Raw genomic sequence first — 288,358 nt, forward strand, 5'->3', positions numbered from 1 at the left:
GAGAGAATAACCTTAATATTTGTGTCTTTTATTCGCAGAATTTATTGTAATTAAACTTTCTGTATATCAAGGTTGTTTTTGATAACTAACTAAATTAAAATATGTTTCAAGAGGAATTGTTTCAATTGTATTCTTTGTTAATATATTTCAATATGGCTTTTTAACCGACTTTCCAAATAAAAGGTATTATCTATTCCTAACGAGCATTCAGTCTATTTAAATAAGATGCTAAGGACTAAGATGAAACGCCTCGGCTAAGTGTGTCTCCCTTACCACACCTTTCAAAGCTGAACACAGCAACAATTCATAATGCTGTTATTAGGCAGAGTTTGTTGTAGAAATAGCCTACAATCTATTTAACCAATCATCTTATGGACTAGTTCCTTTAATAACACTGTACTTACAAATAAATAAATAAATTGTAATTCAAGGAGGTCATCAAAATTTCAATTCAATGAATTTGTGCAGCAAAATATCAGTTTAAAAATGTGCTCTAATTTTGAAGACTATATGGGGAATATATTTGTCAGTACTTGATGTTTTTGCAAGCTTTGATACTTGTCGGAAATGAGTGTCTTTACCCTACCCTATATACTGATCTACGCCGTAACCCACTGCAGGGGTCTTCAAAACTGCGCAATTGCAGGCGCCACGTGGATCAGCAGTTCATTCACCCCACCCTAAATTGAACCCATCGCTGAAAACTCAACTTTACTACGCCATAATAAGAATATAAACTACCGCATTCTTAAATATGTTACACGAACCTTTTGACACTGGGATAAGGGCTCGAAAAACTAACTTTAAGCCGTAGGACAAAGTAATAAGGTCGCGGGTTATCTAACTAGATAAACTCGGCCACGCTTGCTGTGGCTCAGTCGAGTATTAATTATTAGTGATGTAAATAGAAGTATTCTAGTTACCATAGATTCACAGAAAAACACATTTTATTTAATACCTATTAAACGTTGTTTTAGTAGGAATTTCTGTATAAAAAGTTTACCAAAACACTCTCACATAGGAATGCAACTTTACGTAAAAACTTCAAGTAAATCCACCGTCTACTTTTCAAGTTTTCCGGATACAAACATACGAAAGATTTTACATATAAAAATTTAAGTTTAAGGGTAGAACGTATATCAAAGCAAAATATGCCGTGTACCTTTAACATAATAGTGGCTAGCAAAGTTTATAGGCCATTACTATTTTACAATCTTTTCTGTCTGTGTAGCGCTTTTCAAAACAGTAATTTGTTGTCAGCTTCAAGAATGATTGTTTAATTTCCCCAGATAAAAAACTATATATTTTTTTATGTTGATTTGATAAAATTCCGATCTTAAAAACTAGAACTCATATCATTTATCAAAAAAATTAATAATTTATAACGTTATTATTAGAGTATTCTAGTAATATGTTAAATACTGTTAAAATAGTCTTTAAAGTTTTCCATTTTTTAGGTAATTTTGTCAACCTAGCAACATTATGATTGCCAGTAGCGACCTCTACCACACACAGATAAGTTTATCGTACTATAACCAAGACGCCATACATAATGACGTCATTTGGGGTGGATTACCTATATAAAAGAGTTGAGGGCTCGAGAAATTTTCTATTGACCTGACAAATTGTTACGATGTCAAAAATAATATTTTACTTAGTCAATTTGGCCTGTAATGTTATATAGTAAAATATTCAATGTTGTTAAAATTATCCGAATGACCCGTATTTAGATTACACATACTTATGTATTTAAAAGCAGCTGTATAACTTTTAAAAGGAAAAGAGAGAGTACCATATGTTATTTGTGAAAAAAGCTCTATTTACTTTTTCACATAAAGGGAAACCGAGATTTATCAAAATTTGCAGCAGGAATCGATCATAAAATAATAATCAGTCGTCATAGCGCACAGAATTCCAAATCAAAAATCGTTCGTACAACCACTCAGAACGCTATCAAAAGCCTACAGTGTTCTACCAATATCCGAATATCGTGCCACGAGCAGGCTCTCGGCACACAAATATTTGTAGAGACGGAACGAAATAAGAATCTGTCACACATACACAAACAAACAAACAAACATTTGCGCTCCGTATCACGCTCCGTTCAAACACTGTATGGATCCAAATGTTTCTTTAGGCTTTTGAGTGCAGAGATTGGTTTAGGCTTTGTTGGAGATAATGTAGGTTTTATTACAACAAATGTATTATATTTAAAATAATTTTGTTTAGAAGCTAGTAGAGTCCTTTCCAGTTTGACAGTGACGTCACCGTCGTAGCTAGTTCTGTTTTATAACAACATTGTTATGCACTGCTTGTTTCGCTGCAAGAGTATAAGTATCGAAACTTACATAAATGATAAATAAATTAAACAAACAAACATGAAGCGCTCCAACTGAGTCCTCAATAGTAGGAAAGCTTCTAGGCGACTTGAGGTTACTGGCACAATTATTGGTCACTTAAGATTACCCTGAACGACGTGCCCAAATTTAAGACCATTTAAAATATAAATATCCCTCACCTGGCATTAATAGTAAAAAGCAACAACAAAAAAATCATATACGAAATATATTTTAACATTTTGTTGACTACTAGTAACATTTCAGCAAACACAATAATTCCATCTAGGTAATTAAAGTCGTAGAACGAAATAGATGACACAATCATACATTTCCAGGTCACAGCGCTTCATAAATAACGTACTGCGGCTACCTAATGACGGGCGGGAACGCGAGCTTCAATTACGACAACTTTAGCGTAAATTACGACAAGCGGGGAGATTACGCTCGCTTGTATCGTGATTATATAGTTACCACACTTAGTGTAGAAGGGTGTTCTGGTTTAAAATGTTTAAGGCAGGAAAACTCTCGCCTCTGCGCCTGATTTCAGAACTCCAACCCTGTTTGGATTGATGATCATCTACATGTCAATGGATCGCTGAGACCGCTTCAACTTATTTGAGTTAGTTAAATAAATAAAAATCATGGATAAATTATGCTTAGGCAATTAATTTTAATATTATACTAGTAAGTACACAGTTGTAGAACGAAATAGATGACACAATCATACATTTTCAGGTCACAGCGGTTCATAAATAACGTCCTGCGGCTACCTAATGACGGGCGGGAACGCGAGCTTCAATTACGACAACTTTAGCATAAATTACGACAAGCGGGGAGATTGCGCTCGCTTGTTTCGTGATTCTATGGCTACCACACTGACGATGAGTAATAAAGGATTTTGCATACTGCTTTGAAAGATTTGAGGAGAGGACTACTTTTATAAAACATTTCAATTTAGTCCTCAGAGGTAGAATCGCGTCTTTGACTTCAATATTTTAGACAATTAGGTCCTTTTTCATCTGTAGATGTCCATGGGTGGCTGAGACCGTTTATCATTAGATGTGTTTATAAAATCAAAAGTAACTTAAATATACTCGCACAATAAATTTCAATATTTTACTAGTAAGTAGTAATCCAACACAATACATCATTAGAAGGGTTTATAAAGTTAAAAATTTCTAATTATAGTATATGTTACTTATAAGTTGTATTCCAACACAATATCATAATTACTTATATGGCTATATGAATATGAATATGGCAAGCATTTATAAGTCTGACACCTATGTATGTATGTTGTATCCTTAAGTTATGAAATATTTGTAATCAATACATTTAAATGCTTTTAAAACCAGTTTAAGATGATCTTTTACGAGCGAGTTATTCCAACTTCTTTATTTCCATTGGAACTACATTCATAGCATTCAAATCCTTTTCGCAGCAGAGGCCATTTACTATCAGTTTTACTGCATGCTCGTAAGCTACTTACTTACGTATTTAAAAACATTTGCTTAAAAATATATATTCGACAAATACTCTAACACTTAATTAAGATATCAGGCCATACAATAAAACAGGCAATTTCGTCATTCCACTGCACAGCGCTCATAATAAATAACGCATCAGAACAGAAGCTGCGATTACGATAACTTTACTATAAATTACAAGCGGAGCTATTCCGCTGCTTGTGTGAATTCATGATTATATGCCACTACGTCCACTGTATACGTTCTGTTTCACGTTAACACGCCTATAAATTTTTGTATTCATTGACAGTAAATCGGACATAAAATAGTGGCATATTTTATTCAATACCAGCCTTTACTCGCGGCTTTGCTCGCGGTCAGAGGTTTCAGATGTTTGGGAACGGCATTTTTTGGAATAAAAGGTATTCCTTTTCTGAACACCAGGTATAGTCCGTGCGAAACTGCTAGTCCGCTCTCATTATAGAAATGAGTTGCTTCGTCATAATAAATTGTACGACTACACCTACTCGCAGCAACTTCAGAACGGACTAGCAGTTTGGCGCGGACTATAACGTATGTACAAATTTCATGGCAATCGGTTATGTAGTTAAAGCGTAAAAGTGTAGCAAACTAACAAACAAACATACATGTATAATATAAGTTAGGATAGTAAACATATCACACACACATGTATTGAGGCATAAAACTGAAACTGCACCACCGCCACACCTATTTCTACCTAATAACAGCAGTGTTAGGCGCTGCTGTGTTCCGGTTTGAAGGGTGTGGTAAGGGAGACAGACTTTTCCGAGGCGTTCCAGCTTAGTCCTCAGGGGTAGCGGCGCATCTGTGGCCGACCTGAGGTAGGAATATCTAATCCTATCTGGGGTTGATTACAGATGTCCATGGGCGGCAGTAGCCACTTACCATCAGGTGGACTGCATGCTCGTCAGCTACTCTTATATTTTAAAATAAAAAAACAACAAAATATTAAACAGAAAGGTTAAAACGTTATAAACACGAGAAAGTATCGTTCAAATTTATTTCATCAAGTGAAAACGTACTAGACAATTCCTAACAATGTCCCCGGTACAGTCGTCTTGAAAAGTTGCGCCTAATTTTATTGTAACACCGAATAAAATTTATTGCGACATGTCACGGCATGTTGTGACAAACTTTATGTTGGGTTGGCATACCGCACGCTACTGCTTAAAAATTGGCCAAGTGCAAGTTAAAGCTGTACCTGGAGGGTTCCGTACAACCAATTCTTTTTTTTTAATTCTAATATTTCCACCTTCCGAAAGTTTGAACTGTCTACCTATAACGGTTCAAAAGTTACTTAGAAAAATATCAAATAGCAGTTTGTTGCACCCCTCTTTGTATACAACTTTCTTTTTTTTTTTAGTAGTTGGTGTTATACCGGCCATCGTTATGCATTCTCTGTAAAAATGTCAAGTGTATGTATTACGGTACTATGTATTACGGTTTCAGAGATATCGCCCTGTGACAGACGGACAGATGGACAGACAGCAAAGTCTTAGTGATAGGATTCCGTTTTTCCCTTTGGGTACGGAACCCTAAAAATCACCTTTCAACCGAACCAACACGACAGTTTTAAGTACCTGCTTGCAAATTTCCATGTATTTTTTTGCGCGAGTGTTGCAAGAGCATAGCTTTGGATTTATTGTTTTAAAGCATGGCGCGGTCGCAGGAGTTATCGCTTCTATTAAAACTAAGGAAGTTAGTACGAATGCATTTTATTCTTACGATTATTTTGCCCGGCTACAGTTCTATTATTGCTTAAGGTGTCCTGAAAAGGCTTTTGTATTTAATTTCTTGTCTTTTTTTTCTAAAACGTCTATATGATATAATAACTTGTATGGACAAACATATGTTACAAGCTTTTTTAAGTTATATGAAGACAACCGTGCACAACAGTGGGACACATTGTAGCCACAATAAAATAGTCTTTTAAACCTTTTTTTACCATTCCAGCGAACGAAATAATTTTTAAGCTCATGTTCACGGTATATAAATTGTTAAATATAAAAATATTTCAAGAGCTTCGTACCCCTTAACCGCGTCCAGTTTAATTATAAGCATGCATTACTTTGGAGTAAAAGCAGAATATTGCACTTTTGATGAGGTTATTTTGTGAAATTTTAAAACAATTTTTGTGTTGTTATAATAACAGATAGATTTGATAGCATCGTCCGTAGATCAAACATGGTTAAAGCGATGTATTGTAAACGTAGTGTAGGTATAATTACAAGGGTGTGGTAATTACTTAACGCAGGATAAATCGGAATTACATATACAAATCAGTCACGAACATAAAGTAATGCCGTATTACATAATCACTACACAATATCTTTTAATACTGTATGTTACATAACATATATTCATTGCGCTTCAACATTACTTTCACGAATGGAAAAATAAGTCAACACCAATCTACAATATATTTATATTTCCATAATCTTACAAAGACTTCTATCTCCGTCTGTACAGGAGCTCTATGTAGAGACACAAAACGGCTCTCCAAGTTGTCGCCTGACGGAGGCTTCCGACGCGTGGGTCCTTTCAAAACTACATTCAACGGTTGATAATGGCAATGGGAAGATTTTATCAATATTATCGTTTTCCGACAATATTGCTGTCGCTTCACTTCATAGCTTTGTACTTAAGCCCGTATGGAAAGAAATAAAAAGCAGTAGGTTGATATTAGTCTTGAGTTTCTATGTAAGGATCTAATTTTTAATATTACGTACGTCACGCAAAGTTTCAAATTCGAGTCTCGAACATACCGTTTGTATGTGTCCGTCCACGACTATGTGATTAAATTAGATTTTTTTTGTAAAACTGTTACTGTTGCCGACAGATATTTGTAATTAACTCAAAATAGACTGTATGCCCTATCTGATATTGTATGATTATTGTCTAGAAAAATATGTGAAATTCGAACTTTGGTAAACAAAAATGCGCTAAGATAGTTTGTTACTAATGCAAGTTACTATTTTCACCTTTCAAATTTCTACACACCTCAAACCATAACACAGTGGTGAATTGTTATTATAACACTGTTATTATAAGCAGACATAGATTTAGACATTATTATTATTAGATTGTTCTTCTTTATTTAAAATTTTAGATATCCTTTAAGATCGTGAATACATAAAGAGTTATTTATTTTGTTTATTTATCTATCAGACGCAAGCGCTTCTGCCCGCGACTGTACCGATGTGTGGCGGTACAAAAGGCCTCTCCAAGTTGTCGGCGCCTGACAGAGGCTTCCGACTCTTGAAGGATCTTTTATATAAGTTTCCACAACTATTACTCCGTAACGTCTCGTTTTAACGAAAATTCCCGACGTTCATATGGGAATTTGTGGGAATGTTTTTAGTGGCGCTGCGATTTCAGCTTTGAATAACGTTTAGGGTCGCGCGTTGGGGTCGTTATTTATGTTTGGAACTTGGAATTAATTGTTTTTTTATTGGAATACTTATTTATATTGAATTGCCTTCTTTAATTTATGCATTCTTCAATCTACTTTTAATTTGTTTTAAATTTGTCGTAAATGAATGAAACATGAATTGTTTCTTTCGACTGCAAGCCTTCTTAGTCCCATACTCAGTCACTTTTAAAATAATATGTAAGTGTAGTACCTTTTTTGGTTTCAAAGTTTAGGTTCGAAATATTCACGAAATGTAGAATACCACGGTGTGATAAGGGAGTTTACTTTTCCGAGGAATTCCAGCTTAGTTTTCAGGGGTACCGGCGCAACTGTGGCCGACCGAATCTAATGTTACTTGGGGTTGATTACAAATGTCCATGGGTAGTAGTAGCCACGTGAATTACATGATCGTCAGCTACACCTATATTATAAGAATCTACCTACGTGTGAGTAAACACATACATACGCGCGTTAATGCAATGCGCGTTGTCCTCTGTTATAATGAGACACACACAAATGCAATTACTTTAAAGTACTTCGTCACTATTTTTTGCTTACATATGTATATATACATACATATATACAAACGTCCGCAGTCCTACGGACATATATCCCCGCGTCCGAGTGGCGGCGATAAATCTGTCGCGACGCATCCCGCGTGTCGCCAAACATTCATTTACATGTTTATATCTTTGTCGTGGGCGTAAATCACGTCAATAGCAGCGATGGACCGCGTACACTTTCAAAATTGTCGATAATAATATGTTATACATATAAGCTGTTATTATTAGTATTGATCAATAAGTATCAATGATAGATAGAGATAGTTTTCCATTTTCATGTACGTAAATTAACCTGCACCTTTTTTTCTTAGCGAGGGGGAAACCTTCAAAAGGTACCCGACGCCGTGGGAGCGACGACGGGTTATGTGGGACTTTTACCGCACTAAAACCCCCCGGTGACCATCCTCAGCGACTCCGGGATCTCCAAAGGAACGCAACCGGAGTTCTCTTAGCGCGTTGCCCCGTCGGGCACCGCCCAGTAGATTATGAAGCTCGCCACTCCTTGTGTAGCGCACGACGGTATGAGGTCACACATACCATCGTTCTTCCCGGGGTCGCTGGCCGGGCGGTTAGAGCTCTCACTCATGCCGCACACAACCCCGAATGCCCCCTTTTAGTCGCCACTTACGACAGGCAGAGGATACCGTAGTTCTTCTGGTCCCGGAACTACAGGGACAAACTTAACCTGCACCTAGCCAACGTGTATCATCGTCTACCTTGTAATAGTGGAAAGACATCTACACGAGCACCCTTGTAATTCTGAAAATACTACTTAGTTGACTATACATTTCTATAAAACTTCCTCGTGAGTTACTTCCGGAGATGTCATGAGGCTCTTCATAAAGGTACAAAAACGACTATCTTCCAAAGGCAACTCTGGTGTTGCAAATAGACGTCGATGTCTAGTTTCCATCAGGTATCCTGTATACTTAAGAAAAAAACTATAGAAGACCTTAGGATTCCTCTGTACCCCTTTGCTTGCCCCCGTTGCCCTTTCAGTACCAGTAAATCGGTAAGTCACATTTTGTGATTCGTACCGATTTTTTCAATTATGAATTATCAATTTTGTGCTAACTCTGCAACCGTTCGACGATATGTCTATTTTCAACCTGCAGTTGCAATTAATATCGTTCAAAGGAAACAGTTATATCAAAAAGACTTGGATATCGTTATCCAGCGGAGCGATCCCAAAAATCCGGTACATTCCCGCTGTAAAGTAATTAACGTTTTACACTCCGAGAGATTCCCGGCGAGAGGTATGTGATAGGCACGCCTCCACTGAAAGCGATGCTAAACGGTTTATATCTCATCCACAATCATATCTCTAGAAATTCGTGTATAAATCAAGTTGAAGTTTGCGAAATTGAAGTACCAAAAAATAATTCAGTCCGACTGTAAATGGATACTGGTACTTAGATTATGTGTAGAGCCTAAATAACATTGGAGTCACGAGTCAAGAGACCAGTCGAAGATATATTGTTATCCCTTATAAAGAAATTAAAATGTTTTGTTAAATTTTCTCTTATTCCCTTTCAAAATAGAACACAGCGACGCTTAACACTACTGTGATTAGAAATAAATGTTGAAGTGGTCCTTCCATAATCTAATTACGGTGGTTTCTACCGTCGAGACGGTGAAGTGGCAGAGTAACACTTAAAGAACCAAAAGTCCACACTTCTGTGTAGCAGTAAAAGTATTATTACGGATTTAATCGCACTCCTCCTTACTCGTACACCACCTATCGTAAAGCGGTCGTGCTCTTCACATACTTTAACAAAGAAATCGCGGGACAAACTAAGAAAGAAACATGTTTAAGCAGAAGCAAACTAATAGCATCGCATTACCCAAGCCGTATGCACATACCTAACCTCAGTTCTGTTACAATAAAATTTGAACAATGTAAAAGGGATCACAGGAATTTTTCGTGTGGAAAATTATGTCAATTTCGTAAGGGGACGCTCTTTGAGCGCGACCTTTGTTCCGCTAGCATGTGTCATTGCGATTCTTTGCTATGCGATATGTCGTGACGTCATATCGGATTGGAATTGCTGGAATTAACTGGGTATTTCTAAATTCCTTCGTCTTTGGACCCGAGTTTAACATATTTACAAAGAGGCCTTACAATTAACATTACAGAAAACTATGAAGCATTTATTTCCTTTCAAGGGATTAATCTGCAGCGTTACATTTACACAGCGTACATTTATTTGTAAATTTTGTATTATATGCATGGGGGAAAGAATTTCTTATGAGGATTGAGGACTGTACAGCACTATCATCACTATTGAGTACATAAATACCAGATTGGGAATGGAATTCTTGAAATAAATATCTTAGTCAAATCTAATATTACCGATAATACTATGGCATACTTACCCGGGGTATTGCAACTTATATCCGTTATTACCTGTGAGTGCTCAGGGGCAGCAACACATTTGTGGCCAACACCAGATTCTAAACAATGTATTCTTATATGGGGTTCATTACAGATGTTCATGAACAGCAGCCACTTACCACCGAAAAACTGTATGCTCGTTTGCTACTTCAATATTAAGAAAAATAGTAAATTTTCTGAAGAAAATTACATATCAACTATAAAGGCGCGCATACATACATGTCATACATACATATTAATATTACGACATTAGTTATGTATGATAGGTATTTTTTTTATAATATAGGAGTAGCAGACGAGCATGTAGTCCACCTGATGGCAAGTGGCTACTGCCGCCCATGGACATCTGTAATCAACACCAGATAGGATTAGATATTCCTTCCTGAGGACGGCCACAGATGCGCGGCTACTCCTGAGGACTAAGCTGGAACGCCTCGGAAAAGTCTGTCTCCCTTACCACACCCTTCAAAACGAAACACAGCAGCGCCTAACACTGCTGTTATTACGCAGAAATAGGTGTGTGAAGCTTTTGACAAATTAAAGTTATTGTTATATTTATTTCAAAAATATTTTCTTTTATTTAATAGTAAAGTAGATTGATGTAATGTAAACCCTGTTTATTCTTATCAGTGGAATGTTAACGAAGAAAAATTACCCAATTTTAAACCAGACCTAATGACGTCAATTGAAAATTATTTTCATACCATAGCCCTAATCGTCATAATGCCCAATAGGTTTTAATAAGTAAGAAGTTTTTAAGCTTCGTTTAAATCAAAGAAAGTGATAATTACTTCAATATAATATAAAATGTTTTAAATTAATTTGTAACAAGCTTTCTCGGAAGCATGTTCACGGATGCTGTTGCTTTTTTATTTCTTCATGGGAACTGTCATTTTTTTACTTTTTTTATTTATGCGAACCAACTTATTGTTGAAAGAAAGAAAAGGTATTAATTACATTTGTTCATTCGACATATATTAAGAACGTTAAAAACGGAAAGACACCATAATTACTTATAACTAATTTAATATAACCAAGAAGTTAATTAATTAGTATAATATAACATTTTATAAACGAAAAAAATTCTTAAGCCATTCGAAACATATTTTTGAGACTTTGTTATGCGAAATTGAATATATTGTACCTACTATTTTATATTGAATTTATCCTTTATTTTTAGTTAATTTTGTTGTACTTATCCAATAAGCGATCTTTCCGCTACTTTTGCGTACCCGCGCTACCATAAACAAATCTTTAGTAAAAAGAAAAATATATTAGGCGAAGTACTTCACTAAAGTAAATAAACACGCCAAATTCACGCACAAAGAGCCTAAAGTAAACAATAAACCGGTATTTTCACGAGCGTACGTCACTATTAATAACAAAAATCATGTTCGTTTACATAGTAAAGCTTTGTTAGGGCGTTCCACGAAACTAGCGCGGAGGCGACCGCGGGCGCGGTATATTAAAAGTGTGAAAAAACCTTTAAGATCCGACTTTCTGAGGCACTATCGCCAGGTCTATTCCTATTTAATAACGGCAGCTTTAAATTTAACTGTGTGATTTTAAAAGTGTGGTAAAAAAGACACTGCGAAGTGGTAGAGTATAGCCGACTATTAGTAAACAGTCTTCTATAGTTTTAAGTGTTGTGATTCCTCAGGGCAACAACATAATATATCCATGGTCGACCTCAAAAAGTAATCAATCCGATCCTAAGCTATCTTGTAAGAAGTCGTATCTAGAGTTTTATAAGAAATTCCATGGGCGGCAGTGGTTTACTATCAAGTGAATTGTATGTAAGTTTGCTGCTTCTACATTATAGGAAATCCTGGCACCAACACTTACGGCTCGACCGCAGACTTGCCAAGACAAGCGACTGCTAAGAGCGGGGCGACAAACTTAAAATAAAAATGCATAAAAATGTAGGAAGCATGCTACGCAGACAAGTGACACGCGGCAGCGTTGCGCGCTCCGTAACAAATGAAGGGCAAAAATCGCGCCGCTTATCGCGTCGCTTGTCGCTAAGCTCGATTCCGTGGCCTAGCGGTTAGGCTTTCCACTATTTGTATGATTGGAGCGATAGTGACGCGCACTTGAGGCAATACTCACACTTCGCAGTAAAAATGTAATAAAACTACGATAATTTGGAGAAGTTAAGTAAAATAAGTTACAGTTATTTCTATTTATGGTTTTGTAGTGTTTCTTTTATGTTTTTTATTATTAACGAGCATGCAGTGCACCTGATGGTATCACTGGCCGGGGCCACCGATAATGAACTTTTAATAGGATCGATGGACATTGACACAGATTCGTTGCTACCAAAGATATCTAACTGTAGGTCTTGCCAAGATATGTAACTGTTGGTAACTCCACTTGTGCCATATCCTAACAGTAAGAGATGTAAATGTAAAAGTTGTAAAAAGGTTTGAGAGCTAAATAAAAGCATTTAGATTTGACGGCTCACACATCCCACAAGTTCCTATCCCACAGTAATACAGATTAAGTCCAACCCATAGTTATAATGTAGATAAGTATATAAAAGGATTTTAACCCCGAGATTCGATACTTCAAATGAATATTTATGAATGAAATAGTTTAGCTAGTGTTTCTAAATAAAGTAACAGCGACGAAATCTGTTACAAGCATCCATTCATAGTTCGCTCGAATGAAACTATCCATCATTACACCCAAAGACTAGATTCGGCCAGTTTTACAGTCCACAACACAGCTGCACTCGCCCATAAAACATTTCATAGCATTATTGGCCTTTTGTGGATGTAATAGAGGCGATAATCGCGTATGATTCTAAGGTCGCGATGTGAAAATCTTATTCGCAGTCTGTCCGCCCTAAGCCGTCTCCGGCGACTTCATAAAATATTTTACGGCGGCAATAAAACTAAATACTACCTCACAATGCCATAGCTATGCATGTCGCCTGGCTGTCTGTATGTGTCGGAAATTATAAACTAGGTAGGGGTCGTGTATAGCGCCCAAATGTGGTATGTGGCTTCGGATTTGTAGGGTTCAAAATTTACGAGCCGCTTACCATATTAATAAATGGAAGTAAAGGTTAAATCGTGGGCCAAAAAAAATTTAAAAGGTAGACTTAAAGTTAGAGACAGATGGACATAAACCGGTTTAGAACCATTTGACCAGTATTAGGTCCACAAGTGGCCACAGTATACAAATTCTTGGGTTATCTGCGGTCTTGCCATCTGTGGCATTTCCAGAATAAAATCCTAGAATGATAAATTGCCCGAAAAGTACAATAGTCTTAAACTATTACTACCCGTTTAATAAGTTTTATTCTACTCTAAGATTGATAACTTCATACACCTTTTGAAGACTACGTTTAACTCTAGATCCTAGAAAACATCGCGAGGATAGCTGCATGTAGCTTTCTTCGCGATTAAAGTTCATTACATTTAATGCTTAATATATTTATCCGTCCAATGCCAATATAATCAAATATTTTTGGAAATCTAACTAGACTTCAGCATGCATAACTCTTACATTACGTGTTTTATAATATAATACCTGTGTACCCGATATTTTAAATAAAACAATTTAAAACACTAAAAAGAATTGAAACGCTTTTATATTATTTTAGCGGTATGATGGTTAAATATTGCACCTCATATTTAGGAATTACGTCTGGGAATATATAAAATTCCGGGCACGTCCCGCCGCTATAACTCCGAGCAACGGTTGCAACCGTAACCGATTTATTGGGAAACACTTTTAAGGAATACCTGTATTTATTTGAGGGATTTTAAAAGCTTTCGCAAATACCTAGGTTTAGGTCATAAGTGTATTTCTTATATCTATGTTTTTTTTTATAATATGGAGTAGCAGACGAGCATGAACATCTGTAATCCACTCCAGATAGGATTAGATATTCGTACCGGAGGTCGGCCACGGACGCGCCGCTACCCCTGAGGACTAAGCTGGAACGCCTCGGAAAATGTCTCCCTTACCACATCCTTCAAACCAGAACACAGCAGCTCTTAACACTGCTGTTATAAGGAAGAAATGAGTGTGGCGGTGGTGCCGCCGGAGTCGAACCACAAAGGGTTCTATTTTTTTTTTTTTGTTACGGGGGGAAACCTTCAAAAGGTACCCTGTGCCGTGGGAGCGGCACGGGGTTATGTGGGATTCTTACCGCACTTAAACCCCCCCGGTGGCCGTCCTCTGCGCTGCGTAGAGGACTCCGGGATCTCCAGAGGAACGCAACCGGAGTCCTCTTAGCGCGTTGCCCCATCGGGCTCCTCCCAGGTGAGCGTGACGCTCGCCACACCGTCTGGTGTGCACAACGGTATGCGACCACACATACCGCCGTCCTTCCCGGGGTCGCTGTCCGGGCGGTTCGAGCTCCCACTCTTACGACCCGCAACCCCGGAAGCCCCTTTTAGTCGCCTCTTACGACGGTAAGAGTTCTACCACCTTCAAATATGTCATGTTGCAACCAAAAATGGTGGAATAATCACCCCGTTCTTTTTAAATAATACCTGGGGACTTTTTTGTAGATGTTGGCCTATTTTAAATTTGTATAGCCTTTAGAAGAAAAGATAAATGGACAACGTAAGTTTAGTGAGTTGAGTTCTTTCTTTTCCAGTTGGTATATTAAAACGGGTGATAAACATACGAGTATAAAGCCGTCCTAGGCCTCTAGAGCGGCAAGGCATTTCTGATCAACTTCAAATAAAAACCCTAATCTACATGAAGGCAGTTACAAGATATCTATGGGCAGCATGACTATCATGTAGCCCGTATGTTATCTATATATCTGTTCAATAGTAGAATATAAACAATTACTCGTATATAAGCATTTCTTATAGATAATATGTGTTATGAAGATTATTTCGCCCCTTCGTCTCCATAACGAAATAAGTTATGAAGTTACAATGTTCCTCTAGAAACTTATTAACTCCACTTAGTTACAAACCTTTAGGAAACATATTCCACTAATTCATGAAGGCGCATCCTGAAGCCGTCATTTCAACCGTCCGCAGCCGTCAAAGCAAACTGAGTGAAAATATTCACACAGCGCCGACCCGCTCGAGTTTTGACCAAGGAACCCTAATCAATGGAGATGGCGTACTTTTAACCGATTACTAGGATATTGCGGGGTATTTTCTTCAGAAAATACAAAGAAAGGTTTAGGCCACAGTCTATAATGGACTGGTAGACTTCAAACAGCTATTTGGACATAACGAAATCTCTAGGACACATGAGTTTCTCTCATAACGAAAGTACACACATCTGGTTTATAGCAGCAGAGTAACCACAGACCTGTATCTAAACAAACACGTGTCTGTGAAAGTAACACTGCTGTACACTAGTTTGAAGTATGTCGTAAGACAGATTCATTTATTCAAAGCATCCCGTCTGCAATATAACTATGACCAAATTCAAATAGAACTCTGACTAATCAATACCATATCCGTACACAAATTTGGAACTCCTTGTGCCCTGTCGAAGTTCGCTCGTCGTTCGGATAAGCGATGGCCGACGAATAGCTCGCTGAAGGCGGACGCATAACCGCGTCAAGAGGATTAAACTCAAACACGTTACGCTCGGCAGAATTTTAACAAGCTTATTGAATTTCTGAAAACAACACACGATTTCACCTTTGTAGTGCTTAAAGATGGGAAGATATAAAAGTTACTAAGATTCTCTGTGATATGATTGGGATATGACCCATGCTGTAGTCATTTCTTTACTGACTTCAAGGCATTCCGTCTCAGTTCTTAGGACTTGTAACGGATGTTGTCCAAATCAACTAGGGCTCAAGCCAATCAATGCCACATCCGTATAGGAGTTTGGAGCTCCTTGTGCCCTGTCGAAGTTCGCTCGTCGGTCGGATAAGCGATGGCCGACGAATAGCTCGCTGAAGGCGGACGCATAACCGCGTCAAGAGGATTAAACTCAAACACGTTACGCTCGGCGGAATTTTAACAAGCTTATTGACTTATTACACAGAGAATTTGTATGCTGATAAGTGTTTCGATGTAAAGTTTGTGTTCGTTTCAATGAGTACTGTTTCGAAATAAGTTGAATTGAAATTGGTAGAACTTTGTCTATGTTTGTCTTATCCTAGTATAGCATTGTAGCCACTGTATTCTGACCAGATAGTGATATAATGGATTGATGTGTAATGGGTAAAAACTGCAAGCGTAAAGATCACGTTTTTTAAAGTGGTGAAAACAATACGGTTCGACCTGGAGGGTACCATCTTCTTATTTGTTTATGGACGGCAGTGGACAAAGGCAGCGCTTCAAGAGACATGTGTAATGTGTATGTATTAAAATATTCTACTGCTTCTGTGTTTATTTTACATTTTTTCTTACATTTTTATTTTTTGTTCGCCACCTATACTTCGGTTTTGCAATCGCAGCTCGTCTGCATTAGGCAGCGTCCAGAATAATTGAAAGCTACCAAATAAAGCTGCAAATGGGTGTTGCTGTAATCGCTTAAGCTTTATGCACGTGCATTCGCATTCAGTACTGCTGCAAATAAACGGAAACAGTGAGTATTTTGAGCGAGTTATTTAACCCAAAAAACTTGGAATATAGTGAAATAACTTAGCCAAATTAATAGTACCTAATACTTACGTTACTACATTAAGTTTTTCTTATTGAGTAACACAAATATGAAAAGGCTTAAATCCAACTGTTAAAGTATCCAAAAATGCAGATTTATTCCATTTTTTTTAAATATAACATTTTTTAGTTAGTTTATATAACTTTATTTTTACATAAATTACAAAGATACTATGGAAAGATTATAATTGCAAGATAGTGCTCAAAAATACATTACAAACGATCGATACCAATCAAATTAAAATTAAAACATAGTACAGTATAGGCAAGACCTATAATCTAACCTTCAAACGAAAAGATATAAAAAACCGTGCACACGAGTAACATTACATTAGCGATGTAACTGCCTCAAAGATATGTAATATAGGCACTTACCTTGCCAAAATCGCCGTCCACGACGTCCTATACAGTCTAAACAGAGGCACAAGTCGTTACAGGCCCCATTCAGCGTGACAAACGACGGCCTCGCGGCCATAACGCCTCCAACAATGGCCGACGTCTGATTAGAGGACGAAAAATCGAATAATTTGACATAAACTTTCCATTCCTTATTGTTCGACCGTGTTCCCTAAAGGTTGGCGACCACTGACAGTTTATTAGCTCTTACTCATGTAAATTCAACTTGTCGGCACAGTTACTTCATAGTTTACAACACCGCTGATTCATGAAGACATGGGTTAGGTTTGGTTAGGTTAGCCAGTTCTGTGAGACGAACAATATTATTCCAAAGACAAAACTATAGGTATAGTTAAGAAAAAATATAACGCGTCTATTTGGTAACTTAGTTTATAACAGTCTATTAATAATTAATTCCAAATCAATCACTACTTTTCATAATTAAATGAAATCGATTGCATAATCTTTAGGAATATAAAAGTATAATGCTACCTAATATGCTATAAAGTATTATGGTAGCGACACCATAAAATCCTATCAAATACCTAAAACTTTTTATGAGATAGAGATAAGTGGCATAGCTATATCTCAGCTTGTTTTACATAACATACCTAATATTCGTAAGGAATCGAGCAATCAGCGCGACCGGCAGTAAATTTCACTGGAAGACGGCACCAAGAAAGATTCATTCCATTCCAACAAGTACGAGAAAATTCCCACCAACCACTGATTTTGTGCATTTATTTTTATGGAAATCAAGCGAACTGTTAGACCACCTGATGCCAAGTAGACGTTTATTTTCTTGTTCATAAGAATTAGTATTACGGCTATGCCACATGAGCGATAGTGACCACATATGAACAGGTGGACAGCACAATCAAAAGCAAAATATTGTTTTTATTTTATATGAAATCGGATAATATCGGACACCTCAAAAATAAGTGAATGTCTAAGTTTTTTTGAGTCAAAACCCTGGATTATATAACGCTTTGCAATTTGTATCCCTTTTTTTATAATATAGGAGTAGTACGAGCATGCAGTCCACCTGATGGTAAGTTGCTACTGCCGTCCATGGACATCTGTTATCAACCCCAGATAGAGATATTCCAACCTGAGGTCGGCCACAGATGCGCCGCTACCCCTGAAGACTAAGCTGAAACGCCTCGGAAAAGTATGTCTCCCTTACCACACCCTTCAAAACGGAACACAGCAGCGCCTAACACTGCTGTCATTAGGCAGAAATAGGTGTGGCGGTGGTGCCACCGGAGTCGAACCACCTTCAAACTTACTTGCAATTGCTGAGTTAGGCACAAAGGTACAATGATTAGATATTCTAATTAATATATACATTCAGTAGTAGAAAAACAGTAATGTCTTATTATTATTATCAAAAACCCCATTAAATATTGATTATTTGGGTAAACATTTTGGATCTAGATATCCGGTAATAAGTCGTGAATTGCATACCATCTTACAACCATTGACATTCGCTAAAATCATTCCTTGAAACCGTGCAACATACAAATACTTTTTTGTTTTCGTAGATACCCTGATTAGATACGAAGGCTCGTTAAAATGTATATAGCGACAAAAACAATCGGAGCTGTGTCTTTTGAATGTCTTAGCACGCCATCGGCATAAATATTTTCGTATAAGTGGATTGATTAAAAAACTTTTTTATCACCGATGACATAAAACCGATTTATTGTCCAACTTCACTTTTTACTTTCCTCGGTACTGAGTTGTATTTTGCAGGAAATTAGCCGTCAGTTCCTCGACTGATATTTATATAGACCGGAAAATCGCGGACAGTCGCAAACGAAAGTGATATTTATGTTATTTTCGTGTCATCGTACTTGAATTTGTGTAACTGGAAGAATTGTCGACATGTTTGTACTATTTATATGTATTATAGTTTGATTATAATGTATCACTATTTTCTAGTGAGGGAAGAAAGTGTTAGAATTAACATTGGTAGTAGATTTTTTTGTGGTAAGTTGAAAAAACACTGCAAATATTTAAAATATTTTTATCTTGTTCTTATGTTTTGCTTTGATCAGTGTTATAAAACATGTATATATAGACTACCTTTGCATATAAATATGTATAATTATTTGCACCTTTTATACATTTTATTATATCTGATGTCTGTTTCGTAGTGTACATTATGATAGTGTCCATTCTTCAAATCTCACACTTCTATCTACAGAAGTATTTATTTTGCAATTTCGACTCAGTCAATTAGAACAAGTTTTTTAAAAGTAAAATTTAGTTTTTAAAAGTAGATTTCGGTTAGGTTAGGCAAAAACCTTATGACCAGCATCTCAACTTTTGTTGCTGACCGTACAAGAGTTTTTCTACACGGTAAAGTCAGGATAATCAACGTAACCGCGACATGAATGGCACATTAGTTTTTATACCAGCTCCGGAGTTCATAATATTTTTTATATGTTTACTTTCCGCCATATCCTTCGGTTTACGATTGTCCCGCCATTGTGTCCAATGTACTGCGTAAATGATGGTTATAGTTAGCGACTTGTTTCTTTGTTAATAAAATAAATTGGCTAGAAAACCAGGAGTGTAGTTTGTTTGCTGTCCGTACCAAAACAACAATACATATTTTTTGTTTATTAACTTTGTAAATATGTTCTACGAAGTAAAGGCGTAGCTTCAATATAAGCGATTTTTTGTAATTTTTAGTTAAAGTGTAGAATTGTACATACACAATATGTAATATGTTTAGTTGCATACATATTAATGACATATTATGTAGTTTATGCGCATTTTAGCCTTCATAAACGACCTTCATAAACACTTTTAAAGTAGCGATAGCGCATAGACGTTCTATAAAGAATATTTGAAAAAAATATTTTCATAATTGACTTCAATTCTGAAATTTCTACGTAATGGTGCAGGTTACCCTTTTCAAAACAACTTCATGCCAATTTCTAATATATAATTAGAAATCTTGTCTTATATTAGTCTAAAGTAGTAGCTAGTATTTGAACTGCTACGAAAAGTCGTAGCACCTGCTACGATGAATCACAAAAAATATTTTAAATATTTTTCTTCAACTTGATACCTTTACGCCATCATGAAAAGATATTTATAGATCGACAGACGGTTAACAAAGTAACCCTACAAAGTTTCCTTTTTCCAATGTTACATGTATTGTCACCGCGTGGCGGGTGACGACGCGCAAAAGATTCTGGGTTCGATCTTCGGTCAGACATTCGGTTCGGTCTGAATGAAAAATTTGGATGTCCATTCTGGGACTTGATGTTTGTATATTCATCTTTGTGTCTATCCACAGCATCTACAACAGGGAATCCCAGTGTCGGACTGTAACCGTAGAAAGCGTCTATCAAATCTAGAACCTTCGATGCGTCATACTGGTATAGGAACCTACGGCCTACGAAAGTATAAGCACTCTAATATTTTCAAGCATTTAGAAACTATGTGGCGGCACGGGTCAGCGGTCACAGTATGCACACGTGTTTTTGGCTCAGTGGGTAGCGTGATTGTCTTCCGCTTCAACGGTTCAGGATTCGATTTCCGCTCCGCAAAAACGCTTTGCGCAGATGACAGGTAGGTATGTGCACTGTTTTGGATCGCTTTTGTGTGGTTCATTTGGACTGTGTTTAAAATTTTGATTTCCCTCCTTTTGGTTATTTTTAGTGTGAATGTGAAATAAATTGCTTTGATATTCGTGAATGTGTTAAATCTTTAATACGTCACGACTATCGATATTATACGGCACGACGACAAATAAAGATAGATTTTTATGTATCTTTCAGCAAGTAATAGACAGGATAGTCATGAAACCTTGCCGAAGGCCTTATGATGTAGGTGGCTTGAAATACTGAGCACCGATTGACCACTAAAAATCATTGGCGCATCGTTGTGGGGTTCCCTCTAGGCCTCCCCTAGTCGGGACTGAACCCGTGCCCTGTAGTGTGACTGTTTATCCCATCCCATCCATCCCATATTTATTAAAGATATAAAAACTCTTGTAAATCCCAATGCATTCTGATTCTAAAGTCTTCTCAATTTTCCTGGAATCTGTAGTTTCATACAAAGTTTCGAGACCTTCCTTTATATATATTATATCATATAACACACCAAAATTCACACAGGTACATAAATTAAAGTAAGTCCGGCCGAATTAATTTACATAATTCTCATTTTCATACCACGTGTATCACGGAAAATAATTATGTCCATAACTTACCAGTAACGTGACTTAAACAATAAGCATACCAATACATTGCCATCAAAGCAAAACTATTACAAATGGACTATTACACTCAGAACTCTATACAATTCCCAAAAGTTCCATGACATGTATTCAACTTGTAACTAAATAGCACTATGTAAATTAAATGTTTATAAGGTTTCATTCACACGTGAGTACCCTAAAACATTTATAAGGGTGCATATTCAATACACAATAATATCGTTCCACTAATTGGTCCACATATAAAATATGTACGCACAATACATAGTTAATTGAATAATAAATGAACTAACAAAACTTTACGTGTTCATACAACAATAGAATTGCTTAAATATTTCAAATTGATTCAATTCTATTGTATTTATTAATAAACAATTTTATGCGAAATAATTTGCTCAAATGTTTCAATGTTGAAATACATGTAACTTGATACTACATTTTAAAATAGGTCTTAAATAACTACTATTTAAATAATAAATTAAATTGCGAGACATAACTTAACAATTTATCAGACAATTTAGTTACACAATATTACACTTTTGTTATTATACAATTTAACATAATAACATGAAACGTCGGACACACATGACACATAATTAACTGTCATAACCGTAACAGACGCATGTGTAATTGCCTAAGGTCACGCACAACTATACCGCACACCCTTTGTATGTACCCACAGACCTGTACCCATAGTATGAGTATTTACGTTTTTTAAAAATTGCCTGTTTTGGTATTTGTTTACGTATTTGCCCATACATTTCCAATCAGCGCCCCTAGCGGATTGTATCAGAACTGATTGAAAATATATGGGAAATACGTACAAAAACAGTCATGTCAATACGTACTCATACTAAGGGTACTATACTTTGTTTTTTACTTCTGTGTATCTACCATTAAGACTTTTAGTGAAAACAACAGAACGAACAGTAGAAACTCGGTCTCTCAGTGGGGTTGGTACGAGGTACGAATACCAAGAACCCACCTCTGTGTGTTTTGAGTCGAACCTAGAATGGTCCTACCACCTCCGAGTTTACTTACGTAAGATGCATACACCCTACAAAAAATACGATCCTTATTTTCAATATATTGCTGATAAAATCCAATCTAGTCTAGCTGATATGGACGAAGTAATAAAAAAGTACCCGTCATCAACAATTACGTCACCATACATGAACAATACCAGAATAATCGCCAGCATCACCGTTTTCGAAGGACAGCATACTATAAAAACCTATGAGGAAGTTCCAATTATTTCTAATCTTTTATTTTAAACGAAACTAGTCTTACCACATTGACATTTCAGTTGATATACAAAAATATAAACCATATTCCAAAAGTAAAATGTTTGATAACACCCAAACCTAAATACATATAAATAGATTCCCAATTAATTATCGGCAAAGCTTTCCCGAACAGATGGTCGATAATTACGTGCAATTAAGATAGCTTTATACCCTTAATTGCCACTTAACCTCCCGATGATTGGAATAACATCGTTTCATACGTGTACATATTAACTGTACATGTAAAGTTTAAACTTGCTAGTCACGAGGGGTTTGACTATGCTACCCTCGCCATAATTCCTATTGATTGATTTTGCACTGGGATTTGATGGTGTGGTGAAACGATTTTTTAATACAGGAATAGCAGACGAGCATACAGTCCATTGGATGGCAAGTGGCTACTGCCGCCCATGTACTTCTAATCAACCCCAGATAGTATTAGATTCCTAACGTACTAACTTTTTTATAACATTGAAGGACGTATAATAGGAGGAGGAGGTATAATAGAAAAACAACCATAAGTTATTGTTGCCACCTGCAATGGTGACGTGAAGTAAATTTTATATTTCCACCTGTCGTAGTGACCATTTAATATCCGGGGAGGCCTAAAGCTGATGAATGGATTTAACATCAGAGTGACTGATCCTATATTGGCAAAAGGAGATTTCCCGCCAGGTTAAGTGATTATGCCTTAAAAAGGAATGACGGCTTATACTTAAATATAAAGTGGCAACGTATCCGAGTTCGGCTTTGGGTCGAACACTTCTTCCACATAAATACCATGAAGAAATGAGGAGTGTCCATGGGTGGCAGTAACCACTAACCGTCAAGTGGACAGCATTCACGTTTGCTTCTTCAATCTTAAAAAACTATCTAACGTTCTTTCTAACACGAAAATAAAAAGAAAATCTAGTTTAAAAAAATGCATCCGGGCAAAAGTTGGAGATTCTTCCCAGACCTCTTTACAAGTTGTAATCGAGCGTTAATTAGTTGGCGCCGGAAGTTCCCGCCGGACATGTAATCAATTACCATCTCGCCTCGGAGCTAAATGAAAAAAGGTTATATTAAAGTTCTTGTAAGCGTAGGTTTGGTGAGAAAAAATGTTCTGGCTTTATATTTTATGTTGCGGAGAATTGGATTGGTATAGTGATCACATTTTTTCTAATTCTGGATTGGGATCCACTGACTAAATTGGCATAATTTTGGACTAATATTGACCCAAACATTGGCTTAATTTTGACTTTAGATTCATGGAATAAATTAGCGTAATTCTGGTTTACTTACTTGGGTACTTAATGGTAGGTGTCCCTTGCGCCCATTGATATTTTTTCTACTGCTGCTCATGAATATGCATAATCAACACTAGATATGATGAGAGTTTTGAGGTTTCCACATTACTCTTGGGGATTAATAGTGAAACACTTAAATATCTTTCCCTTTAAGTTCCTTTCCCTTTAAATATCTGTCCCTTACCATACCCTGCAAACCGGAGTAGAATTAACGATGAATGCACTCATCACGACCAAATCATCAAGAATTCTTCTATGGTCTATGGTCATCAATTATCAGAAACCGTTCATCAGCAACCAAAAGGAAAAGGAAGCATCAAAACTTCTAAAAGACCAAGATTCTTTTAAGTTTCTTTGCAACAGGCGACTTCTTCACAACTTTCAATCGAGCGGTAATTAGTTGGTTCAGAAGTTTCCTCAGCGGAGCATCGGCCATGTAATCAATAGATCTAGATCGCCCTTTTATTGATAAAGTGTGTTGTTGCTGGTGGCCCTAGCAAAGCAACATTTTCAGCTTCACCGGATTTTGGTGGCGAGCCTAAAGCTTATTTATAAAAAAACTTAATTAATTGACTAGACTAATATTCGCATTCTGGTCCGTATGTTGTGAAGTCCATAGATCAGTCTTTAGAAGTGTCTTCTTTACATGGTTTTCCCCAAAAAATGGGGATAGTTATTATGTTGCTAGAATAAAGATTGATACTACGACTAACATTTGTCGTAGGTATATTTCTGCTGATAGTCTACCAATCAAATACGGTTGCAATATATTTACATTTCTAAGGCATGTGGATTTCCACTTCATTTTCTATCAGTACCAAAGCAAGTGGTACTTAATTTCTTATATCAATGAAATCAATGTAGAACATTAGGCAAACGTATAGTCGCTAGGCACTATAGTCGTGTTCATAAAATTTGATTATCCACAAATCAACCATGTCCAAAGTAGTTTGCAATTAGCAAATTAATAGATGGTAAAACCAGCCGTCTACGTTTACTTCTGCAGTATCTACCAGCTATAGGTACGGTATCCAACACGTGCTATACCACCCAACAAACACCCACACTCTTATTACGAAGCAGTTACTCCTATTTTTCGATAACACACGTTATATCGACCGTAAACACAAATTTGTAACGCTACACCAAGACTTTCATACGTTTACGTCCCAAAAAGTCCAAATTACTCCTTTTGTGGTTACAATAAAGCTTGGCAATCCAATGTGATGCCTGTACAAGCTTGTAAGAATAGTTTATAGGCTAGTTAGATGAGCACCGCGGCTCAATGTTAGGGGCAGTTTGAGTAGTTCTTACACGCATGTGTAGTTTTATTACGCAAAGTCAATTATTGTGTGTCCTCTAATTTTTAACATGACTCCCTCTAGTTTATGGTTCGTTACTCCTTTGTGGCCCTTGAGCTAAGGATGGCTGTAGCCGCGAATTACTTATTTTATTGTGTATCTATTTACTTAATGTACAATCTTATAAGTTCTGGACATATACCACTAGAAAAGTAAAGTTTTTGCTTTTGACTGTACGTAATGAAAAGTGATGTAAGATTAATAACTTCGCAGAAAGACCCTGCTGCACATATTCTAAAATTCAATCGTATTTTAATCCATCTGCTACATCTAGAGGAGGCGAGGAAATGATGTTATTCTAAGCCAATCACTTAAATTTTTATCTTCTTAATATATTGCTACATTAATTGTTATAACGCAGATAATAATGGTTACGTAATAAAAATCATTCCAACTAAGTCCGTACACTAATCTTTTAAAGTTAAAACATCCGAAAAAAATCGTGTATTCAACTTAAAAAAAAATTAAACAAATCTAAATATATATAACTCAAAGGTGACTGACTGACATTGATCAGTGATCTATCAACGCACAGCCCAAACCACTGGACGGATCGGGCTGAAATTTGGCATGCAGGTAGATGTTATTACGTAGGCATCCGCAAAGAAAAGATTTTCATCAATTCTACCCCCAAGGGGATAAAATAGAGGATGAAAGTTTGTATAAATCTTCTTAGTTAATAATATTACCTCGTAACGTGAGCGAAGCCGCGGGAAAAAGCTCGTTAAGATATAAGAATCAAATAAAATAGTCTTATTTTTCAAAAATCCTCTAAAATTATAGATTCCCACACAAGTACCGTTCTACCGCGTGGAGCATTTAACCGATCTCCGGGTTGAGTCCTTAGACAGACTTGTTGAGTCAACACGGCTTTTTGACGCTGAACCGGCTCAAATGAGTAGGGGCGGCACTGACTTACACGTACACATTCCTAGAAACTTAACATTGAGAAATGTTTTCCTTATTACAGAAATGTAAAACGTCTGCATTGTTACAGTGGTATTGCTGTCATACCAGCAGCTGTTGTGTTTTAGCTTGAAGAAGGAACACAGATTACAAGGCGTTACATCTTATTTCTTATAAATAATATCTCACATCAATCAACTCAAAATAAGATTGACCTCAGTCAATCTTATTTTGAGTTGATTTAAATGGCAAAGATTAGGTAAAAGAAAAATTACTTATTAGCAATGAGGCATGTTCTTACTACTTACTAAAATAAAAATGTGATTAATTATACACAATTTCGTCTGCATTTTGATCGTATCATATATTAACCATAATAATAACAGGTGGACTTTTCATGTAGATAAACTTTAGTCCTAAATACTAATATTATACATTCTATCAGAGTTATTAACCCAGAAACGGGTAATATCTAGATTTACTAAATATTTTATCATTAAAACATCAATAAAATACCTCTTGTAATGCTTCAAATCACACGTAAGTCTCCTTTATATCCTAAAAAAATTTAAACCAAGTCGAATATTCAAACACACTAGAACTTGGCCCGACATATCCCATTTATCCTTCAAACCGTCCCTGCTAAATATTCAAGTGGCAGCCCTGCAGGTAGCTTAGCTAACCCTACGTGCGGCTGCTTCCCAGAATTTGGGAAATGATCCCTAACATAGTCGGATTTTACGTACCCCTACAGCATGGTAACATAGATAAGTGCGTATTCAAAACTTAGGGAATAATATCATAAGTTCTTTAAAATATATTTTGATAATGACCGTCAATAACAAATTAAAAGAAATGACGGTTTTTAGTAAGTTTTGTTTTATACTAGAGTAGCAAATCAGCATAGAATCCTGATGATAAATAGTTTCTGCCATTACAGACATCTATAATCAGATTAGATTAGATACGATTAGATTCCTATCTAAAGTTGACTTGAGGTTATCTTGAAGTTTGGAGTACACTCTACCCTCTTAAGTGGCAAAGGAGCTTGCAGCTTGATGGTAAATGGTTACAACGGTCCATGGACCTTGGACATCCTTAACCACTTCCTTATAAAACCGGGGTTTTTCTTGAAATCATCGCCACTCCTGAGGACTAAGATCGTCACAAAAGTAAATCGGCTGGCATCCACACCCTTCCATCCAAAGAACTGCTTCGCTATAAGAATAGGTAATACCACCCTGGTTTAACCATACTCATTCTACCATCTTTTAAAAGTTTTCTTAAGTTCTTCTTCTTCTAAGCTATCGCACAATCTTGTCTTCATCGTTACATCTCGTAATTCATTTGCACGACCTAAGCAGCTTATTAATTGACTTGTACAATTCCACTGTAAAACAAACAGTTCAAGTAGCAGTTATTGTTCATAGAAGCTAACTACACGCCCTCTTTCGGAAACAATCGCCTACTTTAACTCCTCGAGAACTTCTTGAAAAGATTTCGTAACATGGCTAAGGCTCCGTTTGCATTAAATGGCCGATTTCAGTAAAGAAGCTCTTATTGCAAAATGTTATAAAATCACTCTCGCGCTTGTTTGTCTGTTGGTTTGTTAAAGATAATGGAAATGTTCTACATAAATTAAAATAGAATGTTATCGTGTACGGTACTTTCATTCTTTTTATATTTATAGTACTATTAATTTTATTATTGCAAATGGATGCATCCTCGTGGTTTCGACGCAAAGCTCTACAGTACATAAAACAAATATACTTTTCTTACCGAACCGGTTTGTTTAATCGTAAAAATATAGCAGTGTATTTGTTAAACTCTCTAAAATACTGAATAAAACATTTTATTTATATAGCCATTTGTTTACTTAGTAAATATGTCTAAAATAAGTGACGCTATTGTAAATCAAGTCTTTCACACTTCTTTCACTAGATATCAGTATTGATACTATTAAAGAACGTGCTTAATTCATTTCTTTGCCTAGTAGATATAGTAGAGTAGGTGTCACTAGTGTGAATAGAGCCTCGAGCTCGCATGACACTTACCCGGGCGATAGGAAATCAAATCTTTCAGCACTTCTCTCACTTGGTGTCACTACTGCTACTAATAAATAACGTAATTAATCAATTTGTTTGCTGGAATAGATGTCGCTAGTGTGAAAAGAGCCAAAAGCTCGCATGGCACTTGCCCGGGCGATCGGAAGCTCTTTGAGTCTAGCCTCTAGACCGGAGCGGGTCGTACCACTTTCAAGCTCGTTAGTGATACTTTTTATTTATTTTTCGACTCCTTTATTTCTGTAGGTCAAGCAAGTCGTAATCGAATTATAAACCGTACGGTTTTTTAGCTTACACGGTGTTTGGTTCTGAATTTCTGAATGACATTTTGAATATAAAATGTACGCTTTTATAATTCCAGCTTGGACACGGTGTACAGTTTGGAAAACAATCTATCTAATAAGATGAAAGCGAATAGATATATCCTTTGTCAGATCACAAATTAAATATAACGATTTTTTTTTTATTTATAATTAATTAAATAACAGTTTGTAGAGTGTAAAATAAGATTGTTTTCTGATTTCAATTTGCAATGTTAGACCAGTACTTTTTCAAATATTAAGTACCCGAAAATCATATGTTTATTGATTTTAAAAATTAATGAACACGTACATGCACATTTCGAAAATAAAATATTATGCACAATTTATATTAATTTGCTATTAACTTCTGCTAACAACGTACATTTCTGAGGCTTTCTTAACTTAGTTTGAGCTTAGTCCTCAGGGGCAGCGGCGCATCTATGACCGAGCTCAGGTAAGAATCTAATCTTATCTGGAGTTGCTTACAGCTATCCATGGGCGGCAGTAGCCACTGACCATCAGGTGCACTGAATGCTCTTCCACTACTCTTATATTATAAATCATGTAAATTTCATAAAACATAATAGTCATGATCGATAACCCAGTCGATATCGTTGCGAAAACGCTTTCAAATCTACACACGCTTGCCGCTTGCTTACCAACTCCGACCAGCGTTAGGCGTTAACCTGTTTATTTTTGGCGAAGGTTTTCAAAAAGGAAGCTGCTTTGAGACGTCTCGAGAGCTGGTTCCTGATATGCAAAGGCAAAACAAATGTGAAAACATTTTAATGGTCCATGCCAGCGTCGCGCCATATGTGTGGGAAACTAACGAGTTCAAAGATACCTGATATAAATGTGAGATTCTGTTTGTATAATGATCCCCTTTCAAGGTTTAACAAATCTCAATCTAGTGTCAGTAATCTTTGTCTATTTGTATACAGGGTGAAGTTTTCAAACAGGTCTTAAAGGCAAATCTGATCCTTATAAGCGACACTATCCGATGATGGTTGATACAGGGTGTTTTTTAACACGCTTTTATTAGCTTGGGTTGTATGTATGTATGTATGTATGTAACGAAATCTTTCAGCATACTTTTCACCAATTTCCACAACTCTGATTAATTTGAAACTTTGTACACGTATGAAGGACCGATGACAATGCAATAATTTGTTAACAATTTCCCATTATCCTTATTGTTATTTCCAATTGAACTGGTCTGATTCCCGGATGCGAAAAAGGTATTTAAAAAAAAAAGATGCAAATCTAATTAATCTTATCCTTATAGATATGGATTTAGCCGTTAAGATCTATTTAAGATAAGGATCTATTATCTAAGTGAAACAAGTTAAAGTTTATAAAAATCATTTATTGTTTTTGTCGCTGTCGTCCATGAATACATATAGAATATACATATTCAGTAGGTCTGAGAATCGGCTACTATCTATTTTTGATACCCCAAAGTGATAAGGGTTGTTCACCCTTAACTTTTTTTTTATTTATATGGCAACACAACGTTTGCTGGGTCTGCTAGTGTTATATGTTATTCGTTGTACATTGTAAGACAAAGTACCGAAATTTCGAAAAGCGGGGAGCAAACTACTTATTTAAGGAAATTATTAAATAACCGTCATTTACAACGACAAATATGCGTGTTTGTTATGTAATACACACAACCCGCTATTACAGTTATCAGTAGTAGGTACTTATATTTTTATTTTGGGATTATTTTAGTTTTATCCAAAAATACACATATTTTATCCAAAATCCTTCCCACTAAGGCAGATTCGATGCAATTCTCTTAAACCGCGCCCAAAAATCGGCTCTATCCATCGTTTATGAGGTGGGTTGAAACAGAAAGGGACCAAACTACTTAGACCTTTTAGCGTAAAGGGTTTTAGCTCATTATGGGCGAACGGAGCCCACTTTGGGCGTTTTTGTGGAAGTATCGCGATTTTTCATTCCATTCAGGTTCTAGTAAGTAGAGGGGTATGTGGAGAACTATCGTTATCGCTTCATAGGCCGCCGGCTTTTTGGTTTCACATATTTCAAGTTTGTATAAAATCATACTGGAAACTATATTTTGGAAATTTAAAAAACAATGCGAATATGATATTAATTTAATACAAAATGTATGTTTCATAGAGTATGGTATAATCAAACAACATAGGTATACTAAAATCTGATAGGCACTAAAAATTTGAACATGATTTTTATATTGATCATATGTTCATACAATTCTAATACATTCAGACAATACATAACATAATACATTCATACAATTCTTAAAATTCTATGTTGACGCTTTTATTTTATAACATAAAACTTAACATATTTTTTTATAAATTTAAAGTAGAAAATACAGCTCGGCTAGCAATGAAAGATGCCTAATCTTTCAGCCACTAATAGAATTTAAAGTCCTACCTTTGCTCAGTCACTGATAAGGACTCATTTAAAATGCCTTATTTAAGTTATTCTATTACAAAGCAGAAATCGGTGTGGCTACCTCCACAATCTTTAAAACTGTGAAATCTGTGCGTATTTTGTTGTATCCATCTTGAATTATAGTATTTAATTACTTATTTTAGTGGGTCTAACAAAAAAAATTAGTACATTTTAAACGTGCTTATTAATAAACGCCTTGAAAATACTACTGGGTATAAAATGCGAATTATTTCCACCCTATTTCATTTTAGAACGTGTTGAATGGGTAACTAACTTATTGTTAGCCCGGGGTTGCTTAGTAACCTGAAAGTTGAAAGGTTGACACTATCCGCCTAATTAGTGTTAACGCAAGTCCGTAGGGCGGACGGTCCATTACAAGCGATAAGCGAGTAGTGATTATCGTTTTTGTGTAAAATACATAATACTATAGTCAAATTATGAAACGTGCAATGTCCCAACTTATATAAGGATTAGGTTGAAATAGATCGAAAATAGCACAGACATATTGCGTACAAAACAAATACAGGTCTGTGGAAAATAGTACCCATGCAATTTTGGGCGCACATCCCGTACTACCACCGTCAAATGAGTTATCATTAGCCAATATAATAATATTAATAATTATCAGGCGAATAACTCAATGGAATATCGTTGTTGATCGATTTGTTAATATTTATTTACATAAAGTTTAATCCTCTAATCGTCGTAAATGATAGAGCGTCCTCCATGCAAACTAAACTAATTATTTAATTAGATTAAGATTAAATAATTTATGTATGCATTTTTACATAATTGCAATTAAAAATATCATTTTATTATTGACACTTCACTCCTTTCTTTAATAGCTGTTAATGAGACAAGTGTAGAGTTGTGGCGACGTTTTCTTTACAAGCGCTTGCCATTCAATTCGTTCGCAACCACGTTACTCGCTAATTAGGAGCTTTGTAAGCGAAAATTCGCGACCAAAGCGATACATTTCAAACGTTAGGTTCCAGGCTTTTGAAATTTCAACATAAGTCTCAACGTAACTAAGTCTTTAAGTAGGAACGTTGTATTTTACTTCGAAATGAAATTATATATAACGCAAATTATATAAACTACTTACACCATAATTGACGGTAGGTATTCCAATATTTATTAGTAGTTATATTAGTAACGAGCTTTTGCCCGCGGCTTCGCTCGCGTTACGAAGTAAAATTTTCATCCCCTATTTTATTCCCTTGGGGGTAGAATTGATCAAACTCCTTTCTTAGCGGATGCCTACGTCATAACATCTACCTGCATGCCAAATTTCAGCTCGATCCGTCCAGTGGTTCAGGCTGTGCGTTGATAGATCACTATGTCAGTCAGTCACCTTTGAGTCATATAATATATTTAGATATGGCTTTAGAATGCTTGATTGCAGCTAAAACAAATAATTTATGATCGAGCTATATATCCTCATCTCCATAACTCCTAAATTATGTGGAGTTGGTTACAATTCTTTAACGGTAGCAATGACCACTTAACCTAAAATGAAAACTTAGTAACTTTATGCACGCCTTAATCTAATATATAAAATTCTCGTGTCACAGTTTTCGTTGCCATACTCCTCCGAAACGGCTTGACCGATTTTGATGAAATTTTTTGTGCTTATCCGGTATCTATGAGAATCGGCCAACATCTATTTTTCATCCCCCTAAATGTTAGGGGTAGTACAACCCTAATTTTTTTTTTATTTATATGGCAACACAACGTTTGCCGGGTCAGCTAGTATTATATATAGATTGAACACACGGACAGAACTACGACTGGACTTAGTGAAACTTTGTCAGTCGTAAATATGTTTTCCTTGAAAAGCAAACGTCATTTGGAACTCAAAACAAGTTTCCCCAAAGCAACATTCATCTAATCTCGTCTAAACACGACCAATACCTTCAGTGTACGTAATTAACAACTTGTTTTCCACGTTACGTTTTATCGGGAACCGTGTTCAGGCAACGTGATCCGATTGCAAAGCGGGCAAACAATTTTACGACAGTATTTATGACATTTTATACGCTTCCATAACGAAACCAGCCCGAGCCTCATTCCTCGCTATAAATTATAATCGAAAAGGCAAGCTCTCGGATCGCCAAAAACGTGGAAATTATTGCCATACCCCGCCACCCTGTCAGTGTTGCCGCGCTATATTTTATTTATACCTTTTACGAGTGTTGCCAGCCATAAAAAAGTTTTAGTGAGTGCTGTAAAAGTGGGTCCCATTTTTTGTTAGAAACGCTGATAGGTTCCGGGATGAAGTGTTTTATTAAATAAGCGATTGGGCTTTGAAAACACAGTTTGCATTGACCTCGTTATGTTAGCCCAGTTCTAAACCTCGAACTAAGTTAAAGTGGGTAAATCTAACAGTAAGAGCTGTTTGAAAAGTATTTTTAATTGTTGTTTAGTAATTCTAATCATTAAATGTTAATTCTCAAATAACAGCCATATATTATTAATTTAAAATCTTTTTTTCTCGTCTCTATCAACACGCGAAATAAAAGTACCTATAGTTAATATAAATATATATTTTTATATTCTGTGATTGACAATAATATATAATTAAAATGAAATTACGTTAATTCCTAGATAAAAAGCGGCCAAAGCAACTCCATAGCGCACATTTTTCCCATAACATACAATGTACAATACAATACAAATTATTTATTAATATTGCATAATATAATCAACACAATAAACCCTGCATAAATCCGCAGAATTTATAAACAATTGGAATCGAAACCATCTTAATTTCCCGCCTAAAGCAGACCCGTGCAGCCAAATCATTAATTCCCTCGTAATTTAATTTTAAAATCCTCGCGCGGCCATGTTTTTCCCGATGGGTCCTTTTTAATTCAACATTCTCCGATTCGTCCCGACTAATGACCAACGCCAAGCGTTATATAGCTCGAGAGTATATAATGATACAGAGAAGCCAAGTGTTGAGGTTTTCTGCCTACGTCATAAGCGCTTACAAGAAAAAACAAAAGTGAATTATTCTGTAATTAACACCGTATACATGGACATGAAAGCGTGTTATTCAGACACTAACGCTGTCTACACACTTAGCTTAGAGTAGAATTGTACTTGATTTGTCTGTGGAAGCACGGTCACTACATCTACCTATATCTGCTCTATGTTAGTGGTGTTTAGCGCTACTATTTTACTTTGATCTCTTTACAGGAATAGGATGTTTTATGTTCTGAATTTTATTAATTAAACTACCATAATAATTATGGTAAAATTTATGGTAAATGATACTAGTCCCCCATTAATATTATGAGTAATTATAAATCCTAAATATTAGTATCCTACTTAAATGCCCACAAATGCATTCGGACAAGGGACAAGGGTTTATCAGACCTCGGGGGATATCCTCAAAATAAAGTTGAAACGCCTCGTGTAAGTAAGACTTACACTCTGACCACATATTTTAATACATCAGCGCTTACCACTACAATAATTATAAGTGTAAAATACAGTATGTGTTTACAATTAACATCGTGGAGGTATTGATAATTAGGGAGACATACTTCCGAGGTGTTCCAGCTTAGTCCTCAGGGGCAGCGGCGCATCTGTGGCCGACCTCAGGTAGGAATATGTAATCCTATCTGGGGTTAATTATAGATTTCCATGGTCGGCATTAGCCACTTACCATCAGGTGGACTGCATGCTCGTCTGCTACTCCTATATTATAAAGAAAAAAATACAAATAATGATATTGATTCGAACGTAACCTCTGCACACATGTCTACTCGTATGATACGGGATTCACATGTACAAAACACCTATGAATAAGCTTGATTTACGAGGTTATAAATTGCACAACGGAGTTTGAACCGAATGGTTCTCGGCCGTATTTCACGGTAATGTCCCCATGTTTAGGCTTTCAATGTTGACTTAGACCGGCAATGGTCTGCTATCGAAATTTTAGTTCTATTGTCACTAATAATAAATCAACGAGAAAATATTCATTCAAATTGATATCACGGTTTTGTATATAAAATATCTTTGTTGTATTATTTTTTTTAAAAATACACTGTAATTTCATAACATTTGCCAAAAAATATACAAAAAAGCGTGCGTATACGCTCGTCAAAATAATTTTATTAATGAAATCAAGAAAAAAATCAATATTATCAACATAAAAATAGACAAAAATCAGGCCAAAACGTAAGAATCCGTGCTGTAATTTAAAAAAGGCAGTCAATAACAAAATTCCACAAACACGAAGGTAGTCGATAAAATAAAATGTTTACAAGCCGCGTCTGAACAGCATTCATAACCAAACGGGTAGTTTACACTGAAACCGAATGTACCTGCGAGTGTTGCAATATCCGCCCCTAGCTCATATCCGCTGCTTGCTTCACGTCTTTAGCGTGTGCTCTAAGGCATAAGAGCTAGCGATTATGCAGTGACTCACAGGTTGGTTCATTTTTAATATTTATGTAGAAAATACGAGTTGTTTTACATAAAAAGGTCTCCAATATGTATCAATTGTGTTAACTAAGTACGTCTATACATTTCTGTACATTTATAAATCACTTTATTCTTTTATAGAATCTTCTACAGTTCTCAACCCAAAATTTCCCAAAAAATACCGCTAATTAGCACTGACCATCTATAGGTAGTATTAAAATTGAATTGATTGAAAATGTTTTTGTAATTTACTATGCCAAAGTTTTAAAGCATTTTTGGTTTGACCTAAATCTTCACACTGGAGAGTGAGTAAAAAAAATAAAATATCACACTTGCCTAAGATCGCGATTTCCCTATTAATACCTACATAAGATGGGATTAGTAAATAGATCATTCGTGCTTAGAAAAAGTTAGGTTTGCCACGTACACTTCTAATTAGGTTGAATTAGTCGTCGCCGCTTATCACTTGAGCGGCAGCTCCACAGTCGCAAAGGCAGATACCGTAGCTACCGATATTAAGCCAGGTAGGCACTCAATGTATTCCCCGACGCGGCCCGAGACGAAAGGATTTCAGATCTCGCGGATAATGCTAGTTTTTAGATACAGTTATCGAATGAGATTGTAGTGAGAATTCGTAGTGACACTGAAGTGGTACCATTTATACACATGTTTTATATTTATAAGTAGGTTTTAGTATTAAATGTGTATGAAGAAGACTAAATGTGTGCAACTTTATGTTTATTAACTAATGTGCGGTCCTCATTTAGAATCGTATTCTATTTGAAGTTTATGACGCATGCTAATAAGAGTCAAACTTAATATTAGATGTAGGACTTCTGTTTTATTTAAACTTTATTGTTAATCCTAATATTTTAACTAAGTTTTGACATGTGTAACACCTGTAAAGGTAGCATTTAATTGGACTTTATGTATCGTTATTGACCTATTGTACTAAATGATTAGCACAATAAAATAAATAAATTAATAACTGATATCTAAGGATCCGTAATGCGTAGGTATATGCCGCAATGACCGGTTAACATTACTAATGATACTAGTATCATTATATTAAGTTACTAATGATACTAGTATCATTATATTAAGTAACTTAAAACAATGACAAACAGAAGATAAAAGAAGTTTAATAAAGATTCTTGTAAGAGAAAATTATTTAAAAATTTACCTTTGGTACTCCCTTAATTTGTACGTATCTATCTAAACCTCTTATGTTAGAATCCGTCAAGCCTTTTCGTCAGAGAATGAGACATACATACATACATACGTACGTACGTACCTACATACATACATACATATTTGGCAAAGAGAGATCTCCCGCCGGGCTAGGTGATCATGCCCGGAGAGCGGCCGTGCTCCGACAGTCTCAGAGCTTGTATATATGCAAAATACTCAGAAAACTTCGATAGCGTGATTCAGAATACTCGTGGCGCCATCTTTTGACGAGTAGTGGGAGGTCGCCACACATACATACACCCATACGCGTGAAAAACATCTACCTCCGCAGTCCGATCGTGATTGAGAGCTCGCTTCCGAGCTTCATTACATCTACATAAAAACGCAGTTTTATTTGTAGTTAATTGTATCGCTGTAATTACGTCGTACGTGATAAGACTCCGTAATATTACGTGCACGGTTCATATTGCTTTATTATTCGAAACGGAGAATTCCGACAATAAATCGGACGTATCGGAAAATTTGGTTCTTTCGCTTCATTAACAAATATATCCAATGCCTCTAGGGTTTCCTGCCCAAATTATTTCTCAGCGTAAGGCACGTATGGTGTGTAGCGGTGGCGAACACGTAGCGATATGATAGCGTTGAGTAATATCGCGTTTATCGATAGATGTTTATAGGGTCCGAACTTGAAAGAGTTAATTTCACGTGCTGTTTGTCTTTTTCTACTTAACACAGTATGACAGTACAATAAAATTCCCAAAATTTCACGCATAAGTTCTCTTGTCTGCGTCAAAGTTCAAATAGGTCTCAAATTCTATAGAAGGTTCACTCTAGGTGTCTATGAGCGATAGCAGCCTATTGTCAAATCAAATCTAATCAAATCAATTTTTGTTATTCAAAATAAGTTCTTTACAGAGCTCTTTTAAAAATGTCAATACAACTCCCACCACTTCGCAAGGTGTTTCATTATGGAGAAAATGTAATCAGATGGACTTCACTTTATAAACAAAATCTTTTGGTTATTAAAGTGTCTGATGAGTTCTTAAACTAAACGAATGCATACGTCACGCAAGCGACAATCCCACGCTAGCCCCACTGATATGAACCGAGCATACCCCAATATTTTATTCGCCAAATATCCACGGCCATTACCCGCGGACATTTTAATTTCGCGAAAAAAAGAATCGGAGCGATTAATTACTGTTTTATTGCGAAGAGCACGATGACTGCGGCGAAATTAAATTCGGTTCAGTAGCAAATAATTATTGCTTTTTTCCCTCTTAATTTCGCTTTAAACGACCCTCATTTGCATTGGTAACGAGCTCTGCTTGTGACAATAATCATGCCCTCATATTTTTCTTGGGGGATAAACAAAAACTCGTCAATTTATCGATGCGTTGACTCGGTTGGTGGGGTATCAATGATGGGCTGTAGACTCGTGACCGGTATGTACGGTATACCTATATAATGCAGTTTTGAGAATTGAAATAGTTGCGTAAAAAAGTTTTCCACGTCTCCATAAAAATGCTAAAATGTCCCTAAAATATTTGAAATAATTATTTATTTATTATCTAAATTACGCAGTATTAGTTATTTATTCGTAAATTTTCTCTAATTTTTTTTTATTTATCAAGAATTAAAAAAAAGAACTTACTAATAAGCCGCCTTGAAATTGAACGAAACCACAAAGGTTTCGTTCAATTTCAAGGCGGCGAAGTATCTTTACTAATCTATGGGCGTCGACAACTAAATCGGGGCTTCCGTGGTTGTGTGTGGCAAGAGTGGAGGGTCGAACCAGCCAGCCAGCGGCAACCAGCCAGCGGCAACCAGCCAGCCAGCAGCAACTATCTACTTCTTATGAACTTGATAATGAGCTGTTTTAGAAGGCACTTGACCGACTCCCTGTAATAAAAAAAATAAATGAATACAGAGTTTAATTATTTCTATAAACGCTATATATATTTACTGTACCTAAATACAAGTTGAAATATCCATAACGATTTGAAATAAACAACACACATTATTAACCCTATCAAAAAGAGCTACGCATGAGAAAATTGGTTTCTTAACATTTTATCAAAGAGAATTTTCAGCTACCTTCAGATATTTACTAAGAAGCGTTTTTGCGGTCGCTCATAAATATATAACACTTTCACAGCCCGTTTTCTGTGTAATATAAGAAGAAAGTGTATAGATATGTTTAAATTTACGAATCCATGTTATAAAACGCAGACTTTATGATCTGTTTGAGTAACCTACCACTGCCACAGCTTCTATATTTAAATTTTATTTCAACTTCAACATTACTGATACTGCTTTAAGACATAATATTAAGGATATAGATAGAGTTGGATATGGATAGAGTTATCAGCTGAATTTCAAACAATACTTGTAGGAAACCTCAATACTTGAGCGAACCGTACTCCTTTACAGAATGTTTTACGCTTCAAAATGAAAATGTTTGCAGATACTTAAGAAGTAATTACAAGAACAGGTCACCAGTTAAATATAATGACCGGGCAAGTTAAAAATTCTACCACTCGGTCGCATTTAAAAGCGAAACATTTTAATACCTTTAATTCAGTTTCGGTTGAAAAAAACCGTCGCGCTATGGAGTTACAAAAAGATAATAAACAAGTCTTGGTCTTAATTAAAAGAGGGAGGGTGAGCAGAGTAATTATGGATACCGAAATGCAAGCTTACAAAAATGCCTGTACATTTGTGGGAAATGCCGACGTGTTCGCAGCTCTGCGGGCTAAACACGGCCTGAAAACAATGCTTTTATAGTAATTAACGAACTTCCCGCGGGTCGCCGTGCACCCCCGTGCACGGTTTTATAGTTGTTATGAAGAACCCTAAATTTTTCAGGCATATATTTTGAAATTTACTTATGAAAAATATGGACCCGTCGTGGCTCTATTGCGGAGGCACCTCTACCACTTTTTCTATGTAATACTATTTTTCAATGCTTCTGTGTTCTAGAAGCTGTAGTAAGGAAAAGACACCCAAAAGTAGTCATTATAATTTAGACCTCAAATTTAGCAACGCACCTGACTGGCTGGCTGACGTCAAGCATTTGTTTGCCCGTTAGCTACTCCTGTCATAAAAATAAAAAAATAGATATGCACCTAGCATTAGTCATAACGTAATTTTTAGAAACTAAAAGGTATATGCTACAATCATAAAGCATAAATATCTACGTATAAGTTACAATAGTAGCGAGTTCAAAGCAAATTCACGTTATATATTCCGCGTATCTAATATTCAATTCATTATAGCGGCAGTAAAGTAGAGTATTTACGTTAAAGCAACGTCGCTGCTTTACGATGCGTTCGACGTTAACGTAAACGGTGGGTACCGTAAGGAGTTGTGTACACGTGGGACTTACTCAAATACTCACTTGTAACTTTTCATAAGCTATTTTGGTGATTAGTGCAGAGCGGTCATCATATCGGTCTGACGCGCAGAGGGTCCCTGATTCGATCCCCGGCCAGACAGAAATCTATGAATGATGAATATAGGTTTCTGTTTCTGGGTCTGGGTGTTTGTGTATTTGTCTCTGTGTGTCCATAGCACCTACGATACAGGGAATCCTAGTGTGGGGCTGTGAGTGTAGAAAGCGTTGATATAGCAAGTTCTTGTTTTAAGTATGGTGCCAAAACTGCTACATTGACTATATTGTAGTGGTTCACTCCGGAGGCACCACTGCCACACCTTGCTGGTTAATAACGTGTTCTGGTTTGAAGTGTGGGGTAAGAAAACGATGCTTATCCGAAGTGTCCAACATAGACCTCAGGGATAGCTACGCCACGTAGCTCCTACTCGTAGCCCACGTATCTATAGCCGATCTTAGGTAGGAATCTAACTTAGAGTTTATTAAACATATCTGTGAGCGGCAGTAGCCACTTACTATCAACTGGACTGCACGCTCATTTTCTACTTCAAAAACATAATTCATAGACTCCATAATAGCCTCATCACTACTTCAGACTTTTAGATACTGTAATAAATAATACTTTAAGAAAATCTAAAAAAAACACGCTTTTATTGCTAATTGAACTAAAACTAGAAAATACATCAATAAATCGTAATGAATCGCCTCAAAATAAAATTATAATAAAATTTAAGTTATTAAAATAATAATTCAAATCAGGGTAAAAGCGTAAAAAAAACTATTATTTATTTTTCATTTTTTAGCCTGTGACAAACTCATAAATTGGGGAATTAATTAATCTTATAAAGATAATGGGAAACTGTTATCAAATTATTGCATTGTCATCGGTCCTTGATACGTGTGCAAAGTTTAAAATTTATCAAGCTTCTAGAAACTGGTGAAATATGGACTCAAAGATTCCGTTACATAAATACATACATAGATACGTAGATACAACCCAAGCTAATAAAAGCGTGTTAAAAATAGGCTTTCCAAAAGCTCACTAATTTCCAAAATATTGTTAGTCGAGGCCGTGTACACAGCCTTTAACGGCACAGCAGCCCCCAACGTAATAAGATGGGGTCGTAAAATGCCGGCTCACAGCCGAATAGTCGCACTAGTTCATTTTAACCGTTCATATAAAATGCTCGAGATGAACGGGATATGGGCGCTTGCGAAACTTCATTAAACCATATCGTCATTTGGGATCTTGACTTCTGATTACGCTTTAGGAGGCATTAAATTGTTCTGATCAGGAGGAACAGGAATCGGTCAGGAAGAAGAGAAAAACGCCTTATTATTTATAATTTAATGCCTCCTGTAATGACGCCACTTACAGCCATGACGCTGATCTGGCTGTAATTGGCGTCACTAAGCTGATCTGGTCACTCTAGTCCAGAGTTCGAATCCTAAATACGTAACTGTGATTTTTCGTAGATACCAATGTGCCTATTAAAATTATTTTTCACTCGCAATAATGGTAAAGAAGAATTGAGAAAACCTCATCACATCATGGTCTAAAGGCGTCTTATTCTGAGGTTTTCAACCTATTCAACCCTTTAAAAGTTAAAATTTAGATACTGTAATTAGAAATTCCATCTTCGTACACAATGTATACGAAAATAGAATTTCTTAATTTTTTGTACTACATAATAATTTGTATACTACACATCTACATACCTCTAAGGAACTGCTCTACATAATTTACTGGTAATAAACCGCCGATTTAAGTACTGCTTTATCAGTGCTAAAGTTTTATTAAGTACATATAAGAGAACTTCATACATAAAGATAATTACTCTATATTGTGATGTTTACCCGAAAGTACATAATTGTTGTGTTGTTGACTAGTTGACGCCAACCTTATTTGTTTGATGAGTATGTCTTTTACGACTAATAAAAGATCTGAAGTTATCTTGAAGCTGTTACACTGTTTACTCCGCAATATCTACAATAACAAGCTTTGTTCCGAGTACCAGAAAATACGAAATAGTTACTTTATTACGCGGCAAAGTGTTTTTTCCTCTTGTTCTAAGTGGTTTTATTTTGGGTGGAGTGACTGGAGTGGAATCTACAAAATTAATAATACGTAATGTACATACGAGTAATAGGTATGTTTTTTTCAAATGTTATGGTTTTTATTGTTATAACAAATTAAATAGATACTAGCTAATATCTTCTTATTGACTTTAAATATACTTAATTCATCTACCTATAGGTACCTTACAACGTATAATATTAAATTATCGCTTCCTCTGTGGTAGTAAAATGAACTAAAATTACACTACGCACAGAAATACCTAAAAATACTTTAAAAAGTTATTTTTAGTATTTGTAATCCATTATGTTATTAATCTATACTAATATTATAAAGAGGAAAACTTTGTTTGTTTGTTTGATTGTAATGAATAGGCTCAAAAACTACTGGACCGATTTTAAAAATGCTTTCACCATTCGAAAGCTACATTATCCACGAGTAACATAGGCTATATTTTATGTGAAATATATTTGATATATAGATATTGAGGCGGTACAAAGTTTGCCGGGTCAGCTAGTATTAAATATAATAACTGCTTACCGAAAATTATATAGCGCAGCATCTACACTACACTACAGAATAAGCCTTCAAAATATTCCAAACAAATTGACTGTTCTGATTCTGACCTTTTAGTTAATATTTTTGTACATAAAAATATTTTTGTTTTAGTTGAATTAGAATTGAAACGTTAGATTCTACGCACAGAACGTTCGTTACGACGATCAGTCGAAAGAAAAACCGAAGAGCCTAATTAATGACATTTTCCCAATGGTAGGGTAGCTATTAGAATGAACATGCTCCTACGGTCCCAGGGTCCAATAAATTATACTCTTACTCGGCCGAATCTCGAGCTCTTGTAGAGGATACACACCAACCGAAACAAAACCAATTTTGGTTTTATGGTCAGAAAAAGCTGCTAAAAATATGTTTATGTTAACTCGATCCCTGCTTTTGAGTATTTAAAGACAGGTATCTACCAAGAATATGCTACATATTATAGTTAGTATGTGTAGAGTATACTGACTTTAACTGTTGAGATATAATTAAATAACTATAGGTATCTAGTATATACATAAATTCACGCCTACTTATCTCTCCGATCGTTATTTGAGAGGCGTTCGTTAGTATTCGTTACTAACTAAAACTGTCTCTTTTTAAATAAAATGAATTCAAAGATTCGAACCGTATAATGAGTAGGATCCCTAAGCTCCGTGGCGGCGGCCGCAGCGTGTTTACACACGCAAGCCAAATTGCAGCTTCGATTCCCCATTGTGGGCTGTGTCGTGCGTAATTTATGGGCAAACTCGCGGAGCCAGACAAGGTGTGGTAATGAAGCGAAAAATTCCAGCGTAAGGCACTAGGGAGAAATTTGAGACTGATTTTTATAAATACCAGATGATTTGCCGATATTTATAAATTACACCTCTCATAATTTTCACAATTAATGTCCTATTCCGGTATTAGATAATATTGTACCTAACTATGGAAAAAGTATGAACTTACAATCCATTTATTTAATTTTAAAATTATTTACAGTATTATAAGAAACTGGCGTGAGCTCCTATTTATACTTACTCTCATTTATAAAAGCGATGTAGTATAAAATTATTTTCAACTGCTTATTGATAGTAAAAAACATTTAGGAAAATGATACACTAGCAATATAATATTATATTTACCATATAGTGTTGTGTACATATATTTATCTATGATGAATAAAAATAGACTTTCTTCTTCGTATAATAAAATAACTATGTATCAGCGCCCTCTCGGGCACTTTAAGCACATTAATACCTATGAAACCATGCTATGGAAGGTTCTTATTAGTGATCAAAGTATGGAAGCATAACTCGTATCCCACGGATCCCTCCGAGATGGCGCTATATGTACGCCGTCAGACATAGATGGCGATAAATACAGTGAAGAAAGAAATAATTGTAATTATTATTTAGCGTTTATTTTACTATTTTTACATGACCTTGGATGGGATATACTTTCAACCTACATTATTTGATTTTTAATTAATAATGGCACAAAGAGATCCATGTATTATTAATTGCTAATATGTCAATTCGAAATATATATCAACTGCCAATCATTCTGAGATGTTGTCTGTGTGAACAGAGCGATTTTTTTCATAATCTTGACAATATGTACTCGATAGTCCGAACTCCCAATATTTAATCTCATTCACAGATTAGTAGACTATGATATCAATGAATGGTATGGTAGTTTGAAAATAAAAGAATGTTTGAAGAAAAAACTTATATTTATACACTCCTTTGCAAAAAAAACGGGCGGGTTTGATTTTTTAACATTATTGGTAATAATTTAGTTCTTCAGAGGTTTTAATAGCCAAACTATGTTACTGGCACTTAATAAAGAGTCTGGGTATGAAAAAAAGTTCATTCCAAATTCAAAACTTTTGTTTTTTAAATTATTAATCCCTTTTTCATTTTGTGACACTTTTCGCGGGTTTGCGGTTAAAAGGTTATCAAGCAACTAAAAGTAACTTTTCGTTATTTTTAGTACAACAATTTATGTTTATCGCATAATTCTGCCTTATTGTGACTTAAAACAGATATCTTTGTGTCTATCGTAATGGCAGAAAAAGCAATGAGAGCTAGTAAAATTATAGCGCTGCTGGAAGAGGGGTGTAGCCAATGTTACGTCTCACAGCGGTTAAACGTGAGTCGTTCAACCGTACAAAGAACCTGGACTCGATACCAAGAGACAGGTTCCGTTCAGAGAAGGCAAGGTTCTGGGAGAAAACGTTGCACACAGCCGCGAGACGATCGCTTTTTAGTGACTCAGGCGCTGAGGAACCGCAAATGCAGTTACATAGACCTCAAAAGAAACCTTGAAGAGGTACGAGGAGCACAAGTTAGCCTATGGACTGTGAGGAGAAGACTTTTAGCTGCTGATATACGTAGTCGACGACCAGCGCGGGCCCCCAAGTTACTCCGTGAGCACCGGATTGCGCGGTTGAGGTTCGCTAGAAATTGCCTATCTTGGACACCAGGTAACTGGAGTAGCGTACTCTTCTCCGATGAGGCTCGAATTTGTCTGCATGGTGAGGACCGACGTCGGCGAGTGTTACGAAGACCAGGGGAACGCTATGCCGATGTGTGTTTTGAAGAAATCACCCCTTATGGTGGAGGGTCCGTTATGTTTTGGGCGGGCGTAACTTCCAACTATCGTACCGAGATAGTATTCATAGAAAATGGCTCACTAAATGCGCATAGGTACATAACAGAAATCCTTTCTCAAAATGCACAACCCGCACTGACTGTAATTGGTGAAGATGCCATTTACATGGACGATAATGCTCGGGCCCACCGTTCTGGCGACGTAGATGCTTATATGCAAGAGGTCGGTATTCGTCGTTTGGATTGGCCAGCGCGGAGCCCCGACCTTAACCCCATTGAGCATGTTTGGGACCTCCTAAAAAGGCGAGTACGATCTGTCCAACCACCTCCACAAAACATCAGAGAGCTTAAACGTGTAATCTCGACTGAGTGGGAACACATTCCACAGGACACCATCAAAAGCCTGGTGGGAAGCATGCCAAGACGATTACATGCCGTAATCGCTGCAAGAGGAGGTCATACTCGTTATTAATTTTTATTTTTTAATGTCTCTTTTATTAAAATACCATAAAAATACTCGTAGTCTTAATTTCATTATACCCATAAAAATGTCCATTTTAACACGGCTCTCTGTTTACATTGACTAAAACACCGATACCAGGATAAAAGTGTTAAAAAACTAGATTCTCATTGATAATAAGAAATTTCTAGTCATCCAAGCTAATGACATACTAAAAATATAATAATATTTACCCATAGAAAAGCTAAGGTAAAGTGTGTGTGTAAGGTGCCCGTTTTTTTTGCAAAGGAGTTTATCTTAAAAGTTACATTGTAGTAATATAAATTATACATAGATCTGAAACAAAGAAAATGTCACATTATTAAAAACATTTTTAAAAGACTATCATAATAATAATAATAATGTGGAATAAGGAAACATCATGTGAAAAATGGTGCAGTAAAGCAAAATTTTATTCTACAGATCAGGGGCAGTGCAGGCGGTCCAACTGCAACTACTTGTCTGCAACATACATATTCTGTGCCGTAACTACAGAGTGCAAGCTAAAAAACCTCGTCAAGATTTAAGGGGTACTACCATGAAATGTCACACCATCTAAAATTTTGCTAGGACCGCCACTGGATTTATTTATTTATTTACTAAATCCACAGCTTCTTTTATTTATAATATTTAGATCTGGGATGTAAGCAAGTCATTATTTCCCGACAGTTCTGTCATGAAAGTAATTATAAATCTGAAAAACTTTTATAAACTTTATTATTGCTACCTTTTTAACCTACTGTAGGACTACCACATGCCTTATAGATGATGTTTTCCAGTTTGATGTTTATCTAGAGATATTAACACTTTCTTAAGCTATTCCAACTCATTCATTAGGAGTTGAAATGCAACAATCATTGATTTCTGGTAATTTGTATATAACAGCAATTAGATTGGGTAGGTTTTGATCACCGGCATGAATGTTGTGAAGTCTTCCAACCATGTAGTCAGAATTACAAAGACTATAGAAATATTCTTATCTGAGTTCACATGTCTATGGACAGTTTGCATATTCTCCTCTTGTATATTACAAAAAAAAGTTAAGCTGAACGCAATGATCCAAGCTTTTGTCTCCGTTTTTCTAGCCTGAGAATATGTATAACCAATAAACATGTAATAAGATAGATACCTTCTTTATTTCGAGCTGTTGGCGCTGATATAATGATATAGAATCACCAGCAAAAATATTGAAACTCCTAGGATGTTGGAGAACACTGCCAGCTGAATGTCGGTGATCATTTTGGAATAATCTGCAAACGAAATGAACAATTAATGCTTAATACAAATTAAAAGTAACAAAAATCCGGTGAATTAACAACACAAACAAGGTTACTATTACCGCCGGCTTTAAAAATTAATGGACAATTGTGGTGGTAAGTACGCAATGTGTTATTGGAGTCTATTGTAAATAAAAGGTTAAACAAGACTTACTTATAGATTTGTTCACAAATCTCAAAACTTAACAAGATTTTAGTAAAACAGCGCAAAAATTCTAACAGTACACGTCAGAGGTAAGACATAGATAATAGAAGAACGTCAATATTATCAATGTCATTGTCAGTACATTATTTACTAACAACTAAAATGTTTGGGGTTCTCATTAAATTTAATTGTTATAAGACTAGAAGTCCAAGATATAGTTAATTATTATTATAATTTTAAGATATTATTTTTTATATTTTCTTTTTTTTATGCTTTCTTCCTACAATATAAATTGAAATGGCAACATAATTATGTGTTATTTTGTACGTCAACAAGTGGCAAGGTGCATTGTTTTGAAATGTCAAAATTTTATGTTTCCTGTGATCGTTTCGGCGACTTTTTTTCAAGTATAAATAACTAACGGAATAAAATTCAATTCATCTTGTTATTATTTTTCATGAGTCCATTTAAATAAACTGCTAATATGTATTTGTCTTCCGTTAGTTCGCGGTTGTTATTATATGATACCAACAGTTGGGAACTGAAAAAATCATATGGGTGCTATGATGGGATTATGAGAGATATTTCTTGGAGCGACGACAGCAAATACTTATTACAGGTAATTTGAGCGATTACCAATCGGATATACGAGATATATGTTAACTTTTCACAAAAAGACTATGACATAAATTGTATTCATATGCATATTATTCTTCTTGTATAGATAGGTCAATTACCTAATGGGTGTGACAGGAATCACGGTCTGGGAGTGCATTGTAATTCGTTTAAGGACTAAGTTAACAATAGTCAAGTACTTTAAATACAAATTAATTTATGTAGAAAATAATAAACACACATCATATTACAAAATCTTAGTAAATTGTATTAATCCTAATTTTCAGGTGAATGCAAAAGGCCTAATAGAGATATTGAGTCCAGCCGACCATGACATCCGGAGCTTGCAGCACATACCGCTTAAAGACACATGGTCTGCCAGCTTCCACCGCGAGGGTCACCGCAACATTGCCATCGGCACCAAAAGTGGCAATGTTATGATCTGGGACACTAAAAATAAAACTATTACTAAGACATTTCCAAGCCCATCACAACAGTCAAGTGTCAACTTTATCAGTTACAATGCCAAGAACACGAGCCTAGCAAGCACTCTACAGAATGGTGACACTGTAATTTATGGCCTCGTCTCAAATATTCCAGTGTTAACAATAAAACTGCCTTGTTCAAAGAGCATTTCCGCTATGAAATTCCACCATGAATCCAGATCTCTTATAGGCCTCGCAACAGATGAGGGGCATATCGTACTTAGAGATATCACAACCAACAAGGATAAAGTATTTTTTGAAAACATCCACGCATCACCAGTCAGCGATTTTGCATTCTCTCTCATCAACAAAGATGTCTTACTGTCAAGTGGCTATGACAGAATCATGCATGTTTACGACATAAGGTTACAAAATGTTGTATCTACAATCCGTACATCATATACGTTAACATCAATAGCAATGAACTCGGAGAACCAAGTTGCGCTGGGAGCAAAAACTGGACATATACTTATATATGACTTGAGGGACTTGACCAATCCCTACAAAGTTCTGAAAGGACATGAGGAAGAAGTGAAGAAAATAGCCTTTCAACCGATAAGAAAAAAAACATTATCAACTGAAGTGAGTCTCAGAGAAGATGTTGATATGAATTCACCATTAAAAGTTCAATCACCAGTTCGTACAAGAACATCAGATGTGTTCTTTATCAACGATACACCACCAAAACCTACCCTAGAGGTGTCTGGGGTCGGAGACAACAATTTAGCAGCAGATTCTTTTCTTGTTATGATGGGCCTTGATAAATCAAATGTTGATTTCGATGAAGATGCAAACAAATCTGCAGAATTTGAGAGGAAAAGTGACCGACATGAAATGAGGTATCGTCAATTGGATGTAGAGAAAAACATAAGCAAGATATCCACACCATTAAATAGTAGAACAGCTGAAAATTTTGCACTTCCATCACCAATATGTGTGTTAAACGGTGTCACGGATGATGCTAAGTGCTCGAATATAAATCTGTCGAATCTCAAACAGCTAAATAACAATCAAGTAGCCAGTATGGACCCGAAAGTTGTGGATGAACTCAAAGATTTCATAAAGCTCACATTATCGGATGTTGCAGACGATAATCGTAACTATTTTCTACACATCATGATGGCATTAACAAAACAGAAATTGTATTTAGAGAAGCAACTCACAAGTATGAATGAGCAAATGCAAAGTGTCATGCAAAATCAATCGGCGTTACTAGAAACAAATAGGAAACTAGCATTACAATTAGACCAATTGAAGGCTCAACAAAGTCTTTTGTAAATAGAAGTCTCAAGTCACAATAAATTAATATTCAACTGTAATGAATCTCACATCAAAATTGATTAATTTAAAAATCTGATGGATTGCCCCAATTAATATCTGATAGCTTTAATCATAATCAGACTACATAGCATATTGTTATAACTAATATTGATATTATTAGATTTGTTAGTAGTAATGAACAGAGACTAATATGTTCTAAAGCTTAAAAGGCAAACATACTCATTAAATATGATGTGTTCTAATACAATTTCTCGAGGGTTCCCTCTAAAGGCTTAACACCAAGCATTTCATGTCTATTTACTATTACTAAAAGGTTCAATTAATATTTATTAGTGCCAATTCATTGAAATGTTGCCCCAAAATATATTAATGAAATTGTTGATTGACATTTGTTATTATTATTGTGCTTTATATTGGTTGAAAAGAATGTGGGAGTGTACTAATGTTGTGAATGTTTGCATTTGTTACCTAATAATATAAGTGTATACATATTGCTTTATTTTTATTAAAGACGTTTAACATAGACTAGTAAACATGATTTTTTTTTTCTTAAGCAAGGGTAATATTAAAGCAGTGATAGCCTAGTGGTTAAGAAACTCGGCCTCTCGATCGAGGGATCCGAGGTTCAAATCCCAGGCACGCACCTCTGATTTTTCAAAATTATGTATTAGAAATTAATTATCACTTGCTAAACGGTGAAGGAAAATATCGTGAGGAAACCAGCAAACCCGAGAAATTAATAAAAAAAAAACTCAAAGGTATGTGAAGTCTACCAATACGCACTTGGCCAGCGCGGTGGACTATGGCTTAATCCTTCTCATTATGAGAGGAGACCCGTGCCCAGCAGTGGGACAGTAATGGGTTGATGATGAATATTAAATTATAGTATGTGTAACGATATACAGACTCATGCAAACTTAATGCTTGTACAATGAGAAAGGCCTAGATTCAAAGTGGTTTTGCTGACTAAAAATAGAAATTTGAGTTCGTGACGACTGCGCCAAAAATGAGTAAGGCACTGCGATTACTGCAGATCGCTTGTGATCGTAGATCCGGCAAATACTGATCGAGTCTACATTCTTAAATATGTATATAATATATCTTTATATCATTGACGAAATAAGGAATAATGATATTTGAGAAAAGGAAACTTTTTAAGTTTCATATTTTATGAAAAAAAGCAGTGATAGCCTAGTGGTTAAGAAACGCGTCCGGACAATAATGGGTTGATGATGATATTTTATGAAAGAGATAAAGTTATCTAATTATATATAAATCAAAGGTGACTGACTGACATAGTGATCTATCAACGCACAGCCCAAACCACTGGACGGATCGGGCTGAAATTTGGCATGCAGGTAGATGTTATGACGTATGCATCCGCTAAGAAAGGCTTTTGATCAATTCTACCCCCAAGGGGATAAAATAGGGGATGAAAATATTACTTCGTAACGCGAGCGAAGCCGCGGGCAAAAGCTCGTATCATATATGAAAAGTGAGATGAAAAAGAAAGAATCAAAGGCGGCAAAAGAAGTATTAAAAAAGTTCATTGACTTCACTAAATTGACATTTTACGGATTTGACAATGACAGTTAAAGTTCGTTATTTGTTCTCTTTTGTTGTTGAGATTCTCTTTAGATTTATAATTTAACAAAATGGGAGACTTGGCGGTAAATAATATGTTCGAGTCGCAAATCATAATCGCCGACCACAAAGACCTAATCCACGACGTGGCCTACGACTTCTACGGCGAAAGAATGGCTACTTGCTCCAGCGACCAGTATGTTAAGGTTAGGTTCTTGTTTTGTTTCCTAATTTAACGCTATTATCTCTAAGTAAATATTGATACAAGTAAAGTTTTAATGCTAATACGTGTAAGGGATAAGAGTTTCATTATGGCGTCGTAACGCATACAACACCAGACCTACAGCTAATCTTAGTTTTCTCGATATCTTCTTGACCGGAGATTGAACCCAAAGGTCTAGAATTGTACCATAAAGAATTACGTTAACCTTACTGTCTACCTTATATACTTCTACCCTATTTCAACCCCTTACTATAATACTCCTGGGTATGGGGTTCTGAGTGTGACAAGTGTATTTAGTGTTCGCCAAACTGCTAGTCCGCTCTGAAGTTATTGCGAGCAGGTGTATTCATACAATTTGCTATAGCGACCCGATTCATTTCTATATTCAGAGCTACCTAGCAGTTTTAAGCCGTCTGTACCTTAGTTCACTATGCTGGCCAAATTTGAATAGCATTGTATTATTACTACATATATAATGTATATAACAAAATATTAATTTTTCAAATGAATTAAAATACTATTTTGTATTAACTAATTCAGGTATGGGACACAGATGGGAAAGGAGGCTGGAGGCTCACAGGGAGCTGGAAGGCACATCATGGCTCCGTGTGGAAGGTCACATGGGCCCACCCAGAGTTTGGACAAGTGCTGGCCACCTGCTCGTTCGATCGTACTGCTGCTATATGGGAGGAAGTTGGTATGTTGACATTTTCTATACATGAACCAAGAAAACATAATTTGTCAACACTAACATAATTTGGAAAAGTAAAGCTTCTACAAATAATTTTTTTTAGCTTTTAGAATTATTCATAAGAGAATAATAAAGAAAACTATATCAAGATTTTAAAACAATATGCTTAAGATTAAGGCTGACTGCCCATTAACTACTATCACTTAAGCTACTAACTACTTAAATGTTACTAATTTACGAGTGCTTCAGATTGTCTAAAGACCCTTAGTGGTTATTTATTAGGTTTTAGTAAGCCTAATTTTACCAATAAATGGTGTGAAAATAAAAAGTTTTTTTTTATTTACAGGTGACACAACAGCATCAGGTTCAGAGAAGGGTCTTCGTACTTGGGTGAAGAGGTCAAACCTGGTTGATTCAAGGACCTCAGTGACTGATGTAAAATTTGGACCCAAACATCTGGGTCTTCTACTAGTCACATGTTCAGCTGATGGTATTATAAGGTATATCACACTTATCATAAGTGCTGCATAGGGTACCATAAGTTGTTAAGGGGAGAATGGGTCAAAGGCAGCTTTACCTTACCTTTAGGTTGCTTTACCTCCTATTTGAATATTTGGCTAAAAATACTGTCAACACACAAAATTAATAAAATCACGGCATTTGGTCTCTTTATACCACCCCCAACCCAAAGTTTCAGCTCCCATAAATTGATCAGCAATACTCAGTAGGAGATATGTAGATTGACTTGAAATTATATTTCCATGTACTAAATATATTTAATATTTCATATCATAATTCATATTATATTTCAGGATATATGAAGCACCAGATGTAATGAATTTAGCACAATGGACTTTACAGCATGAAATTCCAACAAAGGTTTCAATCAGCTGCTTATCCTGGAATCCATCATTATCCAGGTATCTTATAAGTTATATAAGTTTTACAGCTTTTTTAAAAAATTAACCTGATGATAAGGCAGGCGGGCTACCTGATGGAAAGCAGTCCCCGTCGCCTATGGACATTTGCAACACCCGAGGAGTCGCCAATGCATCGCCGGCTTTGAAGGAAAGCTCTTTTTACACCTCTCTTAAAGAGCTCCATGTCATAGTCCTGAGGGAACTCTACAGGGATTCTTTACAGGCTTAGTGTGCACATATTCAATTATATTATTGATAGACTTTACTTATTTTTCCATTCCAAGTACCGGTTGAATGTGTACCCTGGTTGAGAACAGTGAAAAAAATGTTCATAATATAGCCCTAGCTTAAATTATGATTTTCTTTTTTTTTTATTTTATAGGAGTAGCAGACGAGCATGCAGTCCACCTAATGGTAAGTGGCTACTGCCGCCCATGGACATCTGTAATCAAACCCAGATAGGATTAGATATTCCTACCTGAGGTCGGCCACAGATGCGCCGCTACCCCTGAGGACTAAGTTGGAACGCCTCGGTCTGTCTCCCTTGCCACACCCTTCAAACCGGAACACAGCAGCGCCTAGCACCGCTGTTATTAGGTAGAAATAGGTGTGGCGGTGGTGCCGCCGGAGTCGAACCACAAAGGGTTCTACCACCTTCAAAATTTTATTTGATTTAACACTAATATTGACTTGTGTTTTAATAATTTATTAGGAATGTGATTTTTTAAATTTAATTACAGGCAGTACAGTAAATGTTCATAAAATTTCGCAAAATTTTTGACAGGTAAATTCCATAAGTTATTCAAGTGTTACGATAATCTTGGATCATGTTTCAGAGTAAACACAAACCCGCCAATGCTGGCCGTTGGCAGCGACGAGCCTAATGTGGGCAACACCTCCAATGTACAGAATGATAAGGGAGGCGTGTGCAATGGCAAAGTCTTCATATATGAGTAAGTAATTGCAAACGATTTTTACATTCTACTTTTTATTCTGTCTAATAGCAGCAGTATTAAGCACTGCTGTTCTGGTTTGAAGGGTGTGGTAAGGGGACATACTTATACAGATAACATAAGGGGACATACCGAGGCTTAGTCGTCAGGGGTAGCAGTGCATCTGTGGCCAATCCCAGATAGGAAACTAATTTTATCTGGGGTTGATAGCAAGTGGCATTCATGAGTGGCAGAAGCCACACACAAACATTATTTTTAAATTTGTCCTTGTTTGTAAAAAAGAAAAATAGTAGCAAGTGGCTGTAGATTTCCTAATGTTTATATTGAGATGTCCTTCTCATTCTAAGAGGAGACCCATGCCCAGCAGTGGGACAGTAATGGGTTGATGATGATGAATGTTTATCCACAGGTATAGCGAAGCGTCTCGCCGCTGGACTCGAACGGACTGCCTGTCGTCAGTCCTGGAGCCCGTCAATGACTTGGCCTTCGCGCCTAACCTTGGCCGCTCGTTCCACTTGCTCGCTGTCGCTACTAAGGACGTTAGGATCATCAAGATTGAACCTTTGCCGTGAGTTGATTTACTCTTGATTTTGCACAAGTGTCGTTTCAGTGACCGTGCCGAAATATGGAAATAATTTTCTTTAAATTATGTTAATAATAATAAATTCCAAGTAACAGTAAAATAAGTAAAATAGTAATGATTCAATATAAGAATCTTAGCTATGCTTTTAGTGCTCTGCTAAACTGAAACTCCCAAGTAAAAAATAATTGGACCTCCGTTGTCTTCATATTTTCTTGCAGGATTTTTGAACCAGTTTCGTCTCTAGCGGATAAGGGCGGAGGTGTAAAGGGCGGCACTCGATCCTGGGTGACCCCACACAACAAACAGTTACTGAAAAAGTCGTCAGAACCAAACAATACCGGAAATCATACATATTTGTGGGCGAATAAGTCTATGACACATTTGTAATTTCGTAAAATCAAATAAACTTTTTACACTGCAAGCCTCCATTCAACTTTCCGCCCCGGGTCTCATACGACCTTAATCTGCCACCGCGCCTTGTCTGGGTTATGTCAAACTTTGTTTATTTATTTAAAAAAATCTCCTTCAATAAGTCGTAATATCTTCCAACAGCGAATCCTCAAGTGCCACAACAAACGGTTGCGGGGTACGTTTCAAGTGCGAGGTGATGGCGGCGTTCGAGGACCACTACTCGTGCGTGTGGCGCGTCAGCTGGAACGTCACCGGGACCATGCTGGCCTCCTCCGGGGACGACTGCTGTGTACGGCTGTGGAAGAGTGAGTGTTGGGCTTCTTATGTACGTGTGAACCGTCAGGCGCATGGATCTCTGATCTGACCCAAGTGTACAAGTGATATTTCAGTGTTTTATTATAATATCAAGTGCAAAGATCTTAAAATAACTAATATCCATATTATCCATGTGAGAATCTTATAATAGTATAAAGCACTTGCGCGGAGGCGCCCGGGAATGGGTGACTTCCGTTCCTGGGGGAGCTAAGTCCGCCATTGATTTAATGACTGTTTGGCAAAGGGAGATATCCCGCTGGCCTAGGTGATCATGCCCGGGGAACGGCCGTGCTCGTACAGTCTCATTTGGGAGCTTGTGGCTTGTATGTGTCTGGTCGGTTATTGTGTACAGTTTCGTCAATCAGTATTGTTCTGTCCCAGTAAAGTTTTATAGTCTGTCGTGTCAAGTACAGTCTGTGGAGTGTATTTGTAGAATGTTATTTTTTCGGGTATAAGTTTGTACTTGAAGGCAAGGCACTGATGTATGATAGCTGCTATCTGGTCGTGTCGGTGTTTGTAATCTGTTATTATTATTATGTAATTACACTAACGAATTAGGCTATAAACCTGTAATGTTAGATGTTAGAATTATAAAAATAAATAAATATATGCAAGATATAAAAATAAACTTCTATAGCGTGATTCAGAATATTCGTGGCGCCATCTCTTGACGAGTAGCGTGAAGTCGCTACATCACGCCCCGCTACAACTGTAATTGCCGAAATTAAAATTTTACAAAATGCTTAGTTTCAAAATGACTAAATCCTAAAATGTCACATGTTTTCAAATATTGACTTTTAAATATAGCATATCTTCGATACTTAGCACATTGTTGTAACTATTTGGGAAATTGTCATTTTGGGAGGAGAACTAAATATTTCAACGAAGCTGAAAATATTATCAGTCCTTCTATCAAACTTGACTCCTATTACGTGCTTTATATTCATTACTGGTTAATAAGGATTTGTGTTTGTTGGTGACACGTGACTTTGTGTTCTTCCAGTGCAATACATGAACCAGTGGCGTTGCGTGGCGGTGTTCAAGAACGAGCCGGCGGGTGGAGCGGCACCGCGCCCGCGAGCCGTCACCACCTACACGCGCCTCGCCGCCTCCGCCAACCCCGCGCACATGCCCAGCTACTGACCGCGCGCGGTGAGCACACGCCGCGCCATGTAACACACGCGCCGTCACCACCTACACGCGCCTCGCCGCCTCCGCCAACCCCGCGCACATGCCCAGCTACTGACCGCGCGGTGAGCACACGCCGCGCCATGTAACACACGCGCCGTCACCACCTACACGCGCCTCGCCGCCTCCGCCAACCCCGCGCACATGCCCAGCTACTGACCGCGCGCGGTGAGCACACGCCGCGCCATGTAACACACGCGCCGTCACCACCTACACGCGCCTCGCCGCCTCCGCCAACCCCGCGCACATGCCCAGCTACTGACCGCGCGGTGAGCACACGCCGCGCCATGTAACACACGCGCCGTCACCACCTACACGCGCCTCGCCGACCCCGCGCACATGCCCAGCTACTGACCGCGCGCGGTGAGCACACGCCGCGCCATGTAACACACGCGCCGTCACCACCTACACGCGCCTCGCCGCCTCCGCCAACCCCGCGCACATGCCCAGCTACTGACCGCGCGCGGTGAGCACACGCCGCGCCATGTAACACACGCGCCGTCACCACCTACACGCGCCTCGCCGCCTCCGCCAACCCCGCGCACATGCCCAGCTACTGACCGCGCGGTGAGCACACGCCGCGCCATGTAACACACGCGCCGTCACCACCTACACGCGCCTCGCCGACCCCGCGCACATGCCCAGCTACTGACCGCGCGCGGTGAGCACACGCCGCGCCATGTAACACACGCGCCGTCACCACCTACACGCGCCTCGCCGCCTCCGCCGACCCCGCGCACATGCCCAGCTACTGACCGCGCGCGGTGAGCACACGCCGCGCCATGTAACACACTCATGCAATACTGAACACAAACTTAAAACACTTGCAGATCCGCAACACGCAACGCACACACAAGTAACACTTGCGACAAGCAACACGCACGTAACGCGAGTGTTGTAAACACGCACACACTCAGGTACGCAATACGCACACACGTGTGCGACACACGCAGGCATGCGATGCATTTGCACAACGCACGTAGGACGTAATATTGGCGCGTCCTACCCGCACGCGCGGTACTTAGGAACTAGCGTTTCACACACACACCAATCGTGAAAAGGAGTTAATTCAGTTGTGTGTGGAATACGTGACTTTACACGCGCGACAAGAAATGTGTCCTATATCAGCGCACCACACGCATAGAACGAACGCCCGTACACGCATACACAATGTTCACATGCCGCATACACCATGAAAATATTTCTTGTATTATTTAAGCAAAGTGAATTTGAATAAAATACTTAAATATCTGTGTTTCACATCACTCTATTATTTAGTATCAGCCATAACAGTATAAAAATCATCCAAAAACTATACTATACGCCTCGTACAATGTGGCAAAACGTTTTTATTCGCTTAAAATTACATCGGAGTTTCGCACGTAAATAATTTAACAAAGAAAAGTCTTATAAACAAAATGTACAAGTCATCGAAAATACTATGTGATCCAGTTAGTCGGCGTTGATTAGAAATGAAGAAAATGCGTGTAGATAAAATTCAAGATGAATCAATAACTATGAATAAAATAGAGGAAAATGTTATAGATTTTTATATTCTCACGTAAAGAACGCTCAGGACAATTTTCGTCTGCAAGTAAACGATTGATAAGAGCCGACAAACTGGATCACGGCCGACAAGCGCGCGGTCACTTCATGGGCGCGGTGCGGCGCAGCCGGTGCAGGTGCGTCGCCTCGCTGCTGATGGCGTTCCTTGTGGAGTACCACCCGACCTAAAGTACCAAAAATTACTAAAGTAATTGGCCAAGTACGAGTTGAACTTTTACTGTACTGTTTTGAAGGTGGTAGAATCCTTTGTGGTTCGTCTCTGGCGGCACCACCGCCACACCTATTTCTGCCTCATAACAGCAGTGTTAAACGCTGCTGCTTCTGGTTTGAAGGGTGTGATAAGGAAGATATACCTTTCCGAGGCGTTCCAGCTTAGTCCTCAGGGGAAGCAGCGCATCTGTGGCCGACCTTAGATAGGAATGTCTAATATTATCTGAAATGGATTACAGACGTCTATGGGCGGCAGTAGCCATTTATCAGTTGGACTGCATGCTCGTTTGCCACTCTTATATTATAAAAAAATTACACCTGAACGCCATCATAACTTGTGGTCGTATTAACATTATTCACACATTATGTGTCATGTTTATACAGGTGAATTCTTCAAATGAGCCTTCAGGGTCAAATCCGAATCTATATTGATTAACGAAAAATGTTGAATAGAGCTACGAGGCCGATTTTGATAAAAACTGCATCACTAGTTTTTTAAAATATCTTTTTCCCTAGCTCGAATGCGTTCATTTAAAAAAAAATACACCCTATATTATTCCAGTATCGCATAGTGTCGCTTATAAGGATCAAATTCTAGGAAGTCATGATTAATGGCCAATTACATTGCCATTAACAATTCCAACGGTGTGATAACGCACATTTTATAAGTTATAAATTTGAGAGTTCGTGACTTTTCCATGAACCGCAAAGAAACAATAGGCTTAAAGTGATGAACCCTTCGTCATATGCTGTTTTGTTCTGGCAAAAATATGACGCAAGTTTGAATATTGTTTACTCCATCACAATAAAAAACAAAGCTTTACATACCGGCATCGCTCTCTCGCTTTTGCAGTGACTGTTCGAAGAGGAGTGAGGACTTACTATATTCCTGGAAAAAAAAGTTTATTGTTTATCAAGATAAAGTTGAAAGTAGTTGTTGTTACAGTGTTGTAGCAGATAGCCTAGTGGTAAAAAAACTCGGCCTCTCGATCGAGGGGTCCTAGGTTCAAACCCCAGGCTTCCGATTTTCCCTCCGATTTTTTAATTTTGTACGTATTATAAATTAATTATCGTATTATGCATACCTGAGAGATTTATACAAAAAATAACTCTAAATCAAATCTGAATCTCCACCAATACGCATTTGGCCAGCGCGGTGTACTATGACCTAATCCTTATGACTCTGAGAGGAGACCCGTGCCCAGCAGTGGGACAGTAATGGAATGATGATGATGATAAGTTGTTATATAGATAAGTTTAAAGATTTTTACCCTAAAGAAGCTCGTTTGATGGTGGTCGCGTTGCTTTGTAGCAAGATCCGAGTGGGCGCGGCCGCCGGCACGCCGCTAGCACGCCAACTATTCCAAAAGGAACAATATCCATATTAAATAAGATCCCATCTCTAGCCTAATAACAAACCACAAATATCTTAACGCGTAGGCTGTAAAATTAAAAAGCTTTTGTTTTTTTTAAACATCCATAGGATTAGAAAGCCTCATGTTAGGCTACCTTTTCACCAGAGATATAGCTAAGTAATGGATGTGTTTCAAATCTATCAATAGGATTTATTTTGTTTAAAAATCGAACAACAGTATTGTTGAATTTGACAAAAACCTCAGTTTAGCTATTTCGCACATCATTTGTGGGTAGGCACCCGTAATTTTTGCTTTACCAGAGACTTCAACATTTAAAACTACTAAAGTATAGTCCGCGCCAAACTGCTAGTCCGCTCAGAGTATAGAAATGAGTCGCGTCGCCATAGCAAATTTTAAGACGACACCTTGCCCGCAACTATTTCATAGCGGACTAGCAGTTTGGCGCGGATTATCTTATATATAAAATTCTCGTGTCACAATGTTAGTTACCGTAGTCGTCCGAAACGGTTTTACCAATTTTCATCAATTTTTTTATGCATATTCAGTAGGTCTGAGAATCGGCTACTATCTATTTTTCATACCCCTAAGTGATAAGGGTTGTTCACCTTAACATTTTTTTATTTATATGGCAACACAACGTTTGCCGGGTCAGCTAGTAACTATACAAAGTTTTTTAAATGATGAGACACCTCACCTCGGTAAACCGTCACCCGCGCGTCGGTAGAACTCTGATCGCTTGATGTCCGCCTTGCCGGGGCAGCTGGCCAGGCGCGGCTCGTCCAGGCTCACTCTCCGCACACAGGGTGGTCTTCCGGCACGCCGCAGGTTCCGCTTGGCCTCGCTCAGCTCCGTGTTGGAATGTTCGTGGATGCTCGGCAAGCGGTGCGCCGCCGCGTCCCCACTCTCGTGCCTGAACACCGGCTTTTGCGCCCCGGGCTTGGGCAGGCAGTTCTGAATGATCTTGCTCCTCGCTACCTGTTTTGGATCCGTTTGAGTGTTTTGACTGATCTGCGATCGGTCCACTGTGTTCACGGATGCGCTCCTCGTCAGCCCGTTGACCTTGGATCCGTTGACTTGAATCTCCGAAGGTTTAGGAATTCCATTTTGCTGACGTGTTTTTATCGAATTCGTGCTCTGTTTCTCCGGTGACGGCGTGGTCAGCGATCTCGTCCGATCGGTGTGCAGCATTTCCGGGTCGAACTCGTGTTTAGGGCGATATTCTGGCGGTGAAACGGATCTGGGCTCTTGGGCATTCGAGGACCAGAGCAGGTCGGTCCCGGGCGGGGCGTGCTGTTGGTGGAGGTGGGTCTTGATGTTGTAGATGCCGGCCATCGCTCCGAACGGATCGGCCTTGATTTGCGCGATCACATCCATCAACGTGTGACCACACAATTCGGATATTTGCTTGTAGATCTGTACAAAAGAGTAAAACGGTTTGTATAGTTTGCTGTACACTTCATCTACTTCATTAAAGAATCAGTAAAGTAGTACATAATTGGATAATTCATGACAGTAGTATAGTAGTACATGATTCTCTGTATGACTGTTCTGGGTTTCTGAGTTTGACCGGAAATATATGAGTACTGGTCACACAGGTAATTCTTATTTAAGACTGAACATTCATCCAGTCGCAAAAAATAAACCACTGGTACAACCAACCAAACGTGCACTTCACTAAGGGTCCGTTCACACAGACCGGCTCGGAGAGCATATGGCTCGCATTTTTCTTTTCACACAGACCGGATGGTATACGCTTGGAATTGACCGGAGCGGAGCCGCCAACTATTTCACATAGACCGGCTGGTAAAGATCTGAAAGCGGATACATTTGTAATCGGAGTCGATCGGCTGCGCGATGGAGAATGGGCACGCCAGTCAGAGTCGGTCGGCTCCTCTTATTATTTCACACGAAACGCGTTCAAGCATTCTAAGTGACAAAAAAGTGCACATGCAAAAATAAACCTTAATACAATTAAGTACTCAAAGCTCTGTTTTCAACGTGATAAAAATCTGCTCTCCTCTCCGAGCCGGTCTGTGTGAACGGACCCTAAACGTCTCTTTCTCATAATGTCTCTGTTAGATGTTCATGTGTGTGCACAATTCCCAAAACTGTCAATACCCTGGGCAATACCTCTTTATTGAGCTTAGGGTCGACGTTGCCAAAGGGGTGAGTCTTCATGCGCATGCCGGGCCGCTTCAGCCAGCGGTGGCGCGCCGCCTCCTCGATCTTCATGCGCAACTCCACGCGCGGCTCCAACAAGTGCTGGATGAACGCTTTGCATTCTGAAACGATTATGTTCTCAATGTTATTATTATAATATTAAAACAATATGTGAAGCGAAAACTTTGTATCCCTTTTACGAGTATTACGCGGACGGACGAGTATGAAATTTGCCACAGTTACAGTTTATATAGAGAAGAAGCGCAGAATGCAATTTTTTTTAATTACATAATGCATAAAACGTACATTAACATCAATAAAAAAAAACAATATACACACTACCATGCATTTGACACAAACACACATCCTATATTCTTTTGTTTATGGCGGTGCTTCCAGATGCACTGAGATAACAGTAGATCTATTAGCAATTAGTTATTATAATTATAGAGAACACCTTCATGGTACACGAACAGTAGACGAAGGATTGGCATTTGTATGGCATATATGCGGCGCATCTGTGGCCGACCTCAGATAGGAATCTATTCTGGGGTGGATTACAGATGTAAATGAGCGGCAATGAGTAGCCAAGTGGTGCTATTCCGTTTATATTATAAAAAAAACTGTTCTCTCGAGATTGCATTGATCTTTATTACATTGATTTTGACTTAATTTAAACCTTCACATGTATATCAATGCCCTTTTGAACACTTAATGAAATTCCCAAGAATCAAAGTTTAGATACGTTTTTCAGTAGATTATATATTTTAAAGAACAAGACACTTAAAAATATATGTTTTATTTCACTTATTCTCAACAAAAAAAAAACAAAGTGTGTAGAAAAGTTATACTTTATTAAAATATATTTTTTTTTGCAGGTTGCAGAGGAAACTTCGATGTGCACAAAGTGGTGAATACGTCAATGCATATGTTAATCAGTGCATAGGTATGATTGATAACGGATAAACATATTGAACATTTGTGTAAATTGAATTGGGTACTTTATTTTGGATAAGTGTGAGATTAATTTTGATAATGTTGAACATGCGTCTTATAATAAAAAAATAAATAAGTTATGGTGGAATCGTTCAAAGGCTTTAATATATTGAATCATAAAACAAAAATCCGTTTACCCGAATCGTAACATCTTTAGTCTCAAGTGACAAGTATCCAATAATAACGTGCTTAAGGCTTCCCTGCTGTGATAGCGAATTAAATGGTATTTCTCAATCATTTATTTCTGTCTCTGGATATCTTGAGTTGAACTGGGGCACAAGTTGAATTTCAAAACTCTTCCAATAGGAAATACGCGTAATAATACAAAAATCACAAAAGAGGCGATTTTGCCGCCCCCCCAAAACGTGTCAAAATATTGGAAATAACATACCTCTGGTTTCATTAGAACAAATCTAACGATGGTACATTGATGAAGGTATTTTTATCGGATCGGAAACTACATACATTAACTAAGTATAAAATAGGCCTCCAAAACAGAACAGTGCAAGCACTCCGTAAAATGGAAAGAATATGTGATGCCGCATTAAAATCAGGAAGGGAACCACTAAATAATAAATAATTCAGCGGGTTCACTAGTGGTCATAATTATTTAGCTATATATTCGAGGTCATTTGTTGACCATCCTATCAATTGTTAAACAACTTAACCTCGATGATCAATAAATATTTTTTTACGTTTATTTTTTGTATTAATAATTCCCAGTCTTATTTTCGCAGCGTTAACCTCCTCATTGTATAAGAGATACGTAAGCATAAATTTTGAATAAATTCGAAAGAAATAGATGACTTAGGGACCGCAAATTCAAATTTCCGTCTAAATACATTGAAATTTGAGAAATCTAGTGGGATCAGCTATGGCACAGTAGCGCTTAACACTGCTGTTATTAGACAAAAATAGGTGTAGCGGTGGTGACGCCGGAGTGGAACCGCAAAGGGTTCCCGCATTCACCGTTGGAGACGAAGGCGAGCGCTGCGCGGTTCTTGCGGTCGAAGCCGCCCGAGTACCCACTCTCCTGGATTGCGTTATTATTAGGCTGGACAAGGGATCTCTAGGGATTAAAAGTGGCGGCATAGTCGACGACAAAGGTCGGCTCCGGATCCCCTGACTATAAACACCCATTCGCAGTGCTAGTCAAACGGCAAACTATTTGCCGTTAACCCATATTGTCCTTTACTACCACATTTCATTCACGTTGAAATATGAGAAATCTAGCAGTGGGATCAACTATGGCCTCCGGTCCTGGGAGGGGGTTCTCCAAACACAGTTGCTAACCCTTCCGAACGAAACATTTGTAAAACCTTATAAAATTAAATCAACTTTTTATACTGGGTGCCTCCATCAAACTTTCCGCCTCAGGCCTCCATTCAATTTTCCGCGAGCTCCGCACTGCCAAGGCGCCAGGAGTTGTTTTTTTTTATAATATAGAGTAGCAGACGACCATCCAGTCCAGAGTTCGACTCTGGCGGCATCTAACAACATTAGTTAGTAGGTAGGTAGTAGTAGTACACCTGTTTCTGCCTGATAAGAGCAGTGTTAGGCGCTGCTGTGTTCCATTTTGAAAGGAGACATACTTTTCCGAGGCGTTCCAGCTTAGTCCTCAGGGGTAGCGGCGCATCTGTGGCCGACCTCAGGTAGGAATATCTAATTCTATCTGGGGTTGATTACAGATGTCCATGGGCGGCAGGAGCCACTTACCATCAGGTGGACTGCATGCTCGTCTGCTACTTCTATATTATAAAAAAAAAGTTTGTTCAGTAGGTAGTAGTAGCTTGTAGTTACAAAGGGTTCGGGCACTGACCGGCGGAGACGAAGGCGAGCGCGGCGTGGTGCTTGCGGGCGAAGCCGCGCGCGATGGCGGCGCGCAGCCGCGCCCGCGACGCGCCCTCCGCGCCCTCCGCGCCGAACGGCAGCCCGCCCGTCACCATGCCGTACACGATCACGCCGCTGCCGGACAGATGATGCTTTATTTATATTAAACTCGCCTTATAAAGGTCAATGATTGTCCACTCAAAAAAATCTGTATAATACAGGATATTTTTTTTGAGTTGATGAAGGCCCTTCATTGCGAAACGTCAAACTGTATTGACAGGCGCAGTCACAGGTCATGAACCCCCAAACTGTAGAGTCGAACTCGTACTTAATCAGGTTTTTTTCTCGTGGGGAAACCCTGCATGCATGCATCTCTGCCGCGGGGGTAAAGGTGAGGATATGCCGGACTTCACGATACGAACTAAATTGTAAATTTAAAACGCGTTGGATAAAAGTGCGCTAATTAAACCAAATTTCCTCAAGGACCAAAATTGTATACTGCGACCGCTCCTGTATATGGAATATATTGACTAGCGAAAAATGTAAAAAAGTGTTACATGACCCATTTTGTTTCAACGTTATGTCTGGAAGTACCAAACAGATAAAATATTTCCTAAAATTGATTAGAGATTTATACTTATATAGATACTTAGATTATACATAAAATACGTGCATCTGTAATCGAAGAAGTAGCGGGACCTTCTTGTAGTATAGACTGGAAAGCTTACCTTACCACTTGTCAGACAAGAACACAATTTAAACTTATAAGTAAGAAATATTATACGTCAGATGTTCCACCTCAGTTGAACGGTGAATCCAATATAGGTACATAATCAGCTACAAATAAAAATAAGTTAGTAAAAGCAGTAAACAATACACACATGCTCCACAAGTCGACCTCGGGCCCGTAGCGACGGCCGTCCACGAAGAGCTCGGGCGCCGCGTACTCGAGCGAGCCGCACTGCGTCCGGAGCGCCCCGCCCGCGCTCCACACGTTCGACAGCCCGAAATCTGCAACGGGCAGAAAGAAATCACCGCTTACCATAGATAAGTATAGATATCTCACCGCCTTGTAATTGAAGGAAGCTGTTAATGGCTTAAACGGCTGACATTTCCATCAGCCATTTAATGTCTGTCATGGTGTAATTTGCGCGAAACAATGCCGACATACGCAGTTGAGTGGTGCCAAAAAAACCAAGAAAATGTGTTAATTTGTTTTTTAATATTTATCAAACACGAACATAGATGACAGTGACAATTTCAATTGTCAAAACTGATTACATTTTCTTGTTAGGAGTGAGTACCTAATCTTTACTAATCTATGCCGCTTACACAACATTAACACATCGAGAATCACTGTAATGACCATCATTGTCAACCAAATTAAGGCCACTGCTGGTCCCGTTTCCCGTTCGATTTTATTGTTTTAAAACCGTATTCAATTCAATCTACCCGTTTGAAGCACAGATAGGAACTCACGTCAAACACTGTACACTCTTTTTATTGCGTCTCGGGTAAAAACCAAGTCATCATCATCAACAACCCACTTACCCTTGAGTTTTTTTTTTATAAATCTCTCAGGTATGCAGGTTTCCTCACGATGTTTTCCTTCACCGTTTAGCAAGTGATAATTAATTTCTAATACGCACATAACTTCATCAGAGGTGCGTGCCTGGGATTTGAACCTCGGACCTCTCGATCGAGAGGCCGAGTTTCTTAAGCACTAGGCTATCACTGCTTTTTAAAACCAAGTATTTATCTACAAAGCTTGCTTACCTATTGTGTCACAGTGTGGGGCGGAGCATCTAAAACACATCTCTTACAATTGGAGCGAGCACAAAGAGCAGTTTTAAAAGTCATGACCTTTAAACCGTTTAGGTACTCTACTATAGAACTATACCGGGACTGTCAGATCCTCTCAGTAAGAAAACTGTTTGTATTACAAACCATCCTTCGGAAACATGTCTCTCTACAGTATGATCCAAATGTTACAGGTAAACGACGAGCTTATTCTGTATGTACCACCCCTCAATTCAAAACAGCTCTAGCTAAACGACATTTTCATGTAATAGGAAGTTATCTCTACAATCATATTAATATGCACTGTAATATATTTCCTCTTAACACTAAACTATGCAAAGTTAAAGTCTATAATTGGTTATTAGCTAAAAGCTACGAGGACACGGAGAAATTAATTACTTTTCGATTTTAAACATAAAATAGAACACATATACTTCGTTTTCTTATATAGTAGCTATATTTAAGTTTACTTTTATATTAGTCTTTTTATATTTTGTTTTAGATAATATAGTCTGTTGGCTCAAGATTTTCTTTAGTCTCAGATACAGAGATCGACCTTATATACTGGTGTCATATTACTTTTGTAAAACTCCTGATACCCATAACACAAGTTAAATCTTACAATGGGTACCAGAGTTCACTATACTTATGTTATTTTAGTATTAATGTCATCATTATCTGTATACTGCACTATCTGCGTACTGTAATACATAAGTCTGTATGTACCTACGATTTTATTGGACAATAAACTATTATTAAACTATTATTATAAAGGATTGTCTGAATAAATAAGTAATAATAATAATTTACCAACGATTTTGATGAACTGCTTTGTTGTATCCAACATGATATTTTCCATTTTCAAATCTCTGAAATAAAATATTCACGTTAAAATAAATAAACCAAAAATCTGACCTTTGGTCAAAAGCGGTCACCGTACCGGTGTCACGCACAAAGAGTCCCGGGTTCGATCACCGGCCAGACAGAAATCTAAATGAAAATATACAGGGTAAATCGACCTATAGCTATATTTAAATAACACTTACCTACCCTCTACATATATAGGTATTTCTGGGTATATATTTATGTATGTGTGTGTCCACGCAAACTACACAGGGAATTCTAGTGTGAGGCTGTGAGTGTATAAGGGGTGTTTATAAGTATAGTCCGCGTAAATCTGCTAGTCCGCTCTGAATATAGAAATGAATCGTGTCGCCATAGTAAATTGTATGACTACACCTGCTCGCAACAACTTCAGGGGGGTTAGTACCATCTTTTAAGGCAATATTATTTTAATCATACATTGAAATTTCGTACCACGACCTCGTTAAAGTAAATTTGTTTTTATAACATTACAATAAGCAGTTTTGTATTATATCGGTCGAAATTATTCATTCTTTTTTTGCAGGAAATTTAACTTTTTAAGCAAAATATGATATTTTCAGTTGGGTTTATAAAATGGATACCTAAGCGAAAAATGACTATGGGATTAAGTTTCTTCATCTGCGTATGACGGAATATTTAACTTTAAGAAGGTTGAAACAAAATAATGTTGATGCAATATTGTAATAAAAGTTTTCTGAACTATGATGGTTTTTAATGGTGGTGGGCCTCCAGAGCGGACTAGCAGTTTAGCGCGGATACACCATAGAGTATTATTATATACACTATATTATGCAGTTATCATAGCGGAGTCTCCCTGAAGTGCAAAAACAAATTTTGAAATTGGAAACGATTAACGAAATTGCGGACGTCTGACAACAGACACATCATTTGGACAGTAACTGTCACTCCGTCGCCATTTTAATTTGAAGCTTCCGGGGCAACTCGTTACGTGGCGCTATTATTATATCTTTTTTTTATATAATATAAGAGTAGCAGACGAGCATGCAGTCCACCTGATGGTAAGTGGCTACTGCCGCCCATGGACATCTGTAATCAACCCCAGATAGGATAAGATATTCCTACCTGAGGTCGGCCACAGATGCGCCGCTACCATGAGGACTAAGCTGGAACGCCTCGGTCTGTCTTTCTTGCCACACCCTTCAAACCGGAACACAGCAGCGCCTAGCACCGCTGTTATAAGGTAGAAATAGGTGTGGCGGTGGTGCCTCCGGAGTCGAACCACAAAGGGTTCTACCTTCAGTAGTATCTGCACAAAAATTCATTGTGTATGGAAGTGTGCCCCCCCTGGGATACACTGACCGATGCACGACGCCCCTCGCGTGCATGTGCCGCACGGCGGACACGAGCTGCGCGGCGAGCGAGCGCGCGCGCGGCTCGGGCAGCCCGCGCGCGCCGCCCCGCGCCGCCACCACGTGCGCGCACAGGTCGCCGCCGCCCGCCGCCTCCATCACCACGTACAGCCGCGGCCCGTGCTGCAATCGAACCGACACACGCTGCCACACCTCGCACACTCCGCGCCGAACTTCAAGTCCGCTTTGACGTTAATGCGCGCAGGTGACCGTAACGTAAGGACACACTAAGGGTCCGTTCACACAGACCGGCTTGGAGATTATATGGCTCGCATTTTTCTTTTCACACAGACCGGATGGTATACGCTTGGAAATGGCCGGAGCGGAGCCGCCAACTATTTCACATAGACCGGCTGGTAAAGATCTCAAAGCGGATGCACTCGCAATAGGAGCCGATCGGCTGCGCGAGGAAGAATGAGCACGCAGTCAGAGCCGGTCGGCTCCTCTTATTATTTCACACGAAGCGCGTTCAAGCTTTCTTAATGACATAAGAAGTGCACATGCAAAAATAAATCCTAATACAATTACTCAAAAATCTGTTTCCAACGTGATAAAAATCTGCTCTCCTCTCCGAGCCGGTCAATGTAAGCGGACCCTAACGCTATGTACCCATGGACGAGAGCGGGCAGCAGGAGGGTGCCGGGGGGTCCCGCGCTGTCATCGTCCCGCTAATATCTACAATGTGCTATTGCGACGCGACTCGTTTTTATATTCGGAGCGGACTAGCAGTTTGACGCGAACTCTACTTCGACAAGCTTCATTTTTGTGCCTTTTTCTTTTCTTACAATATAGAAATAGTAAATGAGCATACAGTCCAGCCATGAAAAGTAGCTCCTGCTGCTCATGGACATCTGTTATCGACCCCAGATAAGACTAGATTCCTACAGAGGCCGGCTACATATGTGCTGCTATCCCTTGTTTTCTTGATTACGAGGGAGAAACCTTCATAAGGTACCAAGTACTGTGGGATCAGCGCAAGGTTATGTGGGATTCTTACCGCACTGTATGCTCGTCTGCAACACTTACAATGTCTAAAAACGTACCATCATGGTCTCGTAAAGTGCCGCGATGCAAGGGTGCCGCAGCCGCGCCATTACTCGTGGCTCGCGGTGTAAATTGCGTCGAGCATACTCCTCCTTGATGCAAGTCAAATCTATCACCTTAATCGCCACCTGGAAAGACACGCAGATGATATACCTATAATCTTCCGTGCGTCCAGTCCCAAGTCACCTTCGCCATGTCTGTCTACCTCAAAGAAGTGTAATACTACTTTATTCTCGTTTGAATTTTGACTTATGAAAATTGGTTTATTTATTTCTAAGATTGGCTCATACGCACTTAAACGAAATAATATTGGTTTTATTATGAATACAAAAACTGTTTTTCTACTAAGTTTAATAATAATATACCCACAATTAATAATAATATATGTATGTTAAGGCACAGTATAAGGATATATCCTTATACTGTGGTTAAGGGATTGTTTACAACAACGATATACCTACCTACCTACCTATGTGTTATTGTGTACATACATAGTACATTGCCTAGTTTTATTTTTATTTAAATGAGTTTATATTACTACGCCCTTTTAAATTAAACTCTACTCACTGTAGCAGTAAAAGCACGTATTTAAATTCATCATAGATGCGTCGGTACTTCGATAATTAAATTGAAAGGCAACTAACACTCAGCTACTATAAAGAACAACGTAAATACTACCCATAACGAATATCGGGCATGCAAATAGTTAAGTACCTTCTTCCCTATAATTCTATGCGTGGCTTCCTCAACTCTTGCAAAGTGTCCCTTGCCGAGCACATTACCAGTCATCAGGTAGTTGCCAACACTGTACACTTGGGCCTTACTTCTCGCCATGTTCGACATTTTCATTGGCGATTTTGCCACTAATTTCGAACCATCCCGGTTTCAGTCACGTGACCTCAATATAATAATACCCGAAGGAAGAATGTAAAACGGTTTGCACTATCAGTTTGATAAACGCGCTTTGTAAACGTCATATCGACGTAGGCCTCTCGTTTGTTTGATTTTCGAAATTGGAACGATTGACAGAGCTGACATTTGGCTCGACTATTTTTAACGGTCACCTAGGTTAGTGCCAGTGAACCGATCTTATTGATTGATTTCTATTGACAACATCGGATCTATTATAGCATGATCTAAAATATCGTAACTGTCAGCTTAACCATTTTATTTTCACGTCAGTCATGATTTGACCCAGTACGGCCCAGGCCTACTTTTTACAATGTATTTTTAAATTGTTAGACGTCGAACTTATCAATGTTTCACCACTACATATGATTCGCCATCAATTTGATGGTGAACCATGTTTAGGCATAGTAATTTATTTAGTCTTTAGGATAGGCAACTCATCCGTAATAGACTTTAAATAGAAATATTTTGTTTGAAATCGATTTCAAATTGTGTCTACAATGTCTGTAAAATACTGCCATTAATTTTCACGAAAACAATATTTTTTATATTTTCAGAGCATAATTCGTTTTTTTTTTCTTAATGTAGGCATGGCAGGCAGTGGTACTTTGTAATTGTCAACAGGTGCTTCTAACCAGGGTAAAACTCTTACCTCACTTACCTCTTAACTCAATTTAAATCTTATTATTTGTATACCTCGGATACAACACGCGTTACATGGGCGCCGGCATGGGGGTGCAAAGGGGTGCACTTGCAGTCTCTGGCCAGAAAAGTACATAGACGAAGAAATCGCTGAGATGTGTACTCATATTATATAGATATGATATACATATATCATATCTTTTTTTTTTTTTTTTTTTTTTTATCATATCTATACAATATATATACAGGGTGAATTTTTAAAACGGGCCTTCAGGGCCAAATCCGAAACTATAAGGATTAGCGAAAAATGCTGAAAGGAGTTACGAGGCCGATTTTGTAAAAAACTAAAACTGCATCATTAGTTTTTTAAAATATTTTTTTCTTTAGCCGGGAATCGAACGAGTTCATTTTGAAAAAAATGACACCTCTATATTATTCCACTATCTGATAGTGTCGCTTATAAGGATCAAATTCTGGGAAGTAATGTTATGTGACAAATTAAAGGAAAAGGAAAATTTTGAAGAAAATACGTATTTTTTCCATACATTGGCACACTAATCCTTAAGGATTATACATAACAAATGATTTATGTATAATTCTTTTGAAACATACATAAGTCATACCATTGAAGAATTTGTTGGTTAATCAACTAATTATTCGATGTTATGACTATGACATACGGCTTAGTATGAGAAAGTAATAGTTTGGCAAATAAGTTACCGCCGTTTTTTGAATTTATTTTTTAATGAAATAGATAACTGATTAAATAGTAAATTCTTATTGTTTGTTGTTTACAACTTCGTTTCAACGTTAAATATGATTTCCTATATCTCTTTTTTTTTGTAATCACTCGGATTTGACTCTAAAAAGTAATTCTCGCAAATTGTCAACTTTACATCTGTATTAAACGAAACTCCGCCCATAGCTAAGTCGGACATAAAAATATAAATTATTGGGAAACAAAACGTCCATTTCGAATGATAAGAAACATTGAGCCAAAAAAAATGTTAATACACGAAATATTTAAATTGATAAATGGCGGGAACTTAACTGCCAAAATAATATGAAAAAATATGTATTTTCTTAAAATTGAGGCTTTTTCTTTAGTTTTTCATTTATCATTACTTTCCAGATTTTGATCCTTATAAGCAACACTATCAGATAGTGGAATAATATAGAGGGTGCATTTTTTTCAAAATGAACTCGTTCGATTCCCGGCTAAGGAAAAAGATATTTAAAAAAACTAATAATGCAGTTTTAGTTTTTATCAAAATCGGCCTCGTAACTCCTTTCAGCATTTTTCGCTAATCCTTATAGTTTCGGATTTGGCCCTGAAGGCCCGTTTTAAAAATTCACCCTGTATATATCAGCGCAAAAATGTTTATAATATGTCAAAGAAAACCAAAGGCTATGTACCCCCCTGCAAGTAGTCCTGGCGGCACCCATGACGCAACAACAAATGTCCAACTAACACTACGATCATGGTGTGTCCTCCTTAGAAATTATAAAGAAACAGGATTGTGTTTGTCACTACTTTATTCATAAAATATATTAGTAAATAGTGTAAATACATGAATACACTGTGTGTACAATAATACACTGTGTACAATTATAGCAATGTTACATAAAATTAAGTAGTATTTTCTATTCGTGTCTTATAACATTTTATACTTAATTATTAACAAAATTATGCATTGCAAAAATATGTATTATAAAAGTACGAGTTAGAATTCCAAGCACGGCCTTATGTATCAGTAATTTTAAAAGTTAAACATTTGTAACGCTAAAAGATAATATTCTGAATTCATGAGTAAGCCTAATAGTGGTGGTATCAGTATAAATTGGTCTTGCTGTATATCCGCCAATACCCATCTTTGGTCATTGTGGTGGTACGAGTGCCCACGACAAAAATTTTGTCACATAGCAATACAGCCACAGCCGCATCAAATTGATAGATTTGATTATTTCGAACTCGAAAATACCAATTTCAGACTTATTTATATCGGATGCCATTTTAATAATAAATCGAACACAAATGCAAAATATTAAAAATTCAATAATTCTGCTACCACAAGTGTACAAGAAGTGAAGAAGGTGTACGATTGCCAAAAAGCAGTATAAATCGGTTTAAACTTTAATATGACTTCACATCTGCACTATCCATGTGCACTCACACAAATGCAAAGCTCAGCTTAGGCCTCGCGAACTATACCCTTTGAAGGTTTCCCCATTGTAAACAAAAAAAAAGGTATGTCACACGTTAAACGCATTCTCTGTGAAACGTTAATTAGCAAATACGGTGCCAAAAGTGGTATATACCAACTTTGTTTTTTGCGCTAAGGGATACGTATCCAATTCTCCTGTTGTTTCGAAATCTTTTACTCGAATCGGCAAATCTGAATTAGATAGAATTGTGATAATCGACATGAAATCTTTGTGTTCATCTGATGCTGGTGCGGACTGAGGGTTGGGTCTTATTAAAAATCCACTGCCAGCAATGAGCCGCTCTACTAAATCTGACACGATGTCAAGATTTAGGTGCCATCTCACCGTATAAACATTGTGTAGTTTATTGATTCCTATGACTAAGCCATTTTTGGCAACGTATGCGAAGTAGTTACTTTTAGGCCCGGCCTCGACACGTGAAATAAGTAATTTTTTTTGGTAATTTAAAGTAGACGTTTCTAATAGACGTAGTGTTTTATTCTTGCGCTCAAGTATCGTTAGCTTCTCCCAAGCCTTCTGTAATTCGCAAACCTCAAGATAAGCCAACTCTAGTTCTGCATTCTGAGCGGCGCTAGAGATAGAAATTTGCGAGTAGTAAACTTGATAAAATTCTGCTGGCCCGCCGAGAAGGCCGTAGTCGTTCACCCACACGAGAGGAGCGGAGACACCTAGAGCGATCTCGTTGCACTCCGCGACACCGCTAGACCAGAGGGACACGCAAAACGGCGAATAAAACTCTATGAAGGATATTAACTCCTTCACCGTTCTGAAAGCTTCAATGATGACAACATTTATATCACTTTGGGTACCGACATATTCGTACAAATATATTTTGCCGTCGTAGTGGTACAAATCTGAACATTGAGATTTTAGTTCTGTGTCGATATCTAAGCGACTTTTCGATTTCCATGCCATTGCTTTCTTGAATCGGTCGATCGCGCTCTCCTGCACCAAAATACGCCGAATTCCCCAAATATCCTGAAAACAAAATGAACACATTAATTAAGCAATACATTTCTAATTATTATAGAATTATTACATCGAAGTAGCCGGCTTCCCATTACCTTCCACCGAAACGCAGACTTACTTCATGCTATATTCTAGGGCTTAGGGAATAAAAACTTCCTTTAAATTATCTCCAAAATTAATTCCTGTTAATTACAATTGACAAGTTAGATATCGTTAGTAGTCTTGTAACTCACCCCTTGTGGTGCAGAGAGGAAATTGGCGACAGCAGAGTCTACATCCGACTGCGCGGTCACAACTCCTATGCAACCACCTGTTAACACTGAAAATACCAAGTGTTTTTCTTTATTGACTACTTATAATAAATTTCCAATGAGTCTTAACGTTACGTTTAAAAACTTTTTTGCATTACATATTAACATGGTAAACTTTAATTAATTTATTAATAATCTGGAGGCACGGCAGTGCCTCCGCCAAGTCGAGCCAAAAAAGCGGCACGTAAATAAATAACAATAAATTATTTCGGACGTAAATCCATATTTTGGTTAGTAACTATTGGAAATTATTTATTTTGTCTGTCTGTTTGTTGTGGATAATCTCTGAAATGGCTGGACCAATTTTGACGGGACTTTTATTGGCAGGTAGCTGATGTAATAAAGAGTAACTTAGGTTACTTATATTTTAGAACTAACTGTGCCCCACCATTACAGTTTGCATTAAAACGAAATCTAACAAGATAACTTAGATTTCTTTTTAACGAGGGTGAAACCGCGGGGCACAGCTAGTTTAAAATATATGTCGGCCAGGTCTAAATGTTGACAACTAAACAATCTAACTGAATGTAATATGTAGTACTTCTGAGATACATTGTGTTTTCTTCGCATCAGTAACATATTTACGATATAACATATTCACCTTTGCTTTTTATGAAGCTGCATGTTAGGCCGCTGTAGTCTTTCACAAAATATATTTTCGCCGAAAAAACGCTAAAAGAAAAGTTCACAATTATTCATTAAATTAATTTTACAACGCTGTAACCTAAAGACTTGAAACTTTAGGACCGTGCTGCTCAAACTGGAAATAACTCCCGTTTATGCTAGAAGCTTACAAAGCTATCGTTAGATTACATTACGTTATTAGACCTACCAACATTCGCGCAACAGCTTCTGAAGTAGGTGACAAAGTATAGCTGTCTTCCCGGTGGCCACTATGTGCAGTGATTGAGCCATAGCTATGCAACCGAGGTCAATCAGTGGACTGTCATCTTTCAACAAAAGTCTTTCTGAAAATAGCATTTCTTTTAAATTAGGTTAGAAAATGATTAAAGTATTTTGTAAAAGCTCTGTGGTGTATCCAAGATACAAGGTGTGTTGGGGATGTTTTATATAAAATAAAATTGTGCTCTAATTTTAACTTTCAGTACTTTAAGAGGCAGACATTTTTTACAGTAGCTTGGCTCACATTTTACGTGTAGGTGGTAGAACCCTCTGTGCTTTGACTCCGGTGGCACCACCACCACACCTATTTCTGCCTAACAACAGCAGAGTAAAGCGCTGCTGTATGGTAGCGTGTGGTAAGGAAGACATATGTTTCCGAGGCATTTCAGTTTAGTCCTCAGGAGTAGCGGCGCATCTGTGGACGACCTCAGGCAGAAAAATAATCTTATCTAGGGTTGATTACAGATGTCCATGGGCAGCAGTAGCCACCTACCATTAGGTGGACTGCTACTCCTATATTATAAAAAAAACGTGTTTTGATTGGATCTTACATGAGGAAAATTTTACTTACTAGTATAATATAAAGTACCCTCCTGTAACTTGTGATGGTTTAGTATCTTTATAACCATGGCCAATTCCATTTTTGTCGTCTGAATTGGTTTTTGTCTGATTAGAAATTCTAATTGACATATTAGATCTTTGTGTTCAGAAAGTTTTTGAGAGAGCTGACTAAAAGTATGTTTTCGTAAAGGGAAATTTGTTTCTTGACAATATCTTATTGGATTATATTCTAATCCAAATATTTCACAGTCTGCAACCTTAAAATTGATATTCCATATTTTGGATGGGTCATGACAATGGAATGTGTAATTATTGTTCTCCAGGTATTTCTGAAACAAATCAATTTTTACAGAGTTTATGAGTACACATTAGGTTCATTATAATACAAAAGCTTTGATATTACTCATCATTAACATCGCCTAGGATTCTAATGTATTTAATGATTTTAATATATTTAAAACCTGGTAGAAGTCTAATCTGATGATAGAGAGTTAATTATAGATATCCTTGAGCAACTATGGCCATTTAACATCTGGTGGACTGCACATTTATTTACCACATCATATGCTTGTCATATGCCATTACATTCTTGATGTTTTTACTTGCTTGTTTTTTGTTTTTTAAGTAAACTATTGATTTTTGTATAGTTGATAGCAAAACCTCAACTAAAATTAAAAATAAATTATTCAAAGTAGAATGTGTTGTGTTATGGACAAGAAGTAGCAAAAGAAACTCCATAAAACCAACAATTCTCTAACTAATAATAATTTAATAACTACTAATTTTCATAATGATAAATTAATTCCTATATCCTAATAGTGTTAAATGACTTCAACAAGATGTATCTTGTAGACTTGAGTAGCTCGCGAGTGAGTGATATAAAAGATATATATCTTCACCAAAGAGCTAATCACTCATCAACTCCGAAGAATTTGAATTATATCTTTATATCCGCGTCACATGGTTGAGTTCATAGGTCCATACGATTCCGGATATAAGATCTTCTTCAACTCAACAGTTTTATTACATTACATTACGTCTTAAACACTAATTAAAATCTTTTTTCTTTGCTAAGAATATGAAAATAGGGATATACAAATAGTGTTGGCTGTGAAATTTATATATAATTTCTTGCCATTTTTTTATTAATTATAGGAATCAAAACTGTTGTCAAAACATTTTGACCTGTTATTCTGATATACTGATATAAAATGTTGCTTATATCTTTACAGAGCTACTGAGCTAAAGTGAGTTACTGAGCTAAAAGAGTGATATATATCACTGAGTTGAAAAGATATATCTCTCTCTTTTCACTTCAGTGATATATAATGCGCACCTCTAGTATCTTGACAAGTACCAACTGATGTACCTATGCGATAAATGCTTATTCATAAAATTGTATTAATTGTACAAATCTTATTATATTATGGAAGGAAAGGAAGATGTACCTTTGCAAGTTCAGTATTTACATCCATTTTATCAAACTGCAAATCTATTGACGTCATAATTCTGGAAAAAGTAAAACATTACTTTATTATGATTTATAATAAATATCATATTTTTCTATAAGTAGTATTTCTTTGGTGTTATTGACTTCTGTGAAGAAGTTATAGAATTAATTGTGCAATAATTAGTAATGTGAGGCAACATCAGACCTGAGGTAAGGCTATATGATTGAAACAGTAGGCTAATTTCACTATATTCATAAAAAATGGCAACATGGTGTAGACTGTGTATAATGCCGACAATTATAACCACCATTGGTAAAACTGTACATTATGAGTTTATGACCCGTCAAGTATGATATTGCGGGGGTGAGGGGGAAAGAGGGGGTCATAGGAACATCCCCTGTGAAAGGGGGTGTTATTACAATTTTTATTAAATTGTGTGGTTACCTTATTTTCTGTAGGTACTACAAATTTATAGAAATCCACAAGATTTCAATGTTCAATGTTCATGTATGGACAGACTGTTCTGAGTAAGGTCTCAACCATACTTGTGATAATATTGGACATAAAATTATCTAAGTTCAACATACTGATAACCTGGGGAGATTATGGTTCTTACAACACTAGGATTTGAATTATAAATATGTGTGCGTCGGCACTTATTCGGGGTCAAACGTCAAATTTTTTTCGAAAACCGTAAGTTTTATCAAAAAGTAATTAAGACCAAAGTTATAGCTCAAAGTCGTGCCGAGGCACACATCGGATCGATGGGGACTTTTGTCACTTTACTTGTAATGGTAAACCAAAGAGTAAAATAATATATGGGAATTTTACTATACGGAAATTTAGCTTTCCCGGAATTTTTGCTACTTCAATTGTCTAAATTGACCGGACTTTAATCTATGTTTCAGACTAGCTGTTTTTCTAAGTTTTGTGGAAATAAACATACGTAGCCATTTTATAAATAAAGATAAAATAATAGTAATATTTACTTGTTACAATAATGCGTAGTCCTTGTTAAGTTACACTGTGTTTTTTCTTGATTTTATCACAACAACAAGCAACAGTGATGAAAATATAAGATTTTTAAGATACTCTTTAACTAAATAAAAGTGACTATCTATATGTCATCAACTCATCACTAAACCATATTAAGTGTATCATCTATGACTAAACCACAGAACACCTATACTCATAGAGTATTATTATATACATGTTACCCATGCCTATACTCCTAAAACGCTTATTACACAACCCGATATGAAGGGCCCTGCATCCAGGGTGGGCGTGTACCCTAGTTAGTGCGGCGCTTATTACACTTCTCTGCAAATTGGGCCCTAACTCAGTTTATACGCGAATCTCTAGACATTCGCATAAACGTAGATAAACGTATTGTCGCATTTTACATTATGCCGTCGTCAGTATCGAAACTTCAAAAAGTTGCTGTAGCAGTGACAACCGTGCTCGCAATAACAAATATTAAAAAAAGAAAGAAGAGAAAGATCTGGGTGAGAGTATTTGCGGTTAAAGCTTTCAAATATGCAAATACTTAGCGTGCTTGAACCGGGAGATTTAAGGAATTATCTCAGAGTAGGTGCAGAACAATTTGAGCACTTGTTGAGTTTGGTGACACCTTACATACAAAAGCAAAAGCAACTGAGCTCCCTAACCGCCCTAAACGTTATTACACTACCCAATCTGCAGGGCGCTTAGGGAGCTAGGCAGATCGGGATGATCCGATCGCCCTAAATAGGGACACTAACTCCCTAAGTCTTATTACACCACTCTTAGTTAGGGTTAGGGTCCCTCAAAATTGGGTGGTCTAATAAGGCCTTAACGGAGGGACATAAGACGCCATATTGTTTATTTTTTTAAATCTCCTGAGATGTTACTATACACAAAAATACTATACCTAAATTCTTTATATGTATGTACCGTACGTATTTATATATTTATCCGTATTTATAACCATAATAGTTTATTGTTTTGTTTTTGCGCGCTGAATTTGTTTTCGTATGAGATTTCCAGTCTCAGGGCTGCTGGAAGAAATTTCTTTGTGAAATAAGCAGTCCTTTGAACTTTGTTTCTATTATGTTCATTATTTATTACTTTCTCTGTGTACAAAAACTTATAAATAAAATAAAAAAAATAAATAATTCGCCAAGTACGAGTCGAACTCGTACATGGAGGCTTACCCTATAATATATAATAATACTCTATGCTTCCGTACCACCAAATTATTCAGTTACAATAATATTATCTGGAATTTAGTACCTGTCCTATGGCTTCCGTACTACCAAATGTTCATTGTTTTTAACTTATTTTTTATTATTTTTTAAAATACTTAGCCGTATTAAACAACGCCATCTAGTTGATCTTGTAGAACTACCGATACATACTCATACATGAGTAATTGTTTCATTCACTCATAGATGGCGTTAGATTGATGAAAGTGATTCGTAAATAACGTATAATAAAATTATAATATTAAAATATGTTTTATTGTTCTTATTTGTATGTATTGTATTATAATAGCAGTTAGTAGTAAACGGATTGTAAAAAATTTAACTGTCTTCCTAGTAAGACGTAACAGTTTGATCGAAAAATACCGGTTTGTTGTACGGAGACCCCCTTTAATATTCAACTTTATTTTATTTTTAGTATTTTTTGTTATATTGGCCACCGTAACGCATCCGCTGTGTTCTATTACAGTTCCGCAGATAGAGCCCTGTGACAGACGGACAGACAGCGGAGTCTTAGTAGGTAATAGGGTTCGGTTTTTACCCTTTGGGTACGGAACCCTAAAAAAGAAAAAGAAAACTTATAACTTATGCAGAGTATAGTAACCCATATAGGAAGTAGGTATTAAACACAATATTACCATAAAAATTAATGCGCCGTTTACTCATTGATTATATTTCTTTTTCCTTCCCCTGATTAATCTAGGGATCCTAAAGGCCACTAGGTGGGAATTATTGCTCATTGTCTAATCTCTCTGCGTGATAAATTAATTATCATCATCACTATTTCTTTCTCTGAACTGTTGCTGTAAAAACTCATTTAAATTTCCCACACACATTGTTTAGTCACCTGATCTTGCCTTTTGACCACAAAGGTAACTAAATTTAAATTCTAGGCACTTATTCTAAAAGAGATCAATTGATGAAAGCTTTTGTAAAATTTTGTAATTATTTTTTATAATACAGGAATATAAGACGAGCATGCAGTCCACCTGATGGTAAGTGGCTACTGCCGCCCATGGCCATCTGTAATCAGCCCCAGAACGAATTAGAAATTCCTACCTGAGGTCGACCATACATGCGCCTGAGGACTAAGCTAGAACGCCTCGGAAAGGTATGTTCTTTTATCACACCCTTCAAACCAGAAAACGTCAGCGCTTTACACTTCTGTTAATAGGCAGAAATAGGTGGGATTAAATCAACTATTTAAACTGGGGTCGTGATTCAACTTTCCGCCCGGGCGTCCGACGATTTTAGTCCTGTATAGGTAGTTACCTGGATGACCGAGCTTTGCTCGGTGTTGTAATAATAAAACAAAAAATACCCAAATAAGAAGGAACTCGAAAAACAGAGAAAAAATAAAAGAAAGATTTCCCGACCGAGCTATTTTAACTTCGTAAATGGTGACGAAATTTAGCTTCGTATTCTAATTTTACTGTAGGACCGTTGGAGCCGTATCCGAAATCGTTGATATCTATATACTACTTATACTTGATTATATACTAGCTGACATACTAGCAATATTTGTGTTGCCACATAAATAAAAAATATATTAATAATAACAATAATAATTTAATTATTTACTTATAGTTACAAAGACTCATTTACATTTGATACTTAAAAAATTTAAATGTAGAAAGCTGCAATGAGAAATATAACTACAGTCAACTCTATTACTTATCATCTTCATATATATATTCTTTATATTAAGGGTGAACAACCCTTATCACTTAGGGGTATGAAAAATAGATAGTAGCCGATTCGCAGACCTTTTTTTTTGTTGACGAGGGGGAAACCTTCAAAAGGTACCTAATGCCATGGGAGTGACGCCGGGGCCTTCCTCAGTGTTTGGTGTAGAACTCCGGGATCTCCTACGGAACACAACCGAAGTCCTCCTAACGCGATACCCTTCTATCGGGCTCTGACGTGGGGGGAGCAATTTACGCTCCTGTCACATCCCCTGGTGATTAAAGGGATATGCGACCACACAAACCACTGTCCTTCCCGGGGTCGCTTGCTGGACGGTTTGAACTCCCACTCTTGCCGCCCGCAACCCCCGAAGCCCCCTTTAGCCGCCTCTAACGATAGGCAGGGGATACCGTAGCCCTATTCTGGTCCCGGTGCTACAGGGACAAGCCGGTTCTCAGACCTACTGAATAATTAAAATTAAATAAAATTTGGTGAAATTCGGTAAAGCCGTTTCGGAGGAGTACGGTAACTAACATTGTGACACGAGAATTTTATATCTTTACTTCTTTACTTCTTTACTAATATTATAAATCCGAAAGTAACTCTGTCTGTCTGTCTGTCTGTCTGGTTGTCTTTTCTTCACGCCTAAACCACTGAACCGATTTTAATAAAATTTTGTACAAAGATAGTCTGAGACCCGAGAACGGACATAGGATAGTTTTTATCCCGGAAATCCCACGGGAACTAGGGACGGCGATCTAAGATCGATTAATCGGAGAATCGATCTTTTGGACCAAAAAGTCGATTATTTTAATCGATATCCTTACTAATATTATAAATGCGAAATTAACTCTGTCTGTCTGTATGTCTCTTCTTCACGCCTAAACCACTGAATCGATTTTAACGAAATTTTGTACAAAGATAGTCTGAGACCCTAGAAGGGACATAGGATAGTTTTTATCCCAGATAGCGATCTTAGATCTATTAATCAGAGAATCGATCTTTTTGACGAAAATGGTCAATTTTTTTAATCGGTTTCCAGTAATGGATCCTACCTACGTTTGTGGGTCTTTTGGCATACTTCAAATAACCATGAGTTTAAAAATATCAATTCTTGCAATCGGAGACGGTTGCAACATTATATTTGGTTATACAGATTTATTGGGACTATATTAGGGGTGGCGATTCTATCCGAAAAAGATCGATTTTTGAATCGATTCGAATCGAAGTGCAATAAATCGATTCACAAAAAAATCGAGGCCCTAAGAATCGATTCTATCTTCGATCTTTTTTCGAGGATAGCGAAAAAAAAACGTTATCAGGACCAAACAAATTATGTATCCGTCAGCAAATCCTTACTTCCTTACTAATCCTTACTAATATTATAAATGTGGAAGTAACTCTGTCTGCCTGTCTGTTCTTCACGGCTAAACCACTGAACCGATTTGAATGGAATTTTGTACAAAGATAGTCTGAGACCCGAGAAAGGACATAGGATAGTTTTTATCCCGGGAATCCCACGGGAACTACGGATCGATCATCTATCTATTTATATAAAAATGAATATTTGTCTATATAGATTTTATAAAATCGAAAACTATGCATTTGATCAAGTGATGATCTTTTGCAAAGTTGTTGTCCAAGAGCCCACGAAGGTTTGGGAGTTGGTAAGACCGACAGATGGCACCACTGTCATTCCAATGAAGGTACGAATTTTCTGTTTTATGTATGTCATATTATATCTTTAAATGCGGGCGAAGCCGCGGGCACCACTAGTATAAGATATATGCAAGAATTAATAATCCGCCACTGTGCTAGGGTACCTAATTATAAAAGATGGACTAGTGTGTTGCCAAAAAAATAATGTAATTATTTTTAGGAAAAAAAGAGTCCACTTCATTTTAATAAAATTTAACTTTATTATACCTACATAATCAAATGACACGTACTACGCATTGATATAAGTAGGTACCACAAGTAAAAACGTAATAGTTGTATGTATATCAATGGTTGTCCCTGTAGTTTCGGGACCAGAATAGGGCTACGAGGACGGCCACCGGCGGGGCCGGCCTTGGCACTGCTTTTAATGCGGTAAGAACCCCACATAGCCCTGCGTCGCTCCCACGGCACCGGCACCTTTTGATGGTTTCCCCCTCGTAAAAAGTCAGGTATATTAATGGTATTAAAATATGCAATTTTGGAAAGAACATAATAAACATGTCAGCAGAACGAGGTCTATTAAACACAAATTCCCTGTACAAACCTCTGGTCTGAGCAAGGAAAGATATTTCGACGATGCTTATACTCCACAATGAATATGGCCACACTTTACAATTAGATCGATAGGAGAAATTTACATAAATATAAATATAATAAATCAGCGGGGACTATCCACGAGATAACGAATTTAAGACCCACTCCAGTAGTAAAATATACTTAATATAAATTCAGGCTACACCTAACGACAATAATTTATTTAATTTGAACAATATCCATTTTGTTACGCCTCTAGAGCTTTTTATAATATTGAGGTAGCTAATGAGCATGCAGTCCACCTGATCACTACTGCCGTCCATGACATCTGTAATTAACCCCAGATCAGACAGGTTGGCAATAGATGCGACGCGAATATTCTTAAGAACTTCGAGCAAGCATGAAAGCAATAATATCTTGGCTTTTTCAATTGTTTTGAAGCCTTTTAACTGGAGGAAGATTTCATCCCATTTTGTTTGTTATAGAAATTTTAATATTGAAGTGGTAGAATACTTCTTAATTGGTCGACTGCGACATCTTTCCTCTTTCTGCCTTATACCAACCAGCGTCTGGAATAATTCTGCAGAAAGAGATGACGGCGACGAAGAAAGATTTTTGACCTGGAAGGTTGGATTGGGTTTCTCGTATTCCTATTCTCTAGCAGATTAAGGAGGCGGGGGGAGGGACGGTCCACCCTGGGCCCCAAAACACAGTTGCTAAAAAAGGTCGTCAAAACCAAACAATACCGGTCACCGGAATCATATGTATTTTGGGCGAATAAGAATTGTAACACATTTGTAATTTAGTAAAATCTTTATACACTGGGAGTCTCTATTCGACTTTTCGGCCCCGAGCCTCTAACCACCTTAGTCCGCCACTGCTCCTATGTATTTGAAGGTGGTAGTTTGAACATAGTTGAACGTAGTTTGAACTCTCTGTGGTTAGACTCCTGTGGCACCATCCTATTTCTCCCAATAAATACTAAGGGAGGCATAAGTACCTGAAGCTTACCAACTTACAGTCTTACACCTCACGCATCTGTTGCCAGCTTTAGGTAGGAAAAGGAATCTAATATGATATATTATAATGCAGTAACCATTACCACCATATGGACTGCGAAACTAGCATGCAGTAATTTAATATCATAAAAAATACATCTATGTACTTCATTTCATCAAAAGGACAAGATATCACAAAATATACATTATAATTCAAGAAGCCTGTTATTTTCTTAGGGCATGTTCTCATAAATCTCTTATATTGTTGTAGAAATGTCGTCATGCAGAATGGCCCTTAGCAGAATATTGTTTACTAAAACTTGACACAAATATTGTTTAGGCACACCTGCACTATACAAAATGATTACTTTTTAAATATTTACTAAGTAAGCTTAACGTGACATTGCTATAGCATTAGGGTTCCGCTTCCACATTGAGGCAATGGAACCATTGAATTAGATTTTTTAATACTAAGTGCAAATAAATAAATATCCGTGTTTGTAACGCCAATATAACAGTTGTTACATACATAAAAAGTATCGTTCCAGCTAATCTCCGAAACTGATTTTAATGGGACTGACATTAATGTTAAAAGCAGTAACTTAGGCTACTTTTAGTTGAGAAAATGAATTACGGTAATGCAAAGAAACTAAAACCCATGAAGTGTTCCGAGTAGGTATAAGCTACTGTTCCGGGACCAGAATAGGGCTACGGTATCTCCTGCCTGTCGTAAGAGGCGACTAAAAGGGGGCTTCCGGGGTTGCGGACGGCAAGAGTGGGAGCTCGAACCGCCCGGCCAGCAACCCCGGGATGGACGGCGGTATGTGTGGTCGCATACCGTCGTGAACACCAGATGGTGTGGTGAGTTTCAAGCTCACCTGGGTGGAGCCCGACGGGGCAACGCGCCAAGTGGACTCCGGTTGCGTTCCGTTGGAGATCGCGGAGTCCTCTACGCAGCTCCGAGGACGGCCACCGGGGGGGTATTAGTGCGGTAAGAATCTCACATAACCCCGTGCCGCTCCCACGGCATAGGGTACCTTTTGAAGGTTTCCCCCTCGTCAACAAAAAAAAAGGTATAAGCTACTACAATACTACCTACTTTAAAACGCGGACAAAACCTGCCCCACCTCGCTCGCTTAGTGTTATATTTTCTTTCTATATGACTAACCATATATACCAATGACAGTATCAACAGGGTTGAGGCCTTGAAAGTCAATTTTATCATCATATTACATCTCTGCTCATGTGTCTCTGCTATGCCACCCTATTGATACCTCATGGATCAGTACGGCCTATCATTGGCAATCATTGTAATTTTTATTTGAACCTGATAACCCTCTTAGTTTAAAAGTGATAGCGATTTATTTACTTCAGGTGCACAATTCCCAAAAAAATATTTCAAAAGGTCGTAAAACCCAAAAAAAGTTTTTTTTTGTCGACCAAATGCGGTTAAATTTTACCTGTTTCAATATGTGCACATTATGGAGCTTCAGTCTGTATAGTGTAGATAGATAAATTCATAAGTACCTATAGATAGTATAAAATGTCATTGTAAGTAGCTATACTATTGTACGGAACCAATTTACGCTACAAGAATTAAAAATAATAAATGCATAACTGCAAAATCAGGCACAGAAAACAGAAATTATGTAGAATGCGCCCACTTTACTTTGCTTCTCAGCAATGCATTTATCTGTATGTTACGAGGTAAATTACTTGTGTATTTTATGTATGTATATAATTTTAAAAAATAGCAGTGTAATAATATTTATACTTATGAAACACCGTTCAAATAAATAGTAGTCGATGTAATTGACATGGATTTAAATAAATACATTAAAGGTCAAATAAAACCTTCACCTAAGTTTTTTTTTATTGCGGGGCTCTGAATGTTTTATAATATTCATTCCATAAATAAATAATATCAGCTACCTCAGCGCTGCCGGGTGTAGCTTGCTACTACTGAATATTTATTAAAATAACTCTAAGAGGAAGATGTTTTTGTGTTTTAACATTTAATTACTTGACACAAAACTTCTCTAAAACAAAATAAGTACATACACATATAATTTGACAGAAGACGCTGCCGGGAATATCCCAAAACATTATCTGGCATCGTTTACAATCTAATAAGGCATTAAACGGCATCTCTAAATAACGGCACTGTGTTCACTATTCAAATAATACGGATACGGAGTCTACATTTTTTACATTCGTAGAACATATTGAACAAGCTATCTTTGTTTTCTTTGCAAAAAATTCCATGTGTGTCCTAGATATAAAATATACACCGTCGTAATAATTCAATTAACAACAAATAACGATTACCTAATTTTGCATATTCAAGTTCTTAAATAAATTTAACTAAGAATAGTACACGGCTTCGCTCATAATAGATCTGAAAAATAATTTATATAAAGAAACCATAACAAACAAGGTTTTACGTTTAATCTTATTTTTATTAAATATAACGTCACTTTACATGCTTTATCATCCAAACTAAATGTGTATAAAAAACCCCCCCGGTGGCCGTCCTCAACGCTTGGAGAACTCCGGGATCTTCGAGGGAACACAACCGGAGTCTTCCAAGCGCTATATCGGGCTTTGCCCTGGGGGAGCACTTTTGGCTCCTCCCACACATACCGTCGTCCTTCCCAGGGTTGCTTGCTGGACGGTTCGAGCTCTCACTCTTGCCGCCCGCAACCCCGCAAGCCCCTTTTAGTCGCCTCTTACGACAGGCAGAGGATACCGTAGCCCTATTCTATTGCCGAGACTACAGGGACGAGGCTGATGTACCTAACCGATTTAACTGATAAAAGTGTAAAAAATACTGTTGCAAAATTTGATACTATGACAAATTAAATAAAAGCTTTAAAAAGGATAATCTAAATAATTAAATTATTATATTATTGATAATTAAATTTAGTGCAGTGTTAGCCTAGTGGTTAAGAAACTCGGCCTCTCGATCGAGGGGTCCAAGGTTTTAATCCCAGGAACCCCTGATTTTTGAAAGTTATGAGCGTATTAGAAATTAATTATCACTTGCTAAACGGTGAAAGAAAACATCGTGAGAAAACCTGCACACCTGATAGTTTTATAAAAAAAAACTTCCAAGGTACGTGAAGTCTACCAATACGCACTTGGCCATCGCGGTGGACCATGGCCTAATCCTTCTCATTATCAAAGGAGACCCGTGCCCAGCAGTGGGACAGAAATGGGTTGTTGATGATGATGATGATGATGAAATAAAATTTATTTAAAAATTACTACCATTTCAGAAACTTATCAAAATGTTTTATTTGCCCGATACAAAAACCTTAAAATATGTCTTTTCCCATTTCTATACACTGTACCCACAGACTAATTACATGTGTACAAAATAATATAAAGAATATGTTTATAATAGTAGTGATAGCATAGTGGTTAAGAAACTTAGCCTCTCAATCGAGTGGTCTGAGGTTCATCCCAGGCCTCTGATTTTTGAAAGTTATGTGCGTATTCGAAATTAATTATCAATTGCTAAACGGTGAAAGAAAACATCGTGAGAAAACCTGCACACATGAGACATTTTATAAAAAAACAACAAGGTATGTGAAGATTACCAATACGCACTTGGCCAGCGCCGTGGACTATGTCCTAATCCCTCTCACTCTGAGAGGAGACCCGTGCCCAGGAGTGGGACAGTAATGGGTCGATGATGATGATGATGAATGCAGACTAAGGATTCAAGGATGATATTCTACTACTCTGGTTCAGTGCACTAAATGTGGATTCGGAATAAGTAAAATCAAATCAACTTTTTACACTGGGACCTTAGTCCGACACTGTACAAGAAGATAATTAATAATGGTACTTTATATGTGAAATTTTGTTCTGCCAATCAGCCGTGTTAAAATCGATGAAACAGTTTGAAATCCCTATTACCCCTAATTATTACCCCTAAAAAACTTACAAACAGAATTATAATTGACAAAAAAATTTAAAACCGATTTTTTGTTTGTTGTGCAATAAAATATTACTATACATTTAGAAAGTATATTATAACTTATGTTCACCCCTTTTACTAATTATAATATTAGGAGAATATAAATTATAGTAAAGAAGTAAAATGGTTTGACGAAGAAAAGAGAAGAAGGCACCCAACTTATATTTGTCTATTTATATAGATTACTAGCTGACCTGGCAAACGTTGTGTTGCCATATAATTAAAAAAATGTTAAGGGTGAACAACCCTTATCACTTAGGGGGATGAAAAATAGATGTTGGCCGATTCTCATAGATACCGGATAAGCACAAAAAAATTCATCAAAATCGGTCAAGCCGTTTCGGAGGAGTATGGCAACGAAAACTGTGACACAAGAATTTTATATATTAGATTCATAAAATCTAATAATCAATGTCTTGAAAGTAGGTAGAGTAGAAAAAGGGTAGTAAGGGTAAGGGAAGGTGGCAGAACCCTATGTGGTTCAACTCCGGCGGAACCACCGCCACACCGGTTTTTGCCTAATAACAGCAGTGTTAGGCGCTGCTGTGTTCCGTTTTGAAGGGTGTGGTAAGGGAGATATACTTTCTCGAGGCGTTCCACCTTAGTCCTCAGGGGTAGCGGCGCATCTGTGGCCGATCTCAGGTAGGAATATCTAATCCTATCTGGGATTGATTACAGATGTCCACGGGCGGCAGTAGCCACTTACCATCAGGTGGCTTGGGGGCTCTATATTATAAAAAAAACCTTATACGTTATGTCTTTCCTTGTTACCAGTGTATTTTGGTGGTTTACACAAATTATGTAAATTCTTTTTATTTCCCAGTGCTCAGGCTAGAAACATTTGTTTTCTTAAGGTTAAGGTTAATAAAAGTGTACATAGTTATTAAATCATGGTAAGTGTGTTTGTAGGAAATCCGCGGCTTTTACGGTCGAATCCCGGAGGTCATTTTATATTTATATAAAATATAAATATAAAATTTTACATTTTATATTTATATAAAATATAAAATTGTTTTCATCAAGTGCCACTTAAAGCTACTTAACCAATTGTGATAAAACTTTTTATTTAAATGCACCTGATAAAACTTAATACCTGTTACATATATGTCCTTTATTATGCTGAAATATAATATGATGAAATATAATAACATTTATTACTGTTATTATTGACGAAAACATCAATAGTCAGTCAGTAAATATACCTATATTTGAACATTTTTTTACAAATATCAATAAAGCAACACATTTTCTCAACTTAAACAATCAAAATAAAATAATCTTGCATTCAGTGAAAATATGAATTATGTTATTTACTTATATGAAAACAGTAATACGTAACAAAAAGCGATAAATATAACTTCTCTTTGGGAAGTCGGTGAAAAATATAATTCGACATATAAATCCATTGTTCATAACTAGTATGTTTTAATAATAGTTACGCGACACTCTCTGTACTAGCGATTAATACTAAATCGCTGATCTAGCTAAAAATATTGTATAAAAGGTGACAATTCGCTGCCAAACGCCACATCCAGCACTGATCGCAAGATGAAAGGTGTTTGCTTGGTTATCTGCCTCATGCTTGCCCGCGACATCGCGGGCAGCATCTTCCGACCCCAGTTTGACCCTCGTATGGCGAACTTAGTCGTCCAGCCACTGGAACTATTGGGCAACCAGCGCACCATCGAAGAGTACCAGCAGCATCATCATCAGCAGCACCAGCATCAGCACCAGCACCCCCGCCATCATACCGTCAGCTCGGAATCGTCCCAATCCCAGGAGAGCAAGGAGCCTGCCACCTATGACGATATGACCAGCGATTACCTCCAGTCACCCAACTCGCCCATCCATATCTGGAATTCGGCTCTTTACTCCGCTGTCATCGGTCAAGATAAAGAGCGACAGGCTAACGGCGACGACTTCTTCCGACGAATCAAGCAGTACGCTGACGCTCCAGTTCCCGGTCGGAAGGACTATGAAAAATCATCGATCTTCTATGATGCATTTACGACCATGAAGCATATGAGTGATGAAGAGAAGAAGCGATTCCACGAAGCCTACCAAACTGCCGTTCAATCTTCCAAGGATGATGTTCATCTCGACGCTCCGCAGCTACTCAAAAAGCATAACTACGAAGTCGAAGAGCACACGGTGAAGACTGATGACGGATACTTCCTCAAGTTGTTCCGTATCCCGGCCAAGCAACACCAACAGCAACAGCAACAACAAAGTGCGGAAGCTCAGAAAGCGCCCGTTGTTTTCCTAATGCACGGTTTATTAGGAAGCGCCGATGACTGGCTCCTTATGGGACCTGGCAAGTCCCTCGCATACCTGCTCTCCGACTCCGGCTTCGATGTATGGCTCGGTAACGCCCGTGGCAACAAGTACTCTCGCAACCACGTTAGCAAGCATCCCGCTCAACCTGATTTCTGGCAATTCACTACCGACGAAATCGCTTTACACGATCTTCCAGCAATGATTGATTACACATTGAACAAAACTCAACAACCCAAGCTTGTGTACGTCGGTCACTCTCAAGGTACGACCGCTTTCTTCGCATTGGCTTCGACTCGTCCCGAGTATAATGACAAGATCGCTATGATGTATGCTATTTCCCCGATGGCATATATGTCGAATGTACGCAGCCCGTTACTTCGAATGATCGCAGCTAGCAACAACATCCAAGCTGATCACAAGGACTTACTTGGCCAAGGCGAATTCAACCCTAACAAGATTTTAGTCCATTTGGCCGGCGGCAACATGTGCGAGTACGAAATTGGCTGCCCGAATGTTTGCTCAGATGTTTACTTCGTCATGACTGGTGTCAATCCAGAGAATGTGGATGTGAGTCTTATTCCCGTCATCAAGGGCCATTTGCCCGCTGGAACTTCCATTAGACAAATGAAGCAGTACGGACAGGCTGTTGCGACCCACGAATTTAGAAAGTACGACTACGGTTCTGATATCAACGAAAAAGTATATGGACAACAGGAGCCGCCTAAATACGACATGACTAAGGTACAAGTTCCAGTAGCCCTGTACTACAGCGAGAAGGATTGGTTAGCTCACCCCAAGGATGTCGAAAAACTTCGCCAGGAGCTGCCCGATGTTAGAGACACATACAAAGTACCCGAGCAACAATTCACTCACATGGACTTCCAATTCTCTAAGAAAGCACCAGAGGTCGTTTACAAAAGACTCATCGAATCCATCAAGAAAACCCAAGAGTGACTTGTATTTATTTAATTAGTCATAGAAATGTCGTCGTATTCATAGATCATAATGAATTCATTTCATAATAATCCGTCCATTAATTAATTTTGTAACATTATTAAAGCCTTTCTCCATCTACATATCCGGTTATAAAATAATGTTATCATTTTAATGTTATTTACTTTAGCTTTATCACCTTGTAATTACTTACATATTTAAATATTAAAGCTAAAAATACGGTATTAAATGACGTGGAACTAATAAAATATTATAACAATTTATTTCACTTTTTTATTTCCTTCTGCGAATGTCTACAAAATATTTGTACACAAAAAAGTAAAACCCTTTATAATCAATACAGATATAGATCGATTATAGTATAATAATAGTTAGTAATTAGCAGATATACTGATTAATATATAATCGATAAGTCATGAAAGTAATAATAATTCGTCTTTATGTACTACATGTATTATTTACTAGTAATCAAACTATAACTATCCGTTCTAAATTTGAACATTCTAACTACTACCATAGACTACTACCTACTACCACATACTACTAACCATGCTTGGCAAGTTGATAGCTACATAGAATGTAGCTACCATAGAAGAGAAAAGCAAGGTAGCTACCAATGTAGTACATATGTTATAGGCAAACTCCGAAGCTCCGGCGCTCCTAGGTTGGACTGGTCAATCCTCAGGTCAGACTGAATGACTTAGTCAAAGCCCAAACAAATGTAAATTTTCGGCCTTTGACTAAACAATTTTCGTCAAACCTGGGAGAGACTAATTTGGTCAGGCAAACGTCAAAACACAATTATATTAAATCGGGGTTTGACGAGTCAAACTCCGATATAGGTATGAAGTGTCTTATCTTCGTATATTTGGAAGCATTTTATCATTTAAGCAGCTTTCAAGTCTTAAGAACCGCTTAACTCTGCCAGTTCTGACACCTGATTGGTCAGCTTACGTGATTTTCACTTTTATATTTGAGATGCTTTGAGAGAATGCCGTGTGGCATTAGGCCCACCTTTTGTACGATGTGCAATAAAGTATAAAATAAATAAATAAATGCTTTGGAATATACGGAGGTTAGTTTGTAAGATTAGGTATAAAAAAATAACATTTTTAAAATTTTGATGTTTATTGTTTTAATAATTTAAAAAACCTAACCTAACCTAACCTAACCTCACTCATCTTCAATTTTACACAATTACACGCCCGCACGCTCAATGAACGAACATGAAATGACAAAACAATCGGTCGGAACACCGCGAGAGACATTATGAACCTGTTTAAACATGTTCAGATCAACGTTTGACCGAGTTTTGCAGTCGCTTCTAGGATTGACTAGGCCAAATCGAAACAGAATAATTTACTTTCGACGTTTGACTGAAAAGTTAGGAGCTCCTGGGTTTGACTAAAAATACTTCAGGCAAAGGGCGAAATTGAAATATATTTCGGGGATTGCCTGATGGCTTTGGCCAAACCTAGGATAAACCAGTCCTTCCGCGAAGAGACTGTGTATCGGACTTTGACTATAACACATACACATACATTACATATACATTCTAGTATTTTCTAGTAAAAAACATTACAAGTGAAACATTAAGTATTTATTATGATTTTATAAAGTAGAAATGATTGTAAGTAATGAATAATGATTTGCTTTACTACGATTTTAATATTCTTAGGAGCACATCATATATGTACATAATATTTTCGTTGTTAAATAACCAAGATTATGCTAGTAGAATAAATGATACATAAATAATAGTAATAGATTTGGTTATTTGCATTATAATCATAGATATAAAATATCGTTGGTTATAATTATATTTTGTGATACATTAAGGACCCCACATATTGCCTATATGTATCACAAAATATAATAATAATGCACCAATAATATACATGTACATTATTTAATTTATTAATTTATGTAATAATCAGTTTTTATTACAATTTAATAATACCCAAAATTCAAACTAGATGTCACTCATGTCATATATCATTGATGTCACTTGAAATTAGTAAACGCCGTATACGGTTGGCTATTTGACATTTGAAATAATGCACACAACCAACCCACGCTTTGTTTTGACATTATACTTCCATTCTGTCAACGAAGCGTTGCCCGTGCGAGTGAGATAGCTATGTCATCAATCATAAGTGCGAGCGAGAAAGCTGCGCGGCGGCGCTGTAGCATAGCTTCCCGCCGTCCCCCAAACGGCATTCAGTAGAGACAGTCGCGCTCCACTTCGGTTTGCTTTGCTGTGTGTGTAGAACGCCAGTTTTATTTTCATATTGAACGTCGTTGTCATTATTGACAGTTAGTTTTGATATTAGTGGACGGTATATTTATTATTTGAGTGACTTGCGTGCTATAAAACTGTTTTCGCATGGATTGAGTGACGATGTTACCACCTACGGCCGGGATAGCACAGGATCAACGCGACCGGCCCGAAATGGCGTATCAGCAGCGACGAGAAATTACGCGAGATGCTCGCATAACAAGCAGACAACAATCGATGTCGCCTGGAGGTAAGCCGGCCCATACAGACGCCACGTTTTCCGCCATGCTTGTCATATTGACATACGTCAAGGTGACATTTATATGAAAACAATTAATAAATCGCTGTAAAATTACAGGAAAACCCAATTCAGGCCTCTTGGAAAACCATTGAAATCAGTTTGAAATAGAATTTAGGCCTGTTACGTCATCCGTGAACTCTGTCTCACGAAAGTAAAATGGCGCCAATGCGCCACATTGACCGCTTGGTAATGCTTATCATTATATACAAGGGCCCTTGTGGCTCGTAAATTAAGCATTCCACGAGCTACTATCGTTATAAAAATATCACATTATAAAACTAAGAGCCAAGGCATTAATGGAAGAACTAATAAAGTGTAATTTGGCACGTGCTAGGGTTATTTTTAGCTAGCTCACGACATGTCTGCCTACGTATGTAGCCTAGATCAATAATTGTATTTTATATCCGTTGTTAGTATATTCTTCGGAAGCGCGTCTCTGTAGGTCATTATGTTATTATTAATTTTGATGTGTTTATTGTTGTTATTGGGATTCCGGTTTACTTTTCGTCTGTCGTGATGACAGAATAATGACAGCGGTCAAGCTGCACAAGATGGCGGCCGATGGCGATGATTACTTCTGTCTACGTAATGTCGTGTGTTTGATCACGCGCTACGCTTGGCGGCGCTGCGATTGCATTGTTGATATTCGATTCATGTCATGAAAACATCCTGTTTTGTTCAAAGCTTCCAAGTCTTACAATGGGTCGTTTTACGATTTATCACTGAAGTAATAATCATCTTTGTCGACATTAATCATGCAGGTTCCCAATATTGCCACTACAATTTCAATTTGGATTGAATATTGTAAACACTAACACTGATAGTCAATTAAAACATTGATTCTAATGTGACATACTTAACTAAAATATTTTTTGAGGTTTTTTTATTGAAATACATTTTTTTTTAATTATCTGCTCATAGCTCAGAAAGAAAAAATTGGCCAAGTGTGAGTCAAACGCACTTAGAGGGTTCCATACCACCAAATTTATTTCTTATTTTTAAGAAAGAAAGAAAGAACATAATTTATTCAGGCAAATTGCAACACACAGTACAATAAATTTGCAAATAGACAAAATGTATAAACAAACTGCATGGTCATAAAACTAATTAATAATAAATAAGACAATCAATGTTGGTAATAATCCTAAAAAAATATCAAGATATTTAGTATTTGTTATCCTAGCAGCCTTAGATGTAAATGCTTTGTGAAAATTTAAAGTATCTATCTACTATGTTTAATACTATTAGGTTTAATATATATAGCAAAAAGTATGTGACTTAACAAAAAAATTAAGGTTTTTGGAATGTTTCCTTTATATGTGCTATAAAACATTGTTTCATGCTAAATTTAAAGATTCTGAGGTCATGGGAAGTACCCTGTAGATTTCGATTCCCTTGCGAAGTTAGAAATTTGCAGCATAAACGTCTGTTTGTTTTGATTGTGTTGGCTTAGAAGTTTGATTTTTTCACAACTTCAAGGGACAGTAGACCTGAGTACTTGATATAAATTTCAACTTAATACCTCCAACCCTACCTAAGAAAGTATATACATTGTTCCCTTTATCCATTGCTCACTTTAGTCTTTATTGTAGTTGTGAAACTGAAACTACATATTTTCAACATCCATTCATACAAAAATTTGACAAGTCTATAAAAATATTAGTCTGAAATTATTTATATTAACACTAGAAAGACGGGAGCAGTCATTTGACCGGATTTTCAATTTAAAAGTTTGTTTATTCCAAAACTTTTTGACTAAGTTTACTGATAATTTGTGACTTTTATTATTATGAAAAGAATCCTAAAAATTCATGACCAAAAGATTATCAGGGTCTTTATTTACCTTTTAAAGTGCTGATATACCGACAAAGACGGCGACAGTCATTTGACTGCTGTAACTTAAGTATTGATTATAATTGTAATATGAGGGTGTTTTTGTAAACATGTGAATGGTTATGTTTTATTAGTCAGTCGCTAGAGTAACTGCCTTCATATAGTACGTATTATTTAGAATATTGTGAATAAATTAGTGTAAAAATGTCTCGAAGACTAGATAATAACGAAATACTTCATTTATTGCAAAACCTACCAAATGATCAGTCGGAATGTGAATCTGAAATTGCAGTACTTGACAGCGATGATGAAATTGTGTTACCTGCTGTTAGTTCGAACTCTGATAGTGCAGACTCTGACCCAGAAGATCAGGTACCCCTTTCGAATTTACGTTACGTTAATAACAATAAACGTGTTCGTGGCAGGGGTAGGGGTCACCGTTTGCTTGCCTGTACTGCTCACGAGCAGGATCGCCATTACACGACTACAGACGGGACCACATGGGCACTTCAGACGGTATCAACTCCAACTGCTCAGTAATAATATTCTGACGTCGGGCTCGACAGAATATTATTACTAAGCAAGCAGGACCTACATCATTTGCAAGAAGGAATTTCAAATGAAATGTAGCCGATGCCTGGAGGGCTGTACAACATTTTTTTAACATTTTAGATCTAGTAGGAATCAATTCTTACATTACATATAAGAAATTTACAGGAATAAAAATAAAACGGAGAAAATTTATTTTGGATTTGGCGAGTGCACTTAGTGGAAATAATGAAATTGAAACAGTACTTTCCGGTTCTGATCCTTTATATGTAGAACCTATGCCTTCAACTTCTCAATCTTGGTTACCGATTATCCAAGAGAACCGAAAAGGGCGAGAATGTTATATTAGTAAATGTAAAAATAAAACTAATAAAGTATGTTATTCTTGTAAAAAACCACTTTGTGGTTCTTGTAATGAAATTAAAACTTTTTGATGTAAAAATTGCAATTAGATATGTTAAATAGTATAAATTATGAGCATTATATTACAATCATTAAAGTTCATAGTAGCATTTTTATACAAATAAAGCATTTTCTGAATATGAGTACTTGCAGTCATTTGACCGCCCGCCGTCTTAGTAGGTAGTTAAATTTTGCCGTCTTTCTAGTGTTAAACATATACACATACATATTATGTTAAATACTTATAATGTACATTAAATATAACTATGCAGGAAGAATAGCTGCTTATGAAACTTGCCTCTGTTTATAAAACCAATCATGGATTGTCTTAATGAAGTTTAGTAACTTAACTTTTTTTTAAATAATTGATTAGGTCTTTGACAGTAACTCTTGAATGTATTTGTATGCCAAGTCGGCATATCTATATAGATTACTTCCTTTAAAATGTCAGTTGAATGACATAAATAATGTTAAAAAGGGATAACAACATTTTATCATAGTTTCTCATAAATCAAAGTAAACAAACAGCAGATAAGCTGGTGTTATCAATATTGAAAACTGGGTCAAGTAACTCACTTAGAATGAAATCTGTAGTTGTATCAATTCATTTCATAAGTGACAACAGATATTAAAATAAAACATATATCAAGAGCAAAAGGCAAAAGGAGTGGTTTGGATCATTATACAAGAATGTAAAAAAGTTTGAATAGGAGAACCTGTTTTTACTTTTTCGACAAATTTCAGAGACAGTACCTGTTTTTTTTTAAATAGAATCTTTTAATCACTCTGTGGCGACTTCCCCCTACTCGTCAAGAGGTGTTGCTGCTGAATCACGCTATCAAAGTTTTCTAAACAATATGCATATATACAAGTTCTGAACTGAGACTGTTGGAGCACGGCTGCTCCCCAGGCATGATCACCAAGCCCGGCAAGAGATCTCCCTTTGCCAAAACCCTATTCCCCACATGACTATTGCAGGAACTCCAATACTATGGGACCCCTCAATAGTCTGATTGTATGTTCTTGTTGTTGCTTCACTAAATATATTTCAGATAGACTTAGTGACACCATTGAACTTGAAGGTTTAGTAAGCAGTTTGTATCAATATCATTTACGTTCATTAGAAGACAATATATGTCTATATATATCTATAAGTGTAAATCTCTAAGGTATGCATGCACACAATACACATTAGGGGGGGCATCCATTAATTACATGAGTAATTTTTAGTGATTTTCCGACTCCCGCATGGTCGTCTGCTATTGCAATATTATGAAAAGTTTTGGTATAAAAGAAATTTCGCAGTAATCAAGCGCAGTAAGGCAATGACAATCCCTAAACAAAATAAGAATGTCCTTGGGTAGATTGTATCACGGTCGTTGACCCGCATCGATCGGCCATCCTTTGAAGGGCGCAGGAATTATTACACCTCTTGTTATGTCACAGATGGCTTCCACGTTAAACAACAAGGTTGAAAATATCCTTTCGTATTTTTAGGGTTCCGTTCGCAAAGTGTAAAAACGGAATCCTATTACTATGATTCCGCTGTCTGTCCTTCTGTCCGGCTGTCCCAAGGCCCTATTTCTTTAACCGTAATAGAGAGACACTTATTTTTTTTACAGAGTGTGTATAACGTTCGCCGCTATACCAACAAATACTAACAATAAAAAAAACTTGAACATAAATGGGGTTCGCCATACCTGAAACCACAAATTTTCGGCATTTTACACTTTATATACCGTAATAGAAAAACAATTCAAATTTTGATAATGCATTCATAAATGTATACTAAAAATCAAAACACATTTGTTGGTACGGAACCCTTCGTATGCGAGTTCGACTCGCACTTAGCTAATTATTTTTACACATATGACATGCCCAGTAAAAGAATAGGTACCTAGATAATATTTGCATTTGCGTAGACGACCCCGGCACGGTTCTTTTGTTGACGCGGGGAATTTGTGTAACAAGCGCGTTGTTTTGTTGGATTGTTAGCGTTCGTTATTGTGCGTTTGTTGCTTGTCTGCAGTGCAGCTAGCTCTCGTCCGTGGATTTACCTGCTGCATTTTGTTATAATTCTAGAGATTGGCAGCTTCCTACGCGTAAATCATCTTATATATAAAATTCTCGTGTCACAATCACAATGTTAGTCCTCCTCCGAAACTCCTCCGAAACGGCTTTACCGATTTTCACCAAATTTTATATGCATATTCAGTAGGTCTGAGATTCGGCTATTTTTCTTACCCCTAAGTGATAAGGGTTGTTCACCCTTAACATTTTTTTATTTATATGGCAACATAACGTTTGCCGGGTCAGCTAGTAACATAATATAATACGAATTAAACCCCGTTTTTATTCTCTTAGAGGAGATTTTCCAATCGAAAGGGAAAATAGATGTTTAAAATTTTTAACCAAACACACAAAAACTGAGATTATGAATTTGAGCTGGCATCAAATTGACTAATTTTATGTAAATAAAACTTAACACCTCAATTGACGCGAACAAAGTCGTAAGCAGAACCTAGTATAAAATAAGCATTTAGTATTATTAATTTTAGTTAGTTGTACTTGTGCAACTAACACAGTACAACAACCTACCACGTAGCCTAAACTATGCGTGATTGTGGTTGAAACCGTGAGGCAAGTTAGTGATAAGCCGAAATAAGCCACAGCCGCTCCGGCGTTCGGAAGTTTACTCGGTGATAACATTTATCAGATTGCCTCACGATACCACAGGTCATATTCTAGTTCAAGAAAGCAAATGCTCGAATAACAGCGTACAATGTTTTCTAATCATAATAGAAACTATATTTGAGTAACCATATATTTTGAACTAGTGGTTCAAGTAATATGTTAACAAGTATAGTTCGCGTAAAACTGCTAGACCGCTCTGATATAATTCGCAATATAGAAATAATTCGCGTCGCCATAGCAAATTGTATGACTACACGTGCTCGGAACAACTTCAGAGCGGACTAGGAGTTTGGCGATAACTATACTTTCATTTCTTTTAGATTATAATAACAATAGAAGTATATAGCTTTAGATAACTTCAGCACATATTATAATAATAATAATTGCACATATCCTTATTTATTTGCACGTATCCATATTCTCGCATCTTTTATATTTACCCGGAAATTTGTTTCTAATGCGTTCTACGCAATTCTAATATCTATACTAATATTATAAAGAGGAATACTTTGTTTGTTTGGTTGTAATAAATAGGCTCAAAAACTACTGGACCGATTTTAAAAAATCTTTCACCATTCGAAAGCTAAATTATCCACGAGTAACATAGGATATATTTAATACGAAATATATTTGATAAAAAGATTTTGAGGCGGTACAACGTTCGCCGGGTCAGCTAGTACGTAATAAAGTAAATCAGAAATTGATATCGTCGTATGAAATACGACTGCATATTACAGCGATGTTGTAATAATAAATCATCTTATGCTAGTTGCTACACATATTCAAATGGATGCCCCAGTCACCTATATTCTAGTGCTCTTTTCAGCACTCTGTTTACATTTCACGTCATTGCAGAAATTTATTTGATTTTTAGTTGTTGAAACTTTTTTCACATTGCTATATTGCTATGTTCTATATTTGATCATTTGAACGATTCTGAATAATTCTGAAATTATCTCGAAAAAAATCGGGTCGAATAAATAACCTCTCTTCTTTAGGAAGTCTATTATTAATAAAATAACTAAGACTAAACCATTACGGATCCTCTGAAGCACAGGAATGTTTATAAAATAAAAAAGACAGTTCTGTCCGCTATCTAAATAGTAAAATACGGGTAGGTTCAATGTCCCAGTCTAGGACTAGACTAGATAAACGTGTTATAGATGTTTCTTCTTTCATCAGTTTATAACCTTTACTGCTAGTTCATCTCCGCATATACCTATCTATTATTATGTGTACACTATAGGTAGGGTTGCCAACCTTTGATATTCTGAGTTAACAACGTACATAACATAAATTATTGAGAAAATATTTAATATACAATACCTATTGTATTTCTTGATAATTTTCATAAAAATAATCACATAGTACGTTGCAATGTTGTTTGCGCCTTTAATTAAGATGACACTATTTTTATGTTTTGTTTGTATCTATAAATTTATTGATTATTGGAGTTTACTTTTTTGTTGCAACATAATCCAAAAATAAACATATTTTGAGGTTTTCACATAAAATACTTAGACTTTTTAAAATAAAGTATTCTATGTCGGGAAACTGTTGGCAACCCTAACTGTAGGCAGGTTTTTCGCAACGCTGTCGTGACGGACGGCGATGATTGATCGATCTGTAAATAATCGTCTGTAACACACGCCGATAGCTTCACATAAAATGCTGTACTCATCCTTGCTTCTGTATAAATACTGTGCATATTCGTGCGAAATGTATTTAACTAATATTTGTGTTAACGAAATATTGACTGTCAATTCCGTACGTAATGTTTATGAAAATAATATGGATTAAATAGTAATAGCTTAACGATACAAATTTCGCTGATCGTAAAGACAGCTAAGGATGCAATGCGCGTTGATGAACGGTTAATTCTCAGGCATTAATAATTAGGGAAAATCATAATAAAATGAATCATATTATTAAAAAAAAATTAAAACGAGCTTTTTACGTATTAAACTCTGAAAACCCTTTCATTTGATACCAATATAATGAGAGTGCATAAAAATCCTATGATTATGATTATGCGAACATCTTGGTCCATCCGCCATATTGAATTTAGTATGACGTTAGAGTCCACGCCAAACTTCAAGTCCGCTCTGAATATAGAAACGAGTCGCGTCGCAACAGCAAATTGTAGATATAAGCGGGAGCTTCCCGGCACCTTCCGCTGTCCGCTCTCGCCTCCATGGCTGCGTTAGTGTGTCTTTACTATTGCTACGGAGTATATGCTTGTAGTCGTGTTCCACCGCATTGGCTCTCCTACTATACCTGCACGCAACAACTTCAGAGCGGACTAGAAGATTGGCGCCAACTATACTTAGCGACTCATTGTAGTCTAATCTGTTGGGGTTAACTGGTTTAAAATTAGTTCTAAGATTAGACCTTCGCATACATATTATTTAATATATAAATTAAACAAAAGTTCATAATAACCCGCCCGTCTTGTTACAGCTCGCGACAGGTTCCCGTCGACGTCGTCCACCGACGAGAATGAATCCGGGACAGATGGAGAGACGGAGCGCCGCCGGCCGATGTCCCACGGAGGCCACCAAGTACCGCCGGCGGTATACCACGTACATATCTTCCGATTGTCGTATCTAACTTACTAACTTACACATGCCTTTGCGTTTTATAATGTGGCAAAGTATAAACCTTGTTGAGGTTACAGGGCCGGATTTTGGGGAGGATAAGCGGGGCTACTGTCCCGAAACCTTTCAGGGGGGTCCCCGCAATAGAGAAAAATTAGGAACATCTAAGTTTTTTTCCAAATATTATTAGGTGGATGTTGTTCTAAATAGCACTGAAATATCTGTTTACAGTAAATTTTTGAATGACTTGACGGATAACAACAAATTATTCTTTTAGTTCGGAAAATAGTTAGGGGCTCTCACACCTTCAAATCCGGCCCTGACAGGCAACCTATGTCATAGTCATATGGGCATAGTTATTTTTTAACATATAAAGTTGATTCCTCGTTAGATAGTTAATTGTATCAGGCGTTACTGTGCGGAAATCCATGTTATTAAAATTAAAAATATACACCACCATACATTTTTTCATATTTTTTGCATCTGCACGTATCCTTTGAGGGAGGGAGGGTGGTACATACTGCATGGTTTAAAATATATACCATCATACATATTTGTTGCGGATTGTTGCGAAGTAGTTTTAATCTTAACTTAATGATTCCTCGTTAATAAACGAGGAGGGCCTTAACTAAACAAGTTAAGGAAGGTATTTTACATGGAGGTTAAAAAACGTAGGCTTGTAATCACGAAACTCAGCAGGCATTCTATGTTATACATACATAACCACACTCATACTAACGCAGCTACTCATACATTGAACAAATTGTTATTATAATAATATTGTTATACTAACAAGATTTCATACATAAGTTGTACACATATATAAATTGCAAGTTTTTATAAACACGTGTCTCACTAATTTTTGTTTTCATGTTTTCATTTTCATTACAACGCCATTCGTTTGAGGTCTAATATTTAAGCACATCCTAACGTTTTCAATATCTAAATGTCTCATATATAGGAAATATAATAAAGTCGTAAAAGAGCATGCAGCCAACCTGATATTTTAAATATTATATGCTGCATGAAAATCTATAACCAAGTTTTTTTTGTCTGAATATAAAAAAAAATAACTTCGTATTGACAATTCTAAATCATAGTTACAGAAAACAGAACTAAGTGCGACAGTAACGTCGATATTTCAAATGGCACGTTCACTTCAATCATATTTACAGTATAATTAATGTATCAGGGCATGGTGTCCATCCGCAAGCGGCGCGGCAACCTCCCGAAGCACTCGGTGAAGATCCTCAAGCGGTGGCTGTACGACCACCGCTACAACGCGTACCCCAGCGACGCGGAGAAGCTCACGCTCAGCCAGGAGGCCAATCTGACAGTGCTGCAGGTATACCACGAATAATAGCATTTTTTAACTGTTCTGTTAACGATGCAGGCTCGTCGACCTGATGAAAAGTGGTCACTGCATTGGTAATTAATTATACTATACCTATATAACTAGGACTATACCTATATTATACTATCAAACATGACTAGTTAGTCAAATTAATATATTATGTAGTCATTTCATCTGTAATTTTTCCCGATTTGATTCATTTATTTCAGAGTAATAAGTTCTCTTGTCTCTACTGTCGACTAGTATTCGATTTGATCAAAATCAGTTCTCTTAACTCCTTTTAGTATTTTAGCTATTATTATTATTTTAGCTGGACTTTGGATTAGGTAACTTCGCCCATAAATTCAGTCATTAGATAGCGTAATTATTGATCATGAACGAGTAATAAATACGAATATATCTACTGTAATTTAGAGATGATTAGAAATATAAGACACCTAAAATGACGTTTCAGGTGTGCAACTGGTTCATAAACGCCCGGCGGCGCATCCTGCCGGAGATGATCCGGCGGGAGGGGCACGACCCGCTGCACTACACGATCTCGCGCCGCGGCCGCAAGCAGCTGGGCTCGGGCGGCGCCGGCTCCAGCTCGGGCGTCGTCGTCACCTCCTGGGACGGGCTGGAGGGGGAGGAGGTGCGTATTTTAATAGCGAGTCATTTGAATTTGTTTTTTGGCAAAGGGACATCTCTCGCGCCGGGCTAGCTGACCATGCTCAGGGAGTAGCCGTGCTCCGACAGTCTCCGTTCGGTAATTGTTATATGGACCATCTGCCGGGCCAGTCATCTGTCAGCGATCGGTGTCCTACTGCTTGGTGTCAGTTTCTCCAATATTTCGACCCAATAATATACCCAATAATATAAGACCCAATAATAATAAGTAGTTGGTTTCAATTGGAACAACCTCCAATTGAAACCAACTACTTAGCAGGCCCTCCAATAAACAGAAATGAAATATAAATAATAGCATGGTGTGGTGATGAGCACACATGTACATGTAGCAACAACAACAACAATAATATATTCCGTTCCCTAGGGCGAGGGCTCCCGTGGCCGCGACCACGACTACGGCGACGGGCTGCTGGTGTACCGCAGCGAGGGCGAGGGCGAGGACGGCGAGGGCTACTCGTCCAGCGCGGTCAGCGAGGAGGAGGTCAAGTACGACCCCACCGTCTGGCAGTCCGTCATCCGCTACGGGCCCGAGGACCGCGAGCTGCACCCCGCTGCTAGGGGGTGAGTACGACTAGGCTCGGATGAACCATATGATTGAAGGAATACGTATTTTTCAGATTTAATCGTTTTTAACCATTGTATCAAAATACAATAAGATCCTCTTGATCTTGTAAAAAATGACTATTAATAAATTTTAAGACTTATTTTTATGGACGTCAGTTCGTATTGTCCTTATGTGAGTATGATAGTTATCATAAACCGCAATCGTTTTTAAAAAAATAATATTAATAAATTTTACGACTCAGTCGTTTGACTTTCTTCAATTCATATTTTTGTGGACGGCCGTCTGTGAGTATGATTGTTCTCAAAAAATTCAATCTGAGTTTTTTTTCTCAATAGCATGAAATGTTAGCATTTTAATATACTATAACTAAGTACTAATCCTCGGTGTTCGTGTCAGATCGACGGCGGCGGTGGTGACGGTGCGCACGTCGGAGGAGGCGGAGGCGGAGGGCGGCGAGCGCGGCGGCTGGCACCCGCAGCTCGCGCACCTGCCGCAGCTGCCGCACCCGCTGCGCCGCCGCCTGCAGGTACACATACACACATGCAAACACTCACGCATAAACACCTGCCGCATCCGCAGCTGTTACACTCGCGTTGTAACCGGATGCACGTACACCGCACACTTGCACGTACATATGCACGCACGCACACCCGCGAATTGCGACGTGTTCTTGCGTCAGGGCGACGGCGGCGGTGGTGACGGTGCGCACGTCACAGGAGTCCGCCTCCTCCGCGCGCACACACGTGCACGAACACACACACATATACACTGCCGGCACTCGTGTCGCCACCGAATGCACGTACACTGCATACACATGCAAACACACACATACTCGCATTCACAGCTGTTAAGCCCGCTCCACATTCTCGCGAGAACGCGAGAAAAGCACGAGAAACGAGAATATAGAGCCAATACGAATCGGGTTTTTCTCGCGTTCTCGCGAGAATGTGGAGCAGGCTTTTTTACACTCGCGTCGTAACCGGATACACGTACATACGCATGCACGCACATCTACGACATGCGAGAGCACAAACACACCCGCACGCATGAACGTATATGTCGACGATATCCCAATACCGCACTTTATTAATAAACTGAACGAAACGACTTTAATATGAGAATCACTTTTATTCACTTTTATTTACAATTCGAGCAGAGTAACGGCTTACACGACTGATTAAATGCGAATGTACCACGCTCTACCAGCGCGTGGACTTAAATACTACTCGAGTGACAAACAGCATAAGAACTACCTCACAATAAATTTAACTGTTAATAAAATAACATTATATTGAAAATATTGTTTTAAAAATACGAGAATAAGTATTTTAATATTATTATAATTTACATAATTTATTTGGTATGACTAACAAAGTGTTTTGAAGTACTACCGGAAATCGTCCATATTTTAATCTGAATATTAATTCCACATTGACAATCAAAATTGACATAATAAAAATTAATATTATAATGAATTTTATGTTACTCCAAATAATTTATCTTACACAAATTACATTTGTTTTAATAAACAAGCGCGTTACAACACGCAAACATTCCTTACAAGTTTTCATAAATCGCCAAAAGAGGGCGCTACTAGTAGGATGCAAATTAAACTAAGTTTTGTTTATAAAACAATAAAATTGGAGTCATAATAATCTAATTGATTTTTACTTTGAAGGTTTGCAACAATATGAATTATTAAAAATAAATTACAAAATCAATGTTTTAAAATCAGTCGAAAGAGTCAGTGCAATGTCTAAGAGACATTGAGGTTAGATCAATAACAGTATTGTAATTACGAATAATTATTTTAAATATTAAATATTATAATATAAACGTAAGATACAGATTTACACCCATAAATAATTATTTTAAACATTAAATGTTATATAAACATAATATAAACATAAGATACTGATTTGCGCCCATATATACATACTGTCAGTAACTACTTAAAAGTGGTAAAATCTTTAGTGGATTGCCTGAAAATTTCTCCACTTGATGTTTGTAAACAATTGCCACTTACTTACAAACATCAAGAGCTTATTTACTTCTTTTACGATATGGTAAGAAAAAAAAAACAACACATCACTGACTTCTTAACAATACTGCCAACATTTATTTAGCTCCACAACAATCCTTTACAATGAACATTGCTGACAACACTGTCAACCAATATGTAAGCTTTAATAGATCTCTACCAGTTCTCTTAAAAAAAGTTCCCTAAGAATGTGTAATCTACCAAACTGCACTTAGTTATCGCAGTAGACTAAGGCCTGAACCCTTTTTAACCACGCTATCGATTTTTTTTTTCAACATCTTGCATATTTACAAACTCTGAACTGAGACTGACGGAACACGGCCGCTCCCCGGGCATGATTACCTAACTCGGCGGAAAATCTCCCTTTGTCAAAAATGATATATTGCATGATTTGTGTGCAGGTGGTGCCGGGCGGCAGCGGCGCGGGCGAGCGCGAGCAGTTCAAGTGCCTGTACCTGCTGGTGGAGACCGCCGTGGCAGTGCGCCAGCGCGAGCAGGAGCAGGAGGACGTGCGGGTGTAGAGCCGCCGGTTAGCCCTACTCTTTTAGAAGTTGAACTAGCAAACCCTTTGTAGTTCGACTCCGGCGGCACCACTGCCACACCTATTTCTACCTAATAACAGCAGTGTTAGGCGCTGCTGTGTTCCGGTTTGAAGGGTGTGGTAAGGGAGACAGACTTTTCCGAGGCGTTCCAGCTACTAAGTTGTAGCTCCTCAGTGGTAACGGCGCATCTGTGGCCGACCTCAGGTAATCAGGAATATCTAATCCTATCTGGGCTTGATTACAGATGTCCATGGGCGGCAGTAGCTACTTACCATCAGGTGGACTGCATGCACGTCTGCTACTCTTATATTATAAAAAAAAACGGGCATGCCATCCATCTGATGGTATGTGGTCAACGCATTCATATATAATAGAACAGGCATTCTGCCTGAAGCAAATTACAGTTGCGTTGCAACTTTGTGATTGAGTATGTTTCTTATAATCTAACTACATAATATAATAACTAGCTTTGTGTAGTGTCTCTTTTTAATCTTGTGTAGTTGATTTTACATTTTTTAAATAAAATAAAATCTTTTCAATTCATTTTAATTAATAAAAAATCCAAGTAGCTTTAATATTACGTTGACGTGTCAAATGTTATCATGACGTCGCACAATAAAATGAGATGAAACTCGATCTCAAATAATTATATTACTGTTTAAGTTGGCCTACATCGTTTTGAAAATGTAAAATTCACCTTTTGAATCGATTAGGTTACTTTTAATATTCAGTTTCAAATTTATGATCATACACATATTACTTTCAGATATCGAAGAACCGGCGTAAGTTGACGTCCTTGGAGACAACAGGCTGCGTTGCGGTGACTGCTGCAATCAATACTTCCATTAACGTAGATATAGCGCTAGTGACGACAACGCAACTTGGTGAGCTCACGTTTGACGCACGTTCATACACTCGTGGACGGTATAACGTCGTTTCTGTCATTTGACGTTGTGAGGTAAACGCCACATGTTAGGTGTTTAACGTCAACCCTTATGATATATTGTTCACATAACTGATGATTTTGTACGGTCATGGATGGAAGGGCAAACCACTCTGTATATTACAATATAATAAACTTACGTTATAATTAATATTGAGCTGTATTGAAAAGGAAGCGATTTAAGGATTACAAAAGCATAAAAAAGCAGCTCTGCCGCTGTCAGCTCAGCTGTCTTCTGGTTTGGTGGTAGGAAGCCATACTATTTGGGGTTGAATACCGATGCCCATGGGTGGCATTGAACACTTACTATCGGGTGGACTGCATTCTCATTAACTACTTTTATTATTACAAAGAAATAGACGGATGCCGCCCTTCAAATCCCATCCGTGGCCTTACTGTCGTCCAAAAAAATGTTCACGCACTAAGGTAAATATCTACCAAAATATCATATAATAATAATATGATTTATATATTTTCTAATTATTACAAATTGTAATACATATAAATAAAGGATAAAATGTTATAGGAGCCTTTTATAAACGATTATTTATCTGCATATATTTATGTTTTATTAAGGGTGGGACGATATACAATCTTAAAACTGTACAGAAGATATAAAAAATACCACATACCTAAACAAGAGCATAGCCCCTTTACATTTATCTCTAGTTTAAATTTATGATTATGCATATTTTATCAAGCATATTACTATTTATTAACAAAAACAAAAACTTTAACAACTACACACAATTTAACAAACGCGCTATGGAAACGAGACAACATTCGAGTTCGACCACGATCACGAAAATGAATAAGTTTTGTGTTACCATTATCACATTTTAATTTTCTACAATAAACCTAGTTTTTCAATATTATTACTGTATGGAACGGAATTGAGTTAATATAAATATTAGAAAATGTGAATTAATCTTAATTTATTTAGATTATTATTATTATTTTATTTTCGTTGTTGTATTTTCGTTGTCGAATTTTCTTGATAGGTCGACACCGTTGTTTACATTTTGGACACCTAATTATGAATTGGAGTATATATTTATAGTTCATTTAATTTTGCATATCTCCCCACCCTCATTATAAATTAACATTGCCTTCAAAAACTGTTTAATAGGGCCAATATTGACCTAAATGTATTAGTAGATCTAATTTAGCAAAAGTTTCATTAAAAATAAGATACTATAAAAATAGAATCGATTTTTTATATAAAATCCATATTCATTCTACTCCTCGGTAATTTATATAAAAAATAAACCTTATGATAAATATTTGTAACATGCATATTTATTATTATTTACGCAAAAGTAAAAATTATTGCTTTTTTTGAATGAAAACATCAACTTTATGAATATATGTGTATATTACTGACCAAAAAGTCCACATGTATGACACATGTAGGATTTTGGAAAATATAGTTTTGTTTAAATAATATCTATACAGGTCACTTGTAACGATACTGCCCTATCTATAATAATAGTCACTACATATGCTAGGTATGTAATATATAGGGTTTATACTCACACATGTAACCACTAAGGCCCGTATCACCGGAAAAGTATGGCCACGTCGCCAGCGACCGTTTCCAAAACATTGGACAGATATCTCACCTGGCGACGGTTTGGCAACGTCGCCGGATGCAGTGCAATTTTTTACCTATTAAATGTTTGCAAGTTTTGCTTGAATATTTGTCTCCGGCGACGTGGCCGCCCTGTATCGGTGAGATAGGAACTTAATACAATACGATACCATTAACCGAGCTCTTGTTACTGATCTGTGATAGTCAAAAGGGAAAAAAAACTGATTTTCATTTTGATTTTCAAAATAATAATTAGTTTTATTGCAATCGTACATACACAATTTGATGACGTGATGTATGTAGTATGTATGTATGCATATTATTTAAATTTAATCTCACTTTATCTTCAACACTTATTGTCTGTTTAAAAAAAAAATTAATAAACAAAATATAAGAGGTGATTTCAACTAAATATGACATATGGATCTGTATGTATTTTATATGTATTTTACACGCCTTTTAAAACTACATTACTTCGGTTACCACTCCGGTTAATGGTGGCGTGATGTACACTAATATTATAGACTATACGCTTCTGATTTAGAATTCTAAATCGCTTGTAACTTTCTCTATATATACCAACAGTTATGTAGAACTAGTGTTCATTACTAAAACATATACTATAATATTATAATATAAGTATTGTATATTGGATACGAAATAAAAATGCCGTAGACCCACGGTAATCCAATAGATGTCTTACAAGGCAATGTGAAATAATGCATTTCTCGGAATAGAATTTCAGTCCCTTGTAGGATATGAATTAAAAAAAGAGTACCTTATAATGCGACAAATTCCAAATAATAGTGAGATAAATATTAATACAAATACAACATAGTATGTATGTATCGACGTTGTTTTAAACAAAATAATAGATATCTGCACACTTCTACGTCACTCAGTGGCGTAACTACTGTAGCCATTCAGTCATTTACATTTGACTAACAGACTAACATTTGGCTTATCGGATTACAAGGGGCGGTGTCTTCACGCAGGCGTACGCTGCGCAAACGCAACGTCGCTTAACGAAAACGAAAAACGCCAATGTGAAGTATTTCATAGAGTCTAAGACGCCTAGAACTTTGACAGAGCCTGGATTACCGCGGATCTACTGTATAATATTTTTTTATTACTAAATCTTGAAAAACCTCACCATACAAAATGAAAATATATTTTTGTATGATTTGACGATTTTCTTGACTAAAATACAGACTTCATCTAAAGCATATTATGTATAATATATTGTTACATATTAAGAATATATGGGTCAAGTATTTAGCCTTACAATTTTAAACTAATCCTGATGTCCATATTGCGATATATTATAAAGGGATAGTCATATCTACTACATAAACTAGAATATAATAAAAAAATCCTGTGTATAACTTGTAAACAGTTTATTAGAAAAAATACAGATAGCGTATTATGAAAGGGTGAAGCTAACAAAATAATTAACAATATTACTTTCTACTGTTTGTAGTAGCTTAATTGTCATTTGGTTATAACATGCAGACAAAAAGTAACTGAAAGTAATGTATCTTATTTGTTTTGTAAGCTTCACACTATTTCGATAAGCTCTATCTGTCATTTTCCTACAATCTGTGATAGTATCAGTTTTGGTACTATTTTATTATAGTTATAATATACATAACCTGTGAATGGTTAAAGTTATAAGTAAACAATAAATATGTATTAATAATTATAATCCTGTAACATTCAATTTTGTACTAATGAAGCATTTAAATTAGTCGTGTATATTGAAATAAATCTTGGTCGTTTTGCTTTCGGTTTGAAAACGTGTACGGTATATTGATTTGTATTTGTAGTGAATTAAGTTTTCGTTAACTAAGTTATTGGGAATATTTTGAATCATAAATAGTTTTTGTGTATAACTTTAGAATATATTTTTTGAAACTCCATTGGTAAGATAGGTTGAAGAATAAGATAAATTAGACATTTTAATTCCGCTCAGAGTAAAACAAGTTTTTTACACTCATCAGAATTCCCTGTCGCGGGTGGCACGCACACGAAACAAATGATTTATCAACATGTTGAATTGACCTATACCTTTGAATAATCGACAATATATTATTGCCCACAGCTAGGCAATGGTTTCCTCTCAGCGTGAGAGTAGTTTAGGCCCTTGTCTACCGTGCACCGTGCCGAATTTGAATTAGTACGAGTAGATTTCAAACACGTTTGAGATTTTTTTTAAAGAACTCAGGTGTGTAGGTTTCTTCACGCTATCTATCTTTACCGTTTTAAAAGTGACAATTAACTTCTAATGCGCATATAACTGAAAATCCGGGGTGCGTGTCCAGGGTTTAAAACCACGGATTCCCTGATTGAGATGTCGAGTTCCAACCACTAGGCCCCTAAATTCCATATGATATTTTGTAGTCTCATATCTAATTTGTCTTGTTTTTCATACATTTTGCAAGGTTTTGATTTTGTGCAATTTGTTTTATCTCATGTTTGTAAGTTACGCTATTGTGTATGGGTTTACTGAATATTTCCTGCGGAGTTTAACTTTATTTCTAATGCTCTAATGTTATACTCAGGGTCGGTTTCTAGGTGTCAGATAATAACTAGACTTATACTGGATCATTTCAGAAAAATATATGATTTAAAATAATAACTTAGTTCTTATGTATTGGCTATTAACTTAAACCAAAATAGACTGGTATTGCAAGACAGTTTCTGGTATTATGTCAGTGAAATTGATATTGTATGAAGCCATGTTTACGAATATTATTGGTCATCTTCGTGCATACGTAATTGCAGTTTACATAATTTGTGAGGTCTATAACAACTATATGAATATTATATAATATACTTACAGCCCTAATATAACTACAGAAACCATTTGTGACAGAAAGCTCTTATATATCACTGCAGTATTTTGAAGTTACTCATGTGAATGTACGAATATCAAAAGTGATATAAATAGAAAAATTATAAATCTATGGTGATATTGGTGCATCGCACATGAATCATTTGCAAGTTATTCAGCCCTTTAAGAAACCAGCCCTCAGTATATTCTTTGCAAATGAATATTAAACAAGGAATATGTAGTCTTCCTAGTAGTGCACCTACAATTTTACTACGTTTGTACTTTTTAACAATGTCCTATTTTATATTTAGAAAATTTCTAACTTCTCAACTTGAGTGGTAATTCAGAAATTTTAAAATAAAATAAGTTTTAATGGGTTTAAGTTGAAACACGCGGTGTCTGGTCGATTTAAGTTTTTTTCGCGTGTTCATGTTAAATATTATTTTCGTCTTAGGTCTTAAGTACTTCGTTAAGGTGTATTTTGGTTTATTTTTCGCTAAGTGAGATGTCTTTTGTTTGTTCTAATTTACCTGAGTACAATAACCTAATATAGGTGTTTAGTTTCCGTGTATATACTCGCGTGTAAGGCCCGTAACTTGTTAGTGATTATAAATAAATTGATTTCACAATAAAATTGTTTATTTATTTAACACACTGTACTTAAATATAGGAACATATTGATGTGGAAACTGAGGTTTGCTGCCATTAACAGATTATTACGTTCGTGGATAGCAGTAGTAACTGAAAAATACTTGAAAATGATTTGTAAAAGACAGTTAAATAGGCAGGAGTAATTAGAAAAGTTACCTGAATATTATTGATACTAAACACGCATAAAGACAGAAATTGAAACTGTTTTAAGATATGAAGTTACGGAGGGAATTTTTAAGACAATAACAGTAAAAATATTTTATTACAGAAGTAGCCTAAAGATGAGAAACTTATATTAAGTAATGACCGTTGTCATCTACACATACATTTTGCGATACATTTAACAGAAGAAGATTGTTTATCGTGTGCGACCTTAGTTTCAAAATATGTACTATGCTTAACTTCTAGGAGTATTAAAAAATTATATCAAAAATATGAGTCTGAACTTATGGTCAATCCAAATCACAGGTACAGTAAAAGTCATGACCCCTTTTTTTCACTATATTCACTGAACATTCAGAGCGATCGCAAATTTTTTGCCCGGTTTATACATTGTCAATCCTGCTCAGTACGTTCCCCCTCCGCTTGGGGGCGCCACCCTCCAGAGCTGGAGACTTCCGCTTCCCCGGCTCCTCTTCAGTGTTGCCAGCCTCGTTTTTGAGTATTTCTTGGGTTGGTATTGCCAAAAGTAAGTTGTCAACGTTAGTGGTGGTATTCTCAATGTCTTGTTTTTCTTCGGACGAGAAAAAGAGAATGATTAGGATTTTTCATTTGTTAAAAAACTTATTTTTTACAAATAATTGTTTAACGCAAATATGATAGTATACAAGTATATGCATGCGAATTAAGTGGTTTTAGATGAAGGTGAAGTTATTTTTATCTAGGAATGTAGACTAACGTAACTAACCATTCAGCCGCTGCAGCTGCTTCAAGCGGAACTCCTCCTGCGCGAGGCGCTGCCGCCGCTTGCGCTCCGCTCGCGCCTCCGCCCCCTCCGCCCCGAGCGCGGCCGCCCTCTCCGCCTGCCACCACCACCTCATTACAGACCGGACTCAACGAAAGATGCAAAGGAACGCACGTCATCACGTAGCTCACTTAACTTATTATGAGAGTAGACCCGTGCCTAGCAGTTGGACAGTAATGGGTTGATGATGATGAGCTCACTTGATGATAAGTGGTCACTTATTTATTTATCAAGGCTTAGGTCCGTTATAGTTTAATAAACAATCTAGAGCCAACATGTCAAATTTTATTCTTTAGTGGGCAAAAAATTGATTATGAATGAGCGATGTGAGTAGACCTAACAAAAATCGATCTTTGGTAGTCCTGTAGTAGTGTACAAGTAGTGTATAAGTATATTGGACCTAGGGCGATTTAGATTTAGAAAATTGCAAATTTATCTCGAAGGACTTTTTTATTTTACCTGACAACTAATACAGAGAATATTTTAACTTAACAATATTGTTAACGCGGTAATAAATACTGATTTGTATTGGCCTGCGATTGTACCTGGTATGAACCCTCAAGAATTGAGGTATCGAATTATAGAGGGTTGCCGTAAATCCGCCATTACATAAAATCATTTTGTCATAAGAAAAAAATGTATTAAATTAAATGGGTAAAAAATAACATTAAAAACTTAACAATCAAACATTAGTCACATTTAAAATGATTTATTCCCAGTAAAATCATGTTCATGTAATTCACACAATTCCTTACATCAAAATCTAAGTAAAAACTATGTAAACATACGCAATTCCTTACCGAAGTACGTGATATCAACACGCTATAAATTCCTAATACAAACATTGTAAATTCTTAGAGGAGAAACGTTAAAATAATTGTCAAAATACATGCATCTTTTTGTCATTTTATTTTTCATTTTTTTAATAAATTACACGTGATATAGAACTATTAAATAGCATCCTTTAAGGATTAATACCACAACGAGTGCGACAATTACATACTAAGTGGCAGTATTATTAAATTTAGTGTCCGTAATATTTTGGATACCTTGAGCTAGAATTTAATAATAAAATATTGCTTAAAATTTTTAATAACTACTGTGTCAAGATTGGCAAGCAAAATCAACTTCACTACCCCATGCCGAATTCGTAATGCCGATGGTATCCTGGAATTTTTCGACGACTCGCACACAAGTCGAGACTAAAACGTTCCACAGAATATCTAAACTGTTCACACTTGCGTTACACATATAACTAGTAACTTCGAAAACCTTTAAAAAATAGTGTATCATTTAGAAATTCAAAATATACTTACTTTTTACGGTGCCTAACATATAACGACACGTTCACTAACCTCGACCCCTCGAGCTACGCTAACGGCCCTGCGGCCGCACCACACGGAGAGACTACAAGCGCGCTACACGCTACGGCTTGGGGGCCGGCGGCTCCGGCTCGGGCGGCTTGCGCTCGTCGGGGAACTGCTTCTCCACCTGCTCCGCGACCCACTTCTTCACCTTCTGCTCGGTCCAGAAACCGTCGTAGAAGATGGTCGGCTTGATCCAGCAGCCGCGGTTGGGCTGCGCGCCGAACTGCGCCGCGTCGCCGTCGCGGCCGCACGCGTTTTTGCACTCCACGGAGCCGGCGCGCCCGTTCACCACGAGGTTCTTCGGCGGAATGTTGAAGTTGAGGTTCACGTTGCCGTGGGCCCGCTCGTACGGCTCGTACGCGAAGTGCCACGGGCCCGCGTACTCGTAGTACGCGTTCGGGAACAGGTGCGGCGCGGGCGGCGGGCCCAGCCGCGGCGGCGCGTACACCGGCGGCACCACGCCGCCCATCACGGGCACCACGAAACTTACGTTCGAGTTGGGGCGCGCGTGCACGCCGTGCGGCCCGTGCGGCGGCGCATGCGGGACGGCGTGCGGCGGCTGCGCGGTGTGCGGCGGCTGCGCGCTGAGCGGCGGCTGCACGGCGAGCGGCGGCGGGGCGGGCGGCGGCGCGGCCGCGCTGCTGGCGGGCGGCGCGCGCGGCGGCGGCCGGTTGGCGGCGGGCGGCAGGTTGGCGGGCATGGGCAGGGCCTTGGCGACGGGCGCCGCGACGCTGGCCGCATTCTTGACCGCGGGGGGAGCCACTGGCACGCGCGCTATCCCCGGTCCGTTGCTCTCCTCCTTTCTTGTGTTCTTAACGGGTGCATTTTTGGGTTCCGAGACGGGCGAGGGTGTGGCCTTGCTGGCGAGGACGGGGGAGTCCTGGAGCAGGTCGGGCGCGACCTCGACTCGGTGCGCGTCCAGCTCCATAAGCTCCGACGCCACAGCTCCACCGAAACTGAGCAGGGTCTCACGAAGCGCATTTGTCACAGCACACTGAAAATGTTAAAATCACATATGGATAAAAATGAAGAACCCCTATTATAGTTTTTAATTGCACTTCATTATTGTCATGAATTTGAAGCAACATTATGATACCAATCTCTTCAATCTACTCCAGACAAAGAACAGGAAACTCTAATGTAGCTCTCACCTTCCTGGCCCGATGAATAGCAGAGCCCTTGTTGGGGGCAAGTGCAGTTGCATATCCGACATTCTCTCTATGAATGTCTAAAGTTTTTATTGTGATTGAGACAAAAGCTGCTACACCAGCTGTGTATTTTCCACATGTTAAATCGACGAAATCTGTGAAATAAATATATAAAGCAAAATATTAAACTGAATATAATTATAATTATATTCTTATTAACCTTCAAGCAGGCGCGCGGCGTCGAATCGACCGCACTTAAAACGTTATTGTCTACAATTCATAATGTTTTCGTTAGAACTCTTTCTTGCCTTAAGTACCCTCTTCTAAGTTCACTATAATCAAAACAAGCCATATATCCCACTTCTCCACCTGTCACGTGTTGAACAAATAGGTTTCGTTTTAGACGCGGCCTAGTAGTCGAAACCACTACGCGCGCCCGTCGTCGAAAAGTTTACGTGCGATCCTGTGTGTAGATTTTTTTTACTATTTTGGACCTTGGATTGGTGTTTTATTTGTATTGTTTTATCGAAAATGGCTTGTATGCCTATTAGCAATTCTCCAATAATCGCGCAATTACAACAAAAAGATATAGAGAGTGAATCAGACCTAAGTGATGAACGGTCCAGAGAGAGAGATTTCCGACCATCTTTCTGAAGTAGAAAGTAATGACGAAATTCAAAATATTAAAAAGCTAAGATGTACTCGACTCGTAGGAAAAAATAATAGATGGTCGTAGACGCTCTTCCTCAGTCCTTTAGATATTGCTGGAATCAATACCAAGGTAAACTTGAGGGAACATGGTGAAATGGGTAATAAATGTGGGACGAATGTACTTATGAGCCTTGGGTATTAATTAACAAAAGTGTAGAAGAGCCACAATGATGAATATTCCAAGAAAACTGAAAAGAAATATATTAGATAGCTTGCAGATTAGTAGTGACGACAGGAATGAACCAAGCACAAGTTCCATTGCGTCTAGAGGAACCTGTTAAACGTTTTTCATATATATTTTATTTCCTTATACTAAGATGATTGTTATAATAATTATAATAAGCAATTCTGTAGCTATTTGAGGTTTTAAGTCTCTTTAATGTCCAAGTAGTCTTTTAGGTTACGTGCAACCGCTACTGTTACAAATGACCGCGCGCCTGCTTGACGGTTAAACTGAAAATAAACATATAAAAACACTTTCCCTAGTCTTTCAGCTATTTAATACCAGAAACTACATTAAACATCAAAATGAGCTGTCCCTACTCTATAAAAGGCATATGCCAAAATATTTAAATAGCTACTATAACATCTTTTAATAATAAAAAATTGCAAAAGGTTCCAAACAAAAATTTCACTTCACCTAAAAGCATCTGCTAAGACTGGCCCCAAGAATTTGTGAAATACAAAAGAATAATACCCAAATCTTGCTTGCTGACTGCCCAACTCCAGTTATTGAAGCCCCACTGCGCGTGACCAAAGTTGATGAGCTGCTGCCGGCGCTGCTGTGGCTCCTCCTCTTCCAGTGCTTCGGACGATGGAACATTGTCCGGCTAGGAAAGTAAAAAGGAAAAAGGTGACCGGAAAAATCTCAATTTCATCTAAAGGTTTGAGATTTCTGAAATTATCATCCGGCATCTGTTATTACAACGACAACCATCTTATGGAGCATACCAGCAGTATTTTGTGCATGAAAGTAGATAAATTTAACACGTCACATTTAAAGTAAACAATAACAACATTATACTAAACCATAATATGATAGATATTAATTAAACTATCAATAATAATTACCATTTTAATGCTGCAATTCGCCACGGGAAATCCTGGCTTCCTCTGCATCTTGCAGAGATTGTCTTCCCCTAATTAAGTACCCATTAAACCATGAGATCTTTAGGCTTCGTTTAATTGAATAAACGAGTCAATTTCACCAACACAAAACGTTTAATAAAAACACAAACAGACTCCGCCGATCGGACGATTCGCAAATTTGGCCCAACAAAACAAGTATTGACAATTTGCGCTGCTCAGAGTTGCTATGTGCCAAAAGCACAGTGATAATAGAATATAATGTATTTTTCAACCTTACGTGATAAAAATTTGAAATTCTATTTCAACGTAGTCTTATGATATAATCTGAGGATAGTAAAAATAAATAATATTTTCAAATATTTCATTACTCATATTTATACCTTGTACATATTATAATACAATTATTATTTAAAATATTCAACTCATTGTAATAGTCCCTATATATACAATAAGTTGATTATTTAATTTGATTAATAATAATGAGTAAAATAAAACATATTGATTGAATATCGATTAAAATAATCGATTGTTGGGGTCAAGATATCGATTCTTCGATTAACTGATCTCAAATCGCCATCCCTATTCTGATTTCTGTCTCTTTTAGTCTTTTGATAGTTTTGATATATATTATTTAATATTTTACTCTTTGGTTTTGATCATAGATGATACACTTAGTTTTGATCATAGAGTATTATTATATACATGTTAGTTTGGAATTTTGGATCTGATGATTGATGAAATTAAAGTTGCACTTGCTCTCCAGCCGGTGTTGGTTCCAAGCTCACAGTCACACTAGAACATTGAGAGTTTTAAAGAAATTAAAAAGCTCGTATGAAATTTTTAGCACAAGGGGTAAAATGTCGCGAATTCTAGAAATAGACGGCAGTGTGCTAGAAGGAGTAAGATCTTTAACGATATTGTATTAAAACATGGGGAGCATTCAGTGAGAAATACTAAGTTTGCGATTTACATGTTTTAGGGTGGCCAAATACTCCGAATATCCGTATCACTCAGTGCTATACTGGGTGTTCCAATAAGGGTGACTAACATTCGAGCCGGCAGACCAAAGCCCGGTCTCGCAGCTCAGCACCTGAAAGGTAAGTGTACAATATATCTTGCAATATGTTTAATCTATATTAAAAAATAACAAAAATGTTGTAATGGAATCATCAAGGGTGTGTAAAGTCTACCAATCTGCACTTGGCTCGCATGGTGGATTATGGCCTAAATTCTTCTCACTCTGCGAGGAGACCCTGGCCTAGCAGTAGGACTTAGCAATATGGAGGTGGTGGTACTCTTAAGGATTCGATTGCATCTCTGCCACACGTATTTCTGCCTAATAACAGCAGTGTTAAGCGCTTTTGTGTTCCAGCTTGAAGGGTGTGGCAAAGGAGACATACTTTTCCTAGGCATTCCAGCTTACCCTTCAGGGGTAGCAGCGCATCTGTGAGTTACCTCAGGTAGGAATATATTTCTACCTGGGGTTGATTACAGTTGTCCATGATTATAGCCACTTACCACTAGATGGACTGCATGCTCTTCTGCTAATCTTATATAATAAAAAAAATTTATGGTAATAAAAGTGGGGTATAATGTATAAATTAGATAATACAACACACAGTAATAATATTACTTAAAGTTATTTATCTCTATATTGCATGAATATAGCATTGTTTTCTTCGCATTTTCTTAAATTTTTCAAATTCCAGGTATTCAATTAGTTGGAGAGATGTGCCAGGCCAGAATGAACGGTGCACATATTGGCTCCACCGAGATAGAGTTTATACCTGGGAAGCTCAAAGGTGGTAGATATTTTGCTGACACCAAAACAGCTGGGTAATTTGTTTGTCAATTACAGATCCCTAATTATTATCTCTAACAAGAAATAACTTCACAACTGTGAAATGTTATTTTACATGAATTATATTAATATTAGTGACTGACTGAAGTTTGGCTTGTGATCAAATTTCATTCACAAAATTGGATGTATCTTTTCAATTTTTTTAATTAAAATATTAATTTGTGAATTCTTGTACTGTGTTCAGCTGTATTTCACACTAAATGAATGTGAAAATAAAGCACTTGATCATACACATATGGATTCATATGCATCAATTGAAACGTAAAACAAAAATTATAGTGGTAACTTGTCAATCTATATATCTTAGGAATTGGGTACATCTTCATAACTTTAAAAAACCAGTACAGGAGGTCACTTTAGGTTTTGGTTTCTGTCGGTCACTCAAAAATGCTTATAACTACCTGTTTGATGAATTTTTGTGTCTGTGTTGTTTGGCTTGTTGGTTGGCTTTAACTTAAAAGATAGAATGCAACTTAAAAGATAGACATTACCGAGGAGCAATTAAATAAGCTTGAGTGTCTCCAAAATTTGTGTATACGATTCATATTTGGACTATGCAAATATGACCATGTTTCTGAATATCGCGCAAAACTCAATCCATGTTTCTGAATATCGGCTCCCAATTCGCCTTCACACATTCCACCACATTCACCACATTCCCACATTCTATCTCTTCTTTATGGCGTTTTATTTAATCCGAATACCCCTCCTTACCTCAAGCAGCGCTTTCAATTTCTTCACTCATCCCATGATCGATCCCTTCGCTCTTCTGAAAACCTTGCTCTCTGTACTCCTTCCCACTCTACTTCCTTCTACAAGAAATTCTTCACGGTAGTGGCCATCCGTCTTTGGAACTCCCTTCCTGTTTCCATACGTAACGCTAAATCCTTATACTCATTTAAAAATCTGGTTAAATCTCATTACTTACAACTATAACTCTGGTTTTAATAATTACTTCTTCTTTATTTTTTATTTTTATTTTTTAATATTATTATTATTATTTTCTTTTGCTATTTTATTTTTCAATCATCTCCCATTCTATTTAGTCTCCTTCTTTTACTGGTGCTTAGTGTATGCTATATTTTATTTATTCCAACATGTTTATGCTATCTTAGTCCTATAATTATATTTATTATTATTATTATTTGAACCCTACCTATTTTTCTATTTATCCCTACTATAACTCCTCACCTAAAGGTTGTCTGGAAGAGATCGCTGGTTAGCGATATTTATTTATTAGTTATTTATTTTTTATATGTATCTTCTTTTATTGGGTACAATAAAGAGTATTGATTTGATTTGATTTGAATGCATTTAGACTAAAGAGGTGGTGCCCCAGCCGACTTTGTGCAATGATAGCCTAGTGATTAAGAAACTCGGCCTCTCGATCGAGGTCCGAGGTTCAAATCCCAGGCACCTCTGATTGTCAAAAATTATGTGCATATTAGAAATTAATTACCTCTTGCTTAAACAGTGAAGGAAAACATCGTGAGGAAGCCTGCATACGTGATAGATTTATAAAAAAAAAATCTCAAAGGTATGTGAAGTCTACCAATACGCATTTGGCCAGCGCTGTGGACTATGGCCTAATCCTTCTCATTATGAGAGGAGACCCGTGCCCAGCAGTGGGACAGTAATGGGTTGATGATATTGAATTGACTTTGCCACTTAATTTACATCTGTTTGTGTGTGACCCTTTTAGTCTAGAATCTAGATGATTGAGAGTAATCTTGGGCGTAATAGTTCGAGACTGGGATCGCTCAATCTACTTCGCGGCTCCTAAACGAACTAGTTCGCTCTTTTAGTTCGTTAGCTCCCAGCTTACTGGCTGGCTTACTGAACAGTTGGGATTTGGGACCTAAAGAACAGATGAACTAAAAGAGCAAAAGATCTGCCTTTTTTGGAGTCAATTTGTAGATAATGTGACAAGATTAAAGAATGCGTGAATTAAAATGTTTGAGCGCTAAAAACAGAATGTACTTATTGATTCTTATAAAATATGACGACATTAGTTCGGTTACCGCCATTTTTTCACTAGTTCAAGTAATATAGAGTATGCATAGCTCCAATTCTGATCGTATATTTGATATTTAACACGCAGGTCGATAAGCCTGCTCCTCCAGGTGGCGCTGCCGTGCGCGCTGATGGCGCCGGAGCCCGTCACGCTGGAGCTGAAGGGCGGCACCAACGCTGCCATGGCGCCGCAGATCGACTACATGGACAAGATCTTTCGCCCCGCACTCAGAAAGTTCGGCGCTGACTTTAGTGTCGAAATCATTAAAAGAGGGTAATATTTCAATTATACAAGTTACATTTCATTTTGGCAAATATTTTGTGGAACTTGAGAGGTTACTGAACTCCTCAGGGTACTAAACATTCTTAAAATGAACTAACAGTTGCAACAAAATGCAAAAAAATATATATAAATATCTGCATTATAGTTTTATGTACAGTCTATCACAGATGCATTGCTTTTGTACATCTCAAAATGAAATGCTTGATATAGCTGTTGCGACCACCCGCTACTCCTCAAGAAATAGCGCCACGGGTATTCATTCTATCGAAGTTTTCTAAATATCATGCATATATACAAATTCCGAACTGAGACTGTGGGAGCACGGGCGCTCCCAGGGTATCATCATCTACCCTACCTCCCTTTTGCCAAAGTAGGGACACAATATGTCCAAGATTTGTATAAGCGCCATTTCTTGACGAGTAGGGGGAGGTCGCCACATAACTATTTGTTCCTTATATGGTATCCTAAAAAATGCATTATATAAAATGTTAACTCACAGATACTATCCCCGCGGCGGCGGCCACGTGCGCATCAACATTTCTCCAGTGAAGCAGCTACAGCCAGTGAACCTGATGGAGCGCGGGACGGTAGATAGCATCACCGCATGGAGTTTCGTTTCTGGCTCGGTGAACATCGCTGTGAGTTTACTTTTATAAAGCGATTTAAAAATCCATTTTTGCTTTTTAAACGGCGCCCGACTAAAGTGGTGGCAAGTCGGGTAAATGTTTAGAGGGACAGCAAATTGCGGGCGGTCATAGAAAGTAAAAGTTAAGTTGTTTATACGCAGTAAATTCACTTATCAGTTGACGCTTCAATAATGACGATGATTCAGGGGTTGTGGCGCATCTGTCGCAAACATCAGTAGTGAATCTATTGTCCATGAGCGGTAGTAGCAACTTACCACCAGGTGAATAGCATGCTTGTTTGCCACTCTTATTACACTTATATTATGACAAAAGCTCTCGCGGGAATTTTCTAGACTGGCGACCTCCGACCATCTGGATTCTGGAGGCACAATAACGACTCATAAGTACCGATTCACGCACTTAACAGTGGAGTGATACATTTTTTATATTTTTTTCATTATTTTATAATGTTTTAAATAATAAATATTATTGTGAATGAATGTCAAGAATCCGGGGGTATTCACCAACCGAAAATCTGCCTGGGTAAACAGGGAATTCTCGAGACCCGCAACTCCATGTCCACCGCTCTTATGTTTTTTTTTATCTAATATAGGAGTAGCTGTATTCAACCCCTCAAATCAAATCAAATCTAACTACGGATTACTAACTACAATTACATATAATAATCAGTAATTATAATTACAGATTACAAAAAGTAATCATAAAAAGTAGTTAAACATTTTGATTAATATCCACCATGCTCCACCATGCTCTCCTTACTCCATTCCACTCAACATCCTACTACAAGAAATCCTTCACAGTTTCAGCTATCCGTCTATGGAACTCTCTTCCTGTATCTATTCGCAATGCTCAATCCCTACGCTCCTTCAAAAATCTAGTAAAATGTCATTATCGTCAGCTCTAACTCTATCTCTGTTTCGTTTCTCTCCCATATGCTCTTGCTATGTGTAATTTTATTTCTTTGTTTGTTTTATCTGTCACAACTCTTTTAAATCTAGCTTCTTTCTTTTAAATACATATGTCTTTCATTAATTTGTTCCAAAATTTGTATTTTATTCCTTACAACTGTTATTTGCACCCTACCTCTTATTCTATTTCTTGTTACTTTAACTCCGCACCCTGTAGGTTGCCTGGAAGAGATCGCTGATTAGCGATAAGGTCGCCTATTGTATTTTTAAAATTATAATTTTCCTTGTGTATATTTCTTTTATGGGTACAATAAAGCATATTATTATTATTATTATTATTAATAACTACTAATTGCAATCACGGTTACATGATTACTTTTCATAATCACATATTTAAAATGATGTTGGGCTTTTAAAAATCGCATACACGCTCCTTCCTTCCTCCTTGTAAATCTTTCTCTCCAAATTCCCTCTCATTCTTCATCCTTTTACAAAAACTCTTTCTCTTCAGTTGCTGTTGGTTTATGGAACAAGTTACCCATGTTCATACGCCGTGCTGAATCGCTTGATTCATTTAAAAACCAACTTTTAAAATATTACTCGAAAGTCATCCGCCTCGTTTTCGTCTTTTTCATGTGTAAAAACCCAAACAAAACAGTGACACGGCATTGTTTTGTTTTAGCTTTTTTTTCTCTCTATTTTGTTGCTTCAACACTAATACTAAATGTATCCTATCCTTTATAAACTATTCCTTCTCTAACTTCACGCACACTATCCTTCTTTCTTCGCTTGTCTCTCTTTTCTTTTTCATGCATAGGTTGTCTGGAAGAGATCGCTACTTGGCGATAAGACCGCCTATTGAATAGTGTTTCACCTGTTATGTATATTGCGTATTGTAAAATTTCAACTGTAAGTGTGCAGTTAGTTTACCTTATCTTATCTTACACGCGCGTAAGTCGTTCATGCATCTACTTGTCTTAGAATACGAGAGACCCGGTTATGAAGTGTCGCTTGGTTGTCGTCAGGTGGCGCAGCGCATGGCGGCGGCGGCGCGGCGCGCGCTGGCGGGCGCGGCGGCGGTGGAGGGCAACTGCTTCCGCGAGGACCGCCACGTCGCCAGGGACGACGGCTTCGCTATCCTGTTAGTAGCTCCACTGCACCTTTTTTTTTCTTCACGAGGGGGAAACCTTTAAAAGGTACCCGACGACGTGGGAGCGACGTCTCGTTATATGGATTTCTTTCCGCACTAAAACCCCCCGGTGGCCGTCCTCAACGCTTTTTGGAGAACTCAAACGGAACACAATCGGAGTCCTCCAAGCGCGATGCCCCGATCGGGTTCTACCCTGAGGGAGCAGTCTTCACTCTTTCCGCACCATCTGGTGTTCACGATCGTATGCGACCACACGTACCGCCGTCCTTCCCGGGATCGCACTCTTGCCGCCCGCAAAGCTTGACTGCACCTATTGCTTATTCATGTTTAGACACACTGTGGGTTGCGGATACAAAATAAAATTTAATTTTCAATGATGATTGTCGTCGGTACAAAAACAAAACCGCGGTATAGGCATGCCGTTCATATTAATAACTATTGTATGTTCATCGTGATAAGCTTTAATTTCACTCGTCGCAAAAAACAAATCCTCTGCCCTGCCGTTCCAGCAGTTTGCGTACTCCCTTGAGTTTAGCCCTATCCTTTTTTCATCCATAATATACTTAATTCCTATGAAAATTATAATAAACCTCACATCTATGAACAAAATTACTAACTCATTGTTATGTTATAATGCTTACCAACTTAGTAAGCAGTGGTAAGTGAAAAGCACTAAGGGTAAGGACTAGTAAGGAGTAAGGGTGAATGTCTGTTTAAGTTATAACCAATGTGACGAATTTTCCAATGCGCTAAATCTTGTTCATAACTTTAACTTTATCATAACTATAATAAGCAGTGGCGGACTAAGGTCGTCGGAGTGCGGGGCGGAAAGTTGAATGGAGGCCCCCAGTGTAAAAATTTCTGTGATTCGGTGACTTTTTTTCGCTGAGGGATACACATTTCATGGATTGTTTGGTTGTGACGACCTTTTTTAGCAACTGTGTTTGGAGCCCCCCACCCAAGATCGGAGACCCGGGGCCCCTTTCCCTTTAAGCCGCTGGAGATAAAAAGTACATCAATATTCCAGTCTAATGGCGTACACGTCGACCGGGTGCGTGCTGGGCACGGACGGGCTCGGCGCTAGGAACGTGGACCCTGATGAGCTGGGCTGCAAGGCCGCTGAGGAGTTGAAGGAGGTCTTAGACGCTGGAGCTTGCGTGGATTCTCATGCACAGGTATTTTTATAATTATTGACCAACTTGTTGGGGTAGTCCAGGGGTACTGGGTTCGTTCCCTGGTTATCGACATATTAAATGACAAATTAATTTCTGGTGTCTATGTACTGGACTGGAGAAGATTATTATTCATATGCAGACTGAATTTTTCAAATAGGCCTTCAGAGTCAAATCCGAAACTAGATCAGCGAAAAATGCTGAAACGAGTTACAAGACCAATTTTAATAGAAAATAAAACTGCATTATTCGTTTTTTTTTAAATATATTTTTCCGTATTCGGGAATCGAACGAGTTCATTTTGGAAAAAAAAGAACACAATCTGTATTATTCCATCGTTTTATCGGTTATGAGGATCGGATTCTGGAAAGGAATGATAACAAAAGGAAAAGTGTGAATGTTGGCGTGGTGTTGCAGGACCAGCTGGTGGTGTACATGTGCCTGGCGGCGGGCGCGAGCGCGGCGCGGCTGGGCGCCGTCACGCTGCACACGCGCACCGCCGTGCACGTGGCGCAGCTGCTCGCTAATGTAAGAGAGAGAACATCGGAGGAATGGATGATTGTTTTTCAAATCGCATACGGACTATATATTATAACCACTATCATACTCCAAGATACAATTATAGTATTTTTTTAATCAATCTCTCAGAGATAGTAAAAATTAAATTGAAAATTGATTTTACGGTTAAAGTTTATGTCTGCCGGATTGTTTGGGACACAGATGCATTGCATAACATCTACATGCGTATGATATACAATAGTATCGCTTGTATTGCGTTTAATCAAAGGTTCTGTAACTTAAGGACAAGAAACAAAATGTAAACAATAAATGATAACAAAATAAAAAAAATATGTAAACATGTGCGTATACGTCATACAATGGCAACGAGTTCAATTACCAATTTTATGAATGTTAGATTAAGTAAATAAATTAAACTTTACTAGTTTAATTTTATTAATTATCGTTAAACCTAGTATCATCTTCAGGAGGCTTAGATAATCGTTATCTGAGCCATAATAACGTACTGCCAACATATTAACGTTAATAACTATTTATTGTACCTACTTATTATATTTATCTCATTACCCAGGTGCAGTTCGACATCATCGCTGACGGCGAGCAGAATATACTGAAATGTAACGGCATTGGCATTGTGAATCATGAAGCATGTGTAGAATAACTCGATTGTTGTTATTCGTACAAGTTACAAATAAACTCCTAAGCTCGTAATTTAAAATGTACATTGTACTTTCTAGTCATATAGCAACACTCTATAATTCCTCAAGCATATTATAGTATTTGCTTTTGTTACGATTTCGCCAATAATGTCTACAAAACAAGACAAGTAAAGACAAATGTACTGACATGATATAATCTAATAATATGTGTCATCTTATGTGGATAAACTGTTTACAAAATAACCATACATATATTTTTAAAAATAATTATGACTTACTTGAGTGAGTGCTATGAGAGTTACTTGCTTCTATTTAAAATAAAAGTAAAAAAATCACAAAAACGAATTATAGTAAAAGTAGTATATGTATTACGAAATTGTTGTAAATTTTGGAATATAACATGTTGACAATTATTATCTTATAGTATCTTTATACATGTTTATATAATAAAAAAAACGATTGTAGTCTGTGTTCTGTCCTTTGCACATAAATGACTGAATATAAATATATGTGGTAGGAATAAATGGAATTAAAACACTGATTTGTAACTACTAAATGTCCAATTTCTGGTATTACATACTTGTATATTCTGCTTTCGTTTTTAGAGGTTGTGAATTAATTGATATGATATTTTTTGTAATGTATTATTACAACCTTTTATTTAGTTGCACCTGTCCCGGTGTTTGTAATGAAATCTTGCAAACTAAATTTCACCCACTTCCCAGTATCCGATTGAGCTGAAATTTGGCATGTGAGGCATTTGAGAAAAATGAATGATTTTTTGTAAAATCGACACCATAAAGTTTGCTTGCCATTATATAGCTAGGTGTGATATACGACAACTATACAATGCGTACCAATCATTTAGTAATATTTTCACATTTTGTGCGTTTACGTCACATTTATGTATAACTTCTTACGTAACAAAAGTACAGGTCCGCTTTTTTACATACTAATTATTGTGTAATGAATGTAAAAGCTACAATATTATTAAGCGCGTTGTTTCTGGTACGTTCAATAAATATGGTTAATTTTAGGTTTTTTAACTGTGCTGCACATGGTGAATCTCGAAATAACTAAGTTGTGTAAATGTCTGGTACGTCTGGATGTCAGATTACTTACTTCTGTTTGTATGTTTATTATTATAACTATAATTTGTGGGGTAGTTAAAATCAAGAGCAAGTTCACGAGAGATGCATCAGTGTTAAACATATCCATTTTTGCTACCAAAGATAACAAATATTTTGCATTCCTATTCTTATTCTATCGTTCCTGCCAGCCCGGAATAATGTTAAGTGTGCCTACATATGGCTTTTGATGCCTTGAATTAAATCAACAAATACGATATGCCCGCGAAAAACTAGGCTTACGCATTGTTCTTGCATGTCAATATCTAAAAGAATTAAGTTTTTAAATCAACGTAAGCATTTTTTTTTTCAAACAATAATGTCTCAGTAAAGATCCTACTTATTTCAGAATGTCATTTTTGTAGTATAATTGTTGCATTTAATTTTTTATATTTTTAAATTTTAACACGTTCACTGCGGTTCACCCACAATCGGCCCGACGCGGTGCCAAACCAATATGCGCACAGGAAAAATAGGTCTTTCTCGCTAGTGCGAAACCTGTTTCTTGGGTATTTTTACGGCAGGCCTTTTTCGACCTCCGCCGCATAGAACGTAAAAAAAGTTATCTCAGTGCGGGGGCAGGCCTGTTTTGGTGGATGACCGCTCGCGACCTGTTGCCGCACTGTGCAGATGCGTACGCGTTGACCCGCTAGTAGTGTTGTGCTAGCTTCGAGAGGAGGACGCGCTCGCGCTACTCGGTTTCCTGCAAGCTTCGTTACAATGGCGCATTGTAAAAACAAAATAGTACTAGAAAATGATAGTGATAACGAAGAAGAATACGGTGGTTCATATTTCGAAATCCCTAAGAAAAATCTTTGTAATTATATAAAATTTTGGTCTACCTTTATAATTACTATTTTTGACTTATGTGTAACACATTAAAAAGGCTCGGCTTGTGTTTATTAAAATTTAATAAAATTAATGACTCGATATTTTCTTTTCTTTTACTATCCCATCACTACAGAAATTACACTCTAGTGCGGTATCGGGCCTTATCGACCAGACATTTTTGATTGCTAATTTCTAATTTTCTATTTGGAGGAGCCAGGGGCGGGACTAATGTATAGACAAGTGATTCATGAGGATTTTAAAAGTATAAAAATTTATAATGTAAAATGCGCCTTGACTAAGATAATAGGGCTTCAATACCACCCAGAGGTGTCGGGTCGAAAAGGCCTGCCACGCACAATAAGAAAGTCAAGTGGATGCATTTTTGGACTGCCGTCGCACTAGCTGAAAGTTACTGTTTTTTTTTACGCAGCGAACGTGTTAATGAACATTTATAAAGCTCATATTAATTAGTATACGTAATATGCGATATCAGTTTAGCAGAGGAACCAATGGAGTGGTAATCGGAAGTGACTTATTGTAGTAGTCGAATAATCAAGGCTGATTACACTGTCTAATATTGTCTTTTTTTTTCTAACCATTCTGATTATTATTTATATAACCAGATTTACATTCAGGATTCCTGTAAAACGGTCTATTGTTAAGTGTAGCTTAAGTCGATTCAGTTGTTTGGCAAGATATTCCTAACCAGACCAATAGAAATGCATTTTCATTAGTTAAAAATTGAGTCTTACAAATTCCTTTACAAAACTTCAAAAATAGTAATATATAAATATTATGAATTAATGTATATTGTTGTAATGATATACATATATGTATTTCAATGTGAAAATAAAGTTTTATTTTAAGAATTTTATTTTATTTCTTCATGAATTCATTCCTAATAAGATAGGAGTCCTACCTGAAATGGGCGTAGATGCGTGGCTACCCCTGAAGACTAATTTGTAATGCCTCTAATAAGTTCGTCACTTTTACCACACCCTTTAAACCGAAATACAGTAGCTCTGAACAATGCTGGTTATTAAGCTGTCTTCAGCGCTGATGTGTGTTGTTTGTGTTCAGAGCTATCCCGGTTTGACACTAATGCCTCCGGAGTCTGACCACAAAGGGTTTTATTCCCTTCAAAGTATTATTAGCTACTTTTGCTATTAGCAATTATATGGTCCTTTCAAGCAGACTCTTATATACTATGTCGCTTTATATGCATTGCAGCATTTGTTTTTATGGAAATGAGCTGCCTATAACAGCCACATGAGCTCAAAGAGAATATAACAACACCTCGAATATGGTTATCTAGATGAGTAAAAGTATAGTACATTTGTAGATAGTATGCAAAATTGTTTTTTTTTTCGTGCTAAGAATACTTCAAGATTTAACTCCTTTTTTAACACGAAATCTTAAAAAGTCACAAATAAAAAATAAAGTTGTAAGTTTTATGCGGCAAACGGGATGTAGGTATTTATAACAATTACCCTAAAAGAGGAATACGTTACACATAAGAAACATAAAATACGTCTGTGAAATATTTATTTTTGTTTGTTTTATACATAAAGGCATTCACATTTGTCAGCCATTCAAAAATCTCAACGTCTTCTAAAAGTAACACCCATGCCCTAAAAGTGCCCTGTATTATCGTCTTTACTATCTAGGACTCAATACTCATGTATAATGCTGCTTCGACGTGGCATGGGAATAGTTCTAATACTTACACATATCTGATAAAAGTATAAAAAAGAGATTTTAAAATCGTTCAATATTAATTGCTGGTAACTTTCGGAAACTGAACATAGAATAAAGAAAGAATGTAACAAAAATAAACTTAAACTATATGAAATTATATTAGAAAAATAAACTATTTGATATTTATTGGAAATAAACATTATATACAATGATCATTCAAAATATACAACGTAAAAATATATTTCAAGTAAATAATTAAAAAATTAAGTCAGCATTGAACAGTCGCCTTAGAATATAGAAAATGTAGAACGCGTTTTCCGATAGCTTTTTATGAAATCACGTATACGTGTGGTAGTTTGTTCCGAGGTAATCAATAGATTACGTTGTTTTAATTTAATACATAATTAGTATTATTATTAACGTTTCACTTAAGCGCACGTTATCTATATTTTTTATATTATAAGGCATTTACATAGGAAACGAACAGCACACCTATTGACCTCTGCAACAAATGTTGCCGTTACAAACACCGATTTCAAATTTCCTAATATACACAACCTATACACATATTATAGTTACACAACAAGCACTATCGTATGCTGTCTTATTACACATATTATGCGATTCCAATTAAACTAGACCTTGGAAGAGAGTACGGAAGTTAATATAATTAAATCTAACACCCACAAATAATGCAACATACTGAATTTGTAAATTCGACTCTAAGGTAAATGTGTATTGTAGCATCAAAATATAATTACGATAAATGCGTTACTCTGATACTGTCACACAAGAATAACTTCGGAGTGATTTAATATTTACCTAAATGGCGCTCTAACATATTATACGTCATGAACCATGATGATAACATTTTAATGTATGATGTACGGGGTGGCGCCATTCATAAGGCTTCGGGCTACCCACTTCTCTATAGTAGCAGTGAGAATAAACGGAATTAATGACAATTTTTAAATCTTTTACATAAAAAACATAATTAACATGCCATACACACATAACATGATTCAACAATACAGTAAAACATCGCGATAGAAACCTACATGCCTGAACATAATGTAAAAAGTTTTCAATAGTATGTAAGTCTAATAATCCGCACTCGGGCAGCGTGAGGAACTATGGTCTAATTCTTCTCACACTTGGCCAATATAGCCTTAATCTTCTCACTATGGGAAATCTGTATATAATGAATTAATGACAATAACGGTATAGTTACTAGCTACTTTGTATAGTAATTCCAGAGTAACGCATTCAGTGTACTACGATGTATTGTAGAATCCGGTTGTGGGTCCCGACCGTATGTACTTAACACGTGTGCGTTGGTGCGGAGTCTGCGGCGTCGCAGCGCCGCTACTCAGTCTTGTCCTTATCGTCCACTGCCTCCACCACAGCCGGCTGGTCCTCGTAGCTGTACAACATTACATTACTATTTATTATACGTTACAGCAATATGTTACACTAATTAAATACTTACAAAAATCCCTAATGTATTTTATGCTAAAACCTTCCTTGCAAGATATGCTTTAAAATAACCAAAAATCCATTCAAATTGGACCAGTAGATTCTGAGAACATCACAGTCATACAAGTTTACATACATACATACAAACATAGTGGTTGAATACAGAACCTCCTTTTTTTAAGTCGGTTAAAAAAAGCCATCACTTAAAACAGGTAATTGATTTAATAATAATTTCTTGAATTATTATTTTTTCAATTGGTACTAAACTCTTAAGATGATGTAAATACTCGCAAAAAGGTCTAAATTATATTTGTGAAATGTTTATAGTCATAATATTCAAATTAATTACCGAATATTAAAGCACTAAGCATGTTAAAATTCACTATAAATACTTATAGATATACTAAAAGAAATACAAAAAAAAAAGAAAGAAATCGAAAATAATATTTTATCACACTATTTCTATATTCTTTTAGGTAAAGAGATTAATGAATTTAACAATAGATGCAACAATGCATACAAACAATACAAAAAATCAATACAAAAGATTTGTTGATATCACTAACGAGACTGCCTGTTAATTACAAATAAATTTAGCACGACTCACTGTGTATTTAACAGTACTCACTTGAACAGAGCATTGAGATCTCCCTTGAGCAGTGCGAGCGTGAGCGGCGTGCCGAGACAGGCGGGAACTAAGTACAGCAGCGCCGGTTGAGCGTGCTTGAACACATGCATCACTAGGATCGTGGCCAATAGCCCCAGGATGTAGGCCGCGAAGGTGGCCCTGAAGTAGAACTCCGAGTTGCGCTTGAGGCTCTTGTCGAAGCGCAGCAGCAGTGCGATGAAGATGCCCGGCACTACGATGTCGCCGAGGCCGAGCATCGCGAAGTTGCTTGCGTTCAGGCCGTTTATGAGCAGGTCTTGCGGGAACACCACTGAAAGATATTTCATTGAATTACTTAATTGAAACATATCCACCTAATATGTGACGTCCCATGTGGCGAAACGGTCACCATACCCAATGCGTAGAGGTTTCCGGGTTTGATCCCCGGTCAAACAGATATATCATGATAAATCTAGATTTGGGTCTATGTGTTTGTGTTTTTGTCTATGTATGCGACACCCGACTAACTACGTATTATATTTAACTAGTATTAAACTCATAACAAAATTGAACATTATAGCGCTGTTTTGTATATGTAGTTTTTATATTCTAATACACACAATTTTAATATCAACTTTAGCAATAAACTTATTTTCATAACTTAGTTTCATTGTCAAGATCATGAATTAAAAGTTTCATTGCATACACTTTAAATGCATAATATCAACAGACACAAAAAAAAATTTAAATACCTAGCCCTTACGGTGCCATATACCGGAAAAGCAACATATCCACTAAACCAACTTGTACACACATTTTATATCCACAAATGTACACCATACTTACATTTAATAGGCGCTTCGAAGGACTTAGCGACGGTGACCATCACGTTGGTGCCGAACACCCAGAAGATGTCGTACAGGAAGAGACCGCAGAGCAGGATGCAGCCGGTTACCACGTTGTTGAGGTGCAGCAACTCCACGCCGTTGATCGCGAACGCTATGCCGAACAGGTTGTTCGCGATCCAGTGCTGGGGTGGGAAAAATATGGTTTAGTTAAGTATCATAAGCAAAAACTTACAGGAGGCATTTCAACGCAGTAGTCAGAAGTAGCAATGCATTTGTGTCTAATTTCAGGTAGGACTCTAGTCTTACGTGTGGTTGGTAATACCAGTAGATGTCCATTAACAATTAAGATTACATAATCCTTAAAATAATTACTTAAAATATTTTTAATAGGTCATGTCTTCCTTGACTTTATAATGCATTTATAAATAATAATCATTGACTTACCTATAACCTCATTATGCATTATCGACACTTTTCAGTGCAATAAGTGCTATGTTAAGTAAGTTACTAATTATTATACTATGGAAACCTAATGAGCATGCGCGCTTTTGTGTGTATACGAGTATGTGTGTGTTTTTGTGTACAGGTGTGTGTGTGTGTGTCTGTATGTGTTTGTGCGCACGCGCGTTATTGTGCGCGCGCGAGTGTGTGTCTCTTTATGCATGTGTCTGCGTGCGTGTGTGCGTGAGCTAGCGCCTGTTTATATCTGTGCACACATACGAGACAGATACATAATCGGGCACGGACATACACCGTGAAAGCGTGTGGGTGCACTTGAATGTGTGTGCATATGTACGCATGGATATGACCAAAATCACAAAACAATTATCACCTTCTTGAAGAGGTACCAGGCGCCCATGCAGAGCGAGATGATGAGGCAGATGACGTCGTACGAGGTGAACTTGTAGTTGACGAGCGAGCAGCGCGCGTCGCGCTCGCCGCACGTGAAGTGGATGTGGTACGGCAGGTTGGGCACCGACGCCGGCACTATCAGCGCGATTATTGGGCTGTGGAATTCATAAATAACATTAATAACAATAGAAATAGCTCGTTCTGCATTCACAGACTCATAACCATATAAATACAACAATAGATATTTCCTTAATGGAGATACCAACCCTAAAAATCATCTAGACCTTATTGTTCCAGTTGTTTTTCAAGATTACAAATCTTAAATAATGGGTTCCAATCACACACAAACGTATACACACCCGCACGCATTTCTCTCACACACACACGCTCACATGTACGCACGCATACACTCACACACTCATACACACTCACACCCAACTCTGAGAACTAACAACATGAAAATGTAATAACTGATATCATACTTTCCATTCTGAATATATTAGCTCATTAAGTCACTACCATACATTGTATGGCAATGATAAATAATGTTAAGGAAGTGCGCAATGTTTTCCTTGTCTATTAAAATAATTCATATTTAGATTATAGTAAGTATCCAATCTGCAATCAACTTTGCTTATTATATGAAAATGCATCTTGGTGCATAAATATGATTTATATTTTTAGACACAACTTCCATTAATCATTCAACATATTCTCATTGCAATTGATTTAATACATTTGTATGTGACTATGTGAGCATGAAGCTTATCTTGCTATGAAATATCAGATTATGTATTGAACATGAATTATATAATTTAACATAAGTAAACAAATATAATTACAATAACATGTTTGACTAGTATAATTAATTGTTTAGTAAACAATATACAAATGTGGTCAGAAGTTGCGTGAAAAAGTTGTTCTCACCTAAGAAGATGACTCAGCGCTAGCACACCGAGGAAGAAGAAGTAACCAGTGAGGAGCAGGTTTATATACTCCTTGGAGAAGAACTGGAAGAACAGGTACAGCCCGAAGAGCGCACACGAGGCTATTATGGGGAACATCAGCGCATCCCTGTTCGACATTGTCTCTGGCCGTTCACCTGCATCCTGCAAATGTCACACATAATATTGTACTAAGATATAAAAAATAACGTTTTCTGCTTGTATACTATTAAAAAACATATATAAGGCTTTTTTAAATAGTAAATAATTAAAAAAACATATTTTGATGTCTTAATAAGAACATGTAAGAAATAATACAGTGTAAACTCCATGTAACGTCACTCGATTTAACGACAAACTCTATAAAGCGTCGAAATCATTTGGCTTAGTTGGTTTAGCTTGTATTCCATACAATGATACACTCTACATAGCATTACACCCACTCTCAATAACGACCACAATTGAGTAAAAAAAAGTACCTTTTAAGTTGCTAAAATTAGTAAAAACTGCGCCCCAGTGTTCTCTCTCGTTCTTTTGTCGCTTTATTATCCTAGCCCACAATAAACTCGACTGTCGGCATCATGCATACGGAACTTTCTAAGAAATTCGTTCTTTTGTTTACCAAGATGCCTCAATATCAGACGATATGAATAATATAATGAAAAAAATACAACAAAATTACTGGTGCAGCAAAAGACGTCAGACAAAAAAAAACAACACGCAATAGTGTTCAAATAAGATTCTTTTTTATGTACATAACTACTAACACTAGACTGAAATAAACTTTTTCTTTTCTAATTCTGATTTTTCTTCTCTCCATTTAACGACCACTCTCTATAACGCCATAAAATGCACAGTCCCTTCAGTGCCGTTATATAGAGTTTACACTGTACTTTTTTGATGTCATAATAAGAAAGAGTGCATGTATGTACAGACACCAGTGAAATTATAAATAAAAATATTACAAAATGTACAAATGACACAACATGTAACTTCATGTAACATATTGTATCATATGCCTATAAAAATATATTTTTTTGAAAAGCTTGCAATTTTTACTAGAACACTTCATAGTGTCGATTTTTATGATATGTTTTGTAAAAAATCTATTATAATTTTTCTCAAACACCCCACATAAAGTACAACTTAATATGTATCTCTTTTTTTTAATTTACTAATAATTATTGCAGATATCATAAAACCTATTCTCGATAGTCTGTGAATAGGGTTAGAAATTGTATAACCACTTTCAAATGTTTTTCTCATTTATTATCACACCGATCTCCCACTTGAACAGAAATTCAATATTCATGATGTTGATAAGATAAATTTATTTTACTAATAACGAGGTACTGTTGAATTTTCTGGCTTTTATTTCATTAGATTATATTAAGAAAAAAAATCATGATATTATAAGTGCATTTAACAACTGCTTTTAATTACTTTTTGCGCCAGTTGCTGTCTTTATCATGATAAGGTCTGGCCATTTAGTTTAAACACAACTGAGTTGAGAAATTGTAACTGTATTTGATTTGGGTTCCTGTCCTCTTTATTGTACACCAAATTAAAGTAAAAATACAAAATTTAACATAATCTAAGGTACAATTAGCGGCCTTGGCACCTTAGTGCAGAAGTGATTGCTATCTTAATAGCAATTTCTTCCAGGCAACCACTTACACATTGCACAAAATAAATATGAAATAATAAAAATCCTGTAATTAGTTCTTATTTTGAATCAACAGTTTCTATGTCTACAGCATACTTGGCTGGGGATAATCTACTTTCTTTTATGGATCAGTTGCTTTTCAGTTCAGCCAGCTGATTCTGAGAACTAAATTAGAATTGTTTAAACTTTATCCCAAATTGCTCTCTGCTGAACCACCTACATACTCTAAAGTCTCAGGTTTCTAGTATAAAAAAATGGTTTGAAAATCTGATAGAAGTGGGAATTTTTAATATAAACGAGTGAAAAAATAAAGTATACAACAAAAGATTGTGTTTCAATTTTGTTTCATAGTAGCTTTCCACATTTTCATAATGTTTACTTCTTAGCAAACATTTTGTAAGCCTCTTGGCTGTCTAATCTTGCTAATTAATTTTGCAGCTATAAGGCAGCAAATAAATATTTATTTAACCAATATAGTTATATTTAATTTGACAGAAACAAAATACGGTAATCAAAGTATTAGTCATGTCATATAATTTCGTAAATAGATATTAATAAAATTGAGGAAGGTTTAGAAAAAACTACACAAAAATAAAAATAATATATTCTCACAATTAACTTTAAACTTTACTGAAACTTTTAAACATGCAAATGTTGAAAAGAAGTACTTATTTTTTACAATATTTATGAGATACCGCGCATATAATTACAGGATTATAATTACGATTATTCGAAATTTTAATTAGAATTCATGAATTAATTTGTTGTAAATAACGTACATTCTAATTTGAAGTCGTATGTTATTGTCACAAGGTTCTAGGCTACGTTAACACGTACTACGTGCTACGTAGTCTACGTTTTCTGTTCCGAAATTATCCACGCAAGTTGCTGTGTAATGATTTCGAGATACATGCCACGATGACAGTACATGCATCTACAACACAGCATCCCAAATTTCTTACTTAACTAAAAACAGAAGTATATTGATAGAAATAGATATTGACTTACCTTCTGCTCTTTCAAATACTTCACGGAGCGAAAGGATCCGAAAAATATGGGCAGAACAGCCATAACAACCAGGCTCAAGTACGCTATTGCTATTCCCTCGATACTTGTGGGCGGCTTTTCCGTCACATTCTGGACCACTTCCCTCACACTTTCTTCGATGTGTATGGGAATTTCTGTCACGGATTCCGCCATTTCGGTAGATTTATTTAGGAGTATCGAGTACTCCTTTAATCTCCTCTTTCCTTCAACAAACGGACTTTGACAAGATAACTGACAAGTTGTACACGTACAGTTATTTTGTTTCGTTGGCATACATGATTAAGTTCTAAAAATAAGGCAATGATAAACAAATGTTTGCTTTATTCCGTAAATATCTAAAATTTAACAAAGATGCTGATAAATAAATTCATTTGATATTTAATTAAAAGGATTAAGTTCATTTGTAAGTAACTTATACATAAATAATATAAAATGATGTGTGATAACACACTAAATAGGTATTTAGGTCAAATTTTGTCAACCTTTGGTGCTGCTGAAAACATGTAAAATATTTTTATTAATTAGGAACTTTTATTACATTATTATAATAACTATTAATAAAATGATGCTGCTATTAAAATGAAATAGAAATATTTAATATCAATAGGGAATATGCACATTTTTATTTTATTATTTTAAACCACTTATTACATCGTTTTAACATAGTAAAAAATATAAACAATTTTATTAGTGTTTGAAATATTTTTTTAAAAAATATTTAAAGTATCAATAAAATTTGATACATTTGAACGCCGCCATTTTACGCGCTCTTTGAATGACGTCACGTAGCGTGATTTGTATTGATAATGATGATAACTGTATGCACATAAAGGTATTATTAAACGTTTTCAGGTTTCATCGCTATTTACATAATGGGAAAGGCTAAATAACCACTTTATAAATATTTCCTAGAGTTATTGTGCAAAACCACTACTATAAATACAATATATAGTGTTTTTTCCTTTGCAAAAGATGCGAAAATACGAAAAATGTGGTGCAAGATTATAGGAAACAGATAAAGTATCTCCAAAATCGCATTAACATTTGCATTTACTGTAACAAACAATAATTTTAGGTAAATAATTTTAAAATATTGCATTGATCATCTACTTCGTTAGGTGTACTTATCGACTTCTACATCAAAGGCTATCATTTGAAACACACAAAATACATTATAATCTATTATAATTTACAATATTATAAAGATAGGTGAAGATAGGTGATAGGCAGTAGCCATTTACCATCAGGTGGACTGTATGCTCGTCTGCTACTCCTATATTATAAATATTAACAAAATAAGTTATGATCAATTAAATATTTCTGAATTAAATAATACCAGTTTATTCATTTTCTTATTCATAAAACCAGTTTATTCATTTTGCATATTTTAGGTAAATAGTCCGATTGTGCTTTGACAAAACTACTTTCAATCATTGTTCTTGATTATTCCTAATAATACTATGTAGAAAAATCGCACTAGGTTATAAATAACACTGTAGGAATATAGACAAACATAATTTTTCTCTCAAACAGTTTGAATATTGACGCCGATAAACATCGTAACACGCTATGTGACGTCATTTTTCGATTCGACCAATGGGAATGCGTTTTGCAAATTTGAATTTCGCGCGCATAAATTACGATTTTTGATTAAAGTTTTAAACAATTTAATACGAAATAAAGAAGAAATAATGGTTTAGATGTAATTTCAGGATCGTAATGTACCAAGGAAAAAAATAACAAGCAAATCTAAATCACATGCACATTCCCTATTGGGTACTTGACAGTTATAACAATAAAATATGAAATATATCCAATATGATAGCTTATAAGTAAACATAAATTATGCAGTATTTAGTTTAATTTTTAATACGTTCTAAGTATTTTAATTTTTTAAAAGAAATTTTCGATTTTTTATCTGTGGATTTTAAATCCCAAAACGGCGACAGTGCTGCCTTAAAAGTCATGTGACGTCACCACATGCATAATAAACAAGACAAATAAAAATGATATCGTTTGCTGTTAGAGTTGGTTGAATTTATGTTGTGAACCGAAATGAATCCACAGTATATTAAAGCTGATAGCGTGAATCTGCTTAAAGAAGATATACAATGCAATAAATAAAAATGAATACAAAGACTTCCGTGAAATAACCTATGGAAATCACAAATAAACAACGTAAGTAAAATATTCTTTATATTTACATTTAATCATTTCGGACAGTTAAAACATTTTTAACCGATTTCCGATAGAAGAAAGGTTGTCTTTAAGTGATTATCAAGCTTTTTAAACTATACTTATATTCTTATGTGAACTGCTTTAAGGTTATTTATTGATTATATTTATATTTTCAGATCTTCGCGACAGTCGTATAGTGACGACGCTATAGGGTATGTGCAGTTTGCCAGTTTAAGAGGCAGGCAAGTTTGTGTTTCATTAAAAGTAAAAGTTGTCCTGAATACAAGGTACATCAAAAGTCATGCTCAGTGTCCATGACTGTATATGAAAAACAAAGTATTATTAAATGTGATGACTGTCCTGCCTCCCAAGGATGCAGCAAACATGCAGTAGCATTTTTAATGTGGAGTCATAGAAAGTGAGGAACCAAAAGTTTCTAAGGTGGTCAGCACTCTGAAGTACATAAAGCAAAGGAAATGGGAAATAGTAGTTCTTTACTTGAGTAACCTACCCAACAAGATGAAGGCTGTTGCTGTTATTGCACTACAGTTGCTGTTATTTCACTACAGATTTCTCAAAATGACAATGATAAAAATTATATATCTAGTTGTTACAGAAAATAATTTTAAAAATGAAGAAAGTACACACTCAAGCAGCACAAAAATTCAGCTTAGCAAGAGCTTCAATATACAAGAAAATAACAGCTTCAAAATGCTTTGAGGTTATCTGTAGTAAATATTGTAAATGTAACATATAATGATAAATATATACAAAAGTTCTATGGTGTGTACTCAATAATAGACCCATATAAACCTAACAAACAAAGCAGTCGGTTAATAAAAGATTAAAATTAGCAAATCATGTATTTTTAATTATACAGTCCTGTAAGTTAATCCGTGCACAAGTAATAATAACTCAGTCATCGAAATAGTTTAATTGTTTCTTATTAATTACAGAATGAGGCCTTAAAATAGAGAATTCTCGTAGACGTCTTTTAATTCATTTATTCTATTCTTAACTAATACGATTCTAACTCTATTCTTATTGTAGACATCTTTATAATATATGAAATATATGAATACTTTAACTTGCTATTTGTTCTGATTACATCCGGGTTTGATGATTTAGAGGAATCACTCCTTATTCTTTTTTCTCATTAATACTTCTATTATATGTTTGAATCCTCTGTCTGCAAGTTCTTTTAACGTTTATGAGATTTCGGTTTAGGAACGTGTATAAGCAAATTTGTTAGGATATTTAGCGATCGTACTTGTACACATCGTCACTGCACACGTCTTATAACTTGTCATTTATTTCAATTTTAGTTATAAAAGCTAAATAACTCCCTATTTTCTTCCGAGCGTTGTTTGTTTACAGTATAATGACGTTTCGCCACAAAATGACACTTGACCGCCTGATTTAACGCGACGTTCCGTTCACCGTAAAGAAACTTTGTTTTTTATTAATAAATAGCCCTTTTTTCGAAAAAGTGATCAATGAAAGGCATATATAATACGTATACTAATTCATTACAACACTTTCCCAAAAAGTGTCAAGTAGCCAATTCTGTGCTTCTGATGTTGCCTATTCCTATTTCATATACTGTCAGACTGTCAGTCAAACGTCAGTAAGAGACGTCATCGTCAGTTATTTTTTTATTGTGAAGAGGAAGGGAATGCAAAAGTTGATTGAGAAAAAGTCTCGCTTTAAATTATATTTATTTTTCGTAACAGACATGATTATTTGCATTTGAGTGGCGTTGTTTAATATTTTTTGCACACGGTACGCGACAATAAATTGAAATGGAAGTCACAAGTGGCGCAGAAGAGGGTTTCGTAAGAGAATGGACCCCGTGTTCGCATATTTTGAATTTGATTCCACCTCGTATTCAGACTGGTATATTTTCTAGCGAGTTGTGTCTGACCTGTGTTGATGCTGTGAGTGAGTACATCGCGCTGGGCACCAACGTGGGGTTGGTGTACTGGTACGATAGGAAAAAAGGGAATATTCAGAGATTGAGATGCGAGGTGAGTGTACTTCAAAAATCGCCCATATGTTTTCGTTTAGCCTTGTAATACTTATTTAGGAGGAAATAAGAATGTTGACCCGTAAGTGAAATCGCTTCGTACCTTCATCACGTAACTACGAATAAGTATCGTTTATTTCCAATGGTGGTGTAGGTTTATTTAGTTAAATTTTGCATAGAATATGTAGATCAGCTGATGGTAAATAGTATTTGTTAATCATAAAAAATGTATTCAACCCCTAAGCACCCAAGTTGGAACAGCTAGTGTAAGTGTACCTTACCACACCATTCAATGCATTAAATATCACTTGCCACTGTTACTAGGTAGAAAACCTTAGGTTTTTGTGTAAATTATGCATCGTAAGTAATAAACAGTATTATATTAACAACATCATCTACGAAGAGTTTTAAATTGCCTCACACAATCTCAATACGTTAAAAAAGAACTTTATTGTTTAAATGTAATTGTTATATTCAATTGAAATGTGATATAGTTATAATGAAAAAGTGTTATTGCTAGCATTTGCTTTAAGTTAAGAATTAAATGCATCATATTTTCTAGAAAATAGTTGTTTTGGCCAGGGCTCCAGTGTCAATCTTGACTGCATTTGTAATTGACACTAGAATGCATGCTTGTCAGCTGGGACTATAAGGTACATAATAAAAAATAATTATTATATGTTTCAACAGCAATTAAATAATTGGCAGAAAATGTACATGTCTGAGAGTTCTTTTAAACAAGTGATTAAGAAGTGTGAGTATCAATTTGCAATTAACTTGTCTTGGTAGATCATGGCTTAAAACCATTCTAATCTGAAAGCAATCAGTGCCAAACTTTCTAGCCTAAAGACGATAGGTTGATGTATTGTTGACATTAGATAATCATTATTGTGTGTGTAATGATGTGTACAAAATTACAAATTGATGTCTATTACCAAACACACACAAACTTATTCAGGCAGCCAGGTATCTTAACTTTATGTTAATTACTTGTCATAAATTACTTAATGTATGTTTTTAACAATTTTTTATAAGATAATGTACTGTGTTCGTCTGTAATTGTTCTTTATGTATAGGCCTACAAGTAAAGCATTAATCCTTCTTTATACTGTAATGGGAGTTTTAGGTTTATATTGTGCCCATGATAATTAAAAACTATTAAATGTGTTTCCTCATTAACCCATCACTGCTGGGCACAGGTCTAGTCTTAGAATGAGGTTTTGAAGAAGGATGAAATGTGTGTAAAAGCATAAATGGAGATATAACAATATTTTTTATTGTAACGGGTTGCTAATTACTCATAAGTAGTAATTCATTATATAGGCTAATAAATTCAATTTAACATTATCATGAGGAGTTATAATTTTGCAATTATTATAATTTATTTAAAAAAAACATAAAAACAAACAGCTGCGATATGTTATTATTATTTTTTTCAACTGTATCTATATTAAGTAATTTCATTATTCTTAAAAAATATGCATAGTGAAAGTTACAAAAAGCCAGTTCAGATATTTCTTACTCGACATATAAGTAACAAGTTAAGTATCTTGAGCAGATAACATTCTGCTATGATTATTATCAGGCCACTTATCAGTTGTTAGTGCTAATTGTAGACATTTGTTTTCTCAACTCAACTGGCCTTATAACAACACTGTAACTCCAAGGGGAGTCCAATAAATTACCATTTAAGATGTTTATGTATCACAGATGTCATAATTTGATTTTATGTGATCAGATATATTAGTTGATGAGGTCAATATATTAATTATACTCCTAACTACAATGTTAGAGTCAGTTAAATGATAATATGAAATACTATTTGTATATTTCGTATCATAATGGCAAAGGTTTTAAGCATAGATAAAATTGAATGCTCTGAAATTTTTTTTTTCACAATTTGTTTCAGTTGGTGGTCCTAGGCAAAAATAGCATAATTTTACACTTCTTAATTAACATTTTTATTAAATGTGCTGATATTTCTAATGGGGTATCTAAAACTATATTACTATATCTTATAACTAGCCACAAATGGTATGGTTAAACAGCTGGAATCAGTCACAGATGTCATGCTTCCCTAGAGCACTATGCCATAATGTCTTTCATGCTTACCATGACCCATCATAAAAATTATGCTGAGTGGATAAACAATTGTCAGTGGTTTTATATCCTGAACCTAAAGCTGAATAATACATATGACTTCATTGGCTAGAATACATATACCTGGAAGATCAGCATAGACCATAATTGTCAAGAAATACAGACTATTTTCTATATTAGTTTTATTTAGACTATTTACTATAATTGAATTGAATTTGTTGCAGGCTTCAACATCCCCTATCACATATGTGAAGATTGTGAGCACAGTGGATTACATGGTGGGCGCGGGTAACGCCGCAGGACAAGTCACTGTTTTCCAAATACCCAAGGAACATCCTGAGAATGTTCCAGACACCTTCAAACCAAAAGTTGAGCCCAAAGTGGAAAGGTAACTGATGTATTTACGTTAATTTTCAGTAGTTGACAGTATGCATGGTAGCTGCACACGAGTTTGCAGTCTAACTGATGGTAATTGGTCACTTGTTGCCCATGTAGGTCTGTGATTAACTCCAAATAGGATGTGAGCCCCACCTATTGCTACATCTGAGGTATCGTATGAGAGATCGCATCTGAATCACAATCAATTATAATTTCAAATAAATACTCTACATTGGGGAATCCCAGAAAATGCGTGACTCAAGCAACGCGACAATCAAGGATTGTTATTTGAACACAATACGAATTCTTTCTTAGCGCTGCGCACCACTGGCCATGTCAACTGGCCATTGTCCTGAACCTAATCGTTTGTGAATACATTAATAAATTAATGGATGTTTTGGCGTAGCCCTCTCAATGTTTTTATTTCTATGACTAAGGCGATATTATAATAATAACAATGGGACGTTGTCACGGACGATTACTTTCGAGGCTTAAAGCATTTATGTGGGGTTAATAAAACATTTGCTTATGTGAAGAGAATAAGTAGCAATTGACTAAGATAAATTAAAAACTGTTAAGATGGCCATCAGTACACCTGTCTTTGCTTAGAACGATAATGCTAAGCGCTGCTGTTTTTTTCGTGTTCAAGTTTGTAGTAAGGATAAAACATTTATGCGAGGCATTACAATTTGATCCTCAGGTTTAGCCACGCATCTGTGGCTGACCTTCTGGGACTCCTAATATATTTGAAGAAGATTACAGCTGATTATTATGTAATACATAATTTCAGAATACCTATCATAGGTCGTATGTTAAATCTCGATCGGAAGGCTGAAATCACACCACTTAATAAATAAATAAATGAGGTTTTCTACACTCATAATCACACACTAAGAATTTTCCTGTGACGTGGGTGCCGTGCCACATAAAGATGAATATACGAAAAACAATCTACATTAATCATTTAGATATCTGTGTGGTCGAGTATCGAACCCGGAACCCATTAAGTAAGACCGGAATGGCGATGGCGGATGGCTGGGTTATTAGTTTTCATGCGGCTTAATACATATAAAATGTTTATATTCTATAGGTATACGATAGGCGACCTGCATAAGAGCAAGATAACCGCGATAGAGTGGTCGAAGAACGGTATGCGATTGTTCTCCGGCGATAAGAACGGTGTCATCATCATGACGGAGATAGACTTCTACATGGTGAGTTGCTTGCAGTATATCCGAGCAGATTTAAAGGACGACCTCTTCTTGCTTTACAACGGCAGTGTAGTATTGCTATATTCTCGTTTGCGGGTTATATGGAAACATTTACATTAAATTTTTGAGGTAGTCTTATCTCGTATCTTAGACTTTTGACACTCTTTAATTTTTACCAAATTCGCCCCTGTTTTGGATTTCGAAAGATCAGTTAATTAGCTTAGTCGTTCAATTAACAGCCGTAGCATTTATTAAAACATATACGGGCTAGTTGTTGCTTAGGCCATTCATAATGTATATCAGTTACAGGACTTACAGGGCAGAGTAATAAAACTACATGTTTTATTAACAACAATATAAAATTTAATATGACATGTATAAAATTTAATAAAACGATATTTTATGAAGGTATGCTTCTAAACGTTCCTACTAATGTTATGTCTCCAGGAAAGTGCATAGTAATTACAATTACACGAATTAGTTCTCAGTACATCTGAATATATAGTCTCCTTATCAAAGTGCAATGGCCGCGTTGCTTATCATTTTTTTCCGTTGTTATTTAACGCTTAATGTAACGAGGTGATAGGGACGGTTAAATAAAGTAACTCGTAAACAATAAAACTGTATCACTGGTACGGATATATATTTATAACGAACTGTGCCCTCGACTTCGTTTGCGTGGTTTCAGAATATAAAGTCAATTGTACAACGCCATCTATCAAGTTCAACGAGCACACTTTAGACTGAAATTTTCCGCTCCGCATATAAGATAGAGCAGATTTTTTTATACAATATAAGAGTAGCAGACGATCATGCAGCGCACTAAATGGTAAGTGCCTACTGCCGCCCATGGGAATCTGTAATCAACCTCAGATAGGATAAAATATTCCTACCTGAGTAAAGACAAAACGTTAAGTCAAAAAATACAGACTTAAATTACTTCATATGCAATTCTTAGGTATTTTCGACAACCTAGCACTCAGACAAATTTGTCGGGCTACATTATTAATATTTATTCATGTTTTGTCTCAACGTATTCCAGCATCTGTGCAAATCTATGGAGATAGTGAACGAGGAGCACGAGATAGTGCAGATGAGCTACTACCAGAACACGCTGCTGGTGTCCAGCATGTACCGCAGCATCGTGTGCGAGCGCCGCGACTCGCGCTGGCTCGTCAGCCAGCTCGGCAAGAAGGAGAGGCGCAGGTGAGCTGCAGCATGGTTGTGTACGGTAGATGAGCTACTACCAGAACATGTTGCTGGTGTCCAGCGTTTGACTGCCATCTTTTGACTGTAATGTGAAAAAATAATTTAAATCTTAAACAGATAAAATTAAACAATGTTTTTGTTTCGAAATCTTTTCTTTAAATGAGAATTAAAATAATGATAATTACAATTACAAGTTTAAAATAGGAAATATTTGGGATTAAATTGTATTTTTAATAGAAAAAAAATTGAGTTGTGCCATTGTGGCGACCTCCCGCTACTCTCACGCCGGGGTCACCATTTTGGCAAAAGGAGATCTCCCGCCGGGCTAGGTGATCATGCCCGGGGAGCGGCCGTGCTCCGACAGTCTCAGTTCGGAACTTGTATATATGCCAGATATTTAAAAAACTTCGATAGCGTGATTCAGAATACTCGTGGCGCCATCTCTTGACGAGTAGCGGGAGGTCGCCACACCATTATATTGCAAAGCAGCGATATATTTGTTTGTTTGTCGGCTGCCAGCCTGTGCGCGCTGGGGGCGGTGTTCCAGTACTCGTACGCGCGCGGCGGCGCGGCGGCGGCCTACTGCGCGCGCCCCGGCCTGCGACTCTGGCGCGCCGACCGCAACGGGGACGTGCTGCAAACGCTGCTCTTTAAGGTTACACCACTATACATTATTATGAAGTCTCTGCTATTTATGTATTGAACTTTAGGTGATTTTGGTCTTAAATAAAAAATAGGGAAAAACCACTTTAAAGATAGCCAGCTGAATTTTTCTCAAGAAGAAAGTGGATGACCAATCGACATTTTCCCACAAAGTGCCAAAAACGTAAATGAAGACATTTAGATTCATAGATTAGTACTTAGGCGGAGTAGTATAGATACTTCTCCGCCTTGAAATTGAATGAAGCCACAAACGGCTTATTAGTAAGTTATTTTTTTTTTAATTCTTGACAAATAAAAAGATTTTTAGAGAAAATTTACGAATAAATAACTAATACTGCGTAATTTACATAATAAATAAATAATTATTTTAAATATTTTAGGGACATTTTAGCACGGAGACGTGGCAAAACTTTTTTACGCAACTATTTCAATTCTCCAAACTGGGTACATTTTCTTGTTAGGAGTGAGTAATCTTTACTAACCTATGTTTAGATTAGAAATATATAAAAAAAAATGGTTTACTACAAATATTTCTCTAAATTGGATTTATAATGACGAATTTTAATTAAAAGTGTTTTAATGATTGTACTACCTATATGAATCAAAAAGCCGAACAACGATTATTGTTAAGTCACATAAGTTGACTTAAATATTTTGTATGGATAATTTTTACATGTATCCCCTGCAAAACCCCTTGTTTCTTCATTATTCAATATGTTTAAAGTATTATTATGATTACTTACCCAATTAAAATTCACCATACTCCCGATCTAGTACAGTCTGCAACAAAAATAATAATACTTTACAGGAGGCGATATCCAACCCGCTGACCGTGGCGGAGCTCCTCAATCCATCTCAAAAGAAGCACTCGCACGCGGACAGGGAGTACAACTTCGGGCCGTTACACGTGTTCCGCGAACACTTCCTCGTGTCGCACAACGAGCACATCCTCTACATACTCGACCCGCGCTCGCTCACCGCCGTCGCCGTCGTCGATGACTTGAGACGGTGAGATAATGTAGTGTTTTATAGTTAAAAATTAAAATGTTCACAATGCCGCTGTACGTGTTCCGCGAACACTTCGTCGTATCGCACAACGAGCACATCCTTTATATACTCGACTCGCGCTCGCTCACCGCCGTCGCTGTCGTTAATGAATTGAGACGTTGAGACACATAGTATTGAGCTAATCGGATATCGGGATTTTCTTAACAATGTATACATTGAAAGTGTTAAAAAACGGAAAAAATGTCTGAGTATTTTTTATAGCTAGCATCTTCTTCAACTCAAATTAAAACTTTTATAAGGCACATCTATACCTTGCTTTACAGCGCTTCTATCACCACCTTGTATAACGGTTATTATTAATCGATATTTCGTAATGTTTTCTTACCAAATTTAGATTTTTGAAATCGTACGCCTCATGGATTGTTTAAATGAAATCAAATCATTTATTTATTATCTGTTCAGTTTTGTCTATGGTTCTACGTATTAATTATCTGTCGTTGGTATTAATTATAATCTGTAGGATTAAAAGCATAGAGATTTATAGTTTGAAATAGTTCGTTGTAGGTAGTCGTTGTCGTCGTGTCGTTCGCGGTGGCGGCCTGATGGCTTCCGCCACCGGGATTTCTTCTTGTTCGAGAAGCTTCGGAGTCGTCGGTCGCGCTCGCGCATATTTGTCGTTTTAGTTATACTCCGAAGTAGAAGCCACTATTCGTATTCGTAGCGTTTCCTTTAAATTCGCGTTAACTTCATTGTTCGCGGTGCAACGTGCTGTAAGATCGACGCCACGTGAGAAGAGGAAGAAGGTAGAGGTAACCGGTAGACCATTCCGAGGTAAGACTAGCTAGCTCGAGCTTAGGGTGAGTTGAAGGTGCCTTATACCTAGTACAAGAGGCTGCGCCCATCAGCAGCAGGTGAGTGCGTGACCCTATAGCACTTTGCATCTTATTTTCGTATATACAGTCCACTTAACCTTCTTCGGGACACGGTCATCCTGTCCATCGAAGAGAGGAACATTCGGTTCCTTATTTGTTCTAACGGCCGCGGAAATCTTAATATTTTCGGTCTCGGAGCCGAATGCATAACATTTTTGGTCTTCGAGACGAATTCACCACATTATCAGATACAGATTAGAATCCAGTTTAGCTGATGCAATTAAGATGTTTAAATTTTATAAGTGTCTATGTTTACTAATAACAATTGTAAACGTTTCCGTGTGCGTGTCAGGATCGTGTCGGTGTCGGTGAGCCGCGAGGAGATCTTCGTGCTGGAGGGCGCGCGCTCGCTGCTGCGCCTCGCGCACGCGCCCGAGCCCGCCGCGCGCACCGCAGGTCTGTTCAGCCTCTAGCACAACCCCGCCCCGGACCGCGTTAGCTAGTGTTGACGCTCTAGACACCCTGCCCTGGTAGGATATCTCATGACATCAGATCTGTTCAGCGTCTAACGCACGACACTCATACAGTACACCGGGGGACTTGGTAGGATCGCTCATCTTATCAGGTCTCAGGTCTGTTCAGCCTCTAACACATCCCCCGCCCCAGACCACGTTAGCTAGTCTTGACGCTATACACCGCGGGACTTGGTAGGATATCTCATCTCATCAGGTCTGTTCAGCCTCTAGCACAACCCCGCCCCTGACCACGTTAGCTAGTCTTGACGCTATAGACACACGGACTTAGTAGGATATCTCATCTCATCAGGTCTGTTCAGCCTCTAGCACACCCTCCGCCCCTCAGGAGCGGACCACATTAGGTAGTCCTAACGCTATAGACACACGGATTTTGTAGGATATCTCACATCTAGCCCCAGGGTTCTTCACCATACATCACACCGACACTGTTGACACTTCCGATACTCCTGATACAGTACACCGGGGGATTTGGATATCCCACGCCTAGGTCCAGGGGCTCCTACCATACATCACAACGACACTGTTGACTGAGCCCTGACGCAATACACCGACGGACTTGGTAGGTTTAGCCTCTAGCACACCCGATACTGATACACCAAGGGACTTGGACATCCCACGCCTAGCCTCAAAGGACCCCGCACAACACCTTCCAATCCTAAGAAACTTACCACCTCTAACGGACTAAGGGGGAGGGCGCGGAAGGGGTGGTTCGCGCCGGGTCCCCAATCATGGGAGGCCACCAAACAAGTTGCTAACTACCTAAAAAAAGGTCGTCAAAGCCAAACAATCTGTGAAATGTATATGATTCTGCGAAAAAAAGTCGTCGAAATATGACATATTTGTAATTTGTAAAATCAAATTAACTTTATACACTGGAGGGCTCCATACAACTTACCGCCCCGGTCCTCCGACGACCTTAGTCCGTCATTGCTCACCACACACCAATCCTTCCACACCACTAACGTCCTAAACCAGATCTTCCACTCCTAAACCTAGAATACTAAACCGTCCCTAACTAGTCCTGACTTACACAATAGACCGAAAAACTTAAGACTTCCTCACTCATAGCCCTTAGAGTGCCTACCATGCGTCACATCTACCACTCTTGATCCTAGGATACTAAGCTGACCTTAAACAATCCTGACTTACACCATGGACTGAATAACCTGATACACCACCCCATGAATACCATAGGTTCCCTTAATTTATCTTTGTTTTAAGTGTATGATACCAGTGACTGATCAAGGACAAAAATTAGGTTGATATAATCTTACATTTGCTGGCAAGTATTCAAAAAGATTTAGGTGCTACCACAATCACTGGAAAAATAGATATGCAGTTAGAAAAATAAAACCATTTAGTGTTAGAAAGTAATAGTAGTAAATAGTGATTGCTTTTGACAATTATTATTTTAAGTCCACGCCGCATCCATTTGAGTGATGTAATTGAACATACCTTTAATGGGCTCGGGAACTCTGGGAACATACTTTTACTGTACCGGGGAAATCTCAGGGGTTAGGTTAAATACCTGCGAGTCAGTTTTATATTATTGTAGATGTTTACGAATACAATATAATATTTTCCCAATATGATTTTTTCCAATAAAATCTTTAATTTTTTAATACCATGATAGTATGGAATATACTCCAATGTTTTGTATATTTATCCAGTTGTGGCTCAGTGAGCGATTCTACGATCTAATGAATCGGGTTTTTCATTGTAATAAAAAATATTGCACAATTTAAATTAATTATTAACAGTTTTAAATAATATACCACGACCTTCATGGTTTTCAATAATTAATTATTTATTTTCGGTGTGTGTTTAGCAGTATTTTTGTTATTATCTTATATTCCCAAGTACTTCTATTATTACCATCATAATATTATCAATATTATCATACTTTTTGCTTAACAGTATTTCTGACCTGTACTTACATAATTGACTTATTTTTATAAGCAGATTAGCTACAAGATTTGACAATAAGACATATTTTGAAAAATAAATATTGATACTAGAGTTGTGATCAAGTATTACGTCCATATTGACTTACATATTATAAATAATTTATGTACTATGTACTTATTTTTAAATTATAATGCCCACATGTCGAAGTGAGATTTATGAAAAATAAAAAAAGAAATTTCGATTATTAATGCTACATAAGAAGAGTGACTGAAATATTTTGAATGATTCCTTAATTGAATGAAACATTGAATGACATCTTAGTACATTATTTGTTGTCATTGATTCTATTTAAGTATAAAATTAATGTGGTGTATGAATATATAAGTTACAAATTTATTCAAATTTTGTTTGTTCCTACTTGAGGGACTCTATGTCAGTTACACTATGTTTTTACTATTATATGAAACCATGTCCAATAGTAGGACTATACCAATAGTAGGTAATAGGTGACTTTATTACATAACAAACTACTTGGAAATTAAAAATTGTATTAATCGAGTCACCATTCAATAATTATCATCATTAAATTTACTTTTAGGCACATTTGGGCCATCTTGGGTGCCATATTTTTATTCTTGTTATCATTCACTTGTTTCTTTTTCACTTTAGCTAATTATATGTTTTATTTATATTTTTTTTTCTAGCTTAAGCCACAGACTGTATTTTTGCAAGGTTTTTAAAATAAAATTTAATAAATGCTGAGTTGTCATCAAACTTACTACATCGACCCCTACGTATAATATCGTAACTACAAAATGACAACTTTACAGGAGAGCGTTTCAAAGTTTCGAATATACTAAAATGCGAATAAAATCTGCATTTCTGCATGTATCTCTATGAAATTTGGTATATATATATTATTTTATAGGCTTTATAACGATACCTGTGTCGATAAAACACATTAAAATAAGGTAATTTATGCAACGAAACGAAAAGGTACTTTTGTGGGTTACGATATTATACGTAGGAGGGGTCGATATGCGTAGCAGGAAGTATGGCCTTAGATCTCTCCTAGTGATAGGGTAGGCATGGGCCATATTCCACCAGGATGCTCGCGTGTTGTTGGAAGCCAGAACATTCCGAATTTAATTTTCCAAATTGTATTTTGTAAAATCGAAAATTCCGAACACGTTCACTTAAAAAATGACCAAAATGTATTGAAATTATGTGATAGATATAAGTGCCTTATAACCCGTACCAAATTAGGACCAATGTATTTTTATGTATTATTAAGAAATATTTTATCGATCTTTTCGCATGATCGCACGTTTTTGCACGAACTTATTTTTTAATCGATTGCTTATTAGATATAAACTTTTAATTTAGTAGCACCACATTTTATGGTTTTCACATGAGTCATTTACGACAACCTGAAAATTATTTACAGTGGTTCATTATGAACAGTTTTAGGTTGAACCGTGTGTTTCATGTAGCGCCCGTTATTAATATTTAAACTATCCAATGATTCCACTGTATCCTACTTAAGATCGACACTTGACAATACTAGAAATACCCTAATTCCTAACTTTGATATGCAAAATTTGGATAGATTTTATATTGATACGGGTATAAGTACTTATCGTATAATGTACTTAATAATTGTAGTATTCTAATCGAAAAAATACCTTTTTACTAACCAAACATTAGAGTAGTAATTATTGGTTGGAGATTATTTTTTGTAGAATTAGTATAGTTGTCATCACACTTAGAATGTAATCTCCTTGAAAACAAATTAGATCTTTAGTAAAAGTACTTACTTGTTGTAATTTTTAGTATCATTTAATTTAAGGTATAACTTGTAAGTATGTTATGTTGTAATGTAAAAAAATGTATTTTTTGACATACTATACATTCCGTTGTAGACAATATCTAATTTTAAGGATTATTATGATTGTGGTGTTTTTATTGCATTTTATTATTTTATAAACTATTTTTGAGACATACATAAGCACATACTAAAAATTTATAATGTTGTTATTAAGTTTCAACCGCATGTATAGTCAACAAAACTAAATTATCGAATTATGACATAATTTACAAGTTTATATTTTACGTTTTTGGAATAGAGAGATGCCACGTTATGGAACATACTGAGTTGCAAAATATTGTTGAATTTTCAATTATTGTGATAGTCTTCTACTCCGTGTACTACGCACATATATGACTGTGTGCGTGAGCGTTGTTTATCTTGTAGTCACAGATAAAAAAGCTTTACTGGTGCTAATGTATTTTGCGAGCTTAACTGTCCATCTAGACATTTAATAATTTTAGAATATTATACTTTAAAAGTTATAATCCCTTAGATAGTAGACAGGGTATTTGGTTCCAATGTACTACAAAGTGTTTACATAAGTACTTATATGCATTAATTTTATTATTATTTAGTTATTATGTATTTTTTTGGTTGTATTTTTGTATTTTGTTATTTTAATTTTAGACGTACGTTGATATTTTTAGTTACCTGCTGTAGACGTGTTGTTTTATTTGCACATTAAGCTTTAGATTTTTTTTTGTATTTCAGTATTGTAGTGCTTTATGTGTTATCGAAACATAAGAAATTTTGTTTTTATTTGCATTCGTTTTCGGTTTTTAAAATAATTTAATGAATGGTCGGCGTTCTTGAGGAATAAAGACAGTTTTACATTTACGAAATAATTAAATAGACTCCTAATATGAAATCGCTTTCCGAATTGCATAAGTCATTTAATTTCAGAATCAGAATAATAAAATACAGATACGTGGGCTATACCTACAGTATGGTTGATCGATGTAATATCAAAATATTACATATTGTGCTAGGAGTTGTTTGTCTATGTCGTTTAATTATTAGTGATATAATCCTATCAAACTTTAATCCATCTTTCATTTATACATTTCAATGAATTCATTTAATTATTTTATGACTGGTAACTGGTAACACTACGAATTTTATTTGAATGTCAGCACAGCCATTGTACTTATGTAAATATATTTTTGGAAATCACTTTTGTATTTTTATTTTTGCCTTTTCCGTTCTTAAAAGCACATTTTGCCAAATAATGCACTTTTTATTTTGAAATTAAATAAATGATATTCATTGTTGTCTGCTTCTAATATATTTATGTGTGCTACTAATGGCTCTGTTGATATTTAGTGTAATATGTTACAAATGCACAAATAAGTTATTAATTACACAACATGCAATTCAAGTTCTGAAATATTGATTATAAAGACTACTTTAAAGGAAATCTTAGATACTACATAATGTTCAATAATATATCCATTGATTGGTAAAAAAATCAGATAACATGTTAGAAGCGCAGTAGATAAAGGAAGGGGAATTAAATGTATGGATATAATTACTACTTTACGTGTCTTACTATTAATAATGTATGGATGATGTATATAGATGTCACAAGTACGGAATTCTAATCTAATTATTATTATTTGATTGTTCGTAATACGAACCGAAATTAACCGAATGTCTTACACAGGAGTAAAATCCTCACTTCCTCTGGCGATTAACTAAGCTCCCGAGTTAAGGGCATTGAGAACTTTATAATTATCTTTTTTCTTTTATATTTTAAATTATTATTTATATGTTAATTTTATATTTTATTTTCTATTTCATCTTTTTTGTATTATATCATTTTTTATATTACCTCGCTAAAAGCGAGGCTATCAAAAATAGAGTTAGACTCATTTGAGTGTTCCCCTCCACGGAAATCTTTAGTAAAAGGCGAAAGATTTATGCGTTTTGAAGGGAAACCAGAGTGACGACTGATAGTTGCTCGGGGCTTAAGTACTTCTACGAAATGATCTTAACACCGTGAGCCAGAGAACTGTACAGCGACATCTAGCCAAAGTTATCGGCAACTATGTTATAAGAACTAACTAGATGGCGCTACTAGTAGGAACACGCAATGGTGCTTGTTTTAATAGTTTCAAAACTTTTAAAAATTGCGCTATTAAGTAAATTTCTTTATTATTATGGTTTTTAACATAATATTTTTCATATGCACATGTGTATAATATTATACCTATATAGGTATCTAATGATTTTCACTGAAATATACTATGTCAACAGAGCTCAAATAAGAGAGAGACAAATTCTCTTTGTACTTACATTATATTCAAAAGTATATTTTATACTCACTATTTAATGATATCTTTCATTATCATTTCATATATTTATATTATATAATATATTAATATTAAGCTTAAAATTGTATTCTAAACTGTATATCTAAAAATATACATGAAACTTAACTTCAATATAACCCCTAACAGTTGTACAGTACGTAGATAGTTGACTGACTTAAAAAAGTAACACATCGTTGCTTTACTATAATAATATAACGTGTTTTATATACTTTTATTCTGATGTTCCCATGGGATATTTTTTTTAGTTTCTTAATAATTAGGATATAAGATTAAACCAACACAATGAAACATAAACATTATAACATTACTGCTCGTATGCTGCGCTTGTATGAGAATCTTGTTGATTTTTTTATAGTATATTATGTAGTAGTTATTTTCATACCACACTATGGACTAAATTACTCTTAGTGAAAGCGGTTAAATATAAGGAAAGAGTTAAGGGGAGCGAAATTCCTTAAGATGGTAAAGAAACGAAAAATTTCTTATAAAGATGGACCTATCTTTTGCGCCGAGAAATTTCCTTTTGTTTATAATATACGAGTAGCAGATGAGCATGCAGTCCCCCTAATGGCAAGTGGCTACTGCCATCATGTCATATGTACTCAACTCCAGATAGCATTAGATAATAAAGTCGGCCACAGATGCGTCGCTACCCCTGATGACTAAGCTGGAACGCCTCGAAAGAGTATGTATCTCCATTATTACACCCTTCAAACCAGACCACAGCAGCGTTTCATACTGCTGTTATGAGGCAGAAATAGGTGTAGCGGTGGTGCCGCCGGAGTCGAACCACAAAGGGTTCTACCACCTTAATTTTCTTATTTAAATTGATCCTTTGTGTGCAGACGAGCCACCGAGTCTGATGAGCAAGTCGCTGACGTCATCGCTGCAGCAGGCGGTGAACACGGTGCGCGACTTCACGCACATCGATCACACCGTGCCGTACATCGCGAGCGTGCTCGAACAACCCATCTCCATGTTCACACGCAACGAGATCATCGAGACTGGTGAGATTAACTTAAAGCCGGGTACAGACTCACACGAGAAGTCTCGCCGAGGAATTGCGCGAGAACCGAGAAGGCATCTACACTCTCCACTTATACTATGCCGTTCTCTTTTTACAAATACCGACATTGATCGGAGAACAGGCGAGCGCGAGAACGAGAAAGCAAGAAAGCTATCACATTCACGCTTCTCGGGGGTTCTCGGCGTGAGTCTGTAGCCGGGGTAAATACTAATAGAATTGGAAGTGCTTCACTCCGATTTATGAAAAGACTTACTCCTCATGAGTAGTAATGCCTATGCGATCGATATTAAGTAAGTTGAATTTAAATTCTACTTGCAGCTAATGTCTTGTGCTACTTGTTGAGGGGAAATAAATAATCATAAATATTATTCTACTATTATTTATACAGATTTTTGTGTACCACCCATCACAAGTTTTCGTCATCAGCAAGGATTGTTTGGTCGAGAATGCCACTAGGCATTAAGTTCGCCCTTTGTAACCACTAGGTTTACGATAACTATTAAATAAATAAAATAAATACTCATTAGTCACTAATATGTAAATCATTCATGGTTAGTGGTGCCACTACCAACAATAATATTGAGTACATGTAACTGTGCTTAATCCGCCATTTAATTCCCAGGTACAATAGCGAACGCGGAGGAGTGCTTCGAGCTGCCACCCATAAAACATCTCCCGCGAGACATATCCGACAACGTGCTGGAGTCCATCATCAACGAATTCAAGGACGTGTCGAGCGACGCCGAGGAGGTCCGGCGGGCCAAGTCCGAGGAACTGCAACGGAAGTTGAAGCTGTACAATAGCATCATGGAGAGGAAGTGCGACGAGGAGCTGATCCACAGCAGCCGCAGGAGCCGGCGGCGGGAGGCGGGGCCTGGTGTCGGGGGCGGGGCGGGGGGCGGGGCCGCGCGCCAGGCCACGCCCGCGCGCCGCACGCCCGACGTCAGCTACACCAGCCCGTGCGTCATGGATGTCAGCGTTTATGAGTATGTTGTCTTGATAATATACGTTTTAATACACATAGCTATAGGAACTTGGGCCATCTATTAAGATGGCCAAGTTCCTATAGCTATCATATTAGGGGTATTATATTAGTATTTAATGACATATCCAGGCTATGTAGCTTGATTGACATTATGGACTTGTGTTCCTTAAATACATATTAGATCCGTTCTAACCCCTAATGATGACATTGTGTATATTTCTTTCAATCTTTGAAACGACACTTATTATTACTAATGAAAGAAGAAATTTCCGCTCAAGATGTTACTATAAAAAGAGACACATTTCAGTGATGGATGATGGTAAAATACAGGATATAGTAGTATTTCATAAATTGCATTTCCATTTTTTTTTCAGAAACATGCAACAAGAGAACGACGACGTCCTCGAGCAACAGATAGAAGAGAAGGAGAAGATCCTCGCCAAGATGCTCAACCTGGAGTCCCTCAGCATCAAGAGCCCCGACCTGCCCCCTCAACCCACACAAGAAATAGAACACAATATAGAACATAAGTATTCCTACGAATCCAAACATAATCAACCAAAAGAAATTATAGTTAACAACACTGAAAAAGTGTTGCCCGATAAAAATGAAAAATTACCCGTCACCGAAAAAAAAACCCCGCAACCGAATGTAGGCGATTTGGTCCCGAAAGTAGTGAAACTACCCAATAACTGGAATCTAGAAAATATTGAGCTCAGGCTAGATATGAAGAATGGGTTAAAAAACGGTATCAATAATATAATCTCCCCCGACGATAATCTCGACAGCGAATGGGAAGTGATCTGATAGATTTAAATGAGATCTTCGTGAGTATCTATTACAAAGACAAATATGATGTTTTCAATTTAGTCGCATGATTAGTTAATTGTCATTTAGGTACTTGTCTTACTGAATATTAATTGATGGATTATTATTTTTATTATTATTATTTTAAAATTATGTTTTACAAATTTTATTTATGAAAAATTTAAGTTACGTTTTGCAACAGCAATATATGATTAGTATTAAAATATTTTGTTCTTAATTATCAATTTGATTGAAAATTTAAGATAAAAATCACGAATATGCGATTGCAATTATTTTTTTATTTCGGTTGGATTAAAAAACTTATTTATAAAAAAAATAATGAAATACCAAAAATATTTAAAATTAGAACGCCATATTTGTCTGTTAAAATTAAATGTTGATATTAATTTTGTCTATTCTTGAATACTTTAAGGAAATTATGTGAACAGTCCGATAAACTTCTGTGCGTGCTGTGATACTTTAAAACAACAATGCTTTATATTATCTGTGTTAATTTATGATTTAGTATCAGCAGCGATTTTTTATACTTTCAGGAAATTAGTATTTCGTTTTTACTTTAATCGATCTGATATGAACTTTCATTGTAATATTATAAAAGTAATATTTATGTTATAAATGGATAAATTATTTGTTAAGATTTTCCTTTTCTTAAGTAGTTTTGATAACCTGGCAACACTAAAATCGTTAGTGGCGCCCTCTCCGCTCTCACAGAAGTGTGTCGGACTACAAGCCGAGAATCAGTTCTGTAATAAAAAAGTTTAACTGTATACCAACTCAAGTATTTTGTACCGATAGTTATAATTAGATTTATTGATTTCATAACCATCATTCGTACCAAAATTGAGCAGCTAGATAAGGAAAACGTGTAGTAATAAGTTGCAAATTTTATTGGAATGAAAATCGGTAAAGTTATATAGAGTAAATAATGTAAGGTATAGTATTTATAGTACACACAAGCTTTATAATTCTCATTATATCATATTTTATGAATATTAAAAAAAAATAGGACAAAAATTCGTCAAAATGCACATTCCAAAACTATATTATTCATAAATATAGGCATTTTGTTGATCCATACTTTAAATGCTATTAAATGTAAGTCAGTTAACATAAAAGTGAATGTACACAAATAAAGAAAAATATGAAATACTGAAAATAAATGAAATATTTATAAGTATAGCTCATATTAAGAAAGGAAATGTGTTTTATGGTATTATGTGCATGTACATGAATATTATAAGCTATTTTTTGCATTTATTACTTAAATTATGAGGCTGAGCACGACAGGCAGGTTTATAAAAACTTAATTGAACATGATACATGGATGAGGGCATGGAATGTATAGGTTTTCTCTAGTAGTATGTAATGTCAGTAAGGCTGAAGATTTCCTCGAATAATCAGAAATATCATACAAAAACTCCATTATTACAAAGAGTGACCCTAAAGACAATATGATAATAGGTACAAATGCAATTATATAATTCACATATTTTAGTAATATTTGATTAAATGAACAACGTTTACACCATATAGCAACTTTGTAGTGCAAACAAACTTAGCGAATAAAGTACCGAATGGAGTTAATTTCGACGACCTCCGTGGCGGAGCGGTCACCATACCGCTTTGACGCACAAAGGGTCCCGGGTTCGATCCCCGGCCAGACAGATATCTAAATGATGAATTTAGTTTTCTGTTTCTGAGTCTGGGTGTTTGTGTATTTGTCTCTGTGTGTGTCCATGGCACCCACAACACAGGGAATCCTAGTGTGGAGCTGTGAGTGTAGAAAACGTTTATTTATATAATTTAATTAATTGTATGCTTAATTTTAGTTTACATTATTATTTTACAGCGTGTTTTTATATTTACAGTGCAGCTTTTTGTCCTCTTTAAAAACGACTCTATAAAGCGCTTCTTATTCTTAACGATTAAAACTCTTTATTTTTATAATTAAAATTTAGTTTTGCAAAATTTTAACAGAAAATAAAAATGTACCTATTATATTTGCAAAACGTTTTCATTATTAGCATTATTAGATATATGTATGTATAATGATATGTATAATCTATACGGACCAATTAATCACTCAAATGTTTTGCAGCTGTTGTTTTTATTCGAACTCTGTTTATCGGCATGATAATGATATAATGCAAATTATCTTTGAAATCAATTATTTTCATTCGAATTTAGGAGGCTATATTAATATAAAATTGTATTTATTATAAGTATAGACGTGTTTGCGTACTTATAATTAGGTTAATATTGAGTATTAAAATATGATCGTTTAAAGTTGCCCGTAGTACGAATATTTTATTATTTCATTTACAATATCTTAAAGAAGAATTATGCATTTTATTAGCTCTCTTGATTTTTTTACATTGATTTAGGTTTTTTTCTTCTCTACATCTTTCTAACATGATAAACATTTGTTTTAGAAGTATAATTTAAAAATGAGAGTATATTGAGCCCAATTTCATTATTTTTACTATACTAGATATTATACTCCTCGCTAAATGCTAATAACTTATAAAAGCTCAGTGCATTATAAACATTATTTTATACTTTAGGTCACTTGTTTATTCTGAACTATTTTAAACAATTTCATTTTTGAACGACATATTAAATGGGACTATCACTGCATAAACCTTTTAGAATTCAAATGTCTTAAATTGAAAACCAGCTTTTAACAAATTATGTACACGAGGCATGGCATTTACTGAACCAGTCCACAACAAACTAGATAGTAGGTAGTAATGCATTTGTACTACACATAGCTTAGTTGAAGTTTGTTTTGTGATACCAAACTGTATTTTTTGCATGTTGAATTTTTATTCGAATTGCTAATAAAATATTTATAAAACAATGTTTTTCATTGCCAATGCCTTAATTTTAAGCATTCATAAATTTATTGTAAGTAATCTAACAATAGTTATGTTTCTTACACAATAAATAGGTTTTCTATGATAAAAAAATAAAAATAGTTTATAAAAATAAAACAAATGAAAATGTTCACATACAAACTTTTATTTCTATAACACAATGTGGGACACTCCTTAGTCCGATTTAGCAGATCAATAAATAATCTTAAGTTAACAAAAAACACCAATAACGATTTGGTCCTCCGCTCGACAAGTACAACACGTTTGCCGTTCAACGTCGAAAATAAATCAAACTTTAGAACATAATTTCAACTTTTCTGCTTATAACAATCAAAAGAACGTACAAAAATAAAATATCTAGATCTTATACTTGAACAAAGAGAGATTATAGTTTCTTGATAACTGTTAATATAGAATGAAATAAAATCATATGAAAATGTTGCTGCCTGAAGTTGAGTACTGAGATTCAATAATTCAGGAATGACAATATTAAAATTTCAGTATCACTAAAACACATGCGCTAGGCAATAAGTAGGTGTACATTGTATGACAAATATTACAGACTCAAGTTTAATTAAAACTCACTATTTAGTTTTTGTTTCTTTGTTACTTCGATGAAAATTCCAGAAATTAAGAATAATGTTACACAATGGACGAAAAAAAAATAGGAAATGGTCAAATCGACCTAAATAAACTAAATTAAATTAATTTTATTATGAAACATGAAACAAAAATATATTGTGATGATTGACAAAACAATTTAATCGAGACTCATTTTATAAAATCAACTTTAGATTTTTCAAAAAACGTGATGTTATAAAAAACTGAATATGAAACAAATCCACAGAGACCGTCTTTTTCGAGTAAATGAAAAGATATTAGGAATATTAAGTACTTACTCTACACAAACGATCGTAAATACAGTGGCATGATTTAATAATCTAATGGCTACACAAGAAAGCAATTTGGCTAAATGCATACTGTGATTTACCTATAAAATAATATTAAAATTTTGTCTAATTTTGTATGCAGTCCGATTACATCGAAATAATATAGACCATGTTTCGATTCGACAGAAAAAGGAATTTAAATATCCTAAGACTTGTAATTATAATCCTATGCTATTTATATTTTTTTAGGAGATACATAATATTTCAAATTTATATCCACAGTATATAGATGATCAAAGATACCTAGTACATTCAGTGTGCATTTAGCCATATTTTATATTATAGGTACATTCGCTGTGAATAAAAACTAATTATTACCCAAATCACCAAAACATCTTCACCCCCAACCAAACGCCCATCGTCTCAATCATCGAAAATCAACAAAAGCCGTGAAGCCGCAATAATACACATTGTCATAACAAGTAGATATTATAATAATTACATCGAATATCACAACACATCGCGCAAACTAAGCCGTATACTGCGTAAAGCTACCTAATAAACCCCCACAAAAGTAATAATGACAGATCAAAGTAATCAATACACTTACTATACGTCTAGAAATCACGTGTCGAAAGACGGTCGAAATAAGTCTTTATGTTGAAGTGTTCGTGACGTGCACGTATGTACACAACATACGACACACATTATAATTTGCTTTTCTCATGAGAAAAGCAATATGAATTTGAAGTTTTCTTGAGGCCTACGCTTTAGCTAGACGTATATAAAATATTTGGTGATAGAATGGCTACTTTTACTATGTATGTAATTAAAATAAACATTTATGACTTTTTTCGTTTAAGAATAAAGTTTGGAATCGTAACAGTAAAAACATTAATTAGGATTAAATGAAGTTAGTAGTAACTTATGTATTGAGATATCTAAAGGCTTTAAGGACAAAATAGAAAATAGACTCCAGATATTGGTATAACATCAGCCAAATAGATGAATGGCCACGCTTTTGTATAAATGACATTAAATATGCAAATGTGATAAAAATCCATAGGCCTCCAAATATTTCTTATTATGTGCTGAGCGTCTCCACAAATTACCTATCATACCGGCATTGCATACTGGGAATTTACTTTTATCGATATGAGAAAATTATTATATTTATTGGGAGTCTAATTTCTTATTTTGTTTGTAAACTATTATATTAGCTGATATAAGATTTAAAAAAAACATTTTTAACATATACGTTTCGCTTATCATCACTTAAAACTATTGATGTCTCTATCACTTATTTTTTAGGGGTTTTAAAAAATTTAAATATAAATATTTTGCTAGTACAACAAGCTCTGTTTCCCTCCATACCTAATACTGGCTCGAGATTAATCGTTTCAGTCTTCAGTGATACGACCAAATGATACCCTCCTTACATATTAAGCTAATTTACTATCTTTTTGGCAGTGATCCTTTTGTACAGAGGCGTAGCGTGCCACGGGCGAAAGGGCGGTTGCAATTTTTGGGGGCGGCAAAATCGTACAATTTATCGATCTTTCGTATCATATAAGGTATTATTTCTATAACCCTCTGAAACACAACTTACGCTCCCCCTGGCAGGACTTTACGGAAGCGGCAAACATTACTAATAACACCTTTTTCTGCCGTCTTATTTTAAAGATTGCATACATTATATTTATCCTTATATGATGATCTTTTTATTGCCGACCTCATAAGGGGCGGCAAATTCAATATCAGCCCGGGCGCCACGAACCCACGCTACGCCACTGCTTTTAAACCATCAAAAATCCTATCCCCTAATAAATTACCTTCATCTCACTATACAAACATTTCTCTAACCACCCTAGTATGTATTAATCCGTTTCTATTCAAAATTGTATCTCTTCTTACAATAATCAGGCCTTTTATCATCCCCTTACATAAATAGTGTTACAAAGCTAAGTATTATGAGCTATAATGGACATTTTTCTTATAATACTGAAAATACTTAAACGCTTGCATACACTTAGTACATATAAAATCGATAGGCATATGCAAGCGTCTTCAGATTTTTGTGTAAAATACAATACTAGTTAAGCACTACTGTGAACTACATGAAAATACGTGCAGAATACAAAACACGTGAGGTTGTGATGTCAGCTTAGTTGTAGATAAAATAGAACTTGTCCATATGACAAGCTTGTTCCGCCATGCCACCACAATGACCGTGGTCACAAGCTGTTTTAATTATACTTTACACAATACAGTGACAGCGATAAAGCAAGGTCGCTGTCGTCAAGTGGAATTTTAAATTAAATGTTAGATTACATAAAATCCCCAATAATTACAAAAAATATACTCGTAAGTGCAGTAAGATGAACAGAAATACCATATGGCACATAGTTATGTTACCAATTTAATGTTTTGTTGCAGCCTTAGGTATACGTTTCGTAGTTCAAACAATAAAATCTATATTATTCTCAGAGCTCTTTTGCATTTAATGATAATTTTATTCGCACAATAATATACTACATTATATTATACTGTATAATAATATAATGATAAAATGGAAGTTGATTTAATAAGTCTTGAAAATTCGAAATGTATTTTAACGAATACAAAAAATATTTACTAATGTATTATCATCATTTTTATACATATATGTAATGTTATTTCCAAAATTGAAACTTCTATAAAACGTGACAATAAATTGTTCAGTCTTTTTACAATATGAGAAATTTTCCTAAAATCATTCACTACTTACATTACTGAGCTCATCAGTCATTTATGAACATAAAAGTTTACATAATTGAGCACATCAGTCAAAGTGAATTATGAACGAATTCATCTAGTTATAGTCGGGACTATGCGGGACTATGGCAATAGTACACCATGGCTTGAAGTGACCATATGGAAATAATAGGCCTTATTGATCAGTGGGGACCCTTTTGTTTGCAGACCCTACCCTATGTAATAATGTTACCATGTGACACTCCATGTGGAGCTTATTCATTATTAGGCCTCTATTTTTAGTACTTATGATATTTTGCAAATCTACATATTTTAGAGTGTAAATGACAAAAAAGCGCATAGACTGCTTTAGATTCATATTATGCACTTAGGATAGTAAGTACTACAAATATACAATACGCAAGAATACATTTCCACAAAGCGGCAATAAGTTAATATAAGTTATGTTATAAGGCAAGTTACTTAGTAAATAAATTAATAAATATTGTGAGAACATAACATACACAAAATAACCCAACAGATTCCTAAAGTAAGATGCTTATAAATCTAGAAATACTTGCCGAATAAGTACGAATATGAGGGTATAAATAAGTTATTCGGATGTATTTTTTACTCGCGGCGAATACTCGACCGTTTTCCGCGCGGTGTCTGGATTTTTGTAGAATTAAGTAGCTCGCGAGTAAGTGATATAAAAGATATATATCTTCACCAAAGAGCTAATCACTCATCAACTCCGACGATTGTGAATTATATATTTATATTTGCGTCACATGGTTGAGTTCATAGGTTCAAACGACTCCGGATATAAGATCTTCTTCAACTCAACAGTGTTATACTCGCTCGCGTGTGAGTTATGCGTCAAATGCATTGATTGAGATACAAAACAGTTACGGTTACCTATTAAACACTAAGTTAAAACCTTTTTTTAAGATATAGACAAATAGCGTTGGCTGTAATAATTTATATATAATTTCTTGTCAGTTTTGTATTAATTATAAGAATCAAAAATGTTGTCAAAACATTTGATCTGATTCTCTGAAATACTGATATAGAATGTCGCTTATATCGTTACAGAGCTACTGAGCTAAAACAGTGATGTATATCCCTTAGTTCAAATGATATATCTCTCTCTTTTCACTTTAGTGATACATTTTGCGCACCTCTAGTTTTTTGACGTGTATCGACTAGTTAAGTATGACTCGGACTTGCGCTAAGTAATTCACTAACTCAACCGCATAATAAACATTTTTTCTCTACTAAAATTATAAACTTCTCAATTTATATACAATTAAAATAAAAAAGAACACGAACAAATCACTGATATGACACTTATGAATGCATTATACCTATAAGGATTTTTTTTGGTTACTTTGTGTATGAGATGTTATTTTAAGGACAATGATAAATAGACTATACATACAATTGTGATACTGCATTACAATATGTATTGTTTCCACAAGGTTTCAAAGTATTACAAACTTAAAGGGTTCTATCTGTGATGCATGAAAAGTATCCCATTTTGAGAATATGCCAATTATATTTCTAAAAATTTGCTATTAATAAGTTACAATATTTTTAAATATTTTCATATTAAGGCGTTTTTAGCAAATGGTACTAAGAAATATATACTGATAAATCTGAAAAAAAAAAACAGCAGTATTGAAGTCGCACAATAGTTTTTCTTGCGACAGATGTCACTAAAAAGCGACAATTATTTCAGGTTTGGACGAAGAGTGTTTCATAGTGCCATATTTCAAACAGAAGTGTGTATCTAACACTAAGGGCTTAATTAGAACATAGTGCTTAAATATATATTATAGAACATTGCAGAGTATAGTCGTTAAAATTTCGCAGCTGTTAATTTAATATTTACCACACCTGTGAATCCTGGCTTGAAACATTCCTCGTTACTAACCGACAATTACCTAAAAGCCTTTCGACGACAGCCACGTCAACGTACCTAACACTAAACCGAGTTGCCGTAAAGAAAAAAAATATCACATACCTAGCGGCTTCGGCCGCGGCGAGGCAGTCCTACACTACCGACTAGATCAGGCGAGGTGCGTCCGCGGGGACATCACTATGTAGTGGTGCTCGATGGGCGCGGGCGGCACTATCGGCGACATCGGCACGTAGTCGCTCTCGCTCTCGGCGCTTCTTAACCGGATCTTGCCGAGCGTGTCGCGGCCGCGGATGATCAGTTGCACGATCTCCTGGGGGAGCGCGAGCGCGGCCACATCCGCCTCGTCGGTGATCTCCAGCGAGAGGTCCGCGTCGAACTCGTCGAGGAACTCCTCGTTGCCTTCGAGACACTCGACGGACTTCGAGCAGCGGTTGGCTGCCACGTGGGGCGTGTCGTCGAGAAACTCGCAGCTCTTGGCCTCGCCTTTACCCAGCGCGTGCGTTATCTTCAAATTCTTCATCTTACGGCTCACCTTGAAGCTCTTGAAGATGTCGCGGGTGGGCGTGAAGTCGAACTTCTTCTTCTTGGTCTCGACGTCCTTGTTCTCCTTGGACGTTTCTGATTTGGGTGAGGTCGCTATCCGCGAATCGCTTTTCAGTCTTTTTCTGTAAATAAATATATGCACATTAAATTATAACTACATAATAATATGATTTGTAGTCTCATACTAAGGTTTTCTGTTCTGTAGTATCATGATTATCTGTTCTGTAGTACATTGATTGATGTATATTGATTTGGGACTCAATTAATGTGTCTGTATTGATGATTCGCCAACCTCAAATAAGTAAAGTACGGATTATAGAAAACAAAAGATATACGTGGCAGTCGACATTTACCATTAAATAGATTTTATATCTAGTTTATTTAACAAAATAATTTGACAACAGCAAGCTAAACTTTCACACGAGGAGCTACATATTTTTATAAACTATTTTTTTTTTCAATCTTAGGTCCTACCTACTGTTGTAGTGGGTACAGTAATATTAGTAAAACCCAATTTAAAAAAATCAAGGGTCTATTTATTACAGGTCAAGGGACAGAGCCCTGTGATAAACTCAATAAGATCAGACCCCCATTTGTCTGCAAATTTTTTGTCAACGTTACCTAAACACACTGAAGGGCTGCCTCGTCTTGGGCACCTTGCCGCAGTGTCGGGGCAGCGAGCCCAGCGAGCTGTGGCGCGTCACGCCCGCGTCGGGGGCCGCGGCGCCCGGAGCGTTCACGCGAGAGTTCCACGACTCGCCCAGCTTCATCGTGCTGTATGGAAGATGTGAGAGGATATCATAAATGTACAGGCGACACGTCCCCTACGACATCCCCAGTTAATGAGGTCTTGAAAGTTTTGTCGAAAATAGACAGTTAATTCTAACTAAAAGAAATTATATTGTAAAGTTATATATATTTCTTAATTATTTTGCAGCATCCATTTTGCTAACGTTTAGATTTTTAATATTTAATGAGGTACTCATGATACGCGGTCTTAAATTTTGGTATTGGCGATATTTCGACCCACTTTGATAGATAAATAATCACAGCGAAACTATTAATGCAAGCGGATTGAAATATTGACAAGTAAGAAAATTAAAACCGCATGTCATAAGTACCCATTTTAAACTAAAATATCTTATTCCACAGTAATATTTTATATTAAGTCTAAAATTATATAACGTTGACATTGTTGATCAGCCAATTATGGACCAAACAATTTCATTATTAATAAATTTAAATTTTGTTTATTGAATATATTAGGTTACATTATTATTTACTAAAAAATATTACATACATATGAATAACAAGAATCATTTTGAAATAAATATGTATTAACACTTACCCGAAAGGATGTCTGGGTGGTAGAGGTGGCGCGGGCCTACGAGCGGAGCGTCGCATAGTGGCGTATATGCACTCCGCTACCGACTCATACGTGGGCTCATCCCTTAGCAGCTCCGCCTCGCGCGCCTCCCGCAACCGCGCCGCGTCCACCACGTCCCGGCCCCGCGCCGCTCCGGCCCCGTCCCGCACGTCGCTCGGCTCCGGGATCTCCTCGTACACGCCCGACGCCACCGACGCTAGCGACGCCAGAGACGATACCGACACCATGGACACGCGCTCCGATGCGCTGGGAACATACCAAACTGTTTTTATTTTGTATTCCTCCATAACGTGTGTACTATTCCGTACTTAATTTCGAGTGAGTGGTGATTATGTATTCCTGGTGATTATGTACGATACTAATTGGCGACCAACATGTTTTAGTTGAAACAAAACATTATGTATTTATAAGCACTAAATCATTTGACTTCTATAAAGTGAAATATTTTGAATATACATTATACATATTATACATTATTGGTTTTGAATAAGTTTTATTATTACCTATCATCGGCGGACAAACGATGCGGACAGCGAGACAGCGGTCCGCCGGGAAGACTCCGCACCTGCACAAAAAACTTGTTATTTACATCACTTTCCACCACTTACAATAAGATTTGGAGTTCAAATCATAGCCTGCCAGCCAATCATCAAGAACAACAAGAAGCCTGTACATTTTACAAAGACATGTAAAATCAGGCAAACATGAAACAGTGGTGAACAAATTCCAACAAAATTTTCCTACTTATAAAATTTGCAGAAGGATAATAATAGACACATACCTTAGACATAACTAAATCTGTATCATCCAGAGAAATGTCAGAAGGTCCACTGTACCAGCTGCTACGACGCACTTCACCTGCAATTCATTATTAATTGAAATTTTCATTTACCGAATAGTTTTCCGTTTGGGCTTATGGATATCTCCTTACACTTACACAAATTAAATTTTACACTTTACACTTTATCTATACTTATATTTAGATTTAGAAATTTAGCTTTACACTATAAGACAAAAATATGAGTTCTAATGATCAAAGCATTTCTAGTTTATTGAATATTTGTATGTCATAATAATATGACTAGATATAATGGAACTGTCAGTAATATGTAAACCACCTTATTGTACCTATATCTATTAACAAATAAACTATTTGTTTTGATTTGATTAATATGAAGAAGTAACATACCGTTGTCCTCAAACTTGTTCGAGCGCAGGTCTCCCTCGCTCCTGCTGAGCTTGCTCCCCGCGCCGCGCGCTCTGCCCTTCAGGGCCTGGCGGAGGGCGGCCGCCAGCTCGCCGGCCAGCGCCGACGAGAACTTCATCTCACCGCGCCCTTCCGAGAACCCACTGAAAACATATGAATTGTCTTTAAATATATAACATGTCATTGCGAATCGTCCCGTTTAAGGGAAATCAGGAAATGTACAGCTAATAATGAACAGTTTTATTTATTCTAAAATCACTACTAAAATAAAAACATTACAAACAGGAGGTTATTACGAAAAGGTCGTTCTGACCTCTCGTAATCGTGACATACATACAAAAAATAGCGTGCGACGGGAACAAATAGTGATATTTATATGTTAACTAATGACTTACGTGCTAAAGGACAGGTCAGTCGTGCGAAATGCGAAAAAGAAGAAAATAAAGTTCAAATTATATACATTGACATTGGTGAATGAGAACGAAGGTGATAATGCACGCAAACATGCAAGCATGAGCCAAAGCGTTGAATTTTGTGCATGAAATAAATATAACCATTACCTCTTTATATATACAAACGTGCTGTAATAATAATAGTTACGAATAATATAATACAAAAACGAACACATCTTATTCCAAATAATTCCGAATTAATGAGCAATCACATAATATTCCCGTAGCAGTATAACAACATTCAGGTTTATCCCCAGTTCCGCGCATTAAAACGAATAATTCAGTGATTTATTTAAGGATAAGGATAGTTAAACTTTATTATAAAACAAACCTTATGTGGGGCTAAATGTGTATGTAACAAATATACCACTGTTAAACACGCATAACTATTTTTCCGGAAAAAATATGTATTCAAATCATTTTTTTATTTAAATTTTAATGTGATCCCCCAACTATTACACTATTCGTACTAAGTTGTATATTTTCCTAACGTCATTTGTTTTGTAGTGCCAGGTTACTGCGGGTATTTTCCTAAATGAAATTGATTGGGTCGTTAACTTTGTTCACTATAGACTTTGAAAAGCGGTTTTCCTACTAATTATATCTATACCGGTATTGTTTACCCATTATTCTTGAATAAAGTGGAATGCTCAATTAGAATCTATTTTAGTTGCGTCTGTCTATTATTCTGTCTGTCTGTCTATTCTAAATACATAAAATACTTGTAGATGTACTAAATGTAGTAAATAATATCCAATGCTTGATTTTATTACTAAATATAATTTAAAACGATTTCAATGATCGTCTTTATGTATAAAACTCATCTTCCCTATATTTGCGACCAAATAATTAAAAAAAAGTAATGGATTGCGTTAATTCTTTTAGACAACCTTGCATTTTTATGTGCTTTTTACACCGAAACTGCCGTGTGAAATTTATTCAGATTGTTTAGGTAGTAAGTTATAAAAACTACAACAATATTATAATAACTACATACAATGTGCATATACAGATTATCTACATTATAATATCTAGAAGCAAACTACCGCAAAACCTCATAACCACCTTCCTTTAAAGCCTCTAAAACAATGGCGAGTGGCCCACGAGCTGTCAGGGTCAGGCTCCATACCCACATCATTCATTGACACTACAGACAGTACTTTTTACATCATACAAGTTTTTGTAATGTGCATACATAAAATATGCACTCTTTCTGTAATTTAAAAATAACTGATATACATATATAATTTTTATTAAATTAATAAAAACCATTTCTCACAGTTACTGCTCCTTTAGTTGATCCTTAATAGATCTTACAAGGAAAGTCTATTTTTTTTTTGCAAAATTGTTTTGCATAAATTAATAAATAAAAAAATAAACATATTTTCTCAATGGAGTTATAATTTTTAGGCCAATCAATTTCCATTTTTGCAACATGCAACTACTACATAATATACTTAGCTATACTAAAAAACCATGCAATCCACAACTAAACCGAACCACCCGCCATTGCCTGTAGGCCTCGTAGAACAAAACCACAAACCTATCAATAGTGATAGTACAAGTCCGATGCCTATCACCATTCCCCCTGCTGAGCAGGACATGGCTCATGTGTTTCCACTCGACCAACGCGCCCATGTCCCGAGGCCGCGAGACCAACAGCCCGGTGGACGAGAGTGTCAGCACACTCTCTGCCGCCAGGCGACACTTGCGGGACAGATCACTCTCTAACACTGACACTGAGTATGAATCTTTGAGCAATTTTTCCGTGCCTGAAATGAATGATGATGGAGCATGAGATGATAGCACCTTTGTTGGTTCATAAGGATGTATGTACTTATTATTTTTTTTTATTAAGTTAAGTAGTGGTTTGCCACCCATTCTTTGTGACTTTAAACCGTCTTACTGTGACCTGTTGACCTTTTTAGAGACAAATTTCTCATCTTATATTTCACCGTCAAGTTTCAGAGTCTACTGCTGAATGAAGGCCTACCATTATCTCATGTTGGCACGAAGGTCGCAGACCTTTGTTGTGTGGGTCGACAAATTATTTTATGCTACATCCTTAGTAGAAATCCAACAAAAATACTCACAAACATAAACAGCCAATGAAATGGTTACATGAATGTGGACATCAAATAATATACATACAAAAGCATGTTACCCTAGTTTTTTGCACACCCTCATGTCATAATACCTTTCATTATGTTGTAACACAAGATAGTCAAGAAATTAAACATATTTTAAATTAATTGAGCCTAATGTTTCATTTATTAATTGTTACTTACCCAGAAAATATTAAATATAATGTCCTAAATATACTTAACCTATTAGTAACATTGGCTGGGTATTTTTAATGATAAATTTACACACAGCGAATATAAAATGCCAATATGAAAACATGTAATGAACCAAATATATCCATTTAACGTATTTATGTTGCATGTCACAATAAAATCCAATGACTATGACCTTATGAGAAAAATGAATTCATTAATTTAGTATGAAGAAGCTTAATGATTAAGCTGCTCATTTTTTAGTTTGTAGCTTTTAAGGACTTTCATCATTAACATAATTAACTGAAGTTATTAATTGATTGAAGCTATTAAATAGAAACCAGATTATAACTATAAAAATATATGCTGTTAATACAACAGTGACTAACATGATTTTGGTTTTACAACTATAATCAAGATTTAATTAAAAATAGCATGATAACACTGACTCCATGACAAAGACAATGGATTGGAATTACAAAGTCAAATGCATTAAGATTATTTGCATTGAATGTACTGACGTTGGCACTGGCTGGTCATCAACGACTTTACAGAGATTACATAGAACTTATTTATTTTTTCCCATAACATATTTGATTACCCAAAGTGTATATTTTTATAATTGAATACTGTTTGTTTACTTCACTAAATGGAGGAATAATTTTCTTACTATAAACAAATATTTTCCCACCATATTTCGAAGAAATAGCTGTCTATATTGTGACTCATCATAACTGAAAAATACAATAAAAGAACGAAAAAATATTTTAGAGTAAAAAATTTAATTAAAATGGACTTTGATCTTTGTTAAAATGTAAAGTAATTTGAAGGTAGTAGATACTGACCGAGTAACTTGTCACCGTTGAGCAACTCGCGGATCTTATCCATCCAGAGCTGGGTGTCCTGCGCAGAGTGGCCGGCCAGCAGCACGCGCGGCTTGCTCGGCTCTTGCACAGAGAACACGGCGAAGGCGTGCGGCCGCGACCGCGACTTCGCCCTCTTCACCACGCAGCCCGGCTGCAGCTCCACCGTGCCCGCCGCCGCACCCGCCTCGCTGCAGTACACCGCCAGCGAGCCGCCCCCGCAAGTCGGACTCGGCCGCAGGATACACCATTGTCTCTTCCACGACTGCCAATAATGATCAATGTCAACCCAATGTTATGATTCCGACCGACTGCTTTCAGTTTACGAAACGACTCACCTTGAACGGATTCAGTCCGAGGTTCGACCTGAACGGATACTTCACCTCCAGGTACCCGGACATCTTAGGCACGGTTCAATCACAATATAATAGACATTTTGAGCTTCGAAATTAATTTTCGCAAGCAGTTATTCGCACGAGGTGCACATGTATTCAAACAAAATTGTTTACAAAATTTCACAGATAAAAAATATTGTTTAGGCGTTAACGGAAAATCGATACAAACCAAAACCGGTTATCTGCGGCGATTCATATTTTCGTATAGCAATGCTTTAAAAAGAAAAAAATATGTACATTGTGTTTTAATTCATATAAAACAATAATTAATTATTGAAACATAAGTGCCGTAATTTAATTATTTCCTAAGTTATATCATTGATAGAATAACGTAATTGCCTGATGTAAAATCTTTGTGTTACATTAAAAAGACAAAAAAGATTTGTCTATTACTTTAAGGCGGGAATTGTTACTCTTTTTGATATCTGTCTAGGTCGTTATTTATTATCCGGGATAAGTTTTTATACGTTCTGTAAATTTAATTCACAGTAAAATGGTGACCGTTGTGGTAATAAATTTGGGTGTTTTTATAATTTGTGAGTGTTTTTTTTATCATTTACGTACATGTTTGCAATTTTCATATTGAGGAAGGGAAATACGTCACAGGGACAATGAAGAAGTTATTTAAATGGAAACCAAAACAAAGACGCGAGCAAATAAATTCGGAGTACCCAATTTATAAATATATTTATAAGATATGTCGCTTAAATTATTCTATTGTATGTTTTTTTGTGTAGCCAATGCGGTGGAAGTATGATAGTATAAAAGTTGGTTTATGGAAAATGCAAAAATCACAACAGGAATCCTTTTACAGGTAAGTACAGAATTTATTTTGTACAGAATCAATAAAACTTTAAGGGAGATAAAACATATAACAGAGACATCGCCAAGACTTTGACGGCGAATAATTTTCCGGTTTAATTGAAAATGGATAGGTATGTAAATGCTAAATATAATATAATTGTTTATTTGTGAATATTAAAAAAAAACCTGCGAAATAGTTGAGAAATCTTTATTTATACTTTAACTTCATTTGTAGTATGAGATACTATATTGAGATATACTCGTATATCATGTTACATTAAAATAAAACACATTTTAAGAATGTTGTAGCATTTACATAGTTAAAATTGCACCTTAAAACCTATTAGATTAAAAATCTTTCATGAAATATGAATTGTTATAAAACACAAAATCCGGGTCCGCTGGGCGGTTGCGCGTCGACGCCGCGGCGCAGCATGCGGCACACGTGCTCCTCCAGGCGGTTGTACGCCTCGGCCGGCGCCGCACTCACGCGGCGGTCTCGGTCCAGCACCGAGTTCCATAGCTTCTCTGCTATAGCACACGCTCGAGGCCATACCCTAAATATACAACAGGTTAACTACATAGTTACATTAATTGTGTTTTGTATAAATGTTAAGGAGCATGCAGTTGGTTAATTACAAGTAAGTTTGTGAAGATGTCCTGGCATTTGATTATAAGTAGGAAAAACGTATTCCATTTCAGACTGTATCTTATTTTAATAGTGCTAGGGGTTTACTCGTTGGACTATTTGTATGTGTATTTTTAAGCTACATTTGATATTAATGGTTTTAAAACAAAATAATTTCTGTAAGTACGTACCTGCTAATAACATTTCTGTCGTCAACCATTTCGCCCCACATGCACGCTTCGCCACCGACGATATTCGGAAGTAAAGTTTCATCACTCGTAACATCGTACACCATTTGTCTGGGATTATACGTGTAGTAATCCCACCATTCGTTTTTCAGGACCGACAAATACCATTCAGATGAGAATAGGACACGGTGGCCAGCTAATAAAACCTATATACAAATATTAATAAGAAACACACACTTTAATGTTAAAATGACTCTTATAGTCTTAAGATTCAAATGATAGTCGTGTTTTACGTATTTATAAATTTCTAACCCAACCCTTAGTCCTTAGCTTAGCATTTGCGATTATTTTATTCTAGTCTTTGATGCAAAAATTAAAATATGGATAGGAATACAGTTATAGGTGTAATAATTCGGTACTCTAAAACAAAGACGTCACTCACCTTAATCATTTCGATTGCCGGCAGTGATTTCCATACTTGAATTACTGTTTCTTTTGATAATGGTACATATTCATCGAACACTTCCTAAAATAGTTCAAATATTAGATCTTAACCAACGTTAAGATACCAATGCACCTGTTGAATCCTAAGCATTCTTTCTCAAAATATAATTTAAGTATATCGGTTAAGCAAATTTGGAGATTAACGCATAGAAACAGTAGAATTTATATTGGATAATTCAAAAAAATCTTAATGCGAAACTATAAGGGTATAAAGAATAGCAGTAATGCTTAATAATTGAGGGACCGAATCTTGTCAAAAGTAATGTTTTTCTGAACTTTAGCATAAAAATTACACGTACTTGCCAAACAATTGAAGTCTTGTTATAACTAAGCAATGGAAATACATTTCCCATAAAAAGTGCATGGAGGCCTTCCGCCGTCACGTTGTTATCTTTCATATACTTTACGAGTTCCGGATTAGAATTCCTATAAATTATAATTTATTATAGTATGTGGAATTCAACAAATTATTAAAAGTGTCATTAAAGTTAATTTATTACATTTACTTTGTAAAGTGGGTACATAAGTATTGTATTTAATTCCCATCTTCTTGATAAAAAAGTAATAATCTATATATATAAAGCATAGAAGGAATAGATCTTGTTGTTACACAATTGTCTTGTTACCAGCAATTTAAATTCACTTCATCGCCTCCGACGTGGAGGAATTTGTCAGGAAACAACTCCTGCACCTCTTCAAAGAAGTCCTTAAGTAGTTTTAGTGCAACATCGCTAAGAGGGTTGATTGGACCCAAGTCAACCACATTTTTCCTCTCATAATCATAACACTGCGTCAGAATGTTTGGATATGCAACTCCCCAAGAGCGGGTATGCCCTATGAAACAATAATGTGATACGGAAAAAAATTGTAACAAAAAAGATTAAATTATTATTTAATACTAATTATATGAATTATTCATATTTTAATGAAAATAATATTTACCAGGAACATCGAACTCAGGTACTACGCGTATACCGCGGAACCTTGCGTATTGTATGATCCTCTGGATATCCGCTTTAGTGTACACCATCGAAGAGTGATATGCACCTTTCTCGCTGTAATAATTGGTCGTTTTTCAAAAAAGCTTTCAACCCTTATTTAAACCCCTTAGGGATGGTATATCCTCTTAATCTTAAAAATATTATCTTTATGGCTCTAAGTCCAGTAGACTTTGCGACAATATAGAATAGGGAATAAGAATTCCATTCTTATCATCATCCTTGCATGATAATCATTATTATTTATTGCTTTACATATTTTAAAGTAACATAAATTCTTTTACATTTACATTATACAAAGATCAGTAATTTTGTAGAGTGACCTACCTAAGTTCGGGAAATTTTTCACTTTGGTAGGGGAAGCTTTGATCATCGACGATATGCCAGTGGAATACGTTCATTTTGTTCATGGCCATTGCGTCCAATGTCTTGAGGATGTTGTTAACATTAATGTAATGTCGCGATGTATCGAGAAGCAATCCTCGGTGGGGGTAAGTAGGGAAATCGGTAATATCCGTCGTGTTTATACGAATCACCTGATGTAATGATCATAAAATACATTGAAAAATAAATATAGGTTATTTTTATAATTTTAATCTTACAATCAAAGAATTTTATATGTATCGTCGTTATACATACAAGTACTAATCTATGCCCACAAATCAAGCGTTAAGTGCATGCACTTTTGTAAGATTAACTAATACAAGAACAGGACTGCTATTAATTTATCTTTTTAAATTTATATTTAAAGAAGAAGAAGAAATGTTAAAGTACATTACATTGTAATCATCAGAAAGGTAGAAGAGTTGCGCGAACGTTTCCAATCCTCGGATAACACCCCATATTGAGTTGCTTTCTAATTTCGATGTTTTGGAAATTGTAAGATAATCTGAAATAGGTACAAAACAAGCGAAGAAGATATACGTTATCTACGATTGTTTAAAAAGTCCTCATCAAATGATGAATAAGTATTAAATATGATATGATATCTATGTATTATTTAAGCACTGTATGCAAAGGTATTGTTGTAAAAAGTTAGGATAAAATGTGACACGACACTTTCTATAAGTTTTGTGATTGATTGATTGATTGTCACCAGATGATTTGGAACTCACAATGTTCATCCATGCCGAACGAAGGGTATTCTTCGCATGGCGTCTTAAGTTCTATTTGCAGCTCTGACAAGACACCCTTATAACGGTCATCGGGCTGAACTCTGTCGTTAACAACACTTTTGCTGTTGTTCATCGACCCGAACCTTCTGTTTTTTGAATGTACATGTCTAATAGTATACAAGTATCTTTCAGTTGCATTGGACAAGATTACACATTCCTGGTTTGTTATCTGAAAAATAGTTACATAGACATCATATTGTAGTCTTATTTCCATAAACTGAAGGTGGTAGAACTTTCTGTGGTCAACTCTGGCGGCACCACCGCCACACCTTTTTCTGCCTAATAACTCCAATGTTCAGCGCTTCTGTGTTTTGGTTTGAAGGGCGTGGTAAGGGAGACTTATCGAGGCATTCCGCCTTGTCCTTAGGGGTAGTGGCGCATCTGTGGCGCATCGAATTTTATATGGGGTTAGTTACAGATTATATTAAATAAATAAAATAACTTAGTACGCCTAACGTTCAATTCATTTATTCAATTTTTTAACGTGAATTCACAAAATCGAAAGTATGAAGACAGGCGTAAAATTTTCAAGCGAATCGGGCTGACAACGTTGCTAGTAAATAGTAATTAAACCGTCTTTATAAGTAGTATATCGATGAATTAAACGTAAAAAATACTAACTGGAAACGAAAATTAAAAAAGACATTGTGTACTGATTATTCTAAAAAATTGGAAAGTGCTGTATAAAAGAAATGTAAAGAAAACAAACAAATATATTTGTTTGTTTATAGACAATTAAAGGAAACCGCATTTTTAAGACGTATATATCGTCTAAAAAAATGCTTTACATCAATAATTTTATCGTGTTTACCAAACCTCACCGAATCAAATTACTATATTGTTCCAATTAGTTCCAATATACCGCATAATTCATATTAACACACCGCCTCCATAATTATATGTACATGAACACGTTTAATGTTATTAATTGGTCATGGTGATTTCAAACACAGCTTTTTAAATGTCATCGAATTCAGTCATTCATTGAGACCATGCTAAAAGTATATTACATTTCTTGGAGAAAAAAATAACGTCATTTTTAGAGAGTTTCATTCGTTTGTTGAGTTCAAAGTATTGTTAAGAACAATATAACAAACTTTTAAAAACTTTTATTACGTAACCTTTTTAAATATGTAAAATATAGGTTACAGGCTAAAACCCAACTATATATTTAAGGAGGATATAGAGTTGACATTATAATGTGCTATCCAAAAGTTTACTGTTTTTTGAGATAATTGACTTTTAAGAATTCTTTTTAATAATTTTTCAATCGAATTTAAACGTAACAAAAAACTGGAGTCCTAGTTGCCGTTTTTTGCTGTATTTACATAGGGAGCTTTTACAAATGATAAAAAAACTTTAAAAACGGAGGAACATTATTTATTTGAACTTTCTAATTTTTCACCAAATGTTTGCAACTTCAAGGCATTTTAAGAGAAACAAGTTACATGAAAGTGATTTTACAGACTAATTAAATTACAACATATTTATAGCTTTCCAAAAAGTTATAAAGACATAGTTTTTCTTTTATAAAAAATAATTAGAAACAGTTATTTGGAATAGTGAAAATACTTGCTTTGTCTCTCACAGTTTAAGAGCTTTATTTCTATTTTTTAGGTTTTTTGAACTTGTTGACTGGAGTAATAAATATAAAGGATTATTTATATATTACCTTAAATTGAAAATTTGACGGATCAAGCGTGTAATAGGTGACTTTCTTATTTTCCTGTTGTGGTTTCGGCCACACTTCACCTTTCGTCGGCGGGTACCGAGGCCCTAGTTTCACACTATATACGCTAGATATCAACATTGCTCCAAAAGATAAAAAAGTTATAAAGTATATAATTAACATTTTGTTAAATGAATAGATGTAACAACAACACTGCCGACTTTTCAATCAATTATACTTAAGTAAATGAAAAACTAATAGTATTAAATATTTATAACGACTTTATAGAATGAGTCCTAGTGATAATCATTCAATCATTGCAAATATTACGGTCTTTAGGTCTTGTGATCGTTGGACATAACTTTTGATTGTCATATTTTTAAATTTGACTACTATTACATAAAATTATTTTTACGATTATATTACAGATGAAAGCTTGTTATTAAAAATAGTACATTACAATACGAGGACGAAAAATTTTTTTCTGACAAGTGTGAGTTTGCAGGCCGAGCCGCAGGCGAGGACTGCAATCACACGAGTCAGAAAAACATTTTTCGTCCGCGTGTTGTATAAAATTTTATATTACGGGGTCGGAAACGGGGGTTTTGCGCACGCGAAGCGTACGTAAAACGTCAATTTACGCACGCCGTGATATAAACTTATTTTTATTTAAATTATGTTTAATTACTTAAGAAAAAAGAGCGTGCCTATATATTTTATAAAAATATTTCTTAGTTACGTGCTACGTTAAAAAATAACTTGCAAGATTTGACCCGAACATACATACATTGCAAGTTAATAATAATTGACCAACTGCGTCTTGAACTCGCATTTCAAGGGGTTCCGTACCATCCAATTTTTATTTTTAGTATCTGTTATTGTTATTATGATGTGACGATTCAAAAGATAAAACTGAAAACGCCAAGAAATAGCAGTTCCTCATATGGCGATCCCGATTTATTTTAAAGTTTATTTTTTTTGTAGTATTTGTTGTTACTATGTATATACTAAAATAAATAAAGCACTTAATATATATTTACTACCAAATTTTACGTGTAAAAAAAGAATAATACACTGGCTATCATTATTAAAATATAAAGAAGTAGAAAGCTTATTAAAACCTATCACTTAGATAAAACATACATCATATAAAACGCACAAACAAACATATGTACGCGCGCGCACACATACAGACACATAAAACACACACTGATACTGTAAGTTCCTAATTTTATATTCATCTAGTACATCACTAACAGGCATAGTTTAATATATTTCTTTTCTTTCTTTCTTAAGTATTCATATTACGATGGAAGAGACTAGTCCCCACGATACAGGGAATCCTAGTGTGGGGTCTAGAGTTCTATAATCCGTAACATACATGCATATGCACTACAAAACTGTGTATCCATAATGTGTAACTATTGTATAAATACTTTGTATATCGTACTACCTTGTAAGTTTGCTTCATGTATGTATTTTTTTTATTTTATTTTATTTATTTTTTATTTTGTGTACAGAAATAAACGTTATTATTATTATTATTACAGTGGCCTCCATTATATTATTGTATATATGTTGTGATTTAAGTGTCTTATCTACTACCGTTCCAGAGATAGAGCCCCGTGATCTGTTTGTCAGCCGGAGACTGAGTAACGGTGTTCCCAGATGCGTTTTTAATTGTTTACCTCATAATCTCATACCTTTTGAGTACGGTACGCCATAAGGATCGGAAATCTAGATTATATTGAAAACTTAAGCTTAATAAGTATGAGATTCTAACGATTCCTATGCGTAACATAGTATATCGTATTCAAAAAATATTAATCTATTTAGGGTTGATTACGAATCTATACAATTTTCTCTTGAGGTCTTATACAAGCTCCATCGTACAAACGTTAGCGCGATTCAGGGAACAGGTAGCGCCATCTAGTTGTTATTTTAATAACAAAACCATCCAAAGAGGTGAAAATGTTTATTTAACAACTAAATTAAGCATATTAAATACGCGTGCTCTTAAAACTTGTATATGTGTATACTTGTATATGTGTGTATATACAGTGAAAAAATAAATTTATATAAACTGGTGCACTATAAAATGTACATAGAAATAATACCTTCGACCAACATTCAAACTTTTAAATACAATTCGGGAAAACAGTAAAAAAAAATGTTCTTAAATATTGTTTTGCGGGACACTCCTTACAACCCGTAATTTTATAATAATCTGTTTATAGGTTGAGATATTCATATGTTTATATGAGTAATTTCGACATATTTTTGTTTAGCTTACAGGTTTATAGGTTAGGGAATAACAGAAGATGAAGTTACGATCATGTACAAATTCCAGTAATTTCTAATCGTGTTGAATTCAGTATATTGTCATTTAAATGTACTCATTTACTTATAATAAAAAGGACTACTCAATAGACTACAGCTTTGTCATGAATTGTTATACAACACAAAATCCGGGTCCGCTGGGCGGGTCCGCGTCGACGCCGCGGCGCAGCATGCGGCACGCGTGCTCCTCCAGGCGGTTGTACGCCTCGGCCGGCGCCGCAATCACGCGGCGGTCTCGGTCCAGCACCGAGTTCCATAGCGTCTCTGCTATAGCGCTCGCTCGAGGCCATACCCTGAACATAAGAAATAATAGGTTAACTTAATCTGCTTTTATTTTTGTTGTCTAAGTCTAACGAACGTACAATGTGTTAAGTAGAAGTAAGTTTATGAAGATGTTTTTAATGTAGATGTATTTTGAAGCGTGTTATTTTAACAGCAGAAATAAAATAGAAATGTTTATACACTTATTACTGTTTCCTCGTATTTATTTAAGTTCGGTATTATATTAATAATTTTATATAAAAAAATCTACAAGTACCTGCTAATAACATTTCTGTCGTCGACCATTTCGCCCCACATGCACGCTTCACCACCGACGATGTTCGAAAGTATAGTTTCATTTTTCATATAGTCGTACACCATTTGTCTGGGATCATATTTATAGAAAGTCGACCATTCGTTACTCAGGTAATCCAGATACCAATTAGACGAGAACAGAACGCGGTGACCGGCTGACAACACCTGTATAATATTAATAAAAAATGGGTATTAGTTCTACATAATTTAGAATGAGTATTCTGATTGATTACTGGGTAATAATCAATACAACTAAAAGGAAGTAAAAACTCAAAAGTATATTTGCATCAATAAAATATATTAACTAATACTAAAATAACAATATTTGAGTATATATCTCATAAATAATATTGATAGCAGCATAACATGATTAGCGTCAAAGTAAACAGCAAAGAACACTTCAATGATAAAATGTTGAAATAGTCATGTTGCAATGTAAATACACTTGTTAAGTAGATAATTACTTATATTGTGAAAATATAGTGCCAGCTTAGTGGCTTGAAACTCCGACTCAATCGGAGGGTTCAAGATTCTCAGAGACGCACCACTTTTTTGCAATCATTTGCTTATTAGAAATTATCATTATCATTTGCTTTAACGGTTAAAGAGGACATCGCGATGAAACCTGCATGCGTTAGGTTTAAGGTGACATAATAACGATTGTCAAATGTTGTTATAATCTTCCAATTTGCATAATATCCCCACGCTGCACTATGGTCTAACTCTAAGCCACTCTCACTCTAAAAGGAGGCCCGAGACCAGCTGTGGAACAGTAATGAGCGGAAGACAAGACCTATATGTTAATATTATCGATAGCCCGGCGGCTCTAGTTTAGGTATACTGCAGCAAAACCGTTAAATATTTTAGAGATTAACTAACCTCAGTCATTTTTTTGGTTGGCTCATATTTCCATACTTGAATTATTGTGTCTTTTGATAAGGTCACATTTTCATCGAATACTTCCTGAAATAATACAAATATTCAACTATGAAAATCTTTTACGTGCTTACAATGAAACAAAACTTTGAAAATCTTTTACGTGCTTGCCTAAGCAAAATTGATCAACAACGTGAACCTACAAATACACTACTTTGTCCATGAACAGGTTTTTATATTAGTAATACCCATAATTTGGGACGTAACAGAATCGATTCATTTTTATTGAGCTTTTAAAGTATCATAATATTATTAAAAAAACTATACGTACTTGCCAAACTATTGGGTTAATGTTTTTATTGAGAAGTGGAATCACATTTCCCATGAAAAGTGCGTGGAGACCCTCCGCAGTCACGTTGTTGTCTCTCATATACTTTATGAGCTCCGGATTTGAATTCCTGGAAATTTAAAATTTCGCAACATGTAAAATTAAATAGAACTCTAACATTTCACCCTTATTTATGATTAATAAGCTTCAGAATAGATTATGATGTCGTAGGACTGTTTTTAGTTTATTTTCTAGAATTAGAATTTTCGTTACCAGCAATCTAAATCCACTTCATCACCGCCGACATGGAGAAACTTATCAGGGAACCACTCGTGTACTTCTTCAAACAAGTCTTTGAGTAGTTTCAGTGCAACATCGCTGAGAGGGTTGATTGGACCCAGGCCAACCACATTTTCCCCCATGTAACATTGCGTCAGGATGCTAGGATATGCCACTCCCCAGGAGCGGGTATGTCCTAAGTGAAACAAATACCATCTAAGCATAGATAGAATACGTAATATACGTAAGCAAGTTACTTAAATGTTCACAAATTGCTAATTCAAATTATACGCAATTTTAAATTAAAATTAATTTACCAGGAACATCGAATTCAGGTACAACGCGTATGCCCCGGATTCTTGCATACTGAACTATCCTCTCGATATCCTCCTTCGTGTACACCATCGAAGAGTGAAATGCACCTTTATCGCTGTAATCATTAAATAGATTCATTAACGTCGTATACTTATATCATTAGAGTCTTATAATTTAATCATAAGTAACCTGAAACTACAGTTATAATACATACATTATTTTTTCTTAGTAATCTTTCAGAAATTTCCTAAAGTGACGTACCTAAGTTCAGGAAATTTTTCACTCTGGTAGGGGAAGCTTTGATCATCGACGATATGCCAGTGGAATACGTTCATTTTGTTCATGGACATTGCGTCCAATGTCTTGAGGATGTTTCCAACAGTAATGTAGTGCCGGGATGTATCGAGAAGCAGTCCTCGGTGAGGGTAAGTAGGAAAGTCGGTAATCTGCGTTTTGTTTACACGAATCTCCTGTTAAATTAAAATTACATAAATTTAAATAATCATGTTATTGTTAAAATAAAGTAGTGTCTGATCTAGAATTCTATTTTGGCTTTGGCTTATGCCAGCTTTGGCCGAATAAAACATCTTCAGCTTCGTCCAAAGGGCGCCGAAGTTTTGATCAGAGCCGAAAATTTCTAAAAAGTCCCAAATTGAATGAACTTCTACGGATGAGCGAAATGCGAGGTAGGTGAAAGCACGCACGTTTAGCTTCCAGAGACATGGTGCTATAACTACATTTACCTAAAGTTTATTTTAAAAAAAGTATTTAACTTTTTGTTTTTAAAAACATTGTGCTTAATATTATTTAGTTCTACCAACTACGAACTTCGGCCGAGAGTTGTGGTGATAGCCGATTAATCGCCATCGGGCTAAAGTCGACCTTTCGTCATTGTAGTGACAATAAACCAAGATTTTTTTATTGTAATTAAAGTAAGTAATATATCTTCTTTATTTAATCTTTAATTTTGAGGGTACGTTACGTTGTAATCTTCGGAAAGATAAAACAGTTGCGCGAACGTTTCCAGTCCTCGTATTATACCCCATATTGAGTCGCTCTCTAGTCTTGATTTTTTGGAAACTTTAAGATGATCTGAAAAACAAAACAAAATATTAATGCATTATTTGGGATTGGTTGTTTAGTATCTGCCCTTTAAATGACATACCTAATGAGCATTCGCACCACAACAAGCCCATCCTTAAGATAATGTGTGTTAATTAACATTTTTTCTATTATTCATAGGATCTAAGTACCTAACTATATCTAACTGGATCTTATATGTAGGTATGTATTAAACTTAGAAGTTACAACATTTTAAGACTTCGTTCACAGTGCGCCCGATCCTTTTGTTACGAATACACGTGTTGTTTACGCGGCCGGCTTATCTCTGATTTTTTATACCCATAAGTACGTCACCTGCATACGCTCGCCTTGCGCTCGCGTAGTGCAATGGTGCAGCGTTAATGCATAGGATAGTGCACCTTATTTAACATGGAGGAAGAGTTATTTCGGGAAGAAGATGTACGGGATTTAGAAGACTCAATCTATTCAAATATTCCCCATGAACATAATAATGCCGCGGAGTCCACTACGTGTTTACAAAACAATTCCTCTCAAGCAGAGGAAATATTGCCGGCAGTGAGTACCGAATCTATTTCTAGACCTAGTAAAAGATTGCGTGATGAAAATGAAGTAGAAACTTGGACTATGGTTGGAAGAAATGGAAAGAGAGCTAACCAGAAAGTCGATTTATATATTAATAGTTCGGAAAAATTGCCTAAGCAGTTCGAGTTTGCTAAAATATTAAAATCTAACAGTATTGAAAAAGTTTGTCGCGTGAAATATGTAAATCCATATAAAATATTTTTGCAATTTGAAAGTGCTGTTAGCGCTGAGAAATTAATTAACTGCAAAGCTATAAGCGACCTAGGATGGAGGTGCCAAAAACCAATGGAAGTTGTTATCTCTTATGGAGTAATTAAAGACGTGGAGTTGGACTTATCAGAAAAAAACATTTTAGAGGTGATTTCAACCGATCGCGATCTCATTGCTGTTAAACGTTTAAAACGCAGAAATAAAAATAGTAATGGATGGGAAGATAGTGAATCAGTACGTCTGGCCTTTAAGGGTTCGTCACTACCAGCTTGGATATATATTTATGGGATGAAGATTCATGTGGAGCCATATGTCTTCCCAGTTACCCAGTGTTCAAGGTGCTGGAGATTTGGTCATGCCTTGCGCGTGTGTCCATCAAAAAAAACGATGTGTCCCAAATGTGGTAAAGGCCACGCTAACTGTGAGACAACGTTATATAAGTGTATCAATTGCACAGGAAATCATTTATCATTAGATAGATCTTGTCCTGCTTTCAAAAAAGAGAAACGCCTCAGGGATTTAATGGCCGAGTATAACTGCTCTTACAAAAAAGCGTTACAAGTATATGTTCCTCCTGACCCTCCTTTAGGAATTGTAGAAAAACATAATTCTGTATTCGCCACAGCTTCTATTGTAAATGAGCCAGTGGATTCACAAAAACATGTTTCTTATGCAAGTGTTGCCAGTACGGCCCCACCTCGAAATAATACTCAAAACACTTTTGATTCTCCAATTCGATCAATGGATGTCTCAAACACAGCGGACGCATGCTTGGAAAAGTCTAAGAAAAAGAAAAATAGGAGAAAGAGACACAGTACACAAGAGGTGCTCGACTGGGATATGTCTTCGGAAGGTGAAGTGATCAGAAACTATGTAGATGAAAATGAAAGCGAGACACAATCAGGAAACGAAACACAAGACGGTAATGAGAAACGTAAGGAGAAAGATAAAAGAGAACAACTCAAGTCGACATTAAGTTTTAAACAGTTATTACGGAAATTGTTTGCAGTGTTCTCTAATTCACAAGACGATTTAAGAAGCAAGATAATACAAGGAGTAGCACTAGTGTCCGAGTGGTTAATGCCAATAATTGGGGAGTATTTTTGGGATCTGCCTTTTAAAAACATATTTAGATTGTAATGGATTTAAGATGTAAACTAAACATCTTCCAGTGGAATGCACAAAGTGTAAAGCCTAAACACGTAGATATTGACCACCTACTTACAAAAGAAAAAATCCATATAGCTGCTTTATGTGAGACATGGTTAAATAAAGACATTAGTCTTAGTTTTAGAGAGTATAACGTCTCTCGTCAGGATAGAGCCGATTCGTATGGGGGGGTTGCTATTATTACACACAAATCAATTAAGTCTAAAATTGTACCTCTCCAATTGTCTAACTCTGGAATTGAAATTATTTGTGTTAGAGTATTTAATTGTCGATTAATTGATTATGTAATATGTATCTATTGTCCACCAGCTATACAAACTTCTCAAAATGATTGGGATGAAATATTTTCCTTTAAACCAAATAGAACGTTAGTTTTAGGCGACGTAAATGGGCATCATTCTAGCTGGTCCTATAAGACTGACTCGAGAGGTAGTATCATCTTTGATTCTATGATGGATTATAATTATATCTCATTGAATGATGGCAGACCGACTAGAGTCAAATATGTAAATGGTGCTTTGCAGGAAACTTCCCCAGACATCTCCGCCGTATCCTGTGATTTGGCATTACATTTGGATTGGAATGTTACAAATGAGTCACTGGGTAGTGACCACTTAATAATTAAGATTAGTATCTCATATAATAACCATGATCCTCATTCTACTAAAAAAAATGTGAGCCGTCACGGGACGCCTGGCAGATGTGAAACATCGACATTATTTTGTAAAAGTAGGTAATATGCAGAAAAAAACATATTAATTTTTTAATGTTCATATTTATAACAAATAAGAAAAAACTTTCGTGCGCTGCACGCCATCAGCTGATTTTGAAATACAATTCTGTCAGTCTTAATAAATTTATTCTCTGAGAAGAATGACATTAAAATTAATTAATAATTTAAAAACATTGTATGCAATGATTTTTATGTGAATTTTAATCTACCAAGATAGTAGATTTTACATTTGCTGGCGCTCAAAACACACCAAATATAAAGTGCTTAATGCACAGATAAATGCATACTTTAATTATAAAAAAATAATTAACTTACTGATGACTTGATGGTGTGTCATAGTGTGATTTTGCTTTCTTTGCAGAAGGCTGATCACTTTCACTCTCTAAATTATCACGGTCAGACATTTTATTATCAGAAAAATAAGCGGGCAATACTTAAAACATACAAAATACGTCAAGTGGTGTAAAACGAGTTAAAACGACTCCAGTCGCTCTCGCGCGGCGTAGTAATACACACGAATGTCACTGAACACGTTAAACGTCATTATTTTGAATTTTAAGCCTCAAAATGCCTTCTTGTGCAATGCATAAATGCAAAAATTATGCTCGAAAAAGAAACAAGATTCATGGAATCACCTATCACACGTAAATGAAGAGAAATTATTAAATTTTGTTTATTTTTCGTGTTCGATCCGCCATGATCCGCCATGAAGACGCAAAATGCATGACCATGCATTTTGCGTCTTTATCACTTTCATTGACAAAAACTTTCATTGATTGAATTGAACTGTCATAGATCAATGAAAAAATTTTCATTGATCTATGACCATAGATCAACAGAACAGAAGTGACATTTTATTGAAGCTCACGATGTTCATACGTGTATGTTATAGTTTAAGATCCCACTGCTTAATTTTTATATTAGTGTGTTTTAGTCAAAATATAACTTTTTATAGTTTATTTTAATAAAATAAAATCGATATATGGGAAATTCTGTATCCTAATCTCTAAATTTTCTTCGATATCTGTGGTAAATAATAAAAAATATTACCATAAAATTTATATAGGATAGTATACGGTATTTTAAAATTTCTTTAATTGAATAAATTAACCTAAACATAATTTAATAAACAATCTTTGTATAGCCAGAAATTAATCCTCAAAAAGACCACGGTAAGATTATATAAAATTCGCATGTCACGATGTTAGTTACTGTACTCCTGCGAAACGCTCTTACTGATTTTCATCAAAATTTATATGCATATTCAGTAAGTCTGAGAATTGGCTACTATCTATCTATTTTTCATATCTCTTAAGTGATAAGGGTTGTTCACCCTTAACATTTTTTTTTTATTTATATGGCAACACAATGTTTGCTGGGTCAGCTAGTACATTTATAAAATGTACACAACTTTGCAATTAATGGTCGTGTGTAAAATAAAACTGAAAATAATAAACATAAATTAGTAACGATACTTCGCCGCCTTGAAATTCAATGAAGCCACAAACGGCTTATTAGTAAGTTTTTTTTGAATTCTTGAGAAATAAAAACATTTTTAGAGAAAATTTACAAATAAATAACTAATACTGCGTAATTTACATAATAGATAAATAATTATTTCAAATATTTTAGGGACATTTTAGCACGGAGACGTGGCAAAACTTTTTTACGCAACTATTTCAATTCTCAAAACTGGGTACATTTTCTTGTTAGGAGTGAGTAATCTTTACTAATATACGATAATAAATATAAACAATTTTTAAATCGTATATTTTAAACCAGTCGATACATCTGTATAGATACATTCTTTCATCAAATTATATATTTATATAATAATAATTTATTTAGTTAAACTGTACTATAACATTTCTACGTAAACGATGTACTAAAACTATTATCGACAGTTCTGGACATTTTTTACCTTCTGTTCCATTATTTCATTGTCTTTGACAAGCATGAGTATCAATGAGAAATATACGTCCATACGTCCCGTTTTTAACGGGACAGTCCCTTTTTTCGATGCTTCGTGCCGTTGTCTCCGAAATGAACCGTTGCCATTGTCAATTAAGTAACAGTAAATATTATAATTGTGAAAAAAACATGGGGTGCTCCATTTATCAGTTTTCATAAAGCGCCCCACATTTTTTGCACAATTATACTATTTACTTTTCCTTAAATGATTCCTAGATTGAAAATTATTTTCTACTTTTTAGTTAATTTTATCATAAAAGCGTGTTTTTTATTATTTCTAACTATATTTTTTCAAGTAAAAAGTATTTGACATAAAAAAATCGATGTCCCGTTTTGACTGAAGTAATCATTGGTCACTATATTCCATGGTCAATATTTACGTTTGCGTACACTTGAAACGCAAGGTCAAACACTAGTTGTCTTTTTTTATCACATTGTTCTAATAGCTCTGTCCCTTATAGAACATTTGTCTATGTAGTTAAAGGTAATCGTCGCCACGCCAGAAATCTTTTTTACGTGCGGCTATAGATGTTTCACATCAAAAAGAAACTTTAAACGAGCGGACTGGGAGGAATATCGTAACTACATTGGCCATAAATTTTCGAGCTTTAATATTACTACTGATGATCCTCAAAAAAGCTACGATTCATTTCTTAGTATAGTAAATGATGCTGCGGATATCAACATACCTTTATATAGAATTAGTCATGATCCTTCTCAACATTTCATCCCTAAGCATTATTGGAATGTCGAATTGTCAAAAGCTGTCGCTGAGCGTCGACTCGCTCTTACTAGTTTTAGAAAGAATCCTATTCCTGATAACCTCGATAAATTGAAAGATAAAATCAGGATTTCTCAGCTACTTATAAGGCGAGCTAAATATAAATCCTTCTCTAATTTTTGTACATCTATTAATGAATCTACCACTGCTCGAGATATGTGGCGGAAGATGAAATGGCTAAAGGGATATCGGTCCCGTAGTAATTATGTTGATGAATCGGTGGCAAATAATCTTATACGTAATCTAACTCCAGATTTTGTATGTTCACGACACCCAATTTTCTTGTCCTGTAATATAAAAGTTGACTCTCCATTCACTATGTGTGAACTTAAGTCTTGTGTTAAAGCAAAAGATACGTCTCCTGGGTCTGATAATATTTCATACTCGATGATCAAACACTTACCAGATAATGCACTTGTCATTTTATTATCCCTTTTTAACTTATTTTATACCCTTAGTTACGTACCTTTTCAATGGCGTCAGATAAGCATCATACCCATTCCAAAACCAGGTCGTGACCCTTTATCTATATCATCTTTACGTCCTATCTCACTCATGTCTTGTTTGTGTAAAATTTTTCATGCCATGTTGAAAAATAGACTTGAGTGGTTTATTGAAAAAAATAACTATTTTTATGAAGAGACGACTGGATTCAGAAAAACCAAATCTTCTTTAGATAATCTCAGTAATTTGGTTAGTAGGATACAGCTAGGTTTCTCGAAAGATGAAATTACTCTTGGTTGCTTTATTGATATAGAAAGTGCCTACAATAATATTGACGTTACGGCTTTACTACTGAATCTAGATCGCTTGGGCGTAGGCTCGAAAGTCTGCAAGTATTTATGGACATTCTTGAAAGAGAGGCATTTAAGTATTAAAGTAGATAACGATATTTTTTCCAGATGTACAGGTCGTGGGATTGCCCAAGGAGATCCGCTAGCTCCCCTGTTATTTAATATTGCAACTATTCATATTTGCAAGGAAATATCTAATGTAATGGTTTCCCAGTATGCTGATGATTTTGTCCTGTATATAACGAGTAAAAATATCAGTAATGCAGTTAATACGCTACAAATAGAACTAAACAAAATATATAATAGGTTTAATGATTTAGGGTTAGAAATATCTACGACCAAAACTAAAATATGTATATTCAAAAAAGGCATTTGTAGACATCCTTTGTCACTGAAGTTAAACAATGATCTAATAAAAGTGGATAATGTTGTTAGATACTTGGGGATGTGGTTGGACCGTTCTCTAAAATTTAATAAGCACATAACTGAACTAATAAATAAATGTTCAAAGTATCTAAATATTTTTAAAGTTTTAGCAGGTTCTGGTTGGGGAGTTCATCCAAAACATTTAAGAAGATTATATACAACAATTATTAGGAGTAGACTTGATTATGGCAGTTTTTTATATAATCATTCTTGTCGAACACACACTGAAAAACTAGATAAAATCCAAAATCAGGCACTCAGAGTTGTAGGGGGATTTATTAAATCTACTCCTATACATGTAATGGAATGTGAACTCGGTCTCCCTCCACTGTTTATACGAAGAACATACTTATGTGGAAAATTTCTATTAAAAGCTAAGTCTAGGGCTAACAATATAACAACTAAATTATTAAGCCAATTATTGCAACATAAAGACAATAGATATTGGAGGAACAAAAAGAAACCTCTTCTTTTGACTGAGTATGAATACCTATCGGATGTTTCCATTCACAGCAGTTATCAATTAGAAGCATTCGCAATGAACACCTGGGTCAGTAGTATAGAATTAGGTAACATTATTAATTCGAATATACCAAGTATATCCAAAGCCAAACGATATTATGATAATTTTAATTTGAAAACAATTTGCTTAGATCTCATAAATCGGCAATATAAAAACTTTTACCAACTATATACGGATGGTTCCAAAGAAAGAGACGGTATCGGGGCCGCGGTTTATGATCCGCAATGTAATCTTAACCTACAATTTAAAATAAACTCTAACGTATGCATCATGGAAGCAGAGTTGTTTGCGATTAATGAAGCTCTTTCGTACGCTGCATCCTTACAACAAGATTCCATAGTCATTTTTACTGATTCGAGAAGTGCGCTCCAGCACCTGGCTCGGTGCACCTCAGGGATTCGAGGAACACCGACAGCCTACACCATACTGGACACTATTCTTGGGTTGACATCTAGATCCAAATGTGTGAAATTGCAATGGATACCATCTCATTGTGGGTTAGAATATAATGAAATAGTGGATAGTTTAGCTAGACAGGCTGTTACTGATGGCATTTCATGCCACATGTTTCCTTTTTTTTCTGATTGCATTTATTTATTAAAAAAACAATGCTATAATATATGGCAAGAATATTTTGATCTTCGCTCAAAAGAAAAGGGTATTTGGTACAAGACTGTTCAGCCACATCCTCCTGTATCCCCATGGTTCGATAATGTTAATCTATCAAGAAAGGACACAGTAACGATTATGAAGCTTCGTTCTGGACATATTCCATCAAGAAAGTTTGCATACCTAATGAGGAAAGTCTCATCACCAAACTGCGACCATTGCGGTGTACCAGAGGACTTAATGCACGTCTTGTTGGAATGTGTCCGTAACGCCGCCTTCCGTACAGAAAAGTGTCAGTATATTTTAAAAGACTTTGCTGATTGTAATATTATTTTGGCCAATCCCCATTCTCAAAGTATAAAATTGTTAATCAAACTATACGAATTGTCAAATTTGTCAGGTTAAGTTTTTTAGATGTTATTTTGTTCGTAACTACTTTGTAATCATACTACGGAGTGACATAATCGCTACGCGATTAAGCTCCTTAATAAAGAGAAAAAAAAAAAAAAAAAAAAAAAGACTTCGTTATAAGCAAAGATAGCTTGGATACGTAAAATAATTTATGTATTAGTCTACAACAAATGATAAGTAATTTACTTAAAACCTTATATTATGCACCTACGACATGCGACATATATTTATCGGTCATTTTTGCAATGTGTGATATGTGTAACGAACTGAATAGGTACCATAAGTAAATACTATTATTAATAGGTGTTAAAGCCATTACAGTTAGGTAATTACTTTTTATTTATAGAAATAGGTTATTTACTGTCTTGCTTATTGTCATTGTTAAAAGATAAAATCCTGTCGTTGACCTCAATACGCATTATCAGAATTACAATACATACCAAGTGGCAATAAATATTTATCATAACAGATTTTTCCTTTAACAGGGAAAACCAGTTAGAGAAATAGGTATAATATTGCTCATGTAAACTAATAACTAGAATCAAAATTATGATTAGCTACTGCCTGCGTAACAGAGAACTATAAAAATGTATTAAGTATACGGTATATGTATTACGGTTTAGGAGATAGAGCCATGTGACAGATGGACAGACAGTGGAGGCTTAGTAATAGGGTTCCGTTTTTACCCTTTGTGTACGGAACCCTAAAAAGTCTCGATAAAATGCAGTGGTAATCTGATTATTTGATGACTTACATTGTTCATCCATTCCGAACGAAGGATATTCCTCGCATGGCGCCTTAAGTTCTACTTGCAGCTCTGCCAACACACCCTTATAACGGTCATCCTGCTGTACAGTGCCGTTGACAACGATTCTGTGGTTCTTCCTCGACCTGATTCTTCTGTTTCTTGAATGAACGCCATTTTTGTGTGTTACAATATATGAGTATCTTTCAATTGCATTGGATAGGATCTCGCATTCCTTATTTGTTATCTGAAAAATAGTTAAATAGCAATCATTTATATGTAGTGGTTATCCATTTAACCAATGGAATGAATGCTAAAAAATTCAGGGCATTTTTTAATGGGGTAATGGGTGTGGGTGCCGAGTAAGTACCTAAGTGTGGAGAATAGTAAAAAGTTCTAAAAGGGGTCTCGTAGGTGATTTTGTTGAAACCTTAAACTGTGTAAGTACCTTAATAGATATATAAATTATAAAATTATTACAAAAACAAAAAAGCCCGACGTCTTAATAAATAGCAACCGGAGTCCAACCCACAGGCCCCTGTCGAGCTCTGCTCTGGGGAAGTAATTTAAGCCATATATGCCGCCGCCCTTCCCGGGGTTACCTACTGGTCGTTTCGAGTTCCACTTTTTGCTCCCGTATCCCCGGAAACCCCATTTTAGTCGCCTCTTACGACAGGCAGGTGATACCGTAGCCCTATTCTAGTCCCGGCACTACAGAGATAAAGTACGATTTAGACCTATCCAACGTTACATAATATGTTAAAAGCCGTGAAATAAACTTTGCTGCAGGGCGTGCAAGAAATTGGACATGTACAAAAAATTACCTACCCTCCGAATTCGAGTTAAAAATTAAAATCTGCTTCCGAACCGACACTCGAACGTATCCATTTCTACAATAAGTACTAAATTTTAAGTTATCTAATTTTCGAGACTGTATTCCCCGCCTTTTAATATTTCACGAATATTTTCTTTTAATTGTAACAGCCATGACATTTTTGTAGAATAGGTATAATATTATACCACAGATATGTACGTATTATAATTGCGAATATCATAAAAAACCTAATCGGAACATTTTAGGCAAAAGTTTATTCATTATTTCAATCATGCATAGGCTTTTTTTTTTAAAGTACAAACAATTATAATGAAATCAAGTTGAGTAGGAAACTAAGGGAGTCCCTGTAGTTCCGGGACTAGAATAGGGCTACGGTATCTCCTGCCTGTCGTAAGAGGCGACTAAAAAGTGGCTTCCGGGGTTGCGGGCGGCAAGAGTGGGAGCTCGAACCGCCCGGCCAGCGGCCCCGGGAAGGACGACGGTATGTGTGGTCGCATACCGTCGTATACGCCAGATGGTGTGGCGAGCGTCAAGCTCACCTGGGCGGAGCCCAACGGGGCAACGCGCTAAGAGGACTCCGGTTGCGTTCCTTTGGAGATCCCGGAGCCCTCAACGCAGCGCAGAGGACGGCCACCGGGGGGGGTTTTAGTGCGGTAAAAATCCCACATAACTCGGCGTCGTTCCCACGTTGTCGGGTACCTTTTGAAGGTTTCCCTCTCGACAAAAAAAAAAAAAAAGGAAACTAAGGGAGTTCCCATCCAAAAATTGATTTTTAATTTGTTTGTTTACACTTTTAAAATTATTCTGAAATCATGTAAAGTTAGAAACAAATAATACAAGTAATATCCCAAACCAAATAAAAGAAACCACATTTTTTCGTTAATATTAATATAAGTAATAAACATAGTTATATATCAAAATAAAAATTATTTTTCCAAACGAAACGTAAGAATTATAAAAAATCAATAATTGTAACAACGAATCACTCAAACCAATCATGGTAAGAATCAAGATTGTTCGGTTCTTTTTTATATGAACGCTTATTTATTATTGTTATGTTACCTTAATTTTAAAGTTCGACGGGTCAAATGTGTAATACGCATCTTCCTTATTTTCTTGTTGCGGTTTTGGCCACACTTCTCCTTTCGTCGGTGGATACTTAGGCCCAGGGTTCACAATATATAGTCCAGATACCAATATTGCTCCAAAAGATAGAAAAGGTATCAAATATCTAATAATCATTTTGTAACAATAAATTATAATTGTAACAATAAATATATAATACGGTTGACTGTTCGACTGTCAATACTTAACTAAAGAAAGACCTAGTAGTATTTTATATTTGTAATGCTTTCATGCGTGATCATGATAATCATTGCAAGTATTATGTTAATTGTTTGTACATTTAAATATTGATAACCTTTAGGTCTATCATCTACTATTATAATAGGAAGTTTCTTTGGTTCATACGTAATATACTTATTGTATCACTGCGTTGCCTACATTTCGTTAAATAATTTCTTTAAAAATGTCTTTATTTACTGAATTAATATTCTTTTTACTTTTAAGCCTTTAACGAAGACCGGTGATCTGTGGCATTAAATATACCTCGTTGTCATTGAAAGTGTAAATTTCGGACAGCTTCCAATTAGTTAAAAACTTGGAGCACAGAGTACCTTTCATATCTTATTTCATAGTTTATTATCATTTTATATTAATTGATATTGTAATAATAGTAGTTTTGATTTTTAATAAGCTTGATAAATAAATAAGTAATAAAATATTGTATAAACCACTTAGAGCATCTACCTACTGCGTAAAACACGTTTATAGTGTGGTACCGCAGATACAAATAAGTGGACGAAAATGTTACAATAATGTTAAAATTATTAATTTTATTAACCAGATTTAAACTTGGCAATAATACTACACAAGTGAAAAGTTTTAATCGTAATACTTTTATGGCTTCTTTAACAGAAAAAAACAACACCAGCATACAACGTAAGCCTTTTCGGAACATATTTAGTATTATGTTAATAATCTGTGTAAATATCATTTTAGGATGACTGTCGTCTCACTCGTCTGTCAATGTCAATTTATCGCTGATATAGTGATAAATGTCAATTTAATGAAATTGGTTTTTGGTGAAATTTACAATTACCATTTTGTTTTAACTGTATTACTTGAAGATTTATTTCAACTTTGATGTAGTTGAAGTTATATTTACAATATTCTTGTAGTCCTCGTTATTCAAATTATTACAAACTCGGAAAATACTTTGGCATCCCATAATGGTTAAACTTTTGTGGCCAATTATTGTGAGTATTGTGACCCTGTCTTTGGTTGGAATATTATGCGCCGCATCTCCACTAGACGAGGAGGTCGGTGTCGGCAGATATACGATAGAAGGTCGCGTGTTCCCAAGTGACGAAGAAGAGTCAGACCATTGGCAAGTCGACACTAGAATTCACGTGAACGGCGGAGAGTACATCGGTTTCATAAAAGAGGATGGTTCGTTCACAATCTTCAATGTACCCACAGGGTCTTACGTCGTCGAGGTGATTCATCCGGACTATTTGTATGAGCCAGTGAGAGTGGAAATCAATTCCAAAGGCAAGTTCAGGGCCCGAAAAGTCAATTATGTCCAGACTTCGCAAGTCGTGCAAGTTCCTTACCCGCTGCGGATGAAGGTGTCTACTAAGATCAAATACTTCCAAGTTCGTGAGCAGTTGCGTATCACCGACTTCCTGTTTAACCCCATGGTCATCATGATGGTGCTACCACTACTACTCATTATGGTTCTGCCAAAGATGATGAATGATCCAGAAACAAAAGAAGATTTGAAGCAAATTTCTAACATGACTAAAATGTCAGAAATTCCCGAGATGTCTGAAATGTTCACTAAACTTTTCAACAGAGGTGCAAAGCCGAAGACTGTCACCAAAGCGAAACAACAACAAATCAAGAAACGGCAATAAATGTTACTTAGCTAAATAAGTATCTGTAATTTATATGCTTTAGAATAATTAGGTATTATTGAAGGTGTAATATAAATATTATCTGAATTTGTTTTTTCTTATAATCCTGTTTATGAAATTTATATAGAAATTCTTTTCAAAACTTAATTTTCAAGCAATCTCATCCAAATTATTGTGTATTAATGAGGGCAATAAAGAAAAATAATCAACATAAAAATATTGCATTTCTAACGATTGTTGTTTAAATTATGAGAAAACAACTTTTGCAATAGCCCAATGCTGTGAAAGAGCAGATTTAACTATAATTTTAATTTAGATTACCTAACATCTTTGATGTAATGCTTTTTTTGGAACATTTTTCTTACACACTTACTAAGAAATGTCTAAACATTTCTTGATCTAAATCATGACTCAAGTTTTGGAGCAGGAAGTCAATGTTGCTGTGCTATTATCAATCTTTAAACTTGCCTTATTTTTTTTTGTTAATTATGAAAAAATATATATTTTCCAAAGAAAAAAAAAATATTTTTGTCTTCTAATCTTCAAAACAGCTAGACCGATTTTGGAGGGCCTTTAACTAGCTTTTAGCTAATGTTACAGGAAGTAATTTTACAAAAAATATTAGTTTTGTGCAAAAATTTTAAACCGATGATATCTCCAGAGAATATACACTTATACATATGTAAAACTGTGGAACACAGCTAGTATAAATATAAGCCATCAGAAAACTTGGATTGAAATAAAACACATTTTCGAAAGGGTTGTTTTTATTTGGATATAAATCTGCAGAGAGTTAATAATTATATTTTACCACTCTTCTACACTAATCATTTCCAAGCTGCATCACAACTTAGACTATTAGAATATTACACACAAATACAAGATAATTTATTATAAAAAGTAAAAAAATATCAGTCATTGGTAAATTTGGACGGAAACTAATTAAGTAACTTGCTTAAAACTTCTATGAGATTCATTATTACAGCAGCCATTTATTCATACACTTTCGGGTTCCTAGGCTTTAGGACGGTAAATTTTCAATTTTGTATGTGTATTCTGGCGAATTCTGATTACATTGATCATAACATATACAGATAATCAATGATATGTGCACAATATGCATCATTTATAGATGTACATTTTACTACTAGTCTGTATTATTGGTTGGTTTCAAGTCCCAGAATCGCATGTAGTTATTTATGAAACAAATTCGCCAGTTTAAGATCTAGAATTCCAAAAATAATTAAATAACAGTATGTTCAGCATACATTTGTTACGAGATTACTTTAGCAGTTCCTTTGAACATAAAGACGTGTACATAATGTTATCTTAAAACATTCTTGTTAACATTCACACCATGCCATACACATTTTGTTGTAAATAAAATATAATTTGTAAGATAATGTTACATATTTCAATTCCTTTATATTGTCATTAGCTTATAAGGCATACCTAATCATTGACATTGTTTTATGTATTGCAATTGTTAACTTAATGAAATATTTTTTTACATACAAATTACTTATACTACAAACTCTATTCTAAATTTATTTACACATTTAGAATTATTTTTCCGATTGCCTTCTATACATGATATACTTTTTTACTTTCTTTCAGGCAAGGATGCATTCTATGCTACTGTTATATGAGATTTTATTGACAATTCACATTCGATATGTTACATAATATCATGAAATGGTTACAAATATGTAATAGTGAATGAAGCATAGATGACACAGCACCCAGATATTGAACAATAACTTGATATTTACGATAAATGTATCTTGGAGGAGACTATAGGAAACCTGTCACATTGGTAGCATCATATTACGTCACATTTAGGAGATTCTTATCCATTACAACATAATAATAATACATAAGATAATAGGCGATAGAACAGAAATAAGCAGAGATAAATCTGTGTAATCTTAAATAATATGTTTCCTTGGTGTTATTGATGGCATGTACGGTACGGTACGGTTTCGTTTTTTAACTGTAAGATTTATGTTCATTTTTAGAATTTCAGTGATGCCACCAATGCAAAAGGAACTTAAAAACGTAATAAAAATACTTGTAATAAAAGATACGTAAAAACTTTTAACGAAACATAAGGTATTTTAAACAGCAGCTGCAATTCTTAAAATAATAAATAAAACATTAAATGGTTAAAACACGCATTACGCGTGCAAGTAGATTGAAAGACAATAATAATTTTAATGAAATTAAGTAGTAAACAAAAATATATTTTACGGATTTGGTAATATAATATATAAATACATTAAATAATATTTTATGATTAAAGCACTTTAAAGTACAGTATTTTATGGCAGTAATAAGATTTAATAAATTACTCGGTGAAGTGAGTACAACCTAATAATTTATTATTGAACATAATTAATCATGTAAATAAATTGTATATTTTGTAAATTTCAGTCTAAAGAAAAAAAGGAATGTTGGGGATTGTACAAAAAATAAGTATTTCAAGCAGAATTATTTTGTTTACCATTTTATGCAGTGACTATGGTAAGGATAAGGCGTTACTTAACGTACCTAGCTTAAATACTAAAGGTATCTACAAAACTACAACTGGTAGGGAATGCTATTTTGATGTCATTTTAGCTGCATAATATTTTCGTTACTAATATGGACTAAATAAGATTTAATATAATAAACCGTTTTAATTTTTAAACAGTTGGAAGTGAAAAGATCTTTACTCTGTTCTTTAAGTGTTAAATTTATTGTCAATATGTTTAACATTCTTGTATATCCTAAATCCCGTGACCGTCAGAATGGCCGGTCACTACCCATATTTTACATCGAAATAATTACTAAGAGTTGCTACCTAGTTGCTACTAGTTGCTATTAGTTGCTACTAATTGCTACCTTCGATTAAAAAAAGATAAACTACTTTTTAAGGTGACCGGCCATTCTGACATCAGGATGGCCGGTCACCTATCCAGTGAGAAGAAACTGCGCAAATAAATATAGTTTTTTTGTAATCAATAGTTGCTACCAAATTACTACCTTCATATGCATCGTATTGGACTTCATAGCTTTTAAGGAAAAAAAAATATTACGGATTTAATATAAGAGGACTAAGGTGGTAGAACCCTTTGTGGTTCGACTCCGGTGGCACCACCGCCACACCTATTTCTACCTAATAACAGCAGTGTTAAGCGCTGCTGTGTTCCGGTTTGAAGGGTGTGGTAAGGGAGACAGACTTTATCGAGGCGTTCCAGCTTAGTCCTCAGGAGTAGCGGCGCATCTGTGGCCGACCTCAGGTAGGAATATCTAATCCTATCTGGGGTTGATTACAGGTGTCCATGGGCAGCAGTACTCACTTACCATCAGGTGGACTGCATGCTCGTCTGCTACTCTTATATTATAAAAAAAAAAAAAAAAAAAAAAAAAAAAAAATGTAAAATATGGGTAGTGACCGGCCATTCTGACGGTCACTAAATCCCACATACTCAAAAATAAGAAATTGACAAGTGTCCATAGAGCAATACGTCATTAACCTACGAAAAACCGGTCACACCTGAAATGGTCATATTCTTAGGCTACGTGAACACTCAACATAATTCTATACTAAATTGGAATGGAGAAAAGAAAGTCTACATATCTAGAGCTAACAAACTGCAGAAAATGTAAACATCGATATGTTTAACAATTATTAAAAACCGCTGATATATATTTTTTTATAATGAAATGGCCAAATTGTAAAATATTAAAAGTTCACACTTATAATAATAAAGGTAAATAAAATCCAGGTCACATCTTATGTCTCAACCGTGTCTTGTAAGATCGCATTTTGGATACTTTACAAAATTACACTAACCGGTGGTTAATAAAATATACTTTCTACATAAATAGTCAATATACATGTAAATAATATATACTTAATCAATACATTTAATTCTTAATTTTGTACCAACGGAACTTGGTCCTGGATATGTCAATATTGCCTTTTTGTCATACAATTTTGTAAATATCGAATATTTAAATCTATGATAAATGTCTTATATAGTTTTTTAAACGTTATTTATAATCGTTTTATAATTAGCTGCCAGATTTCCACAGATCAACAATACAAATTATTCATAATGTGAGTACAAAAATGTGTTAATTAAGATACACTAACAGAAGGCCAGTGGTCTCACATGGCCACTGTCATTGAGAGGCCAGTGTTAGAAAGTTCTCGTCTCCTTTTTTTAAGGAATCTCATAAATAATAACTTTCAGGGATAGCCTCCGAAAAAAGCTATAAAGTGTGATGTTTTTATAAAATATGCTTAAGAATACAATATGTCTAGACTGCATCGGAAAACAAACGAAACATAGTTAAATTTTAAACTGGTTGATGCTCATTGAGTGGTTTTACTGAGTGTTACAAAGCTCTGGGAAATCCTGAGTCATATTCCATTCCATTCTCTAAAGTCATACTCCATCCAGACATACTATAAAATCTTTGTAAAGCGTATGGAGGGATTGATTACGTATTACCCATACTGCTACGTGTGTAGCCTGAGGGCAATAGCGGCTAGAGCCACCAGCAGCAGCAGCGAGGCGATGGGCAATGCCGCCGCGTTATAGATGGCGCAGTACGGACACTGCGACGACCCACAAACCTCGCAGATATTCAGCAGGTATGTGGGTAGCGCGTCGAAGATCGTCTCGTTAAAGCGTTCTGTAAATTACAGAGATTGTTGTTTTACACTACCTACTACACACTTGTAACTTTTTCACATTTACAATATAGCAAAACATATTAGAAAGATACATTTTTAATTATTTTATACAAGTAGAAAATGGGCAAGCAGTACACCTGATGGTAAATCGCTATTATCATTCGTAAACATATGTAATCGACCTCAGATAGTATTGAAGAAGTTGGTGTGCCTGGTATAAATATCTTTACCGCACCAATTATACAAATGATATCATGTTAATGCATCAATTTTAGTGAGTTTTTAGCGTTAATAATTACCGGGCGCGTAGTAATCGTAGACTCGGATAGGTAGGTAGCGAGACATGTTGGCGACCGGGTACCAGCGCTCGATCGTGAAGTTCACGCATGTCGGCTCCTGTTCCAACTGTGGAAGAAGACCATGATATTATAAAATATTTTAAGAAACTACATAGCAGTATTTATCAGTACTTACGTAGATCTCATTTTACAAGCAGTGGTAGTTTAGTGATTTGAAATTAGTTTAATAAATTAAATGTTTACTTTAGGAAACGAGGAAAAGAATATTAAATATCCATGATATTATAAATTATGTGCATGTTAGAAATGAAAGCTGACTTCCATTAACGCTGAAGGAAATCGTGAGAAAACCTAAAGTTCCAAAAAAATCTCAAAGGTGTGTGAAAAGTACACACCTTTGAGATGACACACTTGGCCAGCATTACCTAACACCTATTACCTTAACACTTCTCATTATGAGATTTGTAGTAATTTTAAACGTCTAGTAATGGGTTGTGTGTTTGTATTTATGTATGTGTATGTACTGACATAGTCGAAGTAGAATATAATCTTAGTGGGTGTGAACTTGGCGCGCTGCAGCGTGCGCACGCGGCGCGCCAGCACGTAGGAGTCGAGCCGCTGCTGCTGCACCATGTAGCCCGTCGGCACCGCCGCCTCCAGCACCGCCATGCCCGACCGCGGGGACTCCTCCGACAGGATCCAGCTGTCGGAGTGGGAATGTGTGGTTAGTACACACAGAGTGAAACTTTATGGTGCAGATTTATATAAAATACATAATAAATAATGCTTTCTAACGTTTCTATAATTGGAAAGCAAAAAAAAATTGCTTTTTCTATGATTGAATTCGGAATGCTTTATTTCACAAACATAATATATGTTAAAATTCTACGCTACGCTACATGGCTCATAATTTAAATTCAAAATATATATAGAGATTGTCAAAATTATTAAGTGTAATTGTTAGAACGTATGAAAAGTCTTTCATTAGACTAATGTTCATGATTGAACAGGTGAAGTAAGCAGTGTTTCGTAAAGATCCCTGGAGAATGATTAACTAGTTTTTTAGAGAGTAAAATACTTCATTGCAAAGGAATTTGACTGAATTTCATTGTAAATTTTAGGTCGCAAAGCTTAAGTACAATTCTTCCCTACAAAAATTCTAGTTACGCCACTCGCAACATTTTTGTAAGGCATTTGCAAAAAATAGACTCTTCTAAAACGATAGACGTTAAATATAACACGAGATTATATAATAATTATAACAACCCACTAACCTGGCACAAGTCTGAAACTCGATGTGCGACTGATTCCTGCCGTAGAAGTGCGCGTGCGAGAGCAGGTCGAAGGCGCGCACGGGCGGCTGCGTCTGGAAGCGCGCGATGTCCACGTTGTACTGCACCGACAGCTGCAGGATCGCGTACCCCGCGCCCCGCGCCGTCACCTTCACCGTGCCCCACGCCTCCGGGATCTGTACACACGGACCGCACATTGACACTTTACCCATTAACATTATATGAAAATTGATTACCTTGTCATACGAAAAAATGTATGTACGCAAGAGAGCAGGCGAGACGGGCGCCGGGGGGGGGTCCCGTGCCGTCTTCGTCTCGCTAGTATGGTTGTAGTTTTTCTAAAAATCACTGCTATTGTTTGTCAGCTGTAGCGCCACCGCGTCCATGGTCAGCGTGTGCTGCAGTGCTGTGCGCACGGGCGCGGTACTCACGTCGACGGACTGCATGACGGCGAGGTTGTCGTTGCGCACGGTGAGCGCGCGCGTTTGTCCACGCAGGGCCACCGCGTCGACGGTCAGCGCCAGCGAGGACACATCTCGCAGCCGCTTGCGGTTCGTGTACTCCAGCAACGCGCGCATCGCTATGTATGAGTCCTGAGAGATAAGCAGAACGACAAGTTATCATCAATAACATGAACACATAGAATACAATTGTTAGACATAATAAATTATTTTTAAAAACATATTTTCTCAGCTTAAGTCTTTAATAAGCAGCTGTATTTCAGTTCGAAAATATATGGACGCCAGAACAACATTAAAAAAAATATACAAAAGTAAAAAACATCGAACCATCACTAAAATATTCAATAAATAATGTTATACAAACCTGAGTAGATGCCCAGCCCCCGTCTTTTAATCGTTGAGAGTTCAGCCACATCACTATTGGTTCGTTATTATCCTACAAAGAAAAAAAACATTTATAGTAACCAGTAAATCTTCCTGTAAAGTTGAAAAAGTAATAAAAGAAGTAAAATGGATTTCAATAAAATAATACTAACATTTTCAGATAATATACAATAGTGTTTAATATTCAAATAAATTAAGGTTGTCATCTTTTCGATATTTCATAAGTATCGCCAAACATTCTGTTGACTTTAGAATTCGAATGTCCCACACCCATCACAATAACTTGGCAAATCTTTGAAATGAAACGTTCTTTATTATACCTTTAAATGTAAGTCTTTTTTTAATGATTTTTTAAGTTCTTTTTTAATTTAAAATTAAAGTTTTATCACGATTATTACCTGGTGGTCCATACAGGCGAGCAGCGCGTACGCAGTGGCGGCGATGTTGTTGGAGTCGTACTTATAGGGCAGCCGCGGCAGCAGGAAGGGTTTCTGATTCTCCATTTTATACGGAGGCTGCGGCACCGGCTCTTTGCCCCAGTATACTAGCCCACCTGTGGGAAATGCGCGTAATGACATGTATAGCGAAATATGTGTTATACTACTTACATCTTACTTTACAGGATCATCAATATTTCCGATTTCAACTAAACCTACATGACACAGTGTGTACAAATTCAGAAAGTTTAGTGTTCCTATCAGATTAATTATAATATTGAAATTTAATTTGATTTAAAGTTAAGACAAACATTTTAAGGAAACTTGTGTGACTGTGTGCTCTGGACAATTCTCAAATTAGGGTCACTTAACCAATACACAATAAGTATGATTATAATAAATAGGAAAATCCAAATCAAAACATTTAAAAATAATTTTGTGTTGGTTAATTATTGAGACATTCTTGGATAAAGGCTAAACTAGTCATACAAAAGGTATTGTGTAAATTAAACAATTCCTTAACCGTTTACAAAACTAATCCTATTATAAGTGCGCTCTAGAACACCGTTAAGTTACCCTCAGTGCGCTGCCGTCGCTTGAGCAGGCGGTAGGCGTGCTCGGCGCCGGGCGCCTTGGCGGCGGCGAGCGCGTAGGCGACGAGCGCCAGCGCGTAGGGCTCGCCGAACTCCAGCAGCAGCTGCAGGTGCCGCTCCAGCCACGCCACGCCGCGCTGCTGCGCCGCGCCCACGCGCGCGCTCAGACCCTGCGCACCCGACACGATATTATCATATACACACATAGATAAGTAAACGTTACTCACTCCTAACAACAAAATGTAACCAGTTTTGACGATTGAAATTGTCACTGTCATCTATTTTCGTGTTGTATCGTATATTAAAAAAATATAGTTTTTAGATCATTTACGAATGAAACGATATTTCTCCGCAATTTTTCTTCGATTTCGTATTTTTGCACGACTTAACTACACATGTCGGCATTGTTCCGCGTAAATTGTACCATGACAGCCATTAAATGGCTGACACATTCGTCAGCCGTTTATGCCATTCAATTCAATTAAAAGGCGATGAGATATCTATACATATCTATGTACACACAATTAAAAGGATCACTTGTGTCACTTTCCATGTCTTTTTTGTAACAGTGACAGTAGCCGACTGTAACAGTGACAGTTTCAACTCATGTTGTATATAATTTGTGTACAATGTATATAAAGATAGTAATATGACCATTATTGAATGAATTTAACGCTAATGCCCCGTATTAAAGTTATTTTTTTTTACAAACTTTAATGTAGTAATTGTACGGTCTTTGACCGCACTGAACACCTATTTAATTGATTACCTAATGGCTAGCTACACTAAGAGCACAATAGCAATGTATTCAATGTGTCTCATCAATGGCATTTGAAATCTGTTATCATTGCACTTAAAATGACCACCACAGTGAAAGTTGAAACATACTTCAATAATGCTATTAAATGTATTTACTAATTTAAGTTTTTTGAACTCACCTCTCTCACTCCAATATCCTTTAAGTTCTTGACAGTTTCGAGAGTAATCACGACCTGCGCTGTCAGCGTTATGTTGCGTTGTAGTATTATCGAGTTGTTGACCTGTGAAAAGTTGTTTCATAGTCATTTATTTCAAGATAAGCAGCACAAATGACCAAACAGCTAACATGATAAGTGATGACTGCCGCCCCAATGAAACATACTAAAAGGGAGGGAATTTACTGCAATTTATTATTCTAATAGACAAATATTTATGCCTTACAATAGCAACTTTACAATCATTGCTCGCCATACTAAATAATGTTTGTTTCATTATTTTGTACAAATGGCAAATATTACATTTGATCATCCACAACTAATATAATTTATAATTTTAAACATCACTCAAATTCATGAATATCCTAAGGTTTTATTTAATCACGCCTGAGAACAATTGTGCTTAAAACAATATTTATTCAATAAACATAGTATCAATACCGAGTACTCTACAAAGTATCTGCAAGTTACCTCTCTCCCGTGCAGCTGGCTGCCCGCCTCGCGGTAGAGCTGGCTGTCCTTGGGCACGGCGATGGTGTTGTTGTCGTTGCGGTTGGGCAGCCACGTCACCTCGTAGAACGCGCCTTCGGGCGTCTGGTGCTCCAGCACCCACGCCACCGCCATCGATATCACCTGATAGAATAGGACGGAATGTTTGTTATTCTCAGAGTAAAAAATTGTTAAAAAATTATACAGTCTATTCAATAAGCTAGTATGATATTTTAATTTAATTTGTTACTGAATTATACTTTATTTTTTTTTGTTTATAAAATTACTGAAATTGTTCAGGATTTCATTTGAAATAAGTCGTTCTAAATACTTTTTTTTACACTAGTAATTTTAAACAAAACTTACATCAGGATCGATGTAAATGAAGTTCTCCCATTCGTTAAAAGACGCTTCTTGGAATATTTTCGCACAGAATGACGTCAGCCATACACTGGATGCTGATTGATTCCTGAAAATAAAAAAATATTATTAAATAAGAATTAACTTTACACTGACATTTTAAAATACCTCCAACTGCAACTAAACAAGAGCCATTGATCTTCAAACAGCTAAACATATTATTTAATTTTAACAATTTATCAGCTCACCTTTTAAGCGCGACAAGTAAATCAAAATCGTTTTATTTCTTTAGAAATATGACGTAATCTGTAAGACCCTATTGAAGAAATGCGCGTTATTTTCATTTCACGAAATTTCATTGAATGAACATCAAGCATTTTTCTAAACAAATAACAATCCTATTGGTATATTTGACACACATCTTTAGCATGGCTACCTCGCACACATCTGGTAGAAAGTCCAACTAATCCTCGTTGATTACATACCAGTCCGCGCGGAAGAGGCTGAAGGAGCCGTCGGGGCGCATGAAGGACATCTGCCGCTGGTACAGCGTGTTCATGTGGTAGAACGCCTCGCGCTCCAGCGTGCGGTTGCGCTGGTTGATCAGCCGCATGTACAGCGTCAGGTACATATTCGCCGCGAAGCTGAACATGTTCTGCTCACCAGATTCCTAAGGGGATACAAATTTGATACAACTAAGTACAATACTCGTACAGTAAGTAAAACGCAAAATACGAACTCGAAGAGAAATTATACAGTAACAATTTAATATCGTATATATTTTATTGATAACAATTTACAGTGCTTACAAAGTACAACGAGCACCCATTAACATAAAGAAAAAACACTGTTTTATATTTCTGTTTCATTTTATTCAGAATGTAATATTGAAGGAGTAGTTTAATGTAACTAACCAGCGACAGCGTATATTGTCACTTATATTTAACTTTAATTTTACATTTTTACATTTTTTATCTGAATTTCAAAAGTTCAATCCATTAATAAAATAAATACGGCAGAGCTAGCACTGGCTGTAAACAAAATTTTCTATCTAAAAAAAATAATCAAAAATATTACCATAGGCAAATCCAGCAGACTGGTAGCATTGACCGGCATAGTGGGGAAGAGCGGTCCGACGACATCGCCCACGATGGACACGCGCGCCTTGTTGGAGCCGAACACGTAGTAGCGGTCCACCTCGTACGGGATGATCGGCGTCTCCGTCACGTTCACGTGCATGTATTGGAACACGTACGCGCGGTTCGACAGGTCCAGCAGCACGGACTGGTGACGGTATTGGGGTAGACCGTCCGCCTGTCAATAGATACAAGTTTTTATGTGAGAAACATTCAATAGCTAGGAGTAATTATGATGGCATGTTACAACGGTCAATTCCTCATTATTACTTCCATCGTTTCTACAAGGTGATTTTTCAAATCATGCAAAAAAAGTGAATTTTTGAAATGCATGGGTCACAAAATCCTGTTATGGATTACATACAGTTATGGATCGATAGTGACACGTTAAAGTGAGTTAACACTATGTGTAATTTTGAGAACTAGTTCGACACGATCGACTGGTTATAGATCCAATTCTCCGCTACGCTTCCTTCTTCTTCTTCCGTTCTTGCTCGCGCTTCTTCCGACACCCTTATCATGGTACATCTCTTATGTGGCAGTCTACAATATCAACTCAACCATGATGGTCTCGGAGGTCCTGTGCTGGCCATCTGCTTCTATCACCTTCACAGTCGAATAATAGTTTCGATACCGTTGAACCAGCGAACTACCCAGTATTTACCCACCTCGACCATGATAGTCTTGGAGGCCCTGTGCTGGCCTCGAAGCTTCCACCGAAACATAAGATCCACTACATCCATAGTTGAATCATACTAATTCTGACACCGTTCAAGCACCTAACTATTCAGTATGCACCCACCTCGACCATGATGGTCTTGGAGGCCCGGTGCTGCCCCTGCAGCGTGGAGGCGTGCACGTGCACGGTGACGGGGCCGAGGCGCGCCGCCACCACGGGCAGGTGCACCACGGCCGCGTCGCCCGCCGCTATGTACACGAAGAACTGGTGCTCGCCGAACGACGTGCGCGGGTTGTATGAACGCACCTGGTCAATATTATAAGCCGTAAGGTATAAACCACTTTCTTATTGTATAGAACCTATATCTGCTGGAAATGTTACTGTTGAATATTAATAAATAATTTTATCGTTATATTTTAATATTTTTATTATTATTAACAATTATACATTAAAAGAAATAAATCTTCAGTATTAGATTTATTTCTTTTAATTTTATGTATCAAGACATGTTCACATTCATACCTAAATAGATTTGCGGCACTTACGGTCCAGTACATCGATTAAAAAGCGCACATCAACGACAATAAATATGTTGAAATTATAAAGCTTTGCAATTCGTCAACGTAATAACTGTAGATATAATATACTCTGTGGACAGTAATATAATAATAACACACATATTTATCAAAATACAAAGCAACAAACTCACAATTCCATTCTCCTCGACATGCACAAACTTGTAGTCGGGCGACGCGGCGAGCACGACGACGGCCTCGATGTCCTGCGGCTGGTAGTTAAACACCGCCACGCGCAGCCCCAGCTGCTCGCCCTGCCGGCACCGGTCCGGACCCTCTACCTTGATGAAGAACGGCAGGATGCCCACGTACTGTGGATACGATTGAAATATTAGTTTTCATTTATATTTTGAAATGATTATATAATATGCATGTAAAGAAAGTTTTTTTATCTATGTAATATTTCATTAATGTCTATTTATTTGTGATGTTCAATTCAATGTCACATAAATTTAAATATAAAAATATTTTCGTGGAATAGAAAACGTTAAATATCGTTTCTCTATTTACAGAACAACAATATTAGTTTCTTTCCACAAGAAAGATCATTATTATATGCATTAATATTTATATGAATGTCAATAAACGACGACATTTTTTGATGTTTATGTAACGAAAATGAGCTCTTAAAAATATATGGTGGTATTTCCAGCGTGGTACAACCCCATCTAGTTCGACTCCGGCGGCACCACTTCTACACCTATTTCTGTCTATTAACAGCAGTGTTAAGTGCTGCTGTGTTCTGGTTTGTAGAGTGTGCTACAGGGGAGACATACTATTCCGAGGTATTACATCTTAGTCCTCAGGAGTAGCGGCGCACCTGTGCCGACCTCAGTTATGTATCTAATCTTATCTAGTGTTAGGTGGTAGCGCCCGTGCGGCCCGATGTTCCCGCGGCACACAGCGCTCACCTGCACGGGGCGGCGCAGCATGCCGATGCCGAGCGAGTGCGACATGCTGAAGGCGGAGACGGTCCAGCGCGCGGGCGCGGCGGGCACGGCCGTCGTGAACACGTAGCGCCCGTGCGGCCCGATGTTCACGTCGCGCCACACCCACACGTTGTCGTACTGCCGCTGCACGCGGTTGAAGCGGAACTTGCGGAAGTGCGCCAGCGAGTGAGACGGGTCCTGCGCGCCTGTGGAACGCCAAACAATGAGTGAGAGGCATATAGTGAGTCCCATTTCGGAACACAAAACATTGAAAAATAACAACAACTAACTTTTTTTTAACATGTCATAAATTGTTGTGGTACGTTTAGTCATTATTAAAATTATTAAACCAATGCCATAAAATTCAATCTGAACATAATATAACTTCTTTGCTGACCTCGATTGCATCTCAAACAATACTTTAATGTTATTGATACGTATATGAATATAGAGTATTTAATGAAGTACTAACAGCTAGCCTCGTCGGTGCGATCGTTGCAGTCGGCCACGCCGTCGCAGTGCTTCTCCAAGGGGTAGCAGTTGCCGTCCAGGCACTCCGCCAGCCCGAGGGACGCGTTGCAGTTAGTGTGACGACGGGACACCGGCACGTCGCTAAAAACTACGAGACCGGCGTACCTACGGATTATAAATGTTATTGATAATAAATGTATCTTTATTAATCGATTAGGTCAGTATAGATCTTTTTATTTTTATCTTCAATGTTTCAGATTAAAAAGTTCGTAGTTACCTACAAAGTCCAATAAAATTAATTTGAGTCTCTGGGACCGATTGTCATAAAACTAAACAGCTGTGCACAGTGCACACGTGACACCCTTATAGGGAACCATGGGCAGCAGAATTTCTAGGAGACCATAAATTTGCCTAAGCCTTTACGTGTTTTAAGCAGGCATGTTAGGCTATAAAAGTGCATAGACTTTTTTAAATACAGAAGCTTATATTTAAATTTAAATAATTATTTCTCGCTATTCGTCGTTTATGACGTCGGTACACCTCAATATAGGAAAAGCGTGCTCACTCGAATGTGCGGTTGGCGTCGATGCCGAAGCTGGAGGAGGGGAAGTAGACGAGCTCGTCCGCGTCGCCGGCGTGCGAGCGCCACGTGTACGCGAACGTGCCGTTCGTCGCCTCGTCGAAGTACGCCATCTTCGATATCACCTGCAGACGAAATTCGCTTTAAGTACAATTTCGATACATAAAATATAATTTTATTATCTCTGACATTCAATGCATGTTTCTTTAAAATTAATTAATAAAAAAATATAATGATAAGTATTTTAAAAATCAATAAATAAAAGTGCAGATAATTTTTGAAGGTATAAGTATTTTTATGTATGTGTAGAAGTGTACGTTAAGAAAATTAGTAAAAGATATTGTTTTGGAATCTTATTAAAAACTGAAATTTTAAATAAAATGGAATTTCTTTAACATTTATGGACCAGTACTAACATAATTTAATATCAAATTACTATATAGTTCTTGCACTATTAAAAAATGGAATTTATTGGCTTCAGTTATCAAATTACTAACTTTGCTTTTTACTAAACTTTTAACTCGCGTTACCTTAGCGTATGTGAGCTCGTTGCCGGCCTGCATGGTGTAGAAGGCGTGGTCGATGCCGGACAGCCCCACGTAGGCGCCGGGCTCGCCGAATATGGCCACCTCCACGCGCTCGCCAGTGCGGTGCTTACGGTTGTTTATGTACACCGTGAACTGGGGAAACATACACACACAAATATAAGGACAAGTCAGTGTTAAGTGAAAATGTATTAAATAAGTTATCAATGAGGAATAATAATAAGTTAAAAAAATTAAGGTATTCTTATGAAATTATATCATTAAAAATAACTGTATTATTTAAGTAGTCAAAACTGCATGCTGTTTTGATCGAAATACATTCTTAAAATTTCTCAATATTTTTATTTAATTAAAAAAAACAATAACGTAATGGTAACCACTTGTAATCGATTAATGAATGAAAATTTTCCCCGATCGCCAGTCTTAGTTATCGCTAATCTTAGGTATAAACAAACTTGCCATGATGATGGACTGTAGTGTCAATTCACTTCACTTCTAAAGTAAACTGAGTAAACCAAATCCAGTAGTAAGACAATGTGTTTATGGCAATTATTATAGATAGCATTCACTCCAGAGAGGAGACCAAATCGAACAGTAAGACTATGGATGATAATGAGTGTGGTGATCACTCACGTTGTTCCTGGAAATGCCGTTGACGGGGAAGGTGAGGGAGTCAGCGACGACGCGCGCGCGGCGGTGCGCCGCCCACACCAGCAGCGTGGCCACCGGCGCCATCTCCGCAGACAGCACCACCGCGAACGTGCGCACACCCTCCTGCACACGGGCAACCACACTCGGTCATACAAAGTAACGGTACTTTGGCTAATATTGGAGCGTAAACTTAATAAAAATGCTGGTATCTGAAGACTTGAAAGAAAAGATTCCACGAAAAAATACCACATAATAATTTTTAATTATTTTAATATTTTTAATTGTTAATCGCATTCCATTTTATTTCAAAAGACAATATTGCTTATACAATACGAATTATGTAACCCTCTGTTTTTATGCGACAAACGAAAAAGTAAAAATTCAGCAACTATTATTAATTAAGTTAGTGAATTAACATTCACCACACATAGTGACTCGATAAAGCAAACATAGGCAATACTGCCAATACATTACAACAAAATGGCATTCAACTTTATTCTCGAAAGTAGTCTACAAACGCATAATTAGTTACAACATACCTGCATGATCTCCTGTCCACTTGTAAGGATGATCCCTTTAGACATGACGACATAGTTGAAGGACTCCATGTAGAAATTGCTCTGCACGTGGAATATAATGTACTCTCCCACCTGTTAATAACAAATGTCATATTACAATTAACAATAAATTATAAATGTTACAGTTTTATAATTTAATAACAAGTTTTTGTACTTGCAATGTATCACAATCATCACAATACAATTTTCTATAAAAATATATAAGAATAAACTTGGTGTAATGTTTGGATTATGATAACTCCGTGTGTTAATAAGTATTATTAGTAGTATTCAAATTAGACCGTTTCGCAATTTCTTTCCGTGTAATATTCGGTACGAAAGCATATAATAAAACACTTTTATTATCGTTATTACTACCATATGCGGCCACACATAAAGTCGTAGTGTTCCCCGGGTCGCTGGCTGGGCGGTTCGAGTCCCTTTCTTTCTGCTCAAACCCTAGATGTCCCATTTTAGTTATCTCTTACGACAGCGAAAGGATACCGTAATTGGACGTAGTTATGCAAAATAGATCCGACCACAAAAACTAGCTTTTGAAAAAATAGGTCTTATAGTAAAAGTTAAATTGCTTAATTTATGGTTGGTATCACTGATATCTGTATATTTCAAAAGAAAAAATGTACCACGCAGCTTGAATATTTTTTGCATATACGAAAGTTGATGTGGAGATGCCATTTGTGATAGTAACTAAAAAACGGTTTTTGTGGGTTGGATCCATTTTGCATAACTACGTCCAATTATTCTTGCCCTTACACTATACAGGGACTAGTTCAACATACCCTAGCGTCGGTGGTGCTGGTGGCGACGCGGATGTGCTGGTTGGCGGGGCTGTGGTGCGCCACGAAGTGCACGTCGGCCGAGGCGCGGCCGCCCAGCGCGTCCACCAGCTGCGCGTTGAGACGCACGCCCGTGATGCCGTTCAGCGTGTCACGGTAGTTCGGATCCTTGTCTAGCCCTACGGAATGAATGAAAGGTTATATTGCCGTCAGTAACTTCCATCAAAAATAAATATAATTTTGAAGGTGATAGAAAACTTTATGGTTGAACTTTGGAGATACCATTGCTGCAACTATTTTTACTTTATAACAGCAATGACAAGCTTAGCTATGCTCCAGTTTGGAGAATGTGGTGTGGCGACATACTTATGTGTTCCAACTTATGGTACTCATGGTAATGCATCTGTGGCCAACCTCCGATATGAATCTAATCTTATCTGGGATTAATTATCGCTAATCCTGGGCAGTAGCATCCTGGGGACTAGCAGTTAGGCGCGGACTATAATACTCACGCAGCAGCTTGTACAGGTCCAGCTTGAGGTGCCAGACGGCGTCGTGTCCGGGCGCGAGCGTGGGCCGCTGCGGCTCCACGGCGCCGCCGCGGCCCTCCAGCGCCACCGACACCTGCAGCGACACGCCCGCCGCCTGCCAGCGCGGCAGCGGCGACCCGTCGTGGTACGACACCACCATCTGCCGGGGAAACACGCGTTACTTAGAGGTTCTTTGACAACTCGTGTATGTTATTTAGGAAAGATGATCGTATAATAAATGAACATAAGACACCATAACATCAAAAATAACGAACTTTGTATGCAAAATGAATTCTTAAGCAAACATGTTAAATAACTAAACTTTTATTCTATATCAAAACTTTGCAATTTACATTTCATTTAAAAAATCGATATCTCACGGAAAATGAACAAATATTCATACCGAGTATTGAATACACTCGAGCAAATTATTTACATCCTCATTGACACGCCTATTCACACGAATACATATTTGGCGAGTATGTGCATACTCGGCATATATGTAATCTATGCATGCATATGGAACGATATAAACTTACTAGAACAAAATAATATACTCACGTAAACATCGAAGGGCATAGCCGGCTTGAACACCTGCAGCGAGCCGCCGAGGAAGGTGACAGATAGCGAGGAGTTGAAGATGCGCGCGATGCTGTAGCCCTCGATGACGTCATCGAGGAAGGGGTCGCCCACCGCCGCTGTGATGATTACTTCCACTCCGTCTAACGAAGGGACGAATTGGGCCAGCTCCGACATCGGGTACTTGAAGTCGTATGTGCCGTTGAACTGTTGCGCAATTTGAATAAAACTTTACCTCATTTGTATGTATTTTACGTAAATATTGTATTGTAATTAAAATGGAAGGGATTATGATTTTTTTATAAACAAATTGTTTCTTTTTATTTCTTATTTTTTATGTATTTATGATATATGTATGTCTCATACAAAAAAATATATATACGTGTCGAATAGATAACCTCTCTTCCTTTGGGAAGTCTGTTAAAAACGGTCCACGTCTATCTCAGACCTCACATATCTTTAAGTTGATAATCCGTGTGGCGGAGCGTTCACCATACCGGTCTGACGCGTAACGGGTTCCGGGTTCGATCCCCGGCCGGATATCTGAATGATTAATTTAGATATTGGTTCTGGTTGGGTGATTGTGTATGTGTCTTTGTGTATCTATGGCACCCACGATATAGGGCAACCTAGTGTGGGGTCGTGAGTGTAGAAAGCGGTTTTTTTTATTACCAACATAACAATAATTTGAAGGTAAAGTATAATTATCATACTCACGAATCTCAAGTACGGCAGTTGATCGTAATTAGGATTGTTGTAGTACGTGGAGTACGTAGTTGAGGTGCTGTAAGTGTTGTAGTTGGGGTTGTTCGGGTCTTGATTCTGGATCGCGTACTGGATCGGGTCCGGCTTCGGCATCCAGAATGGGTATTTCTCGTCCTAACACCACAATTATTTTAGTTTGTAAAATAATAAAATAAAACGAAAATTGCTGTTTACACTTTTCATAGATACATTTTAGTAGATTAATAATTTATAATTATCTATAAAAAATAATAAAATGTCTTATAGTGGAGTGTGTAACTTTAAGAAAGAGTCAATTCCTAATTTCAATTCAAAATACATACAATAAAATGTAATGGGTCTAAATATCTCAGAATATTTAAAAAGTTACACTCATAAAAAATATCTTATTATTAAAAACATATTATGTTATACTGACGGATATTGTTCTAAATAAATGCTAAACATAAATAATTGATTTGTATCACAACCACGTAATAGAACTCACAAAGTTGAACATCCTCGTGTAGACCTTCTGCGTGTCGTACCACCAGTCGGGCTGGTCCAGCTGGTTGGGCTGGCCGGGCCGCGCCTCCCGCGGCCGCCCGAACTCGTCCAGCGGCCCCGGCGACTGCTGCCCCGGGTACTCGCCCGGGGGGTAGCCGCTCTCGTTGTACAGGTACGGGTTGTAGTTGGGGCGCACTGGGGAATGAAATTAACAAGTCACTTTTAGGTTCAGTGCGTTCTTCCTGTCGCTCGTGCCTGCCTCGTATTCTAATGGCGCATTTCTTGTTGTGCGTATTTACGCCCGCACGTGCGTCGTTTCATGAGCACACGGTTCGCAAAGGGATTTAAGGGAGTTAATCTATGAGTGCGTGCGGAACGCGCGTGCCTGGGGAACACGCGCGACAAGAAAATGCCCAAGCGTATTATGTAAAAAACATGTACAAAGTTTGCGCCAAGTTCACGCCATGCTTAAGTTCAATTCGATAAGGTGAAATACATAATATGCGGAATACAATAGTTTTGTGCTACTATCCTATCCTAAGTTCTCAGTAGTAGTAATGTATTAGTGAATGGAGTCCTTTACATACGGATGCATTTGAACGGAAAGGCGAATAACTGTCGAAATTGATGACTCATGTCAATTAACATTATAGCAAGTGCCAAGAATTAGACATCCAACGCTGACGACAGATTCTCCAGCTTTCAGGTTCAGGTTGCCGCGGATTGCCGGCACTCACCTCGCGTGTACTGGTCGGTGGGCGGCGGGTAGGCGGGCAGCAGGTGGCCGCGGTTGTTGAACTGGCCCTGCGCGTAGTGGCGCGGCCGGTACTGCGGGATGGGCCGCACCGTGGCCTTCAGCGTGAGGTTGCCGCGGACGGAGCCCAGCACTCACCTCGCGTGTACTGGTCGGTGGGCGGCGGGTAGGCGGGCAGCAGGTGGCCGCGGTTGTTGAACTGGCCCTGCGCGTAGTGGCGCGGCCGGTACTGCGGGATGGGCCGCACCGTGGCCTTCAGCGTGAGGTTGCCGCGGACGGAGCCCAGCACTCACCTCGCGTGTACTGGTCGGTGGGCGGCGGGTAGGCGGGCAGCAGGTGGCCGCGGTTGTTGAACTGGCCCTGCGCGTAGTGGCGCGGCCGGTACTGCGGGATGGGCCGCACCGTGGCCTTCAGCGTGAGGTTGCCGCGGACGGAGCCCAGCACTCACCTCGCGTGTACTGGTCGGTGGGCGGCGGGTAGGCGGGCAGCAGGTGGCCGCGGTTGTTGAACTGGCCCTGCGCGTAGTGGCGCGGCCGGTACTGCGGGATGGGCCGCACCGTGGCCTTCAGCGTGAGGTTGCCGCGGACGGAGCCCAGCACTCACCTCGCGTGTACTGGTCGGTGGGCGGCGGGTAGGCGGGCAGCAGGTGGCCGCGGTTGTTGAACTGGCCCTGCGCGTAGTGGCGCGGCCGGTACTGCGGGATGGGCCGCACCGTGGCCTTCAGCGTGAGGTTGCCGCGGACGGGCGCGCCCGACGTGTAGTTCGCCATGATCCGCCCGTGGATGTACGGCTCCGTGTTGAAGAAGAACGCCGGCATTGTCACGTTCACCTGGATGAATATTTAAACCATTAGAAATGGTTTGAAATAATTATAATTACATAATAATTGAAAGGTCTATGGTTCAACTTATAAATTTGATATTGAAATATACATAAATGATTTCTATCTTAAGACTTCTAATGCATCTGTGACCAGTTTCAGATATGATTGAGATTCAGTTTAACTGCAAATAACTTTTCACATCAATGACCATTTAATACAAATATCAAAAGCATTGTATTTTTGTTCAATAAGCTATTGCTCAACATAAAATAAACATTATGAAAATGATATACATGATGAAAATAATTTAAATCAATTGTCCACTACATCCTACCTCAAACCGAGTCTGGTAGTACTCCTCTACGAGGAACTGCGCCTCCTCGAGCTGGCCGAGCGCCTCCACGCGCACCGTCCACTCGCCGAACAGCGGCTGATCGGACAACTGGTACTGCAGGCTCACAGTGCCGAAGTTACTCTGGGAAACACATCATCTTGTAATAATTATATGTGAAAACAGCCAAGTGGTGTGTTGATTTTACTAAGTGATACTAATTAGCTAAACCTAACGATAAAACCGGCGGGCTATATGATGGTTAGTGGTCACAGGCTCCTATGAAAATTTGTAATAACAAAGTTGCCAATTTATCACCGGCATTGAAGAGCCGCATGTCATAGCGCTCCGGGAATATCTGAAATACATGAGAATCACAATATGTTCTCGTAAATTTCTTCATATTTGACTTCGAGCAGGAAGATTGCTCGCATCTTTGTCAACTGAGGTGGTATATAACTTTGAAGTTTGAGTTTGGCTTAGTAGTGTGCTTTTGAATGTTTGTATATTACACTAATCTGCTATTATGTAAAAATATTTCGCGACCTACTACTGTTAGTTGTTGTAAGTTGTGTTTTAATACTCCGTAATAAATACAATTAGTAAGTAGATCTACTCAATTCCTAAAAGTACTCAAATTATGTTTGGACTCGTCATAATGACTGCTGCGTTACGCAGGTCATCAAATAATACATTTACACCTTACTTATGAATCAACACATGAATAACAAATGATCGCCGTGAGCTAATTAAAGCAGAAACGCCATAAAAAGGTGTTGGGTTCGTCCATTGTTGCTCGGGTCCACGGGGACTTGTCACGGCGTATGGTTGCGATCGCGTAACACAATGTGATGCTAATGCACGTTTTATAAACAGAGCTCAACCTTGTATCATGTGGCATGTGTTGACGATAAACTATAATAGTCTTGATTCGTTTATGGATTTTGTAATTAGCGGCAAAGCAACGAAAGCCCAGTTGTACGAAATATTACCGATTCTTTTGGAGGACCGGGTACAATTTAGCTAGGTGTCTTAGACATTTCATAATGATAGTTAAATGCAATTTAAATATTAATTATCGCTTGCCTTAACAATGAAGGAAAACAGCATGATAAGACCCAGGTGTTTATGTATTCTACTAAGTTCTATACTATGGGTTCTATTCTATTCTCACGAATTTTAGGTTTTCTATTGGACATAAAAATATATTAACAGTTCAATACATTAAGAACCTGTGTGGGTTGGGGTTTGATTATTGAGGTCCAATTTTATAACTGTTTTGTCTTACCTGTCTAGAGAGCCACCGCTTCATAATTCTCCTGTTGGGGTCCAAAATGTAAACGTCTATAGCTCGTCCGAATGCTTTCAGTTCTGTGTTGATGGGAATCGCTCGAAACCGGACTGAAAATATCAATTAGTATTAGAGTCAATTAAAGTAAATGAAAAACAATAATATGCATAGTTTAAAACCTATTTTTGTATGACATTCGCCATTTTGGATGACTAAATTTGAATAGGATAATCTTTTTGTTTAGTGTAAAATAAGATACAATAAGTAAACTTAGTACTATTTTTTTTAAAGTAGTGCATCTGTTTGGAACACAACTCACCAGTCTGTCCTTGCATGTAAACGGGCTTGTCCATCTGTATGAAGATGGTCATGAACCGGCGCGAGAAGCTCAGCTGCGTCTCGTTGACGAAGGCGCGGCCGCCGAACGGATCGTCCAGGTATAGCCCCTCCACACGCAGCTTGTAGTCCCCAGGGACCGCTGTTGGAGGCACCTGGGAAATAAACTTGGGGTTAATTTTTTGGTAATAGGAGTAGCAGACGAGAATGCAGTTCACCTGATGGTAATTGGCTACTGCCCCCCATGGACATCTATAATCAACCCCAGTAAGGATTAAATATTCCTACCTGTGGTCCTACCTCTAAAGACTAAGCTGGAATAACCTGGAAAAGTATGTTTCCCTTCCCACACCCTTCAAACCAGAACACAGCAGCGCTTAACACTGATGTTATGAGGCAGAAATAGGTATGGCGGTGGTGCCGCCGGAGTCGAAGCACAAAGGGTTCTACCACCTTCGAATATGCTATGAACAGTACACATTTATAGTGCTTTTATGTGGACACAACATATAGGGTGCTAATTAATTTTGTCCCTGCATTCTTAGACCCAGAATAGAGCTACATATCCCTTGCCTGTCATTACTAACCGGTAACAGGTACTAACAAGCTGCTTGTGGCCGACTAGAGTGGGAGCTCTATCATTCAACCAGTGATCACTGTCTCTGATCTCATTATAAATTTCATTGAATATTTTATCGTTGATTATTTTATAATTAAAACAAGTATTTTATTTTAAACCATAGATTTAACACATGTCACACATGTACATGTCATATGTATTTAATTATTTTATTAAAACTTTTATATTTAAACTTATTATTTATTGAAATTGGTCATACACTTACCCTCATATTCAGTATCTCAGGTACACCTTCCTTAACTTTAGCTATGACATCAGCCATCTCAACACCATTGCAGGAAATGGAAGCCCTTATGGTCATGAGTAGCCGTGCTCTTAGAATATTGGCCGATATCTTATAGATCTGCCCTGGACGGACCATGCGCGACGCCACTATGAAGTAGGTGCTGAAAATGTTAATATCTTGTTCGAAATATATGTGTGTTTCTATTGAGGCTTTTCATAAATTAGTATGATAATTGGTGACGAAACACATTTTTATCATACCAATAAATCATTTGAAGAAATTTAATAAATATCATTGCTTGTTCATTTACTTTTGGTTTAGTACTAGAGCACAGAAACAACTCGCTTCATGTTTAAATATTATATTTTGTGACAAGTCAGTGGGCTAATGACTCACAGACTTCTCTACTAAAAGAAATAAATTTGTGTAATTACATCTATGGCATCACCAATTTCCTGTATAGTTGTTTATCTACAAAGTAGATAACTACAATATTCACATGACTCCTTAATGGGAATGTAAATGTTAAATCATATTTCAATTTAAACCATAATTTGGCAAATATTTTTATAACAACAATTCTTCCATTCCATCCTTGACACAAAATATCATGAATTTGAATGGTTACAAAATGAATAGGAAACTTTGTATTGTGCAACATTATTGTATTTACTCATATTTTTTAAGTTTCACTTTGAAGGTCCTATCTAACCCTTAGGTGAAGTAAAGAATAAAGCAATCATTACAAACAAGTAAACAAATACTCACGCTTCATTTATAATGACACTTTCATGTTCCAGCTCAGGTTGTCGGAATGAAGTACTGTATGACGTTCGCCCTGTATCCCACGTAGGCCTGGGAGTGTTGTCTGTTGGCTCATTTACATTATCAAACTGGTTATACCTCTGATCCTGGTTAAATCTTTGGTCAAAATTATTGTCGTACGGATTTCTGTCTGGAAACCTCGTTTTCTGGTCATACGGGTTTTCATATCTCGAGTCGGTAGGGTTGAGGTAGTCATTTGTGGGGTTGGGCTGGTTTGGGTTGGAATTGTATGTTGGTAAAGAGTAGTCCTGTGCAACACATACTTGTATGAGTAATGCTATTGGACCTATATGTGATAAGAGATTCATAGTTCAGTCTTTTTTAGTGCCCTGTAACAAATGAGAATGAGTTAAAATAAAAGTCATTCAAGTTATATCATACTATCGTTTTATTCAAGTTTTTAGCTACAAATCTTGATGAAATATAAGTTGTTCTAGTTCTTGCACTTTGATAAATTTAAATATGAATTAATAGTATTAAAGTGTAGGTATCACAATAAGTATTAATATGTTATATAAACAATTCATGTTAATATAGTTCTTGTGCAAATATCACCTTAAGATGAACCTTGGTGAACCTTGAAACAGGTCCTATATAAACAAAGTTAATGTCGCCTTCACAGCTGAATAGATTTCAGTTCATTCAACCAAACACGGGATTATCAAACCACAGATTCAGGGTATGCATTACAACTGCACATACGAGCTCGGGTTTAATGCAATTAGACGCTACAAGATTAACCTGAGCTCGAATATCAGACACCTAGATTGACCAAATGCCAAGTATTATGTCACTACAGTAGTAACTGACTAATTAACTACTCATTTAGTACGTACACATGCTTAACATTTAGTTACACTAATCACAAGCACACGAGAACAGTTTAAATACTACAAACATAGCGCTTAGTTTCGAAATAAGAACGTTGGTAAACGTAAACATCATTACATGTTGAATATACAAATACTAACAGTTTACACCACAATAACACATCGTTTCTGCTTTACATGCCTGGAAAATGAGTATAACACCCGATTAACCCTATTTTTAATTTAATAAATCGTACAATTACCTAACCTGGAGTTAACGCCCATGGAAACGCCTGGCTTTTGTTGTTTACCGCACAAAACACACAAACATCTATGATAGTCTTCCCTCTGAAAGTTTTTCTACTGAAAACAGTATTGTATTCGTTCTAAACTAAAAAAATCATCGAATATAACTTTGTTGTATGAAATAAACAAGTACGTTACACAGCCTCTTTACACATTTCATACAAAAAAAGAATAAAGTCGTTCGCGCAGTCGCACCACGCCCGGCGCATTAGTGATGTCCCCTAAAACGACAGTCTCTGTTACGATATTTACGTCATTCCTATAAAAAATATAAAATGTACCTTTTTATATTGCCAAAATAATTAGTGAAAGTTATTATTTCTTATATTGTCCGCTGCTTTGTCAATAAATTAATAAAATACATTAACGTAACATAAAAACATTATCCCAATGATATAACTTATCTGTGCCTGACAAAACTTACATATTTTTAATCTATATGATGATCAGGCCTTTGCCTGAATTAAGAATGATGCGTTTTAGCGGGAATTTCAAATTATTTTTATAACAGCATGTCCTGTATATATTCGGATAGATAAATGCTAATAATTATTTTATAGATATTATTTCGTGCATCCCGACGCACGTATGCGTATTTTACTCTTTAAGAAACTATAATATTGTTGCCTAATCGTAAAATTTTATTCTTACGCTAAATACATGTAGCTCTCATTATTTCCATTATATGGTTCATCTGCGATTACCTCGTACAATATAATATAGGCTCTAGTTCACCAGTAGTTGTGTGATTTGTAGCTTGTTTGTAGTGTAAACATAGAGTGTAAAACACTATAAACGTGGTAGAACCCTTTGTGATTCAATTCCGGCGGCATCACCGCTACAGCTATTTCTGCCTATTAACAGTAGTGTCAAGCGCGGCTGTGTTCTGGTTTGAAGGATGTGTAAGGACGACATACTTTTCAGAGGCGCTCCAGCTTAGTCCTCAGGGGTAGCGGCGCATCTGTGGTCGACCTCAGGTAGGAATATGTAATCCTATCTGGGCTTGATTACATATGTCCATGGGCGGCAGTAACCACTTACCATCAGTTGCACTGCATGGTAGTCTGCTACTCGTATTAAATATTAAAAAAAAGTGTATAAGTAGATTAACAGTTAGCTTTACTCAGTAGTCAACTGGTTAAATTTCAACATTGCCAGTATACATCTTTGTATGTATGACGTCCTACGTGGCACAGTTACTTCAAGAAACTACGACGAGTATTCGCGCAGTGTCGTGGCATCACTTAGCATTCCTCAGTTCTCTGACATCCCGAAATGAGACCAACCCTAAGTAGAATTACTGGTCGTTATTTGTAGAGTTGTTCTGTTCTAGAGTACATAAACTTATTTTTATATTTACTCAATCTTCTCTTTTATGCCTAAAACAGAAGTCTTAAGGATTTAAAATATACATTTAGGGTACATTTTATTTAGGGTTGATGTACCTTTCTATCTCACCATCATTGTCGAAGAGTATAAATCACCGAAGCCAGCTTTAGACTTGTCTTTCAATGAAGACAAAAAAAACATGGGTAGGTAAACATATTATATGATTATAATAATGATTTAGTTGATTTTTATTTAATACCACTTCTGCAGAACTCGAAGATCCACCTTTAGATTAGGAAAGGAAGTGGTGAGTGAGCGTCATAGGAGGATATACTAGTTATACATGCAGTTTCTGTTCAGCTACAACTGTTATAATGTTATGTAACCAAGATTTAAGGTGTCAATATCTGGGTATGGGTTAAGTTTCTGAAGTTTCAGTCACAGAACTAATGAAGCTAATCATTGTCTGGGCTTAGGGTTGTTATAGCTCTCGTCAATTGAAATTTGAAATGCATAAAGGGAACATGATTTTCATGTATGTTACTTTGTTTTTAATTATTAGTGATTTGTATTTTGGTTTAAGTATCAGTTCAATTGACGAGACTGCTAAAACATAATGTATTTCAGAATATAGGTATGGTTTTAGGATAGGTTTTGCCCTCTTGTTCTGTCAGATTATAAAATAAAATAAAAAATATGATTGACCTAATATGCAACTGCAATATTTCTTGGGAGATTAGTGTTGTTCTGTGTTAATTGTGGTAAAAAAATAAAAGTGTGACCAAATAATAAGGGCATGACGGAAACTTTGAAAAATAAGGCAAGATTTTATTATCTCCCACTGCAAGTTTTTACATTCGAGTGTATTTGTACATAGGCACATAACAGGGATAACAAAATAAAAAATATTCTGATTGATGAAATTCTAATTAACCACTGAATTCTCCACAAGTAAGCAGGATCTCATAAACAAAGGATTGATAAAAAAAATAATCACAAGAGTGATAGGATAAAACTCGTCAGACCGCAGAACGATCGGTGAGAGCGACGTAATATACTGTACTGAGACGAACAAGAGAGTCCAATGGGGGACGGGGAGCTCCGGGGCATCCACTCCTCATATTGAAAAATCATCGTACGCCAGCATCCAATTTATCTTTTGACAAATAAATCTGTACAAAATATATTAAATATATACTCTGTAATGCTAAAAACTGTAACGCTACCTCATCAATAGTTCAATCACGATTATTAAATGATTTAAAAACACAACTCTTCACGTGCAAGAACAAACATTAACCTATCGGCGTCGGCGAGCGCAGCCGCAACCCGCGCGGCGGAGACTATATACAAGTCAACTTTGTAAAAATCATACTCCTCAGTCTCTCACGAGAATACCGCTGCTGCATCTGTCTCATAATTCCGTTGCATTAATTTCATACAGTCTGTGGTCTTACGATCTAGTGTCGCGTATCGCGTCCTTTGCTTATAGTCCGTGCGTGGCTTCATAATATACATAAGTTTATTTGTTAACATGTTGCATGTTGGGCGGGGGGAGGGCGTGTGTTAGTTCCGCTCCGACTCGTCGCAATCGCGCGAAATGTGTCCGGGCTTGCCGCACACGTAGCAGGTCTTGGTGCCGTCGGGGCAGTTGCGAGAGATGTGGCCGGCTTTGTTGCAGTTGTAGCAAGTCTGACTCGAGTTGTCGCGCCCGCCCTCGGGGCAGTTCCGCGCGATGTGCCCCGTCTTGTTGCAGCTGTAGCACGACGGCTCGTCGGGGCTCTGCGCGCACTCACGCGCTATGTGCCCCGTGCCGTTACACCTGTACACACAAACACACATTCCTACTTAAATATCTCAATTCTACAATATAATTGACAGCATGTAAACGCTCGACTATGACACGTTTGCAATTTATATTGAAACACCTGTTACTAACTCAGAAGTAAAAGAATTATAAATATAGAAATACGTCAATAAGTACAAACTGGTTATACAAGATAACTTTTCGACGTAGTCTAAATATTTTTCAAACTTCAGTACCATAAGCTTATGAAATTATATCGAGTCATTAATCACCAAAGAGTAGGTGAACATGAAAGGTCATATCAGTATGACCGAGCGAGGGCGTCCTGACGAAGTTGGGGTCAAGGTGACGGGTCAGGTAGGGGCGCGCGTGATTTGTCAATTGTCACACTAATTTATGTTTACCCATACTTTATTGTGATTTGATTATGAACACGTTGACTAGGAGACGTGGCAGTTACATTTAATACATATTGCATTATTGTGTGCTCTACTTTGCCCGCCTTATAGCAATACGCCACGTGCACACTCACATCGTATTCGCTGCGAGCACATGGTGTGTTCACGTCACTGAGTAAACACGCTCACAAACGGAGACTGTGACATCGTCCTTAGTGCGATGACCAGTTACTAACAATCGTATTATTACATATTAAGCATTTTAAAACGGTTATTTTTTGCCAATTTCTACAATAACATGTCAAAGACATGTCGCAATGTGATTTTATAGAAATCTACCAACCTGTAGCAACGGTCGGCCTCCTCCTTGCAGTCGCGCGCGAAGTGGCCAATGCGGTTGCACTTGAAGCACTTCTCGCGCTGGCGGTTGAACCCGGAGTCGCGTGAGACCACTCCGCCCTGAGTGCACTCGCGGGCGAAGTGCCCCGTTCGGTTGCACTTGTAGCATACGCTCGAACTCATCGCTGTAACACAATACAGACGCGGTCATAACAAGCTCTCGATGCCATACAAAGCATCACTGTCTATAATCTTCACATGACCCTTTTTCAAGTTGATAGGTACTATTCGATTTAAACTACATATACCAGTTGTTAACATTTTTTCTAGTAATGCGAAAACTTATGAATCATGATAGTATAAATACGATTCGATGATATTTTAGGATCATTATGTACAATAAAATTATTTAAACGACATCTTATACTTTTTAATAGGTTTCGAAGATGCTCACAAGTTAGTTTGGTGAAAAGGGTATTTTCTTGACAAGGAATGACTTATTTATCACAAGCTTTATTACGAATTATGACATTAAAATTAACAAGTAATAACAACTACATAGATAACTTCAGTACCGTTCCGAAGTACAAGTTACAAAGTTTCTGCACAAACACGTTAACATACATACAAACAATATTTACGACAGATATAACTACCGTTATCTATAAAGCTACGCACTGGTCGTAATAAAATACTAAATGACCCAAGTAGTTCTAGTAAACAAGATGCAGTTGGAATGCAGGCGACATCAACCATGCAGGACAGTTTGCATGCAATTAGGAAACAGGAAAGGCAGTTGGGTTTGCACGTGCCTACCACCTGCTTATATTCAGCCGTTAATCTTTTGAAATACTGATTGACGATAGGCAAATTTCCGTGTATTATTGGACGGCAATACCTGTTGCAGTTCAATTGATCAGGTCGGGATCTTTATTCCAAGGTCCAACTCTGTAGTGATATCCAATTGTGATTGATAGCTATAATACTCTATAAATCTAAGGAAGATTAGGATTCACGTTGCGGTATTAACAAGGTTGCGGTAAATCCTATAAGTAAATAGATTATCTTGGATTTACAGTCTATGTGTGTATGTGTTATATTATAAATAACAATGCAAAGGTTATTTATTACGTTAAGAAAAATATCTCGGATTTAACTCTCTTCTCAAAATTTCTTGAGACTTGTTGAGCAATGTTTTAAATAAGGAACGCTAGGATAACTACCGAATATAGCTATCACTGAATAAGACATACTTCAAGATGAGACTCGCCAAACGGTTATTATAATGAAATCATCACTTCATATATGACGAACGGATAAATATGTAGCTTCAATTAGTCTAATCAATTGAATTAGGAAGGAAAAAGGGAATTAATATAGCATTATTTGACCAAATTCCAAGTGATAGTAACGCTGACCTTGGAATGACTCGTCTAACTGAAACGCGCGCACGGTCATTCCCCCGTCGCGTCTGCCCCAATGATCGTAAGGTGGTAAGGCGCTGCTGCCATTGGAAAGTAAACTCGCTCTTTCGAGAGCACGGCAAAAAAGGGCGAAAGGAAAATGAACTCTCGACACGACTTACGAACCAGTACAACGGATACAGCTTTTAAAATAGAGAGAAATTGTATTATGATTAGTATCAAAGATAAATATCCAAATAATAAGTATCAAGCAACAATTTTGTACAATGTACAATTATTTTAACTAATGTAGGTTACTGTAATTAAAAGATTTAATTAAACCTTTATAAAAGTTGTTATTTAGAAGTTATTAGGTAATAAACATATCAAACTACAGACAAAAAAAATAGTTTTCATCCACCTGTTACAAAATTATGGATGACGTGGAATAAAGTATGTGGAAAGAATTTATTAATAATGACTTTTATTGAGACAACAGACAATGTTTTGCATTTAATAAATAATAATTTAATCTAAAGAATACAAGTTCGTAGTTGTAAATAAACCACTTATTTGCTCAGAAATAATTAAAATTTCATACAGTCGGGAATTAGTTATTCTAAAATAAAATACGATTATGCAGGTCTTATCCACTTGCTCACTTTTATTAATAAGATTTACAAATAATGTTAACTCAGTTTAAAACTTACCGTAAAACATTATGTAAGGACACAAGTCTTTTCTCTTTAATATTTAAATTTGATGCGTCAGTACGCCTCCTGTGTAAGCCACAAATTGATCTTTTTGTAATGAGTATTGCACTCCATTGGTTTAATAAATACGTGCATGTACCGCTATGACATTCAGGTTGATACTGAAACAGTTGTTTTTGTAGGGTTCTGTACAGAAGGAACCCTATTACACGATCCGATCGTCTGTATTTTCTACCTAACTGGGCTATGTCTTTTGAACCATAATAGTTAACCGATATTTTAGCAATCGCATAAAGAAATATTTTGTTCAACATTTTTTAATTTCCCTTCTGTCGAATAAAATAGTATAAAAACGTAAAACTTGAAAAAAATATTTTTTTTTGGCTGAATTCACAATTTTTGTAGTGTGATGAATGTGATGATACAATTAAAGACCCTCATAGGTCCATAAATTGGCCTAGCTCTAAAATAATATAATAAAATCGTGACGTTCAACATTAATGAAAGCATTACCTTCAAACATGTTAAGAACGATTGACCCAATTTCGATGTGGTTCTCAGAAACTCACATAGGGCTTTTAGGTAATATTTATGCAGGATTATTCAGTTTCCGGGTCCGTTAAAAATGTATAAAGTAAACCGTTAATAATGTATAATAGGTATTAAGTTAACGTTAAAAAAAGCGTAAATCAATTATGTATATGGGTCATTTGTGGGTTATTTCAGATAAATTATCGTTAAAACAGCTATTTTCAGTTAAAACAGAAATAGCTTTGTTTTCCTTAGTTTCTGATAAATAATATGTACTTAATTGCAAATTTAATTTTAAAAATGAATGTTGAATGAATCTTTTATAGTGTGGCTCTGCACGTAATATGAAGCGCACTTGCCGCCCCTTTCTACCCCTTAATCGTTTGTAATGAAAACTGTTATAATTGAAATTAAAAAATTGCTACATAATAAAATCTTTAGCATATTTTGCCAGTGACGTGTTGACCCTGAAGCTGATAAAGTTAGCAGCACAAGATCACGGTGAGCACTCGTTTTGATTGTCGTCAATTGATACGCGCTGTACGGAGCAATACACGATACAGGATGGCTTGATGCGAACTAATTGAGAACCAACGAGTAAATACATTCTGACCACGACTAAAATAATTTCTTGTATCCATAATTATTTATTAGATATCTAAGTAATCGAACCTTATAAAAATGTCATTACTCTGTTAAATATGCTAACGAGAAGCAATAAATTATATTATTACGCATTAAAAGTACAATGGCATAATAGAGTTAAAACAATAGCCACAACATTGCCAAGACAAATGTTATGCTCATATCAGCTATAATATGTTTAAGTTTGAAAATATTTTACAGCATTGTTTTAACAGTAAGTAGTCATTGGACTACAGAATGATTCTTTTTTACATAGCCGTAAGTTTTCACTAGAACCATTTAATTGAGAATGAACAAGTAGGGGACAAGAGAAAGTAACTGTGAAAGTTATTACGGAGCAATTGCAATAAGAAGTCATCATAAAAACTGAATAAATATAGTGTCAAATACAAAGTTACTTACCAGAAAAGAGACTGAACAAGATAATATATGTTATGTTTAATATTTAAAAATATTAAGCATTAAAAAATGTAAAATATAGTCAAAAATGGCAAGGAAAACTTTTACAAATTTATAGGCAGCATCTAGTTGGTTATGTTGGAATTAGTGCAAATAAAACTAGTTACAATCAAATGTAAGTCAGTGGGTCAGTAATTTTTATACTGTGGCAACATAAACTTAGACAACAATGTGTTGAAAGTGTATTGAACTACTCTTATCTTTGCCCTTGTTTTATTCAACCAAGATACATAATTATATTACATGAAGCGTCAATGTATGTAAAAAGTACCTATTTAATAAAAATAAAAAACTGATGAAACTCGCAAGTGATAAGGATGATAAAATTAGTTTGAATTTACTTAGATATTGTGTAAATATTTGATAAACATTTTTTTCTAAAAGAAGTATTTTATCAACAGTATGAAATTAGGAGGGCCTACAAGTGGTCACGACTCCACCATTTTTAAAATTAGTTAATAGAGTTGGCACTAATCAGATTCTTTTCGAGATTAAGCTATAAAAACCAGATATTTTATCTTATCTGCATACAGACTCGCATTATTGTTAAGTAATTGATTTCTAAAAGAAAAAATGTATACATGGAATTTTATTTAACTTTTTTTTATTTCATAGTAACGTTTTTGTATTAGGCTTGCATTTGCCCGATTTAACCTTATAATATATACCTTAGTACATTGGCAAGGCTTCCTAATGGGACTCTGTGTCAATTGTAAAACCAGGCTATTTGCATATTTTCTAATATGAAATTCTTACAAGAATTGTTACATTTTTAAGAGTGTGGTCTTAAATTTTGATATTGTTTTAAAATTTTAATGTCATGCAATATTTTATCTAGTAAGTTACATAAAAAATGTGAAACCTACATAATTATTCATGCATCTCTTTGACAAGCCTACTAAGAGATTCATTGGCATAAATATATTAGTCATAAAACTTATGAAGGTGGAAATTAGTAGCAAAGAAGTCATCAATAATGCAGAGTAAACATATATATTGTCAAATATTTAGTAAAATTTTGCAAAAACCAGACTCTTTGGAATGTAACTGGATAATAATAGGTTATAAAATTACATAAATACCAATAAAATTAATCATATTAATTATGAAAAACATGTTAATTGTTCATCATTTACGTATGTAGATACTATTGTTGTTTAGAGGTTAAATAACAGACAAACAAATGAAATGATGATAGAGGACACATGTGCATTTATTTTTATTGTGAGGTTGTAAAAGAATGCAATGTAAATAGTATGGTCTACAAAAGTATATGACATTCATATTTCTTTACCCTGCATTCCACTTGATTACCATAAGACCATTCTACTAATTTAGCATGATACAATGAAACACTGATATGATTGCGGTTATTGCAGTAATTAAGTGGAATATCTCCTTTATCATATTGCCTTTGTTGGCAGCCTGTGAACTATTTATAGTATGAATATTCTTGTTTTTAACTTTATATTAAGCTTGCAGTAACATTTTAAATCTAGAACACACAACTAACTCTCGTGCAGATGTTTGTTGATTTTCCAAAATTTCTACTAAAAAAATAAACATTTGGATGCAATTACAAGCATAATCTATAAATATGGTAAATACATGTTTGATGCATTATATGTTTTGAGAATAAAGACACATAGTAACACTTATTGAAGGAAAATGGTTTATCATACCTACAGTTAATTTGAGTGGTTGTAGTATGTGAATTTTTTTTATTGTCACAATGAAACTCTATAACATTGTGCAATGTACATTGTCTACAAAATCTGAAAATTACGGCAAAAAAATGGTTTTATTAATATGGAAAACGTATTCCTTTGTTTGTAGCTATTTATAATATTTGTTTAGTAGGCAGCTACATAAGAATCTACTCAATCGACCACTCAAGTGTTGTAAAAGGTGATTACTATATGTGCATATATACATACACGACTACTAAGAATGGGTTTCGATATAATTATTGTACTTTCCCACAAAGTTTATGACATTGAGATGCGTCATACGTCTTGACGCGAACTAAGAAATAGCGATTCACTACGCGATGAGTTGGTACTACAGAATGTGAAATCTATTGGAACATGAATATCTTGGTAAATAGTTACTTGCGCAGTTACAAAGAAAAGGAAAAAGCAACACATTCCACAATAATTTACCTCTGTAAGTATGTGTGTCAGGTGCAAGTCGCTGTCAAATGACCACGTTCAATAAACAACCTAAACACAGAAAACTAACTTAAAAACAGTAAGTTTTCACTTGAATATATCACGGGAATGCGCTTCGTGGCCACATTCCATTGTGAAAATAGAAAAACACACTTGCGCAAGTTACGTACGCGGTATAACAGCCGCACCACGTGTAGGATACCGGTAGCGCGCGGTTCAAAGATAAGTCTTTTCACTTTACACTTACCGATTACTTGTGAAACTTTCTTGAGCACTTAAAACACTATTATTTAAATCGTCGGATGACGAAAACAAGGTTAAACTTAACGAATTAAATGTAATTTACGACGTTGTGTTTGCAAGGAAGCCAGCCACCATCACTACGAATTCGTAAAAGACATTTTGGGCATAGACACAACAATAAAAAAGTTTTTAACGCTACATTCTCGTTCTTATTGCAAGTATAAAAAACTAGCCACTTTATTAATTTTATAAAACCAATGATTTTATTTAATAATGACGTTGATTATTACTTCTAATTAGTAGATCAACATAAACAAGGGACTACTACGAGTTCCTATATACATATTCTGTACGAAATAATAAAGATTCCAGGCAACTTCAATGGTTTATCATGTTTATTAGACAATGATCCAAATATATTTTCTAATTAGAATAGAACTGGGTAATGTGAAATATATTGAAAAATATAATAATTTATGTCTATAAAACATTTTTTCCGATGAGTATTATGAAATTACACGGTATAAAATGTACAAGTTATGAATTATTGCTATTTCAGCTTTTTAATTTTAGTTCTCAATAACACCACTAGATGTCATACCTTGAGGGTATTGTTTATGGCCCTTCTGGTAATGTCATAGACACAGCATAGGTCATAGACAAATAAATGCTTTTAACTATTTTTAATATTTTTTTATTATACTATACTTTTTTTTCATACGTCATTTGAATGTCAAGTTTTGATTTTAATTTTTTGATTTGACATTTGCAATTAAATGTTCTGAGAGCTAAAGTAAATAGCTGAAGTTTCATTAAATCATAAAAAGATTTCGATTATTAAATGAAATATGTCAATTAACTAAACCGGTGGCTAGGAATTTGAATGTTTTGTTAAAAAATATATTTTTTTTAATTCTGTGAGGATTTTATTGATAGTAAATAATCACGCGAGAGGTTTCTACATGTTAGGGCTGTCCTAGGTCCTGTGATTCACAATGTCCAGTGACTCTGGTGAAAAGAGGCCCAGTAGCCCTGCTGTGGAGCAGCAAACTGAGGATGCGGAGGACGGTGAGGGCTGGATAGGACCAATGCCCTCGGAAGCAGCACAGCCTAAGCCTAAAAAACGAAAAGGTAAGGTTTTTTTGGATTGTAACAGTGCTGAGTGCTACAGTGTTCTGGTTTATACATGTACTGGTGGTTCTGTCCATTTTCCATCATATGGATATTTTTCATAAGGTGTAATTTTTTTACTTGAAATATAAAAAATAAAAAAGGGTTATTCAATTGTTGCCCTATTTAAGATAGTAATCTCTGAATTTTTAAGCTATGTATCTTATAGGTATTTTATATTTTCTGTTCCAGTTCTGAAGTTTGAATCTCTTTATTTGGAGAATTTGCCAACGTCAGAGACGTATGAGCGAAGCTACATGCACCGGGATGTGGTCACGCATGTTGTGGTCACCAAGACTGACTTTGTGATCACCGCAAGCCAGGATGGACATCTCAAATTTTGGAAAAAGCAGGTAAGGGATAGTTAAATAATAAAGTTACTATGTTTATAAATATAAATAATAGACTCATGGCTGAGACTACATATAACATACATATATTGAAAAGAGATTAAAAATGTATTTTACCCTTAAATATTTAATAATGCACAAATTTTAATACAAGTGGCATGACACATTGTATTGATAATATTTTTTTTGAGTACATTTTTTAAAATATCAACATTTGAATTCATGTTGTTTTTTGGACATCAAAAATTTTAAAAATCTCATCCTGTGTCAATAATGAGCATGCAACATTTTTTATATTCTGAAAAAATCAATTCATTCATAATCATTGCAGGAAGAGGGTATAGAGTTTGTGAAACATTTTCGGTGCCACCTGGCGCCCATCAGCCACGTGAGTGCCAACAGCACGGGCACACTGCTCTGCACTGCGTCTACAGAGAAGACTGTCAAAGTGTTTGATGTAGTTAATTTTGGTAAGATTTTAAATCTCTGATGTTATTGTTGTGATAACCCTTTTTAAGTGCCATTTCTTGGCACTTTTTCCCACGCGTGAGGGGAACGCCACACTTGGAGTTCTTTGGTTTAATAAAAGATTAAATGATGGATATAGGCGTCTTATAGAAAGTTGTAGGACTTTATGTGATTTTATTGAGACGGTATTGTTGCATACGGGATTGTTGAATTTTCCTCTGAGAAGTGTGATAAGCTGAATACTTATAACTCTTAAAAACGCTTGGGTTATTTTCTAGTTCTTAGAAATAATGGTGGCTTACCACATTATAAAAAATGAGATAGGAATCTCCAATTCCTATTTGACAGATGCCCATGAGTGGCTTGAGTAATTATTTTGAAATATCAGGTAAATTGTATTTCTGGTTGCGCATTTCATAAAACTTCTGACCATGAATATCTAATTAAATGTTTTATGCTGAAAAATTATTTGTATTTCAGATATGATCAACATGATATCAATAGACTTTGAACCATATTGCGCTGAGTGGGTGCATTCTGCAGGAGACCCATTATCTGCTTTAGCTGTGTAAGTTTATGGTAATTTGAAACGAACATTAGGAAGCTTAAAAATATTTGAAAGCTTGACTACATTTTTTTATATTCAGAACTAAAACTACACTATTGATTGATTTTGCATCTGGCTTGTTTTTCTACAAATAAGACAGATATACGACTAGAACTAACAGAAGTTTATATATTACTTGTTAATATTAGCAACATAACATTACTATCAATTCTTCAATTAAATCTTTACAGATCCGACAAGAACAGCAACAAAATACACATATTTGATGGCACGCAAAACACAAGCACGCCCTTACACACATTCGAGACACATCGGAGCAACGTGGCCACTATCAAATACAACCCAGTGTTTGAAACAGCTGTCTCGGTAGACAAGGCAGGCATTGTCGAGTACTGGACGGGCCCCAAACATGAGTACCAGTTCCCCAAGACAGTGAGATTCACGTCAAAGTTAGACACGGATCTGTTCGACTTTGTAAAGAATAAGACATATCCTACGGCGCTGGCGTTCTCGCCTGATGGGAAGAAGATGGCGTCCATCAGCTTGGACAGGAAGGTTAGTAGTTGAAGACTGTTAATGATGGTGATGTAATTGTTCTATGTGATGTTGGTTACAGTTCTCCATAAGTGGCAATGATTATATTATCTACCATTGGGTGGACTGTGACATTTGCTACTGTCTTACATTTATACATCATAATTGAGTATTAACTTAATATAAAATGTTTTGTATCATCAAAATAATTTTAAAGGAAAACAGCGTGAGGAGCACTGCACATCATTGGATTGTCTATGAATTGAACACAATCTCCCAAACCTGGCACAGAAATTTAAAGACAAATAGATGTTTAACTGACCAGGAATCAAACCCTAAAATACTGGCACTGCAGTCAAACCATTGTACATTATCACCATTTATTATTTCCAGGTTCGAATATTCCACTTTCTGACGGGCAAGCTCCACAAAGTGCTGGATGAGAGCCTCCAGCGCTTCCAGGAGCTGCAGCACCAGACGCAGCAGCTGCCCAACATGGAGTTCGGTAGGAGGTAGCGTAGTTGTGTGTAGATATAGTTCAATATGTGAAAAACTGGAATTGTAGCTTTTACTGGCTGAATAGACTTGAAATTGCAAGACATATTTTCTAGTAATATAAGAGTCAAGTAAATTTAACTGCATAACTACAATAAACTTTAACTGCATAACTGCAACTGTTAATGGCATGTTGCCTTTGAAACTCGGAGTAGCTTTCTGCAACTTCAGCACCTCAAACAACAGATGTAAGGTAGAATAATTACTGATTCATGATTCACCTATAACCAAATGGTCAAAATGAATAATCTTTTTACGAAGCAAAAATATGTAAATGTAAAAATATTAGTTACTTGTAGCACTGTGTATAATTTGCTACCCTTGTTAATAATATAGTAGGTTTCAAGAGTTTCAATTAAATTCTGAGGTGTAACTTTTGTTGATAGTATAACAGATTCTAGGGGTAGGGTAGGGCATACAAGGACATCAAGGAGTTTTAATTAAGTCATCAGGATAATTGTATCTTTGTGGCCAATCTCATATAAGATTCCAGTACGATTTAGGGTTGCCTACAGACGTCTATAAACGACAATTACCACCATCACATACTGTATGCTCGTTTGCTATTCAAATTTCATAAAGCATATCATCATTTCCAGGATGGCAGCTGAGCGCGACCTCGAAAAATCGGAAGCGGCGCAGCTCGCGAACATCGTGTTCGACGCGAGCGGGCACTTCGTGGCGTACGGCACCATGCTCGGCGCCAAGCTGGTCAACCTGGCCAGCAACGCCTGCGTCGCCGTGCTCGCCAAGCCGGAGAACCTGCGCCCGCTGCACCTCGCGCTGTTTCAGGTAACATTTGACAGACTTCTCTTGCTGAAAACTTATAATAGGCTGTTTGCAATTATGATTGCCATGTCGATATTTAAAAAATACTAATTATGAATACCACAGGCAACCCTTTTTTATGCTACTGCTGTTTTTTTGCCTTATCATATAGAATAGCAGCTCTTAAGGCATGTGTTCATCTATTCTGAAGAAATAACTCTTTTGGCTAAATTATCTTATGATGTTAAGGTAGATTGTAGGTGAAATATAGGTATACTTGTTAATTCTATTTTACTCCTATACTTATGCGTATGGAAATCTGTACTTTGCTTTAAAACACAGTTTAAAAGGTGGTAGAATCCTTTGTGATTGAACTCCGGCGGCACCAAAGCCGCACTATTTCTGCTTGTTAACAGTAGTGTCAGGCGCTGCTTGTTCTGGTTTGTAGGGTGTGATAAGAGAGACATACTTTTCTAAGGCGTTCCAGCTTAGTCCTCAGGGGTAGCGGCATATTAGTGACCGACCTAAGGAAAGTAACTAATCTTAACTGTGGTTGATTACATATAATCATAGACGGCAGTAACTAGTTACCATCATGCATTAAAAAAATAATAACTTAACCATTTTATTTTTATTGCTTGCAGGGTCGTACAAACCAATCAAAAGTTGCGACGACACTCGAGATGGAGGGCTCGGAGAACCCAACTCTACTCAACGTGAAGATGGACCCGACGCTGTTCTGCAGCGCGTACAAGAAGAATCGCTTCTACATGTTCACTCGCCGGAGCCCTGATGACGTGAAGAGCCCTGATGCCGACAGGGACATATTTAATGAGAAACCATCGAAGGAGGATATTATTTCTGCTACTGAAGGACAAGGTATAAATATTAGCCAAAAATAATATGGTATCATTATGTCTTATTACTTTATAGGGATTTTTATAAAGATTATAAAACAGTAAAACGATAAAATATAATTATAACTAGTCTTATGGCAGCACCTCTTTCTTCATAAGTAATTTATACATTGTTGTAGATTAAGAGATGTTATTACAATTTTATGATTTTTTAAATGGGGATTCGTACGTGCGTGAGCGCGTGATTGTATGTGTGCATAATTGGTATATAAATATATTGATCATAAATAATTGCTATATAATTATAGTTAATTTTAATGTTATATAAGTTTATTTCATATATTTTTATCGCCTATTATGCCCATTACTGTGCCATTGCTCGGCATAGAGTCTTAAGGATAAAACGAGTATGACGATGTTGACCAACTACTCATACTTGGCCAACGACAATTATTAATTCAATCGACTCATCAATAGAATTCATACCTTTTTAAGGACAAACATCATAGCAATATATTATGAGTGTCCGTTGCTTATTGATATCTAAAGTATCAAACTTCAAGAAAAAAACACTAAAATAAGGTACTTAATGTCCAGGTGTACAAAGGATATACGAGCAGGCGATCCTGCACACGTCCCTCGGGGACATCCACGTGCGGCTGTTCGGCAAGGACGTGCCGCGCACGGTGGAGAACTTCTGCGGACACGCGCGCAACGGGTACTACAACGGGCACATCTTCCACCGCGTCATCAAGGGCTTCATGATACAGACCGGAGATCCTACTGGTGACGTCACTTTTTTACCCAATTGCCTCAGTCGGCTAGCAACCCTGTAGTGCGTGATTCAACAGGTTACATCTGGCTACCCAGTGATGTAGACGTATTTTCACTTTTTTATGATATTGGAATATCAAAGGAGTATGCAACAATGTCACTGATGGGCATGTGTAATCAATCGTAAATAGGATCGGAGTTCTACTTACAGTCCGCCATGCGTTGTTGTGGATAAAGTCAGAATATCTCATTTAAGTGTGTTTTACACGCTTTAGACAAGACCAATAGTGCTTAATTCTGCTATTGTACGTCAGAACGCTAGGAAACCAGCTAGGAAACCAACGCAAAGAAAACGTTGCGTTGGTTTCCTAGTGTAAAACCACACAATGTTTACATTTGCTCATGATCATGATGTCGTAAACAGGGACAAATAAAAATAAAAGAAAACCTACTTTTATCAGTTTGGAATGTTTAAATACTATTTTTTATAAGCTTTAACCATTATTTGCTTAAATAACTATATAAAAGAACAATACATGTGTAAGGTACACATGTTTTCATTAAAGAGACAGACAGAATTGTATGATTTGTTAATATATTTTTTTATTTTATTTTTATTGAGTATCTATGTTATCTAATCAGGTGATGACTTTTGAGCAGTCGGGTTTTCTTTTTTGTTATAATATATAAAATATATTTTATTTTTATAATATTTTTGTTCAGGCACGGGCACGGGCGGCGAGAGCATCTGGGGCGGTGAGTTCGCGGACGAGTTCCGGCCGCACCTGAAGCACGACCGGCCGTACACCGTCAGCATGGCCAACGCTGGCCCAGGGACCAACGGCAGCCAGTTCTTCATCACGCTTGCGCCCACTGTACGTTGCATACTTTATTAAGGAGGGTCTTTTTATACAAACCCACTGAGTTTCTTACCGGATTTCGACCTCAGTAGAGGTCGCATTCCAATTCGGTAATAGTTTAAGAAAATATTGTAACTGATGATTTGTAAGTGCCGCCGTTGGCCTATACAAAAAATAAATATTTCATTTCATTACTCACGATACGCGGGTTTAATTTCTATTTGCCGATTGGAAGGAAAGCAATACTTTATTAAATAATGCAATATTTTTAAAACAAGATTTTGATGTAATATATTTCATCCCAATTACATTTATTCTGGTCGCGAAACTTTATTTGAGATTATATTGTCAAATTTATTTCGTCTTTTACTGAATTTTTAAATTCATTATTTTCTAACGTTTCTTAATCTATTCATCGAAAGTGTCGAAAAACCCCGCAATATTCATTGGTCATCGAAAAATTGTGCTATTTTCGGGATCGTCAAATTACTAAACTATGCGCCATTATATATATAATACACTTTAAAGGACAACATGCCTAGTGCCTTAGAGTGGGATAGTAATAGGTTATTAACTTCTATGTTATACAAATGTATTTAATTTACAACTTATACAAACTTGCTGTTTTACAATTTTAAAACAGGAATCGTCATATTTATATATTATACGTAAAGTACCTACGTAAGTAAAGTTAGTACCTCCTTGTGGTTACGGTTACTATATAAATGTGTGTATTGTTACAGCCATGGTTGGACAACAAGCACACGGTGTTCGCGCGCGTGGTGCGCGGCATGGAGGTGGTGCAGACCATCGGCGCCGCGAAGACCAACCCCAAGACGGACAAGCCGTACGACGACATACGCCTCGTCTCCGTCACCGTCAAGTGATCATATCTTAACTTATAAGCCGATTAAATGAATTTTAAGAGATTTTTTTTGTTTTATTTCTATTAATATCCTTGCCACGGTTGCGTATTTTACTTCGCTTTCATTGGCTTGACCTTTATGTAGGTATGTATAGTTATCGCCAAACTGCTAGTCCACTCTGAAGTTGTTCCGAGCAGGTGTTAATACAATTTGCTATGGCGACGTGATTAATTTCTATATTCAGATCCGGACTAGTAGTTTTACGTGGACTATATCTATGTATGCAATGGAATCTTTGAACTTGATTTTTACTTACTGCAAAATTGTCAGTTTACTCAAAATTTTATTTTGTAATATAACGATACGCGATCAAGGCTTAAATGTATCTTATAACCAGAATGTTGTACGACAGTGTTTATCATCGCTGTATAATGCAGAAATAGATGCAGCAGTGGAGACTTCTAGCATCTTTAAAATATATTGAAATGGTATGATATGTCCGCATCTACGAATTTAGTACAGTACGAATATTTAAACAGTAAACCCGCATCAATAATCAATATGACTGTGGTTTGTGACGTACTGCAGTACAATTTTTGTAATAAAGAGGGCGCAAAGGAGACGGTTTGATCGTTGAAACTGATACTGAAGGTCTGTAGTAAATAAATATGTATAGGTTTCCGACTAAAGACAAAGAGAAACCTTTAGTTTGATATCTTTCACATATACATAAAAGAACATGCAAGTTTCAATTTTCTCTAGTGTAACTTTTAGCTGAAAATACCACGACTATTTCATAGACCTCTATTTTTTAAACCAATACATTATTGTATTGAGCGCCATCTATGCGTATACCTTAACTCTTCAAAATAGTTCTAGTAACGGTATACAGATAGCGACTGTAGTAACGCTTTAGACCTAGAACACAACTTACGAATAGCTTTTTTTTCAAACATTCGCTTGTATTGAATTCGAGATTGACAGAAATATTGTACCACAGTTGATAACGATATCTTCATAACAACCTTAAAAGTGTATTGATAAACATACTGCTTGTAAACATGCAATGTTTGACATGAATTTAATTATTTCTTTCATCAAATAATTAAAACACACCAGATTTTTCAAAGAGCGAAGGTTTAGGGAACCTAATCATCACATTAAAAATTATATGCAAGTTAGTAATTTATATAACTAACGATTCCCATAAATAAAAAAGTTTAGATGCATTTTATTTTCCTTCTGATATTACTGGACTTTATCTGTTGGGCAGTTGAAAGGGATGTATGCTACTGTCTCGTTTTCTCCTACGTGTTTTCATATCCCCCGTACCGCTCTCCCCCTACATATATTTTCTTGCACCGGTGCTCGGCGCAGCTACCCCGCCTCCGCCTTGCCCCCAAATCAGCCTGTTTCCATTATCCAAATAAAGTTTTTATTTTATATGTATTTTTTATCCTTGCTATAATGTCACATGCGTTATGCAGACTTAGGAACATTTTACTTTCGATAACTATTTACTTCGTGACATTTTCACAGATTATTATTATATTTACATATCGTATTAGTAAGGATGTACTGTACTAAATAAATCTATACCAATATACGAACACTTTTGAGGTAAATATGCTTGAATGTGTATTATTAGATTCAATACCAAATCAGCGTTTACCCGCGGCTTCGCTCGCGATCACAGGTTGATGACAAAAATGTTTTTCATGTATTCCTCGGAAGCAGTACATTTTTCGGGATAAAACTGGAACCCTGATAACACGCGTATAAAATTTCACGACAATCGGTTTTTATAGTTAAGGCAGGGGTTCCCAAAGTGTGCGCCGCGGCGCCCTGGTGCGCCGTAGAAAGTAAAGAGGGGCGCCGTGAGTCGATCCTCTAATCATTGGACACCACAGATATTGGCGTTTTGGTTATCGATTCAAAATGAATATCCAAATTTAACATCCAAAGCATTAAAAATTTTTATTCCGTTTGCAACATCATATCTATGTGAAGCTGGGTTTTCAGATGTAGCTGTGATAAAGAACAAATATCGCTAAGGATCAATGTGGAGCAAGAAATGAGAATAGTAGTGTCAGGTCATATTCCCCGCTTTGAAAAACTGCGCGGAGATAACTAAGCTCACCCTTCACATTGATTTGACAGAATAAATATCGTATTTACCCGACTGCCAAGGAAGGGTTATGTTTTTCGCGCGTATCTTGTATGTTTGTCTTTCTTTATTTGATCCGATCTAACAAACGGCTGGATGAATTTCAACAGTTAAGGTGTCATTATATTTGTCTCAATGACCCGAGTGTCCTTAGATAGGTGTTAGTAATAAAAAAACAAAATGGCGGATTTTTGGCGCGAAATAGTAACACATTTAAAAAAAAAAGTTATCCGAACCTATCGAGTAGGGTATCAAATGAAAGGAAATTAAACGGAGATTATAAAAACATATTTGTATATATATAAAACAGCAAGGTGACTGAGTGACTGACTAACTAAATGACTTTTTCATTTTTCAGAAATCAACGTACAGCCTAAACCAAGGACCTTACACTTCTGAAATTTTGCACATAGGTTCTCTATATAGCGTGAATAAGTACTAAGAATGGACTTTTGGAAATTCTACCCTAAAGAGGGTAAAATAGGGTAAAACAGTTTTTTTGAAATCCTTTAATTTTGAAGCAACTACTATAAAATTTTGTATTTGGCTATCTGGATAGGAACAAGGATGCGCTTATTATTCGCCCTCCGAAAAATCAACCCCGTAGAGGGTAAAATAAGGGTTTAAAGTTCATTTGAACAATCGTCAATTTTGAAGCAAACACTATGAAATTTTGCATCAGGCTTGTTAGATAAAAATAATGAAATTCTACCTCTAACGAGGTAAAATAATGACCGAAGCTTTAATTTACTGAAATGTAAATGGTGGATTTTTTCGCGAAATACGAGTAGTAACACGTTTTAAAAAAAGTTAACCAAACCTATCGAGTAGGGTGTCAAAATACAGGAAATTAAGAGGAGATTACACATACGTTATATAATATATCTTATATATAAAATTCTCGTGTTAGTTACCGTACTCCTCCGTAACGGCTTCACCGATTTTCACCTAATTTTATATACATATTCAGTAGGTCTGAGAATCGGCCACTATCTATAATTTTTTACCCCTAAGTGATAAGGGTAAGTAATGTTCACCCTTAATTTTTTTTTATTTATTTGGCAACACAACGTTTGCAGGGTCAGCTAATACATATATACTCGTATATACACATCAAGTTGCTGTACCAGAGATCGACGCAAAGGGAAACCGATGAACTTAAGCGTGCTGGAATTTTACACATTTTTTAGGTTCTTTATATAGCGTAAATGAGCACTACGAGGATAAAATAGGATAATATTGTTTGAACATCTTTTGTTTTTGAAGCAGACACCTACTATGAAACTTTGTATGTGGCTTTCTGGATAAAAATAACGAAATGCCTATTTCACTGCTTTTGGAAATTCTACTTCAGCCTTATTGGTGCAGTCGGGTTTTTGATTTTTTTAATTAATTACTTGTTTATTTTTGTTATCCTCAAGTCTTTCTTGTTGTTTTCCGTTTAAATTATTTTATAATAACGTATTGTACAATTTCATATTGTGGTGTTTTAAATTCGTTTCGATCAACCTAAGGTAACTACTATTATTGTAGTTACCTATTTCTTTCGACTGTTTTCTTCAAATAGTTAGCTAGGACAGGGCACAGGGCTGTCCCTGTAGTTCCGGGACTAGAATAGGGCTACGGTACCCCCTGCCTGTCGTAGGAGGCGACTAAAAGGGGGTTTCCGGGGTTGCGGACGGCAAGAGTGGGAGCTCGAACCGTCCAGCAAGCGACCCCGGGAAGGACGGCGGTATGTGTGGTCGCATACCGTCGTAAACACTACGTGGTTTGGGAGGAGCGAAAACGAGAGAGAAGAAAAAAAAAAGGACAGGGCACAGGGCGCCGTGAAAGAATATTAAACTTGTAACTGCGCCGCGGGTTACAAAAGATTGGGAACCCCTGAGTTAAGGCAAACAAACAACCTCCCTTTCTCATTTATAATATTAGTTAGGATATTGTCATAGTTGTACAGAACGGATGCGTTTGCATTTAGCTTTACCAATTTAAATTATTCCACATCTATTGTACCTACTGTTTGAAAAACGATACTTAAAAAATAATGCTTTTAACAAAAGCATTATAAATAGTAGTCAAAAGCCTATATTACAATAAAACATTACATATTTGTATTAATTGGACAAACTTAAATGATTAAATCAACCATGAAATTTGTTAAGTACAAGTAAAATGTTATCTCGTTATTACAATGGAAATAGTGCCACCGATTCTCGGTAATCGCACGAAGTCGTAAACAGCCCGCTGTGGCCTCGCGCTTCGCTACGATCGCGTCGACCAATCGCTGGTGTTTATCGCGTCATATCACGTCATATTCAACCAATGAGCGCTCACGTTTATCACGCGACGTCCAAAAATAGCTTATCTGAGTCATGAAATAAAAGCAGTGGTTGTTTCTTAACAATGTTTAGAAACAAGTGGAACGTCGAGGGCAGTGGACGTGCCTCGTCGCATGAGAAAGTTTTCGTTCGTGCAGTGAAGTTTAGTGATACCGAGGCGTTCGGTGCTAACACATGGTTCGGCACTCCGGCCACGGGATGGAGACCACCTTCTACGACGAGCAGTACCCCCTCAGCGGACCAGTGGAAACACTGAAGCGGACACTAACTTTGGACTTGGATTTCGGGCGGGGCGTAAAACGGGCGAGGACCTCCGCCCCGGTCCTCTCGTCTCCGGACCTCCAGCTACTCAAGTTGGCGTCTCCAGAACTTGAGAAACTAATAATGCAAAATGGTATGATCACGACGGCGACCCCAACGCCGGGCGCGCCGGTGTTGTTCCCCGCGGCGGCGCCGACCGAAGAGCAGGAAATGTACGCGCGGCCATTCGTCGAGGCGCTGGACAAGTTGCATCACGGCGAGCCCGCGCCGATCGGCCGGCGAGTGTACGCCGACCTCGACCGGCCTGTCGACCGCTACCCCACGCCTGTCGTCAAGGACGAACCTCAGACTGTCCCGAGCGCCGCCAGCTCGCCGCCCCTATCCCCCATTGACATGGACACTCAGGAGAGAATAAAGTTGGAACGCAAGAGGCAGAGGAACCGAGTGGCCGCGTCGAAGTGCAGACGGCGAAAGCTAGAACGCATATCCAAGTTGGAGGATAAGGTGAAGCTGCTGAAGGGCGAGAACGCGGAGCTGGCGCAGATGGTTGTGAGACTGAAGGACAACGTTGCGAAGCTCAAGCAGCAGGTGCTGGAGCATGCGAACGGTGGCTGCCACATCGAGTCGCACTTCTGATCGCGCCGCCGCCGCCGCTCCCCCACATTCCATGCTAGTCGCGCCCGCTCGGACGCAGCATACAAAGCGATTTGTGATCTTAATTTTACTGTGTAATATATAGTTAACTCTAGTGTAAGTTGAAGCTACGTTAAGGATGCTGTGGTGTTAAGTTTGAGAGGTCGCGTGTGACGGCAGAACCTCCGCTCGGATGAGCCCGTCGCCTGTGGCGAGGCGAGGGATGTACTTAGCGAGTCACAAGTTATAGCTTCTGTTGTAAGTCGCAGTTATCGTTTTCCTTGTATCAGTATTGCGTTGTCTCATAGAATAGTGTAGAAACTAGAAAGGATAATCGTGCAACGTCATTCGATTGCAGACTGAGCGCTGTTAGCGCGACGTTGCCAGCTTTACGACGAATTTCCCGTTTCAGCGATGTTGCCGTAGTCGACTAACTGAAGTGGGATTTCCATTGTTCACTCGTACGAGTTTGACCCGGCGGAATGGTTAAATAATTATTGTTATATTTTCCAACAGGCAAAATCGTATGATATATGCACAATTTTGTAAACAGAGCGAGAAGGTAAAGGATTTTGTTAAATGCCGTATGAGCGGGTTCGAAAGGGACAGAGATAGGGTAAAGCTGGCAACGACGCATCACATAGAGTGACGAGCGGATGTTCTGCTAATTAAAATTCCGCCTGCGCCGCCCTCGCGGAATGGCGGCCATGTGTTCGGCAGTCGGACGTTCCGAATCACGTTTTGTTGCACAAGGTTAACTTTTTTCAACACTACAATGGCGCCTCAATGCCTGTCGGATTTGTTCGATTTGCTCGATGCGATGGTTAAAATTGCTTGCGTGAAAGACTGACCGAATGTGTGTCGTTGAATCTTAATATATGAGTGTTGCGCGAAGTATGTGTTGCTGATAATATAGAAATGTTTTCTCAGAACTGACCCGGTGCTCTTTAGAGGTCTTGTAACATGAGGCCGTCCGATTAAAAATATTATTGGAGGACGTATGTGAGCGCGTTCAGCGCAATTCGTGAGAGAACGAGTGTTTATTAGGAGAGAGTGTGAGATGTATTTATTAGTGAGAATGATTACCTATTAGGATCAAGTAGCAATCTCGAGTGCCTACGCTTTGTAAACTGGAGCCTATACGTATGTTTTTATTGTTTTTGTTACCATTAAATGAGCGACAGTGAAATTGTTCTGTACCATTGTCTTCTATAGGTTATTGTAAGTAATATTATACCAATTAACAAGTTGAATTGTTATAGACTATATTATGGGGGAGTTTGTCGCATCGATACGATATCCTCAGTGAATATAAAGAAACTGTCAGGAAAAAGTGACAAACGAACCTATTTGTATTATTTTTATACAAAAATGATTCTTCTGAATGTTAACAATAATTTGTAAGTTTATAAAAAATAAATAAAAACAGTTATACTAAAATAATATATTTCTATGAATTTAACAAAGAATATTGTTTTATACTGAATACATATTGTATGATAAAACAGAATGAAGAGAAAATAAATTATGAAGATTATTATACCATTTAATATTTACTTTCATTTTATCGTTCCCTATTTACACAAATTAACATTTTTGTACCACATAATAATGGTAAACGTGCATATTGTTTACAACAACAACAATTACAAAGTTATACATTTTAAACTACTTTTTAATATTTAAAAAGAAGTCATAATTTATAAGCACCCCATTCTTCACTAATTAATAGTGATGGTAAAAACACTTGCATAACTCAAAGTAATTAAAAGGAAAACAATTGAGGAATTATAGCCATCAAGATAATTTAACATTACGACATGATTTTACACATAAACATACATAACTTACTATCACCATGGCATCAAAGATAACAGTAAAAAATATAAAAAAGAAAACATAAAAAAAATTATAGCACGATGTATGTTTATCTGGGACACCTGTTATAATTTGATCTGCATAAATCAGGTTAAATAAAAACGTAAACAATGTCATAATATTTGTAACCGTTTAAAAAAAAATTATAAAAAACGAAAACAATGTCATAATATTTGTAACCGTTAAGAAAAATAAAAAGTAGATAATGACAACAATATACATTATAGTATTTATTATATATATGTAGATTAATTCAATTCGTACAAGACGGAAAAGGGTTATTGCATAAATATTAAATAATAAATGTAGGTTAACGTACAAGAAATGTGATGACAACATTCATTCAGTGATCATGAAAAATGCAATTATGTAATGAATCGACATCAGGTGCTGTAAGCAAAACAAAGTGAATCAGAAGTAGGGTGACGGATACCGGACTAAAACAGATATCGACCTTCAATTTGCACCATGGATGTTGGCGTCCATCACTGATTTCCTGTGAATTCTAAAATTTCCTGTGCCAATTGGCAAGTGTTCCAATGGGTGACAAATCCAACAAATAATCCTTTACGGAGTAATCGGAATAGGTTGTGGTTTGCGCGGAGGAAAATTGAATTTAAAATTGATAGTGAGCACTGCTTATTGGCAACTGGCTGATCGACGCTATATTTTGTAAAATACCTAATAATGGCAATAAGTATAAATAGGTAAAGTTATAGATCAAAAGAAGCTTATGTTTGAAAATGATTTATCATGTGAATAATTGGCATAATCTTCAAATCAAGAAAAGTAAAAGATCATTCCCATTTTTGCTTAAATTAAAAACATTTAGTTTATTGTTATTTTACAAAATTGCGTGAAACCAATAAGAAATAGATGAAAAATATGGCAACATAATTATGGTCGTTCTCAACTGTTCCACTGAACTGACAGTTCAGTGGAACAGCAGTTCTTCATGGATTAATATAATTATGTACTTCTAGGAGGAAACACACATTCCATAAACAAAAAGTTCCCAGTATGTAGAATTTAGGGTCAAAATAGTAGTGGGTATCGGCGGTTAAAGTTTATAAAACGTGAAAAGTTCTCAAGGTATAAAAACATCACTATAATATGGTACATTGGAATAAAAAACATAACCTTGCTTCACACAGCCAAACAAAAAGGAAATATACCTGCCGCTACCGTCGTTAATTTGACCTTCAAAGTGTAAACATGTGGTAGGTATATAACAAAATTGTTATGCAGATTCTCTGCTTGTACGTTTTTATGAGTCCAAAAAATACTTGTTTGGAAGATACCAGATCTGCTTTTTTGTTACTCTTGAATGTTATGATGACAATATTATGAAGGTCACGGAATCGTTGCCAAAACTAATTGTATTCACCGGACATCCGAATATCTACTTGGTGACTACGTGAATTCAGCGCTTCAGGAATTTATATAAATGTTTAGGGAAATAGTCATAGCTGGTCGTTAAACCTGACGCGGTTTATTTTCAGTGTTTTATGCGCTCTAGTAAATTTAATCAAATTAGACTAAATAAACGTGGAATTAAATTGTAATAACAATTGGTCCTTCGAGCCAGATTAATGGAATTTGTAATGAAATTACATTTTATAGACATGTTTAATTTACTATACAAGTTCTGTTTTGTTCATAAAGATAACAATTATTTATTTTACAAAAAGTCCCTAGATTGCTGTACTTCCTACTAGTTGCTAGTTGCTACTGATATACAAAATTTGAAACTAAATGTTGAATTTAAATCGCAGTGGTAAATCCACCATGGTGCGATAACGCGGATTTAAACGGCTAGCTATTAACATTATAATAAATCTGTCATCGTTAGTGATTAGCATTGGTCCTGTGCCGTTGAAATATGGGTCAGTGTTGCAGCGCGGCGGCAGAAGCCTACGCATTGTTCTTCGCGAAACATGCCCGATATTTACTAACAGATCTGTATTTATACAATACTTGTACCTGAATGAATAATACTCGTCTCATTGTTGTTCAAACACTCATATTTATACTTCGCGCTTTTAACATAAACATGTGAACGGACTGGAACATTCTCGAACGTTTTAACGAACGTTATTAGAATAATAGCTTTAAAGAATTACGAATAACAATCTATTGGGTACAAGTAACTGATCAAATTGTTTAAATCATTATCCACGGAATCCTTTTTAAAGAGCGTAAAATTCGTACAATGCCGAAATAATCATTCGTAACATAAACTACTCGTTTGTGAAATAAATTTAACTTAGACAGTTTTATTGTAGTTGCCGACCAACATTTATGACCTTACTCTAACATGATCCACTTTCTCTCAATTTTCAGAAACGAGAAAATATTTAGACGGAACAAAAGCTAACAGGGAGTGAAGAAGGATGTTGTGTAAACTTTATCGGTTTAGATAAGACTTTTTGTGCTGTTTGTGTACAGGCTTTCAACTTTTAAAGTTGGAATGGTTCCAAGGAAACCCGCGCGGTGTGCGGTCGCTTGCGCGCCGAACAGTTGCCCGTGTGACTCATGTTTGTAAAAAAAAAAAAAATTTAAAACTACTGTGACAATGTGTGAACGGAAACTAATGAATAGAGGCGGCGAAGACATTGTTAAAAGATTGTTTCTAACCGCTTCTTTGTGTCCGAATAAAAAAGTATGAGCGTTGTCTTTAAATTTTCAATCTGTATTTATTACAGCGTCGTAATAGGATGACGGTTGTGTAATAGCCTCCCCAATGTTTGCGTTGACAAACAAATGTTATAGGCAACTCCCAAAAAATTTCTCCAAAGAAATGTTATGTAATATACTTTATAAGTAGGGCAAAACCAACTTATGGCATTTATTTATAACCTACTGATTTTTGTGACTTCTCAAAATCGAATCGAATAAGAATTTATACTTAATAATTTAACATAATAATTTTGCCAGGATTTCGAACATTGTATCTAACAAAAAATAAACGAATAAAATTATCGAGCATTTCGTCTATCTATTTATAGTAAACAAGACGTCATGTGCAAGATTATACCTAGTTTCAAATCATCAATCGCATATAGATAGCGATATTTATAAAAAATAAAAAATAATGTAACGACGCCTATCGTTCGGAAATCGGTTGGCGATTCTCCAATCACCGCACGTGCCGGCACAGTCGATAAAATAAATCAGCCAGATTCATTGCACTACCATTGCTCTAATGTCGTACGGCTCAAAGTATAAATAGATTATGTAACAAAGATTTGTTAGTGGTTTGCAATAGTGCAATAACTTCGACGAAACGAGGCCTTAATGAGCGCTCTACATTAATTGCGATCACCGGGCTTTTATCTACAATTATTATTATCATCACACAGCGATGAGTTCATCTCGTTCGTATAGAAAGGGAAAACAGCGTAACGAAGCCAAAAAACATGAATGTATTATGTAAAGACCTATCATTACTTAAATTTGCTGCATCATTATCGTAACCTTCGAACAAGTAACAAGGGCTTTCTGAGAAACTTACATCAATACTGTAAGCTTTTACCACACCTACGAATCAATAAGTACAGGCAAAATACTTTAATTATTTATTTCGGTTCTCCTTTTGTTTAGTTTAGAAATTATCGCACGATAATTATGTTGATTAGTTTGGATAACTTGGATATCTATAGGTTAACCTTTAATATGTTTTTTTTTGTCCAAAACGCTGCGTACATTAGGTACAACACGATCAACCAATCTAAGTTTTATAAAAATTCTAATTTCACACGCAAGTACCCGTGAAAGGAAGATTGTAATTACGCCTGGTCCAAGCGCTACATTGTATTATTTTATATAGTACCAAAAGTACAATTTACAAAATATATGCATAATCAAGATAATACAATGAAGACAAAACGATGGATGTGAAGATCCATGTCATGTCACGTTAAGAAACGAGTTCTTAAAATAAAAATATCGAGACACGCTTTTGCGCAGTCGTTGGTTACATCTGAAGGCCCATTCAAGGAAAATAATGCTAAGACTTTTCGCACTTAAAAGCAGTGTATCGCAGACCGAGGCCACTTTCTACGTTTCACAACGCGCGGAAGTCCTCCTGCCTGACACACTTTCTTCCATTGTTTACACGGCGCAGGCTGCAACCAAGTCCTTTTGCAACCATTGCAGTTGCAGTCCCATGAATTATAATTTGTGATTTATATTATCTGCAAGTTTAAAGAGGTGGAGTAATTCCACATGAATAACCTTGTCAGGCGCGTAGCAAATTATTCTTTTCGCAATTTTAGGTGGTAAAATAAAAAAAAAAATAACAAATAAACAATACAAACATACTTTTTATTTACCGATATAAAGATAGCATTATGTTCATTAATTACATGTATTATTGTTATTGCTTCATTAATTGTTTGCTCCTGAAGTCCAGTCGTAAATATTTTTCCTCCAGTCGTGTATATGTATTATGTCGAATTCAAAAATAAAAAAAAATAAAAAATAGAACACCTTTAATATTCATAGTTCATAAAATGTTTTTGAAATTATTTACTCGTACAAAGCCACGCTGTTTGCAGACAATATCAAATGCTCTACATTACTCTACAATCACCATTAAGTTTACCGTTTGTTGCATCGCTCGACGTTAACAATTTGAAAATCCTCACGAGGATCTTTTCATTGTTTTTGCTAAAAAAGAAATGTAAGTACGTCACATATTTCACTATTTTTTGTAACGTAACAATTACTGGAAATTTTATTTTTGTTGCTCTACATTAGTTAATTAATATCTATAATAGCCGATAATGATGCTAGTAACGTACTCGTATGTACCTATATCAGATAGTGTTTTCTACAATTGGGAATAATAATTGGGAGTCCCATATTTGTTAATAGGTTACCCGTGGTGGGTCTCTATGTATTCCTACCAAATAACAACAGTATTAAACGCTGATGTGTTCTGATTTGACGGGTGGGGTAAGAGAGACATACTTATCCGAGATATTCCAGCTTCGTCCTTACGGGTAGCTAATTAGGTAGGTAAATGCTTACGTTACAAAATTATGGAAATTGCAGATATATCTAAATTAACTATAATTATATACATAGAGAAATAAATTATAAAATACAATTTAAATAAAATTACTATAAAATGAAGAACATTAACCTCTTCGGATTACAAAGGGCGTTCCCACCAAATTAGATTGTCACAGATGACAAATGAATGCCTTCATTGACATTTCTGTAATTATAAGCCTCGGTTCAATTTACAACGTCTATGAGCTCATGTTTCAATCGAGAGGAATATCGAATGGTCTACATTTGGCAATAAGCGACTATAGTGCTTTATTTTGTAGTTATATTATGTTATATAGGCAGATAAAGATATAAATAGTTTAGTAGTTTTTTCACTTTTTTCATTACCTTTGATGGGCCATAGAATTATCGATAGATCTCAAATCAATCAATAATAATTGTGAATTGTGACTACATGTTGAATTTCGAAATTCAAACAATGTTCAAAATATGACCATCTGTGTCTTAATATTCTGGTTCATTATTTCGGCTCTAAAGTATTATATGTTAAAAATAACAGAAAATATTTTGCTAATTGCTTTATAATTTAAATTATAACGTCGTGGTTTTTGTTTGAAATGTGACCTGTACTTTTTTTTTAATTGATATTTGATCAATCAGAAGAACTTTATTATTTAAAAGTTGAGGAGGAATTAAGATATAACAAAGTTATCAAACACAAAATAAGAGTAAAATGAAATCGCTTGAAAAACAATAGAGGAAAGGTTACTGGACTGTTTTTTTTGAACTTACGAACACCGATTTAATAATGCAAATATGTGTAAATTAATGCGAATATGTCTATAATAAATTAACTTTTGTTCGAGTTGCGATTGTGAATTAAACGATAACACATTTGCGCGCTACAATTCATACGCCGCCGTAATTACCTACACGTACAAACCGTACAATGCAAAGCTTCACAGTTGCAATAGAGAAAAATGTTATACAATTTGATACTGAAAGAATGGTTGGCATAATGCACATGAACCTTTGTCCAGAGACAAAGACCTATACGTGCGCGCGCGCTGGGCGTCGCAACACGTGTTTCACACACATACACACACGCACACATGCAATCTAACCTGCTTGGCTTGATTAGTTCGTTAGTCGTTACAGTTTGAGATCGTCACAAAGGAAATTTTGTAGCTGTTTTCTTGTAAGGGTTTATACGAGGCGAAGCGGTGAACAAGGACGAAATTGTAATTGCTAATGAGCAATTAATTCCCTTAAATAAAGTTGTTGGATGTTTGACAAATAAGAACATCTTTACTTTGTTGCTTTGTTTTGTAGCGCTTTCTTACGTTACAAAGTAATGTACATATTACTTACTTTCCTATTGTTCACTTTTTTACAACATGACTATTTTTTAGATTTACGAAGAGAGGTGGTTAAAGAAAACTAATATTATATTTATTTTTAAGGAAGGCACAAGCTGTCTATTCGTATAAATCTATTTATTCAATCACAGCTAAGCACTTTTCCTGCAGTAAATAGCTAATGCCACGTTTTGTAAAGAAACCCCATGACCTTCTAAAGAGAGTCTGAGAGTAAATGGGTTAAACAAATTGTATTAAAATTTATGCCAATTAATTAATTAAATGACTTTTTCAATTTATTTGTCCTTCGCGCACAATCGGAAATATAAATTATCTTGTTAATTACATTATTTAAGGCAGGATGTCGACCAGGCACGTTTGCGTAAATGAAAATAAATAAATAATCATTGAAAAATATATGAAGGTTAGCTTTACAAGAAATGGATCATCATAATAACTACCTACCTACACTCAGATGGCAAAGATTATGGTTACGGACTATTGGTTCCGTGCTCGGCTCTATTCAAGAGGTTAGAATATTCAAAGTATTTGCTTTGCCCATAAATTTATTATATGTTACTAAAATTACATCACTTTCTTTCAGCAAAGTTAAATTTAGGATGTATAGGGACTATATTCTATAGTCCTATAGTCCCGGGACTATAGTCCCGGGGGTAGGGCGGTTCCTTTATTAGCGCGGAGAAATGCACAGATTATAGCTTTTTTTTTAATTATTATTCTGTATTTTATTTATTTGGGAAGCAAACAATTCATAGGTAGCGTAACATCGATGAAACGTTACATTACATTATTATTACATTGCTAGAAAGGAGTAAACAGTTGTCAGAGGGTGGAAAATTCAACCTTCGCCGCGGGCAGCTGATTTCTATTACACGTTACTGTCCCACTGCTGGGCACGGGTCTCCTCTTAGAGTGAGAAGGATTAGGCCATAGTCCGTCGCACTCGTCACGTGCGTATTGGTAGACTTCACATAGCTTTGAAGACTTTTTTTAAAGATTTATCAGGTGTGCAGGTTTCCTCATGTTTCCATTTACCGTTTTAGTAAGTGATTATTAATCTGTAATACGCACATAACTTTGAAATATCAGAGGTACAAGCCTGGGATTTGAAACTCGGGCCCCTTGATCAAGAGGACGTGTTTAACCACTAGGCTATCACTGCTGACAAACTACTGCTGACTTTATACACTATAGTGTGCAAAGTTCAGTCACCGATTCACCTACGTACCAACCAATAACAATTTGATACTGTCCTTACTTACAAATAATACATTTTAAGTGGGACCGTAGCCCACGCAAAAGTACTGTTATCAGCGTCGATATAACCATTTATTATCTGCGACACAGCACTTAATACACATCGTACGAGTACATACTTGTCACGTTTAGTAAAAACAAATAGCCATCGGTTCTGTAGATTTCACCTTTTTATATGATCAAACAGTTTTTCTATTGGCACTTTATTTACGATTTCCCAAAAGTAGGTAGTAAGAATATGTTTACAATTTAGAAAACTGTTCAATTTAAAATACGGCAACCTTAATAACAGTATTATTAAGTGGTTACAACCAATGCACAATTTGTTGCCAGTCAAAAACAATGATTAGCAAATATTACAATGGTAAATGAGATTTAAGTAAACAACTACTATTTTCGGATAAGGCATTTGCGGTCATCCTCACTTGTGGTCAGCAGTTCAGCACTCCCTAATCTCCTGGTATTTTTCCACTATATTAACGTTGTATAACCACAGAAAACATGATTAGGAAGTAATGGGCACGAATACCATATTTTATAGAGGCAATTATGAACGCGCGTGTTTTAATAAATACATTAACTTGATTTGTTTACAGATGTCCATGGATTCTAATGTAAACCAACCATACACAGAATATTGTAGAATCCTTTGTGTATTTCTAATTAATAAAACGGTGTTAAGCGCTGCTGTGTGCTGGTTTAAAGGGTGTAAGATCGTCATAAATATTTAACGTGCCAATTTAACATGGGTAGCAAGTAGCAACTATAGTCCGATTCATAATTAGGTGTCCAAAATGTAAACAAAGGTGTTGACCTATCAAGAAAATATGTGTCAAATGGCAGTTTCTTATTTTTGACAATATTAAATTAATACATCGATAATAAAATAATAATCTAAATAAATTAAAATCAATTCACATTTTCCAATATTTATATTAACTCAATTTAATTTCTTACAGTAATAATAATAAAAAACAAGATTTATGAGAGAAAATTAAATTGTGATAATGGTCACACAATCGGCATCCAACACATTTTTTGTGCCGCCATTTTTAAGTTTCGTAGTTGATATTATTCATTTTTGTGATCGTGATCGAACTTGACTTTTTTCTAGTTTTCTTAGCGCGTTTTTTTTAATTGTGTGCAGTTATTAAGTTTTTGTTTTATGTTGAATTTTGTGAAATTTTTCGTTTCTTATTAATTTTTTAAGGTTTACAATACCTGTAATCGAATTTTGACAATGACATTTCTTTGTTTACATTTTGGACACCTAATTATGAATCAGACTATAGCAGCGCATCTGTGGCCCACTTCAGGTAGTACTATGATGGCGACAGTTACCACCTATCATCAGGTGGGATACTTGCTCCAATCTTCTAAAAAATAATTTAAATATAAATTACCTACATACTTAATGTATTTCCCATTGTTGTCGCGCTACGCTGTCAGCCTATAAAGAATTTTCAACGATAATTTGGGTTGTCGCCAATTCAGCGTTTCTTGTTGATTACGTAAACATAAATGCTTAGGTAATTGTGATAAACAGTTCTATTTGATACTCGTTCTATGGTTACATTCATCAACTGTCAAGAGATTAAAATTACGACGTAAAATAAAATAAAGTAAAATAAAATAAAAGAAAATGGTTTCAAAAATCTATATTCAAATGTAAAACTTTGTTTTGAAAGAAATATGGTGTTCTTAAAGTCAATGACATACGTTCCGAAAATATTCAAGCGAAGAATGGGAGCCATCATTCATTGTCGACGAAGGGGCCGACATCAACATGCCTGTACCACAAATTCGAGTTTGATTGTTATTTTTATAAATTCTTCTACCAAATCTCCTATAACTCTTTTATCAGAACAGTGGCCTATGCGTTTGCTTGGAAAAATCTGATCTTTATTTTAAATTTTATAGAAGTGCAAAAGTTTCTTCTTTTACTGGTGCTTATTGTATGCTATATTTTATTTATTCCAACATGTTTATGCTATCTTAGTGATATAATTATATTTATTATTATTATTTGAACCCTACCTATTTTTTCTATTCATCCCTACCTCTCCTCATACATCCTACATCTCCTCACCTAAAGGTTGTCTGGAAGAGTTCGCTGGTAGGCGATAAGACCGCCTTTTGTATTGTCTTTTAAATTAGTTATCTATTTTTTATATGTATCTTCTTTTATTGGGTACAATAAAGAGTATTGATTTGATTGTTGCTAACAATTCAAGCTTTTGTAAACATTTCTGTTTATCAAAGTGTTGTATAAAATGATAAAGGATGATAAATTGCCCTAGTCTTCAATCGTAAACATTTGTTTTTTATACATATTTGCAAATATTTTTACAATTTTATGCTTTTATGGCGTCTCGCTGGAAAAGCTACGTTTAGTAAACAAAGCCCAATCACCAAATTCATTTTGAATTTTGCAAAATTCACACAACTTTATATTTAATTTACATTTAAAAAAGATAATGGTATAAGTAGTAAGTTATTAGAAAGAAATAAGTATGCGAGTGTAAAATTTCTTAATTTATCTAGCGCTGTTCAACGTGAAGCATTCCCGTGTACATGAATAACATGTGGAGAACAATCTCACTCGTAACTTTGAATGTCACACGGACATTAAATGTTAATAACTTGAAGCAGAGGGTAATGCCACTGAGGCGCTGAGTGGCAATTTCAATTACCCGATTCGTTAAAACACGAGTGACTTGTGACACGTTATTTGTTATCGCACAGTGTTTATATTTAGTTCAGATTATGCATAATATTTTGTTTCGTGCGATGACTTTTCGGTCTTATGACCATTTTGTCAATCACAAGTGCTGATATATGGGTACAAAAACTTTAACTTAAAATAGAAAAATAATGACGTCTTTGAGAAGGAGCAAGGGCCAGAGCTTAGAAGCGAAATACGAAGGATAATACCTATAGGTAAATACTAATTAATACAGGTTATATTTAAATATGGTTATTAAATGCAATGCTAAAATTGCGTATATTAGAGGATTATCAATTAATAAAGAGCATTATATTTAATTCTTGGATGCTTAGTATAAAATGCTCATTGCGTTCTTGGAAGGCAAAGCTATATCTGTCCAAACCGCAGTAGGTACTTAGTTTCCTACTAAAGACTCGTTCTGAATTGTGAAATTACAAAAGTCACTCGAACATAATTATAAGTATCAGTGTTAGCTTAATATTATTATTTATTTATGTATGCACCCAAAATATAATTCATAATAGAGCTTATATTGAAAATTTAGTGCAAAGGCACTGCTTATTTCTTAAGAAAACTCTTCCATCAGACTTGGGATTGGAGATTGGTTAACACCTGGTAGTAATGCGTGCACTTTTATATAATATAATAATTAATTAATTATTTGTAATTTAGTAATAAGCAATAACATAATTATAAACACTGCCAGTAATTATATAATTAATAATTCATTACAATCCCTAATTCGTCCTAATACTTTGTTATTCTTGCGTGGTATTTGACATATTACTATGTAAAAACAAGCAGTTTAGCTGCTTATAAGAAAGAAGCAAGTATTCCGTCACGCATAGTTAAATTAACAAATTACAGAATAAATGCACCGTGACCATAGTCTTAGTAATTGGCCATTCAAATAATATAATCATAGGCCATTATTTTTAACATCAACTGGGTTCTCTAGAAGATTTTCAAATATACGTATCGAAAATGACTGGTGATTATTGTTTATTATGAGAAGAAAGCATCGTTCAACTCAAATGTTCATTAGTAGATGCTGAAAAGGCAGCAGAACAAGCAGTGATAGCCAAGTGGTTAAGAAACTCGGCCTCTCGATCGAGGCGTCCGAGGTTCAAATCCCAGGCACGCACCAGGCACGCAATCACTTGCTTAAACGGTGAAGGAACACATCGTGAGGAAACCTGCACACCTGAGAGATTTATAAAAAAAAATAATGTGAGCCGTCACGGGACGCCTGGCAGATGTGAAACATCGACATTATTTTGTAAAAGTAATATGCAGAAAAGAACATATTGTGATAGGAACTAAATATGTCATAATGATAAAATAAAATATTACGATTTTTTTCCAGATAACGATGACTATTTTTTGAATAAACATTTATTTTCATTAATCGAGTGGGAGAGAATCGCACAGTCGATTGCGCATGGCGCCACACCGTACACACTACGGCATGCGTCGCCACGCCAGAAATCGGTTTTACGTGCGGCTATAGATGTTTCACATCAAAATCTGAAAGGTATGTGAAGTCTATCAATACGCAGTTGGCCAGCGCAGTGGACTATGGCCTAATCCTTCTTATTATTAGAGGAGACCCGTGCCCAGCAGTGGGACAATAATGGGATAAACTTCCGAAAAGCGCATACCGCCGATCAATCAATGCGCCAATTTTCGTTATGATATTCGTGATCAGGAGGTCAAATTACGTTAGTCTACCAAATCTTAGGTCGATCGGCGGTATGCGCTTTTCGGAAGTACACCCCAATAATAGGTTGATGATGATGATGAAAAGGCATAATACTAATAATATAAGGATCTGATGGTAAGGCTGGATTTCAGCCGCTCAGGTGCGTTACTACTACTTGCTACCCTGAAGACTAAGTCGTGCTGCCCTTACAACTTTTCAAACAGTACAGCAAGTTACGCGAATGATACGGTGCCTTAATAGCTAATTTATTGGGACTCATCAATCAAAATCACATTATAAGAATTGCGATACACCAGTAGATTAAATCCTGACTATAATATCTACGTCAGTAGGATAATATATCTATGAATATACCTAACCGAGTTTAACAGAAAGCATTTTTTTTCTGAACTCCATGGTGATAAGCTATATTTATGGTACGATGCCAAAAATGGCGGGCGCTTGTCTATGGCAAGTTAATGCCGATTGTCAGTAAGCATTGACACTTGAATGTAGTTGGAGCTTTGTCTAATTAACATACAATACGATGGAAAAGAAATTTGCGTACAGACAGCCAATTTACATAATAATATTTGGATGGCACATACATGCTGTACGTTTTAAGTAGCATTCATGTTTTTTTATACTGAATGGAAAGTTACAGAAAATTCTATTTGATTTTAAGTAGTTATTACCCAAGGGAAGAACGTCTAGGAGTGTTCCAACTTTGTTCGAAAGGCAGAATGTAGCATTTTCCTGTTGTTTTTCATTTTTACAAGTATATACCTTCTGCTATAAGAGTTCCTCCAAGTGGAATGACATAACATATTTAAATTACAAACGTTTATACCGTATATAAAGATACCTACATACCTAAGAAATACCGATAGAAATGGAGAAAATCCACTTACAATGAGCAGGTAACTGGTAAGTAAAAAAGTTCTTCTCAGTTATATTTTTTATACTGATTAATTTTCTTCATATGAGGGTAGATTGAATCGAACTGTGCGCACCAATGATATAGATGTCTATTTTGTATATAGGAATCTATTTTGTTACTTCGTCTACGACTAACATAAACCTAAGAGTTAAACACGATCATTAATTTGATGAATATTATTTGCTATAACCATTAGTTCTGCGGATACAAATAAGAGTAATTTGCGCAGTAGGTGCTCGGATCGTGAACGATTCGTACTTGACCGATTTACAAGTTCAATGACAGACGTGTATTAGGCAAGCGTCTCGCGATGCCTCCTACACGCGACTGTCTTCACAATACATTATCGCAAAAAATATATTCACTTAATAATATTACTATAAGTACGGAACATAGCCGGTTTAAACTGTGACTGCGTTAAGTTCAAAAGTTAAAGCATTCGTTCTGAAAATTTGGCTGAATTTAAAAATAAAACTAAGACTGGGAAATAACACACAGCTACAACTAGAGTTCTTGTAATTATACACGGAAGTTCTTCATACCACTAACGAGTAGATAAGCACTTAGATACGATATTTCTAAGATCATCAAGAAATAATCTTAGACAAAATAAAAAATCCGCTAGTCTGTATAACATAAAAAAATCGTACAGTGTGAAAATTTCCGTAAATTTATGAAAAGTATTAAGGAATTATAAAAAATAGTAATATTGACTACCTTAGCCTTTAACTTGATCTTAGATTTAGAAAATCGTACCTAGTTTTATAGAGGAGTTCCTTATATAATGTATAATGCGAGTCGCATTAAGAAATCTTTAAAATTCATTTCTAAAAAGGCTAAAGCCCCTGACGTTATTATAAATTAGATCAGCGTTTCCCAACCTTTTTCAGTCCACGGACCCTTAGGATATCAAGCAAGCACATTTTTCATGGACCCCCTTAATAAAATGAAGAGCAAAAAAAAACAATCCCAGCCAAAACATAATTTGGAAGACCGATTTATGTATTTTGTTTTTTTTTAGATGAATAATAGTGTTTTATACATCAATGGATGCATCTTTTTTATTTTTTTCAAATACCGTGTGCTTTGCGGCCCTTTTGCATTTAATGAGCAATTTATGTATGGTCCGGAGATGACACCGCGGACCCCCAGGGGTCCGCGGACCACAGGTAGGGAAACGCGGAATTAGATTATAAGTTATTAGATAAAAAAACGAATCCAACAATCTCGTTAGCGTGTCCAATGTTTAACGAGGTTTTTGTATAATATAATTGTTTAATGTTCTTTTTATGTATAACATTTATACAAAACATAACATAATATGCAGTGTAGAAGCTTAGAAAATCGCAAATAGGCACTGTTATCACTACTTGAAAAAATATACGCGACGAATAGATAACCTCTCTTCCTTTGGGAAGTCGGTTAAAAATTACAATCACTATTCACGGTCACGGTGGCTATTTATTTGCGTAGAATATACTTTATGGTCTATTACGGCCTAGACGGTCGTTATTAATAATCAATCGATCCTTTGCCTACCAAAGATTGAAATTTGTCAAATTCCAGTATGGCCAAATTTGTCAAATGTCAATCCATGGTAACTAAGACATGGTAAATAGTGTAAGTAATGGTAAACAACGGGCGTTAGGCTGTTATTATTAATTAACTAGGTTTTGCCCGCGGCTTCGCCGCGTTTAAAAGAAAATAATATAACATACTAACATACATAAAACTGGAAATTCGTACCTTCAATTTTGCTAAAGATCATCACTTGATCAAATGCATAGTTTACGATTCTCAATCCTTACTAATATCGATTAAAATAATCGATGATTTGGGTCCAAAAGATCGATTCTCCGATTAATCGATCTTAGATTCCCATTCCTAGTTCCCGTGGGATTTCCGGGATAAAAACTATCCTATGTCCTTTCTCGGGTCTCAGACTATTTTTGTACAAAATGTCATTACAATCGGTTCAGTGGTTTGGGCGTGAAGAAGAGACAACCAGACAGACAGACAGACAGAGTTACTTTCGGATTTATAATATTAGTAAGAATTCGATATTTTTTGATACAAATATTGACGTAGATAACATTGCAGTGTTAGTAGTAAGCGGATCTTCAAAAAACCCACATTGATTGCAACATGTACATTGTGCCGATTGCGCGATGCGTTGCGACATGTCTATTCCATCTTGGACTATTGGAAACACATGTCTACTTAAGTACGAAGTAATTGCATTGACATCTGTAGAAATAAATAAAATTGATCCGAGACAGAGCTTACCTTGGTCAATAATTAAGTTTGGCAATGGCACTAATCTATCCATATATCCGATATATGAAAGCGATTTTAGTTAATTTATTTTAATAAATATAGTTTAAATTTAAGTAAGTAAGAAAATTGTTGTCTTAAATGTACTTACAGCATAATTTCCGATACCAATGTGATTTTAAATATCTAGACTAATTTAAGTTGTTTTTCATTGATACTTAAAAAACTTTAAGTATTTTAATGACAACGCCAATTTTAAAGGTTTTTAAGACAAGATGGACACTCGTAACATTGGAAGGAGTACATAATCTAGGGTTCTAGTTCTAGGAGTCTAGAACCTAGCCTTTCTCTCTGGGAAAACCACGTGAGCATTCTGCCGACGGAAGTTGATCTGCCGGTGGACGTATTGTGCGATAATAGTAAATATAATCGTGGGAGGTCCCGCCCACGCTGTCCTAGTATGAATTGCACCTTTTGAACAGTTTTTTTTAATTCTAAACTTTTGTGCTAAGGCAAACAGTAAAATATGCTAGGAATTCCAGTTTAGTCCACTGGTCCAGAGGTATCGCCTCTGGGGACGCCTCTGGGGACGACCTCAAGTACATCTCCAGTATTATATGGGATTGATTACAGATGCCCATGGGTGGCAGGAGGCAGTAATGGCTTAGTGGTTTAAAATTGGCCGCTTAATCAAGGGGTACAAAGTTCGCGCACCTACGCACCTTTGATTTATTTAACACAGGACAGTAATGGTTTGATGTCGGTGGGTGGCAGTGGTACTTGCTATCAACGGCTGATTTGCAACTTCTATTTCGTAAACGACCGCCTGTGACCTCTAGCGGACTATGGGGCCGCGGTCCTTTCCGTTCCCCCGGTGCTGGGGGCCCCCAAACATAGTTTCTAACCCTTCCAAGCTAAAAAGCAGTCGCATAGTCATTGAGCATAGAAGAAATATTGTAATTAATGTGTTATTAGTTGAAAAAAAGGTCGTCAGAACCAAAAAAAAGGTCGCCGGAATGAAACCATGACTTAAATACGAATTTGTGGGCGAATAAGTCATTTGTAATTTTGTAAAATCAAATCAACTTGTTCGACGACGACGACCTTAGACCGCCCCTGCCTGTGACCTCTCCATCACAAGCGATCATAATAGCAAACAATTGATACCGCATGTAGGTATCATTTCCACGTGCGATAACAGTGGCAGCGACCGCGGTCATTACTCCCATGTTCCCCAATTCGACGCACTAATGGCAGTAATTCGACCAATAACGCTAATGCCTCGCCTTCCACCATTCGGATTGTTTCAATTGGGACTGGGGATCTTGTTTCGGAGACCCTCATCGGCCTCTGTGGCCATCAACATAAATGTACGGGGTAATGCGTGTTTAAATAACGCATAATGTGAAGCATGTGCCTTACGATGTGTTATAAATTAACTATCACGTGTAATTTGAGTATGTGACTAATAATTTCTTAGAAATTGCACTAAATCAGGATTAATTATCAAGATTTAACGACAACGAAAAACATAAGAAATAAACTAAACTGAAAGTTCAGTAAAAGTAAATTCTCGAAAGTATGTGTGTCTACTACTGTCTACCAAGCGTGATAGATGGTCTAACCCTTCTAACTCCGAGGAGTACTGTGACCAGCATTGGTATAGATATCATCATCATCAACCCATTGCTGTCCCACTGCTGGGCACGGGTCTCCTCTCAGAATGAAAAGGATTAGGCCATAGTCCACCGCGCTGGCCAAGTGCGTATTGGTAGACTTCACATACCTTTAAGATTTTTATCTCTCAAGTACGCAGGTTTCCTCACGATGTTTTCCTTCACCGTTTAAGCAAGTGATAATTAATTTCTAATACGCACATACATTCTAAAATCAGAGGTGCGTGCCTGGGATTTGAACCTCGGACCCTCCGAGAGGCCGCGTTTCTTAACCACTAGGCTATCACTGCTTTCATGCTTGCTTGCTGGTATAGATATGGGCTAATGAAAGTAAATATTTAAAGCGCTGTTTGATAGATCTTTTTTCGAAAAGGGCTTACAAGGGCGATTATGATTAGTGAGGACAATGGATTTGTAGCTTATCATGTTCAAACATCTGGTCCGAGCTTAGGAGATTATATTTTAAAAAATCCTGTTAAGTATCGCGTTTGTTTGTTCCCCTATCTTATCCTTATCTGCGGGTTATCTTATATCTTGCAAAATGCCATCGCAAATATTCACTTATACTATAGATACTATAGATACACTTCAGATATACTGAACAATATGATACCATTAGATAACTTTGTACAACAAATATATAATATGTATTTATTACATAAAAGGCAAGGTTAGGTAGATACATTTTAGAATAAAAGTAACTGTCCCTTTCAACATTTGTATATAAAAGGTATAAATAATTCATTTGTACCAATATTCGTGTCATGCGTATGTATTAGTGCGTATGTAGCGTGTAAACGTTGTACTTATGATAGGTATATGTGTTTGTGTGTGTGGTATGGTAGGTGTGGCTTCCGGGGTTGCGGACGGCAAGAGTGGGAGCTCAAACCACCCGGCCAGCGACCCCGGGAAGGACGGCGGTATGTGTGGTCGCATACCGTCGTGCACACCAGACGGCGTGGTGAGCGCCAAGCTCACCTGGGCGGAGCCCGACGGGGCATAGCGCTAAGAGGACTCCGGTTGCGTTCCGTTGGAGATCCCGGAGTCCTCTACGCAGCGCCGAGGACGGCCACCGGGGGGGTTTTAGTGCGGTAAGAGTCCCACATAATCCTGTGTCGCTCCCACGGCACCGGGTACCTTTTGGAGGTTTCCCCCTCGTTAACAAAGAAGAAAAAGGTATATGTGTTAAAAGTATAAAGAATTTAGTCCTTCCTCCTAGTACTGTGGTAGCCTAGAATCCTAGGCATTCACACCTATCGTTTGCCTTAAGCAGTTATATTCAAACGTCAATCAATTTGTTACAACCTTATTATGACACCTACATACCCGAAAGCTCTTCAAACTGCTCTCTATGTAAAGTAAATATATTTTTTGTACTTCAAATAAGGGAACAAAGACTTCATAAAGTTTCTTATACATTCAGCTTGAGAACAGAAGAGATTCGTGCCCAATTTCAACAGTGAAGTACATTCGAATGCAGCACCTACACCGACAGAACCTTCAGTTATTTCCCCACAAAAACTGAGATAAGAATACTTGTTTCTCGTTATTTGCGAAGCCACGTATGGGCAGAGAAAGTGGCCACTGCGCTCATTATCAAGTTTCCTTGCGCCCCGCCCACGCGGCGCTGGCTAAGGATCTTGAACCATCCAAATTATTCGCCAGATAAACGGCTTGCGACGTTTTAAGTCGGATTTAATACCTACGCCATCTATTGTCTGAAAAATAAAACCGTGTATTGTTTGAAAGCACATAGTATTGTACATAGTATTGTGTAAAGTAGGTATTGTGTAAATAAGTCAAACCAGTAGTTTGGTAAATATGTTGGTATATCTACGAAAAATAGTATTACAAAAATTGTGAACATCGAATTAGTTTTAAATACTTCTCTATCACCGACTCTACCACCCAGGGCTAAATTGGAGCTCCGGAGGCCTCAGGGCAAAGATGAAGCGGAGGCCAGTTAATATTTTCCGAATAAAAGAAGATTTTTTTTCTGTAGTCTTTCAAAAATTTTATGCCAACAAATAAAATTATTAAAAAAAAATGTAAATAGATAAGTGTAAGTATTGTTGGTAAAAACGCGAAAATAATATTGTATGAAAAATAAACCTAAAAGTTGCTGACCACATTAAATATGGATATTTTTACTCTATTATAGGGACTCCTCTCTTGTTGAGGCCCAAGGGCAGTTCCCTTCCCTAAATCTGGCTATGCTAACACATTTCAAAAACTCGGCTACCTAATCTCAGGAGCAATGTATGCCCGTTTAATTCTAGGTAATCATTATCTACTATTCGATAGCTAAGCATTTTCCTCTTGCGTACTAAGAAATCGAAATTATCTTGGTAATGTCATTTCCTTGAATGCTCGTTGCTTATCGATTAATTTGACCACTTTCCGGCTATTTGATTGTGAAAGATAAAAAGGAAGTACTTACCTACTTACGAGTGGTTTTCGTTTAATTGCGTTCTTAGTAACAGAAGTTACAAATGTATAGTCCGCGTAAAACTGCTAGTCCGCTCTGAATATAGAAATGAATCGCGTCGCCATAGCAAACTGACTACACCTGCTCGCAACAACTTCAGAGCGGACTAGCAGTTTGGCGCGGACTATACCAACTTTAGTCAGTAATCCATTTGTGTTACCTAAAACCAAATACCTACCTAGTTTGAAGTCCTGTATGGAGTCAATCGCAAATGTTTTAAGACAAGAAAAACTACTAGGTAGAGACGGACACTAGGGTTTTATCGCATGCTTAACTTAAAAATATCAATAATGGTATATCACCATTACCAATATAGACAAAAAGGATTTCTACGCAAAAATAGCGCTGTCTAAACCAGGGATTTTCTTTTTAAATCTTCATGCTTTTTATGCTATATTCTTGTAGAGCCATTTTTCTTACATTCACTTTTTTAAATTTAGAAGTGGTAAAGATGTATGCAGACCACCTGAGGCCATGTTGTCCGTGGACATATGTAAAAAGCCCTAATTAGGATTAAACTTCTACTACAGCTAACCACAGGCGCGTCATCCTTGACTAAGTAAAATGGCTCGTATAAGTCTCTACATTACAGCAGACCATTTAGACCAAGACTGAACTACGCTCAACACAGTCATAATATAGCAATAGGTGTGTTGAATAATTACGAATACCGTGTCTGTTAATGACAAAGGTTTTAATTCAGCGCTGGGCTGGGCCGGCCCGCCTTTGCCTTGACCTACTCGCGCTGAAAGGACAATGTCGTCCGGCTGCGACTAGACTATAATGTAAAAAGCTTGTATTATTAGCTTTTGCTTAAGTTGATTTTATAGAAGTAAAATGCGGTAACCTATCGTTAATAATTGATTTTTTATAATATAGGAGCAGCAGACGAGCATGCAGTCCACCTGATGGTAAGTGACTACGGCCGCCATCTGTATAGACATCTGTAATCAACCCCAGATAGGTTTAGATATTCCTACCTGAGGTCGGCCACAGATGCGACGCTGTCCCTGAGGACTAAGCTGGAACCCGTCGGAAAAGTATGTCTCCCTTACCACACTCTTCAAAACGGAACACAGAAGCGCCTAACACAGCTGTTATTAGGTAGAATTAGTGCCGCCGGAGTCAGACCACAAAGGTATCTACCACCTTCAGAATGTAAGTCAGCGTCAATACATTATATAGATATTTGAAACCGATTGCAAATAGATTTGTATCTAAAATCGGCATGTGGATACACTGTACCTCTGAGGACAAATTGGAAATTGGCTAGTTTTGTATCCGTTAAACCGAAATATAACAGCATACTAAAAATATAATTTAGAAGTAGCTAGATAGCACTTTCGGTAACCTCTTAACATGTAACTACGTCGTCCTTTCGTTAAAAGAATTTTGTCAACAAAATACATAGGAAAGTAATCAAATTTCCCATTCATTTAGCCATAGTTGGCTGCATAGACAAATTGCTTTGGTCGGCGACCTAGTTTGGTGTCATAATATACTCGTAGGTACGAATACCAACAAAATTTCTATCTCAAATTAGTTTCAGTACAATTCCTGGAAACGCGGCGCCAAAATTCGCAAAACTAAGCAGCCATCAAGGCTACTACAATAATGTTCGAGAGATTGTGCAACGAGCCACAGAATGGGGTCACTTCCGAACGCAGACGTATAGCACAACCCCATTTCACTCGCTCTGGCCTGTATTAAGTGCGTTTAAAGCTTGTAATTCGTTGAACAATGAGATTACTACATTTGTTTCGTATTGGACAAGAAAATACGCGTCAAGATAAGATAATTAGCTTGAATAATGTCTGATTACTTATAATGTGTTTTAAAACTTATTTTATTATATTTACAATGTTTTTGTTTCAGACGTATTATAATATTAAAATTTAAAACGGTATTTATACTCATAAATTACGAATATCATTATGACGTCATTATCCTTGAATAATAAAATAAAACGTGATACGTAGCTATTTAGTGAGCTAAAACATTTTACTAAATTTAAAAATAATATTTAGTTTAAAAACTGCTTTTTAAAAAGAATAAACGGGAAGTAAGAATAAAATGTTCGGTTTCTTGATGCGTATTTTTATTTAACATAGCACAATAGGAGATGAATAAGCGGTTTATGTAAGTAATTTAAACTTGATTTTAACCCACAAATTAACAGGACAGAACACAGGAAAATGGTACAATAAAATGTAGTTAATTTTAAAATGAATTCAGAATCATTAAGGATAGTTTTGTGGCTACCTATACGATGCAAGTAGGTAGGTACCTATAATGCGTTAAGGTCAACATTGTGCCTACTTAAAGTTATTAGAGAGATTAAGTTGTTAATAGTTATTACTTAACGAGAAGTATAAAGGGTGTGGTCAGGCAGACTGCAAAGCTCGTAAAGCGATTCAATTAGCCAAGTAATTAAATTTGGCAGGGTATGTCGGTTAATCGGTCACATTAAAGTCACATCGTATTGGTAAAATATCTTATACGTTGTACCTAATAACTTGAGAGAATTTGCTAGATGACGACTATTTAATTTCGACTAATAAATCGTGGTACAAATTTCAAAACGCAGCCTACCTATGTGTATATTACACGAAACTTTTAACCTATTTTTCCCCTATAACTCTTATTTTTCCGCTTAAAGCTATGATATTAAGTGTATAAATTCTAAAAATGAGATACAAAATTGTAGCCGTTTCTGAGAAATCTGATTTAATTTTCAATAGATAACTAACGTAGGTACCACTGAATACTGAGGAAGGTGCTATTTTGTTATAATAGTCGGATATGTTATTACAAAGAAATAAACTGTGATTTTGTAAATTAAAATAATTACTTTTACTGGCCTTGTGTCCACAACTCATTACCCACGCATTATTATGATTCCTAGCTCTATAATAGCGCTTACAAAGTTACATCTATTTACTTCGAAATAATAAACTCTTTTGTACTCGTAATTTGCAATCAACCCAGCTCAGCTTACCTTGAGTGAATATCAGATTGATATTAACTAAGTATCCACTTATGGTATAAGTCAATATCGTTGGAACTCCCTGGAAAACGATTCGATCGGAAACATTCATTAACAAGTCACGTCTTATTCAAATGGTATTGTAGAATTTACAGATACCGACACAATGTGTGTGGTCCTAAGGTATATAAATAAATAAGCTTGCACTGTCTGTACGTATTTTCAAAAATTAATGTCTGTAACCTGAATGATTCGTGAAAATAATGCATAAAAACATAATAAGACATGGTTTTTAAAATGTTCGTAAGTGGGTACGCTTATGTAAGAATCTCAATTATAATGGGAATTTTACATAAACGCAGAAAATTACACTGACAATAAGTTATAATACATTTTTAGGGTTCCGTACCCAAAGGGTAAAAACGGAACCCTATTACTAAGACTTCGTTGTCTGTCCGTCTCTCTGTCTGTCACAGGGCTATATCTCCGGAAACGTAATAGGTAGGTAGACACATGAAATTTTACAGAGAATGCACAATGCGGTGGCCGTTATAACAACAAATACTAAAAATAAAATAAAGTTGAATATTGAAGGGGGTCTCCATTTTCGGCATTTTTATTGATTTTTTACAATCCGTTTACTACTATAAGTACTAGTATTTATTATAATAACTGGTATTATAATAAATACAAATAAGAACCAAAAACATTTTAATATAGTTATTTTTATTTTATTATACGTTGTTTACGTATCATTTATCATCACCCCAACGCCATCTATTTTTGTGTCCAATACCTAAGTTTTGTTGAAAATGTACGTATTATTCATCATCACCTCAACGCCATCTATTGTTGTTTCATATAACTGAGTATTGTTAAAAATAAAAAATGAATAAAAATAATGAACATTTGGTGGTACGAAAGCCTCCATGTACCAATTCGACTCGTACTTGGCGTATTATTAAAGAATTTACTTTCTAGCTAAAAGATTGAAAATTCTTAAGTGAACTTCAACGACCGCGGAACCGTGCGCCAAGCTTGTATTATAAACGCGACCGTCTTTTGTCTACAGTTTTCAAGGCAAGACAAACTTAATGAAGTTTTAACAAACAGCGCACTTAATTTTTGAGATCTTTAACAGTATCGTTAGTTAAATCTCATACTATTAAATGTAATTCTTTCCGACATTAAAAACATTGAGACTGGATGAGGTTAGGTTAGGTTACGAACTTATTGGAACTATAACAGGTATATTTATCGTTATCGAAATTTAAAGGCTTTTCTGCGCATAATAATGAATTAATATTAATTCAATATAAGTAGTAGTTAGATAATTAATACTTATATATAAGTAAGTTATAGGTATTCGTTCGATTCGAGCTTCTATCAACCTCGGCATTTATTTAATAAAAAACGCTGTGTATACAAATACGTTTTAAAGAAAATTGTGCAATGTTTAAACTAAAAAGTTGTTACAATATGTATAGTGGATGATGAATGTTATAATAGGCTATGAGACGAAGCGTCGTTCGAACACGAACGGCGGTGACTCACGCGACGCCATAATCAATTTGCTACTCAAAAACTATCATGACCCTCTATACAACACGAAATAGAGCTGTAAATTCCGTATTTCTTACTTTGACAAGGTATAATTCAATTGGTATTATCTATAAATTGTAATTTGTAGCGCTTGACCCGCTTGCCTCCCCAAGTGTCGAGTTGACATATATAATATGGCCAAACTAATTGCAAATTAATTAGATCGTATTTTCTGTGACGACGTGGGAAAGTCATTGCGGTCAAGACCCCAAGCGTATTGCCTACTAAACTATTATTCATTTTACAGACATATATCAGCTAGGTACCTACTATAAACTTGTCATGATTATTGCATGTTTTATTAACAGAATTTTTTAAACCTACAATTCCACAAATTACCGCTTTTTTAATGTTCTAGGAATAGATTCTATAACGAATATAAAACCAACAAATAGTTAGACAAGATTGTCAAAACAGACTCTAGAACCGTTTTAAAAACATGCAGGTATCCGTATCATAAATTCATAACATAATCGAAGTACTTAAATAACTACCTACCTACTAACTTCCTACCAATAACTACGTCACAGACCTAAAATTGAAATAAATCGAGGATATACTCCAATTTTCCTCCTTTGTTTCATGTTATGTGCTTACCGTATTCATACATTAATTCATACATTAATTATTATTTTGTAATAAATTATAGACAAAATTGTTTTTCATACACAATACCTAAGCTTATAAATTATTCTTATTTATAAAGATACTAGTTTTTGCCCGTTGCTTCGCTCGCGTTTAAAAGAAAATAATATAACATACTAACATACATAAAACTGAAAATTCGTACCTTCAACTTTGGTAAAGATTATCAGTTGATCACATGCATAGTTTACGATTCAATCCTTACGAATATCGATTAAAATAATCGATGTTTTGGCTCCAAAAGATCGATTCTCCGATTAATCGATCTTAGATCGCCATCCCTAGTTCCCATGGGATTTCCGGGATAAAAACTATCCTATGTCGTTTCTCGGGTCTCAGACTATTTTTGTACAAAATTTCATTAAAATCGATTCAGTGGTTTGGGCGTGAAGAAGAGACAACCAGACAGACAGATAGACAGACAGACAGATAGAGTTACTTTCGGATTTATGATATTAGTAAGGATTCGTCAAAATTATAAATTATAATTTGTAAAAATCAATATTGAAACTTTATTGTGTAACTTCGCTATTAAAAAATACCACGGATGTATAAATCGCGCGGCATCTGCTTCCTGCATAATTTTATATTTATGAACATTAATCACTCACCGAGGTTAAAAATAGACGAATAGTGTTTACAATGCGCTCAAGGCGATGAGGCTGTATGTATGTGTGTAAGTAGCTGTGTAAGTATGTGCTTACTTGAACATTAGATTACGTCAGAGTAAAGCCTCGTTATTTGGTTTAAACTGGAACAAATGACTTAACATTATGTATTATATGCTTGCCTACATTTGTTTTTAGTTAGTAGTAGATTAGAACTATGCTGTTGTAAGTAGAAGTGCTTCGTCAAAAAACAAAGGTTCCACAATGATACTACCTTCAAATTTCATGTTGATGATGCAGTGAAGTACAATTGAACCGTAAAAACTGTTAGTTAAGGTTAACATCACTGTTTAAACGCAAACAAAATGTTTCTGTATTTTTAACTAATTTCAAAGCAATCATACACTACGGTATGATTAGTTAGCTTAGTTGTAATTTCTCTCAAAAAATGATATTATACAATATAAATCTTATAGAAACTTCCTCAAAGGAATAGTTAGTAATATTTATTCATTTCTTATTTTATTAGCAATTAGGTAGGTACACTGAATAAGCACTTAATTGATATTATATTTAAGTGATCAATTAGCGTCCATCTAATGTAGTTCTTTTTGCTCAAAGCTTTATCTGGCAAAAACAAAACAAACGTTTTTGTTTCAATGTTTTGACTCGAGCGTTTTAACTAAATTAACGCTTCCTTTACTAGGACGCGCTAAATGATGTTGCCTTAAGTAATATTTTATGTAAATCATTATTTTCTGCATTAACATTCTAACATTCGACTCCATTGTTTAAAAATCAGGATGGGAGTTATTTTTTCTCCCATTGTGTTGTTTTCTTTGCATAAAAACCTTCGACAAAATATCCTAAAACCTGCGCTGAATAAACGATGTTTGAATTTGAATATAATGACCTGAGTTCGTGAAATGTTTGATTTGTAGTTTTGAAAATCACGCTAATTTGAAGAACACTACTGAACAATAGCTAACATTTTCCCACAGATCAATAACTTATAGAAATGCCATAAATAATTTTCTTAATTACTTAAATTAGAATTAAGAAAATATTTTTGTATGTAAATTTAACAATATATATATATATAAAGTGTTGGTCATTCATTAAAATTTGCAAATTAAGTAGATACCTACTTAGCAATAATAGCAAGATTTTTGTAACAGTCAAGATTAAATTTTGTTTTTTTGTTTGTCTAGTTCTACGGGTTAGTCTTAGAATCAGCAAAACTGATTCCGAAGTTTCACCTAAAATATTTTAGGAAGCTAGATTCAATATTTTCAATTAATACATTACAGTCAATAACTGGTTAATAGTTTAAATATGCCTTCAATAATATACATGGCAGATTTGCAAATAAACGTAAAAAGTCAATTTAATTAGCTTGAACTTTTGTAAAAGTGGCATTTATGTACAGAAATATCAAAGCCTACATACCAAGCATAGGTCATACCATGCTATAACTTTCCAGAGAAATAAATGTTTACATAAATGTAAAATGTTTTCGTAACATGGTTAATGTCATTTTCGTGTAATATCCGTTCCGAAAGAGCCAGGGATCAGCCTCCAATTTTCATTTTATATGTAGGTAATCAAAAACGTTCGTGGTTCTACTCCGAAAGTACCACTGCCACTAGGTTTCCTGCCTAATAACAGTGTTAAGTGCTGCGGTGTTTTGGTTTAGCGTACTTGGAAAGGGAGATTCATTTATAAGGCGTTTCGATTGGTATTCTTTCAGGTGTAGCAAGTAGCAATGTATCTGTGGTTATTCTCAAGCAGGACCCTAATCTTATGTGGGGTTCATTATAGATGTCGTCGGACGGCCTATTATCACCAGGTCGACTTCATGTTCGTATACTACTTTTATAATATAAAAAATATGAAAAAAACACATTTAAAGTACTGTTGGAATTAACAACTTATATTCTCTAATATAACTAACTTATATTCATATTTCCTACAACTTTGGGAATGTTAAAAGATTGCTAAAACAAAAACAATGTCGCTTCTAGTATTTTGTATCTGTGTCAGGGTGTTACATAGCAAACAACGGTGTAAGTAGCATAAAGTGTACGCGCTAAATGCAAGCTAAATTCGAACCCACGACCGCGCTGCACAAAGCAGACGTTTTGTTACAAATCCACTTACATATTTTTATCATCCCATGGCGAATGAAAGCGATTTTTGATATTAATTAATCGCAACCCTGTCGGGAAAGCAAGCAAGAGACAAAACACGATAGCAAGTAGCTAATGTGAAAAGCCCCGTATATTATTTAATACTCTCTGATACTTAGCATTTAGCTCATAACAATACCACACAGAACCTCACATACACTGTATTTCAGTAAGACAAGATTTTTTTTTCTTTTCTCCTATACCTACGTACTCACTGACTATTGGACACGTGTCTGGTCTTATAAGTGCTTATAATGAGCAAGGATTTAAATCCTATAGTAAAGGTGTAATCAATGTAATCGCTTTACGCTAGTCACATGCTGAGTGGCAAATTCAACAATCCTATTGAAAACATCATACATGAAGTTCGGATATTACTCGTATAATAGTTTTTCGTATTGTTTTCCTTTACTATTAACCAAGCGGTAAATTAATACGCATAACCAACACGCATACCTTCAATACCGGACCATTTGATATAACGTGTAACAAGTTCTCAATGAATGGCACGATCACGATTGGCCAGACTTGTCGTGCGAACCCTGAGAGCCAGATTTCTCGGAAACTGAGTCACTCACGCACAGGTGCACGCCAAAAGTACCCAACCCTTGGTCTATTTTTCACACGTGATACTAGAAATTGGCAGACACTGTTGCAAGAAAAAATACTAAAGTTAATTCCGAGAAATATTTATGTGTTTTTTATCTTCATTGTTATATTATAATGAGCTATGCTCTGCAGTTTTCACCCGCGCTTAAAAGTGTAGATACTCTAGATTTTATGGGATTTAATCGTTTTAATTGAATGCGCGGAACCCTAGTTTCTTTTTATTCTTTAAATTACCCATAACATCAGCTAACTACCAGTAAAAGTAGGTCCATCTGTTTCACAGATTACTCCATAGGTACAAACAGATACACTAAAAACATAATGACTGTTTTTTGGCCATAACTACCGTATATTATTGCTTATGCTAATTGCAAAAATCAGCTTTTATTACATTACAAACAGAATATTCAATTTTATTTATTTGTACATAAGTATTGTTATTTTTTGTTATAAGTTCTGTATATACTTTTATATGCAATTAAAATGAAGTAATTATTTTGACATTACAAAACAGACACATTAATTTTATTTATTAATAGATCGTATTCGACGTAAAGCGCATTTCCGTTTTTCTGAAATGCATTGTAATTATTTTGAATTAATTAAATCGCGAATATCGTGTCCTTAATTTGACAACTAGTAACGGATTTTCCAAAGGCAAGAAATAATATTTTCTACTATTTTCCTCAACGCTCCGAATACGTGGAAGTGTGAGTAATTTTCGTAGAACTCTGAGAGACTACTCGATTCAGCCGCTACTCGGTAGTAATCTCTTAAAAGCTAGTATCTATGTGATCAGTGCCTATTTATAAGTCTTTGGTTATTTTATTCGTAAATCATTTTCTCTATATATATAATATTCTCGTGTCACTATGTTAGTTACTGTACTCCTCCGAAACGGCTTTACCGATTCTCACCAAATTTTATATGCATATTCAGTAGTTCTGAGAATCGGTTACTATCTATTTTTCATACCCCTAAGTGATAAGGGTTATTCACCCTTAACATTTTTCTATTTATATGGCAACACAAAGTTTGCCGGGTCAGCTAGTAATATTGTAAAAATGCGATGAGCTCATCTGATGATCCGCAGTTACTACCTATACTACAATTAGTTTTGAATAAATTGATTTAATTGTTTTTGAATCCCTACCCCTAAAAACCCCGTAATTTTTTCACATATCACAGTTTATTCAAGTTTTTTTTTTATCTTTTAAGACGCAAATGAGTATGCAGTCTTCGTGATAGTAGGTAAGTGGCTATTGCCGTCTATGGACATCGGTAATGAACTTCAGATAAGATTGGAATCCGACCTTAGGTCGACCAGACGTGCTTTGCTATCCCCGAGGACTAAGTTAACACAACTAAAATGGTTCCATTTTTAACCGACTTCAAAAAGGAGGTGGTTATCAATTCAGCCGGTATCTTTTTTTTATTTTTTTTTTATATACACGAATTACTCCGCCGTTAGTAGACCAATTTTAATAATTCTTTTTTTTTCATATTAGACACGCTGTTTACATCGTTATCCAACGTAATATGTAGTAAACCAACATTTATTTAAATTATTTTTTACTTTGCAGTGACATAGAAGTCGGTTGTATTTTTTTGTTAAAAAATGTTTACAGCCTCTAAACTAATAACTCTCAATACTGCTATTAAGTCAGAAATATGTGTGGCTATGGTTCTTCCGGAATAAAAGCACGAAGAGTCCTACCACCTTTAAAATCAAGGCTCATATCATATCTGCCACACCCACAGCCACATTTGCATTTCGTCTCGCATCGCAATCATACGAAATTAACGTAACAATATAAAGCAATCTATTTTAATAACGCCCTTCGCTTATCAAATCTAAGTTACATTGTAGGCGTACAATCTATAGATATAATGAGAATTTAAATGTTGTTTGTCCTTACATCTGTGTATTTGCAAAAAAGTAGTTAGGAGGACTAAGTTTATTAGAACAATTTCTAAGTTTTTTAGAATAATTGTCCGTCTGTTATATGTATTGTGAACCTTAATAAATTAACAAGAAACTAAAACTTTAAGAAACTCAACAAAAAACAAAAATTTCATATCTACACACAATTTAACAAACACGCTATGAAAACGAGAAAACATTCTAGTTCCACCACGATCACGAAAATGAATAACAACTACTACTACAACGAAACTTAAAAATGGCGGCACAAAAAATGTTTTGGATCCCGATTGTATCACCATTATTGCACGACTCATGATGCGAAGCATCAGAGAGTGCTTTACGATCGAAAAATTTGTTTCGCTTCATTTTGGCGGCTATTTTTATTATTATAGCCTTGATAGTTCACGGAATCAAGATATTTTGCATACTATTGTCGAGATAATTTAATGTAGATTAATTTCATACTTTTTTAAAATTGATTTACTGCAATAGAATTGGAAAAAAAACACCAAAATAGGTCAAAAAATTTTCCTGTCCGTCATGTGTGAAACCTGAAAACACTGTAACTTGTGAAAAACCCATCATTTGAGTTATTTTTTTTTTTTAATTCTAATCGACGATTGTAGGTCACTGAATGCGAATGATTAATTAATTCAGTGTCGTTTAATTGCAATTAATAAAAAACGAAAACTACAAGACTGTATATCTATAGATATTATGTAAATTTATTCCACCAGGGGCGCTTGTGCAGTACCTTCTTCCTACTACAGCTGTTTTTTCGGCAATTAATTTTGAACGACTTAAGTTTTTTTTTTTATATTTCATAATTAAATGAGCATTATGAGTCGTGCACTTTTGGATTTTCCAAACTTTTATCACATTTTAATTTTCTACCATAAACCTTGTTTTTTATTATTATTACTGTATAGAACGAAATTGAGTTAATACAAATATTGAAAAATATTAATTGATCTTAATTTATGTAGATCATCATTTTTTTATCGTTGTATTACTTTAATATCGTCAGAAATAAGATACTACCATTTGAAACGTATCTTCTTGATAGGTCAACCTTTGTTTACATTTTGGACACCTAATTATAAATCGGACTATAGGAGTGTCGCTTGATATATGATGTTGTAATAATTGACGTTGTATTCCAAATCCACCCGAACGAAGACGCAGGCATAGCTTGTACTAAAAATACAATATACCTACAATAATGCATTCGCAAATTTCTTCCTGCTCACGAGTCCGCCAGTCCGTAGTAGAAGGTTATCTGCCTTAATATCAAATGCTGTGCCACTTTCAAATATAATGTCAAGACTTGGAACGGATATTCTTTCAGTGCGTATTAAATTATTATAACGTAGCTTATTCGATCAGCTGTCTAGATGTTTATCGTATTGCGTTATTTATAATGTACTTAGATTGTTATTTTAAGTTTATGTTGAAGATAGTAGAATCCTTTGTAGATTGACTTCGGAAGCGCCATAGTCTCACTTATTTCTGACTATTAACAGTATTTTAAATGATGATGAGTAGATATGTTCTAATTTGAAGTGTTTGGTATAATAATGACTGAAGGTATGGATAATTAAATTGACCAACCCCTACAGGTGTCGCAATTTTCGTGATAAATGACGCAAGATGAGGAAAAAAGCATATCATTCTATTAATGGCCCTACATTGAAATATTTTCAGTAAATCAACGGTCTAAATAAAAACAGGTTTTGAAAATAAAAAAAACCTTATAGAAAAAGACTGTCCTGATTTATAAATATAGATTATACTACCTATATAGGTACCTAAAATTACCACTTAGATAAGAACATTGCACCAGCCAACTCTTGCATCAGACACGCACAATGTAGGTAATGTGATTGAATTCTAGGAGGAAGTCCTATTTTCTGCTGTATGTACGTCAAACCATTATAGTTCCATTTATTGGTACGGGCCTCCTTTCAAAGTTAAAGGGATTTAGGCCGCATACTCCATTGCTCCGGCCAAGCGGGATTTGGTAGACTCCGCACACCTTCGAGAACTGATTCTTATTCCTCACGGTTTCCTCATGATGTATTCCTTCACAATTATAGTGATAAATAACTTCTAAAAATTTCTGATCAATTCTAACACGTTGCTTTGAAAAGTCAAAGTGTGCTTAGAATTTGAACACCGGATCTTCACGTAGAGAAGCCTAATTTCAACTCTAGGCTACTGCTTAATTAGTTCAGGTTATCCCCACTTCCCCGTGGGTTTCCCGACCGCAATCTGCGTGGCCATCCGTCAATGGAGCCTACGTGAGGTGGATCACGAGTTACGATGTTCTTACCTATACCTGCTTTAATGTTTCAATAACATCACCCTTTTCCTTGTTTGTGTAGAAGTAATGTTGAGTATTGAAATTGAATTCACTACTACCTACCTACAAGGTTAATTATGTGGATTGCTGCTTTCCCAATCACTGCCATATAACAACAATGTTGATTTTATCGGCGTATTCAGTCCAAATTAAATCAAATTAAAATATCATGTCATATCCCGAATATAGACAAGCAAAAGAGCATGCAACACTCTCATTGCCGCCCATGGACATCTGTAACCCCTACGTCAGTAGGTTAATATATCTATGTCTGTAACCAACCCCAGATATGACTAGTCGTGCCTGAGGTCGATTCAAGACACAGCACTGCTGTTATAGGGTGGTAACCACGATGAGTTTTCAGCAATAAATATAGAAACTTCGATCTGAAAGGGAAGATAGGGTTGTAGACAGGGTTGGTCACCGTTTTCGGGTTTCGCCTTCGCTATAAAGTGGTAAGAACCAGCACTTACCGATTCTGGTTACATGGAAACTAAATGTATACTTACATATGCAAGATTTTTAGAAAACTTCGAAATGACAAGATCGTACAGCGCCATCTGTTGGCGAGTATCTGGAATCTGTCGCAAATATAATGGAAGATTTTCACTCATTTATGTTTTTACCTGAAGGTGATCAAGAGGTACCATGGTTAGACAAAGCGAAAGATAACTTAAATACCATTGAACTACCAACGCTCGTTACGCCCTTGCAGTTATCTTGAACGTGTTATCATTTCTGGAAACTTGCTGGGTAAGGCGCTTGAAGATAAGGTACTTATTTGTTAGTGCAATTACGGAATAGCCTTTATTTGTTGGGCTAACGACCCTTATTACTAAATTACTTCTTTACAGGATTATTTCTTTAAATTCCAGAAATGATTTAAAGAAAACAGGACGAGTGTATATCATCATTATCATCATCATCAACCCATTATTGTCCCACTGCTGAGCACGGGTCTCCTCTCTGAGTGAGAAGGTTCAGGCCATAGTCCACTGCGCTTGCCAAGTGCGTATTGGTAGACTTCACATACCTTCGAGATTTTTTTTTATTAATCTCTCAGGTATGCAGGTTTCCTCACGATGTTTTCATTCAACGTTTAGCAAGTGATAATTAATTTCTAATACGCATATAACTTTGAAAAATCAGAGGTGCGTGCCTGGGATTTGAACCTCGGACCCCTGGATCGAGAGGCCGAGATTCTTAACCACAAGGCTATCACTGCCTTTTGCGAGTGTGTAACTTTATGTTAATTAAAATAAATCATATTTTAGCTGAACCTATTTGAAGATATTTAGGTGTTACAATTTATTTAGGTCTAGGAACCAATGGTAAGATAATAAATGTCTTAGAATGACTGACTTGGTTCTACTTTGGATCTCAAACCTTTTTTAGAAATAGTACCTCTGTGTGTGCAAAGGTTTTGGCCACAGACCTTTATTGTACCTGGTCTATGCTTTTGACATAATATGGTGCATTCATCTTTTCCAAAACAAATGAATCCTAATCGTAATTGTTTTGAAGGCGATTTTGAATAACCGTATAACTAAATAATGTAGATATCTGTTATTGATTCCTCGTTTCGTTTTCATTCAATGGTTAAAATCATTCTTATTAACATTTAAGGGCAAATTAAATTAAATTACAATATTTACATTGCAAACTTCATCGTTTATGAACCTCTATAAATTAGCAAAACTTACACTAAAAATTAATACAGGGAATACCTATACGTACCTATGTACGCCTGAATGTGCATATATTAGTCTGTTTGCCAACCTCATGTTTTCGGGTCAGGCTGTCGGAAGATTCCGAGATAAAACTGCAATTTTGCACGCTATCTTGGCGTACGATACCATATACAATACAGAATATACTTAAGTACCAGTAGAGTAGAGATAAAGCTCTTCTTGCTTGTATGGTAATGTAAACAAGCTAGTACCTACGTATTTTACGAGTAAGTCATAGGCTAAATTTAAAGATTGTACAACCCTTCGTTGGTTGGATGGTTCACCATTGTCACACCGTGCTGCTGTTTTGCTTTGTAGGGAGAGGCGACCTAACTTAGTCCTCAGGGGAAGCAATGCATCAGTGGCCAATCTTAGGTAGATTGAAACAGAGAAGATTGACCAGCTGCATACTTATATAAGTATGCAGCTGGTCATCATATGATGGCGCATACTATAGAGGTCAAACTGTATCCTTAATACGAGTTTAATAATTTGACTAAATTATAAACTAAAACCTTTTTTAATAAATGGCCTATCAAAGTCAAAACTTACCTACGTTCCAAATCTGACTAGTTACTCTAAAGATCAGCGCGTAACACATACCTACAAACAATCTCTTCACTTCTTTAATACTAATATAGATAAGTAATATTACAAACGTAACCTTGCATATAATTCCACGCTATCTCGTGCAATCTAGGTACTGTAGGTATTCACACGATATTCTTACAAAGGGCCTAGTAATTAAACATGTTTGTGCAATGGCATATTACCGCACACCTGCGTATGCCATTCATCCACACCTCGCCTTCTGTGGAGATATTACCATCCTACTATGGCTTAGAGACAACTTCCTTTTTAATCTTTAGCTGTAACAAAAGACAAATGTACTAGAAATCGACATATACAAATAATCTTTACTGTCGCACTGTGCTACTAAATAAATAAAAGATTACCATATACATTTCTAATGAAGAAAGAATTTAAAGAAAATCTCTCAGGCACTCTTAGTTTATTTTAAGATATTTTTCTTCGCCCTTATAAATGCGAACTAATTTCTTAGGTCGGTAATATTTCCAAAAACTACACTTTTAATACTGGTTTTATTGTGCATTGAATTCCAAATTATAAAGGTCCAGTCAGACTAAGCAACAAAGAAAGGTCACACGACAAAGTCAAAAATGTATGACTTAAAAAGTAGTGTGATATTCCTGTGTTGTTTTTTACAGGATTGAAAATTGCAAATGCATTACTTAAAAAGATTGCCAGAGTATCGTTGATCCATCTTAAGGGTTCAGAGAAAGTGTAAAACACAAATTTTTGTAGTCGCTAAATTCGAAAAATTGGAAGTGGTTCATAGAAAAAATAAAATTTTGAGAAATGAATGGGTATGTAGTGTCTCTTCCTTCATCTACTTGTGTACGATTTTTCTAATTGTGTACGATGATAGTAATCTCTGAGTAAAGTGGTATTGACGGATAGGCGGACAAGATGTCAAATTGTAAGGATTTATTGCGATGATTTACTGGGAACGCATCTGTGATTGACTTCATTATACCACTGTTCTCTAGGAATTATATCAAAAAATATTACAGTGATAGCTTCCTAAAAGTGTAATCACACAGGTTAAGTCGCAGGTGAAGCATAGTAGCCATGTTATTGTAATATTTCCGCGTACCTACTGCAGTGCACGTGTTCATTTATCTGTATTGCTAATGGCTGTACAATTTACGATTACGGCCACTACCATATTCAGTTTTTCATCGTTAGACCGCGCGGAAACAGATAAAATAAAATTGTTATTCCTAGACGTATAAAGCAAGATTATTTTATGAGAAGTAATAAAATAGTTCGTTATTAATTTAGTTAGCATATTCTGTGTTTGCTTAATAAACAAACGTGCTGCCAAATAATTCCTTATTCAACAATGATTCAACAAGATTTCCAATTGTTTAGTAAATTAACGTAACTTAAACTAAAATAGCTTTTTGCGTATACTTTGCTGACATTTTAAATAATTCTTATTTTATTGTATGTTTTATTAGAAACTTATACATCATAGTTACTTAACGATCATAACATCGATAATAAAGTGAATTGTAATCATCATAAAATATTCTTATTACTTACCCGTTATTTGTCGGCATTTTAACTGTGTTTACATGTTGTAATTTACCTAATAAAGGGGTGTGTGGCTTTCTAATGTTACTGTATTTAAAACTTACGTACCATTTATAATATAGATATTACAAAGATTCATGCAGTCCACCTGGCCAGTCATAGATATCTATAATCAACTGCAGGCAGGATTAAAGACCTACCTCAGAGGCATAGCACTAAGTTAGAACCACATATCTTCCATTGCCAAACGTTTAACACAACTCTGATAAACCAGAAATATGATGATGATGATTGATGATTATAAACCTTCACAATGAAGATGATGTGTCCGAACTACGTACAACACCGAAAAATCCTAATCTCAATCTTAAACAGGATAATAGTCCTAACTGAAATCAACGACAGAATTTACCTATATTTCAAGAGATATGAATAAGTACAAGAATAAAGAAGAACGGCAATATACCACAAACTACTTGTAGAAGTAAAGTTGGTAACTTTAACTACGTAGTAGATTGTAGTAGTTAGGTACCTGTTTGGTTGTTTGTTTGAAGTTATCTGTAGGAACTGTTTTGCGGAAGCTAAAACAGCTAAAATTGTTAATGGATATTTGCGCAACTCAAGGATACTTCACACTAGCGTGATATATGGTTTGTTTACGTATCATATGTTGTGGCACTGTAAGCGAGTAACA

At 36.2% G+C, this 288,358-nt stretch overlaps 20 protein-coding genes, 1 long non-coding RNA gene and 1 other non-coding gene across 30 annotated transcripts; 10 read left to right on the forward strand and 12 right to left on the reverse strand.

Moving 5' to 3' along the window:
* Positions 1-44,452: 44,452 nt before the first annotated feature.
* Positions 44,453-47,416, reverse strand: LOC140752391 (dolichyl-diphosphooligosaccharide--protein glycosyltransferase subunit 4). Its single transcript, XM_073086663.1, has 4 exons — positions 47,283-47,416; positions 46,981-47,101; positions 46,106-46,148; positions 44,453-44,476 (listed from the first exon to the last, which is right to left on the reverse strand). Exon 2 carries the CDS (start codon positions 47,088-47,090, stop codon positions 46,986-46,988), a length of 105 nt encoding a protein of 34 aa, XP_072942764.1. The 5' UTR covers positions 47,091-47,101; positions 47,283-47,416; the 3' UTR covers positions 44,453-44,476; positions 46,106-46,148; positions 46,981-46,985.
* Positions 47,417-47,610: 194 nt separating this feature from the next.
* Grip71 (WD repeat-containing protein Grip71) lies at positions 47,611-50,187 on the forward strand. The gene is made up of 2 exons (XM_073086938.1): positions 47,611-47,892; positions 48,176-50,187. Exons 1-2 carry the CDS (start codon positions 47,758-47,760, stop codon positions 49,649-49,651), a joined length of 1,611 nt encoding a protein of 536 aa, XP_072943039.1. The 5' UTR covers positions 47,611-47,757; the 3' UTR covers positions 49,652-50,187.
* A 1,033-nt stretch (positions 50,188-51,220) lies between these two features.
* Positions 51,221-63,530, forward strand: Nup44A (nuclear pore complex protein Nup44A). Of its 3 annotated transcripts, none has more exons than XM_073086939.1 (9): positions 51,222-51,444; positions 52,002-52,158; positions 52,499-52,652; positions 52,965-53,072; positions 53,909-54,025; positions 54,435-54,593; positions 55,161-55,324; positions 56,338-56,486; positions 62,713-63,530. In XM_073086939.1, the coding sequence occupies exons 1-8, from the start codon at positions 51,310-51,312 to the stop codon at positions 56,475-56,477; spliced, it is 1,134 nt and encodes a 377-aa protein (XP_072943040.1). In that variant the 5' UTR covers positions 51,222-51,309; the 3' UTR covers positions 56,478-56,486; positions 62,713-63,530. The 3 variants fall into 3 exon arrangements, with proteins under 3 accessions (XP_072943042.1, XP_072943040.1, XP_072943041.1); XM_073086940.1 differs by having other exon boundaries at positions 56,338-56,483; positions 62,712-63,530; XM_073086941.1 differs by lacking the exon at positions 54,435-54,593 and having other exon boundaries at positions 51,221-51,444.
* Positions 57,770-70,813, reverse strand: LOC140752593 (serine/threonine-protein kinase NIM1). Its single transcript, XM_073086937.1, has 11 exons — positions 70,474-70,813; positions 69,759-69,887; positions 68,666-68,838; positions 67,271-67,329; positions 65,542-65,671; positions 64,650-64,795; positions 61,805-61,956; positions 60,369-61,087; positions 59,570-59,656; positions 59,127-59,187; positions 57,770-58,252 (listed from the first exon to the last, which is right to left on the reverse strand). Exons 1-11 carry the CDS (start codon positions 70,606-70,608, stop codon positions 58,169-58,171), a joined length of 1,875 nt encoding a protein of 624 aa, XP_072943038.1. The 5' UTR covers positions 70,609-70,813; the 3' UTR covers positions 57,770-58,168.
* A 2,015-nt stretch (positions 70,814-72,828) lies between these two features.
* Positions 72,829-78,868, reverse strand: LOC140752138 (uncharacterized). Of its 3 annotated transcripts, none has more exons than XM_073086319.1 (7): positions 78,721-78,868; positions 77,729-77,789; positions 76,291-76,609; positions 75,649-75,784; positions 75,418-75,488; positions 74,739-74,824; positions 72,829-74,514 (listed from the first exon to the last, which is right to left on the reverse strand). In XM_073086319.1, exons 2-7 carry the CDS (start codon positions 77,783-77,785, stop codon positions 73,594-73,596), a joined length of 1,590 nt encoding a protein of 529 aa, XP_072942420.1. In that variant the 5' UTR covers positions 77,786-77,789; positions 78,721-78,868; the 3' UTR covers positions 72,829-73,593. The 3 variants fall into 3 exon arrangements, with proteins under 3 accessions (XP_072942420.1, XP_072942421.1, XP_072942422.1); XM_073086320.1 differs by lacking the exon at positions 78,721-78,868 and adding an exon at positions 78,176-78,466; XM_073086321.1 differs by lacking the exon at positions 77,729-77,789.
* An 11,573-nt stretch (positions 78,869-90,441) lies between these two features.
* LOC140752287 (lipase 3) lies at positions 90,442-92,124 on the forward strand. Its single transcript, XM_073086519.1, has one exon. It carries the CDS (start codon positions 90,442-90,444, stop codon positions 92,122-92,124), a length of 1,683 nt encoding a protein of 560 aa, XP_072942620.1.
* A 2,050-nt stretch (positions 92,125-94,174) lies between these two features.
* Achi (achintya) lies at positions 94,175-110,693 on the forward strand. 2 transcript variants are annotated; one of them, XM_073086522.1, is made up of 8 exons: positions 94,175-94,652; positions 102,642-102,754; positions 103,971-104,123; positions 104,587-104,766; positions 105,166-105,362; positions 105,763-105,892; positions 107,809-107,936; positions 108,716-110,693. In XM_073086522.1, exons 1-7 carry the CDS (start codon positions 94,526-94,528, stop codon positions 107,926-107,928), a joined length of 1,020 nt encoding a protein of 339 aa, XP_072942623.1. In that variant the 5' UTR covers positions 94,175-94,525; the 3' UTR covers positions 107,929-107,936; positions 108,716-110,693. The 2 variants fall into 2 exon arrangements, with proteins under 2 accessions (XP_072942623.1, XP_072942622.1); XM_073086521.1 differs by having other exon boundaries at positions 94,178-94,652; positions 102,642-102,763.
* A 3,244-nt stretch (positions 110,694-113,937) lies between these two features.
* LOC140752291 (uncharacterized) lies at positions 113,938-115,485 on the reverse strand. Its single transcript, XM_073086523.1, has 2 exons — positions 114,875-115,485; positions 113,938-114,700 (listed from the first exon to the last, which is right to left on the reverse strand). Exons 1-2 carry the CDS (start codon positions 115,005-115,007, stop codon positions 114,513-114,515), a joined length of 321 nt encoding a protein of 106 aa, XP_072942624.1. The 5' UTR covers positions 115,008-115,485; the 3' UTR covers positions 113,938-114,512.
* A 139-nt stretch (positions 115,486-115,624) lies between these two features.
* On the reverse strand, positions 115,625-119,465 carry LOC140752288 (uncharacterized). The gene is made up of 4 exons (XM_073086520.1): positions 119,229-119,465; positions 118,855-118,987; positions 117,450-117,601; positions 115,625-117,292 (listed from the first exon to the last, which is right to left on the reverse strand). Exons 1-4 carry the CDS (start codon positions 119,274-119,276, stop codon positions 116,357-116,359), a joined length of 1,269 nt encoding a protein of 422 aa, XP_072942621.1. The 5' UTR covers positions 119,277-119,465; the 3' UTR covers positions 115,625-116,356.
* Positions 119,466-119,890: 425 nt separating this feature from the next.
* On the forward strand, positions 119,891-128,703 carry Rtca (RNA 3'-terminal phosphate cyclase). The gene is made up of 9 exons (XM_073086561.1): positions 119,891-120,145; positions 120,226-120,343; positions 120,956-121,082; positions 123,209-123,394; positions 123,903-124,041; positions 125,984-126,099; positions 127,136-127,283; positions 127,698-127,808; positions 128,371-128,703. Exons 1-9 carry the CDS (start codon positions 119,981-119,983, stop codon positions 128,458-128,460), a joined length of 1,200 nt encoding a protein of 399 aa, XP_072942662.1. The 5' UTR covers positions 119,891-119,980; the 3' UTR covers positions 128,461-128,703.
* A 4,289-nt stretch (positions 128,704-132,992) lies between these two features.
* On the reverse strand, positions 132,993-139,807 carry LOC140752615 (minor histocompatibility antigen H13). The gene is made up of 6 exons (XM_073086980.1): positions 139,516-139,807; positions 136,825-137,006; positions 135,878-136,052; positions 135,044-135,227; positions 134,219-134,528; positions 132,993-133,537 (listed from the first exon to the last, which is right to left on the reverse strand). The coding sequence occupies exons 1-6, from the start codon at positions 139,705-139,707 to the stop codon at positions 133,480-133,482; spliced, it is 1,101 nt and encodes a 366-aa protein (XP_072943081.1). The 5' UTR covers positions 139,708-139,807; the 3' UTR covers positions 132,993-133,479.
* A 649-nt stretch (positions 139,808-140,456) lies between these two features.
* On the forward strand, positions 140,457-142,590 carry LOC140752314 (uncharacterized). The gene is made up of 2 exons (XR_012103429.1): positions 140,457-141,732; positions 141,909-142,590. It is a non-coding gene; the product is annotated as an uncharacterized LOC140752314 (long non-coding RNA).
* A 759-nt stretch (positions 142,591-143,349) lies between these two features.
* On the forward strand, positions 143,350-163,573 carry LOC140752331 (WD repeat-containing protein CG11141). The gene is made up of 10 exons (XM_073086591.1): positions 143,350-143,759; positions 146,083-146,246; positions 147,327-147,450; positions 148,490-148,653; positions 149,176-149,311; positions 150,128-150,327; positions 151,552-151,655; positions 158,692-158,853; positions 159,496-159,859; positions 160,233-163,573. The coding sequence occupies exons 1-10, from the start codon at positions 143,535-143,537 to the stop codon at positions 160,663-160,665; spliced, it is 2,076 nt and encodes a 691-aa protein (XP_072942692.1). The 5' UTR covers positions 143,350-143,534; the 3' UTR covers positions 160,666-163,573.
* On the reverse strand, positions 157,342-157,459 carry LOC140752625 (U5 spliceosomal RNA). The gene has a single exon (XR_012103446.1). It is a non-coding gene; the product is annotated as a U5 spliceosomal RNA (small nuclear RNA).
* Positions 163,574-168,141: 4,568 nt separating the features above from the next.
* Positions 168,142-176,373, reverse strand: LOC140752333 (uncharacterized). The gene is made up of 9 exons (XM_073086593.1): positions 176,176-176,373; positions 175,820-176,102; positions 174,242-174,470; positions 172,229-172,389; positions 171,821-171,897; positions 171,543-171,604; positions 171,001-171,285; positions 170,274-170,426; positions 168,142-169,774 (listed from the first exon to the last, which is right to left on the reverse strand). Exons 1-9 carry the CDS (start codon positions 176,236-176,238, stop codon positions 169,258-169,260), a joined length of 1,830 nt encoding a protein of 609 aa, XP_072942694.1. The 5' UTR covers positions 176,239-176,373; the 3' UTR covers positions 168,142-169,257.
* Positions 176,374-177,351: 978 nt separating this feature from the next.
* On the reverse strand, positions 177,352-180,732 carry LOC140752412 (beta-hexosaminidase subunit beta-like). The gene is made up of 9 exons (XM_073086698.1): positions 180,470-180,732; positions 180,134-180,243; positions 179,682-179,890; positions 179,299-179,411; positions 178,983-179,190; positions 178,656-178,782; positions 178,295-178,378; positions 177,856-178,058; positions 177,352-177,593 (listed from the first exon to the last, which is right to left on the reverse strand). The coding sequence occupies exons 1-9, from the start codon at positions 180,600-180,602 to the stop codon at positions 177,413-177,415; spliced, it is 1,368 nt and encodes a 455-aa protein (XP_072942799.1). The 5' UTR covers positions 180,603-180,732; the 3' UTR covers positions 177,352-177,412.
* Positions 180,733-184,254: 3,522 nt separating this feature from the next.
* Positions 184,255-199,399, reverse strand: LOC140752116 (beta-hexosaminidase subunit beta-like). Its single transcript, XM_073086295.1, has 10 exons — positions 198,848-199,399; positions 196,960-197,197; positions 187,895-188,004; positions 187,174-187,382; positions 186,915-187,027; positions 186,592-186,793; positions 186,322-186,448; positions 185,994-186,077; positions 185,077-185,279; positions 184,255-184,831 (listed from the first exon to the last, which is right to left on the reverse strand). Exons 1-10 carry the CDS (start codon positions 199,025-199,027, stop codon positions 184,651-184,653), a joined length of 1,647 nt encoding a protein of 548 aa, XP_072942396.1. The 5' UTR covers positions 199,028-199,399; the 3' UTR covers positions 184,255-184,650.
* A 466-nt stretch (positions 199,400-199,865) lies between these two features.
* On the forward strand, positions 199,866-200,850 carry EMC7 (ER membrane protein complex subunit 7). Its single transcript, XM_073086304.1, has one exon. The coding sequence runs from the start codon at positions 200,077-200,079 to the stop codon at positions 200,761-200,763; it is 687 nt and encodes a 228-aa protein (XP_072942405.1). The 5' UTR covers positions 199,866-200,076; the 3' UTR covers positions 200,764-200,850.
* Positions 200,851-204,315: 3,465 nt separating this feature from the next.
* Mcr (macroglobulin complement-related) lies at positions 204,316-226,563 on the reverse strand. The gene is made up of 33 exons (XM_073086294.1): positions 226,302-226,563; positions 225,168-225,553; positions 224,379-224,559; positions 223,517-223,688; positions 223,195-223,307; positions 221,910-222,050; positions 221,356-221,581; positions 220,000-220,193; positions 219,486-219,647; positions 218,751-218,975; positions 218,172-218,349; positions 217,663-217,838; positions 216,845-216,955; positions 216,288-216,428; positions 215,640-215,789; positions 215,095-215,234; positions 214,531-214,694; positions 214,041-214,264; positions 213,264-213,440; positions 212,678-212,860; positions 211,817-212,053; positions 211,225-211,409; positions 210,746-210,848; positions 210,362-210,523; positions 209,855-209,956; positions 208,900-209,086; positions 208,285-208,439; positions 207,867-207,938; positions 207,473-207,634; positions 207,024-207,217; positions 206,278-206,452; positions 205,750-205,855; positions 204,316-205,449 (listed from the first exon to the last, which is right to left on the reverse strand). Exons 2-33 carry the CDS (start codon positions 225,530-225,532, stop codon positions 205,274-205,276), a joined length of 5,439 nt encoding a protein of 1,812 aa, XP_072942395.1. The 5' UTR covers positions 225,533-225,553; positions 226,302-226,563; the 3' UTR covers positions 204,316-205,273.
* A 1,907-nt stretch (positions 226,564-228,470) lies between these two features.
* On the reverse strand, positions 228,471-236,553 carry CNBP (CCHC-type zinc finger nucleic acid binding protein). Of its 4 annotated transcripts, XM_073086292.1 has the most exons (4): positions 236,382-236,553; positions 236,126-236,185; positions 230,217-230,397; positions 228,471-229,490 (listed from the first exon to the last, which is right to left on the reverse strand). In XM_073086292.1, the coding sequence occupies exons 3-4, from the start codon at positions 230,393-230,395 to the stop codon at positions 229,235-229,237; spliced, it is 435 nt and encodes a 144-aa protein (XP_072942393.1). In that variant the 5' UTR covers positions 230,396-230,397; positions 236,126-236,185; positions 236,382-236,553; the 3' UTR covers positions 228,471-229,234. The 4 variants fall into 4 exon arrangements, with proteins under 4 accessions (XP_072942393.1, XP_072942392.1, XP_072942394.1 ...); XM_073086291.1 differs by lacking the exon at positions 236,126-236,185 and having other exon boundaries at positions 236,382-236,544; XM_073086293.1 differs by lacking the exons at positions 236,126-236,185; positions 236,382-236,553 and adding an exon at positions 233,907-234,063.
* A 527-nt stretch (positions 236,554-237,080) lies between these two features.
* LOC140752112 (peptidylprolyl isomerase domain and WD repeat-containing protein 1) lies at positions 237,081-244,212 on the forward strand. The gene is made up of 11 exons (XM_073086289.1): positions 237,081-237,508; positions 237,740-237,900; positions 238,229-238,367; positions 238,846-238,933; positions 239,164-239,488; positions 239,861-239,979; positions 240,622-240,814; positions 241,435-241,669; positions 242,245-242,433; positions 243,145-243,296; positions 244,025-244,212. Exons 1-11 carry the CDS (start codon positions 237,373-237,375, stop codon positions 244,166-244,168), a joined length of 1,881 nt encoding a protein of 626 aa, XP_072942390.1. The 5' UTR covers positions 237,081-237,372; the 3' UTR covers positions 244,169-244,212.
* A 4,490-nt stretch (positions 244,213-248,702) lies between these two features.
* On the forward strand, positions 248,703-251,094 carry Jra (Jun-related antigen). The gene has a single exon (XM_073086316.1). It carries the CDS (start codon positions 248,825-248,827, stop codon positions 249,545-249,547), a length of 723 nt encoding a protein of 240 aa, XP_072942417.1. The 5' UTR covers positions 248,703-248,824; the 3' UTR covers positions 249,548-251,094.
* Positions 251,095-288,358: the final 37,264 nt, after the last annotated feature.

The sequence above is a fragment of the Epargyreus clarus genome, unplaced genomic scaffold, assembly GCF_041222505.1.
Source record: "Epargyreus clarus isolate Ecla_fem2 unplaced genomic scaffold, WU_Ecla_fem_2.2 ptg000024l, whole genome shotgun sequence".
Taxonomy (NCBI): Eukaryota; Metazoa; Arthropoda; class Insecta; order Lepidoptera; family Hesperiidae; genus Epargyreus; species Epargyreus clarus.

Bases quoted from the DNA above. Each gene is read 5' to 3' on its own strand.
- LOC140752391 (XM_073086663.1), bottom strand. From the start codon at position 47,090: ATGATCACCGACATTCAGCTGGCAGTGTTCTCCAACATCCTAGGAGTT.
- Grip71 (XM_073086938.1), top strand. From the start codon at position 47,758: ATGTATTTGTCTTCCGTTAGTTCGCGGTTGTTATTATATGATACCAAC. The intron at 47,893-48,175 runs GTAATTTGAGCG...CCTAATTTTCAG, and splicing joins ACAGCAAATACTTATTACAG to GTGAATGCAAAAGGCCTAAT.
- Nup44A (XM_073086939.1), top strand. From the start codon at position 51,310: ATGGGAGACTTGGCGGTAAATAATATGTTCGAGTCGCAAATCATAATC. The intron at 52,653-52,964 runs GTATATCACACT...ATTATATTTCAG, and splicing joins TCAGCTGATGGTATTATAAG to GATATATGAAGCACCAGATG. The intron at 53,073-53,908 runs GTATCTTATAAG...ATCATGTTTCAG, and splicing joins TGGAATCCATCATTATCCAG to AGTAAACACAAACCCGCCAA.
- LOC140752593 (XM_073086937.1), bottom strand. From the start codon at position 70,608: ATGAAAATGTCGAACATGGCGAGAAGTAAGGCCCAAGTGTACAGTGTT. The intron at 69,888-70,473 runs GTACTTAACTAT...GTGTCTTTCCAG, and splicing joins ATAGAATTATAGGGAAGAAG to GTGGCGATTAAGGTGATAGA. The intron at 61,088-61,804 runs GTATTGCCCAGG...TCTTTTGTACAG, and splicing joins ACCCTAAGCTCAATAAAGAG to ATCTACAAGCAAATATCCGA.
- LOC140752138 (XM_073086319.1), bottom strand. From the start codon at position 77,785: ATGACGTCAATAGATTTGCAGTTTGATAAAATGGATGTAAATACTGAA. The intron at 76,610-77,728 runs GTACATCTTCCT...GATTTGTTTCAG, and splicing joins TAAATACTGAACTTGCAAAG to AAATACCTGGAGAACAATAA. The intron at 74,515-74,738 runs GTGAGTTACAAG...TTTTGTTTTCAG, and splicing joins TCCTCTCTGCACCACAAGGG to GATATTTGGGGAATTCGGCG.
- LOC140752287 (XM_073086519.1), top strand. From the start codon at position 90,442: ATGAAAGGTGTTTGCTTGGTTATCTGCCTCATGCTTGCCCGCGACATC.
- Achi (XM_073086521.1), top strand. From the start codon at position 94,526: ATGTTACCACCTACGGCCGGGATAGCACAGGATCAACGCGACCGGCCC. The intron at 102,764-103,970 runs GTACATATCTTC...TTAATGTATCAG, and splicing joins TACCGCCGGCGGTATACCAC to GGCATGGTGTCCATCCGCAA. The intron at 104,767-105,165 runs GTGCGTATTTTA...TCCGTTCCCTAG, and splicing joins ACGGGCTGGAGGGGGAGGAG to GGCGAGGGCTCCCGTGGCCG.
- LOC140752291 (XM_073086523.1), bottom strand. From the start codon at position 115,007: ATGAGGTGGTGGTGGCAGGCGGAGAGGGCGGCCGCGCTCGGGGCGGAG. The intron at 114,701-114,874 runs GTTAGTTACGTT...TCTCGTCCGAAG, and splicing joins GCAGCTGCAGCGGCTGAATG to AAAAACAAGACATTGAGAAT.
- LOC140752288 (XM_073086520.1), bottom strand. From the start codon at position 119,276: ATGCAGAGGAAGCCAGGATTTCCCGTGGCGAATTGCAGCATTAAAATG. The intron at 118,988-119,228 runs GTAATTATTATT...TTACTTTCCTAG, and splicing joins CGAATTGCAGCATTAAAATG to CCGGACAATGTTCCATCGTC. The intron at 117,293-117,449 runs GTGAGAGCTACA...TAACATTTTCAG, and splicing joins CTATTCATCGGGCCAGGAAG to TGTGCTGTGACAAATGCGCT.
- Rtca (XM_073086561.1), top strand. From the start codon at position 119,981: ATGAAATTAAAGTTGCACTTGCTCTCCAGCCGGTGTTGGTTCCAAGCT. The intron at 120,344-120,955 runs GTAAGTGTACAA...TTCAAATTCCAG, and splicing joins CGCAGCTCAGCACCTGAAAG to GTATTCAATTAGTTGGAGAG. The intron at 123,395-123,902 runs GTAATATTTCAA...GTTAACTCACAG, and splicing joins GTCGAAATCATTAAAAGAGG to ATACTATCCCCGCGGCGGCG.
- LOC140752615 (XM_073086980.1), bottom strand. From the start codon at position 139,707: ATGGCGGAATCCGTGACAGAAATTCCCATACACATCGAAGAAAGTGTG. The intron at 137,007-139,515 runs GTAAGTCAATAT...TGACATTTGCAG, and splicing joins AGTATTTGAAAGAGCAGAAG to GATGCAGGTGAACGGCCAGA. The intron at 136,053-136,824 runs GTGAGAACAACT...TGAATTCCACAG, and splicing joins GCGCTGAGTCATCTTCTTAG to CCCAATAATCGCGCTGATAG.
- LOC140752331 (XM_073086591.1), top strand. From the start codon at position 143,535: ATGGAAGTCACAAGTGGCGCAGAAGAGGGTTTCGTAAGAGAATGGACC. The intron at 158,854-159,495 runs GTGAGATTAACT...TTTAATTCCCAG, and splicing joins CAACGAGATCATCGAGACTG to GTACAATAGCGAACGCGGAG. The intron at 159,860-160,232 runs GTATGTTGTCTT...TTTTTTTTTCAG, and splicing joins ATGGATGTCAGCGTTTATGA to AAACATGCAACAAGAGAACG.
- LOC140752333 (XM_073086593.1), bottom strand. From the start codon at position 176,238: ATGTCCGGGTACCTGGAGGTGAAGTATCCGTTCAGGTCGAACCTCGGA. The intron at 176,103-176,175 runs GTGAGTCGTTTC...CATTATTGGCAG, and splicing joins TCGGACTGAATCCGTTCAAG to TCGTGGAAGAGACAATGGTG. The intron at 172,390-174,241 runs GTTTGTGGTTTT...ATATGTTTTCAG, and splicing joins TGTACTATCACTATTGATAG to TGGGTTCTCGGAAGGGCGCG.
- LOC140752412 (XM_073086698.1), bottom strand. From the start codon at position 180,602: ATGAACAACAGCAAAAGTGTTGTTAACGACAGAGTTCAGCCCGATGAC. The intron at 178,379-178,655 runs GTACGTGTAATT...GAACTATTTTAG, and splicing joins AGACTTCAATTGTTTGGCAA to GAAGTGTTCGATGAATATGT. The intron at 178,059-178,294 runs GTGAGTGACGTC...ATTTGTATATAG, and splicing joins CGGCAATCGAAATGATTAAG to GTTTTATTAGCTGGCCACCG.
- LOC140752116 (XM_073086295.1), bottom strand. From the start codon at position 199,027: ATGATTATTAGATATTTGATACCTTTTCTATCTTTTGGAGCAATATTG. The intron at 186,794-186,914 runs GTAAATTAATTT...TGTTTCACTTAG, and splicing joins ACCTGAATTCGATGTTCCTG to GACATACCCGCTCCTGGGGA. The intron at 186,449-186,591 runs GTAACGAAAATT...TTAAATTTCCAG, and splicing joins GAAGTGGATTTAGATTGCTG to GAATTCAAATCCGGAGCTCA.
- EMC7 (XM_073086304.1), top strand. From the start codon at position 200,077: ATGGTTAAACTTTTGTGGCCAATTATTGTGAGTATTGTGACCCTGTCT.
- Mcr (XM_073086294.1), bottom strand. From the start codon at position 225,532: ATGAATCTCTTATCACATATAGGTCCAATAGCATTACTCATACAAGTA. The intron at 219,648-219,999 runs GTGAGTTCTATT...TTGTGGTGTTAG, and splicing joins ACACGAGGATGTTCAACTTT to GACGAGAAATACCCATTCTG. The intron at 210,849-211,224 runs GTATGTAATCAA...TTTTATTTTCAG, and splicing joins AGCCTCTTCCGCGCGGACTG to GAATCAATCAGCATCCAGTG.
- CNBP (XM_073086290.1), bottom strand. The intron at 229,491-230,216 runs GTTGGTAGATTT...TTGTGTGTACAG, and splicing joins GAGGCCGACCGTTGCTACAG to GTGTAACGGCACGGGGCACA.
- LOC140752112 (XM_073086289.1), top strand. From the start codon at position 237,373: ATGTCCAGTGACTCTGGTGAAAAGAGGCCCAGTAGCCCTGCTGTGGAG. The intron at 238,368-238,845 runs GTAAGATTTTAA...TTTGTATTTCAG, and splicing joins GTTTGATGTAGTTAATTTTG to ATATGATCAACATGATATCA. The intron at 241,670-242,244 runs GTATAAATATTA...CTTAATGTCCAG, and splicing joins TTCTGCTACTGAAGGACAAG to GTGTACAAAGGATATACGAG.
- Jra (XM_073086316.1), top strand. From the start codon at position 248,825: ATGGTTCGGCACTCCGGCCACGGGATGGAGACCACCTTCTACGACGAG.